The sequence below is a fragment of the Taurulus bubalis genome (genome assembly GCF_910589615.1).
Source record: "Taurulus bubalis genome assembly, chromosome: 2".
NCBI lineage: Eukaryota > Metazoa > Chordata > Actinopteri > Perciformes > Cottidae > Taurulus > Taurulus bubalis.
The window spans coordinates 33968173-34256530 of record NC_136590.1 but is presented as its reverse complement, the minus strand read 5'-3'; the positions used below and the strand labels follow the sequence as shown (position 1 = coordinate 34256530).

Genomic DNA, 288358 nt, shown 5'->3' with positions numbered 1-288358 from the left:
TCCCGCCTCTTTCCTACAACGATTGAAGGTTTTGTAACATCTCTTTTGAGTTTTTAAACTGAATTTCAAACTCCAACTTGGACTTGTTACAGAGCACAACACATCCTGAGAAATAGAACTCAGACATCCTGATAATCACCGCTTGTTAACAACATCTTTGCCCAAATAAAAACAAAATAAAAAGTGGGGGGCTCTTTGTCCAAATCAAAAGTCCTCTGTCTTTCTTTTGAGTCAAGTCATTTTTTATTTCCTTTGCTTAGTCAACACAAACAAACAAAAATGAAAGATTTGAATGTATTTTATCACTTTCATACCCTCAGAGCTGCCTTTTCTCTCCCCACGATGATGTTCCTTATAAATGAACAGTAGAGTCTGAAAACAAACACACAAACATTGTGTCAAATAGTGTCTCTGAAGGTGTCTTTAAGACTGAATCAGAAATGTGACTAGAGGCAGAACCAGAATTATTATTTCTCTAACGGGCTCAAGGGGGCACCATTGTAGAGCCGCTGTGGAGGCTTGATGTTGACTGTGAACAGTTGGATCAGCAGTGGCAGTAATCATAGTTGTAGCAGTTGTACAATGACTACAATTTATGGTAGTATTTGTGTTGCATTTATTTAAATGTGATGTATTTGATTCTATGAGATGACACATGTGAAAGACCCAAAATATGTTCAGTTCATTTTAGTTTAGATTCTGTTTACTGCTGCATGGTTCCAGACCTCTGAATTACCATCCACAATCATCTCCAGTTTGTTCAGAGTTTTAAGTGAAGTAAAAATAAAAGTGCAGTTCAGTGTGATTATCAGGCTGCTGCTGCCTGGTACCTGCTAATGATGATCACTCAGCCTAGGAGGGCCTCCAGCTCAAAACATGTCAAGAGGGACGTTGCAAAACAGTAACATAAATCAGTGCAAAGAGAAGTAAAAGTATAACTTTTTTTTCTGTGTGCAGCACTGAGCGCACCCGTCAGTCAATGTAATACCAATACACTGGCAATGTACAATGATAGATCAGTCATTTGTATAAAAATAAAAATCAATATAAAAACATACAGTCCCATTAAAAATAGCCTTCATGTATTTATCTGTGCTGGTGTTGATAAGTACTCAACATGTGCATTAAATCATATTTACTCAGAACAATTGTCAGTAGAACAATAATGTTTGTTTTACAAAGCTGCATTGTTTGTTTAGAAGAGATTTCATTTTTGCGGTGAGGCAACCCTATTATTAATTTTACCCTTCAACCCCAGTAAACCCCTGAACTGGAGTCTTGCTGAAGTGCATAAGCCAAAAGTAAACTTGTTTATAAATGCCCTCCTGTTAGACCGGGTTGCTGAGCATCCGGGACGATCCGGGCAACTGTGTCAACATGACTGCATATTTCAGTGACGGGAGAAATAAAAGGTGTCTCCTCGAAGCAGAGATCTCAGAGGGTGCAATTTAAATGATAAGTGGAGGGATGATAAGAGAGAAGAGGTGGTTCATGGGGTGAGGTTGTTTCCGAGTGTTAAAGGAAGACAAAATAACAAGACACAGACGAAAAAAGGTGTGTGGTGTATGCTAATAGGATCTTGTATAGAGTACTATATTCTCAAGGACATACTTTTTTGCAATATGCTTAAATGCACAATTTATGATCCAGCTGTAAACTATCAGGTGGCTCCACCACCCGAGTTGGTAACTTCTGTAATTACTTGACAGGTTATTTAAATTCTATGTTTGTAATTTTGTAAAATTTTACAAAAGGTAGAGGCTTCAAATAAGCCCAGTTGGCTTTTTGTCTCTTCCTGCACTGTGATATTCATTTATCTCTGTTATGATTTTCATTTTGTTGTTGAAATTGTGCAAAATGAAAAACACAAACTAATGCTCGATAACAAGTAAATCAATGGCACATTCCTTGTGGCTTTCTTTTGACTTAAACCATTTCTGCTTGGGAGAGGAAATAGTTTTATATTTCAGTTTGTTTGGCACCACTATGTCTTTGTCATGTGTCTTTGTCACGTGAAACCTTTTCCTAGTTCCAGCTCCAAAGACCAGGTTACCATCAGATACAATAGAATAGTTGCTGATGGGATGGGATTGGATAAAGTACTGAGTAAAATGGGACAGACAGACAAAGAAAGACATGCATGACTGAATGGGCGCGGAGGTAGCAGAGAAATCATAATTAAGATACTGTTGCTGTTTATCCAGATTGTGTGTGTGTGTGTGTGTGTGTGTGTGTGTGTGTGTGTGTGTGTGTGTGTGTGCGTGCGTGCGCGCGTGCGTGCGCGCGTGCGCGCATGTTTGGGTGTGTTTGGTTCTCCCAGTCACCCAAAGCATGTCTGTACAGCTGGTAGAAGGCAAAGCTTAGCTCATAATTCAAGTTCAGGCTGATTTATGTGCAACATCTGTTTACTACCTCCCCTCCCCCCCCCCCAAAAAAAGAGGTTACGATAATACAAATGGAATAATTATGATTATGAGTGACGTATGTGGTGTGAGAATTGACCTTTGGGGATTTATTTTGGCTATGTGAATACAAATAATTATTTATAAGACTGTGTTACACAGATTAGGATATATATTTGAATCTAGTTATTAATGCACCCATGTGTGTCTCAGTGTTGTCAACAGTTAAAAAGAGTGCAAAGGGAAGAATAGATGGGATTATTCTTGGTGTATCAGGAGTGAGAATGTCAGCATTTGATTCACTGATTCACTAGTTTGAAGTTAAAGTTTAAAACTAACTAACTTATCCGGTCAAGCTAACTTAAAAAGTGACAAACCAGAGAAGCTTGTCAGAGAACCCAGATGCAACAGACATCCGTCAAAATATCTCAAATGTAACATTTTCCATCAGTTTATTATCAGTAGTATAAACAATCATTAAAATGTGGTTTGCTTATTTTGTCATTGCCGCTGTCTCGTGTCACAACCGTCATCAGCGCTCTACTTTTTGTTTGCCAACACATTCCTGAAGATGATTGGGTAACCTGTGTGTTTTCTTTCATCAGTTGGTCAGAGTTGCCAGCTAATGAAAGGAAGAAGAAGAAAAAGCAATCTCCTGTTTGTGTATGCATGTGTGTAAGAGTGAGTGTGTCTGTCTTAAGACTTTGCTGTTGTACTCCCCGAGGGGATGGCACGCCTCTCTAACTGACTTTGGCACAGTGCCTACCTGAGCTTGTTTGCCACCCTTAACTATTTCCGTGCCACATGGTTGCTGTAGAAATTGTTCAAAATGTAACTCACTTAAAAGGGTATCTTTTATATAAAGAAGCGAGGAAATTATCTGACATCAATATGAAGTAATGTAAGTAAAAAATAAATAAATTTAGTACCGAGGAATTTCTCAAGTGAAGGGGATTTTTCTTTTAAAGCAGGAAAAAGTGGAAAAACAACATCATTTATTCACTTGTTTTAAGAAAAGTACAGAGAAAGAGTTTAAGACTGATGTTTTAAGGCTATTGTGCTGCATGTTCCGTGCTGCACATAGACTCACTGTCACGTTGTCTATTATAGTTACTCAAACTCATGTGCCGTTCTTTTCAAAGAGGTAAAAGGTTTGTTGTTTTCCAATCTACACACACAAGCTCTCGGGTGAGGCACTTAATGGAGCTGATGTCATGACAATAATGGCATATACAGCAGGAAGTCACCTCGGGTAAGTGCCTCCTGAGAGACACTAACTAGCCTACCTTCAGTGAAAGATGCAGAAGAACAGGAACAAAAAGTGTGGAACAAAAGTGTGACTGACAATTGTTTATGTATATTCACCTTTGAAGAATTTCTACTGGTTTATTGCCTCTACTATGTGTTAAATGGTCTCTCTTTACTTTTTGGAGAAAACTTTATGTCTTCAGCAATAGGTTTTTAAAGCATTCGAGGGGGAATGCACATGTCTTCTTGGGAGTGAAAATTAGCCAGCTTTACAGGACCGCAAGTAATTAGGGAGAGACCAAAACAGTGAACTTTACTTCCTGGAAGATTATCTTTTGTAGATAAGCAGCAGAGAGCTAATTTGGGTTTTCAGACCTATACATTCATTCCTGGTCCCTCCAAGTGTTTTGTCATCAAGAATAACTTCTACAGTTTTACTTTGTCAGTGTTGGTTTTGTTAAACTAGCTCCTTTTGCAAAACAAGTATATGTGGGGACAGAATTCAAACTGCTTGACAATGCAACCTCAAGTTTGTCTTTTTAAAATACATCTGCGAATCAAGACTTTCACCAAACACTGCCTGGCTGTCCGTGTGTTTGGGATTCTTCCTGTTTGTGTTTGGCTTTGTTTCCCCCCACCCCTGTAAAGGGGTGTGTCTGCCCTCAGTAATCCTACACCATTAACACATTAAGCTTACTGTAACTGGCTAAACAGCCTCGACCAGTGAGTGCAGAGACTCCAACGCTTACTCACATCCACATGCCATGTGTTGGCTGTTTGAATCAAGCACATGCATGCCATTCTATACGTCTTGACTATTATGTGAGAGGGAAAGATACTTTACGACTATGTGAGAAAAAAATCAGGTGCGTAAGCGAGACGGAAATCATTTCCTCATTGTCAAACAGTCCGCAGTGACAGGAGAAAGGTGGTTGGAAAACCCCCCCAGAGAGAGAGAAAGAAGACGGTGAGAGGGAGAGGGGATAAGAGAACCACCCAAACTTCCCAAACCACCCAATCAAGGTGCGTTCTTGGAATTGGATCCCTCCCTTCTTCACCACCTGAGAGCGGAGACACACAGCTGTGTCTCAGAGACACAGAGAGAGAAAGAAACGAAGACCAGGTTAGAGCAAAAAGAAGGCATAAGGTGATGACAGCTGAACTTTCACAGAACATACAATTGCCTCTCAAACAAAGGAAGAAACAGAGATATGCTCTCTTATCTTAAGCAAGAGGGAGAAACTCTCGAGGGGAGAACCTGAACTCTCAGGAGAGCTGTGTCTCTGAAACAACAAAGCAATGAGCTCACTGGCTCGGGATTGAATGAAGTCGTCAAAAAGACAAGAAATTGGATACCAAAAATCTGACAAAAAGGAGATGAAGATAACGGAAACGGGAATTTTTGGGACTGCCTGAACAGTTTAAGTCTTTTCTTTTTTTTAAAGAGTTGTGTTTTTGGAACAAGGCAAACAATAGTTCTTTCTGTTTGTTCCTGCTGAGTCTACTGTAGAACCATCATGTAGTGTCTCCTAGCGAGCTCTAAGGTGGGCCAGGTTTTGACAATAGACAACCAGGAGTGGGGCGAACTCCTGCGCATTGCTGAGACATGTCTCTAGAAGATGTAGGAAGCACTGCAAGTCTCGGGGTGGAAAGCAGCACTTCAGACCACTACAATGGTAACTCTCTGAGCCAAGATCAGGACCAGGATCTGGACCACCAGAGCCAAGGCCAGGATGGGATAGTTATGGAGCGTATTGCCTCCCTGTCATTGGACATGTTTGAGCCCAGTGACTTCACTGGGAGGTTTACCAAGATCCAGTCCAAATTCAGAAAGAGGACCAGGATCTTCGGAGGTAGGTGCAGACAAGCTTGCGATGATTTGTTTTTGTTTGTTAAGAGTGAACACAACAAGTTGAGAGAACAATTAGCCTAGAGGAGTCAGTGACGTGCAACACATCCTGGTTTGTCTGAATGTGAATGACCTGAGGGGTTTTCTCATGCTGGAAACGGTGGAAAAGCTGGTGGAACATCCAGCTGACATAATGGTCCCCAGGCCCCAACTGTTTTTTATCCAACCTGGGATTTGTAATTTTTTAAAATCTCTTACTGCCTGTTCAGCCCCCTATGTCTCTCCGTGTACGCTATAACACAGCTCCTCTATGCTGTAAATTGAAGACTTGACTTGACAAGTGTCTTTGTTGTGGTTCCCGTGAAAAATGATACCTTCTCTGTTTTGAGAAAACGGCACAAAACTACTCTACTAATCCTTATTATATAGAGTGGGGGGAAAAAAGACGTGACCTCACATTTTAAGCATCAAGTATTAGTTTTTTCCCAAACCACTAACTCTTTCTCATGTTACCTTTTTGAAAATGTCATGTTCAACCACCTTAAGTGGGAGAATGCCAAGACTTTAAGTAGTGAGTCCAAGTAGACAAGAGCCGGGCGTATACGGTTAAAATGAAATACGTGCAACGTGGAACCTTTTAGTTGCAGGATGATCTGCTTATCTGCACTTGTCTACCCTTAGAAATTACTAAAGTATCCACTGATCTGTCACTCTACAAACAGATGCTGTGTTTCTGTCTATTCCTGGAACGGCAGAGCCAGATCAAAATCATAAGGAGGCCCCACACTTTCAGTACTTTTTTACATATTTTAATTTAGCTGATGCCATTATCCGGAGTGAATTAAAGTTACAGTATCGACAGAATAATCGTTTATTTCCATGTCACCACCATTACAATCGATAATAGTGAAGAAGAGTAAGAAAAGACTTAAGAGTTCAGATGTAGAATAAACTAAAAATGTAATGTCGGAGAGATGAGAAAGGAACTCCTTTTGTATCTGACAACATATATGTTGTAGGATTGTAGCTAAAGACAAGAGAAAAGTGTGTGTGTGTGTGTGTGTGTGTGTGTGTGTGTGTGTGTGTGTGTGTGTGTGTGTGTGTGCGTGTGCGTGTGCAGAGAAAGGGGAGGTCTGAAGTGAGGTGGTTCCTGTGAAACAAAATACCACCTGCACAAACACGTCTTTGAGGAAAAAAATACACATAGATCATGAAATTAAAATTGTCAACACAATAGAAATGTACTTTTATGTGGCTTCTATGCCATGATAATGTGCATAGTAATAACCTGTAAGGCTTTGATGTTGGTGAGGCAGGTATGCCTGGCATGAAAACTACTGACAGACAGACATTCTTCACTCAAGTTATCTATTTGATCAGCCCAGCTGTGTGAACTGTGACCCTCAAACAGTCCCTCTGTAGTTGTGTGGCTATTTGTGTGTGTTTGTTTGTGTGTGTGAGTGTACTAATTTGCTGTGTTGTGATGGACCAGTTAACACCCACAAGCTCTTGTCATAAGAGTTCAGTGTATATATGTGTGTGTACGTATGGGTGTGTGCTGCTGTCTGTGTGGAAGGGTCGCATTCCAACAGCTGGCATGCCCAGGCCCCTGCTCAGAATGTGAGGAATCCTAGGACCTCCATAAGGGTGTGTGTGTGTGTGTGTGTGCGTGTCTTTTGATTTGTATTTGTAAGCTGAATAAATGTGTGTCACTCTTTGGCAAATATGTCCCTATTACCTTTATAGGTCCTGAGTTTGAATAGATGAGAAGATTAGTTGCACAAACAAACACTTTGTGCTCACACATTTCTCTGTTCTATTTCTCTTGACTTTGCTATTTAATCCTGCAAGAAATGTTGCTCTTACTTTGCCTCGTCCGCAGCTTCCCCACTCACACAAAAACTACCTGTGTCATCATGTTTAGTTTGCCCATGCATAACAACCCAAACCTCCCATGGTCCCACAGCTGGCAGACGTAGCTTTTTTAACCCAATAAGAAATGTGAGAAATAGGGTCAACAAACAGTAATACTTGTCGTGTTCATACTTTCTCCTGGGTAAGAAGAGATGAGGTTGCCGTGGTTTGAGATAACAAAGAACGGACAGCCTCGGTAAAATAGTATTCAGAAACTATCTTTGAGTTCAGCTGCTTGGTAAAGAGTAGGTACACAAAACACGCTCAGTTGCAGGAGGACATTATTAAAGTCAGATTTGGTTTACTTTCCTGTGATTGTCAACTTGTCTGAATTAGCCTTATTAAGTAAGCAGGTTAACACAGAGGCAGAAATTGTTATTTGCTGATAGTGATTGACCCCGGACCATAATGAAGTAAGCAGAAGTTGCAGACAGGAATAGCCCTGCAGTGGTTCTCTGCTATATTCCTCCTCCTCTGAGATTCGACTGTAATTGTCTGTTAATGTGAACTAGGCCATCCTGTGCTCGGTAGCTCTCCTGTGTGCCATCGCTTTGCGTGATACTGTAATTTATGTACTTTCTTCTTCTCTCCTCACTCTCATTTTCTCTCCCCTGCCTCTATTCTCCCTCCCTCACCCGTTCACATGTCCTGTGGCACTTCCGCATTTCCTCCAGGGAATTACATGATGACCCTAATTATCCACTTGTACTTCCACTCATAGTCACCCAACCAGTGTCATTGCCGTGATGGCCATCATACATTTCTGCTTTGCCAGACAATTAGGAGGACAGCCAAGTGAATGTGTGATTGTTTGAGGTGAAGGGAGATAATTGATTTACACAAAACATTGTCTAATTGTGACAAACAATGCTGAAGTTCTTCAAATGATTTGTCAAGAATGTAACCAGAGCAGTAGAGTGGAAGGTTCATTTTAGCTGCAAGCAAAGTGCTAGTAAATGTTGGTGTTGGCCCACATACTTAGTTAAGGAGGTAAGTAACAAATTAAAAGTGGGTGCCGCAGTAAACCAGTGAAAATTATAGTTATGGGATGTTTTATCAAGCAAGCCCAGTCACTATATTTGTTTTACTCACTAAAATCTCTAGCCAAGCAACCGCAGATGTTCCGTTGTGAAATTTCCAAAATCAGCCCGTATCATGAATCATTGCACCTGAAGTGAACACAAAACTTTCATTTAATTGCCAATCAGTGGATTTAGCTGAGCAGCATGACAAACTTTACCATTGTATAGAAATTACTGCAAATGACACAAGCAAGTTAATTTACTGTGCAGCACCACCCTACAGTGTGTCACTGCTGTCATTTCATCACCTGACACATCATCATCTACCTGTGTTGATTGTGTAAAGCAAATGTACGGTTAGAGCTACTAGACCTATAGATCAGATTTTTTATTTTTATTTTACTTCCATCTTTCAATATTGTGACAAACAGCAGCAAGTCCATCTTTAAGTTCTGTGAGTCTTAAAACACTTTTTTATTTGTAATGGGATGGAGGAGTTTTTCATTCCCTTTACACTGTTTCCCAGCCAGATCCAACCTCCCAAAACCCTTTCCCCTACACTCACCCAATGTAAAATGAAGCTAATTGGTAAAACCGTCCCCAGGTGGAAGCTATTAATTCCCATGGGAGCATGTCTGTGGGTACCATAACTAACACATTGTGTATTAGTATTTACACACACACTTTGATACTGTCTGGATGTTTTATATTAGAACTCCTCTGTCCAACACAAAGGAAACCAAATGTATGGGGTCCCCTCTATTCCCGTGGAAATGACTACTTAAACTACAGAAATTCTTATTGTGCACCATATGGTGAATAAGGAGTGATTTTGGACATCGCAAGCACTTCATACTCAAACCTCGGTTAAAATACGCTGTATGTGCCGTATCGACTCAGGCTCATCTGAGGCAGTGATGTCATTATTATTGTCCCTGACTATTCGTTGATACTGACTGCCTGTCAATGCTTCTCTTGGCTCTCATTGGTTGACACTAATTGCGAGTCATAACAGAACAAAAATGATCAGGAAACACTGGATTTCTGTCCTTTTTGTTTCTCTCATCTTAATTACTCCAGCATCCCTCTTCACTGTCTCTTTATTGTCCCTCACTCCTCCCCACATTCCCCCCTGTGCAGTACCATCTACTGTATGGTATTGCATCCATCCCTCCCTCTCTCTCTCCCTCCCTCTCTCTCTGTCTTTCCTCTAAGAGGATTGGCTGCTGGTGTCTACCAACATCTGTGTATCACTGTCCTGAGAGAGCAAAACAGAGAGGGGATGGGGAGTGTTAGCCAGCAAGATAGCAACACAGAGCGCAGGCGAGGCTGATTGCAATTCTCTTTTTCTATCTCTTTGACACACACTCTGTTTTGTGCACATGCGCACGCACAAAGGCACACACACACTGAGCAGCAGACAGCCGCAACATCCGCATCGCTGGCTGCCCACCCGCATCCCAGTCTTTCTCTCTCGGAGCGCACTCCTCTTTCTCTCACTTGCTCTGTCCGCAACGCCTCATCCTGCCGTCCTGTCCTCCCTCTGCTGTCTGTCACCGTGGCGACATAGCCTCTGCAGCCATGGCGACCAGCCAGCAGGATTCAGGCTTCTTTGACATCAGCATCAAGTCTCTGCTCAAGTCTTTAGGAGGCAGTGAGTACAGCGACCACATCACAGTTGTTGATGCCGGTGTGCCAAACAAATGCGTGATGTGCGACGACTAGCAGGCAGTAGATCCTGCAGTGTTCCAGCTACGCATATTTTGTTTTGTTGATATGTGTTAGTGGATGAGACTAAAAAACAGGCAGCATGCAGCATGATCCACACTGTCAATATCTGGCAATGTTACGTAATGGAATAATGGAAGCGAGAGAAAACAGCTCTAGGGTTTAGTTGAGTGTAAATCTGTTTACTATCTGTTTTTATGAATTATACGCATATTATTCAGCAAAAACAAAAGTCAGTCTCTGACTTTCTTATAATCTTTGTGCCCAGCACTAAAAGTTATATACGCAGGATCATGTTTACATGTTTTATCATTCAGTCAACCTTACTACGTGTGCTGTTGACAGTCGAAAAAGTAAAATCATCTTAATCAGTCCTCCAGTCAGTGAGTGAGTGTTTACCAACCAGAAAGTAAAGCTACTGTATGTCACACTGAGGGATGACTGCCCAACAACCACATCATCCCCGACGGTCGCCAACTGGACATGCTGTACTTTCCCCACTTTCAGCTATAAGCTCATGAACCGGGGACATTAAGTAAAAAGCACAGCTGTTTTACCACTGGGGCTCAAATATGGTCGTGACCATGCAGCCTGTTATGTTTCTTTCTTCAGACAACAGGCTTTCCTGTCATTGTGATTTGTATTTGTTGACTGGGACACTGCTGTGGACATGTGTGGGGACCTTTCTGTGAGACGTCTAAAAGTTATAGATGCCTTTCAATGTGCTATATTTGCTAAATTATCTGTGTGTGTGTGTGTGTGTGGTTGGCACGTAAGCTGTTTAGGGATGTGCTGAAGGTTACTGTCAGCAGGGGTTATGTTGGTGTAAGGATTACAGAGGAATTGCAGGGGATACGTTAATGAATCCCCCCTCAGCCATTTATGTGATATCATAAAAAAAAAAAATAATTACAGGAACCACGATGAGATGATGAATGCGTTTCCTCAATTAAGGTCCGGCTTCTTTCAGCTATAGAACCTAATTCAGTCGCCTATGGGTTTGTCTGCCCCAAGGTCATGATGATGATGAACACAGTCAGAAGGCTTGAAAAGCAAAAAACAGGCCTGATAGGTCCAAGTTTGGTTTGTGTTTCCAGCACGAGTTACTTATCCAAGGAAATCGCTAGATAAATAGCTGACCTCATCATGTTGAACTTGTTCCATCTCATGCCAGCCATACTGAAATAATCTTGTAAGTCTATGCCTGTATCTATGTTACTATATTAACACACACACTTGAGACAAGCTAAGTGGTTAAAAGAACAACCCTTTATCCAATGTAAACAAAAGGGTCGTCCTATTATCAAAATAGAAACCTGGTATTGTAACTGTTAATATATTATAATTATCTGATGCTCTGAAGGGTTTGTTTACATCTGTAATGATAAAATTATTGTTTTTTTTAGCTATATGTATATATCTCATTGTATATTTAAATATACTTGTGATTCAACTGTATTTGTTTACCTTTGTTGTAGTTAAAGGTGCCATAACTAACTGACTAAAGGACCTATAGTAAGAACATGAAAATGCAAGAATACATTAATCAAATGCATTTTCAGTTTTTGTGAGCAACTCTTGACAACATACAGGTTTGGTTCTGTTCGGTCTTGTCGGGGACATTCGGTGTGTTTGTGGTAATTGCCTGTGCTTTTTTAAATGAGTCATTGTGCTGCCAACAAACTACAAGCTGTGCAAGAATGATTGATCCTTTTACAAGCCAAGAAAACGTGTTACGATGCTTACCAACCCAAGCTAATATCCTGGGGTCTAGATTACAACCTCTATGTGATGATTTACGTTTGAAAGCTGTGTTGTTGATGAGTCGGATGGTGTTCGTGTGTTATTACATGTTCGTCATGATTCATCACTGCAGTATGCTTGTTGGTCGGTAGACGTGATGGATGAAGTTCTAGATGGGAAATAGTCTCTCTGCTAGTCAGTAGTAACACATATTTACGTTATCAATTAATCTACACATAATTTTTGCTTTAGTTTATGCTTTTTGTCTGGAAAATGTTATGTTACATTTTTCCACAGTCCAAGTCTTTAAGTCTTATTGTGTCCAACCAACAGTCCCAAACCCAAATGGATTTATTTTACCTTTCGTTTAGGCTTGTGTATTGGAAAGAGTCCAGCCATATGATACATATTATGACACAGGGGTTACACAGCACAATATATCTTGCGATACTGTGAGCAAGGCAAAATATTGCAATTTATAAAATAAAATATTCTGGAAATTGTCATCTATAAAGAGCACGCCATGTGCATCAAATCTGCATTTGCATTTATCAGAGTCCCTTAAGCATCCAACAACATAGCACTATTTTTGAGTGCAATCTGAGCCAATGTGTGCCACACATCTTTGCAACTATTCCACAATAATTTTTTTTAAACTATTTATAAAAAAAACTATTGTTTTTGAAAATCCACACAGCATCATAAAACATTAAGATATTCAAGTGCACCCATATTCTCCTAAAACCCTACCTTTGTGTATGACAGAGAAAAGCGTCAAACCCTCACATTTGAGAAGCTGGTACAAAGGAACGTTTTGTTTTATTATCCAAATAGTTGCTGATGCATTTTCTGTACATTGATTAATTGACTACCAGTAATCGTTGCCGGTCTACAACATCCTCCCCGTCTCCGCTGTTTATCTGCTTCTTTCTCATCTTTCTTTTTGCCATCTCGGTGTATTTAATAAACCTTTTAGGATATAAAATGTAATTAAATCAAGTTAAAATTGTAATGACATGGCAGATTACTGCTGATTAATCTTTTGAAATGCTGAGTCATACAAATGTCTACGAGGGTCCCGGGAAGTGCATCGGTGTGCAATATCGACAGCTTTATCGGTCACATTACATCTTCCTACTCTCATTTCTTCTCCCCGAGGCGCACACACACGCGCATTCACGTCTTAAATTATGTCACATAGACGCCTTACCGGATTATCTCTGTTTAGAGTCAACCTTATATTCACTGAATTAGATCAGTGCCATTTGCTTTCTAGTTTAATCACATTACTTAGTTTTCCTGATTTGTCACCGTCTGCCTCGGAAAAATTGTTGCGTACATGTGTATGTGTGTGTCTTTTGTGAGTGTGTCTGCGTTAGCGTGTGTGTGCACTTGTGTATGAGTAGGGGTCAGTGGGAGTGGTGGGTATGTAAGAGAGTGACCTCCAGTGGTCTAAATATAGCGCCTCCCTCCGCCCCTCGCCTCTCTCTCGGGGCAGTGTTGAAATTCCAACCCAACTCTTCTGGTCAGATCTCCACAAGGAGCAGACTTTACTTAACTGCTGCTGACAACTAAAGGGCAGCCACAAACCCACTCTCAAAGACGCACTTTATTGCAACACAGCGCTCCAATGCAAGGATTCCAAAGTCACGGGAGCCGGTGTACAGCGAAGCGAGGGCAGGCAGGAGCCACAGCTGAAGTTGAAACTGATAGCTAGTCTGTAGGCTCATGCAGTTCTCAAGCATGGGGCCCTGCGCAGCCTCTGATCTCCCCAGGCCTCTGCTGGAGCAGTGCAGTGGAATATTTCTCGATCCCCGTTGGTAGAGTTCACTCATGACGGAGTTGGTTGTCTCTTCTGCTATTTTGAGAAGACACTTTGGCGTCATCTCTTCCTCCGTGATTGCAACACTTGCAGCTCTGAGGCGTCAAGTTGTCTTCACTTGCCTGGCGATGGCTCCTCCGGTCTGTGGATGCCGCATATCTTCCCGTTTCATTTGGATTGATTGTGGAATACAGCTGTCATGAGTTTTCTTTATCGCCCCAGGCACACGTCTTTCACTTTACCTGCCTATCATTTTCCGAAGGATGGAGCTTCACACGTTTAGCTTTGGTTAAACCTGCCTCGTGCCAAAGCCAGACATTATTCTGTATTTTCTGACATGGTGGAATAGTTGGATATTATAGACAACCTTCTCCTGTGCCGCTAATCACTCCACAAGGAATTTATTTGACTTGTCGATCATGGGAACTGTATTTTACACCTTGTAGACGCAGCCACCCCTCCTCCATTTCCTACTCTCTCCCATCCCTCCGTCTACCTACTGTATCTTGTCTGTTCGGCTGTCTGCACCATGGAAGTGCCAACTAGATGGAGCAGGGCTAGTGTCATCAGCTTCATCAAAGGCCTTGGTAAGCAGGGGCGTGTGTTCCTGTGCACACACGCATGTTTGCCTCATTTGAGTGCTCAGCTTTCACACAAACGGGTCTATGAGGCCTGGGGGCCCATTCTGTAATTAGTGTTTACATTTCACCTCTCCAGTGAGGCTAGGTCATGTGGTCATGAAAGGTCAGTTAGACCTGATACTGACACTGGTAACTCACACACTTTAGCCCCTTCTGGGAAATGCTCTGGTGAATGAATGCTTTGTTTCACCTTATGGAGAGAAGTGTTTTATGCACCTTGTTCTTCTCAACATGTTCAGGGAATTAAACCTGCTGTTGTAGGCGTTGTGTGAGTTTTAGTGTTTTCATAAACTGTATTGGTTGGCATATGATTAATAATAATCCAAAGTGGATGCACAATTTCCACAAAGTCTTACTTAAGCTCTTCTACTGTAGCCACCGACGCCATTTCTTACAGTGATGAGCTTGTTCTATTTTAAGGGCATGTCAATATTCCTAGAGACGCATGACAGGAAATGCCCTCTCCATCCTGATATCTCTCTCTCCATCTACCGTCTGTCGCTCACTAAAATCTCTGAGACTTCAGTCACTCCTTATCTATCTTTCCCTGTGTGTTTATCATTACGTCTGGCAAGAATTAATAGTGCCCAGTCTCCCTAATGATGTAATCAGAAGCGAGGAATGAAAACATGGACTGCCGTGTGTGTGTGTGTGTGTGTGTGTGTGTGTGTGTGTGTGTGTGTGTGTGTGTGTGTGTGTTATGTGTGTGTGTGTTATGTGTGCCTGGAAGGCGTTGCCTGTCAAACTTGGAAGCACAGTCAACACAAATATGTCATGACAGGAATTTTAACTTTCTGACGTGGACAAATTTTTTCCATCCAAGAATGAGGTTCATTACGACAAGAGGCTGGAGAATGAACATGAGGGTCTGTGACTCAGCAGTACAGTGTCGGGAGGTTCTTTGATGAAGATAACAGGAGTTTGTATTCTAGCAGTTGGAGCTGCGGAAGCGGTTGTGTGTTCTTTAAAACCCTTTACCTAAAGATGTGTAGCCCTGCTCAAAGGCCTAACAGACAGATATACATGTTCTTAAATTGAGTGTGACATCCTTTCTGAGGATATCATCTCCAATGTCTGGTTCAAACAAACATTCATAAATCTGCTTCGAAAAAGATGCTTCTTCTCATGGGTGCAGAATCTGAGATTCATCAAGTTTTTCATTTTCTCTATATGAAAGCACACCAGAGATACTTGCCTGTACATCCATGGATACATGGCAAGCAGGAACCGCTATTATATCCTTTGGCATAATTAATGCTGCCAGTTTGCCAAAATGTGAACAAATAAAGGCAAAAACAATGGCTGAAATATTTTTTTATTGCATCCCCACAAACCTCCAAACTATGAGAACTGTGGTTCCAAAATGTAAGAGCATGATTATGCTCCAAATAGAAGTAAGACAAAGAACAACAACAGTGTCTTAGGATAGGATATATGCTTTATTTTTCCCAAAGAGAAAATTTGGTTGTGGCAGCAGCAAACAAAGTTGCATATAAGACATTTAAGAAAATTAATAAAAGTGCAAAAATGCAAAGTATGTGAAGTGTGTATATATAGTATATACAGTGAAAGCGGTGCTAGGGTTATTGACGTTGATGTTGATGATTCAATTGACGGAGGATCTGGCCGGGGTGATTTATTATACAGTCTTGGACTCACTGATGTCTCCTGACTCTCCCCAGCCTCTCCAGTGGGACTGAAGCCCCCCCTCCCGCCAATCAGTGGAACCTTGGGAGAGAGGAAGGGTCCTGTCGTCATGGCGCCCGTCAATGTGGACCCTGAGAGCAAGCCGGGCGAGTTCGTCCTCAAAAGCTTGTTTGCCAACTTTACCTTGCTCTCCGAACGCAAGATTCGCATCATCATGGCCGAACCACTGGTGAGTGACTTTGCATCTGTGTCTCATTTAGTCTCCTTCTCTCATCCCATCTCTCTCAGGTTACAGCGTCATTCAGGGATACATTGTATCTGATTGTGTTATTCAGCGTGGCTTCAACAGTTTATGTTATATTTTTTTGTGCAGAGGAAGTGATGCCGGCAATGTGCCTCTGTGCTAAATAGTATATCCCCATCAGTGTGTGTGTGTGTGTATGTATATATGTATGTATATATGTATATATGTATGTATATATATGTATGTATATATATATATATATATATATATATATATATATATATATATATATATATATATATATATATATATATATATATATATATATATATATATATATATATATATATATATATATATATATATATAACCTAATTTAGAAAGGACCAAACACATTTTCAATATGTATTTTCTGTCCCTATTTTTCTTCACGGTCATATTTGAACCTTATCTCTTTTCCCCCCATGATCACGCATAACAACTTTTCTGTGTAAAAAGGCTTCTTTTACATATTAGCAAACCTGAATGATAATTAGTAATATCTCATATTTTTGAGGTCACAATGAGACCCACTGTGACCTCTTTGCAGGCTTCATCATTTGTCAGTGGCCTTGCCGGTGATGCACAATGCTTCAGTGTATTGCATTGTTTTTTCTCATTTCCTATAACCTCTGGTGCATTTAAGTGCCCGGAGCTACAGCTACAAAAAGTTTGTTACATCAACACAAACCAAGTCCCGGTAGTGAATTCCTAAACCATAAGGAAAGGAAGGTATATGCTCCACCATTATGGAAAACATACATTTTAGTCTCATCATGCCCCCAATGAATGGGATTTGATCAAAACAAATGTGGTTTTCCATGTGGTTGTCCTGGATTTACATATCTGCCTGCAGAAGTAACCAAATATGTATGACATACTGTAACCCAACCTCTGATTCTCTCATATTATCTTTTTGTCACGCTAAGTGTACGAGAAACCTCTTCTTCAGATTTTGAATGTTTAATTTAAAATATTATTGTTTTAAATCTAAATGTTTTAGATTGTTGTATGTTTATGGCACTTAGTGCTGAACACCTGATATGTTTCATGAAAGGAACATAACAAGGTTAGTGCCTTAGCAGCTAGTTTGATACTAAGTAGTGAAGTCGGTCCTGGGCTTGTTTTAGGCACTTAGCCGATAATTGCATTTACATTCATCTGAAATAGCAACACTGACATAGGTTTCCGGTGTCTTCAATATTTACAGACTATACAGGTTGGAGTCTGGAGAGATAGCAATTTTAAAAAAATTGACTGCAGAGACACTGAGTTTTGATGAGGGCTGAAACAATTCCTTGAGTGACTCCATTGTTTAATCCTTTTTTTTAAACCCAGATTATGATATGGCACCAAATGGGTTTCATATATTATTACGGAAATCATTTAGTTCTTCATTTTAAGAGACCTGTCTTATTTTGTCTTTTGTATGTACAAATACTCTTTAATAAAGCAAAAGTACTTATCTTATTAATTGATTTAGAATTTAGAATAGTAATAGCTTCAGCACTAGTTCTGATCACAAAGTTTCAGAATAAAATGTCTGCCTGTTCTCGATTTCCTCCGACATTAATGTTTTCCCTTCTGTCTGTTCTTATCTCCCAGGAGAAGCCACTTAACAAATCTCTGCAGAAAGGGGAAGACCCACAGTTCGACCAGGTGCAGTTGACATGGACACATTTGACTTGTCCTGACCCTTTTTTCCTCTGTCATCCACATCTAGCTGCAGCATTGTTTTATTTTGAGAGTGGGATTAACCTGTGTCTCTCTTTCTCTTTTTCTTTCTTTCTCACTCACCTTCACCTGCTCCTTCTTTCTGTGCAGTTGATCAGCAGTATGAGTTCTCTGGCAGAGTACTGCCTGCCGTCCATCCTGAGAACTCTGTTTGACTGGTACAAGAGGCAGAACGGATTGGAGGACGAGTCCCATGAATATCGACCCAGGGCCAACACCAAGTCAAAAAAGTGAGAGGACACAAACTGCACATACACACATTGATTGTAAAACTCTTCTCTGCACCTACCTGAGAAATGGATTTGGAAGTCTAAATTACAGACACAAAAATTGCATGGTCAAAAAACTAAAACACACAACAAACCACTGTGCATGACTATTTCAATATATTCTTATGAAATATTTAATTTATTCATCCCGGCTCAGGATTTTTTTTACTTTTGTTACTTTTGTACATACTTACTTTACTTTTATAGACAATAAGCAATGCTGGAGTAACTACATGTAGCCCTCCCACACAAACGGCAGGAAAACAACGTCTAAATTAAAGAAATACTGCTATTGAATAAATACACTATTAAAGGCAAGTAGTGAGTACACACAGCTATATAGTGAACCAGAAAGTGCCTTCAATTAATTAATTATCGGAAATTTGTTAAAAGCAGATTCTCGTGTGTGTTGGGTACAAAGGCAAGAACAGGAGCTTGCACTTGGGCCTCCATAAAGGATCAACACTGTAACAGTGAGTGTAAAAACTAACTGATTCTTTGTTTCTGTCTGTTTCAGTGATGAGCAACAGAAAGACTACTTATTGGAGAGGAGAGATCTGGCAATAGACTTCATCTTTTCTCTCGTGCTTATAGAGGTTTTAAAGCAGGTGAGTCTCAATTTACAGTGTAAACAGCATGTGTCCTCGTATTTATGAGCATAAATGGGTTCTACTTAAAAAAAGAGAAAAGTCTGTCGTCAAACAGTATTTCAATCACTGGAAACAAAGCTACACTGGTTAAATAATATTTGTCAGGAAACAATTTGGGATATTCAACACACTCTTCCTTGATGAAAGGGAAATGTATGTGTACATCCAATTACTGTTGATGGTACATGTTGTCAATTGAAGCAATACATTCCTCAGCTCTGTATTGATGGAGAAAGCTGAATTTGCATCTGCAAATTTTGCTGTTCTTCCTGCATTCAGCGTCTTCCTGAGACGTTACGGTGATGCAAGGCGCAAGTTCTACTGCTTGCAATGCCACGCCGACGGCATGGCATTGCAAGCAGTAGCTTGGCTTTCTCGATCAACACTGGAATTTACTGCTTCAATTGACAACATTTACTATCAATGCTGATTAGACAGCCACATGAATCGTGGCAATTTTTCCCTTTAACAAAATACTTTATATCAGTTATCCAGTAAATCCCACCCCACTCATGTTAAACTGTATCTAAATTAACGCAAATACAAAATGTTTTATGCATGTTCTTGATTCAGTCAAGGATATGCCGATATATTGCACACCAAGTTTGGACATATTGTTTTAATTAAATGTTCAGTGTTCATATGTCAAGTGAAAAGATGGAAATCAGAATAAAATAATAAAAAACGTTTTCTCTCAATCCAGATTCCCCTCCATCCACTTTTGGATGGACTCATCCAAGAAGTCATAAACCTGACGTTCAAGCACTTCAAATACAAAGAAGGGTAAGATTGATCTATTATAGAAAAAAATCATTTTATAGAATGCATTGAATTTCAGTGTACCAGTAATACACCAACTGCAACATATTCACATGTGGTGTTGGCATCAACATGCATTTACTGTATGCATAGCTCTTACAAATATAGCAAATATGTGTATTGTTATCACAGTCTGCACAGCACTACATACTATAATATTCATGTTTTTGTTCACTTGTTAGGTATCTGGGACCCAACACAGGCAACATGCACATAGTGGCTGACCTCTATGCTGAAGTAGTGGGAGTTGTAGCTCAGTCCAGGTACTGTGCAAATTGGTGTTTATGCTGCTTGTGTGTTTATGAGTGCATGCAATTTCAATGTTTGTATATCAACAGCATCAACATTACATTTTTCAGAATGTTTTTTGTAATGTTCACAAGAAATCACTTTATTATCTACAATTCAGTAGATTATTTACTTATTTTTAAAGCTTAGAAACTGTGTGTGTGTGTGTGTGTGTGTGTGTGTGTGTGTGTGTGTGTGTGTGTGTGTGTGTGTGTGTGTGTGTGTGTGTGTGTGTGTGTGTTGGCAACTGAGGATAATGACACTCCAGAAGATGGTCCTCTGTCTGTGTAATGTTGTGATGAGAGATGAGCACTGTTCCCATTTTCCAGGAGGTTCACAGGGCGACACACACATCCCTGCAACTCTATCTTTCTATCTCATTGACATAATTCGCTCCCTTCCCCTCACCCTAACCTTAACCGTCACGACTGGATCAAAGTCAATACTGAGATCTGGTTTAGCAAATGCAGACTGTCTACTGTGTGGGTGGTGGATTTTACACTTGATTAAGCTTCCTGGAAGATTTCTAACACTCATTGGTATTTGTTTGTAGTACACTATTTACACACAGAGCTGTGAAAAGGTTGAGCACACACTGGCACATACTTTATTCTTGGCATTAAGTGTGTGTTTTTCCAGCTTGGTTTATGGAACACAGTGTTTATGTGTATCTTATTTAAACACTCAGCATTAAACAGAAGACCGATGACTGTTCCACTTACTTAACTGCTGTGGCAACCCCTGTGAAGCATGCAAAAGCAAACGCAAAAAAACGCCCAAAGAATCACGCACACGCACACACATACACATTCCCTCCACATCACCCGTGCAGATGCCATTCTAAATATAGGCCTGCAGAGCACTGTTGGTAAAAATCTACTTGGATGTTGGATACATACACACACACAACCGCACACAACCTTTTGCAAATGAAAAAAAAACACAGGTGAATACAGGAATCGGAGTTCAGTTTAATATGAGCAAATAAACACACGTGAAAAACATCTTGCCACTTTGTTGTAGTTATTCCACTGACAATACCACCACTCACCTGAGACCTGGGTATGAAAACATTTACGAACACTCCAAAGAGAGTGACTGGTCACATCTGGTTGCCATTCACTCTGCAGGTTCCCGGCAGTGAGGAAGAAGTTCATCTCCGAGCTGAAGGAGCTAAGACAGAAGGAGCAGAGCCCCTACGTCATCCAGTCCACCATCAGCCTCATCATGGGACTCAAGTTCTTCCGCATCAAAATGTACCCGGTGGAAGACTTTGAAGCCTCATTCCAGTTCATGCAGGTAGAGCTGAAATAATTTCGTCTCTTATCTGATTTTTACATACCAACAAATTGTAAAAAGGCTCTGGTTTAGGAATCTCGGGGAGTATTTCACAGGACAGACATCCACTTTCTCTGCTCACATTCATCTCTGGAAGCAGTTTAGTCAAAAAGCAATTGTATCCTGACTATCAAGAGGTTCCCTGAGAGTAATTAGGGTTTTTATTGTCCCTTTGATGGTAGTTGCGGTGGTGAGAATGTTTCTCATTTCCTTCATCAGTAACGATACAGGGATTAGAACCGATGACCTTGCATTCACAGCATTATCAAGTACATACATTGTTTCTATAACTGTCTTTAACTCTTTGTCTCCTAAGGAGTGTGCGCAGTATTTCTTGGAAGTGAAGGATAAAGATATTAAACACTCATTAGCCGGACTCTTTGTGGAGATACTTGTTCCTGTAGCTGCTGTAAGTGCATTTCATTTTACCGCTGAGAGTACTTCAGTGTACTTTTGCTTTTTTGGATTAATTTAAAGAGTCACACTGAATTATTGTATTTCTGTTGTACAGTATATCTGCTGGTCTTAATACATAGTGTTTATATCTTGAGAATAGTCATAAGAGAGTAATGAGAATATAACATTTTTAAAAAGTAAGCTTGAATATATGTATGTGTGTGTGTGTGTGTATATGTATATCTATCTATCTATCTATCTATCTATCTATCTATCTATATATATATATATATATATATATATATATATATATATATATATATATATATATATATATAAATAAAGGAGTGTTGGGGTCTGGCAAAAACATCTCTAAACTAACTTTTTTGTTATTCATCCTCCTCCCAGAATGTGAAGAACGAGGTGAACGTACCGTGTCTACGAAATTTTGTAGAAAGTTTGCACGATACCACACTGGACCTGTCCTCAAGGAAGAAACACTCTCTGGTAAGTTTCTCCTTTTACTCCGTTTCATCACTGCTCCTCACTCCTCATTTCCTCTCCATTAACAGCAATTGGGGAAAGCACTTACTGTAACTCTTCAACATGTGGGCTTTTATCTTTCCATGGAAAGGAGACAGGAGTGCAGTATGCCGTACACAGGCATTTTAGAAGCAGTGCTCTTATTAAGATAGTGGTTTCTCGTGAACAAGACTAGTATGAAAATTATCTTCACTGTTTAAAAGGAAATGATAAAATAGGCAATAATCTCTAATGCAGGATGAACACATTCTAACAACATTATTTCCTGCTAACAAAAATCTTCCTCACAAATATTTCCTGTATATTTAGTTTTTTTCTTTATTTTTTTTCTACAAATGAGCCTCCACATAGGCAACAGTCGTGGTCAGAGGCATAATGTTTTCAGATTGTCCGTCCTTCTGTCCTATTCTCGTGAACGCTATATCCAAGGAACGCCTTGAGGGGACTTTTTTCAAATTTGGCACAAAAGTCTCTTGGACCCAAAGATGAACTTATTTGAATTTGGCCATAACTCAAGAATGAATATGGTAATTATGACACTGAACTGCAACCTGACCGGTTGAAAGTAGTTGATTAATTTCTTGTAGTGCAGCTGAGCAATGCTTACCGAGGTAATGTTCCCCTTTAGTCTTCCCCTAAATGTTGCCCCACCTTTGGGTTGTATTCCATAGCCATATGATAGACAGATAAGATGACAAATGTGCTTCATTATTGCTGGTTGCTGTTAATGTGCCTTTTGTGATATATATCCAGGTATCTCCTGCTGTGGCAGGGACTCATGTACTCAGGGCTGCAGACACCTACTCTGTCATTATGCATGTTTCCTTCGTTAGATTCTCCAAATACTCAATAGCAATTTGTGCATTCAAGGCTCGACACACCACTCTGCACACAAATGTTTTCTAAACGAACAGTGCACAGGCATCCATGCGTGTACACAGACAATAACCTGCCATGTCAGAGCAGAATGGATAGATATGATAGGAATGACAGTAATGCGGTGCAATCTGCGTACCTGAGAGCGAGAGGTAACACTGAAATGAGAGGGAGACAGATAACAAATACCAACTTGGATAAGGAGCGACAGGTAAATGATGCACTCCTGAAACCTAGTATTTTCATGACACGGGTGTACCTGGAATCACACATGTCATTGAAGGCATTCATGTGTAACAATGACCTGTCTACATGCCCTTACCAGATGATCGAACAGACCAGACACCAAGTTCACATTCCTGTATGTAGAGTTATCTATAAACTTGCTATGGTTCAAACTGTTGTTGATTTATATTTTTCCATGAAATGGAGGAAGAAATTCCAAGTCCATAAATTAATTAAACAGACAGGCCGACAGAAACCTTTTGGCAATATAAAGCAAAGATAAATAAGCGTTTAATTCCAGAGAGGAAGACATAGATGATTGAGGAAAGAAAAGGGCAGTTTAATGAGGGATTTATATGGCTTGAAACAAGTGGAACATGATTGTGAAAAGATTAATTTGAAATAATGTAATTGCACATTGTTTTTAGATGATAAAGGAGGAGCTCAGAAATTTGATTACAGTTTCAAATAAATGATTCCTAGTTATTTTAATGACAGACTTCAATAAAAGCTTCAACATCTAAAAGCCGTTTCAAAGTCATAGGCTGCAATTTGCATTCTTGTGGAAAACTAGTGAGGAAGACCGCCTGCATCTTTCATTTTATATTTACATTCAATGAATGAACTTTGAATTTGAATCACCTGATGCAAATGTCTCCCATCTGTCTTCTCTCTCCACCCCAGGCTCTGTATCCTCTTGTAACTTGCCTGCTGTGTGTCAGTCAGAAGCAGTTCTTCCTCAGCCGCTGGCACATTTTCCTCAACAACTGCCTCTCAAACCTCAAGGTCAGCCTTGTCTGTGACATGCAAATGCGAGAACTACCGGAGATGGGGTTATTTGTATAGATCACAAGCAGTGTTGTATTCACACACGGAACCAATCCTGCCAGTGCCAAAAATGTCAGCCAATGAAGAATGATTTTGACAAAGTGACAAATAGTACATGCACACAACACTGAGCTTCACACTGCTGCACCAGCATGACATAATACCTCTTCAACTATAAAATCAACGATCAGTATGTATTGCCTTGAGGGAAACATAGAACATAGTGATTGATGGAGGCTCATTAACACTTGATTTATGATCACACTGTCGCACACTGAACATTGCTATATAGGCTCCAAAAGCAGTACATGTAGTGCACATAGTAAATCATGTGTATGTAAGGTATAGGGCTGGTTAAAAACATTTTTAAAAAAGAGAGAAAACTATAACAAAAAATGTATCGTCATTTGAATAATCTGATTATAAAGTAATACAATCCCAAGATCGATCTTTTAATATATGCCTTTTCAAGTGGATTCGTGAAAACAAGCAAACCTCAGTTGAGTCCAAACATGCTAGGAGCTGCTCCACTGAAGGCACCGTCAAACAGCGGTGCCAGTGTGTGTCACTTTACGTTTAATAAAGCAAGACAACTTCATGGCAGAATTCTTTATACCAATCAGTCTGAAATCATTTGTAAACATGTGGATTGCTTTTAAACCCGGATGTGGACATTTTCACAAGTAGTACTGCGAGTAGGTACAATATATGAGGAATGAGGAATACTAAGGTATTTTTGGCCAATAGTAATCCATGTGAAGCATTTTTGTAAGATGTAAGTTTTGTGAAATACTGTACCTGGTAAAACAAGATAAATCTTTGTCTGAATACAGAATAGAGATCCAAAGATGGCACGTGTGGCTCTAGAATCACTCTACCGCCTGCTGTGGGTCTACATGATCCGAATAAAGTGCGAGAGCAACACTGGAACACAAAGGTAACACATGTCACATTATAATTATTATCAACAAGATGTAAGATATAACTTTAAACTTGTCGAGTCTTTAGTGTTATCATGAACAAATAAGGGTACAAGGAGAACTCCAGATCGTTTAATATCGTTTTTAGCAAATGCAGAGCACTTTCGTGATGGTGTTTGTTCTCAGTAAAAAGAGAAATATGTTCTGATTTTGCTGAGGTATTTAACTTATGTCTCAACACTTTCCCCTCCCTCTCTGTCTGTCTCTCGTCTCTCATTCTTTCCCCAGTCGTCTGACGTCCATCACCTCCACGCTGTTCCCCAAAGGGAGTCGGAGCGTTGTGCCCAGAGACATGCCTCTGAACATTTTTGTCAAGATTATCCAGTTTATTGCACAGGTGTGTATCACACTTGCACATACTTTCATACACAAAGTTGGTACACTCTGCTCTTGGCCATAATAAATGAAGCGTTTGTTAGTTTGTAAGTGTGGCGCCAACAATGTGCCAAATTCCAAGATTTATTCTGTGCTTCTTTCTGCTATTACTAAGAAATACAAATACTGGTTAATCAAACATTCTTAGTTGACAGAATTGCAGAAACTGATCAAAAGCAAAAAAAAAGTATTGTAGCACCAGTTGGTCTGATAAAATACAATTACCAAATGGCATACATTACATTTATTGGAAATAACACATATGGATAAATAAGACTTATTACATCCATACATTGCCTTGTTCTGCCTAATATTTTGTATTTATTTTTATAAACCATTATGTAATAAAAATGTCCTATTGGTGACATACAATAGATGGACTTGCTGCCTCACACCACAATAACTCTGACGTCTTGTAACACCAGTTTGTTTGTCCTCTGTTCAGGAGAAATTGGACTTTGCCATGAAAGAGATCATATTTGATCTGCTGAGTGTCGGGAAACCTGCCAAAGCCTTCAGTCTCAACCCAGAGGTAAAGACAGCCAACACAGACATTCAATCATGTGCACACAATCGCACACAGATCAACATTGTATCCCGTGGGCCATGTTACAAGGATGAGCATTCCAGTTTGTATTTGTAGTCCTCAATCAGCGAGGAAGGTAATAGAATGGTATGTTCTCTGTTGGAGCTTTGAATAGGAAATATTTCAGCTGTAGTAAAGAGATGCACTGAGGGGTGATCATATGTCAAAACAAATCATAAGAATCAATGCAGTTTAAAAGGGAAGCGATTTTACTCTTAAGTCATTTTAGAGGTCTTGGGGAGTACGACTGCATATGTGGAAAACAGTTTTTTCAAGCTGTGGCTCCAGCGGGAGCTTGGAGATCTCTGTTTAATTACCTAAAGTGCTGACACTTGAGTTTGAAAATCAAAGAAGCGAGCTTAGCAGACCTCTTGGCCATCTCCTCATCTCAGCTTGAGGCTCGCGGTTCAAGGCTACATTAACCTCAGCGAGCTAAAATTACAGTAAAATGTCAGGATTTTTAGAGTACAATACATTGTTCCATATAGTACATTTTGTAGTAGTAAATTACACAAACTGTAAGAACAACAATCCTTTGAGAGGGACTGTTTTATTGAATGTTTTAAAAATAATCTTCCCAAATAAATGTTCATACACGGTAGTAAACATTCTGTTGTGTCTTCCAGCAGAAACATTTTTTATCTATAAAGTGTAGGCACTGACTGGGGATGTGTGTTTACTCATTGTGTCATTGCTATTGATAACCAGACTACCTGGCACATAGTGAGGATGCTGTGCTTTGTCTGTGTTCTAGCGTATGAACATAGGTCTCCGGGCGTTCCTGGTGATAGCAGATGCTCTGCAACAGAAGGACGGAGAGCCTCCTATGCCCAACACAGGAGCCACTCTGCCTTCTGGGAACTCTCTGAAGAAAAAGAAGACTTATCTCAGCAAGACACTTACTGAAGAGGAAGCCAAACTTATAGGTCTGTGTGTGTCTGTCGGCATTCCAGACAGTGTAATATGAATGTAGCCTCTAACGCCATGAACTGTCTCTTCCTGTCCGACACAGGCATGTCCTTGTACTACTCCCAGGTGCGGAAGGCTCTGGACAACATCCTGCGACATTTGGACAAGGAGGTGGGTCGTTGTATGATGCTCACCAGCGTCCAGATGCTCAACAAAGAACCAGAGGACATGATCACGTATGTAGCTGCAAAGTGCAGTGTTTTTCAACAGCCTTTTAGTCTTGAGGGTTATTCGCATTCTGTATTTAAAGCCCAAGTCGAAAATGATGCACAGGAAATACATGTTTAGCATTTGAAATGATGCTATTTTAACGACTGAACTTTTGGCACAACACACATATCTTATATATTGTTATCTTTTGCAAACATGACCTACCTGTATTTGGAGTTACCTAACATTCCCTGACCTAAGCAAGCGTGCATCCCCCTCCATCTTTTACAGTGGCGAAAGGAAGCCTAAAATCGACCTGTTCAGGACATGTGTGGCTGCCATTCCTCGTATCCTCCCTGATGCCATGTCTAAACCTGAGCTCATTGACCTGCTCTCACGGTGAGTTAGAGACAAGAAATGCTTCATGTTTTGGAATGTCATTACATGCTAATTATATACAAAACCCATATGTTTATTTCAGGACTATATTGTTGAGTTATAACTGATACATTTTATACATTTGTGTTGGAACCCCTACCGTTTTTCTTTCTGTCAATGAGGTTGTACAGCAAGATCTTGTTCATTCAACTCTGGGTTCTCATCTATCCCTCAGACTTACCGTGCACATGGACGATGAGCTTCGTCTTATTTCCCAGAATTCCCTGCAGAGCCTGTTACTCGATTTCTCAGACTGGAGGGAGGACGTCCTGTTTGGTTACACACATTTCCTTTTGCGCGAGGTATACCTTAATTTCACAGAAACATGCAGCTACCTCACCAATACGTTATTAATCCTGCATTCAAAAGGCATTGTCCTTATTAGCAACATATAATATACATGATATTGGCAGCCCTTCTGTAAATGCCTCTCTCCAAACAATTCCAGGTTCAAGACACCCATCAGGGTCTGCAGGATTCCTCAGTGAAGCTCCTTCTCCAGCTGCTCACTCAGTGGAGGTTAGCGCTGCAGCTCCAGGGGAAGACACGAGGTGGAGTTGAGGTTTGTAGTTTAAAACTACTACTTTACAGACATATTTGGTTATTGTGTTCACCCATCACATCATCATATCTCAGAAATTACTGATTGATTGTATTTTCCTTGTTTTGAAATACGTTCAATGATGTCGCTAATCACTAAAATTATAATCTGAGAACAGGTTGGGGTTCTTCAAGCATGTCAATTTGACCCAAGTAAAGTGTCAACTTCCATAACTATGGGTTTAATAACTGGTCAAACAAGGTGGCTTACTGGAATATTTGTACTATTGACTCACTTGTCTTCCTTCTCCTGCAGTCTAGCCCCAGACTGCCAGAGCGAAGCCCTCACTGCTCAGTGCTCCATGCGGTCGAGGGCCTGGCCCTGCTGCTCCTCTGCTCGTGTCAGATCAGCACGAGGAAGCTGGCTGTCGGTGTGTTAAGAGAAATACGCTGCCTCTTCACAGCTCTGGGACATGCTGACGTGAGTACAGGACGCTCACATCTTCCCTGAGCAAACATAGTGGAGAACAATTCACAAGCTTCTCTGACATTTTAAGTTTCTGTATAGATTTAAAGTGAGAAATGTACAGTCCAAAGACAGATATTACCAACATGTATCACACAGCTGGTGGCAAATTTCTACCAAAGAGGGAGAAATTATGGAAGGAGGGATGTAGCTGTAATTAGATATGCAGCATATGCGGCGCATGTATTCTTTCACATTTGTATGACGCTGTTATAAAAATAGATGATTCTATAATTCTCCCTCCAGGATGATGACAAACCCATGATAGAGGTCATGGACCAGCTGAGCCCAGCCGTAATGGACAGCTTTGTTCATGTGGCTGTCTCTGACTCGGTAAGTGTGTTTATGTGGAGCATGTATCGGTAACATTAGTACATCAGATAAGTTATTCATATCACAATCCTCCAAGTCACTTCCTCAGCGGCTGTGTATCGTTCCTAAATGCCTCCCCTCCCTCAGTCTACCTTGCCTCTCAGCCACCATGTTGACCTCCAATGGCTGGTGGAGTGGACGGCTCGACTGGTGAGCAGCTCCTACGACGTGAAGAGCCCCAGCCATGTCTGGATCTTTGCCCAGTGTGTGAAGGACCCATGGGTGCTCTGTCTGCAAATCTTCTTGCGGCAGGAGCACCTGCCCAAACACTGCCCCATCGCCCTGGGATACGCCTGGCCCTACGCTTTCACGCGGCTGCAGCTGCTACTGCCACTGGTTGACCCCAAGTACAAGAACACACATTATTATATTATACTTGTTAGGCATTTAACAGCTATTTTAACAACACAGTGACCATAGAATGATCACGTATCTCATACAACAAATGATCCATGTGTATGGGAGATTAAGATATCTGACCACTTGTCTATTCTCTTTTTGTCTTTCTGCAGCAGTCCAGTGAATGCAAAGAAGACCAGCACGGCAGGCTCCAGTGACAACTACATCTCTCTGTGGCGTAACTACCTGATCCTGTGTCTAGGTGTGGCTAAGCCCAGCATTATGTCCCCCGGTCATCTCAGAGCCTCCACACCAGAGATCACAGCCACCACGCCCGACGGCAGCGTCACCTACGACAACAAGGTGGGTGTGCTGGACATGTTTGGATTGTTCAAATAGTTCCATGTCCTGAAAAGCCTTGGAATTTTTCACAGTCAGGGAAAAGTTTTGTTATTGTTGTATGTAGATCATTCAGCCAATTCTTTCTCTAAAATGTCAGAAAACAGTGAAAAAATGTCCATAGCAACTTCCCAGAACCCAAGGTGATGTCTTGTTTTGTCCAACTAGCCGACCAAAATCTAAATCAATTCAAATTATATTAATATATACCAGGAAAAAAAGCAACAATAAACACAGGACTTTCGTTCAGGAGACTGCTGTTCGTATCCCGTGCAAAACTAAAAGTAAACGTTGACATTTTGTCACGTCAGTCGTTAGCGTTTTTAGTCACGTGACTCGCGTCACTTGCTAGCCATGTCAGTCGTTTGTCAGTAAAGTTAATGCCAAACACACTCTTTTACTAAACCCAACTAAGTGGTTTTGTTGCCCAAACCCAAGTTCCTGAGAAGACGGAAGTTAATTTTTAAAAGACACTGTACATTTAACGAGTGGAAACTGACACACTGTCGCAAGAGGTACATCTAAAGCATCTTAGTTTGAAGCTTTGAGCCACTGACCAAGTGCCTGTATTTGACGAGTTGGGAGTAAGAGCGTGTTTTAGGTTGTTAATGTTGCCTGATCAATGTTTGTGTATTTCTTTGTATTTCTCAGGTGATAGGTACTCCCTCAGTAGCCTGGCTTTTGAAACAGCTCGTCCCGCTGATGAGAGCAGAGAGTTTGGAGATCACAGAGTCTCTGGTGCTGGGGTTCGGATGCACAAACGCTCTGGTCTTCAGGTACTGGAACAGGATCATTTAGAGATGTGCACCGACGTCATTCTCAATAAGATGTCAAAGAAATTGTCAAATACATTTCTGAGTTAATGCTCAGATGTTCAACAGTCATAAACTGTGAATAATAATAAACACACAAAGCCTAAACGGAAGGAATGCCACGAGACCGAACTCAACAGAAAATGGATGATGTGCTAGATTTGACCCTTTCCCCTTACATAAGTCTTTTCATGCTGCCTTCTATTACTGAATCCCATCTGTCCTTACATTCTCTTCATAACTGAGCTGCATGTCCCTTTGACATTCAGAAAAAGAAAGAAAAAAGTATGTCACTGATCTTTTGAGGGACAGAGATAGATCAAATATTTCCAAAGGACAAAGGTGTCATTGTGAAAGGGAGGTATTTCATTTATAAAGAGATCATCTATTTTTTTAACTAAAATGTTTTCCAAAAGGGCATTCATTGTTGTCAAAGAGATTAAGGTCTCCCCAGACAAATTTGTCTGCGGAGATTAGTGTTTTTTAGGACATGTGACATTTGGGTTGCACAAGATAGATATCTGTTGCAAACCATGCTGTTTCCTTAAATCAGGCCGTCCTCTATCTACAAGGAAGCATGATTTGAACACTAATGTAGCACTCAATTGACTTTTGCCCTCTTTGATCCTGTTCATAGGGAGCTAGTCGAAGAACTCCATCCACTGATGAAGGAAGCACTGGAACGTAGGCCGGAGGTAACACACTCACAGCACTGAGAGAGAAACACACAAACACACAAACACACAGAGAGAAACACATTCACAGCACTGAGAGAGACACACTCAGCACTGAGAGAGGATCAGATTCACTTTATTGATTTCAGACAGAAAATTGTGAAAACCTCCTCCAAATGTTCAGTCTCTCTAAACTCAGTCTCTTTTTACTTTCAATAATCCGGTATACACAAAACAACATATGTATATTAATATATATTTGGCAGTAAATGGAAAACTTTGCTTTCAGAACAAGAGGCGCAGAGAGAGAAGGGATCTTCTCAGGCTGCAGCTGCTGAGGATCTTTGAACTGCTGGCTAATGCAGGAGTTATCAGTGACAGGTAGCACACACATTTAATCTAGAGTAATTTCTTGCCGGCTGATACACACATATAATTATCTTCTCTTTCCATACAGCACTAATGGAGCACTAGAGCGGGATTCACTGGCCCTGGGTGCCTTGTTCCTCGAGTACGTGGATCTAACCCGGATGCTACTAGAGGCTGAGAATGAAAAGGAGATGGACGTGCTTAAAGATATTAGAGCCCATTTCAGTGGGATGGTGGCTAATCTCATCCAGTGTGTTCCTGGTAAATCACTGTATAACTTTTTTATGATATTATATGTCACAATACATTGGTCGTTTAGTAGTAGTAGATGTTGTAGCCTTGGCTTCCGCAGTGTTTTGACAAACTAAATTCCAGTCAGACTTAAATTTACATTTGTAATCTATCAGCATTTTATTTTTTGTCTTCTATTTTGACCATCCATGCCTCTCTCTTTCTCTCACCCTCACATTTGCGCAGTCCACCACAGACGCTTTCTCTTCCCTCAACAATCTCTGAGACACCATCTCTTCATTCTCTTCAGCCAATGGGCTGGACCCTTCAGCGTCATGTTCACGCCCCTCGATCGCTATAGTGACCGCAACCACCAGATCACTCGCTACCAGTACTGTGCTCTCAAGGTAACAATACCGAAACGTCCCAAACCCTGCTATACTACAGGAGTTATTCTGTTATTTTCTGGCAGAAACTTCAGAATTAACTCAATTTAACTTTTGTCTCATAGGCCATGTCAGCAGTTCTGTGTTGCGGTCCAGTGTTTGACAATGTGGGTCTATCTACTGACGGCTATCTCTACAAATGGCTTGACAACATCTTGGCCTGCCATGACATACGGGTAAGTCAACTGTTACCTTTAACTTGTTGCACAGGAGCTTTCTATGAGTTGTTGTTCCCTTTGTGTAATTTCCTATATATGTGGATTATTCACCTCTACATAATAACTTGTGTTTGGCGTAGGTTCACCGTCTGGGCTGTGAGGTGGTCATCCTGCTCTTAGAACTAAACCCAGACCAAATCAATCTGTTCAACTGGGCTGTGGACCGCTGCTTCACTGGGTCTTACCAGCTAGCGTCTGGTTGCTTCAAGGCCATTGCCACCGTCTGCGGCAACAGGTGGGGAATCACGCCTTTTGCTACATTCATTAGAATCTGCCTGTTACGCCCCCATATAGAAGGGTAGGTAGTCTACAGCTATTGAGATAGTAACCAGCAACTAACTAATGACTATTCCTCCTTACTTTGCCAGGAATTACCCATGTGATCTTGTGACCTTGCTCAATCTGGTGTTGTTCAAGGCCTCTGATACCAGCAGGGAAATATATGAGATCTCAATGCAGCTGATGCAGGTACACACACACACACACACACACACACACACATACACATACACATACACACACACACACACACACACACACACACACACACACACACACAGGTCTTGTGTATATTTTTCCATTTTATGCAAACAGGTGGGAAAGGCGAGCACAAGCATAAAGCCAAAACCTGCAATGCATTATGAGTGTAAAAGATGAATAATATGTCTGCAGGTGCTGGAGTCTAAGCTGTGTGCGTACTCTAAGCGAATGGTGGAGCAGAAGCCTGGTAATATTTTGTATGGAACACACGGTCCTCTGCCTCCGCTGTACAGCGTCAACCTGTCTCAACTCTCCATCCAGCTGGCCAGCATGTACCCAGAGCTCACTCTGCCTCTTTTCTCAGGTACATGTTTTCAGGGTGAATGTGTACATTACAATGCGATATGCTAAATCTTTAGTGTAAATCATAGTGTATCCATTGAGTCCTGAAGCAGGGAGGAATGCCTCCAAAACAGCACAATCCCTTTGAACCCGTACATTTAAAAACTCCCAAGAGGCGAGGATACTCTCGGAGATAGCTGTTAGATTTGCTCCCAATGTCTCTGCTGTTATTGAACACATTTAACGAACGCTCAGCTTCCCAAAGACACTTCTAACATGTATTCCTCTGACATTTTTTCACCAGAGGTGAGCCAGCGTTTCTCAACCACCCACACCAACGGCAGACAGATAATGTTATCCTACCTGCTACCCTGGCTCAGTAACATTGAGCTAGTGGACACAGGGCTCCTCCCCCCAGCCTCAAGCCCCTGCACACCAGAGGAAGAACCACGTGGTCAGGGGCAGGGCATGTCCCCCAGTCTAAGAGGCAACGGCTGGGGCTCCTTACAGGCGACATCCCTGGTGCTCAATAACCTTATGTTCATGACTGCTAAGGTAGGAAGCTATTTGTGTGCTTGTTTCTGAAATTACTCCGCCTTTTCCAGTGAAATCTACTGCCTGCCAACTGGACATTTTTCTCTTCACATTATCAGTACGGAGACGAGGTTCCTGGCCCAGAGATCGAGAATGCCTGGAACGCTCTGGTGTCTAACGAGAGGTGGAGCAACAACCTGCGGATCACCCTGCAGTTCCTCATCAGCCTGTGTGGAGTCAGCAGTGATACGACACTGTTGCCTTTTGTAAGTGTAGTCTGTACACACCGACATACACCGCTTAAAACTCCCAGATTTCAAAGTAAAATAATGTCAAATATAATGAAATTTAAATGATTGCCACAAATTACTGGTACTGGGTTGTAGATTATATTTTATGATTATAGGAAATACCGTAGCAAAAATGGAGATAATGTGAGGAATACCAATTAATACTGTATGTTTGTATCTGTTTTAGATAAAGAAGGTGGTTATCTACCTGTGTCGCAACAACACTATCCAGACGATGGAGGAGCTCCTGTTTGAGTTGCAGCAGACGGACCCAGTGAACCCTGTGGTGCTGCACTGTGACAACCCTCCATTCTATCGCTTTGCTGCCAGCAATAAAGCCTCCACCTCACAAACAGGTAAGAGGAGGAGGTGTTCCTGTCTTATTCTCTATTTTCATCTCCACCATGACTTTCGGTCTGAACTCGACATCTTTTTACGTGACGGATGATTGACTGTATTGCTGAAGAATAACTCTGAAATGTGTTCTGGTCAGGCACCACGTCCAGCAGTAACACGGTGGTGGCTGGTCAGGAGAACCTGACGGACACGGATGAGAATAAGCTGGTCAGAGAAAGTGAAGAGCGGTAAGTATTAATACATTTACAACAGTCGCTCAATAGTCTTGTGCAAGTAGATAAAATATGTCAAACATGTCGGCATCCTATGAGTGCAGTTATGCACTTCAACTTTTCAGTCACAAAATAAGACATTTAGCAAATTCTGTATTTTTAACTCTTAATGTCATGCATTTGCCTCAGCATGGCCAGGGCTCACAACAGACTGGAGTCTCGCTACAGCAACAGCTCTGGGGGCTCCTACGAGGATGAAAAGAGTAAGTTGTCTTGGTTCTCATGAGAATGAATGTACAAACTTGCTTTATTTTAATAATGTGTACTCACACACGCACACAGCCCAAGGGGACTCATAGCTGTTATTTGGAAAGAGCTCCAGGACTTGGATTCTTCCTGTCAGTGCATACTGTTCACCACTTTCTTTCAGACTGAATAAAACAGCTATTGTTATATGGCCAAGCTAAAATGTTTGTGTCTTATTCACTGCATTAAATGTTTGCCGTTTATGTAGTAGTTATATCTAAAACATGTTGTTTATACACAAGCCAAGGCCCACCACTGAACCCTTTGACACAGATACACAGATTTAACCTCAACCACGGTGCCCAGCCTATCTTTAGCAAGCATCTGTGTTGAGAGACTTCCAGGCATGACATGACTCTGCTGCTGGTAGTACTCATGTGACCAAGCAGAGCTGTAACCAGCCAAGTACGAGGGTGGGTCCATTTTTCAAAAGCTGGATCTTTCACGTCTTTCATCAAGCCAGTGTTTGATGAGATAGTTATTTCATGCTTAACCATGACAATTAGCTACCCTTTTATGTTGTCAAGCACTTAAAGAGCAAAATATCTTCCTCAGTACGTATGTTTTTCTTTTTTTCAAAATGTTCAGCTCTTTTGGATACGTTTGGATTTCCTGCTGAAAATGAAACCATGTCCCTGAGGTTATGTGTAACAATATTTCTTGACTGGGGCCGTATCTTCCTGTATTTTCTGTAGGCTGCCAAGCAACTGCCCGTAAAATGTAAAATTGTTGTTTTTGGTTTTGTACGGATTAAACAATTGAGATGTAAGGTGTTAATTAGTGAGCTTTAGAGGTGCTGATGAGATTACCCACCTCTATTTTCATATATATTGCATGTCCGGTATTGGTATCAATCTTCTCATTAACTCTTTACAATAAAGCAAATAAGCATATTTCAACATTTAAGCTAAATACAAAACATAATAAATTGAATACATTTCAAAACTGAGTATGTTTAGATCACGAAATAAAATAAACTATTGTATTAGTGTAGTAATTTAAACTTAAAGTGCCAACAGCTGCAAACATCCTGAAGAACCACTTTGTTGTTGAAATATCTGGACTGCGACTTAGCTCTGTTTGGAATTCTACACGTTTTGAATGAGCTGCTTATGGGCGGTTCGTAAAAGTGGCCCGTCACATTACCTGTTTGTCACGGCTCTGATATTCATGTGACATAACTTTTTTGTGCTTGAGGGTCTATGGTCAGCGCATTGTGAATGTGCATTGTGAAAGTTAAGAGGGAGAAAGAGCCTTGTGTGTGTATAAGATATATGTTACACTAAACTAAAAATTGTGATTTGTCTGTTTCTGTAGCCGACCCACTCCCACCATATGCTGGTTGGCTACTGGGTGTTCTGGAAACCAACCATTCTCAGCCGTTACCCATGCCCATTAACGGAGGCTGCTGGGCTCCTTTGGTTGACTACCTCCCAGAAACCATCACACCCAGAGGACCACTGCATAGGTAAACACAAACAAACATGGACGCACACTGAACGACTATCCACTCTGAAACAACCACAAGGATCGCACGCAGAAAACAGATTTAGAGTTGAACCAGCAATGTTACTTTCAGCAGCGTATCAGCAGACTCAGCAAAGAAAGGTATTTTCTCACAGACTTGTAACACCTACTCTCTCAGATGGTCTGATAAACTGAGCACAGAATGAAAGCCAACCAGCCTGCTCTCTCTGCTATGTAGAGAATGAGTATTAGAAGGGATTTATTAGTCTAGCTTCTCCATCTCTCTCGACACCTCAAAAGTCATTACTGAAGATGAGTTTCAGGCTAGATTTATTACATTAATGGTGCAGGTTTTTTTTTTCCAGGCAAATACAGTTTCTGTGTGTGCAGTTTGTCATGTTAATTATTGTTAGAGAGGAGCCTCAACAGCAATATACACACAAAAGCAGTTACTAGAATAAGACTTGCATGATAATGTGCACTAGGTGATATAGTGAAATACACCTGCCAAAAAAGTTATTGTTTTGCACAATCTGTGTCTCAGTTGTCAAATGTACTTCAGTCATGAACAGGATCTGTATCAGTAAGCCAAGGAATGCTTTTAAGAGGTAAAACAAACTAGGTTTCTCTTGAATGTAATTGTCTTGAGCTTTTTTCTTTGACTTGACTTAAAGCTGAAATAATTTGTCAATGATAGACTTGATTAATTGATCAACAGAATTGTTTAAAAATGTATTTGTCATTTTCTAAAGAAAGATCCCTGGTTCATACTGCTCAACAACCAACGTGAAGACACTACCTTGGATTTTTTTTCTCGATTGTCAAAGACTTTATAGACTAAAACGATGAATTGATTATGAAAATATAATAATTCGTTGCGGTGTTAATTTGATTGAAGGATAAAATCATTTCCTATTGACCCTTTATTCTGAATAACATAACAAAAATGTTGTCATGGCTAAATCTTCAGGATATTTGCTCCATGAGACTACATGCGGGCTAACTGATTTCACATGTGCTTGAACCCAATCCTTCAATAATCACATTGCTCAGTACACCACCCCACACAGTCCATGGAGGGAGCATGCACTGCTGATAGTGTGTGTGTGTGTGTGTGTGTGTGTGTGTGTGTGTGTGTGTGTGTGTGTGTGTGTGTGTGTGTGTGTGTGTGTGTGTGGGTTTTCAGGTGTAACATTGCAGTGATCTTCATGACGGAAATGGTGGTGGACCACAGCGTGAGAGAAGACTGGGCTTTACACCTGCCCCTGCTACTACATGCCCTCTTCTTGGGTAGGCGTACACAACACACACGTAACTCAGATATGATATATCTTTCTCTTGGTACAAGCCCAGAGGAAGGTAAAAGAAAACAGCCTCAATGTCATGCAAGTTTTGTATTCTGTGTTTAAACTGGACTAGCTGACTGGTCAACTGTATGAAGTTCTCCAGCCGGTCTCACTCTTACCTCCAAAATGAGGTACCATGAGGTGGACTTAAAGGAACTTTAAATAGAAGATCGAAAATCTTTATTTACTGATATGCCAAAAAGGTTGTTTACACACAAACAAAGACAGACAAAAATAACCTTTTGAGGTGTGTAAGCATTTTCAATGACGTCCAATAAGATCATCACGTGACAGTGTGAGGTTTTATCTGCATTCGTCACAGACGCGCATTTCAGGACAGACCGTTCTCTTGAGTCACCAAAGACACGGACACATTCCCCTAGGCCTGCATTTCTCTCTCAGACATGTGGACGCATACCAGTGGCGGGCCGTGCTTTTACGACCTAGGCCTTCAGTGCCGTCTGATATTGTTTACATAAATACACGCATGATGGGATGCTGCGTCATTAATGGACAATGCTAGTTGTTCACATCAACAAGAACCAATCACATTTAGTTATGTATCCAAGGGTTTATCTTGCGCCTCTACTTCACTTTATTAATAAAACAACAACACGATGCTGCATAGTTTGCACAAGACGGCAACCACTTTTATTCTCGTTCCACACTTAACTAGAACATTTCCTCTCCTTCCGTTTTTCCCTTCACAATAAAAGCCCCAGAAACGAAAATCGGAACACTGCTTCCTAGAGAACTGTCCAAGTGCTCAATATAATAGCTTACCATTATATCAAAACATGACAAAACAATCCAACAAAACAGCTAAAACGCCACACCTCTCTGCAGCCGCAGAAGTAGCCCAACTCCCTGTTGTTCTCCCTGCGCCGTCTCTCAGCCAGCCACTCCTCTGGCACCCACCGACGAAGCCACCACCCTCACCCGAGGTGGCTTGGAAAACATTACATTACATCTTAATTAGCTGACGCTTTTATCCAAAGCGACTTAGGTCTGGAGCTCTCCCAACACCTCCACCCCGCGAACTAGCTTAGCTTGGCTCGTAAACTAGCTTAGCTTAGCTCTGTGGAAGTGGGAGCCAGCGGAGAGCCAAGCAGTGTGAAAAAAACAAACACAAAAAGCTGTTCACTCACCAGATGCTGTTCATTTAATAAAGACAAAGTCCATCCGCCTCTCTTTGTTAACACAGTTCAATGACGTGGTTGTTCAGTTCATCTGTATGCTTCAGTGAGGATCTTTAATGCCAAAACATGCCCAACCCTCCATGAGAAAGGCATAAAGTAAATCCCCCACCAAGTCTGTTTCTCCTCCTTTGGCCATTAAGTGTTAAAACAAGCAAAACACTAATCATGTCATAACTTTGCTCGTTTCAGCCTGAATTCTTCTTGTGCTGGCAGTAAGAACCCAGCAGCAGAGCTCTGCTGCAACCGAGCTTTCTGTTGACACACTGACCAATCACAGCGCATGTTAATGGTCACGCGGGCCCTGTGACAAATCACACATCCAGAACACTAGCAGGCCGTCCCCATGTAGTTTAACCCGCTATTCTACCATAGAGAAGCAGAGGTAAAATCGGATTGGATAAGAGCTCTCCTTAACCAGCTGCCAAGCAAGCCGCGCCGCGGCCGGAAGCTGAGGAACAGACGAAGACAGGAGCTGTGCAATGAGAAAATAAGCTAACAGGGAAAAATAATTATAATACATGTAGTGTATTTGTGAAAAACTATTACATTATAAAATAGCTATAACTTTGTGATTCTGTTTAGGCCAGCAGAGAAGGCTTAGCAGGCCCTCACGGCCCGCCACTGACGCATACCTACCCTGTCACCTGTGCTGAAATGTATTATTTGGATATTCAGCATACTAACTCAAGTTGTCATCCAATCTGTATGACTGTGTGAGGGATGTTGTCTTAGAACTAATTGTGTAATGTTTCATATATTAATACTGGCAGTGAATTGGGAGAAATATTGTCATCGCAACCAATGACGCACAACAAGCCCTCATACAGGTGGGCCTTTAAGAAACTGTACACCAACATATCTGGACACAGTAACAGCATCAAGCAATATTTCAAGTATTTTTCTTCTTATAATTAATGAATTCCTAAGAATTGTAATCTGTACATACAGTGAGACAGATATGCAGATGGATATCAGCATGTATACAAGCTGATGAACATAAAAAAGTACACACATTATATTGTGTGTTTTTCTGTTTCTTTGCATGCATCTATTATAGTATAGTATAGTAATCTTAAACATGTGGTTGTCTTACTGGATGTGTATTTCATTGACAGGACTGGACCACTACAGACCAGAGGTCTATGAACACAGTAAACGTCTCCTTCTCCACCTCCTTATTGCTCTCTCCTGCAACAACAACTTCCAGGTCAGAGTGGGATCCTCATATTTGTTGTTATAATGCTATTTTAGCCTGAATTAGCATTGCATAAAGAGGCAATGAAAATGTAGTTGGTTAAAAATGAATTGAAATGATTGAATCTTCCTTTTTGTGTTTCCAGGTAATAGCCTCAGTTCTGATGCTGACGAGAGAGATAAGTGACAACAAAACCCTCACGATTAAGTCCAGCTACCACACAGAGTACCAGCAGTCGCGTAAGTCGAAAATACTCCACATGCAAACACATATGTATTAATCCTGTGACATTTACTCATGTAGAGAATAGATTGTTTGATTAGAACCTATAGAAATGTGCTGAAACAATGCAGTATATAACAATATGATAACGCTGCAGGGAAATATATTAATAATATACTCTGTATACTCTATCGTCATGTTCACTTAGATGCACCTGACTTCCTGCGAGAGTGGCAGGCTTCTCCAGTGGCGGACTCCGGCCTCAGCTCCACCTCCCACTCGTCCTCTGCCAGTCTTGGTGGCGGCAGCACTGCAGGCAGTGTTGGAAATTTGCCCCTTGTAACACCTGATGACCTGGAGGACCTTGAGGATATGCCCAATGAAACCGATGAGAAGACAAACAAACTCATTGAGTTCCTCTCCACCAGGTAGGCATGCCTACTGTGGCGATCTGTGCAATTGTAGAAGTTTGGCATACAAAGGTTCAAGCAGGTGTGTTAGCAAAGTGCATCTGTGTCTCACTGTCGTGCGCTCTATGTGCACTATGCACATACTTAAGTGCTTGCTAAACATGTATGTGGTGCTACTGGTGGTGGGTATACAGTGCCTGGAGTACTGTGTTGTTGTTGCTCAGAGCGTTTGGGCCGCTGTGGTTGCATGAGGACATCACACCAAAGAACCCCAACTCCAAGAGCACGGAGCAGCTCTCCAACTTCCTACGCCACGTCGTCTCTGTCTTTAAAGAGTCAAAGTCAGGTGAGAAACTGCTCACAATGTCAAATGTCTTTCCTATCTTATTCTACTTCCATATGATTTGTTTAAATCCCTCTTCAGTGTTCGACCATGAGACAATTCACTACACTTAATGCATACATAGCACAAAATGAATGATAAAGTCTAGGCGCAAATCGAGTCTGCTAATATTCACAGTAACGCTTATCTACAGACAAACCTGCAAGTGTGTATCTTTATGTGTCTTTGTACCCATCTATTTCTACAGACTTCCACCTGGAGCATCAGCTGAGCGATGTGGCTTTACAGACGGCTCTGTGCAGCTCCTCGCGTCACTATGCTGGTCGCTCTTTCCAAATCTTCAGAGCCCTCAAACAGCCAATTAACAACCACGCTGTCTCTGACCTGATCTCGCGCCTCGTTGAGGTTGTGGGAGAACACGGAGACGAGGTGCAGGTGAGATTGTCGGGTTAATAACCGTATATAAGAGACACACAACACCCTCTTTACTCTGTAAATGAGAATGCATGCTGGTATGTTTCAGGGCTATGTGATGGAGGTGCTGTTGACGTTGGAGTCAGTGGTGGTGAATCTAGCAGAGTGTCTGAAAAACAGTGACCTTATGGCAGCTCTAACCAGGTAGGCCTCTTTAAGAGAGAAACATTAAAGTTTAGCCAGCCTTTATGTTGTGAAAATACCATACTTAACATTATGTAACCATATTCAGGTATATACAATTTTACTGTGTTTAATTCACAGGACATCCTCACCAGACTTTGTGATGAGCGACAAACTTATGAACAGAAAGAGCACAGGTCAGTTGAACTTCCCCGGCCCGGGATTTGTCGGTCTGTCATCACAACGGCACCAGCGCTCTTACTCAGTCCCCAAGAAGTTTGGCGAGTGCGGATACCAGTTGAGTGATCCTCCCCGCAGTGCAACTCTGGATCGCATACAGGCAAGACAGGAAGATTGTTGTTTAGTGTGATACCTTAATGCGGGAGCAGACTTGTTCAACACAGTGCATCTCACTAATTCAGTGTGATATTACATTTTCAATCGACAGGCCTGCAACAGTCATGGCCTCGCCCGGACAGGAAGAACCCCCGGGTCCTGCACATCATCAACCAATCGCATCGATCCCAGCGTTCTATCGGATCCTGCCCATGTTTCCCATCCTTCAACAATACTGGCCACAGTCTTCTGGGTGGCGGTGGCCCTCATGGAGTCAGACTTTGAGTTTGAATATCAAATGTCACTGCGCCTCGTTCACAAGTTGCTGTCAAAGGTAGATGAGATGAAATTTACAGATCTTAATGCGGAAGATATTTAAATGTAGTATCATAAGTTCAGGCAGAGGTCAGACTAGAAGCAGAAGAGTGCAAGCAATGTCTGAAGGCTGTGCTGCTCCTTCCTACCAACTGGTCCGGCCATCCTAAAACCTCATACTCTTACTAGTAAGGCTACAAAATTGCCCTGTTTATTATATATTTAAGGTAAAGCTTCCTTTCTCATGACTATAAAGCATTTTAGTTCATTTCAGATATCAGTTCTGTGCAGAAGTAAAAGCAACTGGCTATGAAATCAGGTTGTCAGAATGCATTTCAGGAGGAAACTAAATAATACAAGCAACTTCCAGTTTCAGTTAAAACAAAAAAACTCTTTTCCCAGGTGCCCTTAGACAGAGCCGAAAACCGCGAACGCCTCGAGAAGCTGCAGGCTCAGCTGAGATGGAGCGGGTTCTCTGGGATTCAGCAGCTTTTGTTGAAAGGTTTTACCTCCCAGGCCACCTCTGACCTCACCTTACAGCTCTTCTGCCAGCTCACGCCGGTCTCCCGCGTGCCTGTTGTTGACAGCTCTCAGTCTATAGGTATGTACCGGGGGTCACGGTGATCTTCATCTTGTATTACTTTAGTAGCTAAAAACAAACATGCAATAGAGTTTCCATTTATAATGGGTGGTGTTGGAAGTTCAACCTCTTCTCCCTGTGCAGGTTTCCCTCTGAATGTGCTGTGTCTGCTGCCTCACCTGGTGCTGCACTTTGGCCATCCAACTCAGTTTTGTAAGGAGAGCGCAGAGAGGATCGCACAGGTACGATGAAATTCTTTGCTCTTTGCTTTACTTCAGTTTCCTTTAGCTTATATGAGGCTTTATTAAAGTGTTAACAAAAGTTTGTGTGAAAAAAGGCCTGAGGGATAAATACGCACAGAAAAGATAAGTACAATCTCTCCCTTTCCCCTTCTCAGGTGTGTTTAATGGAGAAGAACACAAAGCTGTCCCATTTGGCCCATGTGATGACTCTCTATAAGACACGTTCTTACACACGGGACCCTTTCTCCTGGGTCAGTGTGGTTTGCCGCTACCTCCATGAAGCTTTCTCCGACATCACACTCAACATGGTCACCTATATGGCTGAGGCAAGTGCTGATAAATATACATTGCATACCTTTTTAAATGGTTAGATTTCCCCCAGTGTGGCTGCAAGGATACACTACAAGTATTATACTTTAGTTAATTTAGAATAAAAAGTTTGGTGAAAGTTGTCGGTATTTTTGAAGTAAGGACAGCTACCAAATGATCATTTTCTGTAGTGAGGTGCAGAATGGAGTCACGTTGATATTTTGCTGAAAGATCAAACTTTTCAGAAATGTGCATTGACCATACGTTGACATAGCTGTTGTCTAAGCAAGATGAATGTAGTGGTTGCATGCTTTGTCACTCAGTAAACGCCTCTCTTCATCGCTCAGCTGCTGGAAAAGGGCCTTCCCAGTATGCAACAGTCTCTCCTCCAGATCATCTACTGCCTGCTCAGCCACATGGACCTGACTGCTGTACATGTAAAACAGTTCAACGGTGATGTCACCAAGACCATTGAGAAGTTTGTTCAGGTAACTCCTTACAGTACTGTGTGTTAACCAAATCCATTTTCCACTATTTGTCTGTGTTTTATTGTGTGATACAACGTCTGCACTGCTTCTTGTATACTCTATGCTGTGTTTGTGATTCCATAGACAGTGCACTGGAAGGATGCCTTAAACATCTTGAAGCTGGTGGTCTCACGCTCTGCCAGCCTAGTTCATCCGGTGTACGGTCACTCGCAAGGGGACCTTTCCAACCTGGAGGTCAGCCGGGTGTGGGACGGTTCAGCCAAGGCTCTGCCGGGGAAAACACTGGACTTCACCTTTGACATCTCTGAGGTGAGGAAACTACAAAAATGTCGGAGGAAAAAAGACGACTACGTGTCATATATGTTTATGAGATCCAAACCACTCAAGCAGTTTCATAAGGGCCCTGTTCACTGTTTTATTCACAGACTCCAGTGATTGGGCGTCGGTTCGACGAGCTTCAGGGTTCCGGGGGTAGAGAGGGGAAGGCCAGAGCCATGGCTGTAACGCGGAGTACTTCCTCCACCTCCTCTGGATCCAACTCCAACACTATCCTGGTGCCCGTCAGCTGGAGGCGACCGCAGTCCTCTCAGGTAGAATTAGACACTTGCATTAAAGTATCGCCACATCACCACTTATTGATCTGTCACGGGTTATGTACATTTCTTTGCGTAACTCTAACTGTTCGTGTTTGGATGTGGCATCCCAAAGTTGTTAAATATTTTAACACTAGTTAGCAGTCAAATTGTCATATAGAACTGCCACTACTTTTTACCGTATATCCAATGACATATTAGCGACCTTATTTGTACCTTTTTCTCTGCATATGCTTGCCTTAGTTTAATAGTACAATAAAAACCATGTAAGACGCTGTATATATGTACTGTAAATGCTAAATTCATAGGGCTCAAACACTGGGCTCAACTGATTTATTGATATTTAAACATCTGAGGTAGATAACAATGAACAACCCAAGAAAGAGAAGAGTTCATGTTGATTCCCTCTTGGATTTATTGTATTTTCTTTTTTCTCTATCTCCTTCATACAGAAAAGAACCAGAGAGAAGCTGGTGAATGTTTTGTCTCTTTGTGGACAAGAATTTGGACTCACCAAGAACCCATCCGTAAGCTGCCTCCCATGTCTTGTTTACACAACCTGTACTGTTGACTTGTTTACAGTGTACAAAAATCTACAAAAGGGCAGATGTCAATTTTGTTTTATGGAAATTGTGTTCTCTGTATTCTTTATACAAGTAAAGAATAAAGTAAATCTTTTGAAATTATGAATCTTAGTCAGCTTAATATTTCTTCCTTCCTAAATAAAAATCTGGAAAGATATATAACTTTATTTTCTAAGGAAGTAAACTTCACCAGATGTAAATACCTTTTTGTTCCTTCTTGTCAGGTGATCTTCTCATCGTGTGGCGACTTGGACATGATGGAGATACGGGAGAGTGGTGTATCATCAGAGGAGGGTGGAACCAGAGAGGACACGCTAGACGACACCGCCAGCGAGCAGCAGTTCAGGGTTTTCCGAGACTTTGACTTCCTGGATGTGGAGCTGGAGGACGGAGAGGTGAGATTTATATTTTACTGTATTTTACAGACACACAGTCCCTGTTAGTGCTGAACATATGTCTCTTGATTTTAACTGTAGATAGTAACGCATAGTCTGTCTCTTTCCTTCCCTTTTACCTTTGATGCGTGTTTCATTTTATTTGTCTGTCTTTCTTTAATAACAATACATTTGAAATGTATTTCTCTGTCCCTCCTCCTTGTCTCTCTCTGTATCTAACTCTGTTTCTCTCTCTCTTCCCCTCGCTGCCTAGGAGCTCCAGGTAAGGTCTCTCACACTGAGCACTTACATTAGCTTTAATCAGCGCTGTGGCGTTGCTGGCTTCTTTGTTTCCCACTGAAAAAACTAAGGATAATTGTGCTTCATTTTTCTCTCGCCGCTTTCTTGCAGAACTACATTTCTGACCTTATTGCCATTTGTCATAATGAAGATCAATTATATTGTGGCTATATTGAATTCAGACAGCCTTTCCAGCATATCTTCATGCCATGATTAGCATTTCGCAGCTTTTGCTTGTCATCGGACGTTCTTAGACAGCAACTATTCATGTTTGCACAGCATTACAATTCACTGCTACCATCGCCTCTGCCTTTGTCTTCCATTTTGTGTGTGTGTGTTTTATCCAGGGAGAGACCGTCGATAACTTTAATTGGGGTGTGCGTCGGCGCTCACTCGACAGCACAGAGCTGGGTGACCTGTTGGAGGAGAGCCAGCACTCAGGCAGCACCCCCAGCTTGGGTCACGAGGACCCTCATGATTCAGATGAGTCCTCAGAGGAAGAGGAGTCTTCAACTAGCCAGAGCCTCTCTCACTCTCAGCTTGTGCGTACCTTTAACTGTTGGATCAATGCTACATTAACAGCCACTGAAGCCTGAAATACTTTATTGTCCGGATTTGACAGAATAAGTCAATCAGAATTATAGATATCCCTTGTTTGTCTTCCTGTTTCAGACGAACCCTTCTCCATCGGAGGAAACCAATCACACTGATTCTCTATCTACTTCTTACGACACATCTGCCGACCTACAATCCCTCAATGCTTCCACACCGGGACAGGGAGCACTCCATGATTATCACGGGAGCCTACATGTGAGGACTAAGATACATAAACATTTATAATACATAAACATTATATTTATACACAGATACATTTGTTACATTTGTTATCCCCTGAAACATTTAATCTTTTTGTATCCTCAGGGGAGGGTGTGTGGGGAGGATGAAGACACTCAGGCCCAGGATGATGAACTGTCACTGAGCGCCAATGAGCTCCCTCACGGCTCAGACTGCGGCGAGAGTCTCACCCTGGAGTTGCCAGGGCAACCGCTAGATCATCTGCACAATCTGGACCACAGCCTCAACGCAGACTACTGCCAACCACCGCTGGACTTTCTAGACCCCAACTGTCTGCCCAGGTGAATGTGACAGACAGGAGTAAAAGAACATGAAACAATATGGAATATTGTTTCACTGGAACTTTTCATCAACTGGCAGATTGACTGACATTGGGACTAAACCTCGGTTAAGCTGCAATCCAAGCACTGATTTGTATCTGTCACAACCAGAGTGCATATAGCATTGGGACAGATTAGGTCATGTATGGCATGTCATTCACAATGAAGTGTGATGTAAATACTTTTCTCAGACATCCAATTTTCATTTTTCATATAAGCGTCATTAAAATAGACTTTAAACCTTGTGTAAGTAATTAAATCACTAAATGAAGACACTGCGATATATGGGTAATGTTAGGTTGCATGCAGATTGACAATATGTCTCAACCCCTACAAGCTGTACATTTTTACTTTTTTTTAACTTTTTTTTTCTTTGTTGCCATAGTTTGTGTTTGGCATTTATCGTCCTGAAATTTCAGGTATTTTCTCTATTAAATAATTCCTCTTAAATAATTCCTATTAGATGATTTTTGTTCATCCTGGCCCCTGCGATGCCCCCTGTAACCTGTACATTAGGCTAGCTTTGAAAAACAGCCTAATACTACTTGAACAGAAGCAATTGCATTATCCAACTCATTGTATTCCATGGGCACTTGATTTTGATAGAAAACCTTTTTGGGGGGAAGGTATCAAAACCTTTTTTCTTTGTACCCCCATATCTTTCCCATCATTTCCATGGCGACAGCTTACGTGATGATGTAGATGACTTGGAAGACCTCGGTTTTCCTCCTCCCCCCTCTCCATTTTTCTCCGCCATCTTGGCAGCCTTCCAACCCACAGTGTGTGACGATGCTGAGGATGCCTGGCGTTGTCACATCAACCAGCTTGTGACCGACTCGGATGGATCCTGTGCCGTCCACACTTTTCAAGTCTTCTCATCTCTCTTTACGGTAAATCACAGGAAGGAATAGTTGGAATAAATAATTTATGCATATTTTTGTCCCCGTTAGTAACTATAATGCTGTTTTTTCTTGTCGAGCAAACGCTCATATCCAGTAGAACAGTGCAGCTGTACAACAATTCATCAAACTTACTTTCTTTCTCAGAACATCCAGGGGAAATTCTGCCTCCTGACTACTGATGTTGCCACTTACCTTGGAGAGGGCTTAAGGGGCATTGGATCAAAGTTCCTCAGGTCGTCACAGATGCTAACTACATGCTCAGATTGTCCCACAATCTACATTGATGCTGACACGGTGAGTATTGCAGACAGAGTTGACGGGACCTTGACAACAGCATGTTGGTTGGATCAGCAAATGGTGGTCTGTAAACAGTGGGAAATGGGATTTGTGTTGAATTTGTCATGCAAGTCTAATGCACTGAACTCATTCATTGGTCTTTCCAGATCATGTCATATGGTCTCCTTGAAAAAATGAAGTTTAGTGCGCTGGAGCTACAGGAGTACCTGGACACCTACAACACCAGAGAGGACTCTGCTGTATTGGTAATCAAACATATTTATGTTATTTCTGGAGAAAAAAAATATGTATATATATATTTATTTTTTTCATGTAAAATGTGTGATGAACAAACTAAATATTTGCCACCTCTCTTCATTCCCTCTCCCTCTCCCCCGACACCTTGTTTTTTGTTGTTGTTTTTTACTTCAGTGGCTGAGGAACTGTAAGGACACATTTCCCAGGTGCCCTGGTGACAGTGTGGTTAGCTGCCAGCCTGGAGACTCAGAGGAGAAGGTACAGGCAACTATTGAGGGTTTAGAGGCAAACAAACTCAACATATGAGTAACCTCAGCATCTTTGCTCTGTAATTCTAATTATCTTTGCCTCACTGAGATTTCTGCTCTCTTTGCATGTTTGCAGTGTGTTATTTAGTTTCTTCTTTTTTTTCCCCAGCCACCAAGCACTAAATTAAACATAAAGCTTCTGGGTTTTATACATTGTTAACTAATTATTGTTCCCTAACTGAATAGTCATAGTTTGTACTTCGCTGTGCATGTGTTGATTGATACTTTGTCTTCCTCTCACCTCACTCTGATGCCCTAACATGCTCTCTCGCTGTCTAGCAAATGGAGTCTCTTGCAGTAAGTTCTCTTACAAGTTTCTTCACTTCACTACCTCTTGATAGACTGCTTAATTTACAAGACAATCTGCTAGTCATGTTGTTGTGTGTTTGTATTACTTTGCATGCGGGTGTACATGTGGTGCTATTGTGTCTGCATGTTCTCTGCTACTGATGAAATTGACCCGCTTTCTTCTTTAATGTCTTCTAGCAATTGGAGCTTTGTCAGAGGCTCTACAAGCTGCATTTCCAGCTTCTCCTACTGTTCCAGTCCTACTGCTCGCTCATTGGTCAAGTTCATGCTGTCAGCTCTGTGCCTGAGGTGAGCAAAATCATAGCTCACAAAGACATCACACTGTTCAGGGTGTCAACAAAGAAAATAGAAAACCATCAAGGCAGAGGCTCACTGACTGTAAAAATAACAAAAACACAATTAACCCCATACAACTATTCCTCAAAACGGAAACAAACAAAAAGGATTATACTAAAACAAAACACCAGCTTTACCGCAGAATACTGGCTGGATTTCCCCAACCCTCGTACACAAAGGCTTAAAGAGCTCTAAAGCCCACACATACTTTCAACATTAGATTTACAGAATACAAGACATAATATGTATCCACTCAAATGTAAACATACATGTACCTCGGATAGACCCACTTCTACATCAAAGCAGTGGAAAACAAAACAAAATAATCATACAAAAGATCCAACAAGGTAGGAGCCGTGCGGCCCTATTAACTCCGCTCAGAATGCTTCTCTTATCGCCAAACCAGAAGACGCCATGGACCTGCATACAGCTGCACTACATTTTACCGGCGTGTTCAGTATACTACACACTGGCTTTCACAGAGGAAACAAAAGTTTTTTGCTGTCTCCGAAAGTAAATCTTGAGTAGTATATCAAATGATATAAACATTCCTTCTGTGACACACTCAACCACCATCTGTTTCCCTCCTACATCCTAGCTTCTGAACATGTCTCGAGAGCTCACTGATCTGAAGACCAGCCTGCAGGTGGCTGAGGCGGCGGTAGCTAGTGACCTGGAACACAAACACTTGGCCCACACTCGATCACACGCCACCCTGGTGGCAGCTATGGTCGTGCCCAGCTTCCCCACCTCGGAGGTAGCTGTGCAGGCCATACTGGAGTGCCTTAAGAACCATGAGTTCACCAAAGCTGTGCGCTACATCCAGGAGTGCAGGTGAGTGGCAATTCTCTCAAAATAGTTGCCAGATGACATCAACAACCAGTAGTTTGTGCTTGTATTTAATATCCTGAAACATCAGTTCGAAATATAGTGAAAATTGTCTTGAATCTAGTGCTTTTGAAGTGTTTGCAGTAGTAGCAATGCATCTGCAGGAAAATCCATCGCACATATTCTGTAGTATAAGAAAATATTGGATACATTATATGTTTAAGCGTTGCTTTATATAGCTGCAACACTCACGGCTGTATTTGAAAATTAATCAAAACATGCCCAACATGACCTCACCACTTCGTTTTGCTTTCCCCTACATAATGCATCAGCCGTCATCCAGAAAATTAACTGAACACGCTGTCATACGTGCACACACAACCTATGGTATTTCCTTCACATGCACACAAAGCACTCTGCTCTCTTTAAATCCACCTATCACGCCTTCTTCTTTATCTTGTTTGCAGGAGGCAGTGGCCCAGCGGCGTGTTTGGTGGCAGCTCAGAGAGCGAGGTCCAGACACTGCTCAACGTCTACTTTCGCCACCAGACGCTGGGCCAGACGGGCACCATCGCCCTGGTTGGTTCCCGCCAGGACCTCAGCCTGATCTGCTCCAAGCTGCTGGAGCTCAACGGGGAGATCCGCGAAATGATCCGCCGCGCCCAGGGTTACCGGGTCGTCACAACCTACCTCCCCGACTCCAGCGCCTCCGGAACCAGCCTCTGACACGAGCCCAGGAGCCCCCTACCCCCTCCCTCCCCACCCTTACCTCCCCCGTCCCTGCAAACATTGACGCTTCCAAAATCATCTCCAAATCCCTTCTCATCTCAGCCTGCTCTTACAGAGGAGGCCCAGCACCCACATACCTGGCCCCTGCCTCCTCCTGTGTACCTGCTGCCCCGGCTGCACAGCAACAGACAGATACCTGCCTACCGTCCTGCCCAACACCAGAACCATATTTAGATCATGACCCAAACATTTCTCTGCTCTCCTCATCCACATCACCTGTAGACTCTGATACTACCTTATTTGATTTTCCCAAACCGCCAGACTTGTTCTCATCGCATAGCTGCTCAAACGCACCAGGCCAACCAGATTTTACAATGCCGCACACACAAGAACCAAGGAGGAGTTATCTCAATAAGAACACTAGCCTTTATTATCCTATCAGAGGACATTCATCACACAGTTCACCACTGTTACATAGACACAGAAGCAAACACCTGGTATTATCTTGTACGCCGAGCATGCTCCAGACTGTAGCCTCAGAACCTACTTTGCTCACGCACTCAGAGACAAACACATCTCCCGATCCCCCTCGGGGTTTACATCTCCCCCATTTCCCCCGCTCTCCATACAAACACTCAAGTCCATCCCCAATTGTACACCCGAGCCATGACACAGTGTTAACCCATGGCCCTGCCGCGTCTTCATTCCTTCTCCCTCCTCCCCCTCCCTGCCCCACCGGACCAGGAGAGGCTGCGGCATGGGGTTGCTGCTGTTCCCTCGGTGGAGCTGCTACGCCCTTATCTCGCTACCTTGGGAAGGTGGGGCACGCCACCCTGCCCCTACTGAAAGTAGGGGGGCTCCTGAATGCTGAACCGTCGGACGTCCAGACCTAAGACATAAACTTAACATGCCAGAGGACCTAAAGAGCTTATACTTCTATGAATCCTGAATGAAACTAACTATCCCTGAGAAACAATCACATCTTTATATCTGAAAAGGAGAAGATGACAGAAGATGACATCCCAGAGATACTTTTAGATTTTACACCTTAAGAAACATTGAATCATGTCCCATGACTAGATGCTACAGACTGCTGACTGCTGATAGACGACCTGATGTGATTATATCCAAACGCTAGGGCTACTAGCACGAAATCTATTCTGCACCTGAGGACCTGTGAAGGCTTTGAGTTCTAACTTGATGGAACTGATTGACTGCCTCTGTCAAAAAGGGCGTAGTTTGCTGTTAGTATTGCCAGAGACAGTGAAAAAACTACCCGTGAGACTACGTAACATCACTGGTAAAGTTTTCGCTATTGCACTAAATGGAATTTTGGTATTAGTTTTTAAAAAGATGTTACAGAAAGGAGGAAATGGTTCTGTTTTTTGTCACTGTGAGAGAAAAGACTGTCACTTTCACTGAGGAGGAGAAGCCAAATGCTGGAATAACCTATCTCTCCTGTTGTGTCTACTGTTTCGAGACCTCCTTTGGAGGAAATTGTGCAATGCATGACCCAGATGAATGCGTTTCACTGTACTAGTGTCCTTTTTGCTCCCTGAAAGTCTGACCTCTCCAGACTGACTGAAAGACTGATCGACAAAGCGCGGGAGCATAATATTCAAACGTTTCTCCTCATGCTGCCCTCGCTCTGTTTATATTCTGTATCAGTGAACCAGCTCGTCCCCCGACTACTGTTGTAAACATTGGTGCACTAATCATGCCATTATCTGTGCACTCTCCTCTGTGGCAAGTTGTAGCATCATTAGTGAGTGTACACGTTGTATATTTCTCACTGTCTTACACTGCAACACGTTGACCTTGAGTTCACATGCTAGGAGGATGGTGCATGTACACACTCAAATATTTTTGTCTCTCTACTATTAATAGTTATGGGCACACAACCATTGTAGCATATGTTTGTGTGTGGTTCGTAGTTACCTTACACGTAAGGGAAATGCTGACATTCAGCACTCATTGTCGTTCAAAACAAAACCCTGCGCTACTACTGAAGTCTAACACTTCCTGTCGTCAGCCCTTTTTGTGACTCCCTTGTTTCCCCCTCCATTTGCTGTACAAATACCTTTTTCCTATTTATATCTGATCAGCTATAAATCACTCATTTGACTTAGGTTTTATATTGATGTTTGTTCTCCCAAATCAAACTGCCATGCATGACTCTTCTGTGTACTGTATGGAGTGTTTGACATATTTATTAACAAATCATTTTATCTGAAAGATATGTTTGTATGAGGTACAAAAGGGAGCTTTAAGCTCATGCGGGTATGTTTTTTTCTTTTGTGTGTGGGAGAACGTGTGTGTGCATGCCAAACAAGAAATTGCACATTTTTAAAGCTTTTTAGATCAAGACTGTAGTCTTTTGTTTCACCTTGTAAATACTTTTACAGCCTTTGTGAAGTTGTTTGAGTTGATGCTCTGTACAAGTCTGTCAAAGTAAAATACATCAAGTTATTTCTTCTGCATTTCTTAACACAATCTTTGGGGCTCACTCTATTTTTTTTTACTTCAGGATATATTGTGCATTCAAGCAGCATGAGTCAAACCAAACTGAGCCTTTAGCGCTATAAAAAAATAGTGCCAAGTTATAAAAGATTAAGGTTTTAAATGAAAGGGCAAATTCTATATAATATAGAAGAATTTCTCAACTTGACATGCAATTTCTTTATTTCATTTTACAAAAATAGTTTCCATATTTAAGTTAAGCTCCAGGATTGATATAGGGAAACATAATCCTTTTGAGAAGTTGCTTCAAATTAACAAAGAAGACGGATTAATTTTCTCACTGGCAGGAACATTATGAATCTCTCTTCTGTCCTTAAGTGGAGGCAACTTCCAATCGTGACACGTACTGGATGTCTGCTGAGAAATGGGAGAACCCAGACCAGAGAGAGCATGCAAGGCAGTTCAGACAATATATGTGAAGCTGTATGTGGCGTCACAAGACAGCCTCATGCCTTTGCAGCGACAACAAAGGTCCTGGCGGTGAGGCCTCTTCATGTTAATGTGCCTCTGCTTCTTCTCACAGCTGCAGCAAGTTTGAGAGCAGCCCTGAGACAGAGGGGACGAGAATGTTAGGGACTGGAGGAAGCAAGAGAAGCGCAAGCATTCAGAGGATCCTTCTGACGCATGCTCTGGTTTTAAGAAACTGAAGAAGAAAAAAAACAATGGCTTTATTCACTTTGCTCTTGGAGCAACCAAGTAAATGTACCTGGCAGAGGATGGACTCCACTCTGTAGGGGTTAAAGCCCACCTGACACGTCCGGCAGAGCTGCTTGTAGTAAACCTGACCACAAAAAATAAAAGTAATTAGCATTATTGTTATTTTAAATGCAGGTTTTGCCAGGCATAAATGTGTGCATACTCAACCATAAATTAGAGTAAGCAACAAGCCACTTACCTTATTGGTTCCAGAGATGCACCACACATAAGCACTCTCCCACCGGATGTTGCATTTTTTGCAGTGGAAAAAGCCATACCTCTGCGCCAGGAACTAAAATAAATACAAATTAATATTTAGTTGGAACGTAGGGTCAATCACAAACTGGGAAAAGGGGTCACATTGTGTATTTCCAACTGCCTTTTATGAAATATATCAATGTATTCATTCATTTCTCACACTGCAATTTTTAAGTATTAATTTTTAGATAATTTTGAGCTCATATTTTACAGTAGCCTACTTTAATGTTGTATCGGCTTGTTTCTTTTATATCTTGACTTAATGCCTTTGGAGTCTTATTTTAAACCCTTTGAATTGCCTTGTTGAAAGAGGCTATAAAAACCCTTCCCTTGTGCCACTTATATTGTCTAAAGCACAGGATGAACAACCACGAAAGGTATAAGGTGAGTCTTTATTACCCGATAGTGCACTGGATGCCCTTAAGAGGGTCCTTGTGTCAAATCTAATTTGATCCTTAATTCTTTCAGTTTTGTAAATGTAAATTTCAGAATTCATATATTTGATAAAGTTACCACACATCATTTCTTGGTCCATAAGTAGAATGACTACACGTACAGAAAGTTTTGGGGAAACTTGATCTTAAGTCTTAATAAAGTTCCTAGTTGGGTTTACTCATCAAAGTGAAACGTGTGAAAGCAACTCCTCCGGGTTTCCCGTCAGAGACCCACCTGAAAGTTGGCCCCCTTTAACGACCTGTGGAAAGTAGTCTTGAAGTCCCGCGCTGTATCCTCGCCCCTGGGATCCGTCTCTCTGTCCTTGTCAGACGCGGCTTGTTCGGCGGCTTCAGCCTCTCCTTCGCCCTCGAGTTGCTTCATGAAGCTCCGGCGGTCAAACATCGGCGAGTAGACGGACACGGGCCTCGGGAAGCGCGGCGTGCTGAGCGGCGACTTGTCGCAGAGCTCCGGGCTCCTGCATGGCGCCTTTGGGGACACGTCTCGGTCGCCCTCCACGCACAACAGCGTTTTGGGGCCCAGCGAGCACTGCACGCTTTTATCCACTTTGGCGTTTACTTGCACGCCGCAGTCCCTGGTGTTTGCCTTCTTGAGTAAAGGCGGTAAACTGTGATTGACCTGGGACAGGATGGCCTTGCAGAGCTCCAGGTAGTTGAGGCTCTGGGGGATCATGAAGCGGCCCTCTCGCTTCCCCCAGCTGCCGTCCTGCGCTGGGACCGCGCAGACGGTGTACGGTGGAAACGTGGACAGGAACCGCTCCATACCGGAGCCATGAAACCAGTCCAAGTGCTTCCAGCTGGGATTTAAGCAGTAGCCTTCTTGCAGTTGCCTACTAATTGGTTGATTGAGAACAGGGCTGCGCGTCCTCCAATTGAGCGCCATAGACATAAATATGCATATTTATTTATATATTAAAAATGGTATGCCTATAGTGGTAGAAATAGATCAACCATAAACTGCCACTGACAAACACAGAGACACAACAAGCTCGCAATAGCCCTAAATTGTGTTTATCGGAAATAATGAATGTTCATTATTGTAATGCCTTACATCTTAATATCCAATGATACCTGTAATTGTAATTTCAAGTGGATTTAATTCAAATATTTGTATTTATATTGTTCATGGTTATGCTTTGTATTATTTAAATGCAATGTACGTTGGTCTAGCCTGAAATTATATTAAATCCACTGTTATTTAGTTACAGCAAAGATTCACAAGCAATGTGCTTACTAATCTGTCATAGCCTACATCAAACAAACTCGACAATATGCTTTCAAGCTATCCTTTTACACGTATTACTCTCTGGTTAACTATGAATGTATCTCTCATTCTGCACCTGCAGTATGTCATGTTTTGGATTTGAGGGGTGCAAATCTGAAACGTTGTATTGGAGCTCCCCCTATATTTCATATTTGGCAAAGACCCACATAACGCTGCTGATCTTTTAGACATCTATTCCTTTCACTTTTATCTTCCGTAAACCAGTATAGCAAGACAGGTGTAGTGGCCTAAAATATGGATTTTGCATGACAATTAGCAATGAAGAGTATAATTAAAGTAAATTCACATAAGCTACAAGAGGAACAGATGTGTTCTTACATGGAAACGTAGCATATTAATGAATAGGTTAGCAGTGAAAGGAAAGGGGGATAATGACAGGCTCCGTAGCACTATCTGAGAAAAGGCTAAATAGACGCACTGACTTCTTAAAATGCCCTTTAATAGACATGGATACTTTCTGATATGAATAGCATTAGGGAGATGCAGCTAAATTGATCGTAAATAAAGTTTACTCGGAAGGAACATGAATATTGCACTAATGAGAACATTATTGTGACCGAATCTCATTTATGAGATCATTTCCATATCAAAAAGAAAAGCTAATTTAAAACACTTGCTGTGGAAAGGCCTAGTTTTTAATTTAGAGCCAATGCCCCTTATTTTGCGAACAGATTGGACTGCAGTTTAAAATCTGGGCTACATAAAACAAAGTAACTAATATTTTACATACAACTATAATTATTCACTTTCTGAGCAGCATTGGGTAAACAAAACCCTCTTAACCCTCTGCTCCTTACCCTCCACTACAGGACTCATTCTGCACAGCTTCTCCAGTTTTCTTTTGTGCCTGGGGTGTTCTGTTTGTTTGCTCTATTGTCTTTCTTTTTTCTTTTTTTTCTGTTTGTCTCTGTCCCACGTAAAGCGTCTTTGAGCATTTTGAAAAGCGCTATATACAATTAATGTATTATTAGTATTAGTATTAATGCTATGAAACAACAATACTCTGGTATGTTAATCTCTCTAAAAAAAATAATGATTCTCTGTAATATATTTTCATGAAAATATATCAATGTTAGAAAATATTTTCTAATTACGTTACACTTTAGCAAACTATCCGCTAAGTAATACTTGTGATGGATAGTCAATTTTCTTAAATAAATAAATAAAGACGGACAATTATGGGTTCTTCATGGATAATACGGGCACCACTTAAAGAACGACATACACTCGCCCTATAGATGGCGCTGCACACTCACTCATCGTTTGAACCCACGGGCACAGAATCCACACATATTGGCGCCATTTTGGAGCTAGGAGGGGGAAGAGAGCTGCAGAGGAGGACGCGATTGATCACAATTCACCGTAACAGGTAATACAATGCACAAACAAGCTAAATGTGTTTGATTGAAAGGTAGGAATATTTTCCAAGTGCTGTTGCGCACAACGAGGTGCGGCCCAGGATTAATCCGGGAGAGTAGCCGGGTCTCCAGCGCTAAAAAGGCGGAGCGCAGCCCGCCTCGCTCGCCTGTGTTCTCGGCAGCCGCGTCCGATTCACAACGCTGGCTGACCTGGTCCTGCGGCGCATAACGGTTAGCTAGTGACATATTAGCCGGTTTGCTAGCTTAAATGCCCCCAGCGGCACGAGCCAACAACGACTCCACTCGGCTGTTTGACCGGGGTCGGTGTATTTATAACGATATAACGGGGTGTTTTGTTCAGCGTAACGTTACATATCCGCCCTCTTGCCACTGAGGTTGCTGCTGCTGCTGCTGCTGCTGCTGCTAACGTTAGCTCGGTTACGCTAGTCAGTGTTGTCGCGGGCGAGGTAACGGCTAACATTAGCTAGAGGCAGCTCACTAGATTAGCCACGGTCAACATAACGGCAACAAGGCAGTCTGGCTTTTCCATAGTGCCGGATTGTATTATAGTCCCTGACTTTACTATAGTCCTCTGCTTTACTATAGTCCCTGCATTTACCATTCTCTCTGGCTTTACTAGAGTCTCTAGTTTTATCATAGTTTTATGGCTTTACAATAGTCCACCATAGTCCCTGGCTTTACTATAGTCCACCATGGTCTCTGGCTTCACCATAGTCCCTGGCATTGACATGCTGTTGTACTATAACAACAAACACCTCTATTCATTGCATGTTTCTTTTTTATTCGCTAACGAACGTTATCTCGCGTTAATTTATAAAAGTAACAGTAATCCGGTGGCTTTTCCCTTTGCTAAATGATTGTCTTTGTGACTGCTTATTATACGATTAATGTTTGTTCAAGGCACTACTTTAATTGACTGCAGACGTCATCTTGCAGCGTTCATAGTTTATTTAGTGGTTAGTCTGCTCCATAATTGATATATTTACCAGATACCGGAAGGATATTTTACTCTTTCTGATGATAACGGCATCAAACCTAATCTCGTGCACGTTATTTTTTTAATATTGGCAAAAGAAGAAAAAGAGTAGCGACATTAGAAGCCACCAAGACGGGGAGAATTATGAAATTGGACACGCAGCATGTTTCATAAAACTGAGGGCACTATACTTCGGACAGTCACTTCCAGGGTGCTGCAGTGCAAACATTTGACAGCTATCAGCCTGTGATTGTTGACTCGTTTCACCATCAACACCTCGGATTGTTCAAGGGCTCACAGGTTGTTAGAAGTCTCTGAAATATCTGATTCTAATGCCATTTGATTTTGGTTATTAGAAAGTGTCATTGGGTTTTGCCTATAACACTTAAAATATATTTACAAAAGCACACAGGCTAGTGTTTCATCAGAAATAATGTTGTAGCATTTCTGGTTGGAGTTATTTACTTTTTTAGACCTCATGCTGGCTGCAGCCTTTCAACTTGCACACTTTCAAAAGAAAAATTTAGCAACATTATGCTTGGTCTGCAAAGCCACATTTTGAAGTCTAGTTTGTTTCTCTGAGATGGTTTGCTTGTGTTGAATGGATACAGAGTGAGAAACATGTCTGCACTACCGAATAACATGAGACATGTCATTCTCATATATGAAGGTTTACTCCAACCCTGTCTCATTTTCAAAACCTTTGGACTACTTTCAAACCCTTGTTCTCTGCTTCGTTGTTGTTTCTGGCGGGTGGCCTTCACTGGTTCCGATTTGGCAGAGACATGCGGTGTTCAGAAAATGTCTATTTCATTTCATTTCATTTGGGGGGGAAACTAAACTCTTTCATAGTGCTTCCCCGTTCAGCCAGTTTCCAATCACTTTGTATCTGAGTGCCCAATGTGGAGGTCGTTGAGTTCACCCTTATAACCAGCTGGTGTCCAGTCCTCCTAATTCCGTTTGCTGACAGTCACTCTCTTCCCTGTAATCACCCACAGGGTTAAAACAAAGGAGGTCTGTGTCAAGTTTCAGATTAGTTTAGGAGAGCTGATCTGAGTATTCATATTTCTGCTGGCAGCTGTGTCAAAGGGGTGAAGTAGTGAGAGCATTAGCAGCAGACCAATAGGAAACCCCTTAGTGGGGGAATACATGTGTTTTTACTTTGATAAACCAGTATAGAGTTGACAGTAGCCCATGTTCAAGTGTGTGTGATTATTTGCTGTTGCTTTTTATTCAAAGTGAAATATTCTCTGCTGGATGGCACCCAGACAGACCCCCAGGTTGAGAGATACTCTACTCTGATTGGCTGCCAGAGCTCTGTGTGGTAGACTAAGAGAGAGAGAGAGAGAGAGAGAGAGAGAGATGTACTCAAATTTGGCAGCAGCTGTGGGGTGGAAAAGAAGGTCAGAATCAAACAATTTGGCAGCCTTCCAGTGTGTGTGCGTTTTTGGCCCTGCTTGCATTTCTGTGCGTATCTGTTTTATAAAACCCCAAGTGCAGCCATAGAAAATTGTTTGGTTGTTATTCAAAATTCTCTTTTGTGGTCTGGACTCTAAATCAAACCTAGCACTTTTGTCAGACCTACTTGCCCAGCTTCATAATAATCAAATCTCCTTCAGTGGAGAAAGCAGCGTTTTTTGTGAGAAGTAGAAAACAGTACTTAGTAACAGAAGAAATGTTATCTGTCAATTAATTTAACGCTTTAAGTAACGGTATACTGTATATGCAGTGTTTTTTTTTTTTTTATAAAGGTAGTATAAGCTTGTTTTACTGAGTCCCCTGGGAAAGGTGGTTGTTGTGGAATGAGATCTTGGAGCTTACAAAGAAAACATCCCACATACCAGAAGCCTGGGGTGTATCACATTCAGTCAACTCTGATACTTAACCAGTAAAAGCAGATAGGACTCTGGACCAGACTGTCCAATATCTGTCTTTTCATTTGTCGTGACTTTCTGTCCATCTGTCATGCAGAATATGTCTGACACCATGACATGTAGTGCTGTGTGTGTTTTTTTTTTGTTTTTTTTTAAATATCTATGCAATTTGACCAATTACTCTTTCGCCGCATTATACTGCAGTTATAGCGCAAGTCGGATCAACGCTTTTGGTCAAACTGGGAGATGTTGGTCATTAATTAAAATTGAACAAGGCTGCTGGTCGTGGAGTGTTTGTTGTTACTTGTTTGAAATAGTAGAAAACGGCTTGCACATGCCTGTATAAACAAGGTGCAGATTAGATTATTTTTTATAATTGACATACTGAGTATTCAGTGTTATGATAGGATAACCGATACCTAAAATGAAGGAGAGCAGTGTAGGGCTGCAACTACTTATTACTTTCCTTATCCATTAATCTGCAAATTCACATTTTGATTAATTGTTCTGTTTATAAGATATAAAAATAGTGGTGAATACTGGGGACATCTTCAAATGTGAGACAAACAGCCCAAAACCCAAATACACACACATTATAGTTATTTACCCTACAAATCACAAAAACAAAATCTTCCCCATTGGCTCAAATGGATTGATTAAAAAGCCATGTGAACTCATCACTGAGGTGGCTGGCATTTTATGATATGGGCAAGGATGATGACACAAATAAATATAACACACTAATTCTTTAGTTTAGAAAATGTTAAACTGTTCATCAGTTTCCAAAGCCAACCTGCTTCTTTTTCTGACCAACAGACCAAAATCCAACAGTATTCAGTTGACTGCCATATTTATTCATTTTAAATTACTGATTTAAAACTTAACAATGTATTGTTTAATCAAGAAAATAATTGGCTGTGTAATTGATTGTTGTTCGTTGCAGCCTTTTGTTGAAAGAGCCTATTGATTTGACATGACACAATCAGCTGTGACTCAAGGTTCAGAGCTGGTCGTCCACTAACCACAGGGTTGACGCTCAATGCGCTCCTCCCATCCACGTGTTAAAGTGGGCTCGGCACTGAACCTTGCTGGTGCCTCGCGTGGTAGCTTGCTGCCACCGGGAGTGAATGAATGGGCGGCAAATTGTAAAGTGCTTTGGATAAAGTTGCATATAACTTAAGCCATTTCAGATATTTTCTTTTGGTTTTCACATGGTGGGTTTATTTAATTACAAAAACACTGCAGTACTTTGGTTTCACACAGTGTTTCTTTTCACTCGTAATCTTTGGCTGAGTACATTCTCAATAATAAGACAACAGACCAAGTTTATATTTGGCCATTCAAGAATTATTGTTACGTGCAGCTGATATTATGGTAGTGCGGGTAATATATTGAATTCAGTCAGTTATTTTTATAATTTGTGAAATTTCTAAATTGTGAGTTTTCACAACATGTATAAACATGTTAAGACAATTTTTTAATTGTAGTCTTCTAATTCATTGATTGCAAAACTTCAGACTTTGTTTGTTATACTCAAAACCCCTGGGACAGCCTTGCTGCTGTAATTAATGCACTGCTGTAATAAATGCTTTAGATATTTTTTTTAACCCCCTTTTTAAAGTATTACATATTTTTTATCATTGCATGCAGAGTTAACCATGCAGACTTTTGTAGACTATGAACCAGGTTTTAATTTGTCTGACGTAGTTGAGATATAGAAAGTAAAATAGATGAATTTCTGCCTTTTTAATATCTTAATGGAGAAAAAGCAGTGGCAAGGTGAAACCGATCAGTTCAGTAGCGTTGCCAAAAGGCAGTGTAAAATGCAGCATGGCAAATCTGTCCGTGTACTAAATTGAAAGTCAAAGCACATTCTGTATCATGTGAATGTCCTAAACATGAATTGGGTGTAATCTTTGACAGACTAGTGACGATGGTATGAAATGGGGAGCATAATGGCTGCAGCAGCTTGTAGTGAAATGTCGGCTTGCTCTCTGAATGCAGCAATTTCATCCCTGATTCAGCTTGTAGAAAGCTATTTCTGTGTCCTGTGAATACCTTGCTGACTATTTCAGAAGTCTCTTCTGCAGCTTTCTTTCGAAGCTTTGAAGTATTATAAAGATTTGCCTCCGATCCCAAATAGTTAACAATGTGCGCCGTTTCTTTCTCTCTTTTTTTGGGGTTAAGGTTCAGCAATTCTTCAAGGTTTTAGGTTTTTAGTCACTCTGTCTGTGTTCTCAGTTTCATCCTCAACAGTACTTTCTCTTTCCTCAGGCAGTGAGAGCTAAAGAGAATGGCTCACTCTAAAGCTCGAGTCACAGATGGGAAGGTGACCTACCCTCCGGGGGTCAAGGAGATCTCTGACAAAATCTCCAAAGAGGAAATGGTCCGCAGGCTCAAGGTCAGTGTCTGCTGCTGCTGCTGCTGCACAGATTTGTGGTCCGGCATCTCAATATAATGTTGTCATATCACTGAAGGCATGATGGTATCATTTGTTTGACAACAGACAGGATTCTTTAAGTGTTTGTTTAAGTAATTAGTAGTAATATTTAAGATTTGTTAATATATTTAAATGTTGTTTTTTACTTTATTGAAAGATTTAATAAAAGTTAGATTTCACTTATTAAATGAATTTCTACAGAGGGACTTTGAACCTCATTGTCTTGGATTGATTGCACACTTGAGTTAGTTGAAATCTCACCAGGCTATTTAGTAAACTGAGTCACTAACCTGCGGCACCTTCTCCTCCCACATAAAATCCCCCCCACCCCTGTTCCAGATGGTTGTAAAGACCTTCATGGACATGGACCAGGACTCCGAGGAAGAGAAAGAGCTGTACCTGAACCTGGCCCTCCACCTGGCCTCAGACTTCTTCCTCAAACACCCAGACAAGGACGTGCGTCTCCTGGTGGCTTGCTGTCTGGCAGACATATTCAGGATTTACGCCCCAGAGGCGCCCTACACCTCCCCCGATAAACTCAAGGTACGGTGGTGAAGGTTTTGCTCAGGCAAATAAAATACTGCAAATTTACATCCCTGCGCTCCACCAGGTTTACTCAATGTTTTAATTTGCACAACTTGTTGCATCTCACTTAACTGACAAACTGCTTTGTATGTTTTAGGAAGTTGGCTGAAAATAGCTGAAATGTATATACTTATAAGGTGTGTGTGTGTGTGTGTGTGTGTGTGTGTGTGTGTGTGTGTGTGTGTGTGTGTGTGTGTGTGTGTGTGTGTGTGTGTGTGTGTGTGTGTGTGTGTGTGTGTGTGTGTGTTGCATGTCCAGGACATTTTTATGTTCATCACAAGACAGCTCAAAGGACTGGAGGACACTAAAAGCGCCCAGTTCAACAGATACTTCTATCTGCTTGAGGTACGTGACTATGTGTATGGATGAGTAGTACGGTTGGGGTAGGAGCCCTGTTTAACACATTTTAATCCAGTATTGAATCTGAATCCCTCATTGACTCTAAGTTAGGTTTGACTTTCAACATTTGTTGATACTTGTTTTCAATAAATCACTACAGATAAAAAATAATGATAATCTGATGTTTCCTGATTCCCATTGCTGCACGAGTCGGGTTGTTTTGTGTGTGTGTGGTAAAATCTCTGCTCCAGCGAATCACGCTACACGTGTTTGTTTTGCGATGAGTCAGTTTTACCGACTGTGGGAGGGGCTGTCGTTCTCACTCTCTCTAGCCTATTACCATTTAACCAATAAATAATTTTCAGTAGCCAACGTTACACCATTAATACTCACTGGATATAGTTGACGATGCAGTGTTTCCCTTACATATTATGTAACTTGTGTAACTACAACTCAGAAGTTTTACTTTTAACTTCACAACATTTATTTGACCATATTAGTTACTAACTAGGCTACATTATGCTTCAATAATTATAATCCAATGATATAGGTCTACCTTTTGAAATGGGCCATTCAACATAATGAATGTTACTTTAGTAAAAGTCTGAAAGTATTGGCATCAAAATATTCCTAAAGTAAGATTATGTATGCATCACTTTTACTTGTAATGAGTATTTTCACTTTGCTCTAGTAAACAATTTAATCATAAACACATTAGCAAAGCATAGTAAACGGGTCGGGTGGGTTGCTGACATTGCTGCAGATTGTGCACTGAGGTCTCCACAGGTTCTGCACTGGTTAACAGTCGCTCAGGGAACACGGGGCCCAGCACTCCCCACAGGGAAAGAGTGTGTAAATGGCACTACAGTTCACGGTCCCGGGAAGCTGGGAAGTCCTGGCAAAGGGTGTTGTAAAGCTGTCGTGGCCAAAGCCGCGAGCCAGTTTCCCTTTCTGGGCCAAACTACAGCAGCTCACTGCGCACGGAGAGCCAGCCCACCCCTTGAGTGTAAAAATATTTTCAGTTCATTATAAAACTGTGGAAGTAGATGTTGGCAGGCTGCCAGAGTCTATGTAATTAATGGGGAACACTGAGAGAACACTGTTCATCGCTATATTCGAATGATTCTGATTCCATAATCGTAAAACTCTGAATAAGTGACAAATCTTATATTGTGTCATCTCTCGTGTGAAGTATAAATTAAATCTATCTGGCACAGTAAAATAACAAGTGTAGCCTTCTTAATTTGTAAACTGCATTTTTCACAAGCAAATATAATGGATCCAGCCAGTAATATTCATACCTGGTGAAAATTACAGCACTGGCTATAATTAGAAGTTCACGGCCCTACATTTTTTTCGACATTGCTAATAGAAATAACTTTGAGAGATAAAAGCCTTTTTAAAATCAGGGCTTATTGTTAAAAGTCTGTCTTTTACTGCTAGTATAATGTTCACAATGTAGCCGTCAAGAAGATATTTTGGGGTTGAAAACAAAACTGTGTTTTTGGTCTGCTGCTCTCTGTTTAAGAATATGTTTTGTTTGCGCTTCACTGTGCAGAGTTTTTTTGACAAGCCAATCGTGGTCCAATATGCAACTTAAACAAGACGCCTGAAGCCTCCAGAAACAAACACTGAGAATGAACTTTTCAGTGAAGTTGGAGACTGAGACAACAATATAGTCTTAATTGTTATCAATGGGGTGGACCATTTTTTGAGCTGTGGATATTCAAAGGTTTGACTCAACGTGTAGCACCGTGAGCGGAGGAGAGCTTTAACCTGTCGGTTTGTAGGCAACATGGGCTCATGTCATTAAAACAGCACAATTCCTCCAACACTCGGAGGCCTCCCCCACTTTTTTTCTTTCTTCCCCTATCAAAATGTGTATTGATGAGTCCAGGAGTGCTGTTTTTATGCGTTGGTTGTTTAGACGTATCTCAAAGTCAAATTTGCCTGAACCCTCTCTCCACATACTACGTACTGCACCGTCTCTCTGGCAGTTCCTGGATCCAAGTATATGTGTGATGCAGCCTCCGGAGGCTTCAGCTCAGTTCTTTTGTCCTGAACGCTGCATGGGTTGCATCGGCTGTTGCGCTGACTAAAGTGACGGCGGCTCTGTCTCCATGACATGACTCTGGAAGGACTCAGCGAGACTTGTATCAATTCTCTGCTTAGATGGCTGACATAATGCTACAACATGTCTTAGTTTAATTAAAGCATTTATTCATTAAAGCATTCATTCTTAAGGATTCTGTTGTTCTAGAGTACTGCTGTTTTTATTGTTATTTGGTTATTTTAGTATCTGATTGCCAAAATGAAGTGATGAAGTTGTTTACTTCTAAGTGGAATTTAAACTTGAATTATTCTCAAAACGTAAACACCAATTGTTTTCAAGGAAAAAACTGAAACTCACTGCGCACGTCCTGCTCGGCCCCAAACAGCCAACCGACACCGTCAGAGACTAGCTGGTGAACATAGTGGTGCATTTTAGCTGCTAAAGAGACAGATGTTTCTTTCAGGAGTTGGTGAAGACCAAACACTTAGCTAAAAGATGGTAAATGTTTCACTTTAATTCATCAGGTGGCCACAAATGCATCTCCAAACAATTGCTAATGTTGTTCTGTAAGTGCTGTATGTGTAAATACCCTCCTTCCTCACCACATTGTTCTTTCATCTTGCTAGTCTGGTGCCATTGTAAATTGTATTGTCACTAACATCCTGCCTCCTCTCTTCTCTCCTTTTGTTCAGAACATAGCATGGGTGAAGTCTTACAATATTTGCTTTGAGCTTGAAGACAGCAATGAGATATTCACCCAGCTTTACAGAACACTCTTCCAGGTCATCAAGTAAGTCTTTTTTTATTATCAAAGCTCACCTCAGTGTGGTTGTTTAATATTTGTGTCCATATTTGCTGTGGGGTTTGTGTGTCCATATTTTATTTTTCCCTTCCCACATAGCCTCCACTTTTTGTATGCTGCAGTCCTTAATGTCAGAAATGAGCCTTTGTAGCACCCTCTAACACCTCGGTCTGACTCCTGCGACATCATTAAACGACACAGTAACACTTCAGTTGTTTGTCTTTGATTGCCCGCTCTCCTCTCCTTCCTCCTCACCCTGCTCTCGATTTCACTCTGCTGAACACAACCTTGTGGGCTGAATTCTGCAGTGCAGAATTTGGCTCATTGCCATTGGAACACAATGATGGTTGTGTGTGCCAACACAATGTTTTTATTTTTTTTTTTAATCATATGGGAAGAATTTAAAGCGCTCTGCTTGAAATATTACAGTGAGCTTGAAGATGTAGGGGAGTGCAGCCTCATGTTTGTTTGTGTGACACAGTGAATGGGAGGTAATGAGACTAGTAATGCCTGGCAGCTCGGAGGACGACAGTCGCTGAGATAAAAATCTAGGAAGCGTTATTTCCCGATGTAATGCAGCTCATTATGAGCAAGTACACCCGCCCTCTGTGTGATCAGTGCACCGCAGTCTGTTTGTGTGAGGACCGTTTGTTTTCAACATGAGAGCTTCAGCAATTGAAAAACACGAGGCCTACAAATTGCATGCTGTCAGCAAAGTAAATCTTAAAACTACCACGGAATATCTGATATTTTGATTTAGCCCAGCCAATTTTAAGTTGCCGCCTCAACACGAACCAGCATGCAATATTGTATTTTAGGTCATGCAATGATGACATCCATGGTCTTTGACCCTTCCCGCCTTGTTTCCCTAGCAACGGCCATAACCAGAAAGTGCACATGCATATGGTGGACCTGATGAGCTCCATCATCTGCGAGGGAGACACTGTATCGCAGGAGCTGTTGGACACCGTGTTGGTCAACCTGGTGCCTGCACACAAGGTATGTGCACAAAATAATGCACATGCTCTCAATGTACACAATCACATAAATAACACCTCACACACACACACACACACACACACACACACACACACACACACACACACACACACACACACACACACACACACACACACACACACACACACACACACACACACACCCCAACCAACCAACCATACATTTTGGTGCTCAGTAACTGACAGTCTGAGCTAGTTTGTCAGTATATCATTTTCCATCCCCTGTAATTCAATGAGACCCCTGCAGGTGAAAAGAGGTAAGGCAGCTTTAGAGTCTGTGGATGTCTGTCGGGTACAAGCATCCAAATGGGATTCTGCTGAGTGAAAAACAAGAAATGATGGATTACACCCTTATTTTGGACATCATGTGGTGTTTTTGTGATCTGTCTGAACATGCTCTCTGACCTGCTTTTGTATTCAACAATTGTTTTGTCTGTCTGTCTAGAATTTGAATAAACAAGCGTATGACCTGGCCAAAGCTCTGCTGAAGAGGACTGCTCAGGCTATTGAACCGTACATCACCAATGTAAGATTCAGTCTCTGACACTTTTTTTTTTTTTAACACTTTCATATATGTGGCTGGATGGAGAATATTTTTCCTGAATTAAACACTGGACATCATGCAGCTATTAGTAGTCTATATCCTGTATAGTCATATACAAAACAAAACAAATCCTACAGCTCTACCTGTTACTGGTGAAACAGTGCATTCTGTAGATTCAATGTTTGTCTTGGGTAGCCTCATGGGAAGAGCGTGCCACCAGCACTGCCAGTGTAGTTGAACCAAGGCCAAGCATGCTAGAAATGTGTTGGAACTGCCAAGAGTTTTATCTTTGGGCAAACAATGAAGCAAAGTGATAAGTTGGACATTAAAATCAAATGTTGAGCGTCAAACATGTGATGTATCTAAATATTTGTGCTGAGGCTCACATTGTATACATGCAGCTTCAGTGTTGTGAATTCAGATTAACTGAGGCTACTGGAATATGGAGGAGTAGTCTCACAGCTGGAGGACCCAGGTTTATGCAGAGCAAGGGGGGTGGGGGGATTGAGTAAAACCCTGAATCCCGAACAGCTCAGGGATGCTGTTGTGTGCCTGACCTTTGACCTCCACCAAAGAGGAGGAGCCAGAAACAAAAGAACTGTGCAATGATCACAATGTCAATAAATCTTGTGTTCTTTGTTGCACATTCTTACTTTCTCCTGAGCGTTTCATGCACAGATATGCAGTTCCTCAAAAATGCCGATTTTAATTTTTTACTTATTTAAAAGGAGTCGATCGACAGAAAAGTCACCGCTTGATTTGCAGGATCTCTTTTCTTTTTAAATGTGTTGTCATCAGTAACCATTATTCCTCCTCTGTCCTCTTCATCAGTTCTTCAACCAGGTGCTGATGCTGGGGAAGACCTCAGTCAGCGATCTGTCCGAACATGTTTTTGACCTCATCTTGGAGCTTTATAACATAGACAGCCACCTGCTGCTCTCGGTGCTGCCGCAGCTCGAGTTTAAACTCAAGGTAGTAAAAGAAGTGCGTGCGTGCGTGCGTGTGTGTGATGTCATGTTTTTAGTATAATTGTTTAGTGCACCCTACTGCACTTTATTTGACTAATGCATATCATTATTATGGTTATTAGATTTAGTTGTGATATAAAAAAAATATAGAGATGGAAGTAGCAGCAATTCTTGGGTTTATATTATGAGTATATTCACACACTAGACCAAAAACCCAAATTCTCTAACCTATTACCCACAGAATTGAACAGTTTCACTTTCTCTGCAGGATTGTTGATTCATATTAGAAACATAGAGCAGTCAGCATAATGTTGCCTCTGCAGTGTCTCATAAAGGCCTCCCGCTGATGGATAACACTCATTAACTGTTCAGAGGGAGCGTAGATCACTGCGTCTTCTCAAAATAATAGCTGCGATAAAATCTCTCCCCCACAGATTACACATTCTCCCTCTGTCTCTCTCTCTCATGCTCACTCACTCATTGTCTCACCATCACTTTTTCCATCTTTATCTCTCCTTGTTTTCTCTTCCCACTGTTTTTCTTCTTTCACCCTCTCTCCTTCCTACCACTTGTCTTCCTTTGTCTTTACTTTTCATCGTCCCGGCTGTTTCCTCTTTTTCATGGCTCATTCTAAAACAAGATTAATGCCAAAGAAACTGCTGCCTTTGTTTTATGAAAGTGGTAATGTTGCCAATGTAATTGACTATGCTTGTCTGTCCATTCGACACAGCCACATTCTGTGCATAATATCTCCCTCTCCTTCGCTCTGTCTCTGCAGAGTAATGATAATGACGAGAGGTTGCAAGTGGTGAAGCTGCTGGCTAAGATGTTTGGCGCTAAGGACTCTGAGTTGGCTGCACAGAACAAACCTCTCTGGCAGTGTTATCTCGGCAGGTGGGTTACACTGTTGTGGCTATGGCAAGGGTTACAAAATGGGTTTTTGCCACATTCAATTATGGTTTCTTATTGTTGGTGGTTCATTTATGCAGAACAGGATTGTTTAAAAAAAAAAGTGGTTGTTGTAGTTTCACACCATCATCACATTTGCTTCATGAAACAGTTTTACTTCATGCTCTTAAACGATCAATACCTCCTTGTAATTTGTCAAACGCACACTCCTTGATAGTTTTAGAAATGGTGTTTTTCAGTTTTAAATTTGAGATTTGTTTCTTGGTTAATAATTGTATTGCAATATAATCATTAAAATCTTACATTTGTTTTCCTGAGTTACAGTGTGGGCATGCAGCAATCCCTGCTCGGTTATTTATGTTTTTGCCGTGTGAAGTTGCAGATATTAACTTTAATTTATTTCCCCAAAAGGTTTAATGACATCCATGTGCCTATCAGGCTGGAGTGTGTGAAGTTTGCCAGTCATTGTCTCATGAACCACCCAGACTTGGCCAAAGACCTCACAGGTAAATCAGCTGAAATGCTCTGACCTCTAAGCACATTCTCAGAAACCTGCTCATTTTGATCATCGTTGTGTTGTTTTGCCACTATATGGATATGATACCCCAACACTCACTTTACAAGCTCTTGATAAGTTACACGCTTATTGTTGTTCCTTAACAAATGTACTATTTTGATGTGATGAAGTAATTGCCAGATATTTGCACTGTGAGAGATGTCTCGTTCTCTCACATCCTACTCATTTGTTCCTACTTTCTTTCCCAGAATTCTTGAGGGTTAGATCACATGACCCAGAGGAGGCCATCCGCCATGACGTCATTGTGTCTATAGTAACTGCTGCCAAGAAAGACTTGTCTCTAGTGAATGATGCATTGCTCAATTTTGTAAAGGAGAGGACCTTGGACAAGAGAGTAAGTGGACAACTCTTTGTGTGATTGGACTCTGTATGGTCTCATATTGTTTGTCATTGTGTTCTTTTAAAGGTCTGGGCCACAAAAAACCTTATCACAATACGAAATCGAGAAAGTACCCGAGATGTTTCACTTGCATGATAGCCAGACTCGCTTGTCCAAAAAAATATGTAGGCTTATTAAAAATAGATAAAGTTATTTTGACAATTGTACACAAAAAAAGATAAAAAAAATTGTTATATAAATATAAATAAAATGTGTGTGTGTTTGTTTGCATTAAAAACACACAATTCCAATGAATGGGGAATGCATTATTCTATTTCTATTTAAAGCTTTGATTAAGTGATGTTTAGTAGTTTTAACTATGTATTATAAGGTGCTTTGAGCTTGTGTTAGGAAGTTAAATAAGTCATAATTCCTCTAAGATCCATTTTATATTTCTGTGAAAACATCTTTCAAACAACTGTATTTATGTAATGTAATGTTTAAACACACCATGATAATATTATAATTTACTTTACCAATGTTAATGTTTACAGATCGGAGCTTGGACTCACCATAATGTAACTCAATCCCACCTTCATTGACTTTAGCTGTCGGCTCATTTAAAAGCAGGACTGTGCGAGGAAGAGACTGTGTTGTTGGCAGAAGAGCTGGTCACTGCGACTACTCTAAGCAGTATGGGAATGAATGGCAATATGATGGGCCTGTGTGTCTGATTAAGTTAGTTGTGAGAAATGTTATTTAGCCAAGCAGGATAGTGCTGCCAACTGGCTGCTAACAACTAATGTTAACTAGCGCTCCCTTTGCCAATTTTTTTTATGTTGTTCACGATGTTGCATCATTAGGAAGCGGCGACTTGAAAGCACCTCTCGATTGCATACTTTAATAAATATCAGCCCCTAATAAAGATCACACTTATTTTTCACTTGTCGAGCAAATGTTATTGTCAAGTCCTGACTATTATTTAGCCGTATAAACATAACCAATCAGTCTGAAGGATTCATTATGAATCCTGCAGTGGGAATGTTTTGTGGAACCTGGCATTGTGTTGTTTTTTTTAACCTCGGGAGAGTAGGGGCTGAAGGATTTATGTTTTCATGTTGTCCGTTCGGTCCATTGTCGTGAACACGATATCTCAGGAACGCCATGAGGGAATTTCTTAAGATTTGGCACAAACGTCCACCTGGACTCAAGGATGAACTAAGAATTTGGTGGTGAAAGGTCACTGTGACTTCACAAAACAAGTTTTTTTTTTAAAACTAACTTGCTAATTAAGCCAATTTCACACAAATGTCTTAATTGGAATTGCAATATATTGTGTTACTAATAGCTTTGTTTCTATGACTTAATTGTGTTTGTGGTATGTTGTCAAACAATTTATTATTGACTATCAGTGTTTCTGACTTTGTTATTGAGAATATTTCCTATCGGTGTTAATATTGTGTTTTGGGCACTACAGCCACTGTAGCTTCCCACATAGTTCTCATTTAACTAGTTGTCATGATTGGTAATTGTCTTCCTTAATCTTGCCCTGTCCTCCTCCATCAGTGGCGTGTACGTAAGGAGGCCATGATGGGCCTGGCATCGATCTACAGGAAGTACTCTCTGCAGGGAGAGGGAGGGAGGGAGGCCTCTAAACAGATTTCCTGGATCAAAGACAAGTTGCTCCATATCTACTACCAAAACAGCATCGATGACAGGTTTGTGTGAATGTGTTCCTGGCCAATATAAAAGTAGAAAAGTTCAAATCCGTTTATGAATTTTAATGATGCATTTAATACCTGTGGGTAACAGTTAAAAAGGGAGAGCATTTAATTATGTTCCCTTAGAGATGCTGATTAGGATCAGCGAGCTCCTTTAATCAATTGCTCAACCACAGCTTTTGTGCCTTTTGAGCTATTGTCAAATAGCTTTGATTTCATCTTCTTGATTAATGTCTTGTTCCATGGATTACTAGACAATTGTAAATATTGACATTGCATTGATATATTTTATAGCAGACTTTGGCAGTTCGCCAAACAATTTTTACCCGTCTCAAATACAAACGGTAAAGTCAGGCTTTTATATCAGCCTTTCAGAATCCAAGAAGCAGAGGCTTCCGTCTGGACTTGAACAATTCCTTGTCACTGCAGTTTGACAATCATACGTACACCACCCACTGTAGCCTCAGGGCTCCATAATGTAGTGCAAGCTGTTTTCATATGCACTGGAAATATGTAGGACATGTTGTTTGAAAGCATTCGAGGAGCCAGACGGCACACTGCAGTATCACTCATACCTGGAACACTTGGTGTGGCGTCACTGGCTGCAGAGTACGTAGATGAGCCATGTTGAGGCAAAGTAGGCACCTCAGAAAAATGCCTGAATGACAACTTCATGAAACAACATTGCCTCAAATGTAGAAATGCACTGCACAGTGTGTGAGGGTGCAGTTATCCTTTGAATCACTCTGCTGCAGTGGAGCCGGTCAGCTGCCAACAGACACTTCCTGTTACAGTACAGACTTTTCCTGAGTGTGTAACTGTGTGAAGGCTAAATAGGGCAGTTTTGAAATACTTGTGCGTACTCAGCAAAGTCTCTCTTAAACCTCTGAAATTGATTATCCAAACTGTAAGGATAAAACGATTCTAAAAATGCCCCATTTTTAATGTGAGGGTTGATAAAAATGTGAGATTATACCGGAACCTCTGAGAAATCATATCGGTCTACTTGATTATATAGTCTCTGATATGTTTGGTGAGGAACTGTTATCTAATTAATGCATTCATGCAATTATTTGATCAAATTTAAGAGGGAGCTTACGAATAGCATTATTTATTTTTTTGGCCCAATCTTGTATTTTTTAAGGACATTCCCAAATTTTCAACGGTACTTTGTCACGGGCCATCTAATTTCAGACCCTGGTCTAGATAATCCTATTAAACAAATCCAACGGTAGATTAATGACTGTCAGGACTTTAAGCTCAAACCAATGAATAGGAAACTGAGTATCTGAGGATATTCTTCATTTAAATCAAAATGATTCCCTCCATGCGCACAGGTTGCTGGTGGAGCGGGTCTTTGCCCAGTACATGGTCCCTCACAACCTGGAAACCACTGAGAGGATGAAGTGTCTTTACTACCTGTATGCCACCCTGGACACGAATGCTGTCAAGTAAGTATTTCTCACAAATATAAGATCAATGAAGCTGCCAAATACAACTTCCAAATACAACTTGCTAGTTTCATTTAGTGTTTGCCTTGTAAAAAATGTTAAGGAAAAGATTGTGATAAAGTAAGGAACATACAATACTGATGAAATTCAGTCCCTTTATTTTCTTACTGTACTACTACTACGATTCCTCATCGGTTTCTATCTCCATCCGTTGACTGTTCTTCACCTGTGCCTCTCAGAGCTTTGAACGAGATGTGGAAGTGCCAGAATCTGCTGAGGCACAACGTCAAAGACCTGCTGGACTTGGTCAAAAAACCTAAGGTAACTCTAACTGAAGCACACTACAAAAAAAGCTGGTTTTTAATATACTCTCGTCTCATGTTTCTAAACTTTTTCTTTGTATTATTGTTTTCTTTTAGTCTGAAGCATCGAGCAAGGCCGTATTTGCCAAAGTCATGGTGATCACAAGTAAGGGATTTACACACATATTAAACGAGTTTCTTTCAGAAACCATACATCTCAGTGTTTGAATTACCAACAGCCACAGGATCTTTACACTAAGCATAGCTGAAGTAGAAGAAAATTACATTGCTGAAGCAGCCTGACCTAACTTTGTTTCAAATGTATTCATTGTAGACATAAGCTTTTAATACTTTGTGACTATAGAGAACCTGCCAGACCCGGGCAAGGCTCAGGACTTTGTGAAGAAGCTAGCTCAGGTCCTGGATGACGACGAGCGGATCAGAGATCAGTTGGAAACCTTGGTCAGCCCCTCATGCTCCTGCAAGCAAGCTGAAGTCTGTGTGGTGAGTATTGGCATTTATCTTATCAGTGTGGTCAATGCTGTCATCCATACATTGATATCCGAAAGTTATAGTTTTAATCATTTATAATGTGAATTTGTCTTCAGTAATCTATTGTGTAAAATGTATATAGTCTATCTACAATCTATCTTTTGTATGAAGAAATAGTCAAAGACCATTGTAGACTGATGACGTTGGTACTAAATGTTTTATAGTTTCATAAAGAGGAGCTTCAAGCCGAGCCCCACTCGGCTATGTGTTAATGTTAATGTGCCTTACAGTTTCATTCAGACATGACGGCAGATGTTATTTGATACCAGACTCTGCTGCCTATTTTTCATAATATCCAACAGTGCACAACCATTGAATGACAGGACATGAAGTCAGGACTCTTGTTTAACTCGCATGCTGCATTCAAAGAGTATACTGGATATTTCTTTATTCATCCACACTGTTGGCATAAATGGAAATGCACGAAGATACTGTTGGCCCGATTTTGTAATTATTATAAGAGATTGTTTTATAGCCTCTTTTGCCACGGTTGCACTGCCGGGGGGAAATGGATATGAGAAGATGGATATCTTTGACTCCTTAAAATTGTATTTTTAATATAATTTCCCAGATGTTATGCATAAAAGATGATGATTGAGATAATTCATTGGTAACAGTTGGAGTGGGCGAAACAAACGCAAATCTCTCTGCTCTCTTTCTCGTTGTGCTGCTGCAGCCGTTGCGTTAATCTGACAACATTCAGTTCAGACTTAAGCCACGCCCGACCACGGTGTTGATTCAGATATGAGACGACATCTGCTGCAGTTAGGGAGATGCTACTGTTGCCTCAAGGCCTAAACAGAGAGGATGAGGAGGAGTTTCTTCCCTCAGGCCTTCCGTGTCCTGAACCTGTGACTTTCACCATCTCGCCACACATAATTTATATCATGACTATAATTCATCCGCCTGCTATATTGCATATGAATGTATTTCTGAAACTCACTTGTGGCCATACTGTTGTTCCATTTCCTGGAAACATACTGTTATATCGTTATTTATTTATTTTTTCTTTGACTTGTTAGTTGCTTTCTAGAGCTCGACACAAACAAGTTTCACTTCACGTGGTTCTGTCTGTGACACATATGATTAGATTTTATGTTAAATTGCCCTCAGATTAGTATAAAGGGGCTTTATTAGTGTAAAATCCCCTTTATAACAGTAATCTGATTTACTGTAGTAAGTAGACTAACAGGCGCTAAGTGTCACTTAAAGTGAATATGGTTCTACAGAACTAGTTTTTCCAACAGAATTGATCAAAGTCTAAAGGTTTGAGACCGGGCGATTGTCAGAGTTTCTGCATTTTTCTGTCATTTTTAATACATTTTTAAAATACAAAATATTTGTTGTCCCCTTCTCAGCGAGACATCACTAAAAAGCTTGGCAGCCCCAAACAGCCCAGCAATCCATTCCTGGAAATGGTCAAGTTCCTTCTGGAGAGAATAGCGCCTGTACACATCGACACAGAATCCATCAGGTAATGTGTGTTTGTTTCTGTGTGTGAATATGTGTGTGTCTGTGTGTAGAAAGGCCGATGAGACAAACTTTAAGTCATCACATTGATACAAAGACTTCAAATGCCAGTGATGATTGATTCAATTGTACAATGTATGACCTTTTTTTTTTTAAATCTCTCTCTTTTATCTCTACCATCATCAATCAGTGCGTTGATAAAACAGGTCAACAAATCTATTGACGGGACAGCTGATGATGAGGAGGAGGGTGTCCCGACTGAAGAGGCCATCAGAGCAGGACTGGAACTGCTCAAGGTGAAAAAATTAAAAATAAAAATAAAAACAGCCAGAAACCCAAACATAAGCTGGCAGCAGAACTTGTCACAGTGAAACGACCAACACTAGAGTTTGCTGAAAGTAAAAACAAAAACAAAAAAGTTGATTAATTCCGCTGATTTTTTTTATTATTTTTTTTATTTTTTTTATCAGAATATGTAAAGCCCCCTTTTGTTTTTCATCCCAGGTGCTTTCGTTCACACACCCGGTTTCCTTTCACTCTGCAGAGACGTTTGAGTCTCTGTTGGGTTGTCTGAAGATGGATGACGAGAAGGTTGCGGAAGCTGCTCTGCAGATCTTCAAGAACACAGGCAGCAAGTTGGAAGAGAGTTTTCCTCATATTAAATCGTACGTTTCTTTGCCTCATTCGTTCTCCAGTTTACAGCAGGATGTATGCAGTCAAACACTCGTAGTTGTTGGGACATAGAAATCACTGTGGTTCGCTTTGAGCATGCTGCACTCTTTCTGACTTATGACAATACTTTGTATGGTTTGTAATGGTGGCCGTCTGCCTGCTCCCCCAAGCGTTTTGCTGCCTGTACTGCAGGCCAAAGCCAAAAGAGGGCTGCCCCGCCAGGCCAAGTACGCCATCCACTGCATCAACACCATGTTCACCAACAGAGACACACACTTCGCCCAAATCTTCGAGGTTAGTCAGTCCCATCTCTTTGTTTTTATATTTGTTTTACTCTTAAAAGGTCCCGGTTTGACACATTTTGCAAGGCCTTTACATGTGTTGTGTTCTTTCAATTAAATTGACCTTTTATCATTTATATGCAAACAAACAGATTATATTGATGAATGTGCCTGAAATATTATAAATAATAAAAACACTGAATGCTGCTATGTGATCGACACGCGTCCCAAAGCTATAGTGTGACTTCCATGTTGTTGGTTTTCACCAGTAGATCTGCATGTCTGCCCCAGGATCAAACTGAATGAAATGTTGTGTGTTTGTGTCTCCAGCCTCTGCACAAAAGCCTAGACCCTGCTAACCTTGAGCAGCTCATCACTCCTCTGACCACCCTGGGTCATCTGGCTCAGCTGGCCCCAGAACAGTTTGCTGCACCGCTCAAATCTCTAGTCGCCAACTTCATTGTGAAGGATCTGCTCATGAATGACAGGGTACACATGCATACATGACATATACCAGAGTCGGGTTGAGAGCCAAGTCTTTGTTTTTAAGACCTACAATCCAAAACCTAAAATCCAAAGAAAACAAGTGCACGTTTTTACTATTTATTTACTGAACAAACTTTTGAAACTGGACTCCTCCATGGTTCGAAAAACAGTTTATCACAGTTCTAGGATCAGTATTATTTTAATCCATAGATAATGTGAGTTGTGTTGAGACATTTTTTTGTTCATGTTTCTACATTCAGAATTTAATTTATTTACAAATAATAATAAAAAGATGGAAAAAACACTTTTGTTATTGTTTATGATGCAATTTATACTTTTATAAATGATTATGGTTGATTGACTTGCTTATGTTGTACAGATTTTAGACATAGATTCTCCACGAAATGGCATCACAACAAGCTAAAATACCAATGTAGGCAGTTCAAAGTCTTAACATATTATTTGTGTCGTCTGTAGATCCCGGGCAAGAAGACGACCAAACTTTGGGTTCCGGATGAGGAAGTGTCCCCAGAGACTCTGGCCAAGGTCAGCGGTGAACCCTTGTTTGTCTCTAGAAACTGTCCACCTGTTCAGTCTTCTGCTGTGTTTCTGATTCATTTTTCTTTTGTCCATATATCTGAAGAATACTTTCAGAGAAAGAATTCCAATGTTAATTATCATATTAACTTGGATCTTGTAGTCTACATTTCTCATTTCCCCTGATTATGAATATTCTAACTCAAGTAATGCACTTTTGTTGACCAAAGAATGACATTTTCCCCCTCCTTTCAGATCCAGGGCATAAAGCTGATGGTGCGGTGGTTACTAGGAGTGAAGAACAATCAGAGCAAATCAGGCAACTCCACGCTGAGGATGCTGACTGCTATTCTACACAGTGATGGAGACTTAACCGAGCAGGGCCGGATGGGGTAAACAGCATAGCCTATATTTCTTCCTGAGACAAAGACTGTGTGTCAGCCTTTTGAGCAGCTTAGAGTAAGCTTTGTCTTGAGATTGTAATCATGTAAATTTCAGTGAAGCGCTGGTTTTTTAATGGGTATTGTGGACCCTCGGGGGATGTTAGGCTTTAATTGCAAACACATTTGCAGATAAATGAAGAAATCCTTGTTTACTCTTGTCTCCTCTGCTCCTTCCCCCAGTAAACCAGACATGTCGAGGCTGCGGCTGGCAGCGGCGTGCGCCCTGCTGAAGCTGGCACAGGAGCCCTGCTATCACGAAATCATCACACTGGAGCAGTCACAGCTGTGTGCTCTCGTCATCAACGTATGAATTGTCTCCTCTTTTCATGCTAAGCTTATGGTCATTTTAGGGCTCTGCATCTTATTTTTTAGTTAATCCGTTTGATATTGTTTTGAAATGATGCACTGAATACTCAGTCTTACTCCACTGCTCTCCTCATCTTTCTCTCCACCATAATATGTCTCCTCCTCCTCTTCTGTGCGTCTTTCAATTTACGCTCTAGGATGAGTGCTACCAGGTGCGACAATGTTTTTCCCAGAAGCTCCACCGAGGCCTGTGCCGCCTCCGTCTGCCACTGGAATACATGGCAGTGTTTGCGTTGTGTGCCAAGGACCCCGTTAAGGAGAGGAGGGCTCACGCTCGCCAGTGCCTGGTGAAGAATGTCAACATACGCAGAGAGTACCTCAAACAGCATGCTGCCATCAGCGGTAAGGAAACTGAAGAAAATCAAGTTTTCAAATTAAATCCGACAATTGTTCCTTTTTGTAAATTGTTCTAATCTTAAAGTGCAGGTCCATCTGTGTTAGCCGTTAGCAAAATTAAATGAAATAACTAAGAAGGTTAGTTTAGATTTTATAAAGTGGGGTTGCATTTAGGCTAACTCCCACAGTGAGACCAGACCCTTTAAGCAAGACTGGACAGACTCTTATTTTCAGTCTTCCCAAAGGAAGTTCATAACTAGTATGTCTCATATGTTTAGAGACCGTAGGGATTTTTAAAAGCGGCATGTGAAGCGCCACTAAAAGCACAAAGCACACATCTCTAAAAATAAAGCCCTAAGAGTCCAATACGATCTGAATCCTAACACATTAAGTTATTGTCCAACAATGATGTTAATAGAGCGCAGAATAGAGCTGAAACAATTGATTTTAATAACCACAGATAAAGCCTCATCACACAAAATGCTCTTTTTAGAAGATGAGACTAATATAATATTGTGGCTTTTTTTAGGTGACATCATTTCACACCTAAATTAACAGAATTTAAAGCTGCACGACAGACCCTTTTTTTTCTAAAATAAAGTACTCTAATGCACATTTTCTAAAAGCTTTCTGTAATGGATTTTATTGTTTAATCCAGCCCTTATTTGACTTGAAATTGTACAAGAACATGTATTTATTATTAGAGTATTTATTTATTTGGAATTTATCCAGTTCAATTTGAGTCTTATTCAACTGAACTTTCTGTATTTGATTTGACAGACAGTTGTTGACTACATACAGATGTTAATACAACTGTTAAGCCTAGTTTATGGTTCTCCGTCAAGTCGACGGCGTAGGTACGACGTCGACGTGACGCCGTCGTTGAGCGTTCAAAGTTCTGCGTCGAGGGACCGCGTTGCTCTGCAATTAACCGCTATGCCACCAGGGGGGTGTGCCTGTGTGGCTGTGTGGTTTCAGGGGTTATAGCCGAATTCCGGTCACAGTAAACAATGGCGACCAAGTTGGAGCGGCTGCATTAAAGTTGGAGCTCATCAATATTGAAGAGCAAATGCTTATATTGCAAATGTTGAAGCGCAGGCGACAGAAGACGTTTGCGGAGGTGGTCTGTACGACCACTAAACCGGTCGAGGCTGGGAAAAAGCAACTGCCGGAAACTACGTTCTGAGCGGACCAATCACAGCGCTTGCGGTCCGCGTCGACGCGACGCGTAGTTAGGATTTTTTGGAGGTGCGCGTCAGGCTACGGCGTAGGGGTCTGCGTCGACGGCGTAGCTACGGCGTAGGTACGCCGTCGACCTGACGGAGAACCATAAACTAGGCTTTAAGCTACTTATATTTATATGGGACTAAATAATAGCGCATGTTAGACGTTGTAATGTTCTGGACCTTTGCGTGTGTAAACTCTCTAACTGCACCTCGATGAATTTTAATTAAATACCCTTGCTCTACAGTATAGATCTAAAACCAGAACATATGCAAGATATGTGACTAAGGAGGAAATGAAAAAGGAATTGTAGTGCACCTCAGTGCCCATGGCAGTAATTACTATCACTGTTGTAATGAGGAAATATGATATAATATGTATTTACCTTGTGTGTTTGTGTGACAACAGACAAGCTGTTCTCTCTGCTTCCGGAGTACGTGGTGCCCTACACCATTCACCTGCTGGCACATGACCCAGACTACGTCAAAGTACAGGATATTGAGCAGCTCAAAGAAATTAAAGAGTAAGTAGTATATGAGAAAGCCGGTAACTGATGACAAAAGAATACTTAAAAAATTAAAAAAAATCTTCGTTTATAGATTACTCTTGGATCAATGTGAAATATTACAATTTGGTGTTTATGTTGTAGAGCCATGTTTTTGGGGGACACGCCACTATGTTGGCTGGAAAAACCGTGGCACTAAATGCTATATGGCTTCCCCGATAGAGAATACTGTGCTATTACCATGTTACCGATGCCGCTAATCTTGAATTGCATCTACAGTTTACGGTTTATGTCCATGAAATTTAAAGGAAAAAGCTAAAAAAGTATTGCTGGACTTTAGAGTCTGATATGCTGATGTCAAACTTTTCTTCCTTATTAGGGCTCTGTGGTTTGTCCTGGAGATTATCATGGCTAAGAATGAGAACAACAGTCATGCCTTCATAAGGAAAATGGTGGAAAATATCAAACAGACAAAAGATGCCCAGTCCCCCAGCGATCCCAAAACAAACGAGGTAAATATATTATATCTGCAAGTTCCTGTTCACTAAATAGATCATATATATATATATTTATTATTATTATTATTATTATTATTATTATTATTATTATTTTTTTTTTTTTTTTTTTTTTTTTTTTCTTATTCACTGCTCGTATTGCCTTGTGTCTCTTCCCTTTACAGAAGCTCTACACAGTGTGTGATGTAGCTATGCACATTATCATGTCAAAGAGCACCACCTACAGCCTAGAGTCTCCAAAAGACCCTGTACTGCCCTCTTGCTACTTCACCAAACCCGACAAGGTTGGTTTCTGCACCACAAAGTGTTTCCCCAAAAATACATTTTATTTCCAGCACAGCAGTTTCTTTTACATTCTTCTTTTTGTTGAGCTGCTCCTAAGATCTGCAAAACATTTCATTTGACTTTTTAAAGGATGGGTTAAGATGCACATGTTACGGTACAAACACATATGCAAATCTTTAAGAGGTACCAGTGGTGCCTGGTAGTAACCTGATTTTCAGTGCCAGAGTTTTTGGTGTGAACACAGGAATTATCGAGGTATCTGGCTCACATTTAGAAGAATTGGATCGTTTGGCAGGAGCAAAACTTCTTCTCATAATCCTCATCTTGTGTTTGGGGATTGTTCTCTTTACACCAACAATTTTTCTGATATAAGATTGCTCCCCGTTTCAGAATTTCAGCAACACAAAAAACTTTCTCCCGCCAGAGATGAAGTCTTTCTTCACACCTGGAAAGGTAAACTTAATCTGAAATGCTTACATTGGCTTTTGCGTCTAATTTCTGTGTTTTGTTGAGTGGAACGCATATCCAACTCTGGTCGTCTCTCACCCCTCCCTCATGAAGCCCAAGTCGGCTAACGTTTTGGGTGCAGTAAACAAGCCGCTGTCGTCGGCGGGGAAACAGCTCCAGAGTAAAGCTTCACGTATGGAGACTGCCAGCAACGACGACCCCTCGTCCAACCCAGGCTCCCCACAACGCAGCAAGACCAGGTACAAGACATGTAATGCTCAGACGTGCTCCTCTAAGGACTCTCCACAAGTTCAGATCGTGACGTCACCAAGTCTTTCCCCTGCTGAATGTGGTTGAGCAAAACACCGAATCTAGTCCAGTTCCAAATGTTCATGGAAAGACCTCTGAATCTAATTACTCACCAAATGGGAAATAAAGAAAACATGTCGATGGCACACAAAGACAGCTTTTTGTATCTCGTTGCACCTTTTTTACCTGCATTTATTTGTTGGTGTGTGTGTGTATAATAGTAACGATTCATAATTACTGTTTCAGGCTTGACAGCACAGAAATGGATCACAGTGAAAACGAGGACATCAGCCTAAAGAGAGCAGACAGCACTGACAAGGTATTAAAACCTGTTTATCTACTGGTGTAATATGTTGTGTGGTTATTATAATATAACAGAACCGCATCAATGTTTTATTTTCAAGGTCTTTAGCTTAACTTTGTCTTATAATTGAAAAGTTATTTGTGTTTTTTCAGAGTGAAATTGTGCTTGGCCATCATATCCAGATTAAGATATTGGGGAAATTTGTAAGATTACAGCAGCAGACGTGTATAGTGCACACGAGACGTATAGTAAAAATAAATAGAAAACAAGTAATATAAATAAATTACTGTCATCTTGTGTGTATGTAATGTCTGAAAGCGCCAGTAATCATCCTGAAAATAACATATTATATAACACATTAGTTATTTGATTCAACTATTGGAATATTTTCTGTAGACGGTCTCACAGCCATAATCGCAATACAAATAGAATGTATTATAATTATTATAATCCTCTTGATAATGTTCCTCCGTTCAGTTGGAAAGGTTGCTGGTATCGTAATTTTCATCATATTTGCACTAACTTATTTCTAGAAACTGAAGCTTTATTTGCTACTGACTGTAATTTAGTTTTTGATAAGGACACTAATAGGAAAAATATAAAATTGCTTTTTTGTTTACAATATGATCTTGGTCTCCAGTATTAAATGCAATGAAACTGACATTTTGTTAATCCCGTTTTAAAGTATGACTGCACAAACACGATGATCAGAAATGACACAGTAGCTTAGGACAAGTAGAGCGGTTTGTTGCTGTGATCCAGTTGAGTGTTTCCAGTCATAAACCCAAGTGACTCTGTTTTGATTCTGCTGTGTAAACACCGGCTGGATTTAGTCAAGATAGGGTGAGCAAGTACGCTTTGTGTTAACTATTCATAACCGCCTGTAGACCGGCTGCCTACATCATGCAGTTCAGCTCTGAATCAGTGTAGTTTAGCAATTCCCTCTTCTCTAAATGTCAAAAAACAATGTATCTTCTGGCTAAAAGAATCAATGTTGCATACCATTTGAATGTTTCACAGGATTGTACCAATATGTACAAGGAATTTACAATTTGTTTCTCTCATTAATTTAAGTAGATGGCAGGTTTTAAGCAGTTTATCTACACAGCAAGCAAAACTGTTGTGGAAACCAGACAGTTACAAGTTTTTCCGGGGCGGAAAGACATTTCCTTTCAGAAAAGCATAACATTTAAACTAATAGAAGAGCTCTGACTCGTTAATGAAAGAGTGTGGTTTACACAGCAGGAAGCCCTTATCAACTATTTTTTTTTTTTTTTTTTTTTTTACAGGATATTGAAAAGCCCCGCGGTCGCAAACGAGGCGTGACCTCTAGTGAAGACCAGGACAGCAAACCAAAGCGGGGACGCAAGAAGGCAGCAGCCAATACGACCGCAGTGGCCGAGTCCGAGGAGCAGTGGGACGAGGACAATCGGCCGGAGGATGAACAGAACAGCCCGCCGAAAAAAGGACGCAGGGGCCGGCCTCCAAAGTCTGCTACTCCTAGTCAGGATACTCCTGCCAAGGGGAAGCGGGGCCGAAAGAAGGCAGCTCCTCCGCCAGAGGATGAAGAGGAGGAGGAGGAGGAGGAAGAGGAGAGGGGCGAGGAGGAAGCAACAGCAGAGGATGAGGAGGAAGCAGAGGATGACAGGAGCAGTGAAAATATTGAGTTGAAGACAAAGGGAGGCAGGCAGGCCAGGGTGCCGAGGCGATCACAAGGGTAAGAAACTGTCTGCAGTAAATGTGTAGAGGAGTTGGATCAGCTTTACTCATAACATCTGCGGAACTTTCCGTCAGCAAGATGCTTTTCTGTCTCAAACTCTGGTGCCGTTTGCATTTTGTCTTTGTTCAGCAGCACAGAGTCAGCAGAGTCTACACCGCAGAAGAGGAGAGGACGTCCACCCAAATCAGCTCAGCCGCCTGCCAAGAAACCGGCGTAAGACACACACACTAGCTTTGTCATCTTGCATAAACTCTAACGCACATTTTCACTTTGGAATGTGGTTTGTGTGCTATACATTTCGTTTTTGCTTACCTGCTACTGACTGGGAGAGTAATTGAAATGGGCCAGCCTAAAATATGTTTTTCTTCCGATGGAAAGCTTAGCACAAGGCCACTTTTTAAAATTAGCTTCTGTTGAAGCGGAACATATTTCTTCTCAATCAAAATACATTTTTCATGTACAACATATTCTCATGGTGGTTTATATAAAATTCCATGAAAAGCATATAATAATAATAATAATAATAATAATAATAATAATAATAATAATCATAATGTGTGAAAAGAAAAACAACCAATCAGAGTCGAGAATTGTCTGATTGACAGCGCTGACTAGCTTGCAAATACATGCACTATCAGACCAAAGGAAACCGTTTTTTTTTTTTGTTTTGTTTTTTTACAGCTATTTTTCTCACAAACTACTGTCAGGATATAATAACAGTTTGAGAAAATATGACAAAGCTGCAGCTTTGTGATTCTACGTTTACTAATGTCTCCTCGTTGCATGCTGAGACATTCTGATTCGGAGCGTATCCCCTATGTGGTATATAGGCGTGGTGGGCGATCGAAGGCAGCTGCTGCTAAAGAAGAGGAAGAGGAAGATGATGATGATGAAGAGGAGGAAGAGGAGCAGGAGGAGGAGCCCGAGCCAACACCGAAGGTACTGAAAGTGTTGACATGAATCGTATATGAGTGTTTTAGACAAATTTAAGAAATGTGGAAGAATTTATAAGCTTTCCTGTCCATTGTTTTCACCCTACCGTTCGCTCTCGCTCTCTCTCCCCTCCCCCTTTTCTGTAGGGTCGCAAGAAGCCAGCGACGCGAAGAAGATGAGCTAAAAAGTGAGGAGGACAAGCAGAAATGGCGCGTCTACTCTGTCGTGGAGGAACGACGTAGAAAAGAAAATATGGACATTGAACTTTTTAAACTTTTCATACGCCGACGCTCCTACTGTTACACAAATTCACACACTTGCATATGCCACATGCACACTACATCAGTACATCGTTATCATCAGCTGTGAGTTGTTGCATTGTGATGATGTTCGCCACATTAAGTAGAAATAATTTTAACAGAAAAACAAAAAAAGATCACTTGTAAATAGTCTCTTATGTCTGGTTCATGTTCTGTTGTTGTTGTTTGATGCTGACTGGGGGGATGCTGTAAAGCCTTTTACCCGCCAATATTATTATTAAAGTGCTCCCATAAAGCAATATTGCTTATCAATCATTCCCTCTGTGTCACACTTTTAAAAACTGAAAGAGATTAACCATCATCTTTTTTTGTGACGTCAATTGTCATTTTACTTTAAAGGAAAACATGAGTTTCTGTTTACAGCTCTGTATATTAACTTTTTTACCATGTATTGAAAAATTAAAAAAAAATGTCAGAAACCTGTCCAAATGTAGGCTTGCCTCTGGAAAAGATTGTAGTGTGAGTCTCCTTTTTAGGTTTGTACTTAATGGTAGATGGAAGTCCTGAGCAGCTGTGGTTGTAGTTTGTCACTGCTGATTAACTTCACATCCGCCCAGTCAGATCCTCCGTTGTATCAATATAATTCTCTATAAAACCTTACATGCCCAATTTCTCTTTATTTCTTTTTGAAGTCTTTGATGAAGCAGTTTGCCTGCTGTGATGCCTTCAGGTGTAACGCAAATATGGAAGATGAACGTGTCAAATTGTATCACAAAACCAGCTTGAAGTTCATCTAGAATTCAGTGTTTGTTTTTCTTCTTTTTATTTGATACGGGGCTGTGCACATTAATAAAAACATTTCTGTAAATGTGCCAGTTAGCCGAGAGGCTATTTTTCATCCGTAGTCGTCCCGAGAGGCAGATGTTACAAAACAAACCCCAAAACAGAAATAAGATTAAATATACAAGGTTATACAATATTGATGCTTTACAAAGTGTGTGTCCTTTGTGTATTGAATCATAGGAAAGTAGTGCGCAGCATCAACAGCACTCACGTTTCTTAGACCAGATGGATTATTCATTTCCCCCAGCTAATAGTTGAACGGTTTGCTGCTTTGGGGACCGTTTTAAGTGCACTTTATTTGGTCACTTTTAAGAACACAGTACACAAACCTGCTCATTTTGAAAAGTAAAAATATCTGTTGCTAATCCAGTGGTTTGTCCAAAAGCTGCTCATCGTGTAATGCATGCCATAAAACTAGGAAAATTAGTTTGATGCATTTTTTTCAGGCCCGAGATGGAAGAAAGAAAGCAGGATGTGTTCACTTCTTAAAAATTCAGAGTCTACCAGAAGGAGTGAATTCATGCTTAAGGTATTGCTTTATGTAATCATTAATAATAATAATTTAACTTCTCAGTGATCTTAAGAATTGTTTTAGCCAACTTGAAGTTTAGATTTCTAATTCCAAATGCTTTCATAAAGCAACAATTAAACAAACAAATGACTCGAGCTCTCTCTGGTTAGGAGTCTGTTTTGGTCGTACAGTATTTTTTTTTTTCCTCTAATCTAAATCATAGCAGACCCTTTCTGCATCTTCTCAGACAGATTTATGAGCCTAGAGTTGAGTTTAATCACAGACCGTTCCATCACCACCAGGTTGTTCTCTCATGCAGCTGAGCATCAGTTGATTGTGTTCTTCCTTTAAATATGGAAACTTGCTCCACATTGCTCATGCATGTACACTTGAGAGCTAACTTTCCAGTGCAGCTCAGCTCGGTGGAAACACACCCACACACACTGCCCCTGGTTATGATCCATGACCCACACACACTGCCCCTGGTTATGATCCATGACCGGCGCAGTCACGTGCCGCTCGACTGCCAGCTGAGTCTGTTTTCCTGCATCAGATAAACCACCTGCTTTCAAGGCAAACACAATGAAAGACGACATTCTTCACCTCTGTCACTTGCTGAGCTTTACGTGATTTAAAATATATGCTGGGATTTATTTTCATATTGGTTGACATTTGTATTTTTAATGCATTTGGATGACAGATGGTGTAAAAAAGACCAGCCTGCACAGTTTGCCAGTATATACTTATTATGTAGAATAACTTGTTGACAACTTCTACCATTTTGATAAATATTTCAGTTTTGTCTTTATGAATAATTAAGCAGTTAATTTACTACTGGATTTTTCTCAACCTTATTCAGAGGTTCAAGGCTTCAACAATTGATTATTGGCATTATTCCTTAAAGTTGGTTGGTCTATCAGAAAACTGAAGAAAAAGCCCCATGCAGGTGATTGTCTGACTAACAGGCAAACACCCAAATAGATTGACTTACTGTACAATGATATAAAACATTAAGCCAACAATTCACACATTTGAGACACTGTAAGGAGGGAACGTTTGGCATCTTTGCTTGAAACAATATTCCATCTTCTGCCGAAAACTAAAAACAAATCTTTTTCGACTACCTTGAATAAAGAGAGTAGTGGTCGTAGCACTAGAGCACTTAAATGGCACTTACTTATAGAACTTTGGGGTTTAACTTTCTTGAAGAAATTGTACTTTCATGATTCTTGTTGTTCTGAGTTTGTGCTCATGGTTGAATGCATTATTGTAAGTTGCTTTGGATAAAAGCATCAGCTAAATATAATGTAATTATCAAAAATGTTTACCGTCTTGTGTTTTTCAACTCTACACAACTCACTGTTTGTAGTTGTCTTTGATTATTCTTAATTTACTTGAAATTGTTTATTTCAAAACATAATTAATTGAAACAGAATACATGTGAATCCTATAGGCTTAATATCTTAAAGCTACCAATCCATGACATGTTTATTCCTATGTTGCAACACACACACGCACACGCGCGCACACACACACACACACACACACACACACACACACACACACACACACACACACAGAGCCTAACAACTCTTCAGTTATTTATGCAGGTGATACATGGGCCAAGATGGCCAGCAGTAAGAGGCCTGAGTTTCCAAGCAACCCTGCTGAAAGCAGGCGATAAGGAGGCGGTGACCACAGGGCAGCAGGACACTGACTCTGCTGTTTGCACTCGCTCCCTCCTCTCACCTCCCCTCACTCCCTCCTCTCGCCTCCTCTCCCCTCGCTCCCTGACTGAGCTTGATCCAGTGAAAAATTCAGATGAGTTTTTCTGCTCTTGACATGTGCCATTTAAATGAAGTTATGACATTATCTGCCAGTGCCGGATATATGGTAATGGTGCAGTTACTGAGATTATATTAAGGCTTTTGCACCTGGGTCACTCTGGAGGGGGTGAAATGCTCATCTTGAAGAAAAAACACTCTGAGGCTTTGCTAAAACAGAATAAGAAGGGGGGAAAAAATCCCAATTTAATTTGAAATTAGCATTCCTTATTTATAGTTCAATCTTAAACTAATGTGTCCCTGCTTAGCAACCGATTGGTCATTTCGGGCTCTTAACATCATGTTGTGCCTGCAGACCTTCGTGCTTCAGGTGCTTTGGCTAATAATTGATAGATTTGTAGAGGCGATGTGTGGTGGGTTCACAGCTGGTTGCCTGCACTCCACAGCCCGCTATATAAACCCTGACAGCCCTCAGCATGGTTGAGTGACGATTAGAGTGTAACACCGGACATCAGAGGCAACATGAGTGGTCTAGTCGCCCTTTTGACTTGTCTCGCCCTGACCTCTGCGGCCGCAAAGCCCAACGCTGGGTTGAAAACGTGGCGTCGTTTCAGTAAACTGCCCTATCCAGGAGACAAGGCTTTCCTCTACGATACCTTCCCCAAGGACTTCATATGGGCGGTGGGCACGGCGGCGTACCAGGTGGAGGGCGCGTTTGAGAAGGACGGCAAGGGGCTCTCCATTTGGGACACTTTTACGCGCGGTGGGAACCGAATGGCCACCGGGGACGTCGGCAGCGACAGCTATCACAACATCCACACTGACGTGCGAGCCATCAAGCAGCTCGGGGTCAGCCACTACAGGTTCTCCCTGTCCTGGTCCAGGATATTTCCCAACGGCACCCGCGGGAGTTACAACGAAATCGGCACCAACTACTACCGGAAACTCATCAAGAGGCTGAAGGAGAAGCGCGTGCAGCCGGTGGTCACGCTGTACCACTGGGACCTGCCGGACCACCTGCAGCAGACCCTCGGCGGCTGGTGCCATCCGGAGATGGTGGGGATTTTCAAGGACTACGCCGATTTCTGTTTCCAGACTTTCGGGGATGACGTGAAGTATTGGATCACCATCGATAACCCGTTTGTGGTGGCGCGGCACGGGTACGGCACCGGAGTGGTCGCTCCCGGGATAAAGAACGACCCCGATCTTCCGTTCCGTGTCGGACACAATCTCCTGAAGGTGAGTTTTTCCTTTTTTTTTAAATGGAAAGTATCGAGCAACTTAATGGTAGTTAATTATGATGCGATTTTCCTCTGCGAATTGGTTTATAAAACGAAGCATAAAATGTACTTGTGTACTGCTCCAACACTGCATAATGTTATTGTGTTTATTAATCTTTTTTCACTTTTAAAATTTGTAAACTTTTTTGTCCTTTTTATTATTTCGATTTATTTATATTTATATTTTGGTGTGAAGAAGTCTCCCGGTGTTTGACTGTCTTATTTTCACCTGAAGTATTTTAAACTGCACTGACCTGAATGAAATACACTTTGTCTTTCTTCATTTTGTCCCACTCTCCCTTCGCCCTCTCTTTCCATGATCATGTTATACCTTCGTACTATATTTACACACTTTTTTTTTGCAATTTAATTTTCTTGTCTACATCTCTTATATGCAACTCTGCTTGCTGCTGCCACAACCACATTCCCCCTTGGGGATGAATAAAGTATATACCCTCCTATCATCCTATTCTATCTCCTCCACCTTCCTCTTCTCCTTCCCCTTCTGTTTGCCCATCATTCTTCTTTCTTTCCACCTGTTTCCCCTCCAGGCTCATGCCGCTGCATGGCATCTCTACGATCGCCACTACCGGCCCCGTCAGCAGGGCAAGCTGTCCATGGCGCTGGCCTCTCACTGGATTAAGCCCAGCCGCACTCGCCTGGAAAGCCTGCGAGAGTGTCAGTGCTCCCTGGACCACGTCCTGGGCTGGTTCGCCCGGCCTCTCTTCATAGATGGAGACTATCCTCCCTGCATGAAGGCGAGGCTGGGCTCCCGGCTGCCCTCCTTCACCCCGGAGGAGAGGGAGCAGGTGAGGGGAACGGCCGACTTCTTCGCCCTCTCTCATGGAGCGGCCCTGAGCTTCCAGCTCATCAACGACAGCCTGAAGTTTGGGCAGCAGGAGGCTCTGGACCTGAGGATGCTGCTCTACTGGGTCAATGCAGAGTACAACAAGCCGCCCATCTTTGTGGTGCAGAGTGGTTGGTAGGTTTGCATGTCCTGTTGATTCATCCATCCGTCTGTGATGTTCTGGTGTGTTGTCGAACATCTTCTTTTTACTTCTCAACACAGGTACGTCCTCGGCAACACTAAGACAGAAGACCCAAAACACATGTACTACCTCAAGAGGTTCATTGCAGAGGCGCTTAAATGTGAGTAATGATACAGTTTGATCTCAAATATTAACACAGTTATTTGTTCATACACTTGTTTCCCTTGTCCTATACGAGCATACACCATTTGACATGAAACTGAAATCTCAAGTTCGGAGAAGTTAGGGACTTGAATCTGGTCTGTCCATCTGTGTGTGTCAGCGATCGTCATAGATGGAGTGAATGTGATCGGATACACAGCCTGGTCGCTCATAGACGGCTTCGAGTGGCACAGGGAATATGGGATACGACGGGGACTGTACTACGTTGACTTCGACACTCTTGGGATGAAGAGAGAGCCAAAGACATCTGCCACCTTTTACAGGTATGTTATCATGTGACCAGTGGTGCGTTTGACAAAGGATGCACAATATTGTAATGTATGCAATAACAATGCTAATATTTCTTAAGAAGGCTTTATTGATGGAACTGTCCACACATTTGCACATGTGATGCCTTACTTCTCCTGAGTTGATGATTATTCATTATTCTTAAAGAAACGTCATCCAGAGGAACGGTTTCCCTGAACTCCCAGAGAACAGACCAGCACAAGGAATCTTCCCGTGTGATTTTGCCTGGGGGGTTTCAGCCAACTCCATACAGGTGTGTGTGTGTGTGTGTGTGTGTGTGTGTGTGTGTGTGTGTGTGTGTGTGTGTGTGTGTGTGTGTGTGTGTTATTAAAGGACAGGGAAGTTGCCAAAGTGCAGAGGTCTGTTAGTGAATGAAACTCAATGAGAATATTTCCACAGAAACAGAAGAATTTGAGAAAACATTAACACTTTATTAACTTTGGTTGAGCGATTCAGTACAAACCTCAGACATATTTAGTGAAGTATTATTATTATCATTATTATTATCATTATTATTTATATTATTTGTATTATTACTGTGGTTATTAGCATATTGTCTTTCAGTGTTGTGAGGAAATAAATTAGTAGCTGCAATTCCTCTCCACCGTTACTACGTTTTAAACTTGCAGTCTTCATGGTGAAAGTCCAGCTCAGAAATAGCCACAACGATGAATCATCTATTAATCATAAACCACATAACCTGACAATGTCTAGCTCTGCCAGCCGAGCTCAACAGCACGGGACCAAGTCTTTCTATCGATTGGTCCCGTTTGTTCTCTGTTTGCATTTCGTGTGTATTAGGTAAACGCGAGGTAAGAGGGCGGCTCAGTGCATGTTTACATTGGTGTGTCGCTTCTGTTTCCCCTCATGTCAAAGGTGGAGACCACGCCCAGCCAGTTTGAAGACCCCAGTATTTACTTGTGGAACATCTCTAACAACGGGGAGATGCTGAGGCTGGAGGGCTTCAGCGCACCGCCTGTACGGCGGGCCACACACTGTGCTGATTACGCCACCATCCGACAACAGGTAGCTTCTCCTGCCAGTCAAACATTCATCTTTTGAAGAGATTCAAACACGAGGTCGAGGAAGAGAACACTTCTGTACTGAAAAGTATATTTTTCACAGTTACCATAACATAAAAGCACACTATTGACACATTTGGCAGTGTGTATGTGTGGGAAAACAGTGAGGGATCATGTGATGCCAAAGTAGCTCCGAAATGCAAAATAAATATATAAATGAAATAAAGATGACTTTTCAGAACAGTTATTTTCTGAGTAATCCTTCAAATTATTTAAAAACGCATTTTTAGTAACCATTTCTGTCACTTGGTGTTACTTATTTGTAAAATAATGAAGTAACCAGCAGTGTGGAGGATTTGGGGTTCTTTTTATCCCTTTTTTTGATTACTTATTCATAATTGTGCTAATACTTGTACTTTTTAAGGTGCAAATTGTAGGGATTCAACCACTGAGTGGCAGGAAAGTTTACTGTAACATACTTGTATTGAGTATTCGCTCAGCAACTGACTTTTGTATTAAAAAGCTCAGTTTTTCAATAGATTGGTGCTTCTTCTTCAGGTGTGTGAAACTTGAAGTTGTGCCACATTAATCCTCCTCCCTCTCTTCAGGTGGATGAAATCCGGCAAGTTGGGGTAAACCACTTCCACTTCTCCCTCAACTGGTCAGCTGTGGTGCCTAGAGGTGACGTGGCTCATCCCAACACTACCCTGCTGGGCTACTACCGCTGCTTCACCCAGCAGCTGCTGCAGGCCAACGTCACGCCCGTGGTCACTCTGTGGCACCACACACGCCTGCGCAGCAGCCTGCCGGCCCCGCTGGACACCGCCAACAGGTGGCTGAACAGGTCAGAGGATTTATCCAGTTTCTCATTTTAATTAAAATGTTACATTATTGACATGAAAGTTGAGCGTCCCGACTGTCCGAGCTTGAAAATCTGTTCCGAACACAGAACTAATAAACACCCATCTTTATCTGATATGGTTTATTGCAATATACAGACTGGTCTGATGTAAACATGCAATGATGTGCCCAGGAACAGTCTGTCCTTGGTGCCATCAACATCAAGAGATACCAGGAAAACCAGTGATTACACTATTTACATAATGGAACCATCTAATGTATTGGCACAACATTGAGTGTTAGATTGTAATAGATCGCCTATGATTATGATTCATCGGGGATGTTTATTTATTTGTGTGTGTGAGCTTATCAGTATTTTTTTCAAACAGTCTTTTGTTATATTGTGATTCTTTATATCTGAAATTAATGGTAAAATGAAAACCACTATGTGCCTGATATGCAATCTTAGTGCGTAATTAAAATTGTACCCATTTACTGTATCTTGTTTTCTCAGAGAGACTCCGGAGGCGTTCGCAGACTATGCCAGACTTTGCTACAGAGAACTCGGCGCCCATGTGAAGATGTGGATCACCCTGAACGAGCCCAACGATGAGATGGTGAGCTACCAGGAGGGTCATCAGATGCTGCGGGCGCACGCTCTGGCCTGGCGCGCCTACGACCGCGAGTTCAGACACGCACAGGGGGGAAAGGTCAGCAGAGGAATTTATTCATTACATTATTTATTATCTATACGTGAATACTTTTATCATACCGTTATGTTGTTTTATGATATGTAAGTATTCAAACAGTCATCTTTTGTCAGTACAGCAATATCTTTTTTAATGGATCTTCTGTTGCGGACATTTGTATGTAGGGTTTGTTTTTTGTCGTGTTGGCTCTTGCTGCTTTTGCTACTCCAAATGAATTACTCTTTCTTGTGCAATTCATATAACATATCAATTAATTACTCGTTCTGGTGCAATTCATATAAAATACAAATTAATTGCTCTGTCTGGTGCAATAAAATACAGCATAAGAGCATTAGAGGACTTTCTTGAATCACTTCAGTCAATAGGAGAATGAAAACGTCCCAGATGATACCTGTACCGCCATGTTCTGTGTTGTTTCTCAGGTGTCTCTGGCTCTGCACATGGACTGGGTGGAACCGGCATTTTCATTCAGCCGCGAAGACGTGGAACCGGCTAAAAGGGTTTTGGACTTCCGTGTTGGCTGGTTTGCAGAGCCGATCTTCGGCAGCGGTGACTACCCTCTGGAAATGAGGAGCTGGCTGCGGCAGCTCAACTCACTAGAGTACAAATGCTTCATTCTTACTTCAATACATTCACTTTGTTGGCTAAATAATGAACATTGCAGTTTAGAGTCACAATGAAGAAGGCTCCGTAATTCAATGTGTTATTGTATTTCTGGTTGTACAGGATTTAAGGGTTGGATTTAAACTGGGATTATTCAAAAATGTAATATGGTGGGATTTCAGTATTATTGAGCCAAATGTTGTAGTAGCAGTATATCATTATTGACAACATGTTAAGAACACACAATTAATAATCTGTGTGTGTGTGTGTGTGTTTGTGTGTGTGTGTGTGTTTCCTCAGCCTGCCAGTGTTCAATGAGGAGGACAGACAGCTGGTTAAAGGGACGTATGACTTCTTTGCCATTAGTCACTTCAGTACCAAGTTGGTGACACACGCCATGGAAGACTCGTAAGATAAAGTCACTTTTTTGCCATTATTTTGAGATTGAAACATGACATACAAACAGGACACAAGAGGGGGAGAGCGAGGTATGAGATTTTAAAAGCTACTCCGATAGTGTTTAGTTGAGGACCAATATTTAGCCTCGATGTCGTGATACGTCCAGCATCTTAAAGGCGTTAGATACTAATGAGAATGTTATTTTGTCTTCAGCTTCTGTATCACCTGCATGTGTTATGCAGGTACACCTACACAGCAATGCTCGAGGTCCAGCAAATGATAGACACCACATGGATCATGTCCCCAAGGCCTGTGGTGCCCTGGGGTCTGAGGAAAGCCCTCAACTGGGTGAGCCGGATCTTGGAGTCTTGTGAAGAGATACAAAGTTGGATGTGTAGCTAGCTGACCCTTTTTTATATACTTAAACCAGTAGTTGGCAAGTCGACAGGGACATAATGAAAGCATCTTGTGTCCAGCAGTTAAACCTTTGACATTAAGAATAGTTGAATATGAATAGATTCTGCATTTTTCAATGAGGGATGCAACTTTCATAATTTTTAACCAGGTTGTTGTATTCTTTATGGGGGAAAAATATATATTTTTAAATGTCTACAAACACCATCTTTAATATTTCACTGCAAAACCAAGAGTGGCTTATTAGCTGGTTTAGATTCTTCATATTCTACTTGAAGTTTTTTCATACCAAGTGGATGAAAAGTGAATTGTTGTTCGATGTGATATACTTTAGATACATACTCACGTTGCTCTCCTGCTGTCAGGTGAGGGAGCACTACTGCGATGTCCCCGTCTACGTGATGGCTAATGGGGTGCAGGAGGACCCAGCCCGCTTCAAAGACAGCCTGAGAGTCTACTACCTGTACAACTACATCAATGAGGCGCTGAAAGGTGAGACTACAGACACACAATATCTTAATGTTGAGATTTTCAAGGATTAATGCAAAACCACTGAATATCATAATCACTGCATCCAGAGGTGAATCCTTTCGTGATGATTCAGGTTTTCCCCTTTCTGGCCTCAGTGGAGTTTAATTATTAGACAGGTATTTAGGTCACTCACCCCTGAATAGTCAGCTGACTCGGAACAGACAAAAATATCAACACAGATACACACTCTTTGCTCGGATTGTGGAGTCAAGTTCACTCGCAATCAATTACCTGTCCTTGCAAAGTTTATTGGGTCACACTCAGCGAAGACCTTGGCTTGCACTTTGAAACCTTGCAGTATAGGATTGTGTTGTTGTGTTTCAGTGTGCTCTCTCACCACTAGCGGGCAACCACCCTCAGAAAACAGTTATATCACTATATTAGGGTCTATTTTCTTTAAATCTCAAATACATTAACCATGACATGTAAGGAATGTATTACTTTTTACATTGAATGATTTGATCTTTGAAACTTATTATCTTCCTATTTTTTTCTTTTCTGGTGGCATAAACTGGGTTTACAATAAACACTAAGACGAGATGTTCCTTCTTAAATTTTTTTTTTTACAATTTATTTCAACCCTCCAGCTGCAGTACAGAAAAATTATATAATTTTAAATATGCATTGATGTAGCTGTCGACAATAATGCAATATGTCTGCATAGGATCAATTCTAACTGTTGAAAATACAGTAAATATTTAAATACTTGTCCTTAGATCAGCTTATAACTTCATTATGCAATTTATTATACGTTTATATGTTACTGCTAGTCAATAAACGAGGGATTAAAGGTAAAGTGTTTTCTGTCAAACACATCCAGCCCACATGAAAGTCCCTGAAGATGAATCTTGAACTCCTCACATGTTCCTCTCCTCCTCAGCATACACTCTGGATGGCGTAAACCTGAAGGGTTACTTTGCTTACGCCCTGAGCGACCAAAGGGACCCGGGCTTCGGCTTGTACGGCCATGTTCAAGAGGAGGTCATCATCAAGGCCTCTCTCTCCAACTATCGCAACATCATCCAGCACAATGGCTTCCCTATTCCGGGAGCGGCGCCCCAGCAGTGTCCCAGCATGCCTCAGCCCTGCCTCGGCTGCCATGTGCTGGTCAAGAGGACTGTGGTGGGCTTCCTGACTCTGGTGGGTTCAGCGGTGCTGATCACCCTGGGCCTCATTATCTACTACACAGCCAAGAGACACAAAGAGTGCTACTGAGGATTGTGACTTTATTTTTTTTTGCTGATTGTGATCGGTTCCAGATGATATGTATTTCACAGAATAGCCTCTTCAAGGCTGCTTGAGTTAATGCCGTTCGGAAAGTCGAGTCACCCATTTGGGGTTTTATTTCTTGAGACCTTTTGCACTCCACAAGATAATTTACCCAGAGGATCCAAAGAAGAAAACGTGTTTGTACCTGCCTTTATGGGTTGACAGAACATCGGAAAAGACATTTTTTTAATTAATATTTTTAATGTTGTTTGTGCGAATTTGTGAGTATTTGTTTTGCTTATCTCAGTGCTCAACTGGACAATGCATTTTCTTAAGTAAGGTGAAAATACAAACACTAACAAACATGTTTTGGTGTGGTAGAACTCAAATGTAGATACTGTAACAGCCCTAGCTTAATTCAGGCTGTTGCATTAATCCTTCGCGCTCTCTCCCCATGTTTCCTGTCTGTCTCATACTGGGACACTTGGAGCACCATCAGACAGTAATGTACGCATCGTCATGTTATAAAAAATAAACAATGCCACAGCCACTCTCGTCAAACTCATGATTACTATGTAACATTTCGGGTTTATGTACAGATTCTGTCGTGTTTGTTCAGAATAATAAAATCCAGACTTTTGTATAAACAAAGCAATTTATTATGTTCTGTTGCAGATTGTTAGGGAAGCTTCTCCTCCTTGCAGTATAGTTTTAATACAAATAATTGTCTGCTACTATCAAAACTGCTGTCCAGCTATTATTTTACCCCACTAGAGTGACAGTTCATGGTTTACAAACTCTGTGCAGTGCTAAATTGAGTTTTTGGGCAACAATCCACAGCAGCCACAAACTGTAAGACAGACTTGTTTTTGGGTGAGTTATGTTCATGCCACCATGCCTTACAGAATACAAACCTGTATCAAGTCCGCTGGAAGTGTTGTCGGGGCAAAAACAACAAGTAAACAGGAAATCAACAATGGCTGTTGAACTCCAAGAAAAGTCAAAACATCATCCCATCCAGACCGTCTTCCATGAACTTCTTGTAGATGGCCATGAACTTGGCGGTAAAGGCCTCAAGGTGGTAGATAGCTTTGCTGCCCAGCTGCAGTCTGTGTTCATAGTAGGCTGCCATGTGGGCCACCTCTGTCTTCAGCTGACCGTCGCAGTTACTCAGCAACTCTGTGACCAGACCCTGTTTGAGGATTGGACGAGTAAAATGAATACTCCCGACGGTATACGTCACTGCAAACCTTTTTAACACTGTGACGGAAGATGATGAACGATACCTTCATGATGATGTCAGGAGGGATGCAGTGAGTCAGCAGCTCGTACAGTCTGGCACGAACCTCCAACAACCTGGAACAGACACAGATGAGGATTCAGCAGTGAAATACACCCACACATCTGATTAACTTTCCTTAGTTTACAGAACAAACAAAAATCTATTCCCTTTCTTTTTGCCTCTCCTACCTCTGAGGGCTTTGCTGGCTGACAATGGCGTTAGCAGTTTCTCTGAGGTAGACCTCCCAGTCTGTCTGCGGGACGTCTTGGTCTGCCGAGAATGGATACCTGGAAAAGAATGATGCAGTCTAAATAAGCAAATCATTTTCATTTAAATCCCATGCTAATTCAAGAATGATAATACGTTTTAACCTACTGCTGCACTCTGCATGCCTCACACATCAAAAGGGCTTTGCGGAGGTTGCGACCAGACTTCTCAGTGATTTGTTTGGCCAGCTCAGGTGGAAGGAGCAGGCCCTCCTTTTTACAGATTGATGTCAAAACACTGCAGACCTGGCAGACAACAATAACACAGGAGACAAGGGGTAAACAGGTGAAATGTAGTCTTGACTGTGACTTACGCAGCAATCTTTAAGGTGTGCTATTTTCAGAGGATTACGAATGACAATCTTGAGCACATCATCTTCACCATACCTCTTCTGTGCTCGGAAGAGGAACTCTGATAGCCAGACAACGGCTCCGAATTGGCCCGATGACTTTCGAGGTGGAGGTAGAGCAGAGGATGAGACGGCAGGTGGACATGTACTTTTCCATTGTTCGGCGCAATGCATGCTGGGCATCCTTTGTGAGTCTGTCCACCTCTGTTAGCAACACAACTGAAAACAAACATTTGCCAGTTACAACAGTGACAGTCTGATATTATGTTTTTCACAGAGCCACAGAGGGGGGAAAATCGGAAAAAGCTCAAGACCATTCTTAAATAATCACAAGTTAAAGTGACACAACGGTATGTGTCTTTCCTACCTTTGAACTCTCTCTGGGTGCTTGACTGGATCTGTTGAGACTGAGCCACAGTTTTAATCAGCTCTTGAATCACCACACGGTCCTGGTTTCCAGCATCACTTTTAGAAACAGAACAGAAATACTTAATGTACCAACAGAAAATTAATTACAGTCTCACTGAGCCAGAAAGCAGCCTGTTAAACAACACGAAAGCCACAAACTTTGAAGAACCAACATGATCGTTTCTGCTAAAGTCTCTTTCTTATCCGATTTATACAAATCACACTTGTCTAGTCCTGCACCTGTTTGTTGAATGAGTGACCAAACAAACCATTCACAGGGAAAAGTGCACCACTAACATAGGTTTGCAAAGTAGATAGCTAATAATAACTCAACCTTGAAGCCCTATTAATAAATATTAATCTGCAAAGTAACCAACCACTACAGCTGTCAAATAAATGCATTCGAGTAAAAAAAATACAACATTTACTCTGAAATGAAGATACAATATCTCCTCCTAACTGTGATTAAATACAGTACTTGAGTAAATGTACAGAGCTACATCATTAAGTTACCTTGCGTTGACTTCCAAGTGATAGTTGCTGGCTATTGTGTTAATCTCAATTTTCTTCTTTGAGGGAGCCTGGAGACGAAAAACACAAAACAGGGTTGCAAGTAAGCCTTCGTCAGACAATTTGATAGTGTTGTCATTTGGACAGGGGAGTCTGGAGTAACTGCATGCTGGTGGTGTATTGTAGTGTATATCCCCCCTCTCACCACGATGGTCTGGTGCTCTATGCGGAGCTTCTCCACCCCGGCTCCATACAGCTCCCTCAGCAGACACATGATGCGGGTCTTCTTCCCTGCGCCTGACGGCCCATACACCAACAAGTGGGGGAAGTCTCCACATTGAACCTGAAACAGACATTAAAAAGAAAGAGTTGTAGCTTTTTTATATATATATATATATATATATATATATATATATATATATATATATATATATATATACACACACATACACACTTTTTCTTTGACTAAACTAATATGTCATCAAATGAATTGCGTTAATATGCCACTTGGTAATGTTAGATGACTTGCCCCACATTTACTATAATGCCTTGTGTTGTATACACTACGATAAGACATTTAGAAAAAAAAGAAGGGCATTGTGATGTGAATCTAGCAATAGTGGCACTAAACTAAACTATCGTAAACTAAACTTGACATATTGTGTATCCCACGTTAACGTGACCTCAAAACAAGGCAGATATGATGGACAATGATGTCATTAACTTGCTAGTTTAACTCGGGTTGCTCTCCGACTTATATTTAACCTCATGTGACTCCTAAATTAAATTAACCGATAGCCTATACGCAGCTACTGAGTATGCTGCTCATGCTAACTTGGCCTGATTATAGTTAACATCACAGGTTGTTCCTCTTACCAGGTTCTTCAGCTGGGCTGCTTGCTCTTTATGATAGTCGAGTTTCCCGAGCGACGTCGGGCGATATTTGTCCACCCACAAACTCATTGTGTTATGAATTTAATAACTGGAATCGTCAGTGTTGACAGCAGACAGCTTTGCTCTAGCTAACCAACTCTCCCGCGAAATAGTATTCATACGCAACCAGTAAGCGACCCGCGCTGCTACTTCCGCTTGTGCTACGGAGAGTCGAAGGGGTCAAAAAGGCTACATGCGAGTGGTAATTTTTCTCGTGGCAACCACAAAGTATGTAAGTATGCTAATAGACACCAGACATATCTTGTATCTGATAGTGATAGACTGTTGTTAACAGTTTTTGACATGTATTTGTTAATGTTATTACATTTTACACAGGTGGCATTAGTGTGCGATGTACAACTTGTCCATAATATTCAGAGTCACAGTCATAATATTTTGCAAGAAGAAGTACAACTTTTCCTTCTGAAAAAAGAAGTGGAGAAGCAGTACAAGGTAGCATAGAAGGGGAATACTCAAGTAAAAGTATGTCAAAAGTGTTCTTAGTTACATTCCACCATTGGTCTTTTGTGATGATATGTGACTCTCCAGCAGACCACCAAGAGATGACCTCCACTAGTGTCACTCTTGCATGACTTCTGTTGTTATGTTAAGGTGTAAATATATATATATATATATATATATATATATATATATATATATATATATATGTGTGTGTGTGTGTGTGTGTGTGTGTGTGTGTGTGTGTGTGTGTGTGTGTGTGTGTGTATACTGCACAGTACAGCCATGGAAAAGACAGGTGCCTTGTTGGGAGAAAGTCCAGGGGAGGACAGAGAGTTAAAAGAGACCCAGCAGCAAGCGTTTCACCTATAGACCCACTAGCAGGGTAATCTCTGTCTCCTAAAGATAACATCTTCTATTTTTGCAGGGGTTTACAGTGAAGATAGTAACGTTAAAATTATACCACCAAGGAATGTGAGAATGTATTTACATTTAACAAAAACAAAAGCTTTTAATGTCACCATAAGGTCATTCCAAGCCATAATGAGAATGAGAGCTAGTAGTTTTTTGGAGGAGCTAACTCAATGTGTTGCTTTATATATTACACTTATTAAATGTCATTATTCTATGATCCCTATCTGAAAAAAAAACAACTTTTTCTTCGGTTATCTGACTTCATGCATGTGTTTGTTATCAAAATCAAGTTTGGTTCTGTCTAATATTTTAGACTGTATCTACAGTACACACTGCCAAGATAACACAGCTCACAATTCAGTGTGGGTATTTCTGAAGTAGTCTTGATAAACGTTTATGTACTTTCCCTTAGTGGAATTGATTTATAGACTTCATATAAGACACTCATAAGCTGTTATAGATACTCATTATCCTCTTCTTTATTTTTTTTACAGCATCCTATCTGTCTGTAGCCTTTTCTTTCCCCTGCTTTTCTTCAGCATGATCCAGGTAAATATACCTTTTGACAGGAATGTTGTATATGTAGGAGCATGTCTCAGCAGGTTGGCGTAGCTTGTACTGAAATACATGTTTGAGTTAAATTAATTAGCATCCATCATCAAAGCAATATAGGACAGTGAAACATCTGGGACGGGTGGTGGAAGTTTATTAAGTTCCATCATGCAAGATAACTTATGATGTTCATTCATAAGTATACATTTTAGTCATGAATATGTTTTCTAGATAGTTCAACTTGTGCTGATGCTGAATTGACTTTTTTTTTAGTATGACCTGTATTTCAAAGGTTCAGGTCACCCAAAAAAACACAGTGGCATTCCCAATGGCACATAGTTGTGGCCTTTTCATTTGATAAATTCAACATCAAAATTCTGTTTTCATGGCGAGAAATCACCGACCTTTTTGGGAAAACTGTCAATAACTCAGAAACACGTAACAGTTACAGATGCAGGATAAATACTGCACTATCATGATGGTCATGTTTTGTGGAAAGACCTAATGTTGCTTTCAAATGTCATTTTGTGATAGACTGCTGCAAACTTTACATTGATGAGCTCCTTTCTATTTGAATGCATTGCAGCCAATATATTTTATACCTCAATAAGCACTAGCACTGTGAATAATATATTGTTACGTGATTGAGATTAAATTAATTTAACTTCTATATCTTAGTACACCCTCTACCTTGACCAGATCTCTTCTCCCCAAGACCGAGGTCAAGCAGGCGTCAACAGGCAGAAGCATCCTCTAGGTTAGTGTACAAAGAACAGGTTCGTACTCTTGACCTATAATACATAAAATGTTATGGTTGCTGGCAGACTTGAGGAATTTCACAGTACATTGTCAGTTTTGGAAGGACCGTAAATCCTTTTTGGCTCACAGCGTTGCTGTATAGTTATAAAATGTACGACTGGAGAGATTTTTTAGAGAAGATAAGAGCATGTTCAAAGCATTACCTCATGAGTTGATGAGGAATGCGCTACCAAGGTAAAAAAAAATCCTTTGCCTGGAGTCGTATTATACATCATTGAGTGAAAAAGAGGAATGGAGAGAGTGAACGGCCCCAAGCCTTTTAATCAAAGTCTTATTTACCTAATTCATGTGCAGCTATTCAATATGTTTGATCATTTCCACAACATAACTTTATATTTCATTTGCTTTAAGTGCATAATTTATATTTTTCTCTTTTGCATATGCTTGCATTTACATGCAAAATAACACACACACACACACACACACACACACACACACACACACACACACACACACACACACACACACACACACACACACACACACGCACAGGTACAAACACCTGCCTGTGGAACTCACTGTCTTCTTGCTGAGGTAATGAAGGAGGGGGAACATTCCTGAACCCTTTCTTTCTTTCTTTCTTTCTTTCTTTCTTTCTCCTCCCCTCACAGCTTTTCCTATCTTTTCAGAGGTAAACTCACTCTTTCTACCATCAGCTTCATGTAGCGTTACGTTGCCTCCGCTGGATACTTGTGCTACTTTCAGACTGCTCCGCTGGATGTGCTCTTCGATGACACAACTTATGTACAGAAATATCTGGTATGTTGAAATATTCATTTGGTGTTTCTTTTTAAAGCATCTTGTGGTTCCTTTAAATGTTTTTTAAGAAACAGATTACAGTTACAGATGCTCCATAATGGTTAATATTGAGATTAAGATAGTATTTTATTGAAATGAAGATGTTGTTAAAGTATTATTTTTTTTCACAGACCATTTGACACATGGCCTAAATGATTGGGAACAAATTACTTTTATTTAGCAAGTTTGCGGTAGGAAACAATTTTTTTTGTTTTACTTAAACATGCTGTCTGTGCTTTACAGTGATATAGTTTTAACCTAATTTTAATACCCTCCACTCCGAGTGTAAAAGACAAAGAAAGAAAATAAATGCCAGGCAAGGAAAGGGTGTGTTGGCTACAGCCAAAAATATCCACCAGGAAAAAACAATGTGTTTGAGCGCAGTGCATTTGTCAAAAAACATCTTAAGAGCATCAGAGTGTGTTTTTTTTTAGTGAAGACAAACTTTGTAGACTTTGGCATAGTCCAGTCACATTTGTGATTATTTTGGCACAAACAATTTAACTAATATCTAGTCCTAATAAGAGAGTATTAACGGGACCAAATAGTGGAGATTTCTTTTTTGCTTAAAGAATGAAATCAAACTGCAGCACTGGACCTCGTCTTACTGAAAGGGAAAATATTGATCGGCCGATGAACTAAGCAGCAGTCGAGTCTGTCAGCAAATCCAGACATCCTCATCCATTTACAGAAACAAATGACTCTGGATTGTAAATGCACATATTCATATAATACTCACATGTGTTCCCAAAAGTTATGTTCTGTGTCTCTTTCTTTCTCTCCATCTCTCTCCAGCTCAGCTATTAAAGGAATTTTCTGGGCCATTCAAATGTGGGCCAAAGTGTAAATAGCATCTACTCACGCATGATTTTAGCAGCTGCACGTTGTATGACAGTTCCCCCGGCTCTGTTTGAATGAGCCTCTATTGCACTCACCGTAAAGAACTCAACAGATGAGGACTGGTTTACTCGTCATGCATGCAGGTCCAGTAGCTGCATTGCCTGTTCAGCAACAGCCTGACAGGCATATTTACCTCCAGGCTGTGGCTGTCCCTTTGGGTGACCTGCAAGTTCAAGTTCCTCTCTTGACTCAAAGCTCCAACATGTCTGAACCAGTTCCCAGGCATGTTCAAAGATGGAAGAAGCTGAAGGTGAACACCAGCTCCCCCTGTGACACAACTAAGCCTGCCTTAAAGCGGAATGGACACTGTGAACGCAGACAGAGTTCAGCCACGGCTCCCGGAACAGGCCGCGACATGGATAAATGCAGTTGCAGCCATCTCCCAGCATCTGTGAATGCATCACAGGACTGCTCCTTGGATCTGCTGAGAATTGTAAAGCACAAGCCAAGTGCCATTGTGTTCTGTGACAATGATTATAGCTCTGACAACCAGGGGATCTCTGACGTTGGAGAGTCCTCCTCATCCACCGCTGAGGAGGGAGAGGGCGATGATGATGAGGACGATGATTTTCCTCAGGCGTCACAATATAAGGAGTTCCTGGTCAGTCGTCAACGTAGAAACTTGAGCAGGAACAGGAAGTGCTCGAGGAAGAGACAGGATGCGCCGCCTAATGACGCTGCATCCAACAAGGGAAAACCTGAGTTCACAGGTAGCCAGGAGGAAGAGGAAACACAGCAGAACAATGGAAAACAGGTAAGAAAAACAAGACAGGAGCAGAGTGATAACAAAGACAAAGAAGTCCTATTCACTGTGTAGAGTTACCAGTGAAAGCAGTTCAGTAGCTGCATGCCTGTGTTGCATTGCACTGCAGATAGGCCTTTTTCACAGCAGACAAGTTGACTTCTCATAGGAGGAAAAGCACTAATGACATTAGCAACGACTTTGTTATATTCAAGTTCATCAGGAAGCCATGGGCCTGAAAGAGAAGCAGCTGAATGTAATTGATCCATCATTGATTTAATTATGTGGCAAACTGTCGTCAGTTAAAAATGATTTTTTCTGTAACTGTGAAACCTACTTTCACCACTAGAGGACAGCAAACTATTCAGCATGATCTTCTTTCCACTTAACTAACAGGCTACTTTGATGCTTGTTGCATTTTTTTTCCCAGTGCGTCTTCCAGACATTTTAAATAGTGTAATTGTAAATGTATTGAATATCATTAAAGTTTCAATATTAGCTTGGAACAATATAAATGATTGCATCATTCACATTCGTACACTGAGGCTACAATGCACCATAGGTTTCAGTCGGGTGGTTGATGCATCCTGATGGGTTGGTGGTCAAAGATGCAAACATGTATGTGTTTAACATGATGTCGTAGCAATGTCAGTGGTTTGATTTTGTCTGTTGTATCTTTCTTATTTGGTAGTTATGGTGAAAATGGCCAAAATGTATCTCATCATAACGTTGCCTGTTATCCTTCCAAAATATTTAGAGCTAAAAAGTTCATAATTGTAATATTTATCTTTGAATGGAAAGAGAAACACGTATTGAAACAAAATGGGAAGTGAATAAAAAGGAATATTTTGGAAGGTATAAATGTAATCATACATTCTTCTAATTTTTCTTCTGGCCTGGCATAGCCACCTCTCAGCATGCACCGTACCAGCGGGCAACCACAGTGGTAATAGTGTGAGTGCTCCCCTGACGGCGTTCTCACACCTGTCAGCAGCCCTCAGACACTGGCACCTTCCCATAACGGTCCTCTGGCACACTACACACTGTTTTCTCCTGGACTAAAATGAAAGGATTTGTTCTCTCCGCGCTGCTTTTGTAGTGTTGTTCTTAGAGTTTGACCAAGTGGCTTTTAAAGTCACTTATTGACAAGCTTAGGCAGGGCTCATTTGAATACCTGTTAAATCAAAGAGGCCCAATTGTGGTTCCACATTCCTGGGATATCTTGGTCCAGGCAGTTTCGTCACACTCCACAATGTGGACAACAATTTAGGGTAAAAATAGCGTATTTAAGCTGCATTTAGAGTGGCATGAATCTTACAGGCATGGATCTTACAAACTTGGCTGTCTTACTCCAGTCCGCTATCAATACAGTATTCCTATCATGTTTTAAATCTCAGCTGTGGTCCCTTAGCCCATTACTGTCTCAACTAATTCAGCTTTTTTTTTACCAAGTTATAAATGGAATAGAATATTGAATGTTTTCTGACTTAAGAATACAAACTATGATCTTTTTGTCGTAGAAGGTGTGACTTGATTATCTTAAAGATTAATTATTTCATTCCCCCTGTAATTTCCAGTGGTATATTTAGCCTTTGTAAGTGCCATACTTTCCCTGTGCTATAATTTAGTTACACCAACATGATATTTTCATTGATTCATGCACACATACCTTTCATTTCATCTGCAGAGTACACTCACTGTGCAGGCCAAGGATAGCCTCACTTCTTTATTTATTCATACTTTTACTTAAACGATAATGGGTGTTTTAGCCTTTCAGACTGATAATGAAATGGTCTCGTAGCAGAGATACAGTGATGCATTAAGAGCTGTACCGTCTGTAAATACTTGGGTCAGAAGCCTATTAACGTTTCATGAACTTTGAGAGCACTCTGCTGTGAAAAGTAAGTGTGCAAATGGGAGTCTGCGCATGCCATGGTGTACATTTGTGTTCGCATTCGTACTTTCACTTGCCACTCAGCGTATAATGTTCATGTTTGCAGTAACTCATGCCACAGAAAAGCCTCTAGCCTCCCTGTGCTCTCCCTTCGCCCGGGTTCTTACCCCCATAGTGAGGGTAAAAATAGCACCCTGCTGCACATAGACAGCCTTCTGTGTGTAGGAATCTGGAGATGTGGGGGCTGTAACACACAGGAAATGGCTTTACTGCCAAAGCTGTTGATGCAGATATTTTTTAAACTGGTCAACATGATGGGTTTGGGAATGGGAGTGGACTGAAGGGTGTGTTTGTGTGTGTGAGTGGGTGGGCGGGTGTGTGGGTGAGGGCACGCTTGTATCTATGCATGTATGTGTGTGAGTGAGGGGGCTGTTTTTGGACTTCAAGCTCCTCAAAGGGGCCCTATGTACGGCTATCAGCCTCTGGGACTCTGGGATTGGCAGCGGAGCCCAGAAACAAAGCAGTTTGTTCATTTCCTGGAAGGCCAGTGAACAAGTGTCTCAGTCAGAATCCATGACCAATGAGTGGAGAGGGAAATAGAGGGAAAGTGAGGGAAAGTGAGGGTTTAGGTATGTGCATAATTGAGCTGTATGGAATGGACAGATATTACAACACATTTAAATATTGTACGTTGTGCACACTGCTTTTAAAATACTATTTAAAGGCAGTTTATTTAGGTATCTTTTTGGCTTTAGCGTTTCTCTTCTATCAAAAGCCTCTCTTGTCCTCGCTCTAAACTAATCTCATTAAGGAGGTGCCACCTCCTCCACAGGGCAGGGTACACCGTGTACCCCTAGTCTAGGCACAATGTTCGTGTGAGTATGCTGGAAGCAATGAAGGGTGGAGTATGATGAGGAGGAGGAAGTGGATTGAGTTGAGTTAGGTTCAGCACATTTCTCCGAGACCAGCATACATCAGTGCAAGGTTTAACCCCAGAGTTTGTCCTTGAACCATATTCACGTGTGTGTTGGTGTCGTTTAACCTGTGTGTTCAGGCTGCTGAGGGTGACTCCATGACCCTGCTGATGAACAAGTTGGATCACCTCAATAAGGGAATCCAGGAAGTCCAAAGCGCTGATTCCTCCCATTCAGACGTTTCCAATGCTGACGAGGAGCAGCACAGCACCACGGTGAGTAAAGTACCGTTAGATCAAGTCAAGTTAAATCTTATTCATGTATATGGTGCTTTAAACAGGCTTCGGATATGAATCATGATAGAAACAAATGAACACAAGAATAAATGAATGAACAGGACAACCATAAAGGTGATGTGAGGAAGTTGTTTACATAAACATGTTCATGGAGACTGGATAGACTTTCTATTCAAAACAAGGGAATCTAACTAAAATGAAGTCTTTGTATGGATGTAGTTAAATGTATTCATAAGTAATCACTACATTAAGATGATTATTTATTTTTTAAACCCTAACTTTATAAATCACATAAAGCTAACCTTTGAATTAGACTTAAAAATAGATTGTTTTGATTCAACAGCAATGTAGCCAACATACTAAAGCTCCATCTTTGGTATTTTGGCTGGCATTAATAAACCAATATAGACAAAGTTCATCAATACTTAACATCATATCAATCTTGGCCGCACACACTAAAGTGTGAAGAATGTACCACCATTGAGTCAACGCACAGTTCACCACAATCATGTTGGGCTCACTTAGGGGAATGGGTTGCCAGGCTTGCAGTCTCTCCTCTATTTAATATGGTGAATTAATTGAGAATAATAGTTTGGATGGGCTTCAAGCCTGTTGTTTTTCCACCATTAAAGCCTTTCCTAAAGCACATGGTTTCTGACTCGTCTGGCCTCCATCTGGAAACACCATCACTCCTCCAGGAACTACAGATCCCGTATAAGAGCTTAGCTCACACCAGTTTACCGTTATTTTAAAGGCTTATTTAAAATTATTTCTGGAAGGCGACTGTAGCCAGCTCCTGTGCTGGGCTCCTCTGTTCTCCTCTCACTTTACATTCCAGCTGCCTCATTATGCAAACCAAGTGTAAATCTGGTAACCTCAAATAGCTCTTAAACCAACAGCACATAACTTTAGGAATTCTTATATAAAGGCTGCATTTAATCAAGCTAATCTTAATCAAACTGTTTGGCGAGCTAGTAAAGCAGCAGTAAAACAGACACTTTTAGCTTTGCGTGTCATATTATCTGTCAAGTATTTTTTATGTAACACTAAATAAACCTTTATTTGCAGTGGGAATAGATTTTTTGCAGCAACCCATGACGGTAAAATACGCAATACAACACAATATTATGATCAATAAAAAGAAAAATCAATGATGATGTTTGAGTTCAGCCACCTCCCTTGTAGATGAAGAGGCGCAAAGAGACTATTTATCCCAAAAATGTCAAATATTTACAGGGTAATAAAGTAAAAAATAAATGACCAGGCCAGAATGGTAATGCCTGACTTTCTTTAAAAAAAAATAATAATAAGTAATAGGCATTCAGAGTTGGGTGCAGGGCAGAGTAATAAGGACATCAATATTTTTGGGAATAAATAAATAACAGTTTGGTAGTTTAATATCTATCTTCTAACAACAGTTATGTTTTTGCTCTTGCAAGTTGAGGGCTTAATAAATACTAAACTCTCAGAAATAACTGACTTCAACCATTATTCTGTGACTGTATTGTAATTAGACAATATCCTTAATCACCATCCCTCCTAGATACATTAACTGTAATTAATGTGCCTTAAACTGTTATTCTTTCTATAACCATCGGTGGCGTCTCTTTGATTGTATAGAAGTTGATGACAAAATTACTATATCTATTTATTACCTTAGTAAACATGAGTTTATGGTCTCAATTGCTAGTTTCAATACAGCATGAAGTTCATTCGTAAATGATGGTCCCATTTAAAGTAAAATAGACTATGATTGACAGGTCGCCACCACGGCGTTGTCCGTTCTGGAAGTTGCTTGCCATATCCTCTCAGCTGCAGCCTGGAGTGGCCTCTTTTTCTGGCTGAACAATGGCTGAGTATCCAAGTCAGCCAAAACCCTATACAATCTACATTGTAAAATGTAAGCTGTTAAAATCCTTCACCTTAATATATCCTCTGCCTTCATATTTTTCATATTTATATGCTTTTAAATAGAATTACACTCCCCAACTTTCAAAGCTGAAGTAGCACTCTTTGGTTCTTCTTTGCCTCCAACTGCCGGAACAACAGATTTGGCAACCGCGCTCCAGACACACAGAGGACATCGGCAAGAACTGCAGACATTTCTTACACTAGATCTAGTAAATAGAGATTCTGTTGAAAATGGTCAAATATGAAAATGCAGTCACACCAAATTAGTCTGACTTTCAGTTTGAACTGCACTTTGTTTTGGGGATACAATGTCCTTGATGTTGCTTTCTAACTGTGACTGCATAGTTAAAAAATTAGCAACGGCATCATGCTATTTCTATGATGGAAATGCACCACGGGGTCAGAAAGGGAATTTTCAACACAGACAAGCATTGTATGTCACGATGAAGGGAAAATGTGTCTCTCTGTTCATGCATTTGAAGATTGGATTCTTGCACGCTGTTTACGGAAATGTATCTCATTCCTCTTTCACTCACATTTTCACACACGTCCATGTTATCAGCTCAGTGTTGGACGGGAGGGGAGAGCGGGAAGCACAGCAGCGGGTCTTCCCATTGAAGTGGTTACAGTAGTTGAGTCATGAGGTCGAGCAGGGATGGACTTTCCAGTATTGACACTGAGCGGAGATACAGAGGAACGAGGATGGGCTGGATAAGGGGGGATTTTTCAGTAAGAGAGAAGGGCAGACACATCATCAGCAGTGTTATATATCTTCAAACACTCCCCACCAACAGCAGCTCCACTAAATATTCCACAGAAACCAAACAGATACAGAGAGCTGCTGAAGAGGCAGGTGACATGAAGACAGGGACTCGGGTAAGCGACACAGCTACAGAGAGACTGATATTAAAGATTCTACGGCATCAAAGAATCATCTATTTTGAGACATAACTGCAATTAACACTAACGAGTAAACAATAAATGAGGAGATTGGGTAGCAGTTTCTTCCTGTCAGCATTATAATGAAGAAGAAGGAGAGTTTCTTGCATATTGTGGAAGAATTCAAAATGCATATTATCTTTGGAGAGGAAGAAGAGAAGGAAAACAACAGCTGAAGGGGTTAACAGAATATATTGTCACCTTGAGAAACACGAGCAAAAGGAATGACGTTTGTATGATTGACCATGGTGATGATTTTACCACTTTATAACGACTTACTAGGGGATGATGTTATACTGAGGTGGATGTGGCTATGTTGAAGACCTGATGTGGGAAAGAAATGCATCTTATTTTATTTGACTGTGGCTTGCATTATTCAGAACTTGTATCAAACATTAGTTTTATAGATGACAAAAACAGCCTCACCACAAAGTCCACTCACAGCTGTTCTTGAGCGTTTGACAACATGACATGATCTTCCTTTGCGGTTTGAGTTTCCCAGATGTTCAAATTTCCATTTATTGAGGGGACTGTACTTTTAGGGAAAGTTACAGGATGGGCATTTTAATGAAACTGTATTTGTCATCTGCTGTTTCCAAGTACAAGACTGAACTTGGATGAGAAATGATTTCAGTGCAGAACCAAAAATAGCTTCATAGGGTCATGGGTTGGGCTAAAGAAGCAGTTTTTCTTTGCACTTATCTGACTTCTTCTTCTCTGTCCTTACAGGGGGCTTCGGTTGTTGGGCGGACGGCGAGTCAAGAGACGGGAACCACCAGAGCTCCGGACAAGCTCGAGCCACTGACCAGGCGGCACTCCCGACCTCTGACCCGCAGCAGGCCGCTGACCCGCTCGTCCCTCTCGTCCCCTACACATCTCCATGCTCGACGGGCCCGGGTGAGCGAGACTGTCCTTCTGTGGATGTGTCTGAGAGTGTTTTAGTCAGTCTGCCAAACCTTTTGTGTTGGGTACTCCCTGCTGACTATTTACTAAACAATAAAGATAGAAAGGTGGTTGAAAGAATACAGAAAAAACATGCAACAATACAAACCCACCTGAATACTGCAGCTTCTCCCTTGTGAAACCTACATGTTTTGTCGACTGATTATTATGTCAGGTTACCACTCACAAGCACATGATGGCTGTCATTTACCCTTAATTTGATCATCTTACAGACTTGGTTCAGACCTGCTGTTAACTCATGCCTCACTCACTCTTTAGAAACAGAATGGTTTAAACAACATCTACCATTTTGCAGCTGACCCTGCAGACAGGAGCTTCAGAGACTCGTGTGATTGAAGTTGACCAGTTAACCATCTGAGAAAAGTCTTCTGAAGGAAGCCATCTGGTTCAGGCCTAGTTTGTGCTGTATAATTGTGGACAGTGACTTGTTGTTTTTTGCTGAAACCAACAGTTTGATCTTTGCCTTCTAACCAAAGCTCACTTTCACCGTGAAAAAAATAAATGTTGCTCCCTTCTGTTTCTCCCATCACCCCTCCTCCCTCTCTCCGGGCTTCTGTCCAGTCTGCATGTACCCTGCTGTTGTGTAAATAAATTGAAAGTAAAAGGATGAGACAGCTCTGCTAACATCCAGCAGTATGCAAGGTCATCTTTCTCTGTGTCAGCACTGCGGCAACAGTGAACCACAAATACACCACTGCTCAACAGGTACAACTGTCAGACAGATGACGGGAGGTAAAATGAGTTTAATTGATATTTCATAATGTTAATCACATCAATATTAAGCTTTAATATTTATTCTTGACAATGAAAATAGTAGTTTGACCAACAATGCAAATTCAAGGTCATTTTGCTAGCTTTTCTTGGAGCTTTCAACCACATCACCTGGTCTTCATCAGTGGATAGATTTTGCTCAGTTGTGATGGATGATGATCTGTTAGTTTGCATACACACTCAGTTGCTTTCAACAATTATATGTAACAAAGAAATCTGACAAACTGTCACTTTATATCCCAGTTTTACCAAGATGTCTTTAAATCTTTTAAACAGCAGAAATACTTAAATACATTAATGGGTTTTGAGCTAAAAATCACAAAACATTACTCACGTAGATGCTCACAAAAGATGGCATCCCTCTGCAGAATACATTGGTACATGCCTTCAATTCCTCAAGTTGTGTGTGTGTGTGTATGTGTACACATATGCATGTGTGTCCGTGAATGTGTGTGTGTGTGAGTGTCTGTGTTATATGTGAAAGTGTAGGTAGTTAGAGATAGCAGCAGGGGCCGTGGGACCCGACTGATGCTATGGAGTGGGTTTATTTTCCCCCAACTGTGACTGATAAAGCGCAGCTGTCCAAACTGACATGGACACACACACACACACACACACATACACACACACAAGCACACACATGCACACGCACACAGACACATATAGTTGTTCTCGGCTCTAAATTTAGAGCATATTCTGTATATTTGTAGATGTATTTTAGTAATTCAATTGTGTTTGAATATATTGTTGTCATTGTTTAATTTGTATTTTTCAAAGCAAGCATTGGGCATATCATTGTTCAATATTCCCCTGTAGTACAGTTATCTTTTTCAGTCGTGATTGGATGACTTTTTGCTCACCTTTACTTTGTTGCTATTTGTTGACCCTCTGTTCATTACTAGAAACCAGCCACTGCAGATAGCTATCCACATTTAAAGGATTGCTTTTGTGTCAATTTTAGGGTTTTGTCTGGTTACATTTTGCTCAAGAAATATTATGGTTAATAATCCTCAATTTCCTCATTTCACAAACACATAATTTAAACGAGTGATAGTTTACATTTTTTTTCTTTTCACTCGTCAGGAATTACACTGTAAATCATTGCAATTTCAGTACATGGTCGTTTTAAAACTTGAATTGCCAAGTAAGATGATGCCTTGTGTGTTTAGTGATTTACAGTATACAATTATAGGGCTGGGGGAAGCCCATTGGGAATCATGCCGAATTTCCTGTGTAATTGCAAAAGTGCAGGTGCATCATTTGGTAAATTCTTGCCATGCTTTGTAAGGATGTGGGGGTTTCCTATGACTGTGGCAGTATTCATGTTACACAGTTTGTTTTATTATGTTTCACACTAAATCTGGAACTTTAAGTTCCTTGACCTTATCTGTTTTCAGTTCCTGTGTATTCTGGGACTTGATGTGTGTGTGATGTACTCCTTGTGATCAGAGTCCAAGCTTTAATTTCCAGTGTCAATATTCTATCCATTGAATATTTACATCATGTTGCTGATGGAGTTTACTGTTCTTGATCTTATTGCCTTTCCTCGCGCTCTTTCTTCATCTACCCTATTATTATTTTTTACACAAGGTATTATCTATTTCGATTACCGGTACCTTTCCTTTTCTGTCATGCCCTCTATTTCTCCTTCTCTTCTTTCCAGATGAGCTCACAGATTCCCAAGAGATCACTGAAACACGCAGGCACACACGCACGCATGCAAGCACACACACACACACATACACACACACACACACACACACACACACACACACACACACACACACACACACACACACACACACACACACAGAGTAGACAATATCCTTTCTAATTTCCTCTAATTTAATTTAATAATTTATTTAAGTTGTTTTTCAAACAATATATTCTTCACTTTTCCAATTCCAATAAACTCTGGTTGACATTCAAACAAATAAGCTTGTAGGGCTCGGTGGGTTTTTATTCACACTTAGGACATCTGTTTCTGCTGGTGGAACCAAATTTTAAACGTGGGTCACTTTCCCAGCGTAGCTACTTGCGCTGCTATTCGAGGAGAGTGTGTATCAAGGAAACTGAGTCTTTCCCTTTGGCTGGCATTGAATTTACATTCTCCAAAGCTCATGTGCTCATACACAAACACTAATTGTTTTGCTTTTGCTTTTGTTCTCACTGTGTGTTTTCTTCTCTTTTTTTTTCACGTCAGGCTTCTGCCAGGATGACCAGTGGATCCGCAGGTATGGGGGAGGGGGGGTATCCGTTCAGTATCCATTCAGTTGGCTTGTTTGCATTCCCGCTTTGGGATAAAACCGGACTTCTGGGAATGTCTCCCACAGGATTTCCAGCCAGTATGACAAACCTCAACCACCCAGAAGTATTGATGTACTGTTTCTACTATAACACATGCCCATAAACAAAGATATGCAGGCGAGCTCATACAAAAAAACAAATACTTTATGCTTTGTAGTTTTGGTTTGGTGGAATTTGTCTTGTGATAACACTCGGAAGCTAATCATACTTTCACCAGAACAAAAACAAAGGTTTTTCTTATTGAAAATATATCTCTTGTTTTAAGAAGAACGTTCATCTATTTTTTTCTGTTTGGTGAATTGAATCTTTGTCTTTTTTTGCTTTTCCCTCTGGGACTAAAGTTCTCAGAGACAGTGATACGAGAGTCTGAGGAGATGATTAATGAGTCCAACTCTGACCCCTGTCCATATCTCTTATCCTCAGTGTCCCTTTTTGATTGACATGCACAGGCGTCATGGCGACTGTAGTAACGGTAACTTAGCAAGATGTCTCACATTCGCCATGCTGCAGGATTGTTTATTTTTGTGTGTTTTGTCTGTATGTGTGTGTGTGTGTGTGTGTGTGTGTGTGTGTGTTGTGTACATGTTGGGGTGTCTCCGATGACCACAGCAAGGGTCACATTACTGTCAATAGTCCACGGAGAAGAGGTGCACTCTGGGTAATGAGGCCCCAGAGGCTGTAGGAGGTCAGAGGTGATGCCGTTGCTGAGGTTGAATGTGTGTATGGGTGAGAGAAACAGAAACATTTCATACAAACACGGTAGCGCTGAGCGAGACTTGTAGACTAGTTTCATTGTTTGGGCTTTCGGGCTTTGGGTTTGTTTTCTGACTTGAGAGTGTTTATTTTCTCCTGTGATATGAGGAAATACGTTGGCTTTTTTACAGAAAATCCTGTCTAATCAATCAAGTGTGTGTCGGCCTGTGTGGGCCGTGTCTTCGCTGCAAAGGGACATGATATGATATGCACATATCTCTGCTCACATAGCGGACATTCAGTCTGCTCCATGCCAGATACACAGGGAATTCCTCTCCAGGAGATTAAAACAGAACTACTGGTGTTCATACCTGTGTTCTCTGCCGAGGGCTTCCTCATCAGGCTGTAGGTTTTTGGAATCATCCTTACTGTATATCTTTTTATGTCTTTTTTTCGTGTGACGAATGTGGCTATATGGGTGTGTATGAGGGAATGCACGCCATGATGATATGTGGTTTAAATCAAAATGTAATCCCTGCAAAGGATTTATTTTCGACAATTTTTTTCCCGGAGGAATCAATATGCAATAACAGAGTATTTGGGGATAAATGCTGAAGCGCTTTACTTGATCTAAAGTTGGTTTGCATTTGAGTGATCTCTTAATCTTTAAGAGCCCCTCCACAGTGTCAGCTGTTACCTCCACTCTACGGCACATGCATAAAACCAGATTTTTCAGCATATAAACCCTAGTCTAATGTAGAAGGGCATTAGCTCTAGAAAGTGTTCGCTTTATAAACAGATACATCAGAGCAACATTGACTTTTCAAACGCTTACTCCAGAGATGGCGACATTTCTTTTGATTCATCACTTGAGCTAGGTGCATCATTGGCTGGCACGTGCCAATCATCATAACACAGACCTAACTAATCAATGCTGAAATTCATTGCCAGCTAAAATTTGAATACTTAATACTACTGAAATTAAGCAGACAATCCAATCAAGTTGTGCACACGGGAAGGAATGGTGTATGCTCCAGTCACATGACTTGGACTTAAGTCAGACTTGTCAGAAATTGTATGACTTTAGACTCAACTTGGACTTTAACACCAATGACTTCTGACTTCACAAGGACTTGAGCCTTGAGAACACTTGATTACTTTCCCCAGGCCGAAAGATTAAACAGTATGTCTTAGACAGTATGTCAGTATGTCTTTTATTTGATTCGTGGCACGAATCAAATAATATCCTGAATCAAGAAACGTTTACGATATTCAGTCACAGCAAGTTGACACATAATTCCCCATATTTTTTCTTTCTTGTCATTTCAGTCACACTTGCTTTAAAAACTGGTTTTAACAAAGAAATAAAACATTTTGAAAAGCATTCAGGATTTTTGTAAATGTTTTAATATTTTTACTATGTTGTGGATCCATTTTCATGAAAGAGTGCATCGTGGCTTGTTTTAGGACTCCAAACTCAAAGTTCAGGACTTGACCTGGGACTTGAGTTCATAAACTTCAGACTTACTTGTGACCAGCAAATAATACATTTGTTTAAGACTTGAAACACAAAGTTTAAGACCTCGACTTAAGTCGGGACTTGTTGGTCTTGACTTGGGACTTCATAGCCAAGGCTTGAGATTTACTTATGACTTGCAAAGCAATTACCTTGTCAATAACAACAACTCTGATTTGTCACTCCCAGTGCATTAAAGTATTTTAGAAATTAATGGTTTCATTGAATACTGAAAAATTAATTTATGAAAAATGATCAGAAATGCATCTGGCAAACACACAAGTTGCCTGATGTTAACTCTGAGTGAATATACTATTAATGTACAATGAACCTTACATGCACATTATATATACATTGAGCCTTCTAGTTGAATCATTGCTACATTTCATTATTGGGAGTTTGAGTCGAGCACGTTGTTTTGTTCCAGCTGCTCATTCCAGCTCTACATCGTTTCAGACAGGCTGACGAGAACACTATTACTGTTCTGGTATTACTTGCCACTCAAAGATATTTTAGAAGAGTGCTGCTATTTTAGAGCAGCTGATAAGCTACGAATGACCTTGGCATGAACCAAACGCACACTGACACACATTCTCTACACTTTCACTGCAGTCCAGGATTATAAAAAAACTCATAATCCGACAGATTTTCACGTTATTGGAAAGCGCTCTGGGAAGCTGTGTGTAATCCCGACCTATGGTCCGTGAATCCTTGTGGTGTGTCCCTCGCATGTCTGTAAATATGTTTTTAATATGTCTGACTGGAGGGATTCAGATGACTTAGAGCTCAAGCTGACTTCTGACACACATTTTCCTTGAAGTAAAGTCATGCTGATGTTTAACCCAAAGTTTCACACTTCTTTGACATTTTCTTTTATCTTGCATGAAAGTGCTGAAAGTGTCAGAGGGTTCAGTCTGTCCATGTGTCTATGAATGTCATGGGTGTGTGTGAGAGACTGTGAAAACCTCTACTACTGCCACTGTGTGCTATGCATTAGATACCTCCCACAGAAAAGCAGTTGGCTCAGCAATTAACTTGCAATAAACCTTTATAGCTTAATGACGGTAGCTTGTTGTGGTGTTAAAGTGTGTGTGTGTGTGTGTGTGTGTGTGTGTGTGTTTATGTGTGTGTGTGTGTGTGTGTGTGTGTGTGTGTGTGTGTGTGTGTGTGTGTGTGTGCGCGCATGTGATTGTTAGTAGCTGTGATGTGTAGGGCTACCAGAGTACATACATTAAAGGGTTGTGATGCTCAGAGGTCTCTTATTAACTCAGGTTTAGTAAGTCAGCATGCGTGTGTGTGTTGAATATTGCAGTGGTGTGCAGCAGTGCTTTAACAAGTCTGGAAGTGGATTTGGCTGTAGTCCCAGTCTTTTCTCACCTCTCCCTTTTCATTTTTCTTTGTCTGTCTGCCCTCTGCTGTCTTTTCTGATCGTTCAAACTGTAACTCGACCCCACAGTGATTTATGTTTTCCATCTTGTTTCACTGTAATTGTTTGCTGGGTTGCCTATTTCTGTCTCCCTAAACCTCCCGACGAATCCTGTGTGCCTTTTGTCTCCATGTGTAAAGAATACACATGCAACACAGCATGCAAACGCATTAATACACAAATAAACACACATTTACTGTGCATCTACAGTATAGTGCTACTATCCCAAACTATCTAACCTAGACTCTCTAGTCTTAATTGTAAAGTCCTAAATCATCGTTTTACTTTGTATTAAACTAAGCTATCAGGTAAATTAGCAACATACACACAAACACACATTCTAACACGGGGGAACGTGTCAAAAAAGATTTGTCTATTTGCAGATCCAGCAGATACGGAGCAGAATTTGGAGATTGGATTTATTGGTCATGACAAATGTCCAATATTCACACTCTTCTTTTACCTCTGGTTTGGTCTCCATCAACTTCTGCGGGAAAGATCTGACTTTAGCTGGGAAATGCTCCACTCATGATCACCAGCTAGTTGCTCACTGTGTCTGGTTGCCGTTTACTGCCGGTTGGACAGCATGCAGTTGTTTTTTAGAGCGTTGTCACTGATTGCTGCTGTCTGCTACGACTGGAAACAACAAGTAACCAAAACAGTTACAGACCATAAAACCAAAACAATGAGCTGAAAGATTGTAAAACTCGACTACTTGTGTATTTGTGTGTATATGCGTTGACATGTGTGTTTGACGACACACCTATGAGTGCATATTTGTGAGTTGCCTCTACACACTTGTTTGTTTGTGTGTGGTCCTGCAACCCTACAGCACTGAGAAAACGCTTGAGGAAGGAGGTTGGTCCTTGAGGATTTTCCTGCTAAAATGCTTATTTTAACAGCTAAAAACATCACTATGTGTATACCCCCCTAAGTGCCTTTAGAATGAGACACCCAGCAACAAGACCTCCTATCAGCATGTGATCTGCACTCCCATGACCTGTGGAGTTTCCTCCGTATCCATTAGCTATTGTTTCCCCTCCCAGCCCTGCTACTTCCATCCCACAGTCTGCACCCCGTAGTCCTCCGCGCTCGGCTTTCAAACCCCCACGTCTGTCTCCAAATACAATGTCTACCCCTCCCCATTAAGTTCCATACTTTATACTTGAGGCTGAGTCTGCTTCCCAAACCATGTTTTCCCCAATTTCCCATCTGTATAATCTCTCCTTTTTGGTCCTGAGGCCGAGACCTTTGCTTTGTGTTCCCCTGCCTCAGACAGGTCACAGTGATAGCCATCTCCTGCTGAAGGTGATTCAGTCTTTAGAATAGGAGGTGGACGATGTCAACAGACTTATCTTTGCATGCCGGACAAGGGAAGGTTTTGTTCCTGGAGAAAAAGTAGGGGGGGAAAGACATTCAGAATTAGCTCCTGACCCACTTTCCTCACAGTCCATTTTTTTCTGATGGAATTGACCAGAGCAGCATTCCCTGATGGCCGGTGCAGAAATAATGACAGAGACATGCCGACACTGTTGATTCTAGCCCTTGTGAACAGATGGGTATAATGTTGGCTCCTCGTAATGTGGTTGTTTCAGGCTCTTTTATTCAAGTAATAAGTATACACGTTTTTTTTTTTTTTAATAGAATGCATTATTTCTTCATTCTTCATTTTAATGACGATCAAAAACCAAATGTCCGAAAGGAAATTCTGAATCGTTTCCAATCAGTCATTCTTCTATTGGAAAATCAAATGTCTTTGACTTTTATCAAAGATGACCTCACATCTTTGATGTCATACTCTTTGGATCTCTCGTGCCATCATCGTCTGTCTTCCCCTGTGCGTTTCCTCTCTTGCTGAGTCTCTCACTGCCTTTGCTTTTGCAGGGAGCACCTGTCAATCACAGTGTCACTCTGGTGTATCAAAGTCAAGGGCCGTGTTCACAATATCACCTCTTGAATACTATATTATTTTGTCCCCATGTTTAAAGCATGGGGATACTTTATTTGTGCAGTCGATATTTTGTTTGTTCCTTTACTTCTTATAGCTTTTATTTACATTTATGTAAATATACAGAAGCAACTTTATTTTTCCACAAAGCTACTTTTCTTGCAAAATATGCAGTCTCAGCTCATGTTGTGTTGCTGAAGGTAAAGAACACGATCACAAGTGAACTCATAAACAGATGTTGGGATTTGAATCCTGCAGCAGTGCTCTTCGAAATGCTTTTCAAGGAAGTGAGTGAGCAACATATGGAATTACTATGTGAATCATGGTGAGATGATTAGGGGTGTGTGTGTGTGTGTGTGTGTGTGTGTGTGTGTGTGTGTGTGTGTGTACGTACGTGTGTGTGTATGCTCTCAGGGATCACATGATCATAATATGAGCTCAGAATGTAGGTCAAGGTCACACAGTGCCATCTGTTCAATGGTTTCATTTAATATTGAGGTTTTCCACTTTAAGCAGCCTGGTGCAGACAATTTATTTTATAGGATGAGGAATGCTTTCGTTGTATGAAGATGATTACCCGTCTAGATTCCTCTTTTGTTTATTTTTAATTGTAGTGCAACCAAAAAATTCTAGTAGCTGTTGGGGTGACATGCAGTATAAGTACAGGCGGTGTATGCATGTTTCAGTCTCAAACAGTAGAGCCAAGTGAGCTGAGCAGCTTGGCCTGAATGACTGAGTGTTTCTGAAAATAGAAGACAGGGACCACGGAGACAGTGGCAGGGATGAAGAGGAGAGAGAATGAGAGGTGGAGCCAGAGGAGGAGGAAGGGAAAGAGGGAGCACAGTAGCTGAGCACACATGTAAATTTAAGGAAGCTGGGAGAGAGTTGTGGGCTGGTCAGAGATGCGTTTGTCACATTCTTTGATCACGTGACCTGTTAAATCATTGATCAGCCTGAATTCGCTAATGCAGAATCTGTGTGCCTTCACACCTTTTACAGTCACACTTTCACAGTTCAAGAGAGTCAGTGACAGAAAACTATGGAAACTAGAAGTTTCACGTTCAGAACGTACAAATGCATTCAACATTCATCTAAAACTGGCATTAATGAATGCATTGAGTTTTCATTTGTAATTGTGATTTAGAAATACTAAAGTGTAATGTGTTGTTTGAATGATGTTCAGGCAGATTGCAGCAGAATTTGCAAAATCATCTGCCATTGGAGACAAGAGAGGGCCTTGAGCATCTTCGAGACCATCACATGCAGTTTGTGCATAATTTCTGACTCATCATGCTGATAATACAATTTCATAACTTGGAATGTGACAGGAAGAAGAGAGAGAAACTCAACCTCCTATTTCTGCTCTACCTTCTCCTCTTTTCTGCCTCCAAACCTGCCTTTTCCAAACCAGACCTACTGTCCACTTTTGGAACCGCTGCATGATTTGATTGCTCTCCCATGGGACACGCCCATGCACTGCTGTGTATTTGTCCTGACAATCCGATCTCGGGTTTGTCCAGAGAACATATCCATTGTGCTGCTTTGATTGGCTGTTTAAGCCCTGGAATGGGTTTGGTTGCTGTTTTGATTGGCTTCTGCTGTGAGACATTGTTCCCATGGTGTTTTCTCTCCCTGCGAGGAGTAGAGGTTGACCTCAAGGACCAACTCACCATCCACATATCATAGCCTTCAACATCACAGCAGAGAAATACAAAACTGACCCTGGATCAAAGTCTCTTGTAGTGTTGTGGGTTTCCCACTGAAGTGTTCAATTTCTATTTTCTTTCTCACTCGTTCTTTCTCTGGACCTCAATCCACAATCCCCTCTGTTTCTACAATTTCTTTCATCGCATTTCAGTCCAAGTCTATGAGAAAATTACCCTACTTCTCACGTGATTTATTACCTTAGTAAATATGAGTTTATGGTCTCAATTGCTAGTTTCTTTTTCAAGACAGCATGATGTAAAATAGGCGATAAAGCAGGATATGCTTTAGGACATGGCTGTGATTGCAAGGTCACTACCACGGCATTGTTCGTCAACTTTAAACCCCTCACAGTGTGCTTTCAGTTCTTGGAAATTAATTGTAACATTGTGGTTGCCTAAGATGTCTGATTCAGCATTCGGTTGTGCTTAGCTCCACCCTTTCTTTTCACTTTTGGTGACAAAAAACAAGATGGCGCCGGCCAAAATGCCGAACTTGACGCTTCCACAAACCAATGGGTGACATTGAGGTGGCTACGTCCACTTCCTATTCACAGCCTCTGAAGGGAACTCACAAGAAACAGATTAAATAAAGAATTGTAAAAACTGAAGCAGCAGGTCCCGAGATATCCTGACTTTTATGGGCCAAGCGTTAAGATGTAAGAGCCTTATACATCTTTTTTTACATGCAGACTTCCCAAGACGATTTAACTGAAGCTTTCATGTAAAATCAGGGGAGTTTCCTTTTGACAAATGGGCTGTTTATGAATAACTAATCTGGGACCATGTCATCAGGCATTAAAAGATTTTAGATTAATTGAGAAGTAATTCTGTACAAAAGCGTGTTTTATTATATCTGTCCCCAGATAATGTTTTGAGGCACCTCTTCGGTCACTCTTCTGCTCATCCCAGTACATTTGACGTAGAAAGACATATCAGTGGTAATTGTCTAGAAGGATCTAAGAAAACACAGAAAGGATCAGTGGTACTTAATCTTCTCCTCCTCAGAGTCATGTCAAAGTATTCTGATTATAAGCCTGTTGTGCCTGAAGCTGACTGTGATAGTGTGTGTTCCTTAATCCTGCTGCCCACACATGGCAGCCTTTGCACAGGCAACACAGGTCACAAGGTAAAATGTGTGAGTATGTGTATGTGCTTATATATTCAAACTGGATACATATGCATCCACTTATGCATTACTTTAGACATGCTTTGTATTTGTGTGGGTTTCACATTATATTTACGTACATTTGTCTCTATGTGACATGTTTGTGTCTCTTTGAGTGAAAAAAAAGCTGGTCGTCACTCTGGTACCTTCAGGGTTTATGTTACACTTTGGTGTTACACTGTGTTTCATGGTTTACCCAAAATTACCCGTTTTGGTGTATCATTTTTGACATACATGTAGTTGTACAAACATCTGAAACATTCTAAAAAATGCACAAGCAATCTGTCACACAGACTGTATTTCTATTTCTCCCACATATATTGTTTCTTTTAAAAATATGGAGGCATACTCCTTTTTTTAATCTAAGTCATTGCTGCATGTACAGCAACATGCCAGATAACCTTATAGTACCTTTTACTTGAATGATCAAATATTCATGTTAGTTCTCATTTAGACTGTTATTACATTAGTCTTTATTTTGTGATTTTTAAAACATAAAATCAATTTGATTTTAAGATCAACTTCAGTGCTCCTCCGCATACATTCTCAAACTCTCTGAAACTCTATTTTTACAGATATTCCCTCATTTGGTGTTTTGGTGATGTTGGTTCAAAACCTCCTCACAATTGGGTTCCATTGGTTGGAGATCTTGTGACTGTGAAGGTCAAACAGGAGCATATGATTCACACCATCGTCAAACCTTTCAGCGCCTTGAGTAGAAGCATCTGCATCTGCTGTGTTTCTCCACTGTGTGTAGGTTTTTCTTTTCATTTGTCACCCGTCTGTAAGTGACAGACAGATGGTTTCAAAACGAGTTAGAAGTGAAAAAGTTCTCCCTGAATATCTAAGACAGCAGGGATATGTCAGCAAACCTGCAGGACGCTCACAGACATCACTTGAAGCGTCGGTGTGTTCACTCTGCTTTTGTCCGTCATGACTCAATACATTTGGTGGTTTATCTTCTACCTCTTTTAAATGCACACATAGTCCATGAGTTAGTCCCACACAGTTCCACCTTTCAGTCTTCTAATGGCACATAAGCAGGTTCACCACCTCACCTGTTTGTTTTTTCCTCAGCATCATTGGTGCAGAATGTAACTGTGCCCAACAGCTTCTTTTGAGAGATCCTTGGCATCGTTGCTCACAGATCAATGCGGTGTGCCTGAATATGTCCAATCCCCTTTAGGTTTAAGGAAAATGGGACGGGCATTTGTCACTATTTCATAGATCAAATTATTAATCTGTGGTAAAAATAATAGATAATTGCAGCTCTATATTTTACATTTGTGTATGTCATGTTTGCACACAAACTAAATCAAACATCATGATGTTGATGTACATATGCTAGCCTTGATGTATTGTACTTATTTGACTAATATTGAAAGTTCAGTTTGGGTGAAGTTACATTTTTTTTACCCCCAAGACATTATTCATAGCCCAGTTTATGACAGTCAACCATACCAGTAAAGTCGTATTCTGTTTCCAGATAAGTTCAGGATTCTGCTGACTCTGGATGTCAAGCGTGTTTCGACAGGCCGGAATGTGAAATCAGGTCTCTGCTCATGGATCAATGCTGACCTGGAACTCAACGCCACAAACAGGACATCCGATGGTGTCAGGCGGACGGCAGCTGGGGAGTGTCCTGGTCAGTCTGATCACTCTGTCTGGCATTCCTGGGATAACACGGGAGTAACTTGGAGCTCGGGGTGAAGCTCTTCACTTGTCAGAGGGGTGAACGTGACTCACGAAGAGAGACAGCTCAGACGGCTGATGTTTTCACTTCAGGTTGTCAGACTGGTGCATGTATTCTGTTGAGTACACTCCTCTTTATCTCTTTGTCATGCCATCACCTACTGAAGACAATTCTTTGTCCATCTTGTTATGTTTTTCTTATCCCTGAGGAGAACTGGCACATTACACAACTTTAACATCACAGATAAAGATTGCCAATGCCGCTAGTTCCTCAAGTTCTGTTCTCCTTTTTCTGTCCGTGAGTTTCGGTTACCTCTGCTTTGTATTTGTCACTCTTTAAGATTTGAAACATCAATCCATTCATTGGAAAGGAAGGGAAGCATTATGAAAAATAAGGAGTATTTTTAAGTCAGTTGCTGCTGAAGCTCCAAATGTCTGTTGCAACATTTCGTACAGCTGCTCTTTAAGGTCAGATTTGTGACTGAATGACCAGAGATGCTAAAGAAAGCTTTTCCCGGCAACACATCTCAGTTCCAACGTGTGTACGTGTGTACGTGTGTGCGTGCGTGTGTGTGTGTGTGTGTGTGTGTGTGTGTGTGTGTGTGTGTGTGTGTGTGTGTGAGAGAGAATGTGAAAGAGAAAGAGAGAGAGAGACTTACACATGGGGAGGGTCGAGTCCGCCTCTCACATCTGGCTCTCCATGTCAGAGATCCAGACACACATGCAGAAGTTATGTTGACACATTGCTGCACCTTCGCTCCACCAAGAGGAGTCAAGCTGGGGGCTGAGGATTGCAGAAATGCTGGATTAATTCAACCGGTATATCTCCAGTGAGTCCAGACAGTGCGAAGTCGACTTCATCCGCCTCCCCTGGTGCAGGAAGGTGACGCAGCTCGAGGGGAGCTCCATGCCAGGTGAAGCGGTGACGACTATTGCGGCAGCCAGACGCAGCAGCCGGGGCGCGCTGCCCCAGCCAGACAGCCGGGGCTGCTCACAGTGGAATAAAGGGAGGCTTCAGGAATAACGGGTGTTGACGAAGGGCTGGTTTTTAGTCACGGAATATGCGTCCGGCTGCACCGCAATGACAGCCCAGCGAAGGTCTGCCAAGCTGCAGCTGCGGCGGTCGATCAGCGAGCAGCTGCGGGACTCCACGTCCAAGGCTTGGGATCTGCTGTGGAGGAATGTCCGGGAGAGGCGGCTGGCAGGTCAGAGAGCCAAAACAAAAACAAGGGAAACTTGTTTTAATATGCGGAATACTGTTTATTCTCATGTGGGCTGTCACACGTCTGTCAAATAAAGCTAACGGCGGCATGAGTCGTGAAGTGCTGACACCACATCTAACCTTAAACTCAATCATGGTCTGGAAATTGGTTTTCGACTTATTATCACATCATTCTACTGCATTTGTATTTGCCAGCAGAACAACTTAACATTAGAAGGATATACAACTAAAGTTGATATATGTGTCTCTGTGCCTCTGTGTCATGTAGCGTCACGTGAAGCACGCTCCTTGATATTTTGGGAAGGTCATTGTCAAAATTAGTGCTGAAATCAGCGCAGGCATGCGCTGTGGACAGGAGTCAAGCCGGGGCTTCAGATGCCGACCGCTCAGCATTTGTTGTCCAAATCTGGATCATGGTTTATTTTGCTTATTGCATCTTCGAGAGAGCGATGGGGGGAGGGGAGGTGCTTATGTGCATGGAAACAAATACGCGCCAATGCACCACGTTTGGAGGGCCAGTCGTTTTGCTCTATATTTACAGTGGCCTCGACGCGCAGATCTCTCTCTCTCTCTCTCTCTCTCTCTCTCTCTCTCTCTCTCTGTCCTCTCTGACGCACAGTTGAGAGAGAGAGAGAATTGCCGAGCTGTCTGCCTCTTAAGCAAATTAAAAGATGAACATTCCCACATTCACAACGCCACAAACCACCAGGTCACGATATTGGTCAAAGGCTCTGTGCCTGTCACAGCAGTGATACATAGCATGTGTGACCAGCAAAAAGCAACTCAGGCATTGTTAAAGATCATTTTAACTATTGCTGGTTAACTGTGATATAGTTTGGTTTAGTGATGCTTTGCACACAATAAGTAAGAGAGGGATGTCAGTCAAATGGAGTATCAGAGAGCACCTGCTGCCCCAGTAATCCTCTTTCCTCTAATTTCTCACCCTTTTATTCTGCCCTCCAGACAAAAACACCCTCAAACACGCAGCTCCCGCTCCTCACTCCCCCCACTGCTTAACCCATCAGCTCAGGAGGCACACAGTTCACATCTGTGTGGATCAGATTTTGAGATGGGGGATTCTTAAAATGTGCACATCTGGACTCACCGTGATGCCGGTATTTAGCAGTGTATTTCCACTCTATGATTTAGTCAGAGCAATGGCATATTGTATGAGGTAGTTCATCTTTGGAAAGTAGGGACAGGGACAATTACTTTGGATAATCAATCCAACAAATTGTGTTACATGATGCTTCAAAATATCACCTATAAGCAACACAAAGTTTAACAAGAGAAAAGAACAATGTAATCCTGGATGGAAGGATGAGGGTGAACTGAATGCTAAAGAGAATTTTGATTGTGTTTATGGTTTAATTTAATCCTTTGTGTGTGTGTGTGTGTGTGTGTGTGTGTGTGTGTGTGTGTGTGTGTAAAAACTGAGAATACATAATAGCACTTGAATTTAGATGTAATCCCTCAGGTTTTTAGGTTAGCTGTGGGGGTCGGATCTCCCTTTGCGTGTTGGATTTGTGGGTTTTAGTTGCTTTGGTGTGCATGTTGGTGTATGCGTGCATGTATGTTACCTTGAAACACCTCCTTACAACTATATGCTGCTGTACTGACAATACTATGAATCCAGTCCAATTATGTTCAGTGTTTCCTGCTGATCAATGTGTTTTTCTCATTTAGTGGCCCTGCATGCATTTGAAGCTGCCGCTTTGTGCTTTCATACATAATCACAAGTCTGAATCACCAAACTGAGGTTTCCTCTTCGGTTCAAGCATTTCGCAACATGCCTGAAAGCTACATTTTCTCATGTTTCTATCAAGGAAATGTTTTTGTTGTACTGTGTTAGCAAGCAGGTCTTCCTATACAGCTCCAGAATATGCAAGATGCTGCTGCATGTCTTTGAAGAAGGACACACATTTGTTTATTTTGCTCTGGTCACTTTTCAGATAGTGTTTTTTTTTTATCTTTAAATTTGTTTTAGCCTGTGGCAGCTTTGGATGCTCTCGAATCGGGTCCCATGGCTGTATATAAGTCTACAGGTACAAAGGTGACATTTCCCATTTTCTCCCTCTCCATCGTTAGCCACTCAAGTTAACCACTCAAGTTCCTAAATAAATAAATAAGGTTCAGGAGGGTATTACAAAAAAAACTGAAACAAGTAATGAGTTTTAGAAATTATTGCTATTATTAATTCCCTCTCGTCCCCAATTCAAGGAAGAGAGAAAACAACAACAACGACAAAATAAATAAAACCGTCCAAGACAACAGGAAAGAGTTATGAATCTAATGAGAGAGTCTTCAACTTATCAACGTATTATATGATCGAACGACAAATAGATATTCATTTCTCAGGATGTCCTCCTCACAGCGAGAACTTGATTTTCTCCAATTTTAAAATGAACACAAGGCATTAGGTAACCATATAGAGGACTTAGGAGGGTGAGGTGACTTCCAATCCATTAGGATTCTCCTTCATGCCAAGAGGACTGAGACAGCATTTTTTGTGTTTATTCATTCAAGTTAAAGTTTGATCTTCGTTTCCCTGAACACCAAAGATGCACATCCAGGCGTTGGGTAAAGTATTTAGATTGAGGCACTCTAATAGGACTTTGCATATTGTAACCCAGTAATTTTTCAGCTGGGGGCAGAACCAGAACATGTGTGTTCAGCTGGTGAATTGTGACACCTATTGCAGCTGTCCTTTACACCGGAGTACACTTTGCAAAGTGTGGAGTAAGAGTAGTGCAGGCGATGCAGTACCTTGAATTGCAGTACATTTATCCGTGCACAGAGCTGTCCAAATTGTTTAAAGGGAAACATTCACTTTTGGAGAAAGTATCCTGAGACTGTCCCAAATTGCCTGTAATAAATGTTTTTCTACTTTGCCTGTTGATAATAAGTCGTACTCCTTTTGAAAATGTTATCGTGTTTCAAAGGTTTAGGGGATGGTGTTGTTGAGTTTTGTAAATCTAGATCTCTGATTGGTTTTATGAGTTGATCTTTGTTTCTTTCTCTGTAGTTTATTTTGCAACAATGAAAAAGCTATAATTTCCCCCCTGACCGCTTTAAGAGTCTCCCAAAGAAGAGATGGGGATGATTGTCTTTTTGGTTATTCACGAGAAACTCATTGATAACTCTATTTATCAAATCACAAATGTTTTTATCCAGAAGAGAGTTGAACCTCCATACGGGACGTGGTTTCTGTAAGAGATGAAATGATAGGTCTAGAATTACTGGAGCATGGTCAGATTTGACTATTGCAGAGTATTCTGTATATATATGCCACTGATGGAAGGAGGATTTTATCAATAAATAAATAATCTATTCGAGAGTAGGACTGGTGGGTATGCGAGTAGAAAGAGAAAGTCTTATCGGTGGGGTTCTGAAACCTCCAGGGATGAATACATCCAAGCTGATCCATAAAAGCCGAAAAGGTTTTCGCCATTTTTAAAGGTGGTTTTAAAATATTTAATGGAAATACATGACAGTGTCCATATCCAGTTTATATTTTTGTGTCCAACATTGTGTACACACTCTGAACATTGTATATATTTGCTTTGCAGCTGTTTGTTGTTATTGCCCCACACCCCACATATTTGATTAATATTTACTGTCACATACGTACCTGGTTTTTGGCTCACTGTCACGTTCCTCAGGCCGCCTGCTGTGCCCTCCATCACGTTGACAGTTTGCAAAGGGCCCTGCATTGTTTTGAGTGTTTTTTTTTCAGTGTAATTAGACTGACATGACATTTAAAAAAGTAAATGCACCTGTCTTAGATTTCCTCAAGAGGCCAGTGTAATCAGTTGAATCACACATTTTATATTTCACCACTTCTGACAGTTCATTTGCACCGCTCTTACAGCATTTGACCTGCAGACAAACAGCTCTGCTGTAATACCCTCTACTGTGAGATCAGGTGTGTGTGTGAGTGCTGACCTGGAGTTGACTTTGCATTGACCTACTTTTCACGTGCAGCCCCATCCCACTCGTACCCGCTGCCGGCTTACCTCCCTAACATGAATTAAAAGGACTCCCTATATCCTTAAGTTCTGGCAAATCACTATTCAGCCGAACACAGCTATTTCACAGGTGACCACTGACCTTTGGTTACTACTAAAACCTGTTATAGAAGTGAATGAAAGGGATTTTATGTGTGTATTTTCATAACTGTTAAACATAAAAGAGAAATAACAAGTCAATGCTGAAACATATTTTATATGAGATCATGGAGAAATGATTTGCTTAAGTGTAAAAATAATTTACTCACGCTAAAAGTTATTCTGTAACTTTCAAACAATAAAAGCATTTTTTTTGACAGATTGCAAATAATAATGTATTTTTATATATTGATATATATTGTATATATATATATATATTTGTGGTATGTATATTAGGACAAATATTAAGAAAAAGATTGAAAATAGTTAAATAAATCATATGTGAGCATTAACGTTCATTCGTATAAGCTCAAGGATCCAGTGCTACTACTGTTCAGAGCATTTAGATCACGTGATGTGGGCTTTGAGCTATAATTTCCTTACCATAAATAATGAAATCAAAACAAGTAAAATAACTAAATCTATTATAGTCAATATAATCATTAAGATGTAGCAGTTGTAGTGAACATATATCTGGCCTGTATGGAGGAAACATTTATCAACAGTAACACACCCTGCCCATAGCTTCACTTTTGCTTATTTTATTTTGATATCTTTTTATACCAAAATGATTCTTTCTGAATTTTCAGACTCATTATTAAAGCTATGATGTTAATATTATGGAGGGATGTCTGAGAGGCTCTTTTTGCTCAGGCCAACAAGGGTTTGATTTTAGTGTAATTCATGTTCTGCATATGCATCTTTACATTTCATAGAAGTGTTTTTAAAACACAAATGAATTGTGAGATAGTAGACACCTTAGTTTAGGGAACAATGTATGATGTTTATTTACAATGCAATACAATAAAATATATCCATCCATCCATTATCAGCCCCTTATCCGGGATTGGGTCGCGGTGGCAACAGGCCGACCCAGACTTCCTTCTCCCCGCAACATTCCCGCAACATTATCCAGCTTGGGAGGCTCAGGAGGGCCAGGAGGCATCCTGATTAGATGCACAAACCACCTCAGCCAACTCCTTTCGACGAAGGAGCAGCGCCTCAACTGCAAGCTCCCTTGTGATGTCCGAGCTCCTTACCCTATCTCTAAGGCTGAGCCAAGCTACCCTTTGAGAACAACTCATTTCGGCCGCTTGTATCCGCGACCTCGTTCTTTCGGTAGACCGTCTCTTCACCAAGACGGTCCGATCCGCCTGTCGATCTCCCGCTCCATCTTACCCTCACTCGTGAACAAACCCAGAGATACTTAAACTCTTTCGCTTGCATGGTGGGTGGAGAATTCCGTGCTGTGCCTCTGGTTAAATGTCATAGGGTATGAACTTGATGGCGTGGATTTAGATAACTTTTTGTAATGGCAGTACAATCCACTCAACTTTCGAAACAATAAGTTTGCTCCTATAATTTCCTTTGTGAAGTCTCTCACCCACAGATACTCTCTATTGTTCTGCCCTTTCTCATGTCACAGTGGCAGATGGTCTTTGGGATAGGGTTGTTTTTCCTGGCCTATCCCCAATCTGATCACATCTCCCATCTCAGATGTGTTTTTCTCACACACACATGTGCACATTTGCCTGAGGCATGTACACAATTTTGTCTTTGGCACAGCTTCAGGAAGCAGAGCAGCGTTCCCTAAGCTCTCGTGCCATTGGCTGCTGGTCATGTGACCAAAAGGAAAAACCTTGTGGAAGCAAGAGTTTATGAGTCTTCCTCCCATCTCAGCTTGCGAGGTCGGCAAATGTGTGATGAAGTTTTGTGTTTGTTTAACTGAGTTGAAGGGAGGAGGCAGTTGGGAGGGGATCCAATTTGACTTCCAGTGAGGACATGTTGGAGGCAGGAATTTAGAAGGTGTGCACTCACAACAACTCATCAGGACGCGAGGAAGGACGATTTTTAGGTTAGTGAGCTTTTGATGTTACGTTATGGAGGCTGTGGACTGCAGTTTGGCTGTAACGGATGAAGTGGCAGCGACTATAAACAGTGTGGCGCACAGAGCAAATGCTGCAGGAAAAGAAGAATCAGCAAACAACAGTCTGGACCCTGTGGACAATGCAAACATAATGAAAGGTAGCAAAGACAAGGATGTGAAGGACAATGCAGAGAGCGCTGACACAGTTGCTGCCGAGGACAGCGCAGACACAGCCGGTGTTACAGACAGTAGGGGTATGGAAATAGATGACAGCATGGATCAAAGCGCCAAGGACAACAGTAATGGCTGTGAGAGTGACGGCGACAGCACCAATGAGGGATCTTGTCTGGAGGCCATGACCTCTGACGGGCAGGACTACTACCTGAGGCTGGGTCACACCCCTCGGCGGCGCTCTGCCCTGCGCCTCTCGCGCATCATTACCCGCCAGCAGCTGCTACGGAGGCTGGCACAAGGTAGAACTAGAGAAAGAGAAATCACACCAGCATGATTAGATTTGTGACTGGCTCTTCAGTGTTTGTTTATCCGAATATATTTTCTTTTGCTGTTGTTTTCTATTTATTTATTTTTTACAAAAGAGAGATGGAACATGCTATACATTTAACATTGTCATTATTGCTTTTAAGACCTACACTTAGTATTAAGTCTACCTTTTGTAAATCTCCCAATAGTTTTATTTTCTTGTGTGAAAAAAATTAACTCGGTGCAGTTACAAACTTTGATAAAGAAAGTGTGAGTTTTAAACCATAGAAAGGGACTCTGATTGCAGCCGTTTCATGTGAGATTCTGTCTTCCTCATTTTTTCAACATTCATCTGAGGTTTACTTAACACCAAAAATGAATAGACCCAACTTTTAGAAGTAACTCATCTATCTTCTGTTTCATCATGCTTTTTATTTGCTTTCTTTTTTAGCAAGATTTTACACACCAAAGGGTGCCTACCCACTTCTTTCTGGTTTTAATAGTCGGACATTGGGAGCCCCCCTCCTCCAAAGATGCCTTTCATGAATCTGAAATAAGTCATAACAAACCATAAAGGATTGTAGTGTTGTTGTTTTTGTCTATGTCCTCCCTACCCAACTTGTATTCCATGGCTACTTCCTCAACTTCCTGTCACATGGCTCAAGTTTCCCGGGGAGTGAAGAGAACATCCCGTCATTCATAACGAGACTTTGGGTTATTCTTATGTTTGTTGAGTTCTTTGTAGAAGATGAGTCTCTCTCCTTTGTATTCTGAGGTTTTCTCCGGGTGCCATGTTGGAACACGTAAAAAAGATCCGATAGTGTGTTTGTGTTTTTTTTTTTTTCTTATTTACCGTCGCACACAACTCTGGTTTTATGAGGAAGCAGAAACATGTCAGGTCTTGTGTTTTTTTTTTCCTCTGATGATGAATCTGGTGACAAATCTAGTGTGAAGCATTTCAAAAAACTGATATGTGTGAGGGAGAGAGAGAGATATGACAGCTGGGGCAGATGAGGAATGTAGATGGAGAAGCAAGTTTATGCCTGTGCTGTTTTTGGATGATGGTATGACCTATTCAGCTTTCACGCCCTGCCTGCACTTATACACACTTTGGTTCTCTTCTACTCCAATCATTCTCTCTCTCTCTCTCTCTTTCTCTCTCTCTCTCTCTCTCTCTCTCTCTCTCTCTCTCTCTCTCTCTCTCTCTGTCTGTCTTTCTCACGCATTCTCTCCCAAGTTGCATTCCACTTCTTAGCAGCTGGTAGAGTCTCAGACAGATTTAAATAAAAAAATAACTCAGTGACCCCTAATCTGGCACTTCTCAAAAGCAATAGTTTGAATCATATCTCAAAGTACATGCCTCTTCCTGCCATTAAGATTTAAATATGTACATGTTATATTTAAAGATAGGTGACAATTTAAAGCAGCCAGTATTGTTATAATAACAATGATGAAATTACCTGCTCAGCACCAAATAGTGACTAGCTGTTGAAGAAAGTGGACGGTTTAGCAGTATGTATATTTCACACAGGAGTTGGTGGAGACCCAAAACAGAGTGTAAATACAACTGAATATCTGGTTCACCTTCATCAGGTGGCCCCAAACATAACTCTAGATTAATGCTATTGTGTCTCTGTGTCTATTGGTGTGTAAATATGCAACTGTTTGCTATCTGTTCGCCATATCGGCTTAAAGGGAATGTAGTGTTGTGCTCACAGCTTGTTAGCACTTGCCCCAATGGGCCAACACAATTAATTATTGCATCGTTAAAGGAAAACAACAACAGGGACCTGTATCCCAATACTAAACTAATTACTTAGTCCAAACAGGTTTACAATATGTAGCCTGTTCACACTGGAAAAGTTGCAAACATTAAGTAAAAAAGAGGAAATTATGCCCAAAACCATAAATGCTCAATCACAGAATAGCTAAATGTATAAAATGCAGGACACATACATCATGTCATCATAGCCTGAAGATTACGTGCATTGCTTTCACAACCTCTGCTGGAGGAAAGTGGCATAGCCAAATACTCAACTTGATCTTCATAAGCCATCCTATTAATACTGGTATTTCTATCCTAATATATATACAGGGCTGTCTAACCTCTGCGGTCCTCAGTGAGTGCTGCACAGGAGATGCTGCGCTTGAACCTGCACCGATTTAATGCTTTGTTGAAGCTGTTTTACAGCACATTCCTGAGGGCTCAACATCATTGCAGATGAACCATACGGGATGGGATGAACATATCCCTTTTTAAAATCCCTCCCTCCCTTCTTTCCTCTCTCCCATTACTCCTCTTCTGCCTTCTTCACTACTTTTTCCCCCTTTTGACCTTAAAACATGAAGCACTAAGTGCTTTGGCTTATGTGGGAATATGGCTGCTTTCCAGGGTGTGTGTGTGTGTGTGTGTGTGTGTGGTATTGTAGAAGGATCTCTCAATTCATGCCTTTACAAACTATAAGCTATCTCTTCTTAGTCCTTCTCAGTGCAGTGTATCTGCTCTAGTTATCAAATTAATTTGGACTGAAAGGACACATTTAAACAAACAGCGTTTGAATATACATTTGTAAAATCAAACAAACTTTCTAGTTCTAATCTATGTTGCCCCATGGTCTGTGAAACATATATCCCATCTGAGTCCCTTCTGACATGTTCAATCCAATTGAGTTGTCCACTTCCTGTTGCTGTTTTTAGGTCATATGCCACTCTGGACGCCTGGGAAATCCAGAGCAGGAAATGATGTCATGCATGGCACTTCAGGGTCCTTGAGACCCAGCACAAGGCAGACATAACACTGAGAAAAGGCTGTCAGAAAGTCAAGGTTACTGGCGTTGGATAAAAGGGAGGAAATGAAAGGTAGAAGAAAGAAAGGCAAAGGCACACTTTCTGAGAAAAAAGCTGTGAGGACACGGGGGTTTTGTATTATGTGTATTATGTAACATAGCTGGTGTCCTTGTTATGTAAAGAACTACCTTACAGACCCTTTGTCCCACACATGGACGCCCACATTCACAAGCCCATCACAGACTCATACACATACCATCTGTCTACCTTCCCTGCTGTTGTTCTGGTGGCTTGCTGCCTGTTGTCATATATTCTCCACAGCAGGAACACAGGGACATGGAATATACTGAAGGAAAAGCACGGTAGGCGGCTTGGATTAGCTCTGTCTGACTGTGTGTGCATTTGTGTGTTTTGTGGCCCACTAATAACATATTCTTGTACTAATTAATCTCTTGATTAAATTCTGCACAGATGAATAGCGGTGCTTTGTTCCCATGCTGACAGGAGCTTTGCCACTTGGCACCTTTGTGCACAAACAAAGACACATTGTCAATTACACATGCACAAACTCTGTAATAACGCACTCTGTTGTGTGCTTTTCTACTATTTGGTCAACTATTTGGTTGGACTACAGCTTTATAACTATTGGTTACTTTTGAGTACACTAGAAAAAGGGCAATTGATAAGTAGCAGGATGTGTAGGTATCCCTCATTTATAGTCACTAAATTGAGTGTTTCCATTATTAAGGCCAGATGCTGCAGCACAGTTAGAAGGTTTGTGTGGATTTGCGATGGCATTTGTGTTATTAAAAGCAAAAGATATGTGACGAATAATCAGTAAGAAGTATTTTGAAGCAGGATTCCTTGATTGTTGGTTTTGTTTTTTTCTAGAGCATTTGTTGACAATTAGAAAAATGAGAGTTAACCTTTAACATTTCTTGATCAAAATGTCTCCCACTCTTCATCTACATCTCATATTTTTTTTCTGGTTTCTTTAAAAAGAATCGATAATCTTTCAAATCTCACATTCAGTAAACAAGCGGCTGGTGTGGTATGTCTTCCTCCCTGTGGTTTTCCCACAGGGTCGGTCCATCTCAGCTGCCCTCCTTCCCACCCCAGCAGTCTGCCTGTCTCATCCTTTTCCTATCCTTTGAGTCACTGGGGGTAACATCTGGACTGTGCTAAATATCTGCGCTGGAGTGTGTAATGTATGTGTATGCGTACACGCAGCATTCTCCCACACATTGTTCTGGTCTGCAGTTTTTTAGAGTCAAGCAAAAGAAGGAGGCCGAGGTCAGTCTCCTCACTGGCGTGCCAGTAGGTTTGAGCTGACATGTGAAGTTAGCTTCCACCAGTCTTCAGCCTGTGACCACGAGGGCTGACCGATGCAAACGCCAGCTGAAATGAGCCATTTCCTCAAGGGACGCGATGGGCAGCAGGAGCTCTGGCGATGACAAAGAAGATGTGGAGTTGGTGTCATCGACCAGCTTCTTGTCGGAGCAAATAGGAAGAAAGGATGAGGAGAAGCAAAGGGGACGCTTGGATGAAGGAAAGGGTTTGTCTTTAGAGAAAGAGCCTGAGGGGTGCGGAGAGAGTACAGAGTAAACAGAAATGTACACAAGTATAAACAAGAAGGAAAAGGCAAGTAACTTACTCAAACAAGAGCGAGAAGAAGAAAGAGTCTAGTGCAGCATCAGGCAGGGAGGGATGTAAAAATAGAGAGATTTTGTATGTGGATCGTAACAAAGCAGAAAGTGCGAGAGAGGAGGTTGAGGAGAAAATTAGAGGGAAGAGAAACCCTGCATGGGGCAGGCTGGAAGAGGGAGTTGTAAACACACGGGTTGGAGAGGCAGAGAGGAGGAAAGTACAGAAACGTTGCCACTTGATGGAAAGCTGGATAGCATTGAGTGGATGTGCCATGGGATGAAGAGGAAAGTGAGCACAGGAGAAATAAATAGAAGCATGTCATCACTTACACCATGAGGGCTTCAAGTAAGTTTTCAGTTCTTTCAGCTGACAGGCTCTCTCTGGTGTTCCTCTGTCTGTTTTCAGTGTTACAAGAAGTATTTTTCATGATCTGTTGCTTCATATGTGATTTAGAGGGAGAGAAGACTTATGCGGAGAATGCTGGGAGAGGGATGTATTTGCTAGATTGCGGTGAAAGGATCATTTTCTCTGACCGTTCTCATCTCTGATGGTGAAGACGGAGGCTTTTTATTGCCCTGCTGAACTTTGTCCCCTGTGTTTCTGCGGTGCTTCTCCCATTCACTGCCAGCACCTCTAGATGAGTGAATGAGACGAGTGAGAAAGAGGGTGGTTTTAAAAAGAGGGACGAGATCATGACAGCGGCAGAATGATGCAGAAATCATGTTAAAAGTTGGTGGGTTTTCGATGAGTGACATTATTGTACTGTATTGTAATAACTCTGTGTGGAAGTTAGTATTATTATAAACTTTACAACTTCGAAAAACTTGAAATGGCCTTGTAATCCATACTTTATTGTATATAATTTAAATAATTTGTTTAATCTTGAGTTTTTAGAAGATGTCCACCTACAAACCCAAAGCTTTTCAACTCACAGTTATTCAGTTTTTAAACACGTGTGCTTGTATGTATAGGTGTAAATGTTTTTGTGCGTATGTATGTGTCTGTGTATGAATTATATCTTTTACATTGATGTATTTTCTACCATTCTTCTGTAAAATAATACTGATTAAGGCACCAAGATCTTTCAAATGTCTTTAAGCACAAAGCTCTGCAGAGCGGTGTAATCAGTGTCTGCTCATAAATAAAACCTACACACACACACACACACACAAACACACACACACAAACACGTACACACACACACAAACACACACATACACACATTGCGGAGTCAAGCAGTGTGAGCAATACTAATGCTGGCGGAAAAAAGTAGTAAAACAAATGCCTGTAAAACGTCTCGTGGTGCTGGCGGCAGCATCTAATGGGGTGTGGTGCCATGTGTACGGCCTGTTAAACTTACGCATTAACGGCTGAAATCTGACTGCTGGTTAAATTGTGTAAAGTGTTTCCTTTGTTGGAAGTTAGCACTGGCTCACTTCCAGCTTTTCCAATCTCATCATTCCAGTAAATTCCCAGAGGAAAATGTAATTCTCTGAGATGTTCCTCTTTTGTAAGCTACAAATGCTGGGATAGGGGATGGCAGACAAATACAATGTCATGCTCTTCATGCCTCTTAATTTATCAGCTTTTATTTTTAGAGAGAGCAGATAATTAATATGGCGCATATAAAAGACATCAGTCTGCTGGAATTCAGAACGAAATTCAATCATTTTGGGACTTTCCTCGACAAAAATGTTGTTTTCAGTTTTCATATTACAGGACATCAAATATCCTCAAATCTATATGATCAATATGTTAATGTGTGCACTCACATGTGCTTTTTTTTTACTTTACAGAGATTGAGGCTAAGGAGGCCTGTGATTGGCTTCGAGCAGCAGGATTTCCACAGTACGCCCAGCTCTATGAAGGTAACACACACACACACACACACACACACACACGCACACACACACACACACACACACACACACACACACACACACACACACACACACACACACACACACACACACACACACACACATCATCATCATCATCATCATCATCTCTGTTTCTCTCTTTTTTTCCTGCCATCCCTCTATCTGCGTATCCTCCTCTTCTGGGCCGCTGTGTTCTATTTCCAGGCTATAGTTCCTGTCCAGAGGGAGGGGTCATGGGAAAGGCCTTGTTATCACTGTGCTGGGACTCTCCCAGCGTCTCTTTCTCTCTTCTTTATTCCACCTTTCTCTAGCCTGTATTTCCTTATTTATCTCTTTCTGTCTTGCTTTTCATTCAGCTTTCTTTCCTCCTTCCTTCCTTCCTTCCTTCCTACCTTCCTTCCTTCTTTCCCTCTACCCACCTCTCTGTGAAGCTTACAGGCTCTCATTCATGTGATGATCATCGGGTCTCATACAGTTGAGGCACAAACAGGATATGGCCCCAGTAATCTAAGAAGTAGCTCTATAAACCCAACACACACACACACACACACACACTCACACACACACACACGCACGCACGCACGCACGCACGCACACACACACACACACACACACACACACACACACACACACACACACACACACACACACACACACACACACACACACACACAGAACTGCTGGGAGCGCCAGTAATGTCGGGTTATGGATGGAGCCTCTTGGACTCTTTGGCTACTCCCGGGTGGACATGATGCCTGCAGACTGCCACCACACACAGAGAATCACCAAAATAAAAGGCTTGAGTCATTTTGGCGTTGGCATTGTGTGGAAAGCCGGTTATTTTGGGTGTATTTTCTGTAAACTTCACATGCACATGACAGGTGCCAACAGCGGTGGCAGCAGTTGTGCCATGCTTCACCGACTTCAGTAATGGTTAACTGGCAGAGAAAACTGCCGTTTCCTGTCAGTCATTAACTAACGAAACTCAATCTCTGGTTTTCTTCTTCCTTTCTGACTCTCTCTCGCTCTTGTATAGATTCCCAGTTTCCAGTTGACATTTCCTCTGTGAAAAAGGACCACGACTTTTTGGATCGAGATCTGGTAGAGCCTCTATGTCGGTAAGGACACTTGTACAAACAGACATGTTCATACTGTACACTTAAGTCACCCAGACATACACATGCAAACCTCACTCTTTGGTGTGCCCATTTAACACTAGTAAAATCACAGATCCTGCACTTGTCCCTGCGGCCTGGTGCTAACCGCTAATCATTAGATATCTGACCCCGACCCCTAATGAACTTACAGCCCAGGCTTTGATCTGGTCACCTCCCCTCGCTTCTGCAAGACTCTGATCTCCCATTTAAAGAGCAGAGACCCTCAGGGGGCAAAACAGGGGGGCTGAGAGGTAAAGGGAATGGAGAAGGAGTGAGGGGATGCCAGTATATTCTACCAGATTGCTTTGAGTGTGTGTTTTAAGTCCCTTTGCACACCTCTATGATCGTTTTGTCTTACATCTCCCATTCTCTCTCCAATGTCTACGGTAGAGGAGGGTGTGGTAATTATAGTGTTAGTGATTCCTAAAAGCTATATTGTAAGAGAATATGTATCAGACTCGTTGAGAATGTCTCAGGAGCTGAAAGATACATTCATAATGAGATCTCTCTTGTTCATGCATCACTCTTTACAACTGTTTAAATTTGGATTATATACTAGATTATATACTGCTATATGCATGCAAGACTACATAGTTTATGAAGCATATCATTCTAAATCGGTATGGATATATTCAACCAGGACAAATTGTTTGTTTCATCCTGCAGCAGAAATACAGGGTGTGGAGACGACAGGGGCTCCCCCTGTATATTTTAAAACTTGAATGTTTACTTTCAGCCAGAAAGACAGTTGACATGACAGCTTGTTTCCTCTTGGTATGTCATTCTGGTATATATAGAACAAAAATAAAATCTGCCAGTTTGTATGAGAAGACAGAAACTAAACAGTGAACAAAAGAGGATTTCTGAGCGTACTATTAGAGGCCGACATCTTTCAAATGACAGAGGTCACGCGCCCCCAAAAATGTTTTTAATCATCCCGTCTTGAAAGGCACCAACACAGACACCACCCTCCTAACCAGCCGCTGTTCACATTCCCTGAGTTGCTTCGGAGGTTGCCCGCAGCGCTCCAGAGCAAGAACGTAAAAGGGGGTGGAGATGGGTGACAGATACAGGGAGGAGGTAGGGAAGTGGAAGGGAGGAGCCAGCTGGGAAATGCACTCATTGAGGGTGAGGATCAGTCCCAGCTCTTCTGGCATCACTCGCCAGAGGAGAGGGAGGAGTAAAGACAGCTTGGGAAAACCGGTGAGGGAGAGTGTAATGAGAAGGATAGAGTCAGAGAACACCATAAGGGAGACAGTGAGGAGTGCAAGAGAAGAGAGTGAAAATGAGGATGTGACAGTTCATAAGAAAACTAACACAGACGCAGACAAAACATATCCAGCTACAACACATTTAATTTACTGTGTGTTTATGTTACAGACGCCTAAATACTTTGAACAGGTGTGCCTCCATGAAACTGGATGTCAGCCACCCCAAGAAGAAAGTAAGACAACCTCTTTTAACTGCAAGCCATCAACTTAATGCACTCTTTGTTATTGCTTTGCTGATCCTTTGTCGGCTGCCACAAATACACACATGCGGCTTTTTGTTCATTGCTTGTCACACACTCTGTGTGTAGCTGGTCAGTTCTTTTCTAGTTAATGTACATCTGAAAAATGTGATGCCTTGCTCCTTAAAGTGGATTCTCCATTTAATGTTAATGTTCACACTTAACTCTAAGTTGGGGATGGATATACATGAATAAGACGCTTTATTTTTTGTATTTATGACCAATGAAATTTTGTCCAGATATTTTCTGATCAGTAGTGCTGATGATGAAGGATAGTTTTCCAAATTTGTCCAATGATAGAAACTTCCATTCTACAAGTTGATTTATTTGTATTAAATCCTAAATGGACTTGAAATAAAACAAGTCAATCTGGATTTTTGATATATGAACACAACAGAGGATCTTAATTCTATAGTAACTTATTTAGGCCTTTGTGTTGACAATGACTGGCCCTGTAATAACTCCTTTATGGTTCCATAGGGTGATGACTCGGATGAAGATGACCCGTTGGCCATCAGTAAAAGGTGGACGTTCGAGTGGAGCAGCAGACGTTGGTCGCGCCTGCAAGACTTCCTGTTGGACAGCACCGGTGAAAGCAGCCCGACAGGTCCGGGGGAGGGTCTGCTGCACAGCACAGTGAGCATTGAGAGTGTGCTGACAGACCTGAGCGAGCAGGAGATCGCAGAAATATCCTCGTTGCATAGCGAGGACTCCGCCTCTGCCATGCCTGACTCTATATCTATGGCATCTCTCTCTGCTTCCTACCATCCCCCACGGGATCTTCCACACTACAACTCCCTGCCAATCAAGAGCAGCCGCCACGGGGAAGGAGGGCGGAGTAAAGCCAAAGAGTTTTTGCGTCGGATGGAATTAATGCGCACTTGGGGGCCTTCGACAAAGCGGAAAAGCTCCAATCGCAGGGCACCTCTGGTCATCAGCGGGCCGGTGTTACATGGCGAGGAGCCTCTCGCACTGCAGGTGCTCCAGTGTACTCCCATCAGCCAACTAGAACACAATCACCAAACTGATGGTGACACCTCCTCTGTCTCGCTTGCCAATGACTGTAAAGACCAGTCTACGGGGAGTCCCATTAGTGAGACAGTGGTGCCCAGTGTGAAGGAGCCTGTGTGTGCAAAACACCGCACCGCCAGCAAGAGAAGCAGCATGTATCTGGAGGACATTGAGTTGCTTTCTCAAGGTAAGAGGACTGAAGGACAGAGCCAGTTTGGCAGAAACCAATTTCACTCATATGAAAACCTCCTCGTTCACATCCCCAAAGACCATAAACCAGGCACCTTTCCAAAAGCTCTGTCCATAGAGAGCCTAGCGCCTTCCCCTGGTGACGGAAAATTTGGCCAAACCTCTCCACCCAACAATGGCCCAGGTGAGCCCTGGTCTAGCAAACCTCTGTCTAAGCTCCCCTGTCCTGGAGCTCCACGTGGCAGCAGAGTGAGTGTTTATGACAATGTTCCGGGCTCCCACCTGTACGCTAGCACAGGAGACCTGATGGACTTGGAGAAAGAGGACAATCTGTTCCCTCACCTAGATGACATCATCCAGCACGTCAGCGGTTTGCAGCAAATAGTGGACCACTGGAGCCGCAGTGTGCTGACTGAGGATAAGACAGGGGAGGGGGAGGAAGAAGGAGAGGGCAGGACCACCCCCAGTGAAGGCGAGAGAGATGGGGTCTCCTTGATTGACACTGATTCGACAGGAACCAGTCGGGAGAGGCGGGACTCTGGAGTTGGCGCCTCACTGACGAGACCACGGTGAGTAAAATCAAATGTGAATGTACCCAAACTGGCAGTAATAATCTCTCAATGCAGAGGAAAACTGTGGTGCAGTATGTTAAAGAAGAACCAGAAGGTTGGTCTATAAACTGTGACGGATGTTAACCATAAGCAGTTTGGGTATTTTACTGTTTGCATTTGTTTTCTCTTCAGAACAAATTTGACTCATCTGGAGGTTTTTTGATAGGTCTCATTCCCAGATATCTGAAAAAAGATTGTGTTTGAGAACAACGTTATTATTATATATAGGAAAGATGTCCAAATCAATGATAATAAGTTGTAATTATCCTTTACATTGACCTGGTGAGGCCTTTATGAGGACTGAATCACTGTGTGTCTCTCATTCTTTACTGGTATTCTCTCCCCGTCCCAGTCTACGATGGCCCAGCTTCAGAAGCTCTGATCCTCTCAACCAGCCGGCGTCTTCACTGCAGATCAGCAGCCAATCAGCAAGCCAGCTCAGCCTGCTGCAAAAGTTCTCTTTGCTCCGCCTCACCGCCATCATGGAGAAATACTCAATGTCTAATAAACATGGCTGGACATGGTGGGTATACACTCTGCCACATGCATCGTCCATATGTTTCTCTCCTCTTCTTTACTATGGGGCTATTAGCTCATATTTCATGCATTTATTCATAATTCAAGGAATTTACAAGGTGTGATCTGTATGTGTGTTCGTGCTTCAACTCTACATCAGAGCTAAAACAGCCGGACCATATGCACCAACACCTTCACACAATACAATAACATCTACTTTATCTACCACACTGGTACACACTTACAATGGTTCTGTGCATAATTTAAGACGCCAGTCTAGGTCAAAAACTGGCTTTAGATTCTTAGCCACACAACCATCATTGTTAACAATCGCTCCTTTTTGTTTTTAATTATCCCCGGGAGGGAAATTCTGTTGACCAGCATGTACATGAATGGAAAGAGCATCTTTCTCCCACACACTTCCCTAATTGTTTTCTGTCTATCGCTCCCAGGTCTGTGCCCAAGTTTATGAAGCGCATGAAGGTGCCAGACTACAAAGAGAAGAGTGTGTTTGGTGTTCCCCTCATCATCCATGTCCAGCGATGTGGTTTTCCACTCCCTCTGTGTTTACAACAGGCTCTCAGCCACCTCAGAACACACTGTCTGGACCAGGTTAGAGAGGAAAACAGCATTTACAATGGTTTGCACGTCCATATATAGTGCTAATCAGAAGTTAAATGTAACTAAGTACATTTACTCCAGTACTATACTGCAGTACTTCCATGCTATGATGCTGCATATCTTGTTCTTCTACACATTTCAGATATAAATGGTTTTAAACAAGTGTAACTACAATTACTAGTTAATTTACTTCTACACTTTAGTTTAGATAATATAAAATGCATTAAACCAGTGGTTCCTTGTTGGCTTTGTCTGACTCTTCTTTCCTTGCCGTCTCAGGTGGGATTGTTTCGCAAATCTGGCGTGAAGTCACGTATTCAGGCTCTGAGGCAGCAGTGTGAGTTGTCCCCTGACTCTGTGAGCTACGAGGACCAGTCCGCTTACGACGTGGCCGACATGGTGAAACAGTTCTTCAGAGACTTGCCAGAGCCTCTGCTAACAAGCAAACTGGGGGAAACCTTCCTGCATATTTACCAGTGTAAGTCGCCTCGGAGCTATGAATGCTGAAACGTGTTATCACAGCATCTGCCTCAGAGGAAGCAACTGTAAATGCTTTTAAATGCCAAGCTGGACTTGATGGAATTTCAGTCAGCAAACTGTGTCATCTGTTACAAATTAAGTTATTTTTACTATTCTTATGAAATGTATTACTGGGAAATTCAGGACATCATTGGTCACATCTGAAAAAGAAACAGTGTTTGATATAAAAAGTACAATTTTAGCTACTTTCATATGCATATGCGCACTAAAAGACATGACTGGATGTCGGGAACTTTTTCTTTCATCAATCATTCCTCACTTCCTCCCATCTTTTTTCTTTAGATGTCCCAAAGGAGCAGAGGTTGCAGGCCGTCAGAGCGGCCATCTTGCTGATGCCAGATGAAAACAGGGAGGTTCTGCAGGCGTTGCTCTACTTCCTGCGTGACGTGACTTCGTTGGTGAAGGAGAACCAGATGACGCCGATGAATCTGGCTGTTTGTCTGGGACCTTCACTCTTCCACCTCAGCATACTGAAGAACGAGACGCTCTCCCCAAGGTGCAGTCACAAACGGGTGAAAACACTGATGCTCACATAGAAAACAAAAAAATAGCTTCGGCCGTGCAAAATAAACTACAACATGAGGTCTGAGATAAGATTATGTTGTCATTATATTATGTTAAATTCAGTTTAGGTACATTTTTATGCCACTTTATTTTGTTACTGTTCTTTATTTTTGTTTTTAAAACATTTTATAATGAAAATAAAGGTGAATAGTTAATAAGCTAATGGCAAACAGCTCTTACCAGTCCTACCATTACTATCATGGTGACTAAATTCCCTGTAATTTGCCACCATGACAAAATGTAAATGTTATGTAAAGTTGGTTGCTGTGCACATCAGTCAGCTTGCTATCTATAAGAAGGATTGTGATATAAATTGCTTTTATCAGAATCAGAATCAGAATCAGAAACCGTTTATTGCCAGGAATGTTTGCACAAACGAGGAATTTAGTTAGGCGGAAGGTGCATACATTAGACATTAGACATTAGACGAGACAAACAACAATCAACGACAGCAACACTGCAATGATGTCTAAATCAGATAAAGATAAAGTGCTCAGACAACAGATAACATTAATATAAGTGTATGTTAAAGTGACGTGTGTGTTTAAGTTGAAGTTAGAGTTAAGTGTTTGTGGCATGAGTGTTTAAATATGAAGTGTGCAGTGGAGTGACCGGTAAGAGGAGAGAAAGGAGGAAAAATAAGTGGTCCGAAAGAATTGTCCGAGAATAGTGCTGTGATGGTAGTTACCTCTTCAAATGCATTGTTCTGTCCCTCTATGTAAATGCTAGCATGATTTATATTCTGCATATTCTGTATAATTTCTATTCGTCAAGGTCAATCCAGAGGAAGTACACCACGGGCCGTCCCGATCAGAAAGACCTGAATGAGAACTTGGCAGCCACCCAGGGTCTTTCTCACATGATCACCGAGTGCCAGTGTCTCTTTCAGGTCAGGATTTACAATTTACTTTTCACAGGGATTGTTTCCACGAGAGCAAAAAATATGAAGTGACTGACGGAAGTTACGCAAATGAATTGTGTTGACTAAGAAATGATGCACGTCCAGGTCTGAATATGTGACGTTAACAGACTAAAATAACTGCAAAGCGTCGTATGTTTCCCTTGCTGAGTGGTTATTATCCAAGGCCTCAGTATTATTGTGTTTAATGAGATAATTTATAAAACTGTATATCATCATTACCTTGAGGCTGACAGAGTATACTGTATATACTGCTGCTGTCAGTGAAAACCTATTAAGAGACCATGCATTTTTTAGTTTAATGATGTAAGAGTTTTTACAAGAGCAAGAATGGTTGAATCTTCTGAACCCACAGTGTGTAATTCTTCCAAAACATGAAAGTGACCAGTGTTGGAGTTTAAATGTTTATGTAAGATAACAGAAAGGCAGAGGACATTTGATATCGGTTCACACGGTTTGTACAAACAAATATTTAACAGGATCTGCTATGACATGTTTTAAATCTCTGTCGTCTCAGTGCAAATGCTGAGTATTGCTGTTGCTCCAATAGTGAATGGACAACAGGGTCAAATTGCACTCTTTTTGTTTGTCAAGGTCTATTTTCTGCTTTAGACATGGTAGTTCTTAGACTTGAGCTGATGTGGTGCGATGTGATGTGATGCACGTCCTCTGGCTGTCCCCCAGATAACAGAGGAGATGGTGACCCAGTCTCGCAACTCCTATATGGAGGCTGAGCTGATGGTGCCCCCGCTGGACGAGCTGTGCAAGGCTCACGAAGAGGAATTGGATGAGGAAGAGGAGGAGGAGGAGGAGGAGGGATCTTATCATGCACACCTAGAAAGGCTGGTCCAGAACCTCCTGGAAGAGGCCAAAGATAAGAGCAAAGGCTGGGTGTCTCGCTCGACAATTGACCATACAGAACTGGCATTCAAAAAGGTATGTATTCATTGAATATCTGGAATATTGTGGCATTTTGAGAGGAGAGAGAGAAAGAAAGAAAGAAAGAAAGAAAGAGGGCAAAACAGACAACTTCATTCATGCATTTGAAATTTGAATACGACTTGTTTAGCGCACATTTTGCTTCTCCAAAGGAATCACAACTCAAGAGGAAACTTGTTTAGCTTTAGACTTTAAAAATAAAGGAACAATTAAAGGAAAATTCTGTTTTTTAAACACATCTCCGTGCATGGAGACCCACATAACTTGATTCATGGTCATATACGGTTTGAATCTCGTTTTTTACACATCACAATAAATCTAACACTCATGATGTGTGTCAGGTGGGAGATGGTAACCCTCTGAGGCGATGGCGAGTGTGTGTCGAGGTGTCGGCAACTCCAGATGAGGCGCTGCAGCGGCTGCTGAGAGAGCGCCCCCTGTGGCAGACTGATCTACAGCAGGAGAAGGTTCTGGAGACGCTGGATAAACAGACAGACGTGTACCAGTACTCCTACTACAACATGCCGCCTCAACCCAGCTGTGACTATGTGGTACTAAGGTCAGGATTAATTCATTCAAATATTTGCTTTGGGAGGGGTTTGAAACTTATTTTTACTCTATTGCTTTTCAAAACAACCTGCTTAAGCACTCCTTAAAATAGCATACTGTAAAAAAGCACTAAAAAAAGCAAAGCTGCAACATTACGTCGATTAGCCCATCAAAAGAAAAAGTTGGCATTAATATCAAGCGAGAACACCAAAAATTTGAAAATTGCAGGTTCTAAAATGTGGGAATCTGCTGCTTATCTTTGGCTCGCGTTATAATAAAATGAATATTTTTGGGGTTTTGGACTGACAACACAAGATATTTGTCTGATGTTTTATAGAGCGCCAATTCATTGATTTACATAATGTGCAGATTAGTCAACAATATAAATAATTATAGTTGTTACCAAACCACATTCCCACATTGAACGCCTGACTGAACTCACCACTGTTCTCTCCTTTGTCCCCCTCAGAGCGTGGCGTACAGACCTATGTAAAGGCTCCTGTGCGCTGGTGTGTGTGTCCATCGAACACGATGACAGCCCATGCATGGGAGCAGTGAGGGGGGTGGTGCTGGAGTCACAGTACCTCCTCGAGCCCTGTGGGACTGGGAGGACCAGACTCACACACATCTCCAGAGTGGACCTCAGGTGTGGGCGGACTTCCAGTGCTCTCATTTAAAAACAATTTTTTAAACAAGGTAGTCGTTAATGTCCCTGATTTGCTTTTCTTGTTACAGGGGAAGATCTCCAGAATGGTACAACAAAGCATTTGGTTACCTGTGCGTTAATGAAGCTCAGAGGATCCGATCCTCTTTTCAGCCGCCAGATCAGACGAGCCCTGAGGCCAAGATCTGAACCCCAGACATCAAGCTTTATCTTGCTGAGCCTGAGAACCCCATAGGGGAATCATCCAGGCAATGGACTTTAGTACCTTCTGAACTACACTCAGCTGTATTGTATCATACTGTACTGAGTTACCGTCATTCACAGAAAAGGGAGTTTTTATATTCCATCAATTCTGCATAACAACATATCGCTACTTATTTATCCCATTAATGTTATACCCCACTGAGGAGACGTTGGTTTCCAATTCCAAATATGAAACCTTTGATTTGATTTTAATAGACATTGATGTTTCGTAAAATAATCTCATAACCATGTGCATCTTTGGAGGAGTTGTGGAGACAGAGAGTAGTGTCAGTATCACTTCTAAATCCTCGTCTATCCAATATCTTGCAAAAAAAGAAACAGTCAGCACCAGAAGGTGTGATCCCGAGATGATTGCCGTCTCTAAAACCTTAATTTGATAAAGCTAGAACTGATGTTATAATATGTAAAAATAACATATAGGTAACTCACAAGTAAAGTAGAATACCCATATTTCTATCGATGATTTACTTTGAGAAATCTATCTTAACTCCATCTCTTTAAAATCCCACATGGCCTGCAAGTGGAATATAAATGACTAATTTGATTTAAACTGTTCATAAAAAAATGTCTTTGATATTTCATTGAATAGACCTGAAAAACCAGGACTCATATACTTCAGTCCTGCTTTTATCACAGTCAATCAAAAATGACATATAATAAACAACACAGAACATTGCATCAACCAACCAAAGAGTTGCCATTCAGTGTAAGGATATTCAGTCCTCACATGATTCTTAATCCTGTTTTTAATAATCTTGCATGTTTATAAAATAATTTAATTTGATCTGTCTCTGTAATTTTTGATTAACTCGTCCATCTATAAACTAATGCTCCTAGAAAGCGGTGAACAAATTATTTAGCTATGCACATTTAAAAAAAGGCATTTGATTATGATCGAGCCTTCCTCAGATGAAGATGCATAAATCCCAGTGCCCCGAGAAATATCCCTGTTATTTGGAATGACCAGGACCTGTACAGTATGGCTATGTGTCAGCGTTACGTTGTGAAAAGTGCACTATAGTTCAAGCACAAGCACATGAGGGATCTGGATCACAGAAAGGGCAAAAACATTCATCAGGTCCATAAAGGTGCTGATATGGAAACATTGTGTTGGATATCACTGTTGATTTACTTCTGTCACTATTCTCAGTGTTAATCTGATCTAAATGTTATTTTAAAGTTATCATTGTTATTATATACATGTATATTGTATCACCTTTTTTTTTGCTGTCATGTTATACAATGTCTAAGACATGTGACCATTTCACTGCTTCCGGGAAGCATGTTTGAAATTGTGTGCGTGCGTGTGTGTGTGCGTGCATGGATGCGCCTGTGTATCTGCACTTTAGATATACAAACAGCCTTTATTGTAAATATATATATATATATATATATATATATATATATATATATATATATATATATATATATATATGCCGCTTTCTGTGCCAGCAGATCAAACATCATAGCTTTTCAGGGTCTTCCTATCATATTGATATGCTGAAATGTGAACTTTCGATAATACGCCATCCTACTAAAGCAATAGCAGAATAAACCTTGCTCTGCCATGGCACTGCCATGGCTCATCATGTTTCGGCTGTAGGCGTTGCTATGGTGTTGCTATGATACAATATCTCGACAGTGCCACCAAGATCCTGCGTGGATGCTGTTTGCTAGTGTGCCAAGTGTGTGTGTTTGTGTAAATATGTGTGTATGAGAAAGACAAAGCGTGAATGAGTGACTTTGACGTGAGCCCTCGGCTATGTGGGAAGAGGCTCCAAACTATCTGAGTAGCTGAGACCAGGGTGGTTGTTTCTGAGTGACAGAACACAGAACCATTGTTACTAAACAAGATAATAAAAACATCTACGAATTCAACAAAACATTGTTTTCTGTGGAATTGTTTGTCAGTCTCTGATAGTAGATTGTTTTAACATTACATGGCATAATAGCGTGAAAATACATGTATAAATAATGTCATGTCATGTGCTCTTGCGTCCATGGAGTGGCGCTCTCGCCACGCTGGAGTCTGAAGGTCAGGAATGAATCTAGAAGCTGTGCCTGCATGTAGGATGTCTTCAGATAACTTGTGTGTATGAAGAGTCATCAGGGGGTTCTCCCTATGCAGATTTTCTCTGTGTCCTTTCAATGGATTGATTTAGGAAACTAAACCCCCACAGCTCAGATCAATATTCAATCACATTTACTTACTTAGCCATGTCAGATGGAGACTCTCACAGAGGGCGATGAAGGTGTTTTTACACAGACTCTACCCTCCCTGTAAGCCAGGCTGTCACAACACAGAAATGAGTGAAACATTACTTTAACTTCTACCCCATTTAACATGTCAGTGATTTTATCTAGGGCACACCGTTACTGCTCCTGAATGTCAATGATCCTCTGCACCGTGGGTGTACTTCAGCTCCACTACTCCGTGGAGGCTGACAAATGAGGAACATCATGTTGCAAATTACTCCATGAAAAAAAAGATTACTGACGAGGTGACTCTGACATAGTTGTTTTCCCAACTGAATACATGTAATCCTCGAGGGGTATATTTTCTAAGCAAACGTAGACGTGCAAAAGAAAGTGTAATCTGCTGTTGCAGCGCTGTTTCTTATTATGTTCAGATAAAGAGGGGTTAATAGGATCATTAATGGTCCTCCACAGCAGGGTGACCCTGCAAAAAGGATTTGACGGTGACCTCTTCTGGAAAGAACAGGAAGTGCACTTCCAGCAGCTGGCCCTGTCCAAGAAGTCTTTACATCTCTTAACAAATCAAACATCCGAATGAATAGAGGATTGCATTGGTGTTGCAGGAATCTAAGAGTCGTGTCGATGGGAGTCTGAATACCATCGAAAAAAATATTGATTAATATACTGATTGCAACATGAAGAAGGTTGTACAAATCAAATTGTAATTATATTATTCTTTGTCCTGCATCACCGATTTTGTGGTTATCGCGCCCTTCCGTTTTCAACTACAGTTTCCAAAATTAGGGCGTTTGAAGGATGTAAACAGAGAGTTTAATGTTACGTGGAGTCAGTTAGTTTGCTTTAGGCAACGACTTGAACCCCATTTGTACACATTTTGGCCACATTAAAAGTAAACTGAATTAACTCCTGGCAGTTCCTTTTGGCAATACATCCATGGATTTACAGACAACTATCACTGGAGTACTTTGACTCTTTAAAATAAGGAAATAATCTGGCAAACACTGGGGTTGTAAAGAGTGGATTTGTGGACGTTTGTTCGCATGGACATCTTAGTCTTGGGAAATGTAAGTCAAACTGAATCTAGAAATATGTGTATCATGTCTGTCTGTTCAGGTTTTAACAAATGTATAACTCCAAGACAGAGTACAGATTCAAATTGCTGCTCACTAACTCAAGTGAACATGATAGCCAATTTAAACTCACTTTTCAGGAGTTGTATTGTTTATCATGGAACATAATAGGCCTAAATATATTTAAAACTCGAAATCTAGTGTGTTGCCATGGTGGGGACGACATAATATAGGCAGATTGGAAAGATACCTCCATGAAGATAGAATTTATGCATAACATGCTAACACTGACGATACTTTATACTACCCGTTATAATATGGTATATTAGTAGTATAATTGTTTCTTTTACTTTTATTGTTTTATATTACTGCCTTTTCCTAATCCAAACCATTTATTGCCATGTATGTTTCACATACAAGAAATTTGTCCTGGCGGCCTTTTTATGTTTTGTTAGTTGTTTGTCAAGTCAAGTTAAGCATGCCTCTCAGGGCTGTAGGCCTAAAAAAAACAGCATTTATCAAAGCACAATAATGTATAGAAGTCTAGTGTGTAGTCTGTCTCTCTGTAAATAGGCCGACATGTTACCGTTCGAAAGTCTAACTGAATCAATACATCACTAGCAATACAGTGTGCGGTCTGTGTTGTTGAGTAATTGCATTAAATTGCATTTAAAGTCTGATAATAGATACTTTGGTCACAAAAATATACTTAACAATATCTGAAATATATTGTTAATTGATAAAGAACAACTTAAGTGGAATTAATTTAACAGTGCTTTAGGATTTAGTGATTTCTGAATGCAGGCCTATAGCCTATTATTTTTCTTTTCGAAAATATTCTTGGGAATACTTTTTATACGCTTTAGATACCACAAAGCTGATCCGTTTTTATCGCTTTCCTTTTATTTGTCATATGTGTTCTCCTCTATTACAGATATGATAAAATAATTGCAGGAGTTTCGGCTAATCTTAACCCAGACTGCTTATGAAACGCTCTAATGAACAGACCAAAATAGCAGAATTTGGTAAAAAATGCCATCTTATCTCATTAAAGAGACCAGCATTAGATCCACACTATCCGGAGATCTTGAAGTTGAAGTTGAATTGAGAGTTTGTAGTGCTGGACTTCTGAATGTTGTTTAATTTTGTTGCTTTTTATCTCTTTATCTCTTTATCACATTCACACTATAAAGCTGAGCAGGGAAAGAGTCAGACAGGGGCAAACAGATGTGTCTCCTCTGAGGCTGGGTAATCCACTGGCTTCTTCTAGACAACCATGATAAGGTCATTAATGAATAAATTATCCAACAAATTAATTATTGATGAGACCATGTTGGCAGTTGTGTGTACAGTATCCTTGAGTATATGCTTTGGGCATACTATATAACCAAAGGTAGGCACAATGAATGGCATACATTAGTGAAATGTGTTAAACGTTTCAAAACAAGGGATTAAAAAAAAAAGGTTCACAGCTGGATCTTTTTAGCAAATGTGACTTCAACACTGCTGCACAGACTGCAACAGATACATGACCCTGATCTAATTATGTGCCATAATGGGAACAAATAGCAATGCAGATGTTAGTATACATTAAGTACGAAGTACTGCAGTAGTTCATAATAACAATAATTACGGTTAAGGTCCCTGCTTACTTTTGTAACTGTTATGGCAAACAGGTTGAGCATGACCATGGACCATTCATTACAGATGTGTCAAGTTGTGGAGGTTAATAATGTTGCTGTAAACCAGAAGCATGTGCACCATCTTTTCAATCCTTGCATGTTAGCGTTGCCTTTTCTGTATTCATCAGTATAGAAACCTTCAGAGCAAGGAAAGCTGGACATTGAATCAATATTTCAGGGTTATCGTAACACAATGTGGACGAGTGTTGCTCATTTTAATGTTTTTGTTGATGAACTATTGCTGGAATGTTGGTAGGGTGAATGATTTCAACTCAGATTTCATCAGGATGGCAAATTTCAAGTGTCACTGTGATTTGAAATACAAAGCAATGGATTTTCTGAAAAATAACTACCCTGCGATCTTTGAAAAGCCCACGTCTTTTTACAGCACTTAGTACTGATCTAAAGGTGTTTTCAGAATCCTCTTTCCAACTGGATGAAAAACTATTTTTCGACTATTGCTCGACAAATTTGTATTACCATAATGTATGTATGCCATTGCGTTATTTGTAAAATACAAACAAAACATGTATTTTAGGACCGTCTTTATACTTTTTTTTATGATCATACAGCGGATCAATCATTTTTTCATCCAGATGGTAACAGTCTTTGAGGATTTGTGGCAACTGTTGCTAAATGACCCTCCAGGTTTTTCAAAGATTGCCTAGTAATTATTTTCCAGAAAATTAGATGCTTAGCTCTGTGAAAGGTACAGACTGTGGCTTGTGAGTTTCATGGTTTCAGATAATCTCATTGTTGGTAGGCTGACAGGGGAAACTCTGGGATATTTTAAGATATAGGTTTTTGAGAGTATATGGAAGTATGCCTGATTTTATTTTGTACTCTTGAAACACACACACACAAATTCACAATGTGCTGTGTACATTCATTTTGAGTTTTGCTTCTGGACACCTGGTGCATGAGTTCAATACTCACTCTCCTTTAGCTCTGTTTCCACCAACTACTGAGGGAAACATCTGTCTCTTTAACTGCTAAATGCTCCGCTATGTTCACTAGCTAGTTGCTCTCTGTATCTGTCTGCAGGTGTCTTGTTGGATGTGTCATACCCACAGTGTCCTGACAACATGTGTACCAATCGCAAATGGGCTTTGACTCTGTCCCTTTAATTCACTAATGTCCCCTATACGTAGCTTGGAATTGAGAACACATTTGTACCCACTGTCCAACAATGTCAGCTGTGAAGTACGATTTTATCGCACTGCCTCTGAATCTCACACTTTTGTATTGAGTAAATGTCCAAACTCCGAGTAAATTCTGGTGCTGTGCATCTGGCTAATCTTAAAGGAGTTCTGCGGGTTTGAACAATGCTTTGCTGAATTGACTCATCAGGGGGTTAAGGGTCCATGGGGTTGAAGTGATTGAGCCATACTGGATCATTGTCACGTTTACTGACAGCACAAGTGCCAATGCTGCAAACAAGCAGATGTGTTTGTACACTGTTCACTATTCTCTGGTGCACATTTTCAGAGCTGGCCTTGCAAACTCGAGAGCCGTCAGGGCCACATTCTGTGCGTAGGCTTTTCCATCAAACTGAAGTGCCAGTTTCATCTCAGCTGGGTTATTCATGGCCACCACCACCAGTTCAGGAGCCCAGCGCTCCAGCCCAGTCAAAGTGTCAAGTCCTTGATCCTGGGCCGTGACCCCTGTCAAAGAATTGTCTCCTTCATCCCTGGTGACAGCTCTACAGACCAAAGGGAGTGTTACTACAAACCGATGCCTCTCACCATTTAGGTAATGGAAATGAGAAACTGTGACATATAGCTTACACAGAGAAAAATAGTTTCAAAAATGACTATTTTTTTATTGACTGAGATTAAAGAAGCTTGTTTAAACGTTTAACTCTGCAAGCTTCCGAGTTCCTCCAGAGGGGGTTTGCAAGGAATTCACGAGAGCAAAGATGGTGTAATCTTCTAAACCTATGGCGGAGTGTGTAATCCTTAAAACATGACAATGACTACTTTTGAGGTTATGAGATTTTAGCAGGATGACCATTTTTTCTCTCTCATTTGCTCTTTCCTTCAGACTTATATATAGGCACACTGTATCTTTAAAACTTTAATAAGCTACTTTGTGGTGTCCTTTGAGGATTGTCCTCTGCAGTATTAGAGTAACTGAGTGAATGTGAGAGGGAATATGACCTGCTTGTTTAAAGTATTTAGTTGTAGGATCTAAGTAAAGGAGCAATGAGAAAATCTTGTTTCATGTCGTTATGAGTGAGGAAAGTATTTTAATTCATTATTAAGTTTTATTTTCAGCAAACAAATAATACTTGTACACCTATTTTTTATTTAAATCATGTTTCAATAGTTTTCGAGAATGTCATTTTCCTGATTTTTACACAATTAATTGATTTACTTTAATATACAATATACAAATAAAGGAAACTGCACCTATAGGAGAATGACATCATCATTGAGATACTGACAATATTAACGGCAGAGAAGAAAACCTAACCTAATGTAGCTTTTTAGTGTTTTGATTAAATGTTTCTACTTCGTCAAATTCAATCTGTTCACTGAAATAATATGAAACTGATGAATTACATGTAAAGAGAAGTTGCTGTGTTGTGCCAGATCTGTAATCTGTTTCTATCCATCTCCCATCCCTAATTTCTCTCTCTCTCTCTCTCTCTCTCTCTCTCACACACACACACACACACACACACACACACACACACACACCTACACACACACACACACACACACACACACACACACACACACACACACACACACACACACACACACACACACACACACACACACACACAGCCATCTTGATGGTGACTCACATCTTTGAAAACAGGAAGTTATTACCTGTGTTGCTGTCTGATGTCAACCCTTACATCAACAAGTCTGCTATTCTATTTTTTATTCCTAATAGCAGAGACAGAGAATTGGAAGCAGAATAGACAAAGTAACATCGTAAATGAAAACATTTGGACGTTGATCCTGCTCTTTGAACTCCGAACAAATGTGGTGTCATTTTTGTCCAGGCATCGACAGAATTATCAATCATTTAAATGATAACCGCGAATACTACCACTACGCGGAAAGAAAATTGCCAAGCTACAAACTGTAATTTCTCCATTACCCACTGATCAAACCCTTTCTGATAGATGTCACCTCTTCTGACCACCTCACTGAGCCCCCGCTGGCAGCTTGGAAGCTCCAGCACTGTGATCATCACCCCCACAGGACACTGGCACTACCTCCACACTTATTTACAAAGGTCCAACGGAACAGAGGGGAAACTGATGGACTCTACTGGAGGTGAGAGAGGGGAAAGAAATGGTGGAAGAAAGAGAGAGTGAGAGAAGAACAATGTGCATGCTTTTACCCAGTCACAAACCAGATCCCTGTTAAGACCTCTCTTTATGCTAAAGAAGCCTTTTGTGGAATAATGACAAAGCTGCAGAAGCAAGCCTTTGTCTGAAAACAAAGAGGAGTGTGTTTGTGTGTGAGAGAGAGACCCTGCCATTGTGGTTGTGTGTTCACATGCGTGCATGTGAACCTAAGTGTGTGCACATCTGACAGCAAGATAGCATGTGTTAGTTTGAGAAATTGCTTCTGTGGGTGTGAGGGAAGTGTGTAACAGATGCAAGCATTTGTGTGCAAGTGTGTGTGTGATTGTCCCCTTCATTCCCTTTGTGCCAAAGATTGGGTTTAGGAAGAACATAAAAATGAGATGGCATCACCCTCTGCTAATCTCTAAGATTCTCTAATGATCTCATGTGCACACATGCATGTGCGCCAAATGTGAAACACACTCACACACAGACAGAAAATGTCCCTCCCATGTCACCCTCACCTTGTCCCCCTGTCAACAGCCAGCATTTCAAGAAAGATTGTGAGCGAGACATCAAAGAGACTGGCATCACTGCTTATATGAAAATACACTCAGGCAGACGAATCAGCCTCTACAGCGTCTTTGCTAATGGGAATCCTACCCAGCAGATGTGTCCTGTTGGAAGAACACATGGAGTGTGAAACAGGCTTAAGTCCGCACACAGGTGAACCAGTAGCCACGGTCTGTGCAGCCACCAGGGGATACTGTAGGTGTATGAGTGAGTATGTGTGTATGAGAGACACCAGCTGGACCTGGGAGTCAATAATAATGAGCACAACATCAAACAGATTGAAAGAAAAAGGTCCAGACACAGTTAAGCATGCAGGACATTGTAGCACCAAGAACAAATAAATATGAATGCTATGTAAAACAGAAGGCATGAGAAGGATGGAAAACAGAGGTGGTGAGGTAAGAAAGTGTGAGCAAAAAGTGAAAATGATTGCAGCAAAGTAGGACAAAAAGAGACCAGGACACTAGAAAAAGAGGAAGAGAGGTGAAAAAAAATGTGCCAGGAGAGCAAACCTGTGATGCTTAATAAGGAAACAAAGGTTAAACTATAGGGACAGAAATAAGTGGGACAGATGGATGGCTTCTGAATATGTAAACAGCCTCTGTCTGGAAGCCAGACTCCCTAAACTGCCTGAACTCAATATGAATTGCCCCTTGCACCCACAATATGCCCACCAGTATTTATGGCTGCTTTTTCTTTTTAAATCACTGTATTCAGCTCGTCTTCACTATTCCACATTTACATCTCCAGAGCCATTTAATATATCAAACAAATATATAAAGAAAAAAGAACAAAAACCACAGTTGTTCAGGTAGCACTGTTATCTGCATGGACCCATGCACTGACGGCTCCATGTTATTCCGCCTCAGTGCCCTACAAGAAAGCTACCGAGTGCGCATGTGCGGCTAGCGCGCGCTGCCGCAGACAGGGGGCGTCAACATGGCGTTCTCTTCTAGACGACCGCACTGACTGCAACCTGCCAATGAGAGAGAGACAGAGAGAGGAGAGAGAAAGAAGCGGAGGCTACCATTCCGTCAAACCTCCATCCCTTTTTTTCCATCCCCATGAATCCCGACACATTTCCAGGAGGTTAGGGTGAATTCAGAGGAGTTTTTTGCAACACCGCTCTCCATTGTTTTTTTTCTGCGCAGTGGATGGTTTTTGTGTAGCAGCAGACGCTCGAGCTTGTAGATCAGGTGTGAGAGACAGCGGCGACCGCTCCTCTCCTCCCCGTTTCCAAAGGGGAAATGTCGAGCGAGAAGCCGGTTTCAGCACCACCGGGGTCTACTTCTTCGCTCACGGACACAGACCGAGACTCCCATCCGCCGCCGGGCTCCTCCGTCCAGCAGCCGCAGCAGCAGGTCTCCGCGGGCGCTGGCTCCGGCGCCACCGGGGAAAGGATGGTGTCTTCAGCCGGCTCCATGGTCCTCCCGGCCGGGGTGATCAACCCCGCTGTCCCGATCAGGAATATCCAGATGAAATTCGCCGTGCTGGTGGGCCTGATCCAGGTCGGGGAGGTTAGCAACAGAGACATCGTGGAGACGGTGCTGAACCTGGTGAGTGAAAACATTTCGAAACTGTTAGAAACACAGAAAGGCAGCCATAGAAACACAGTCGGATCGCTGTGCTAACCCGCTATGTTTTATTTACGATGCTTCACTCCCGTGGCTTTGTGGCTTTCAAGAGATGATGTCATTTGTTTTGTTCGGAGGATGGATGTGGGTTTTTTTTTTCTGCAGATAAAAAAAGAGCACACACGAGGCTGTGTGTTGGAGGATAAATAGGCTGAAGCTGTATTATTGTAAAGCCTCGAGGACCCAAATGAAGCATGTGACCCCACTAAGGCATGAAGGGTAGTCTAATCACCAGCCACTGTTGACTAAACGACCACTGTGTGCTGCAACAAGGAAAACACAATTGCAGTTGAACTGTAGTGGATAGGGGAAAGTGTATGCAAGCGGTTCTCCTGACCCCGATATGTACCCTGAAGTGATGCATTGGCAGGTTCCAACAAACAACGAAGCGCTAGAATGTTGCGCACAACACGGAGACCCGAACGAAATAATGTCGTTTTCCTAAAGAACGAAGACACTAATGTATGCACGTCTGCTGAGCAGTGTAACAAAATCAATCCAATACGAACAAAGGCCGACTAGCATTATGCTATCCATCGACATTGATGTGTGTGTGTGTGTGTGTGTGTGTATGAGAAAATTATACATCGGTCTATTGTTGAAGGCAGGGCCCTGCATCCTGTGCGCAAAGGAGTGATGTATAGGTAGCTGAGAAACAGCCAGTGCAACATCGATCATTTAATTTAAGGATCAGATACGTTGCCACCCCCCCCTATTCTATCTTTACCCCTCCATTCGAGGTTGTGTCTGCGATGCTGGGCCTACCCTATGAGAGGATTTAATCCAGCTGGGGTTTTTGACGTGTTTCCCGTTACAAAACAGATGAGCACAAATGTACAGCAGACGTAGGTCTGGAGGACTAAAGCGTTTGGAGGATACAGGACGTGTGTGTTGGATGCTGCCAGGCTGTTTTCCCTCCTCCATGCATCAGGCGATGGCGTGCACTGCATGGTATTACATATCTGCCCAAAGCGAGGGGCTCTGACCATCATTCATTCCTTTTTGAGGAAGAAGTCGAATAATGTAGACATTATTTTTAACCTGGTTTCAGTGCAGTGCTGTCTGGAGGTTGACTAGGGTCCTATTTACTCACTGGATGCTTGGAGCAGGACAGCCTACAGCTGGGCTAAACCATTTCCCCCTCAGTCAGACTGGTGAGCCGTCCGGATTCAGGTCGCCTCTCATCCCCCAATCGATTATTGGTACTACACGGAAGAGCAGAGGGGCTTTGCTGGCTCACTCCGACCTTGTCTACTTTCCATACACCCCCCCCTCCCCCTGGCTGCACATGCAGACTGGTAACCATCCATCCTGTTCCACAGCCTCCTCCTTCACTCTAGAGGGGCTGAGAGGAGAGATGCTGCCTGCATAGACTGACTGGCCTAGCAGGGCAGCGCCATGCATTTAAAAGCAGGTGGAGAGGAGGAGGAGGAGAAGAGGGGGTTGATAGAGGGTGGGGGAGGAGAAGAGAGAGAGTGGAGGAGGATGAGGTGGTAGGATGCTGCAGTGGCTATGTGCTCAGAAATCACCAGCTGATGCAGCGGAAGAGGAAAGGACACTGGATTGGTCCACATCAGATCATCAGAGCGTTCAACTGAAATGGACCCCATCTTGCATAAATACCTGCGTTTAGGCCCACACTTTGTTTGTCAATGTTGGTCTGATGCATTAACACCCAAAGGCCTGACACCCTGACAAATTAAAGCACTATGTGTTGTCCATACAAAGCTTTACTTGCTAAATCCTGAATTAAACAATCAGTTGTGGTTGCAAGGCTGCCAATAGCTAAGCCTGTTAGGGAATTCTGTTGCCCAGCTCCTTAATTAAAAGAGTTGAAACAAAGAGGTGTGGAGGCTGGAACCTCAGCGGTCATGCTGCTGGTACAATGAGTCCACTGTGACCCAAAAGCTGATCCATTATTCCAGTCAATGTGGGAGGCCACAGCAGCCACATTCACCGTCCACCGTGGCTGTATTGATCAGATCCCACTGCGGCTTGGGCGAACAGATGGCTTGTCAGCTGGATCAGATACTCTCCTTGTTCTATACGATATGAAGCTGGCCATTGGCGAGTGATGAACTGCACTGTCTCTAGAAAGCAAGCGAAAGGAGAGAGAAGACAATAATAATCACCTCTGGCCAGAATGCTGGCTGTACTGATGCTGATACAGAGCACTGCTGCCCGTGTAGCCAACAATATAGGGCATGCTATTATTTCTAATAAAGCAGATGCTGTGCACGCATACAGTCTAAAAAAAACACTTGCATTATGTGAGTGGGATGCTGGTGGCGAGGTGCTCGGTTATTATCATCAGCAAGGCATCACAGTTGTCAAGGCAACACTGCTCTTTGACTGCCTGCCTCCAGACGCTCAACCACCTGGTGTTGCTCTCCACTTCCGGACTTCTGTCACAGCATTTCTCGCTATCTCTCACGCTCTTTGTCTGTTTGTCTCTCCGTCTCCTATTAGAAGATACTATTATCATAGCTGGAAGAGCTCTCGTACTAAACATCAACAACAAGCTAAACAACACATGTATAACTAAAAAAGGTGCACACAAGTATAGCTAGATTTGAGAGGGATCATCACAATTGGGTGATGGGCCACCATCAGCCACCAGACTCTGGATCTCTAATGGAGGGATGAACCATTTTTCCAAAAGATATTCCTTCATTTTGTGTGAAAAGTACGTTGGACACGTCACTCTAAAACCTCCCATATCAATGTGTTCAGCTGGGTTGAGATCCGGTGGCTTTGAAACATACAATTCATACCATTTACATACTCATCAAACTATTCAGTGGACGCATCTCCATTTGTTATGTTAACTTGCTCATTATTAATAATATTTTTTTAATTTCCATGTACGTCGAGTCTTTTATGTGCAAAATGATACATTCGAGGGGTCATTAGATGATAAACAGGACATGGGAGCTTAAAAGTGTATGATGCTTTTAGTAATCTTTTGCTTTTTACGGAAAACATTTTTAGCCCCTAAAAATAGGCCAACAAAATATTTTTGGGGGTCGAGCTGGTCATAACCCATAGACATATTCAACTGGAGATGATGGGTCACAAGTAGACATTTCTTTGTTTGGGCAGAGGCCTAAAATATCTGTGACCACTGTAATACCCCTTTCAGGACAGGATACTTTACTTTCCCCTTAGCGGTCGTTCACTGGTCATGTTTTTTGGGCCCTCAAATCCTTTGTTGTCAAAGTAGACGCGAGTAAGGTGCTCAAAAGTGAGAACAACGCTGATGCAGCGCACATGCGTTGCCAGGCGTTCCCAAGCGTTCCCAAGCATTCCCAAGCACCTATTTTTTCAGGGCTTTTGGAATACTGCAGCACACACCGTCTTATCATGTGACGTAGAACAACCAATCGCAGCTAGAAGATATCATGTATTTCTGTAACTATCAGTCTGCTGTAAATATATGGAGGAGAAGTTAGTAAAGCGCCTAGTGGTCCTGCAATAAAATGATTATCTTTCTTTGCTTCACCCTTGCCGTCCAAGGTCAGCCAAGTTGATGCAGATAAATTGAGCAGTAAAGCTTAGGGGTTTAGAATGCTGGAAATCTAGTCATCCAGTTTTAGCTAGTAAGACTCAGTGCTAAATTAACTCATTATTGCCGCTGGCGTTTTCCACTTGTATTTAGACGCAACGCAAAATGTGAACGGACCCTTAGTCTACTAACACTCATACGATTTTGCAGACCAATCGAATAGTTGATTATAATCGCAGTATAATCAAGTTTCTCCACAATGAATCGCACGAAAGCACCAATATGAGTTGTGTGTTTACCAGAGATGTGCTCCTAAGTTACTTGGAAAGAAGTCCTTCAGCATTAAAGAGCATTTAAATGGCTAAACGACTAAATAATTCTGAGTTGACCGATTTTGTCGACTTATCAACTAAAAGGGGGAAGCCCTAATCGAAACTTCAGATTTTTGGTTTATAGTCCACAACTTAGGCTGTGATTATTTACTTTGACATTATTTATATTGGGATGTTGGACATTGGAGGAAGTGAGGAGGATTTGTTTCTCCCTTTCATGTCATCTATCTGAACTGTGCCATCATTGCTTTATTTGAAGAATTGAGAGGTATAATTTAAAATGCATCTACAGGCAGCACTGTCAGTCTCGCCTTAATACGGCATCAGCTGTGCTTATTTATAGACAGCTTTATCTAGTTGTTATGCTTTTTTTGGGATCAAACTGGAGTGTTTGTCTGGCATAGCAAAAGATTGGTGACACACTCTGCCTCACTCTTTGTCTCATTCTTTGCTTTTCATTCTCTCTTTCACCTTCCTTCTCGGTCAGATGCAATATCTTCTGGAAGTGTCTTCCTGAGCCGTTTTAGTCGTCCCACTGAGTCTGTTAGCAAACGTCTCATTATTCTTGTCTACACACTCCACAATCACCAAGGTCACCTGATACCGAGTCCATGGCAAGCAGAGTCAGAGTCAGCACGACACACCGAGTATATCGCACTCAGACCCAAAAAATACGTGCATGATGTTTATGTTGACATTCAGGCACATATGCAAGCGCACACAGAGATATAACGGCACAAACATTTGCATAAAAACAGTAGCAACTAGGGCTGGGTGATATGGAGGAAATAAAGTATTACAATATTTTTGACCTGCTAGAACAGTTAAGTTCATAAAAATACATAACTTTACTGTAACACAGCATTTAAAACCAGGAAAGGACACTCGTACAATGTGTGAAAGAGTCTTATATCACTATATATATATGTATATATATATACATGTGTGTATATATATATATATATATATATATATATATATATATATATATATATATATATATATATATATATATATACACACACACACACACACACACACACACACACACACACACACACACACACACACACACACACACACACACACATATATACATATATATATATTAGGGCTGCAACAACAATCGATAAAATCGATAAAAATCGATTAGCAAAAGTGTTGGCAACGAATTTCATTATCGATTCATTGTGTCGCGCGATTATTACGGCAGTCATAAAGTCGCGGAGAAAAAAAAAAGAGCGGCGCAGAGCCGCCAGCGTGTCTGAGATTGGAGTGAGAGACCGAGAAACGCTGAAGTCGTGATCTTAGCAAAAATAGAACATCTTGGATGTGACGTGTCGAGTCTTGGCCAACCAGCGTTAAGCGTTAAGCGTCTACAGCGGCTTCATTTCCCTCAAACGTGTTGTTAATGGAAGCTAGTCAGCTTGCTAGCTTGCTATCACGTTAGCTAACATGTTTGGGTTGTGTATTGTCGTTAAAGTTACGTTAGGTTCCGTTACAGTTCAGTATTGCTTGTAAAAAACCGTAACGTGGTGAAACATGCCGTCACCCCCCGGTCTGGTTCAGTTCACGCTGTCACTCGTTAACGTTAAACCGGCACACTGGCGGATCTGGCTGCAGGTTGTTTTTTTACTCAAAGTAGACTGAATCAAATCACGTAGTTGGGCTTAGCCAACAACGTCATTTCGTGGTCGTAAGAGGCCCAGAATGAAATAGTTTAAGGAAGAGGACTCTATATGCAGCGCAGCCTGATGCAGAGCTGAGATGAGGTGGAGCTGAGCCTGGAGGTTTCGGTCAAAACAGACGTGAGAGGAGCAGTACAGCTTCCCACTGTCCCAGTGTTTCATACATATTGATAAAGCAGCCTCTACTCCAAGGAGATCAATTACAGTAAAAAGGCAGATGTAAAGCATACATGTGTATGTTTTTAGTGTTAGTCCAATTTAATCTAATTTGTTTAATTAACAGCTCGGGGATGTTCAAGGAGCAACCTGTTTGTGCTTTCTGAACATGTTTTGCACTGTGAATTTGCACTGTCACTTCTGTTTTTGAACAAAGGGTTGGAAAGTAATGTTTTTTTGCTTTTTTATCCGATTAATCGAAAAAATAATCAACCGATTAATCGATTATTAAAATAATCGTTAGTTGCAGCCCTAATATATATATATATATATATATATATATATATATATATATATATATATATATATATTTATATTTATTGCCTAGCCCTAGTAGCAAACTGGATGTCTCTTTCTGAAGGATAAACAACCAAACAAAAAGTAAAGAAGCAAAGATGAGGGCAGCCTTAGAAAAAAAGATTGTGTTTCTATGTTTTGTAATGTGCCACCACTATGTCTGGAGTGCAGTGCCATTGGCATGCTGATTTACAGTGCACAGATTTTTAAAGGAATCGGTCACCCCATTTCAAAACTTGTTATGTGAGTATATGCCATTTTGCCCTGAGGTGGTTTTTGCAGTGCAAAATTCAGTTTAACTGTTTTCCAAGGTTGCCCTGTGGCTGCCCGCTGAGGGCAGAGGCTAACCCTTGCCCTGCAGCACTGTAATCTGCTTGCATGGCCATGCAAGGGAATAACAATGCGTCATTGCGTGCTCACAGCCATGCAGATGACTCTCATGCCAAACATCCCACTAATAAGCTTAACTAGTCTAATGAAAAATGTGCGGCCTTGCTAGTGTGTGTAGATAATGATCTTTGATGGACTTTAATTCATACAAAAGACATTTCATGTTTTTAAGGTTTTTCAGTTATGTAGTATCAGCTTGATTCGGTCGTACTGCTAATATAGCACACAATTATCTGTTTGTCTGAGCACTTTATCTTATACTTGATTTAATATCATTGCACTGTTGTTGTCGTTGATTGTTGATTGTTGTTTGTCTCGTCTAACGTCTCATGTCTAATGTATGCACCTTCCGTCTAGAAAAATTCCTCGTTTGTGTAAACACTCCTGGCAAATAAACGGTTTCTGATTCTGATGTGATAACACAGTATCCCTATTTTATTATCAAATGAATTGTTGTGGTGGTTTTGTATGACTGAGTCCATGGCCAAGATGACAGGCTCTATGCTCTATTGCTTGTGTTGCTTTTCGTGCATTTTCATCAACATATTCTAATATATATTAGATACATATTCTGCCTTTTTTTCTCTTTGTGTTGGAGCTGCTTGCCTCTTCTTGCTGGTTTGTGTCCATGCAGTGTTGCCTTTTGCCATAATGGGACATTGTAAAATAGAGTAGAGGCCAGTTGAGATGACGAATGAGCTCAGCGGTGGTCTTATTTGTTCATACTATTATTATTATAGTGCAAATGCTACATTTAACCCCTTTTTACTGTGCATGCATGGATAGTCTATTAGCATTTATTGTGTAATATCCATTAAATTGGGACAAGAATAAAAGTCAGAAAACAATGTTATCAGAGTTAGAACTACCAACTATTATTTTGATCATTAATAAGTCTGCCAACTAATCTCCCTTGAATGGTCATTTAGGGTCTGATCCGACAGAGCACGTTTTGTAGTTAAACAACACGAAGCGACTGCCATTTTTTGCCCGATCAGAGCGTTTTCTTTTGTATTTTAACAAATGAGTGCTAACGTTAGCTTAACACAAACCATAAACTGTACGCTACCTAATAGTTAATAGTACACAACTTACTCAATCTCAAGTACCACACTAATCATTTGTTTCTGTCGATCAAGTCAATTGATCAACACATCTTTTGATCTCTAAATGTAATATTATAACAATTTCTTTTTTTTTTATTAGAAAGATTAGCTGCTGTAATTCTGTAGATAAGCTTAGTCATTTCGTGCCTGGGGGCTACAGCCAGAGAGCAACGTTAGCTAACGGTAACAACTGTGTTGGTGCTGACCCAAGGAACAAAATAACAAGTCAAAATGTTTTCTTATGGGCTGGCACCTTAACAGCAAGAATACACACTTTATGCCTGTTTCTCCCTGTGACACACGCACACACACACACACACACACACACACACACACACACACACACACACACACACACACACACACACACACACACACACACACACATACACACCCATACATGCTGTCGAAGAGGTGGAGGACAGTGGGTGTGGCTTCCACTGCAAGGTCATGAATGGCTTTGCTATCCATCACACAGCTGGGTTGTCCTGACCCCTGCAGGAGCTGGAGATGGGAGCAGATGCTTTGGGATGGATGCTCATCTTGACTCTAGAATGTGAGACAGTTGGTAAACTAAAGGGAGAGAGTTTCAGAGGGGGAAATTGGAAAGCCTGTGATTGTCCTTCAGGTCCTTCTTTTTTATCTTGAGAGTACCGTAGCTACAGTCCAGCTATATGGTGTTCTGTGGGGGACTGATGAGTTCCGGCCCCCCTGTGGAGCCTTAGCACGCTGTGTGTATCACTGCTCTCCCCTTCCCTCTGCTCCCGGTGAAATACAGTAGGAGTCCCGTGGACCTGAGTAGACGGGAGTGCTCGCACCCTTTTTACATAAAGCACAGAGCCTGTTGGAGACACCTTGACATTTTGAGTTTTAATTGGCCATTTTTCATCATCAGCCACTTGTCACACTGTGAGATTAGCCTATACTGGCTTGTTAGCATGGTTAGCGTTCCTCTGTGAAATTGAGTTCACACTCCAAGCTATGCCAGGCAATCTAGAAACCATTTCCACTGACAACTATCCAAAGAGAGAGAAATAACCAATTACAAATCTAAAAGTTTAAATGAGAAATGCTCCAAACGCCTCTAACCAGCATAATGTTCTCCTTCAGAGCCAAATGTATCTTTCTAAGGTGTAATGCTGATATTTCCGGTCTTCATCATGATATATATATTTCAGTTTTTGTTGTTTTAAATCATGACACCATTCTTGTTCGAGTGTGATTTGTATCTGTGTGAAAGTGTGAGGTCTGTGTGAGAGTGTGAGGTCAACTGTTGACCTGACCTCTGTCTTACAGTTTCTGAATTCTGCTCCACTTCTCTAAATTCCTCCTCAATCTTCATTAGCTGCTATTTCCAGATGCAGTTTTTTTTTTCAGGGGATAAAAAACATCAGATTTTGTGTGAGGGCAACTTCTGGGAATGGGGAGAACACAGAAGAAAAAAAAGTCCCCAAAACGTCCTTGCTTAATGACACCTTTTGTTACTTCCCTGTTGCTTCCTTTGTCTCTCCATTCTTTATCGCCTCTAAGCACATCCATTTCTCTAACCCCTCGGTGTAATCTTGTCCCTCGCTCTCTGAACCCCTAGTTGGGTGAAGCGGCTGGATGAATGTGTATGATCCCTATTGTGAGGAGGTAATGGAGCTGTCTGAATGTGTCATTGCTCTCTCGTTACTTTTCTTCACTCACTTTCTCGTTCCACTCATCTTTGCCACAGTTTGAGCTAAGAAAGCTTGGAGGGAGACTATTTGCTGTTCAGCATATGTCTGCCATACTGTGGCCACGCGTGTGTTGGTCTGGATGAAGAGTTGAAGAGACGGACGGACAAAACTAACTTTTACTACTTAATTTTATTTTTTCTTTATTGTTATCATTTAAGTAAAGATAAATACAGAAATATATGTATTTTTTAAGGTCTCTGTTGTCCTTCAGTATACTGTATTGTATCACTGACCTCTTACATGGAACGAGAGTATTGCACAACCTTTTCTAATAGTGCTGTAACAATTCAGTTTGCATTGACACCAAACTCACCATCAGACGTCAGAAATCTATTACAAATACATTGCAAGAGTGGATATTGTGAATTAAACAGACATTTCACATGCAAAGCATGTGTTCATGGCAAACTACAGAACTAAAGATTGTATCACTTTTAACCCCAAACAACCCACCTTGCTACATTCTTTACGTCCCTCATTTTCCATTGTAGGGATTTTATTATCAATTTGAATTATTTCTTTAATTAAACTTGTAATAATTATACTGACTGGTTTTATTAAAATACACTGAAAAATACCTGGATATTTTTATAGGAGAAGTTTAGATGACACTGTTTAGCAGTGAGGACTGTTCAAAATATACTTTAATAATAGAAAGTGAAGTAACACAAACAGAACACAAAAAGACAATACATGGTCACAAGGACACAAGTGTCTCTTTGCATTTGTGAAATTGTGACCAGTTGGTAATTGGTAATTGTACTCAATAAATAACTAAAACTATAAATTACCAAAGTGTTATTTGATACATTTTCTACTGTTTTACTCTGTCTAATAAACTGTACATTTTGTACTAATATCTATATAAAGGCTACAAGAAGCTTGGGTTCTTGATTATTCTCGTTTTCTTCATCTTTGCTTCATCCATGCTTCATCTTCATCCTTATTTACACACTATTGTGTCTGGCATTGTTCATGCCATTGTGTCTGGCTCTTTTGTGTTTTTTTTTTCTCTCCCTAAAATGTGTGTGTGTGTGATAGTTGGGAGGAGGCTGTGGCTGTAATTTACATGTAATCTTATTACGTCACATTTCGATCAAACATGCCATTTAAAAAAATAATGTCTTGCATCTGTTTATGTGTGTGTGTGTGTGTGTGTGTGTTTCATTCTGGCACCCCTACAATGAATGCACTAATCTTCACATTATAAAGAGCTGCTTTGTTTGATTTACCTGGTGGTGTGCCTCCAACATCCCAGAGAGTTGATAAATGAGTGTTCCTAAAAACCCTAAAAAAAAGACTCTAGTCTCCTACACCTTCATCTGCACATTTTCCCTTGCAGCACACACACATACACACACACACACACACACACACACACACACACACACACACACACACACACACACACACACACACACACACACACACACACACACACACACACACACACACACACACACACACACACACACTGCTCCCTTCTTGTAGCCCACATCATTGCCTGGCAGGGGTGATTTTATATTCATGCTGGCCTACTTCGCTTTTCTCCCTTGGCTCCTCTCACACACACACACACACACACACACACACACACACACACACACACACACACACACACACACACACACACACACACACACACACACACACACACACACACACACACACACACTGCTGTGAAGTATAGCTAACTGTGAAGCTATTCATCATGCTGCATACCGCAGTGGCCGATGGTTGATTATAGCAAACTTTGTAGTTTGTGTGTGTGTGTGTGTGTGTGTGTGTGTGTGTGTGTGTGTGTGTGTGTGTGTGTGTGTGTGTGTGTGTGTGTGTGTGTGTGTGTGTGTGTGTGTAAATTCAGCATTCAAGAACTACTCCTAATGCTATTTTATACTTGAGATATTGAGCATCGTCTTGCTGTGAAAAACCTAGACCATTAAACACCACATTAGACTGGTTACCGCGACTCACTATCAAACCAAAACATCTTCTACTTTAGTCTCTTATTGCTTACATCTATAGTCTGCACTGAGTGAACAATGTACCAGGACTGCATGTTCTCCCCCTCAAATAGACCTTAACTAGTGAATGCAGATGAGGGCTATGATCCCGAAAGGAATTTGTCTCATAAATCCACTTCAGAGTCTCATAAATCCGCTTAATGACAGAGATCTCTGGATGAACGGGAGGGTTAAACAAGGATTTTTATGATTTTAGATGGGTATTTTTTTTCTTCATAAAACAGCTCAACTTGATAAGAGACATGCCCTGGTAATGCTTTGACCACTCCAAAGACAAGTTAAAAAGACCAGACAGTGGCACAATATGCTGCTTTATTGTTTCCCTTTTCTGTGGATGTGATGCTGGCTAGCACTGTAGTGGCATCGGTTTTAGCACACATATTAAAGTCACATCTGAGTGCTCTGGTCTATGCCAGCAAGGGAAATAAAGAACAGTATCCTAATCTACTGTGGAGCACTGAGACTTTATTCAACAATATAATTTTGCATGAGGGCTGACTGTCGTTCAGTAGTGTTGAGACCACTAGTGGAGTAATGTCTACCTGAGTAGAGGAAGTCGCTCTCCCTCTGTGTGTTTTAGTTATCCGAGCTTCTCCTTGCTTTTTATTGCATGTGAGTGTGCCCCACTAGCTAGCTCACCATCACACTCTGCACTGCGCAGCTGCGCTCATACGGCGCTTACAGCTGGTAACACGTGAACACTGTTAGCTCTGTCAGCACTTTAGCATGTAGTTGGCACTGTGTTGGCACTGTTCGCTGCGAGCCGCCGCCATGAGAGGCAACAGAAATGCTCTCAAATCTCGTATTTAGCATTTTGTAAAGCCATGCCAGTGACTTGGGGAGGCTGTCTATGGACTGTGCTTTGAGCTAACTGCTAACATCAGCGTGCACCAGGCTTTCACTGACAATGCTAACAAGCCGAGTCTAAGCAGTAATAATGTTTACCATAGTCACCATCTTAGTTTGATGTGTAAGCATGCTAACATTTGCTAATTAGCACTAAGCACTAGTTTTGCAGGTGTTTGGCCACAACTAGTATTGTAGTAGTAAGTATTAAACACATGGACATTTCAACCTGCAACACAAAGCAGATAATCAAATAATTAACTGATCTGACCCATCTTTAGTTATCTGCACTGTTATCAGTATATTTTCCGTTGGTAAATGGAGATTGAGGAAAACGGCTTTGCAGCCAACAACTGTCTCTGGTGACTCACTGTTTTACCCCTCCCGCCTCCTCATCCACATCATTCAATGCTGCTCCTCTTCCATCACCGTGTTACCACGGCATTCAGGCTCTGGTTCCAGGAAAACTATTAGTTTGGAATACCAAATGTGAACGCAGAGAAGCACACTCTTATAATCAAGCTAATGTGTGGGTCCAAAGGATCCTAGCTTAGTCTGTTTTTCAATGTTGGTAAAATTTGACATTTTAGATCATACTCAGTTACACAACTAATTGGCCATTGCATCACTGTTACTGCAGGAATCACGCATTTAGTGTGTGTGTGTGTGTGTGCGCGTGTGTGTGTGTGTGTGTTTATTTATATTCCTGATATTATTTTTGACTTTGCAATAGAATAGACGTTTTTTGTGTTTTAAATTGTTTTGAAATCAAATGTTTATTTTATTTCCTCTCTTTGGCCTTCTCGTGTATGAGAGCGTGAGCTCTCAAGGCTGTGAGTGCACGCTAGCATAAAGGCTTTGATATTTGAGAATAGATTTTCTGCTGATATGACCTTTTGATAGGAAATTGTTTTTGGTGTGTATGTACATGTTGTTTCAGAATAGGATACTATTGTTGTAATTCATTTTATTTAAAAATGTAATATTATTTAAATGGCATTAGACTGGTCTACCTCATTGGCCACTGCTACCCAACTGAATGGCAGCTGCACTGGGCTATTTGACTTTGAACTCAGTTCACTAGCTCTCTACCTAATGGAAATTATCATCTTGTGATCAGCATTTCAGTCACTCGTCTATCTTATTAACAAATAGATATTTGTTGCTGATGTGAAGCATTTGAAACCCAATCTCATCATTCAGAGTTTCATACTTCATTGCAGTTGAACATTTTACTTTGGTTACTCATCTATTAGTTATCCATTAGTATCCATGAAAATGTCCTCCAGGATGATGGCACTGTTTGTAAATTATTCCATCCCAATGGAAGCTATGAGATAACGTATTAATGTATTAGATCCCCTAAGGGCATGCAAATAAGGCAAACTTCCCCGTGTAAAACAGAAGGAGCTGATGTGAAAAATATGGGGTATGTAAAAATGTTGCATTGGTCAAAATATGCAAAAGATCTGAAACTTTGTTGATCACCACAAATGCAAACTTCTAATGGTTCCTTTTTGAAGGTTTTACTTCCAAAGCACAAGCCTGCTACACAACTGCTACACTGTTCCTGCTGTGTCTGCGATACTTCAAACAGCACAAGCTTCAAACAGCACATCTTCACCACTGTCCACTGCGGAAGACAAGTCTGAAGTAAAAGCCGACTCACTGACAGGCCTGTAGCATAGAAACACCTCGACAGAGAAGCAGTTGGTGCTGATTCTTTGTGCCAAATGTTTAGATAATAACAGTTTTTATCTCAATGTTTTAAATAGTATGTTGAGAGCCAAGTTTTGCTTCAGCATGATGGGTTTCTGTGTATTTTGTCTGCTCAGAATGAGATTATCTGGTGGTCTAACTTGACTCATGATTATATGTATGTGTGTGGTCTTTTTACCCAATAACATAAAGTACTACTCCTGCGCCACTAACCTCTCCAACCTTTGTATGTGTGTGTGTGTGTGTGTGTGTGTGTGTGTGTGTGTGTGTGTGTGTGTGTGTGTGTGTGTGTGTGCATGCATGCATGCATATGTGTATGTGTATGTGTGTGTGTGTGTGTGTGTGTGTCATTCCCGGCCTTGTCTTATGATGATGGATTACTGAAACTCATTGGAGCTGCTTGCTGCCTCTCTTATCCTCCATCAGCTGTGGCTCAATGGAACAGTACTCTCCATTGTTTCAGCGGCTGGTGAACGCGTGCACAATTTTTTGTGCGTGTGTGTGTGCGAGGGCTTATACACATCCTATCTGCCACAGCACATACACTCAACCAAACCAAACAAACAGATTAGTGATCCTGAATTGCCACCCGCCTGGCCTGAGTCTGGTCTGCAGGGCTTATCTGCTGACCCTTGAACTTAGCATCAGCTAGTCTACACCTGCCTCATCCCACAGGCAGACACACGAACAAGTAAGAAACACTGACATAACATATGACACACATTTGTTCTGTCATCCAATAGACCAGATTTTGATCCCGTGCACAGGAAGTATGGGGAGCTCATAGTGACTCTCAAATGTCTCTATTTTCATCTGTGATAAGCCCAGTAAGGTGTAAGCAACATGCAGGATGCCCTGCAGCACTTCACTTCCTGACAGCTTCTTTGAAATGAGCACATTTGAGTCGAGTCAGGAGGCAAGGCGCGAAGGCCTTGTTAAAGTATCTCACCCTCGAGTCCTTCCTACTTCAACTCCCGTGACATAACACACAAGGATGCCCTCGTTACTGCCTGTCTTGAGGAAAAAATGAAAAGAGAGGAAAACTGAGTTGCCTCTTGTCCTCAATAGAATGTGTTTTTTTTCCAAGTAGAAAAGGGCAAAAAAGATACTTCAACACCTCCTCTTACACCATATGTCTCTGTCCTGCTCTCTCTGTGTCTGGTAGAATTCAATAGCAGGTCCCATTTGTTTCATGCTGTCCGTGCCATGTTGCCCTCTCAATCACCACCTCTTCGTGATGCTATTTTCTCCCTGCCTCTTAGTTTTTCTCTCAGCTCTTTCTTCTTTCTCTCTCTCGCTCTCGCTCTCTTTGTGCCTTGACACTCATCAATCTTCTCCTCTAAACCTCTTTGTCCCCTGGTGAGAGAGGTTGCCTTTGGTCCTTTTTTATTAAACCATAAGTCTTGAGGTCTTAACATATACCTTTATAACAGTTTATTGTCTGGTAAGGCCCACGGCAGAGGGTAGGTGTTCCCTTGGCTATATGCTTTTTGATAGAATTATCCGGGATCATCCATACTGGTTACCGTTACTTAAGCATGTGTCCCAATACTTTGTATATGTGCATTTTTTAGGCCACGTTTAATCCTTCCCTTTGTCTTATTCTCCTGGGAAGGACCCAACTAGCACTCGATGACACTGGATGAATTGCAAAAAACTGAATTGAAAAGTCTATATCTTGAATTGCAGTTGTAGATGGATGTAAATTTATTCATGAGAAAGTGAAGTGGAATATTATTTTAGCTGGGAGGCATGATTCTAAGTAATTCTCCAACACTGTAAGTCTCAAACACATAGTTTCTGTCACTATATTTAAGTGCTGAATTTCTTTTGCAGGGAATATATGTATAGAATTGAAATTCAAATCTCCAACCCTAGCTCGTATAGTTGTAAAAATGTCAAAACTGTGCTTTAAATGGGAGAAATTCCAAATCCAGATCACCACCAACATCTAGTCAGTTGCTTATTGGCTCACAGGCTGTCTGTCCTTCAAATTATTGGAAATATGTAAATATATCTGTAGATATCCAGCTGACAGACAAACTACCAGCAATGAAAAAACACAACCTTCTTTGTGTATATTGGCCAACTTTGAACAAACTAGATGCACACAGTCATTTTTGTTTGTGTATTTGGTAGCATGAATATCTTCCGACATTTATAGAACCTTTTGTTTGCACTTGTAGTTGAATGTTGTACTCACTCTTGATACATTTTTAACTGCAGTATTTTCTGTCAAACTGGGACATGAAATATGGGTTTTTAATGCAGATATATAGAACATCTAGTTTGGTAACTGTGACAGCTGTGTGAATTTATGAACAATGTGCGTAATCACATGTGTGAGAAAGTATCACATTAGGTGTTTTCGTAAGACAAAAAGTGAAAAATGGCTTTGTTTGTTGCCCGATAGCATGTGACGAGGCTTATTACGAGATCCGTTACTAAGCCTCTTTGGCCAATCAGGTGGCAGACATTTTAAACTGCAGTTGGATGAAGTCAGAGTTGTGATCACTTGGCTGCTTGTGCATGCGTGTGTTTCTGACCTGGATTTATTTTCCTGGGAATATCAGCCAAGAACAAGATGGTTCTGTTTTGTTGCGGCGCACACAAACAGTGAAGCTCTCACAGCTTCGGATTTCATGTCAAAGCCATATTTTGCTGTCACAGACTTTAAGTCCTTGACAATATTGATGTTATTACCACAGCAATTAGTACACTTGCAGTTTCAGCTGTTCATCAATGAATATCGCAGCCGTAGTGAAGGATTTCCACTAGATCCTTGCCGCTGTCAGCAGAGAGAGCCGGCGCTGTCCGCTGTGCTGAAAAGAGTCTGTTATATTTGTCATCTGTCTATCTGTCATTTCTCTCTGCTTTCCCAAGCAAACATTCATACCATTACTGTTGCAGCGCATTTCCTTTCTGCCCTGTTTGTAACGTCTGGCCTCACTTTCTTGCAGTCTCCCTTTCCTCTCTTGATCTTTTCCTCTTTGCTTCTTCTTTTCTGCTCTTTTTTTAAAGCTCCTTTGCCTCCCACTCCAGTAAACAGACTTTTGAAAAATTAGTTTTAATGAAATGGCGCCTCATTATTATTGGATTATTTTGGGAGGATTCTCTGCTTCCCCCCACCTCACACTCTTCCTCTATCTCCACTCCTTCTTTTTATGTCCTCATGCTGTCATTCATGTGAATCACTGCTGCTGCTGTGTGCGGTGTGCACATCAGTGTGTTTGTGACGAACTGAGCGAGAGTGTATGTGCGAATGACTAAGACCTAGAAGACTTTTTGCAATGAATTGTTTAAAAGGCTTTTGCCCTTTGAACGCTGAGTATGTGTGTGTTGTGGCTGAGTTCATGTGCGAGTGTTGGTGCACATTTGGTTGTATGTGTGTGTGTGTGTGTGTGTGTGTGTACAGTATGTTTTAAGCTTGCGCTTGACAAGCTTTGAGTCAGATGTTAAAGGCGGGAAAAGGCACACTGAAGTGGTCTGCAGAGAAATAGAGACTTGTATAACGACAGATCACAGCAGGTATTACTGTCTTATTTTGCATTCTCCCACTCCTCTTCTATCCAGCTCTCCCTCTTTGGTTTATGTCAGTGTTAATATAAACTGACAAGCCAATACATGGGAGCACTCAATAGCTTTGCTTCTCTTTGATGTATATACAGACTCACATTCATGGTTATTTTTGTGGAAACTGTGCCCAGGGTACTGCTCTTGGCACTGTGAACACAATTCTCTGTCTTTTGAATCTAATGGAACTGCAAAGCGTACAGTTATTTGCTAAATTGGAGGTAGCAGTTGCTTGATTGGAATTTGTCACCCTCACTGCACAGCGCCCTTGACAGGATCACACGAGCTGATTGGAAACAAGCCTTCCTTGACAAAGAACCACAATATTTATACAAACATGACTTTCCTCATATGCCACATCAAGCCATGAAATGGTGCAGTCCGGAATAGCACATCTGGCTCTATTCTACATCAATAATCAATCAATTTGATCTACAATTTGCAATTCAGTTCCTATTTAGTTTGCAACTTTCCCTAAGAGCTTTTAAAAAATGGATGAAGAAATTGAGTTAATGATTTTGCAGATTCACAGTATTTTTTTCTTTGATGTTTTATTCTATGTATTAATGCAAAATCCATGCATATTTCATCTTGTGATGGGCTCAATGGATGGGCGGGATATAGTATCCTGAAAAATGACCCAGATAAAGACCCATGTACTGTCGGTCTCAATGAATTAGTGATGTTGAATACACATTTACATATATATGTAAAATAAAGACATTTTAATTTTGCCCATGCAGTTAACTCTTCACAAGAAGGTGGCACACACAGTACACCGAAAGGATCAGCTCAGACAACAGATAACATTAATATAAGTGTATGTTAAAGTTAAACTTAAGTGTATGTGGCATGAGTGTTTAAATATGGACTGTGCAGTGGAGTGACCGGTAAAAGGAGAGAAAGGAATAAAAATAAAAATAAATGGTCCGAAAGAATGGTCCGAGAATAGTCCTGTGATGGTAGAGTCAGTCAGTGGGGAACCCGGGCTCTGTTGATGAGCCCGACTGCCGACGGGAAGAAACTGTTAGTGTGGCGTGAGGTCTTAGTCCTGATGGACCTCAACCTCCTGCCAGAGGGGAGGGACACGAACAGGTTGTGTCCAGGGTGAGCACCTCTATTTGAACTCCATTGTCTTCACAGATTTGTATGCATCCTATAGCTTTGGGTTTGCTTTTCACCATATATGGTTGCAGTTATTGTTAAATCCAAAATTTGGTCTATGTTTATGAAACAAACAAAAAACAAAATTGTATGTGGGTGAAAAAAAAAAATGCAAATCCTGATCTAAGAGTACAGCGGAGAAGCACTCTAAACCAAACCTTTAGCCCAGCTTATTTTCTCCCATTTTCTCAGTATTGGCTCTGTGATTGGATGGCTTATGTGTGAGAGAAAAGTGAGAGGGATGAGAACAGTGTTGATGTCAAAGGGGGAAGTGTGGTTCCTGTGTGGAGCTGCTGTATATGGCTGACGAATCCGCTTGTAATGAACTGCCATCTGCACTCCTGGTAAAATGCAATGTATAAAAAAAGCAATGTGCATGTTGTTTGGGCTTGTTCTAGTTTCTTTTGGCTGTTTGAACCCCTTGGTTCTTGTCTTCTAATGTTGGTTGACACAAGTCTAGTATTAACAACAGCTTTGTGTATGGGGAAGATGAAAGGAGGCCCAGACTCATCACTCATTGACAGTGGTGGGATGAAGATCTGTTCTCATGATCCATACTTCTTTTCTTACACATATAATGCAACCTTGGGCTAGGGCAACAGTAAACATGTTGATAAAGACTTATTTTTCTAAGTTACGGTTTTAGTTTTTCACAATAAGAAAACCTGAAATATATTTCCAACATATACAGGCACTTAAAATAAGACCAGGAGTCCAAGAGAGATGGCCATGCTAGTAGATCCTTTGAGGCAAAAGGTTGCTTTGAGCTATTTGCTTATGTCAGCATGCTTACAATGACAGTGCTAACATACTGATGAATAGCCGACCCGATGATGGCGCGAGATCGGAATAGTACACATTGGCATCACAATTCCACCTGAACATTTATGCCAAATCTGTCCAAGGCAATCTGTGCATTACCTTTCAAAATATTAAACTCTGGATTAAAGAATGTCGCTGATGCTAGATGAAAAGTTAGGGGATCACCAAAGTCAGTAGGATTCATCCTCTGGGGACCACACATGGCTGTGCCAAATTCCATTGCATTTCATTAAATAATTGTTTAGATATTTCAATCTGGACCCAAAGTGGTGGTCAGCCATTACCATCTCCTGAGCGTGCTAATAAACACTCAGCAGTTTTATCTATTTTGCATTGTCTGTACATGCAGTGACACTCATTGTAGATATGACAGACTTCAAGCACAGGGGTTTGTTTAGTGTCAGACTTTGTTTGATCAAATCACTTTCATGTCACTGAGGAGACTTTACTGCCTTGAGGGATCTGCAGCATCTCTGTTGTTTTATAGTGTGTCTGGCAGACTGACAACATGTGCCTGTGTCACTTTATGTTAACGTTGGGACACTAAAAAGCCAGCAAGTTCACAGCAGTGACTGAGATATTGCTTGACAGTCAAATCAAATTACGTATTCATACACATTTGAGCATAGCATTTACTCTAATTGATTCCTCACACATCCATAATGTAACACGCAGTATGTATACTTCCATAATGCATAATGCTACTCTGCGTCCTTTTTGCACTTTTATGGTGGGGAAATTCATTTGTAGTCTACATCAACCATTTCTTACGAGGTTCTGATATCTATACATTTTATACATGCCCTCGCCACTACCACACGCACACAACTACTCATACACACATGCACACACACAAACCTGCCTTGCTTGTGGCCTTAACCACTCTTATGTCCCCAGTGTGGATTTATGTAATTATTGTAATTTTGAAATCTTGTTTTTCTCTACTTACTTCCTAAAACTGCTCTGGTGTGATTCATTTGTGTTTCTGCAGCGTACTCGACGAAAGTCTGAAGTGAAAGCCCTACTACACTTTATGCATAACAACTCTTAACTACTCCATACTCTTACGGCTGATTACGTTTATTTTGCTGACGCGTGTGAGCATGTGTGTGTGTGTGTTGACGCTGTCGCTTTGAACAGGGTTTCGTAAGTGGGGGCTGTGTTTCGTCCCATCTGCCATCTGTGCAGAAACTGGTACAAATGCCCATGGGAAATGCAGTCCAGGGTGCTCCCCCTCCTTCCCCTGTGTCTGGAGGCTACACTCAGTCAACATGTCATTGTTCATCACGATCACAGAGACAGAGACACATGCGCTGCCCTTTTCGGCTGCGACTCCTCGTTCCCAACTTTTTCTTTCACCTCCTTTCTACTTTTTCTATCACACTAACTTTCACAGCAGTTTTCCAGACTAACCTAGGGCTTCAACTAATGCTTTTTTCCATTATCCACTTATCAAATGATTATATTTTTAGGGTTATTCAATTAATCATTCAGTTTTTAAAATGTAAAAAAAAATCCATTGTTAAATCCCAATGCCCGCGATCTTCAGATTTTTTATTTTGTCTGTCTAAAACCCAAACATATTCAGTTAACTATGATATAAAACAAAGAAAACAAGCGAGCTGTTCAGAATGCTCGTTTGTCTGGCAATCAGTCTAAAATCCCAAAATATTCAGATTAGTATCATAATCCAATAAAAAAATACTAAATCTCTTGACGGTTTTGCATGACAAATGAAATGACTCTCGATAACCGATATTGCCAATATGTTTAGCTTTGCTCTAAATATTCATGTCACCCTTTCCATAAACCAGTGAGCCCCCATATATCCTCAACCAAAAGCATTGGAAAACCAAGATTAGGAAAATGTTATCCTGAATATGAATCAGAGCCAGTGATAGAATTAACTGCTGCTTTTATCAATGCTGTTGACCAGAAATGAGGTCATACAGAAAACAGAATGTGGATTATTGAGTGTTTAGTGGCCTGTTTAGCCCCAATGTAATCCATATCTTTTTTTTAGAGATTTGCTATGGTCATCATCGAGGCACTAAACCCTCCACTGCACATTGTAAGGCTGTGGGCAATAAAATCACTCTGCAACCCTGATAAGAAAGCACAATAGCATTCAGCCGCCGTCTCGCCCTCATTGTCTTTTTTTCGCTCCATCTCTCACGTTCAAACGCACACACTTCCTCGGCCCTGTTTTCTCTTCTCTCCAATCTGCTTCGTCCTGCAGTTTACACTGTTCATTCTCGTGTTTGCTTTTCTCCCTTTCGTTTCCCTTCTCTCGTTCCCTGTTCTTTTTCACCTCCCCTCACTCTCCTTCAATTCTGCTCTCCTGCGCTCTGTTGAGCCCTCTTGGCGAAGCGTTAAGTGTATAATCTGTGATCTCATGTCTAGATGGGCCTCTCGTCTCCTCGTTCGCTCTGCGCACAAAGGGACTGAATGGCTGCGGCTCACTCAGGGGACACAAACGTAATGAGCCACACAAACACACACCTAACAAACACATACACATGCCGCGCACCTCTCCAGCTCACTCTCAGGAGCTTTGAAGTTGCATATTGATGATGCCAGCTCCAAAGGCTCAATTGAATGTGCAGAGGAGGTGGCTATTGAACGTCCACTCGCCTCTCTGACATGTCATCTATGACAGCAGTAATGAGCAACAGGTGCCTCTTTTGCCAGGTTTGACCGTGAGTCATCCAATATTCAACAGTCAGTCGTAGTAATCAGCCAGCGTAATGGCTCGTTTGATGTGCCATCACAGCACTACATAATGGACTGCTGTGGGTCGGTGTGAGATTGTTTTGAAATGAGTAATGATCATTTTAATTAATGTAGACCCTTTCAGAGTACGAGTGAGGAAGTGGCATTTTAAGGTGAAAACAAATTAGGTTAAAATCTGAATAAAGATAAATAGAAATTCAAAAACATAAATTATAAAATACAGGTGTAAATATAATAATGTCGGCAGAATTCCATTTAGCTGCTTCAGTATCACAGGCATGGTGTCATTTTTATTTTGCACTTTTTTCCTGGGACTAGACATGAATTGAACAGCATTTCTCTGATTGGTCAGGATTGTTACACTGAAATACGTCAAACCACAAAAGGAGAACTTTTTCAAGTATTTTAAGGTTTAAAATATTTGTATACCTTTTACAAGTTACCCAAAATAAGTAGTAAAAATATCTGAATGGCTATATGTGTTATGCATGGGCAAACTAGAAGGAACTGAATGCTCATTGTTAACAGTGCCAGTGATTTTTTATCAATTTAGCAAAGCAGGATAACTGAGAATGTCCTCACAAGACAAAATGTCAGCAGTGGTTGTTCCTTTACATTTTTGTTCCTTTTAAAAAATAAAATAAAAAAAATAACAAATGAGCTCTTGTGGTTTTACTGTAACCGCTGGATGTGTAAACAAACAACTGTTTGCCGTATTAAGTTATATTAGGCTACAGTTTACGCCCTTTTAGGATAACAACAGCAGACATTTTGACTTGACACAGGTGTCTATTCAAGTGCCCCATGTTATGACAGCAGGACAGTGAGCCAGCATGCACAACACCAGGACCCTGGCACTGAAGCGGCTCAATGGAATTCAGCCATCGTTCATTTTCATTTTTATTTGTGTATTTGTTGCGCCTGTGCCTTTCCTACTGTCAGAATGTCTTCAATAAAAAAGGCCTCTTGCCCTTGAGGAGCGCCGAAGGACTGTTTCTGAGCAGTGCGGCTGGTGAGAAAGAGTCCGATGCACAGAGGGGGTGTTTGTTTTACCAACCTCTTATGAGAGCAGGTTTTGGCAGGTCGAGGTTCCTGCTCATATAAGCTCTTTGTGGTGCGAAGACGGTCCTGGCACTGACCCCCACCCTCCTCAAACTCCCAGCTCCCCGACACAACCAGAGTGATGCCGAGCCGAGTGCCAGCTTCCTCCAGGCTCTGAATGAGCAGCTGGACAGAATTATAAATCACAGTGAGGAAAGGTAACGCATAAGTGTGCAAGCACACAACTGATACTTTACACGAAATAAGAAAGATATAATATTTTTTTATAATAACCACAGTTGGAGAGTGAAAAAGTCAGCCAAGTAGATTAGTCATCAGTGATAAATGCAGTGGAAGATATTCTTACGTTTCAGACTGTTACTGAAAGTGTTTCAAGGTCAATCATGACACACTTGATGCTCTGAAGCAAGAAATACAGTTTGCATGTCTCGTCACAACACAAAGGGAATATTATCTTCAATATTATGCAGTCTTGAATGCGTTTTATTCATTTCCAGTGTGAGCACAGCTGTGTATTCTATATACAGGAGGCATGTAACAGGCAGACGCACATTCATATGCATCAGCACAAACACATCCCAGCCTCCAGTGTGTACCTGTCAATGTTCATAAAACCCAGAGGAACATCGATTGTGGTAAAGAGGTTGTTACTTCTTTAGCAACTGCTTGACGAAAGGTTCTTTGACTCACCGGCTTGTTTCCTTGCTGTTTTTTTAAGGAATAGAACATACTAGAAGTGCAACAGATCATAAAACTCACGGTTTAGATCACAGATCGGATCAGCACAACAGAAAAAAGGTAGCAAATATAACTTTTAACCTGATCACATTTTTTTAAAACTAATGGCAGATCATTATTTATCCATATTGGCAGATACAGATCGATTTGTTGTTTGATTGTAGCAGCTGGTCTACAAGGCTCCAGACAATGTCCCAAAAATCATTTCAATGACTCAGTGTAAACCTTCAACATTATCCTATATGTTGTAGTCATTTATAGTGTTTCTTTTCTTAATAAAAACACAGAATTCAAATGATAAGGAAATAAAAGATTATATGTTTGATGAAGGGCTGCACGGTGGTACAGTAAGAGGGGCCCGGGTTCGATCCCCGATCTTGGGCGATCCTTCTGTGTAGAGTTTCCACGTTCTCCCCGTGGCAGCGTGGGTTCCCTTCGGGTTCTCAGACTTCCTCCCACAGTCCAAAGACATGCAGCTCAGGTTCATTTGAGACTCTAAAATTGTCCGTAGGTATGAACGTGAGCGTGACTGTCTGTCTCTATATGTTCCCTGCGATAGTCTGGCGACCCTAAATACGATAAGTGGTTTGGATAATGGAATGGGATGGAACGTTTGATTAAAACAAATCTTGTCATTAGTAATTTTAATGAGGCCTAGAGCTAGTGCTAGGAAGATAAACAGGTCATAATTCATCTCTAATATCTATTTATGTTATTATGGAAACAATGTTGTTTACAATGTAACATTATCAGAGTTCAATGACTAGAAAAGCATTAATGACGATGTCCTCATCGCATATTTAACTGAATATTGGCAGTAAAACTTTATTTCACACTGTGATGGTTGACGTTAAACTGTGTCATTAATCCGTGGACCACATGCGTGCCAAACCGCTTGGGGGGTGGACTTCGTACCGATCACGAATCGACAGTGGTCGGTTACACCACTAGAATGTACAGACATGAGCGGTACTTGGGGAGCAATCATTGTCATAGTGCTGCCAAAACAAATGTTCCCCAACCACTTACCAAGCAGACAGTGAGGTCAGTGCTCACATTGCCTCAGAGAAGAGAGGGGGTGGCACTGCCAAGCCCCTTTATCCTAAGGCGAGTGGCATAATGCGGGGCCCTGTTTAAGTGTGTGTGTCCTTTAACCAGCAGGGTATGTGTAGGGGTAGTAAAGGCCTCTTGTGCGTGCTCATTGATGTGATTTCTCGCCCTTTGTGAGAACTTTCCCAGTGCGCTGCTGATGCAAAGACGAGGGATGGGAGCCGACGTTGTGGACACACAGGGTCGGGTGTAGGAAGAGCTCGGAGGTTGCGAGTGTTTATGCAAAACAAGCATGTTCCCTCATAAAAGTAATTAGTAATCTTTTGTCCGTGTGCAGAGCGGCAATGATGATGGCGCTCGAGTGCGCTCAAGTGTGCTCAAGCTGCTCATGATCAACCTTACTGCCATCTAGTCAGCATGTTTATTTATACATCAATTAAAAGCCCTACTCGAGCCAATAATGGGCGCAGAAATGCTCCATCAAGCCACTTAAAGTGGAAAACGTATATTTGATGGAGCGTTTTCATATTTCCGAATATTTTCCCCCAAACCCTTTCTTTTTTACAGCTCTATCTGTCTGGCTGTCCTTTCCTCTTCAGGGCACCTTGATCCAGGAGGCTCTTATTGGCCCCACACAGGCTTTAGCTGCCTTTCCAGATATTTGTTTCTGTTGGAGGAGAGATAATAATTATCTGGGCACTTCCTTCTTTCCTCCCCCTGTGTTTTCCCTGCACTTGCCCTCCTTTTTCTCTGTATTGTTGGTCATGAGACCCAATTTGTTGCTGTCGCTTGCATCACCCCTCTCATCTTGCTGTGATGTTCTGTACTCGGGTAGCAAGTGTGAGCAAAGAGAGATTATGCTTGTGCTGTACATGTGTATGTCCCGGGGATGTGTGTGTCTCCGTGTTTAAGTCGCTGCGTATCTGCTAGTTTCTCCCAAAGAATGTCCTTGCTCTCTTTCTTTAAGCTTCCGCTGTGTGCTATATCGAGCACCTTCAGACTGGCAGGTTATATAGATGTTGTAGGACGCACTAGTCCCCAGCGTGCTCTTTAATTGGGAACCTCAGTGGAGAGGGGGAAATTCGATGCGGGATGAATTAATTCTTCCCCCTTTTATTCCATGCCTTGTTCAAAGGTCCTCTCTAATCTGTGCTAGTGCGTTCGCAGAGAGCACAGGATCAATTCACTTCAGAGAGAGAGAGAGAGAGAGAGAGAGAGAGAGAGAGGAGGGAAAGGGACCGAATGTCTGTCTGGAAAGAGTAAAGGGGTGAGGAGCTGGTAGAAGAAGAATATAGAGATTGTATACTTTAATACAAGGCCCAAATCTAAAACCTGATCAATCACAAGGTGACATGAGGGAAACTTGAGGCAGGAAAAGAGCGACGACCGACAAGGCTTAACCCTTAAACTTGAAGTCTCTCTGGGGCTGAGACAAAGGCTGTCGATAAGCCAACATGTAATACATGCTGGTGTTGCAAATGATTGCTGCAGCTAATGTTCTTATCACAGACACCATCATTTATCCTCAATTTTCTATGTTCTTTTGCAAGGTCCTCCGGCATGCATCAGGTTTGGGGGTCAGTTTCTTTAAAGCAAGACCATAGACATGTCCATCCTAATATAGCTCAAATTTATACAGAAATGTCAGGAAATATGATTTATTTGCTAAGTCACATAAAACCATAGACTGTATGATTAAGACGTAGACACAGTGATATCACCCATTGTTTTGTGGGCTAAGGTTTTGATGACTACAGTTAGGTATTTTGTCCACTTGTACCACTTCCTTGTCTGTTGCCATCTTGTTTTTTTTGCAAAGGTGACATGAGAGGTTGGAGCTAAATACAGCCGAATGCTGTATAAGACATTTTTAGACGTCCAAAATGTTACGATTAACTTTCATGGACTGAAAACACACTGTGAAAGGGGGAAAGTTGACCATACAACTCCGGGGTAGCGACCTGTTAATCACAAGGTAGCCCCCGCCTGAAAGCACACCCATTTCTAAACGGCCTGACCTGACATCATAATATACATTATATACTTGTATATCATAATGTAGCAACTGAGGGCAATATCACATATAAAAAACTGTGGAATTGATTTGAAGATATTCTCAACTACTTACTTTTTCCAGAACTTTCAACCACATCGAATGGTCATTGTCAGCAGATGGAGTTTGCCCAGTTGTCATGGAGATGGTTCAGCTTCAGATGTCCAAGCCAGTAATGGGTTCTCCACTCTTATGTTAGAAAAGAAAACATCTCATCATCTCATCAAGATGCGGGTTAACTGAGAGTGAAAATACAATGTTTAATGAATTTCCAGTTTTAGTTAGATATTTTTTGTGTTACCCTCGTGTTGTCTTGGAGTCAAAATGACTCATCAACATACATACATATACAGGGTCATTTTGACCCAAAGACAACATGAGGTTAGGTTGTTTAGTCACACATAGAATTAATTAATAAGCTTTTCATTTCACTGGCAGCGACAACACTGATGCTCTTGTTCTCCTCAGATAGCAGGGGACTCCTCTCTCCTCTCCATCTCTCTGTGAAACACACCGACTGTAATGTCATCCATTACTTTCTGTGTGAAGACCGCGGTCCAATTTGGTGTCTTCTATATCCGCTCATAATCTTTCGACTTGCTCGCCTCTCGTAACCTATTGCGTGTTTCTGTTCCATCAGATTTAATAACCTCCGTGGTGGTCTCTTAGCGTGGTGGTTACCAAGGCTACCACTTCCTGGATAGCGTAGTATGCTGAGGATAAACTGCGTGGGGGATGCTTGTGTTCATGTGGTGCAAGTGTGTTTGTGAGGCCTAGTGATCTGATGGCTGTGTGTGTGTGTGTGTGTGTGTGTGTGTGTGTGTGTGTGTGTGTGTGTGTGTGTGTGTGTGTGTGTGTACATGTGTGTACATGTGTGTATGGTCAGATGAAGGACATTTATTTGTTGCAGTATGTGTGGCCCCCGGCAGAAGAAATACTCCACTAACCATAATCAGCATCCATCAGACGCCAGGCTTACCTCTCCGACAGACAAAAGGTTAAATGCTTCACTAAATCATTCTCTTTTTGTTCTCTCTCTCCTCCCACGTGCTTCATCCCCCACCCCTTCTTTTTTCTCCCCTCCAACCTAACACCTCCATAATCCACTGGTTCCTGCCCCTTTTCTGCCTCCCAAACCATTTCCCTCCTCCCCTCTCTGCCTTCTTCATCCTCCTCCTCCTCCCTCTCTCTCTCCCTCTCCCTCACCCCCTCCAGCTGGTGGGCGGCGAGTTTGACCTGGAGATGAACTTCATCATCCAGGAGGCGGAGAGCATCGGCTGCATGGTGGAGCTGCTGTCCCACTGCGAGGTGACGTGCCAGGCCGAGATCTGGAGCATGTTCACCGCCATCCTCCGCAAGAGCGTGCGCAACCTGCAGACCAGCACCGAGGTCGGCCTCATACAGCAGGTGCTGCTCAAGATGAGCACTGTGGACGACATGATAGCAGGTGAAGCAACTGTGCATTCATGAGTACCACGTAAAGACAAATAAATGGAGGGGTTGAAATTAAGGTGTGAACGCAACCACAAATGAATTTACTAAATTTCCACTTTTCCTTTTCGTTAATTTGGACAAAAGGTAAAAGGATAACACAACATGATCTTAACATCGTAACACAATTTCCCTGAATATTGACGAAGACCTGCATCACTGCCTGGTTGCAAAACAAACGCACACGTTAGGAGATATATGCAGATTTTTATATATCTTAAGTTTCAGTAAAATATACATTCATTAGCCTTAAAATATAAGTGTGTGCTGTGTTTTAACAAATTATTACTAAGGATATAACTAACCTTGGATCACATTTTTACTACGACGATGTTGAAATCATCACATGTGGGCCAGAAGCTGAAGACACAGCATTGATTGAGACAGAAGCTCAAGGTTAAAGCTGTTTCTGGTGTACATGATTGTCTCTATTTCTTCTTATTTGAAGATTTCTTTCACTCACTTGTGATTTTTTTTCCTTCATAACAGAACTATTTAATGTGTGAGTGTTTATTTGCTGTGCAGTCAGACATCCATAAAAACCAGCTGGTGCTGCAGAAGCAGAGTAATGACCCCAGTATGTTTCCGTGTGTGCTGCAATTTATATGGGAGGCTTTATTACAAAACACCACATACACAGCTGTCTCTTGACATGATCATATTGACCTTGACTTCCCTTTAATGATGCCTTGGAGTGTGTGTCCTCTCCTTCTCTCCTCCTCCTCAGTGTCCTCTTTGTCCTACAAACCGCTGCAGGATAATGTGCTTTATAACTTCTGTGACTTATTGCTGCTCACCACAGCAGAGCATATGTCGCTTAAGTCAATTTAGTGACAATTCTCACAGACTCCCCTGCTAAAGAATGATTCTAACATTTTTTAAAGCTATTTAAAATGCCCTACATGGATTGATCGTACCAAAAACAGAGCTGAGGGGTTTTGAATCTAGGCCATTGTGTATTGCGTTTTCCTCTCCCACCAAGCACCTCAGTGAGCTAGCCTTCTGCTTTATTAACTATCGCTGGGCTCTGGCTAATGAAATACTGTGGGAAGACTCTATTCATATCGAGCAGGCCTAATGGGAAAGAAGAGCCTCTGTAAGCAGATTGCCTCGCTCTGAGAGGACTGTGCTGTAGCCATATCACACTGATCTGTTCTGGCTGTGTAAAGTGAAAGTCAATGATGCAGTTAGGTCATTTTGACTAAACAAATGTCTGTTTAACACAATGTACTTTTTAATTATCTGCCTGAATATTCAGAGGAAACACTTTTGAAAACTTGTTTTTGTAAAATGTATGACATTTAGGCATTGTCGGTTGTTACTTTGACTGTTAAAATGTGAACAAATTAAAGGAAAACACGGAAATATATTTATTTGCTTTCTTTGCGTGCGTTAGATGAGAAGAGAGATAGATCTCCTAATGCCTGTCTAGTGTCTTGTAAATATGCAGCTTGAGCCAGCAGGAGATTAGCTTAGCTTCCCATTAAGACGAGAAGCAGGTCACTGGTTAGCCAAAACTTATTTTTTATTTTGCATTTCCCCTTGCTTCCAGTCCTTTTCCTAAGCTAAGCTAATCACTTGCTGGTGTACCTGTTTATATTTAGCATAACAAAACCTACGGTGGATTTGAAATGCAGCTTTTCAGTCCTGGACATTAACTGGACAAACAATATGGGTCCAAGACCCCCATCACAGTATATTTGATTTAATAATATGAGTATCGGAGTGTTTAGTAATGCAGTGAATCCACATTCATTAACAATCCTCTCGTAAACAGTATTCAAGCCTGTCACTGTTGTTGTATTAGCTTTGTTTAGCTATAGCAGTACTTAACTATTTCTCAGTTTCTTCTGCCTTATATTCCCTGATGTATTAAGATCAATGTATAAAAACGCAACAAGAATTTACATTGTGATGTACACATTCAAGGTATTTAGTATTGCTGTGCACAGCAACTCTGCTCAAGATTCAAGGTTACGTGTGCTTTGTTTACAGTGGAGGGGCTACTCAGTACATTCTGACTGCAGATACTAATGACCTCACCTTATTTTATCAGAGAAATGACAGTCGAGGACTGACTCACAAACACAAGAGCAAAAGAGCACGCGCACACAGATATTCTGGTAGTTTCTGCTCTCTTGCGCTCACTATCTGCCTCTGTCTGTGTTTCCTCAGACCTCCTGGTGGACATGCTGGGAGTCATGGCCAGTTACAGCATCACAGTGAAGGAGCTGAAGCTGCTCTTCAGTATGCTCAGGGGAGACAACGGCATCTGGGTAAGTTGATGGAGTTTTAGATTGTGTGTGCTTTTCAGTTTGTTGTTGTTATGAGCACAGTAGAAAATGAAGACACCTTCCCATCAATCAGCTGCTGGGTGAAAAATATAAATATTGCTAAAAAGTGGAAAAAACATCATCATTATATTATAAGTATTTTTATACTGTAAGTGACCGTACTCCATTTCCATATTTTGTAGTCAAAATAAAAGCAATATTTCAATGCAGATTAATTCTGGAAAAAGGATTATTGTATAAATATATCTGCGTGTATGTTTAATTTCTTTTTTATTGTTTTTACATTGCTGTACCGTATGCTGTCTGATATGCCAGTATTTCACAATTAATAGTTGGGGAAGCTACATTCATTTTACACTAGATTAATTTTACAGCATGAGCGTGTGTCATTAGTGTGGGTGTCACTTAATGGGATGGTTGTGCTAATATACAAGCAAAATAGAGGATGGGTGTGTATCTATGTGTGTATGTTTGGATTGATTTGTGAGCATATGTCAAGACAAGGGCAATTTGGCTCACGTTTAGCTTTCCCCCCACTCTCGTAATCAACATTATTATTAATACAAGAGGTTGGAGTGTGCTATTTTTGTGAGGAAAAAAAGCAGCAGCAGGCTAATCAGTGGTGAAGGTGAAACACTGTGAATTCCGTATTGTTTTTCTCCAGGTGAGTTCCTTTGGGAATTTCTCATCTTTTAAGCAACATCCGGCCATATATTCACTCTCTATATAACCACCATTTTCTATTACTAACATCCAAGCAGCTCCAGAAGAGTAAATGCATTGCTCAGGGGCTCATTTTCTCTCTTTATTCCCTCTGTTAGACTTTTACCTGGTGAATGGAGATTCGACACAACATCTCCTTGTCTCTTTGCACAGCCGTATCAGAAACATTTCCTATTGTGTGCTGCCAAATAGACATTTTCTTTGGTTGTGATTACAGTCTGTGGACGTAGTCCAGACATATTTGATTCATAAGTTTCCTCCTTCACTTGAACCTCATGAACCTGCTTTAAGCTTTCCTTCTGAAAATACCCAACTTTACGCTGTTCATTTTAGAATTTTGCCTAAATTATTCGTTAAAAAATTGAGAGAAATGGGCCTTGTGGGTGCTGATTTGTGCTTACTTTTTTAACCGACAATGCCAGTTTTACTTTAACCTACATCTTGATGAGATTAATTCAGGAGTTGAGCATCGGGAGCGCTTGGTACAAATTCCGCTAACGGTGCTATTTGTTGTTGTCGTCCCAACTGCCCCTTGCAGCTTGCTGATTGGCCAGTCACAGGGTTTAGTTGATGTTTTGAAAACAAACTGTGGGCATTTGGGATGGTTCTGTAATCTGCTCACTTGTTGGGTTTGTTTACTGGCTGTGCGGTGCCTCCGCAGCTGCTGGTGTCCACTTGCTAAGTCAATAACATCTTCGGCCCCTTCTCGTCAATCTCCCCTCTGCTCGGACTCCAGGACAACCACAATCAACAACCCCTGGTCACTGATCAGTGGTCCATGGCAAGACCATCATCCATCCCTCTGGCTCTCTCTCTGTACCACCTCTATCTACCAACTGACCCCCATCCACCTCACTCCTATTTCCCACTCTTTTCCAATTCCTCCATCCCCAGCAGCCTCTGTCCCTAGAGACAGATCGATTTAGGGTTGCCATGGTATTGATGAGATGTTGTCCGGGGAGGGCGGAGGTGATTGAAGAGTTATTGATCTAGTGGGGTTGTGGTAGAGATGTGATGTCACACAGAATCTCCCTGTGATAGTTTCCCCTGATAATCGGCAGATGGCACAAGACATTTACACTCTCCTCTCCTCTCCTCTCATCTCCTCGCCTCTCCTCTTTTCCAGCCAAGACATGCTATCAAGCTCTTGTCAGTGTTGAACCAGATGCCTCAGAGACATGGTCCTGATACCTTCTTCAACTTTCCAGGACGCAGTGCAGCGGTGAGACTGACTGATATACAAACACAGACACCTGAGCTTCATTATCAAAAATATGCAAAATGTATTTTTTATGCACCCAAATTGCTAAAGATGCCTTCATGGCATTATTTGTTGCAGTCAGTCAGCAAACGTTAATTGACGCTTCACCAGTGCAAGGAGTTGAAGGGTGAAATGTGAAGTAATGACGAGCTGAGTGGTCTATTGATTGCTATAAACATTGGTGAGAGCAGATCTGATGTGTTTATTCTTCTCCCCCAGGCCATAGCATTGCCACCAATTGCCAAATGGCCTTACCAGAACGGATTCACTATCAACACTTGGTTCAGACAGGATCCACTCAACAACATCAATGTGGATAAAGACAAACCGTATCTCTACTGGTAAGTAGAACGGCATTGATCTGGACTATTATGTAATGAAAATAAAATCCTTGTAATGGGAACTGGGACTGAAAGCATCTAAAGAAATCCACTCTTTGGCACTTTAGTCTCATCCAAGTATTTCTATTGGCCATACATCTTTCATTTCATCGCCTGTTTTGTTGACCCCATGACACATGTTGATATTTTTGCAAGCGCAGTTACAGAAGAATCAAAAAGATCAGGTCTTTGTGTCGGTCCCTCTGGATCACAGATGAAGGGCTTCTTTGTAGACTCTCCATGTTCAGCACAAAAAAAAGATTTGAAAAAAAAATCAGAAGAACCAGCTTTTCTACCGACAGTTCTCAATGCAGCACGGCTTTAAGAAATTGTACATGTTATATAAGAAGTTTACCTCTTGTTGACCGAACAAACTGCCTCTTGCTTCTGCCATCACTATTGATCCAGGCAAGGAAAATCACACAGCGGAATTAAGTAGAAGTCAAAAGGCATTCTGGTTAAAGTAAGAAGAAACTAAGTGAAGTCAACATGAATGGCACAGGTTTAAGGTGCGTGTACTGTACTTAATCACAGTGCGAGAAAGCTGCAGACTTTTGCTCAGGCCGAATAATCTCCCACATAAACTGTCAACACTAGACAGGGTCGGTGTACAGATAACCAAAGGTAATCGGATTTGTTTCATCCATCAATAATCTTTTCCTTATCAAACAATTAATAATTTAGCCTATCACATGTTAAATTTACAATAATATAAAACTAAGAAAAGCAACAACTCTCACAATTATCTCTGTGGCAATTATATATGTAATATGTGTGATAAATTACTTCATTGACCAATTGTGTCAGCGCTACCTATCTATCCACCAAAGATCTGATGGCCTGAGACACATAACTGATCGCTTGGCTGACGGCATCTTCTACAAGATTCAATATTTCTAAACAAATCTCATATTTAAAACTTTTCTGCACAATAAATTCAGCATTATTGTCAACGTGTCAGTTCCTTAACTGACACATGAGAACCATTTAACTCATTAGACTAAATGACACAGAATGGAAGTTAATAGATAAACAGATAATGAATTGGAACATAACTTTAAATGTCAAGGCACTCCGTTATGAGTGTGCTGCTGGGTGGATGCCTCCACTCGTCGGGCAACTCTGGACCTCGCTGGCCTCAACGTTTGTGTTGTAAGTGCAAGCCGTTAGCCACAATGAAGCTTCATTAGCTTTGACCTTTTATTTAATTGAACTCCTTTACTCCGCTGCTTGCCCCCCCCCCCCCCACAGTCAAACATGAATTCATTATGAGCAGAAAGGTTTTGCTAAAGAATTGGGGAGCTACCCGTCTGTTTATTCCATACCATCGCGGGGATGAGCTCTGATCATGAAAAGTGTCAGGGTGTAATCCTATTGCCTTCGTAACTGTTTGTCAAGTTGTCATGGCAAGTTTGGAGCGAGAGCGTGAGGGTGCCCCCTCTCCACTTGCCCTGGTCTTATCATCCTCCTCCAGATGCAGCTCCTACTCCAGCCGCCTGTCTCATCGCGGCCTCCACAGCAGCGTGAAGGCCGCGATAACACACCATGTTCTCTTCTAACGTGCACCAGGGATTCACTTGAGAGGGATTTATATCTGCTCTCTGGCTCTGCTGTGTGTGTGATCCTTCCGGGCCTATCTTAGAAGTGGAATGTGTGTTGTTGTTTTCGTGAAGAAGCTTATCTGTGAGACCGGGTTTTACGTGGAGGTTACCAGTGTGGGAAGAGAAACACTATTTGGGGGAAATGGAGGGAAGGGGTTTAGTAGTGTTTTTCTACAAACCTGTGATCTGGTACCCTTTGTGCTGCTGCCAAGAAAATACTTTAAACTCGTGGAAGTGGAAACAAAAATATTATATTATTTGCAATACAGCTGGTCTAACAAATCAAACAAGACACGGTTGAAATGTAATTAATTTGACACGTCATTTATTTTGACTCAAAACTAATGAAACTTAGTAATGAACATGTCATTTAGGCACACAGAAGCTCACATGTTTATTTAGGAGTACCAATATTATTTTTTAATTTAGAGCCATTATTTTTAAAACACAGATCTTGAATTGATAACAAACTGACAATAATGTAACTCTGTCTGATTCCCCCCGCAGTTTCCGCACCAGTAAAGGAATAGGTTACTCCGCTCACTTTGTGGGAAACTGTCTCATTGTGACATCGTTGAAGTCAAAAGGAAAAGGCTTTCAGCACTGTGTGAAATATGATTTCCAACCCCGAAAGGTAAGAACACACCCACACCAACCAAATCACTCAACTGAAGCATATTTAGTCAGCTCAGACTTTGGTAACCATGTGCCACTTGTGAGATTAGAGAGCATCCGTAGTGTGTTGCTGCCCTCTTCTTCCTTGCACTCACTAGGAGTGTTGATGAGTGGAGATAAGGCCTGTCAATTAAGCCCTGCACACTGCCTCACTACTGCATTGTCAGCATTCTGCTATACTGTTCCACACACACACACACACACACACACACACACACACACACACACACACACACACACACACACACACACACACACACACACACACACACACACACACACACACCCCAACACTTGCATGCACACATAAACACACATTCACTTGATGAGATGGCCTTCTGCTGTATTTGCTGACCCAGTAGAATCTCTGCACTGCCTAACAAAGTTCCCAGTGGTTCCATTTGATCAATTTATAAGTGACCATGTCTCATAGCATTTTGTACACCGTGTGCAAGTGTTAATGTGTGTGTGTGTGTGTGTGTGTGTGTGCTTGCAAGCACATGTGGCATTGTCCACTTCTAAGTTATGCATACGCCAGCAACAATTTTAGCTTCTCCTCCTCCCCCACTGCAGTCTTTCTCCTCATTTCAGTCTTCTCTCTGGGGAATCTGTCACCAGGAAGATGCTTAAAAGACACACACACACACATGTACACATGCACTCTATTAATGGAATATTAAGGTGGGCAAAGAGATAGCTTTGGAGGAGAGTTCTGGTGAATGTATGATGTTAACACATTGTAATATTTCATGTTGGTGAACCATCTTATAGAGAGCTAATGGTGTTAGAGGATGCATTCTCAGGATTGCAAAGACATGAGTTTTGCCCAAGTCAGATATCGTGATACAAACAAACTAGTAATACTGAAAAGTCTCAAATGAGTGTAAAGGTGAAACAACACATTTTAGTAGTTTAATTAATTAATGAAAAGTGAAACATACAAGATAATTTACAATACCAATAAACAGTACACACAACATTTAAAAACATAAAAAAATAAATACATTAAAACTGTTTACATCGAAAACATCAAAATACCTCAATCAACACAATAGTTCAAACAATGTTGACTTTTTCATGTTTTAATGTGGTGCAATGTTGCATATTAATTTGTTGTTTTGGGTTTTGATGTATCATCTTGTTTCTCTCTGAATATGATTTTGTTTTTTCTAGTGGTACATGATCAGCATCGTCCACATCTACAATCGCTGGAGGAACTCCGAGATCCGTTGCTATGTCAACGGTCAACTGGTCTCATATGGTGATATGGCCTGGCACGTCAACACCAATGATGTAAGATATTGGCTCATTACAGAGGCATTGTGTTGCTATATGCACTGATCTTTATAGAGAATAATTAAATTTACCTTTTGGAAAAATACACTTGAGAAGTCCGTTGAAGGCATATTAGGTTTCTCATTCAACTGCTTTGGGTTCAAATGAGATTTTTGCAACAAAACAAAATCTATAAATCATTTTCTTGCTTTCAAAAGTTTTGCACGAGAGAAATCCGATGTTGGTCTGACGCTACACTTCCCTCCTATCGTGATATTGGCAAACGTTTGAGGTTTGCCCTCTGCATTTGAGTTGCCATTGGGCCCCGCTCCAGCACTGCTTGCCCAAACTCCAACTCCCAACTTTTCAATTTTGCAGGGGACAGGTAGTCTGACCTCTCAGTGGCTGCAGCACCTTCATTACACTTCCTTCCCTGTTGGCTCTTGACATTGCCGCAATTACCAAGAGCCGGTGTTATTCTCTGAAGAAATTCCTTTGGCCTTGGGGTATAATGTCTTATAGTTCACACAGCTCACCGAACGACAAGACAAATAACACACCCTACACCAGTGAAAGAACAGGTCTGAGAATGTGTTGATGCTATCAGGGTTTGTTTTGTCCTAAAGCCTGAAGATACAACATATTTCATCACTTTAAAGAAGCAGAAGCGTAAAGATCTCATTTTGATAAAGAGTTTCGGAGGGATGGATCAGATGAAAGGCGAGTGGACAGAAGGTTATAGCAGGTGATTGAAAACGTGAACAGAGCGATGAGAAGCAAACCGCTATCAAAAGTTCATCAGCCTTTTTCTACCATTCACTGCAGAATAGCACATATTTATGACCAGAGATTAAAAATGAATAATTAATGGCCTCTTGAGATGTCTTAAAATGGGATGATTAATGCACTGTAAATAATCTTTTTCTCTCAAAGGTGTTAAGGTGTCCTGAAACTGAAAAACAAACAATCTAGAAGTTTTAGAGTTGAACAAAAAACACTTTTAAAATGACCCTGACCAGTGAATCATGTTAAACGGTGTCCGCTCTTGTAGTCACAAACTCTCTTTGCAAGAAACAAATGTTTTATATGATAGTTCATGTTTTCTTGTGTTGTGCCCTTTTTCAGAGCTACGACAAGTGTTTCTTGGGCTCATCAGAGACGGCGGATGCCAACAGGGTGTTTTGTGGTCAGCTGGGAGCCATTTACGTTTTTAGTGAAGCTCTCAACCCAGCTCAGATCTTTGCCATTCACCAACTTGGCCCAGGATACAAGGTGAGACAGCGTAAACGTACGTCCTTATCACCCACCGTACAGTATATTCTCTGGACGCTTTACTGCGCATCAATGTCATGCACCGTTTGGCAAGAAGAATATCCTGGCAACAGGATTTCATTGTCAATGTTACTTAATGCTGTCTTTGCCCGTTTACGTCGTCAGCTAGAAGCAGCCGAGGCCATCAATCATTCTTGGGCTGTCAAATGCAGAAATAGCCTGTGTATTGGTGCCAGGGTGCCTCTGTGGTTGGTAGCTTTAGCTTTTGTTGTCACTTGATGTATATAGTGTAGGTTTCACAGCCTGTGGATACCCTCTCTTATAGCGCATTAATGCTGCAGCATGAGTTTTATGACAGATAGGGGTACTGCTTTTTGCATAGGCCAGAGCAGTGATTTCTAACATGCTTCTTTAGACCTCATAGCCCCTCATCACAATTGAACACAATTGAAACATGTCTGTCTGTCTGTCTGTCTGTCTGTCTGTCTGTCTGTCTGTCTGTATATATCTAGATCGAGATCTATTAAATCTCAACAATGGATCACAATGTCGTGCAGCTGAAAGACATGTTGAGGCTGCAGGGATAAGCTAATTTTCTGAAGTCTTATTGGCTACCTAGATTTAAATGCCCGCACTCTTTTAATGCAGCCATGTCACAATATAAAGTTGTAGTAGATGAAGCAGATTGAGATTAAAGGGGCTTAATGAAAAGTAGATGAAGAAACTATCACACTACATGCCTCTCGGGAAATCACAAATTGATGTCTGGAATTTGCAGTTTAGAAGTTTGTGAGGGTGGAGTTTGCCTTTTAAACAGAGACAGAACTTTGTGTTTCTGTCGCACTATCAAATTATTCAAATGAGGCATCATGATGTTGGGTGTTCAGCACCAAGCGCTTTAGAAATCACCATTCTGCCTTTTGGCCTGGCTATCGGAGACAGCCGAGATGTCGCAACACCTTGCCAGCTGTCTGCTTCTTGTTTTGGCAGACTTGCATGCCTTAGGCCACTTATAGCTTGTTTATAAAGGTGTCCAAATCTGTCACGATTTTAGCACCATGAGACTTCACGGAGATCTGAGGCTGCTGATGTGTGGAAACAGCTGCTGGTATTTCTAAAGATCCTCAGAAAGGGTATACACTGAATCTGGAATTTGCTTTTAATTACCAAGACTTAGGTGACACTAATAGAGGAACATATTGAAAACATGCAGAGTACCCAGAGATTGCTTGAGGTAGAGCACAGATCATCTTCTCTCTCAAACTCTCTCTCTTACGGTATAGACTAGAGTCCCCTCATGTTCCTCCTAATGATCGCATGCTTGGAGTTTGCTGTTTCTCGGCCATGAATACTGATTCCTCTCTCTCTGTCGCAGCCCACAGTTTCTTGCGGCTGATCAGTCAGATGATTGCCTCTCTGCATGGTGCAGAATGGGCTTATCAGATGCCCAGAAGAGACCATTAAATGGCTCAGTTGTTTCAAAGCCGCTGGCCTCGATGCGGCTATCGTAATGATGAGTGTGCAGGTTTTTTTCGGTCGCCTAAAGGAGAGCGCCTGTGGGACTCAGCTTGTGCCACACAGTTTCCTGTCTTAATGTGAATAGAGGCCCGTCCTTGTTCCCATGACTTCACACGGGTGAGGATGTGCATATATGGCAATCTGTTGCCGGAGTATTCTCTAATCTGTGCAGTACAGTACATACATATGTGTGTGCATAGCTGGATGCAGCCTCTTGGTCACATCCACTGTCAGTGTTACTGTTCAGTAATAATAAAAAAAGACAGACAGACACTCTGCTCGCTCGGCTAAACAAGCCGTCAGCACAGTGAGGGTGTTCAAGGTCTTCTCGCTCGAAGAGGCTTATGATGGCCGACACGCTGTGTGTACTGAATGCCTGTACGTGTGTCCAGTTCAGGACTTGCATGCTCTCCTAACAACAGAAGAAGCTTGACTATCTGAACATCTTGTTTTCCACTGTGAGCTACGTAAAGTTTTTTTTTTGTTGTCTTTGTGTGTGTGTGTGTGGGTGTTCTATATATGTCCTGTTACTCACATGTCGGGTGTGTCACTGGTTCCACTCATCATCATCCAGTCCAGATTTCCTCATTGCGGAGCACTGCCAACAATCTGACCACAACGTAATTAATGCACAGTGCCGAGAGTCTATCTGGATATTTGTCTTGTGTGTAATTGTCAGATTTTATTACACTTTTATTGAAAGGTTTTTTGTTCTGTACATTTTAATATTCAGAGAAACATCCCCTGAAAACTGATTTGTGTCGGGGTCAGTTTGGTGCTGACTGACAGAATATCAATAAGTGTCCTAAAAGGTAACTTTGTAGAGTTTTTATATTGTTCAGTTATTCTGTGATCAATTTTAGATTGTATTTATCCAAAGTTTTTGCATGGCTGTTTGGCATCAGTATTGAATCTCAAAGTTTAAAATGGGTTTTGTATTCAGTATTGACAAATATTAAATGATACCCAACCCTAGATTTTAATGTACTAAGTAATTAGTTAATCTGATAACCCTAATAAGATATGTTGGGAAGGACTTATTTTGGAGGACTGGTTGTCATTCAGCAATCTGTGTCATGTGTGTGTTGTTATCACTGCAGGCCAGTGTGGTATCTGCAGCTGTCAGGTGTTACAAAGGCAGAAGTTGTCTCTTTCATTCCTCTGTGTGTGCTTGTGTAATCAGGTGAGGAATAGTGTGTGATTAAGCGCAGCCTAGTAAAGCTTTACGTATGCTACATTGTGGACTTTCCTTCACTCTTGCATGCTTTTCCCGCTGCCTGTCTAACGATAGCAAAATCCAGGCAACTCACCGATGACGCCTCATATTCATCCGTAAATCTATAACATTCCAACAACAACGGCGTTGTTACGTCGTTAGGGTCCAATAAATAGAAAATCCCATCAAAGATTTAGTCCAAAACACGTGATTACAACCATACATATCCACAAACTGGTGTTGCATCATTTCATATCAGCTGGAAGACATGAAACCATATCTATGTGTTTTTAGAAGCAAAGGAAGTTTGCATGAGAGCACAGATGAAATCTGACCACCAAAATGTCCGCCGAAATCTAACCTTTCTTATGAATCTCCACTTGAACCAATAGGAGCTTCATGTCCTGACTGACAGGCTACATTACCCAACTAGAGTCTACGTTGACGTAAACAAGAGTGGGTGGAGATAATTACAACAGGTTTCAGCTTCATCAGAACAGACTGCGGCTTGAGGCTATTGTCCCATTGTGTTTTCCAGTTCATAAGTCCCATATATAGTCATCTACAGGCATCTATTTGCAAAGAAATGTTCAAGCGGGAATAAAAACCTTATAGTTTAGTGTGTTCAAAATTATATAACTCAGTGTTAGCAGCACTTAAAGTGATTCTGACTATTGAGGGGGAAAAGCTTCAGTGTTGCCTTTCAAAAGAGACAAAAGACCATGCATTTATAGGATAGGCGTTTTTCGGCAAATTTTACAGGAACGCTAAGAGGTTAATGTGTGTGTAGGTGTCAGGGTAGCAGGGGTATACGATGGTATGAAAATGTACCATTATCATACCATGTATATTTGCTTATCAATTGTTTAAAACAGTGTGTGTGTGTGTGTGTGTGTGTGTGTGTGTGTGTGTGTGTGTGTGTGTGTGTGTCAGTTAAAGCTACAGACAGGAGCTCTTTGGCTGCCCTGTCTGTTTGTTGTTTGGAAAATGTGCTTCAGATTCAGACTATATGTTTCTACATGTAGGCCTTTTGTGCCACATTTGAAGCTGCTAAATGGAAGAAAGACTAAGACGGTGCTAGAAAACAGAGAAATGTTGTGCTGCATGGTTCAAAATGCTCAGGGCACATTTTTCTACAACAGACATCAGATGAAAGGTTTGGAACAAGACGGGCCTGCAGGTCTGTGAGCAGCCGGGGGCTTTCCTGTGCAGTCAGGCTGAGCAAGGCACCTGGGGACCCAGCCGCTCGGAGGGAAGAGTTCCCCTCTCTTGGAGCTGCTGCAAAGGGTGGCAGAGTAACTCGCTGGCCTTTCATCTGCAGGGCTTCATGCGTGTATCAGCACCGCTGCAGGGCACATGGACCTACAGACCTGTACACACAGACGGATATAGACCATGATACTCACACACAAGAAAAAAATGTATTTCAACAAGATACAATCTCAGCAGCTTGTGGAAAGGGTTTAAGGGTGTGTAATTTGCAGGACAAATGTAACTTAATATTCAGAAATTGAATAACGCAAATATATATCCGTATTTGTTTGTGTGTTTTTTGTTGGTTGACTACAAAGTGAGGAGATACATTTGGAGTTCCGGGTGCCTGTCTCTCTCTCATCCATTGGCCCTTTTCATCTCTTATTCTGTGCTAATTGAATTAGTGCTGAGTTAGCGCTGTGTTCATTAAGCTAATGATGGGTTGTTTACACATGCTGCAATTAAGCAGACTCCATTTTGGGTATTAAACGTGTACACACAGACTCATACTCACACTTCACTTGTCTTTGGACAATTCATTTGTCTCGCTAAAGTATTTTATTTTTTTCACACAACCTTTGACATCTTCTTTCTCCATCACTGCAGAGCACTTTCAAGTTCAAGTCAGAAAGTGACATCCATCTGGCTGAGCACCACAAGCAGGTTTTGTACGATAGCAAGCTGGCCAACTCCATCTCCTTCACCTACAACGCCAAGGCAACAGATGCCCAGCTCTGCCTGGAGTCGTCGCCGAGGGAAAACTCCTCCATCTTCGTCCACTCACCGCACGCACTCATGCTACAGGTCAGCCTGGATTCTTCTGAGTGGCTGCTCGTCATTAAACTAGATACCGAGCTCTGAATCGCTGCCAAATCGCTTGAGTTGTTCATCATGCATGAAAGTAGGAAATGGCAGTTCAGCCTGATTATCAGAAGGGTTTGTCACAGTCTGACTCACACTTGCCTCAAATGCATTTGTAAAGAATCTGTTGCACCCTGCCCGAAGTACTGTAGTCGATGTGGGGTTTACCACAGAAGGACAATACAGATATATGTATAACAACTGTTTATAAAATGCACTTTGTGAAAGACAGTCGCCACCAATGTCTTGAAGTTCACAATTTTCACTCTCAGGTATTAATTTAACTATCTCGTTTGAAGCTATTCCCTTTTGTTGTATGCAAGCAAATTTCTTTCCAAGTGTATTTCATTCAAGGCTGGTTGCTAAAATTGGTTCTTCTTTATATCTTGTCTTGACTTTTAAGAATGTCGTCCTGCATCAGCAATTCAGGCAGCAATTGCTGTAATTCACAAATACAAATTCTTATAGTATTCTAGTTGTATAGTTATTTCAATCAGAGGTCCCACAATCATCTTCAGTTTAGTGAGTTAAGACGGCAAAAGACAGGTTTACAGAGTTAAACAGCAGGCATTTACAGCATTATGGTGACTGAGTGTTAGCATTATTACTTAAATGTTGTATTTATTTTTTGTTGCTGAAAACAAAAACAGCATCATCAATTCAACTTCCAATTGATGTAAATCAGGTCGTGTGAAAGGAAGCTAGTAGACAATAAACAATAATACAATGAAACAGCAACATATTCTGGAAGAAACTACAAAGTCTTGAAAAATTACCATTCAAAATTGTAGTAATGGTTTATTTATATCTGCGGTAGATGTTCTACATCTGATATGAGATGTTTAATTGGCAGTGAGTGAGTGTGTGATTTTTATCTGTGACCATACATACAGTACAGTACAGTGTAGTCTTTGTCAGCACTAACAGTCCGTTTCCGTCCCACAGGATGTGAAGGCCATTGTTACCCACTCCATCCACAGTGCCATCCACTCTATAGGAGGCATCCAGGTCCTGTTCCCTCTTTTTGCTCAGCTGGACTACAAACAGCTCAATGACTGCAGCGTGGACACCACAGTCTGGTGAGTGGTCTACAAAAATAACTTCAACTCAGTGGACTGCACTGACAGTGTAGGAGTTCTATTACAGTATTACACATTTTAAAAAGTTCCATTTGCAAGATCTACTTCGGCTGAAACTGGAATTCCATTCAATTCAATTCAGTTTATTTTATATAGCCCAACATCACAAATACAAGTTTGCCTCGGAGGGCTTTACAATCTGTACACATGACATCCCTGTCCCGGGACCTCACATCGGATCAGGAAAAACTCCCCCAATAAAGATAGTAAAAACCCTTTCACAGGGAAAAAGGGGAAGAAACCTGAGGGAGAACCACAGAGGAGGATCCCTCTCCCCAGATGGACAGAAGCAATAGATGTCATGTTGCCAGAATTAATAACGTAACGGAGTTACAGCACATTCAATGAAAATGACAGAAATTATTTATATAATGAGTAGTATGCATGGTCCATGATCCAGATAGCCACGATCCATTAAGCAGAAGGAGATAGAGAGGAATGAACCCAGAAACAAACAAGGGAAAGTGAAGAATGTGGAAGCTAATTTCCGTCGGTACAGACTTTTTATCTCATAATTTTGATTTTCTATTTCATAATTATGACTTTTTATCTAATAATTTTTTTCTTTTACTAGCGGAAATTGTCTTCCATAGTAATAAAGTAAAAAAACACGACATTAGATGAGACTTTTATGTGTGAGAATTTTCTTCCAACCTTACAATTTTGCCGCAGGCTAGAAATAACTGATTATAGAGAGCAGGGCATGGAAGTGTGAAAGAAAGAAGTGTTATGTGGTTTTCCCTGGAGCGATGAGCTGCTTTTAGAAAGTTGGAGTATCCGCATTCTTCTTGCTCCAAGATCGTCCTGAAACCACTCCATCACACAAGCCTCAATGCAGTTACACATCAGGCGTCATCTCCACATCATGATTAGCAGCATCCAATAGCATTTGTCAAATATCCCGAGGAAGACGATGATAACAAAGAAACAAACAAAACACCTTCCTATAAAGTTAAATGATGAAGAAAGGGAATGTGGGTATAGGTGGGGGTGGAGCAAACATTGACTGGGTTTTCTTGCCTCTTTAACTCACATACTCCAATTGAGAACATGAAGCAATCAATCAATGATTTCTATGCAGTGTTACTGATATATGTGTGTGAACAATGTGTCTGTTGCAGTGCCACTCTGCTGGCGTTCCTGGTGGAGCTGTTGAAGAGCTCAGTTGCGATGCAGGAGCAAATGCTGGGAGGGAAGGGCTTTCTAGTGATTGGATACCTGCTTGAGAAGGTCAGGAATGAAGAGTTTATGTTGTATGTCACGTTTATTTGTTGTTGGGTGAATAAGGAGGATAATAAGGATTACGTTTTGATTGCCCTTGTACTCATGTTTATCTACTGCACACTCAGTTGCTTGTTTATTGGGTATAGCCAGGTGTTTCTATTATATTATCCAACCCATTTATATCATTGAGTTCAAGCAAAATAACATTAACATCTATCTGTAGAATACAATGCAGTTCAACAGCACCACAAACTAAATCCAAATGACCTTACAGTTGATTAAAAAACTGTACGTGAAGAATTTTCAGCATCATTTTCAACAAATAGATGACATGGTCTTGTCTCTTTTCACTGCAACAGGAAGTAACAGTATGTGCAAAAAGACAGATCACATGAATTACAATAGAGACTATGATTCTGGTGTAAAAAACGTACTTAACACCTTTGACAACTGTTAGATGCCACAGGCACCATGTTACCAGGATTAAAGTGGCTATCCTGACACAACAACTCTTTTTTTTTGATTTTTTCAATTCATCATGTTTTCTGCCTGTGCTGAATCCCTTCTCACTCGGTCTTCCGAGTCCCTAAAATGTCAATCTGTAACCATGGCAACTACGCATCTACTGTACTATAAGGGTGCAGCTATCTTTTGTAACAGTTTACAAACATGTATTGTTTAGATCTATCTCAGGAACCTATTATCAAAGTATATTTAAGATACTGTATGAAGACACTGTCTTAGTTAAGCGTTAAAACAACTATGTGTTTTTTTTACCAAATCACAGTTTATATTTTCCGTCTTTTATCCAGTCGTCACGAGTCCACATCACCAGAGCGGTACTTGAACAGTTCTTGTCCTTCGCCAAATACCTGGATGGTTTACCTCATGGAGCGCCTCTCCTCAAACAGCTGTGTGACCATGTCCTCTTCAATGCTGCCATCTGGATACACACCCCTGCCAAGGTCTGTTTTTTGTGTGGGTCTACTGAATGTGTGTGTGTGTGTGTTTGTGTGTGTGTGTGTGTGTGTGTGTGTGTGTGTGTGTGTGTTTGTTTTCATGACCTTGCTGCAAAAAACAGAAGGTGATGGTCTGAATGAGAGATAGATAGACAGGGTGAGATAGGGTGATAGACCCAGACTCAGACAGAGACAAATTAGGAAAATAAGGGCTCAGGAGTTAGTTTTTTTAATTCAAGGAAAATTGAGACAGCCAAGACATACAATGCAAAGATGGGCTGACATCTTAGTGCCCTTTGCCCTTTCCAATAATATAACAAAGGAGGTTACAGGACACGGAGGGAGGAGCTGGCACATCACGTAGGCAAAGGACAGACCAGGCAAACGAAGGAAACAAAGAGAGAAAGTGACATTTGAAAAGACCCCAGGACAGAAGAGAGATGTGTAGTTCCTTTTTTCCTTCTCACTCTGAACTAGATGTAAGTGTTCCTGGCGTTCCCGCGAGGCCAGTCAGCTCTTGCCTCTATTATTTTCAGAACTTCCTGACTCCCCCGTCTTCTTCCCTCTGACTCTGAGACGTGATTGGCTCCTAGGTACAGCGATATCGCTCTACAGGGCATGCTGGAGTTGAGACAGAGGAAATGCATCGAAGCAGTTGCTGCAGCTCAAGAGAATAAAAAGAGTGTGAAAGTCAGAATCCAACCCAATGTAAACGGATCAACCTTAGTTGGCACGTCGAAACAGTGCAAAATGGCTTGACCATGGAATTACCTATTGGGTTTTTATATGCTGGAAATAACAATGGCTTGCTCGTAAACATTACCACAACTCAGCAGGGCCGTAATGAGACAAACAAGACGAGCATTAATGTACTAAGCAGCAACACACCCAAAAAAAACATGTAATCCTTTAATCTTACCTCCGCTGGACCCTTCTTGTCTCCCGCAGAGCGTTATTATTTTCCACCTCATAGGGTATTATAATCACATTAATTATTGGCAAGAATAGCTTTGGTAATATTCAGAAATCACTTGACGAAATTACATCTCACAACGTTTCCCTTGCTCACACTGAAAATAAAGAGCTTGTTTTCTTTCCCAAGCACTTCCGGTAAATATAATCTCTTCAGAAATAGAGAAATGGTTGTTGCAAGCTATTTTACAGCAGTGCAGCCCAAAGGCTCGCTCTATGATTAAGGATTTCAAGCCTTTCTGCAGCCAAACTTGTTGTAAATGGCACCAGCAAAACACATCAGCTCGATGTGCGAAAAGCAATGCAATGAAGTCCATTTAAGCCAGCTGAGTGCGCTCTCCATTCGAGATGAGCTGTGATGTGGCATCGTCAGGGCCGCGGCGGCACTCCGCTAATTTCATCCGCTTAACCAGCGCTACCTCGTTAGGGCTGGTCCTCAGCGTCGTGGTCACTGTAATGAGCTCAGAGATTTGTGAGCGTGCAGCAGACTGGAATCCATGTCTGGTCGATGGAGAGGCTTGGTTAGAGGTATGTTAAGAGAGGGAAAAGGGAACAGAAGGAGGCAGAGAAGGCACAAATAAGCAATTCGAGAGCGCCCTTTTCAAATGTCAGCGTTGTGTAAGGAGTTCCTCAGATGCTTGACGGCTTCAGGCACAGAAACATCAAAAATAACATAAAGTAGAAAACATTGGCGCTTTTGCTGGAGCTGGATTCCTTTTATTCCCCTGTGGCTGTCTTTTCACAATACAACTGCCTTTTGCTTGAACAACATAAACAAGAGATACAAGTTGTATCTCCCCAACAGGTGTCTGACAATTTGTATTTGTCCGTCAACCTTTGTGTGTTTGTATGTACCTATATGTACAAATGGATGTTTGTGTATTCAGGTCCAGCTATCCCTCTACACATACCTGTCATCCGAGTTCATCGGCACCGCCACAATCTACACCACCATCCGCCGTGTCGGTACTGTCCTGCAACTGATGCACACTCTCAAGTACTACTACTGGGCCATCAACCCGCTGGAGTGCAGTGGAATCACCCCCAAAGGCCTTGGTAGGTTCACCCCCGCACACACTCTGCAAACATAAAGCCATTCTCACTGTAAGAAGAAAGACAAGATAAATAACAGTCCTTTTTACACTTCTGATGATCACCACTAGAGATTCAAATGCACTGTTCCTGACCTACTGTATCTGTCTGTACAGTACTCTCCATTGCTGTCCTAAATCCTTAGACATTGCACACTCCATTCCCTCTCTCTTTCTTTGTCTTTCTTTGTCTTAAATATGCTAAACATCTCCTTTTTTTTTTACAGCATCCTCTCACATCCTCACAAAAAGTACTCACAGCCTTCAGAATATTTTAACAAGGCATTTTTCGACACGCATAGTGTCAATCTCTGACATATTCTTCCGCCTTGTGTCAGGTCGCAAGGGGCCGAAGGCTGTCTCATTACTGAGCTACCACATGAACACGCAACACATTCACTGTCACATTCACACCTGTGTGCAATTTACAGTGTCGTAAGCTCCAACCAAAGGTTTCAGGTGGCTGAACAATGTCTGAAACCCCTCTCCCTCTTTGAATTGAAGGCGCTGTGTCCGACCATTACTGTCACGTTCTGAATATCCGACAAGCAGTTTGAAAGCTATCCAGATTTGAGAGAGTACGCAGGTTTTGCACTTTCTAATAATAGTTTTTGAGCTTTAACTCAGTAGCCATAGTTACATGCAGCAAATAAGAATAGCTTTTAATATTTTCGTTTGCTAAAGAGTAAAATTAATCACTGTGCTTGAGGTTTTAAATTTGTCCAATCAGTTTTAGCAAGTTTTAGCTATTCAAGTCAATGAGACTTGAATAGCTAACTGACTGTAATGTCATTCTTATTTACTGGCAGGTCAAATACTTGATAATTACTCCCTTACATAACAAAATACACAGATTGCTATTTGATCATTGTTTCAACATGAAGAAAGTGGTCATTTATGTTACACAAGGCACATAGATGCATTTGGTGGGTGTGAGTGGGTAACTCTCCACCATTGCAGAAAAAGAGAATGTATTTCCTTTTTGTTCTGGGAATGGTTATCCAAACTGTAAAATATATTTGAAAAAGAAGTGCAACTATAAAACGCATCATAATCCAAACACAACACGGCGACGAAGCAGATTTTATATTTTCACTGCCTTTGTCATTTTTATTTTTTATTTTATTTAACCAGTAAAAAGCCTCATTGAGATAAAACATCTCCTTTACAAGAGTGTCCTGGCAAAGACAGCAGTAGCACATTAAACAAAATCAGACATATAACATAAAACAGTAACAGAACATTTTTAGAACATTTTTAGATCACAGGATGAGTAAAACCTCAAGTCATCGTATCCTAGTTCACACAGGTGCACATACCTCAGTCAAAAATATCTACAACTAGATGAACCTTCCTCCAACTCTATTTTTAACTCTATTTTTAAAAACACCTAAAGAGACCGGCTCCCGTAGACCCAAATCAGTCTGCAGCAAATTCCAAGCCGCAGGAGCAGCAAACCTAAAACCCCCTTTTCCCATTTCGAGACGGACGTTGGGGACAGATAGCAAGAGTAGGCCTTGCGCATATGTCACAAAGCGAAGACGGTAGCTTCCAGCATTTTTCTGATAAATTAACTTACACAGATAAGATGGAAGTACACTAAAAATTGCCTTATAAATAACGACATGCCAAAGATTTAGTTTACGGATGGACAATGCAGGCCAACCAACCCTAGCATTCAGGGAGCAATGGTGAGTAAGGGCCTTAAGATTTGTTATTCAGCAGAGGAGTGTTGCCACACACCAGAGCTTCAGAAAGTTCGCAGCAGGCCTTTAACTTTAATCAACCTCTCCTTTTGCCTGGGACCGTCCACTGACTATAATTAGGCAACCCATGTTGCCATGGCAACATACGGATTTGATTGGCAGATCCGGGGGAGCTTTCTGAATCTCTAATCAAGTGGCTGTCTCGTTTCCTTTCCGTATGGAAATATTGCTGTTCGGCTGCATGAATCGATCCTATCTCAGGCTTTTGACATGTTGGACCACTCTGTTTGTTCCAGAGGTTAGCAGAGAGCTGTCTGTAAAAACGTTCAGTGTTTTGAAAACTGTTTGAGTGTTAGAATGCAAAGTGTCAAAGTTGATGGTACATTTTCTAGCTTTTTTAATAAACTAAATGGTCCCCCCACAAGGGTCAATATTAGGTACTATTTTATTTACAATTTATATACAAAATCTGTGTTGCCATGTTATTAATCAAATGAATTCAAGCGGTGCTTCAATCAGCGATGTGCATAATGGAATATGCTATATATATGCATGCGAATGTATCTTTGTTTAAAATATTAGATTTAGTGTACCGTGCTGTGTTTCCCCAACTTTTCAGTTTATATGAGAAAGCTTTTGTCCTCCTCATCCAATCGTAGAATGGAACATTGGTACATTTTTCTTTATAAGCCCATATTATATCAGTAGCTGTAACCTTCTATCATGAGGACAAATTAGGCACGATGCTCCTGGAACCCGCACTGTTTTCGGTGAAAGCACAAGTTTCTGGACCCTCATTTTGGTGTGAGCTGTAAATGCATTTTAAACTAGATTATTTATAAACATGCACTATTTTAAAAACAGAATCCGGATCATTTGATCACTGAATGTACTTAACACAACACTGAATGACAATTATTTGGTTGGTTGATGCAACATGCTGACTTGTTTTAAGTTGTCTCTTTTATGTAAATCTTTAAAAAAAATAGTTTTTATGTTGTTTTTAACTTTTGGGTGGGTTTAAAAAAAAATCTGTTTGCGGTGTTTTTTATGTTGTGCTTGTGTGCAACTTTGGTGCTGTCATCTTGGTTAGGACTCCCTTTTAAATGAGATTAACAATCTCAATGGGATTATCCCGGGTATATAAAGGTTAATACAAATAAAATAATTTGCATGTGTTTGGTTTACCGTGGCGTGCCCTGTAATGCACTGGAACATAATGCTATTTGGCTGGTGTTAAATCTGTAGTAAATGTCCATTAGTAATCCTGAGTACACACAGACTGAATCTCAAATGAAAAGACTTCAACAAACTGCAGAAATGTACATGTATTGTGTAGTTCTTGCATCAAGCCCAATGTCAGCACAAACCCCCACATGTGTAGAAACACAGGAAAAGACCCAGAACATGCAAAGGTTCATAAAAAAAAACCTCTTTGACTCCTCACAGGTTTTCATTATATGGCAGAACCAAACGACTGGAAAAAACTGTTGAGTCAGATTAGGATAAAAGGAGCACAAAGAGTGAAAGACGATAATTAAAACTGCCCCTGGGAAGTGGTTTAGATGAACTTAAGCTTTGCTCAAATCCTCTTAAAAGAGCACTTTAAAGGAGGTTGCACTGGCACACGTTCACCTTGTGCATCCACGTTTGACACAGAGCTGCTGCGTAACCATGATGGATGGTGAGTGTCACCACTTCGCCAACATGTTCCAGCTTGACAGATAATGATGATGAATCACAGGGGAATGTTTCAGTGTCATGTTTTGGCTTTGAGAGAAGAGAAGCAGGTGAACTGACTGAAACACAGACACACGTATGTGATTCAAGGCCAGCCGAGCACGACACAAATACGTAGGGAGACGCTGCGTATCTTGCTCCTTTCACACCCTTCATTCCTTTGTGTTTCTCTTCACTTTAATTTTGCTGGCTAAGCAGCTACGGGTCAGATATTGGTTTAAATGTCCTGAGAGGATGAGCTGCATTTTATTGAGCTTACAATAAACTCTGTTTGCTATCGCAGTACTCTCCTTTTGTAGCTCGCATCAAATGAGGTCAATTCCAGACATCCTGACACAGCAAAGTGTGCGGGGGTAAATGCACATAAGCTGGGCATCATCAGTGTTTATTGTTGCCTTATAAATTGAACAAACCTCTGTTGGGAATGTAGAAGGCTGATAAGAACAGGTGGCTTGTGAGGTTTATTGCTTACTGCCGTGTTTGTTATGGACATCTGTAAAAGAGTAGTGGAAAAGTGAGGAAGACAAAGTCAACGTTATCTGACTGCAGTTGCCACTGGGATCATTAAAGGAAAAAATGTAGTACCATTCTTACTTTGATCTGAATATATGCATCTTTTTCTATTTGGCACTATATTACATTAGTTAGTTATTTGGCAGGCGTTTTGAGCCGATTCATCACAGCCCTGTCTGGCGCACACATTAAACACCTAAAAAAATTAATGAATAAAAGTTACAACAATGAAAATACAATGCCAACATCTGAGTGGTCAGTTTTCATCTCCTAAAAGGGATAATGGGCCATAGTTTAAAAGGTAAAAGAAAGCCCTTTTTTTTTTGCTAATTGCAGCCACATTTCAGAATAAAAGCCGCTAAAAACCTGGTTGCTCTTTGTGAAGATCGGCAAAAGACGCCAGACCTTTCAAAAAGAGGCAGTGACATCCTAAAAACATGATGAATTGCATTATGCATCTGAAGCTTTTTTGATTTTAGTTTAATTATTTTTTTTCTAGCCCACCACAGCAAACAAGCTGGTTGAGTGCCAGAGCTTTAAAGTACACATAGTGGATAACAGTGCTTGTTTGGTTTGGATCGTTTGGGCCATCAATCACCTTTTTATACGTTGTCATGTGTTTACTGTAATCAGTTAGATTAGTACAACTATAAACTATTCAGATTGCAAAATTGCTTGTGGAGTTAATGACAATGATTTACAGTTAATTCGTTGAGTGTGTGTGTGTGTGTGTGTGTGTGTGTGTGTGTGTGTGTGTGTGTTTGTGTTTGTGTGTGCGTGTGCTTGTGTTAACATGTTTTTCTCTGCTCTCCAGGAAGCCTAATAAAACACAATATCAGTACACAGTGGGGCTTACTCAGACTGAGCTACAGACTTATTTAGCTGATCATTATCCTGCATAAAAATGGATTTTTAACAGGAAATTATTCTTTTGCTTGGGTGTTTTTGTTTAGATGGACCACGACCATCCCAAAAGGAGATCATCTCGCTCAGAGCCTTCATGCTTCTCTTCCTCAAACAACTCATACTGAAGGTACAGTGAGACAACCGGATTACCATTATCTTTATCGCATAGTTCAAATTGCAAGAAATCGCCTTTTATCATTATGTTTTTCCTGCTTCTGGGAGCTGCAGGCTTAATCCCAAATGTGTGTGTGGGGGGAGAATCGTATTATAGATCAGCAGCCTGAATGAAACACTGTATCTTTTGTGTCCCTGTTTGCTTGTATTGATTTGTTCCTGCATTCATACACGTGTGTGGGTGTGGGTGTGTGTGTGTGTTTGTGAAGGTGTTGCTGCCTCCCGGTCAAAATGTAATAACCAGGAACATAATGAATGAAGTCATCTAAAGTTAAGAAAATGTAAAAACAACTGAAGACTATGAATGTTCTTTGGTTTTTTAGGACCGGGGCGTGAAGGAGGATGAGCTGCAGAGCATCCTCAACTACCTATTGACCATGCATGAGGTAAATGCTTCTCTGCCGGAGAGACACTGTGTGAGAGGGAAAAAGAGGGATGAGTGGAGCTGGCAGCAAAATGTGCATTATAATTTGTGGGCCGGAGTCATGGTCCACTTAAAAGAGTGAGAGTGTGAGTTAGCTTTGGCGCCGTGACAGCGTGAAAAATGGCACAACAAAGGACTGAACAGAATGTACTCTTCTGTAACGATTATATCTATTCTCGCCCCCCTCCTTATCCACCCTCACAACTCTCTCTTAACCTTCTTCCTCCTTTTTACACCTGTTCAACTTTGCTTTCCTTCTCTCGACAGGATGAGAATATCCACGACGTGCTCCAGCTGTTGGTGGCTCTTATGTCTGAACATCCGGCCTCCATGATCCCTGCATTTGACCAGAGAAATGGAATAAGGTGACACACACAAACACACACACACACACACACACACACACACACACACACACACACACACACACACACACACACACACACACACACACACACACACAAAGATTTGATGTAACATCTGATGCCTACAAACATGAAATAGATCTTTCTTGATTATATATGATTCTGATTATTGTCCATCGGATCACATTTTGTTTACATTTTTGGTTAGACCTTTACTGTTTACTGTATGCGTTGAAGGTTTAAAAATCAGAGAGAGACTTAGAGATTTAAAATGTACAAAATGCAGTTGTATTCTCTGTTTAACATTCGTAGGGTGAGCAATGTGTTGTGCAGCAACCATAACATACATGCTTTCCTGCATGGTTAAGCCATTGTTTACATGTTCAGTTACAATACTGATGTGACTTATGCAAAGCTTTAGTCAAGCAGCATGAGTTTTCAAAGACGGAGTCTAACTGTGCTGCTAAGTCCCCGAAGCACAACTTCACATGGATGTGTTCGGGTTGCTACGGTAAATCTTCTGTTTCCTGAAAAGTAGTCAGATAACTGTATTTTTCCCTCTTTTTATGTCACTTATCCTCTGAGTACTCTCTTCGAAGAAAATGCTTTAGTCAGCGCACGTGTTGTTAACTGTGAGGATGTTTACTGTGTATCAGGCAACAGACGAAGCACAGAGGAACTTTTTACTTTTAGCCTACATCTAAGGTGCTATCGTTTCTTGCCTGACATGTAATCAGGATGGCTGTGTGTTTGCCGTTTTACAGGGTGATCTGCAAGCTACTGGCCTCTAAGAGTGAGAGTATCCGGGTCCAGGCCCTCAAAGTCCTGGGCTACTTCCTAAAGCACCTTGGTCACAAGTCAGTACCGCTTTGTCTTTGTGCTTTTTCTCTGCTATTCTCCTTTGTGTGGTGTTTGGTGCTCGGTAAATGGTGAATGGTGAATCGCTGCAATGAGGGAGCATTTAACTCTTTTTCTGTCACAGCTAAAACAGAAATACTGCATCAGGGTAGTGAGACGGAGAGGCTTCGCAGAGAGTGTGAGAAAACACACTGCAGTAAAAACTGAAAACCTACAGCAGCGTCGCCTCCAGTGAGCCTAAGAAGAGCTGTTTGTTTATGTGTGTATGTGAAGATAATGTCCCCATCATCACGTCCAGGCGGAATAATGATTTTGACAGCGTGCACTGGCAGGAAGGTGGAACCTTGATGAGCAGCAATGAATGCTGGGGGATTTATTCATCCCATGTGATATTCACGCCTCTTGCTGCATGACATGGGGGCAGGCTGCCAAGCTGCACCTGAGCCCTGCAACTTCAGTGCTCCACCTCCTTAACATCTGCTCCAACCAAACATCCTGCAGGGCTGCCTCATAAAGTGTACACATCAATACTTATGGAAATGTAATATTGATCCAGATTGGAATTGAGTGATGATGATAAAACTGCATTTATACTTTTGAAAGATATTTTCGTATATATTTTATATAATGCTTAAATCAATTGCACATAACCTATGTTATAGGGTACATGATTTATCGATAATTTTTGGCCTAGAAAAATATGATTTTCCGCTATAATCGGGATTTTAATACCTTTGACTGTTAATCTCAAAGAATAAAATAAAACCAATTTAGATTTAACACCCCGTTAAATCTAAATTGGTTTTATTTTACTATTCTATAGTTTGAGAGTCAGTGTCATATCTAAAAAACAGCTATTTCAGATGTTTTCTTCAGTGTTGCTGTTGATATTATTGTTTATTTATCTGCATACAGTATATGCGTGTAAGAATTTACTTCCTTGTTCTCTTATCATTGCAGGTGCATCAGCCGGCCATCAGTTAGGCCACTGTAGCGCTGTTGTGGATGATATTTTTACCGGTCTACTAAATGATGGAGATCTGATGGCTATTTTGAAATTGAATTTAAGGATGACTGTGTGTTTGGTTTTAATCAGTCATGGAGCTGTCTTATTATGACAGGCCAAGCTACATCGATATAATGCATTTATTTTTGTGTAAAGTATACTATCAGACCATCAGTTTTACATTTTCCCTTTGCTTTTTTTATTTAATTTGTTCAGATAGACATAGAGAGCTTGGATTGTATGTAAAACACAATCAACACTTTGTGTAAAATGATAGACATTGATTGATTGAAACATGATAATGGGAGTTAACTCCCACTATGATGTTTAAACTTTTGTTCGGAATATATGATTAAATGTGCAAACATTATTTTGTTTTCTGTTCCTAACAACCTGATTACAGTCAGGAATATACAGAGGCTCTGAGCATTATTCGCTTAATTAATTTTTTTTAAATCCTCAAAGATAGCCAACCTTATTTCTGAGGCTTTTAAGTGAAAAGCCCATTGAAGACATTATAATTTTCTCCCAATGGCAAGGTTAAATCTTCAAAGTTAATAATTTGCCCCCATCCAAATGTTGCCGCCTGCAGTGTCGCCGTTCTGTTAATGTCTCTCGTTAATTTCTCTTGTTGGTATTCATTTCTCGTCCTCTTTGGTCCCATCATAAGTGACAGGGCCATATGGTGCCACCTGCCAATATCAGACCGTCATCGGGCCAGTGACAATCAATGTCAGATTCAATTGTCATAAATCCTGTTATGTGTGTGTGTGTGTGTGTGTGTGTGTGTGTGTGTGTGTGTCTGTTTCCCTGCAGGAGGAAGGTAGAGATCATGCACACACACAGTCTGTTCACACTGCTGGGAGAGAGGCTGATGATGCACACAAACACCGTCTCTGTCACCACCTACAACACTCTGTATGAGGTAGGTGATTGGCACGTTGACATCACTATAGCAACGTAGGATAATCGTTGCATTCAATTGTTAAATTAACCCTCTGTGTGTGCAGATTCTGACAGAGCAGGTCTGTACTCAGGTGGTTCACAAACCCCACCCTGAGCCCGACTCCACGGTTAAGATCCAGAATCCCAGTGAGTACAAGAACATTGTTGCCTGCCGTCTCTCTGTGTTCTTTGGTCTGCCAATAATCTGGTATTTTTTAATGCCAGTAAACAAACAACAAAGCCTCAATTCAGCAGCCGACAGTGCTGCCATCTCCCACTTATTGATCTGCCTCTCACTCTCCTGTCCCTCACATTTTTCTCTCTCATTCAAAATACTGTTTCTATATTTGCTTACTCTTTCATCTTGTTCTTCTTCCCTTTCCTCTCCCTATTCCACGATGTTTACCTCCCAGTGATTCTTAAGGTTGTGGCCACCCTGCTGAAGAACTCCTCTCCCAGTTCTGAGCTGATGGAAGTCAGAAGACTATTTCTTTCTGACATGATAAAACTCTTCAGCAACAGCCGCGAAAACCGTCGGTAAGAGAAAAACAAATGACGACATTGCTTTTATTCAGCAACATGTCTTCTGCTTCTTGCGATGATTGTTGTATCTTGATATTAAGCTCATGCTGCAGCCTCATACATTGTTTTTGTTGTGTACCAGCTGCCTGCTTCAGTGCTCTGTGTGGCAGGACTGGATGTTCTCCCTTGGATATATAAACCCCAAGAGCCCTGAGGAGCAGAAAATAACCGAGATGGTGTACAACATCTTTAGGATCCTGCTCTACCATGCTATCAAATACGAATGGGGAGGGTGGCGGGTCTGGGTTGATACCCTATCCATCGCACACTCCAAGGTAAGATATGCACTTCAAGCATTAAGGAGCAAAGCCATCTTCTCACACTCAACATTTTGCATCAAGCATGAAGAAATACAAATGTTTGCATCCAGAAGATCCTTAATAGATGAGAATTCCATGCAGCCAAACTACATGTGACATTTATCAGGCTGTTGCAATCACAATCACTGTAACTGCTTCACGCGAAAAATACAACCTGTTTTCTGGAAGTTGTTGAGAGGCAATTTGAGATATTAATAAATCCCGTAGAAGCATTGTAAAGGTACAAGAATAAATAGACAAGGAAGGTTGACGTAATAGCAACGTCAATCACTACTTAATTCCATTGACAATTGCATATTAATTAATCAATAATATACATTAGAATATACAGGAAAAGCACTTTTCCTCCCAGACACTGTTAGTCTTCTCTTTAATGTAATTTTTCCTCTTTGTCTGATGTCATTCTCGCTAAATACACTTACTAATGGAGATACTGATTTGTTAGATCTGCATGGCGTTGGGAGAGATCTTTGGTTAATATTTTCTCAAACTTTATTTAAAATCTATAGCAGCAAAAATTAAGACATAGTACTGATGACATCGATTTGTTGGTATAGTATTTGATACTTTGAGTAAAGCTTTAATTAAATGCTTCATTGATTTAAACATATTGACGATTGTTTATCATTTCATTGAGGCCCATGGGGAGTAACATGCTGACCTTTGATTCATAATAAATAAAATATTTAATCACCGATCATCTCACTGTTCACTGTTCAATGGTGGAAATTTTACTTGATCATTTTCTTATGGATGATGGTTGAATAGTTACGATAGGCTAGTGTCCCAGTTTTTACCTTTGGTACAGATGATCTATGAGCCCCTTCAGGACTCCCTGGTGAAGAAGTTATTGATGAGAAGCTTAACCGTTGACACTGCTTGTGCTCTGATCACTTAGCCAATTATATCCCCACCATCTATCACAGGTCACTTACGAAGCCCATAAAGAGTACTTGGCTAAGATGTACGAAGAGTACCAGCGCCAAGAAGAGGAGAACATGAAGAAGGGGAAGAAAGGCTCTGTGTCCACCATCTCTGGGCTTTCCGCTACAGCTGCCCCTGTCGTCAATGGCAACCTCGAGATTGACGACAACTCCCAGACACAGACACCTGAGAGCGAAGCCGAGTACAGCGAGGGGGCTGGTGGAGACTCGCGCAACCTCCTCGCAGAAGGCGTCGTGAAGCGACCCAACGGAGAAGCCCTGACACCCGGTGAGCAGAGCGCTGCTCCTGGGGTGAGGGTGGAGGTCCACGACCTGCTGGTAGACATTAAAGCGGAGAAGGTAGAGGCCACAGAAGTTAAGTTGGATGACCTGGACTTGTCTCCAGAAGGCCTCAGTGGAGGTGTGGGCGGAGGAGGTGGGGGTGGATTAGAGAACGGACCTCTGGTTGAGGTGGATTCTCTTCTGGACAGTGCTTACTGCGCTGTAGTTCAAAATATAAATGGAACCCTGGCGCCTAAAGATGACACGCCAGGCTCAGGGGTTGGGATGGGGTCAAGCCTGGGGCTTTCGGGAGTCAGTCTGGAGGATGATGGGAACATGGGTCCACTCATCACATTGGCTGACGAGAAGGACAGTGTCCCAAGCAACAACGGATTTCTCTTCAGCAAGGTAGGACGTGAAGATTGATTACTTAAAGTTTTATCTGAGGAGCCACATCTTTCCCTGCTGACCTCAAATATAATACCAAAAATCAGTGTACTACTTTCTGTCCATCTTAGTCTTTCTAATTTGCCAAAAGTCCTTTTCCTGATGCCTCAGTGTTTTTTTTATTTTGTATTACCCTATTCATCACTTCCAGGTTGACGAGAAGCTGCTTCCAGCTCTGGCAGCCACAGACCCCCTTGTGCTGCCAAGTACAGACCAGCCTACTCCATCTGGCCCAGTCCCGGCTCACTCCACCACCAGCGCCAGTGATGACCTGAGCCTGCTGGCCCACATGACTAGCTGCGGCTCTGATCTAACTCAGACCCAGAGCCACACTTCTGGGGACCTTCCAGAGGACGGGCCCTTCAAGATCCAGAGCCCTCTTGCTGACATCAGCACTATTGCTGAGGCTGAGCTCCAAGCCCAGATTCAGGCATCATCGAGACCAGATTTTGCAGAGGGAGAGGGCACAGCCGGGGCAGAGGGAGAGGCTGCGGGACTTAAGACTGGGGGGGACACAACCAGTACCACCTCTGATACAGAGAGGTCAGATGATGGGAAAGACAAGGACACAAAGAAGATCCAAACTACTGCGACCACTCAGGTGTGTTTACGTGTGTACATGTGTCTGATTTATCTTGTTCACACAAGTCTGCAAGTACGTTTCTAGGTTATTCAAACTGTGGGCTGCAATTGTGCATACTTCTAGACTGTTATGGTCTCATGTAGCTATAGCCCATATGGTAAAAAGTGTATTTGTTTATTTCTCAAAAAATATAAAGATACATGGTTTTGATTGTCAGCTAGCAAGTAAAATATGTTGAAAAGAGAATAGAAGAAAGATATATATTGCATCATTCTGTTCTCTTTCTACTAAAACCTAACACACCTTGATCACAAGCCTTCTTCCCCAACTTTAAGGCCACTGCCACCCCGTGTGATTGCTGTGTGTATTGATTGGCGTAAAGAGCAGCAGAAAAGTGTCTGAAGAGTGTCTGCCCACACATAAACTATTTCTCTACTAAATCAGGGAATACAGAATAAGAAGTCCCAGAGAGTCATCTGTTTCTCTTATGAAATTCAATTTCATAACTATATGCATGCCAAGTTTTATATTAGTATACTAGTTAGAGATGTACTGAAAGCCCTTTGCTGGCTGACCAAGTTTTTCCCCCACCACGTTGCAGGCTCTCCATGGTCGTACAGCAGCCCAGCTGGAGCGGGACCTCCGCGTTGACCTAGGCTTCAGGGGAATGCCCATGACGGAGGAGCAGCGCCGGCAGTTTAGCCCCGGCCCGCGCACAACCATGTTCCGCATCCCAGAATTCAAGTGGTCTCCAATGCACCAGAGGTTGCTCACCGACCTGCTGTTCGCCCTGGAGACTGACGTGCATGTGTGGAGGAGGTGAGCTTTATAAGCTAAAAACTACAAACACTTATGTCGTTTTTTCTGGGCCGTTTCATCCGTATTGATCACACATGTATTGAAAATTAGATTAGACTGAGGATATTCAGTGATGTGTTACTATGATTTCCAAACTGTAGTTTTGTATCGTCCGTCCAACTCTTATCTTCTATTTCAGCCACTCTACCAAGTCGGTTATGGATTTTGTGAACAGCAACGAGAACATTATCTTCGTCCACAACACGATCCACCTCATTTCTCAGATGGTGGACAACATCATCATCGCCTGTGGAGGCATCTTGCCTCTCCTGTCTGCTGCCACCTCCCCTTCTGTAAGTGGCTCTACTCTGCACCTCTGTGGTAGGAGGGGAAACTGCAGGTCAACAGCTGCCTCATAGGCCTGTAACTCAGGCGGTAACCCCAAATACAGACTTTGAAGAACTTGCTGAATCTGATTCCCCCCCAAGCTCAGGGCAGCGTTTATCTTGCATGATTTAATAGGTTAAATATTTGTTAGGAAGTAAAGTAAAATCCCAATAGATCAAAAAATCTAATTTTACTTCAAAAATCTTAAAGGTTTCATTTTATACTTGCAAAGGGTTCTGTTTAGTTTTTAGTTTTGCTTATCTAACACCTGTTGCGCAGTATTTTAACCTTTATTTAAGGTTTGTTCTAATCCTTTAATTAACAATCTATTTAATTTGATAATTTGATGATCTATTTACTTTATTCATCTTTTTTCTTTTCCTCTCTGTGTTACATGTATTCTGTGTATTTTCTTGTCTTTTTTGTCTCTGTTTTTGCATTTGTGCAGAGTTCTAAGAATAGTGCCAACACTGTAAGTTGCAGTTTCTTCCTCTCTTTCTATTCTACTAATACTTTGTTTTGTTTTATTTACCATTGTGACTTACACTAAACCTTGCTTGTCTGGCATCCATAGTGTTTCTATTTGTTGTGCTTCTTTGCTGCTAATCAGTACTCCCCCATATACTGTTTGTATCTATTGACCTTTCTGTCTCAGTGCAATCTAGTTCTTAAATTCATAGGAACTAAATATAATGAACAAGATACTCTTTGTATAGAGACATACTCTTTGTATAATATTCTAAAGTGGTTAAAATATTATACAAATAAGGGGAAAAGAAAAGTTTAAAAGGCCGTATCGATAATCGGAAAATTTCAGTGAGAAGATTTATTTAGAGGTGAAAACAGATGTTTTATGAGAGAAAAAGCATGAGAGTTTTCCATAAATCCTTGGGGTTGCATCTGCTAAGCCTGTCCCATTTGTATCAACACTAAAGAAGGCAGGAGGAGCCGTACCCCAGAGGGGGTCAAAGGGAGAGGAGGTGACCCCTGTTCCTGGGGGAGGAGGCGCAGGGGGAGAGGTGCGTAATGAACCTAAGACTCCCACCATCACCAGAAGAGCTAAGAGCACCAACCCAAGTCCCTCTGTCCTCACCTTGTGTGTCTGTTATTCCCCAAATGTTTGTGCTGACTTGCTCTGATGAGCCTCCAGATGCTTGCACTTTGTCGACTCTCCACAGCCCTGCACACCCTGCTTACTGAAGCAGAGACACAGCAAACCACACACTTGGTTTGCAAGTTTTAACCCCTGCTTTGCTGCCTGAAGATTTATTGTCAATGGAGATATACTGAACATTGGATTATTTGGTTGGTGTCAACAAATAGGGACTTTGTTTAATTTCCATGAAATACATTCTTGGCGAGCTATTGGGTTAGCCTGTACACTGCTACTGTCACAATCCCACTGTTACCATTACCTGTGTGTCATCAGGCTGTACTTCCTGTGTGTTGTGTAGAACACCTCACGTTGCCAGATTTCATCATATAATTATGCATGATACTCAAGGTTGCTTTACCTGTTTGTTTGTACAACTAGCCATGATCGTTGTGGCCATGCTCATGTAAGACATGAGGATAATACCTTTTCTAAAGGATACTTCTAATGTAAAAAATAAAGTATGATGCTACAGTATCTCACCACTTTTCTAAAAGCAGTGAGAGAGCATCCAGTTTATTGTTTACATGCCTACATAGTCTGTCAATGAATAACTGGCAAGCGTGTGTGTATTTATCCTCCCTTTTCCAGACGGAGTTGGAGAACATCGAGGCGACACAGGGCATGTCTTCAGAGACAGCGGTCACCTTCCTGTCTCGTCTCATGGCCATGGTGGACGTTCTGGTGTTCGCCAGCTCTCTCAACTTCAGCGAGATTGAAGCAGAGAAGAACATGTCGTCAGGAGGGCTGATGAGGCAATGCCTCCGCCTGGGTGTGTTCTAGTTTGATGTATTAAAGTCTTGGATTTCTGATGTATTTTGACTATAGCATTAGACTCACACACGGCTTCATTGCCTTTTTCAGTAGGGCTGCATCAAAAGTACCTCAAAGGAGTTAAGAAACAGAAGCCAATAAATAAATTGGAGGAATTATACCCACTTTGTTTTTTTTCTTCTCAAAAGAAATGCTATTTCTAGAAAAAAAGAGAAAAAGAAAAAGCCAGCTCCAGTATGAAATACTTACAGTTTTCATCTCTGCATCCATCAGTTTGCTGCGTGGCAGTGAGGAACTGTCTGGAGTGCAGACAGAGACAGAGAGATCGAAGCTGCAAGTCCTCCTTAACCAGCAGCAAGTCACAGGACAGCCTCCACAGTGCCTCCACCACCAGCAAGGTACCACGCACACACTCAAATCAAATGCACACAGCACTTGAAATCTGACACAGAAACATGCATATATGTATAGCGCACCACATTTGACATTCTGTCTCCCATATTTAGCAGGATCCAGACAGACTCCTGCAGGATGTAGATATCAATCGTCTACGAGCTGTGGTTTTCAGAGATGTGGTAAGCACGTTTTCGTGTATATTTTTAGTGTATACTATGTGCAAGTCCAGAACAAAAACACCTGTTTATTTTGATTGTGAGTTGTTTTCACTGAATACGTGTGTGTGTGTGTGTGTGTGTGTGTGTGTGTGTGTGTGTGTGTGTGTGTGTGTGTGTGTGTGTGTGTGTGTGTGTGTGATTCTGCCATAGGATGACAGTAAGCAGGCTCAGTTTCTGGCGCTGGCAGTCGTCTACTTTATCTCAGTTCTCATGGTATCTAAGTACCGGGACATTTTGGAACCCCAGCGAGAGATTGGCAGGTCGACCAGCCTATCAGGGAGAAGCATCCGCCACGAGATAAACTCCCCAACCAGTACAGGTGATTCTGTTTTTCTTTTTGCATTATCCTCAACATCAGAGAGTAATCTTGGATGGGCTGGTGGTGACTCATCATTGTAGCATTTGTATAGTGAATACTCGCTTCAGGCAAACAACAATACCTTTGTCAAGAATATGAGACAATTCGAGGATGGAAAATAGAAGAAGGAAGAAATATGAGTATTACTTGACAGATAAATAAAGCTTACAGGTTATATATACTTACTGCTTATAAGCAGGAGAAAATAGATTAGAAGGAATAAAAACAGACAATATATTGTGGAATGCATTTTTAAAAAAAGAAACACTATTTTAAAGTGATTGTTGTGTGTGTTGTTCCAGAGCACCCATCCACAGCCTTCTCTGACCGGGACAAACAGATCCCCACCCCAGTGGACGACTCCCCACGGGCCGGCCTCCCCCACACAGACTCGGGCATCGGAGAAGAGGGCCATGTGGCCGGATCCCTGAACGGCTCAGAGATGGGTCTGGGGCTCGGCCTTGGCCTGGTGGGGAGAGAGACAGATAGAGACAGAGACATGGGGGGTGGAGTTGGGGGAGGAGGCACAGATCTGCTGTGTAGTCTGTCTGATGTTAGGAGGTCACAGGAGAGCCTTCTGGATTCTCCCCACAACCCCAACAGCCAAGCCCCACCGTCGTCCATCTCCAGCATCAGCCAAACAAGCAAAGGCATCAATGTGAAGGTTGGTGTGTGTGTCCTCCATTCAGACCTGGCGATAAGAGAGAGATGATACATCTGGTCCAATGTGGTCAGAACATTTGCATTTATCCTACATTATTTATGTGCCATTTATCCCTGGACAATTTCAAATGTGGCTTTAGTAATCAAGCCACATCTGTATTTTTAGCTGTGTGTTTGTGGTTGATCACCTGAAGGCAGATTTTAATGCCAGTTGTGAATGGGATCGGTGTCTTTCCACAAATGCAACTTTCAGTGAAGTTGTACAGTATAAAGTGAAATATCATTAAAACATGAACACTGTTCTTATACATGGTTCGTGCAAAGTCTTGACATTTGTATTAATTAAGTTTAGGAATATGCTTGAATTTTAATATACTGATTTATGATTTTCATAATGTGGTTTTTAATCTCCTCATCGCTCATGTAAAGCAAAACTCTTTGATGTTTGAAATGAAACAATCCTGTCGTCATATTACATAAAATATAAAATATACATTGATTGCTGTGTGTACAAAGGAATTCTGTAAACTTTATTTTTCAGAATTGCATTTAAAGTAACAATTTATATGTGATCACAAAGGCTTTGAGAGTGTGCATTTTTGTAAAGGTACCTTTTAAAGTGCTTGAGTCTTACTCTTTCAAAGCTGTGTGAACCCTGCATAGCCTAAATTCAGTAAAGAAAAAACAGCCAAAGATTTAGTCATGCCGTTGAACTCCTCACAACTTGTCCTGTAGTCACCAGATGGGTTGTTCTCTCTGAAATGTAGGAGATCCTGAAGAGCTTGGTGGCGGCTCCAGTTGATGGCGGGGATTTGGGACAAGAGTCTGGGCCCACGCCCTATCACCCAGACCCTGCCCTGAAGACACACCCCATGCTGCCCATGCAGTTCCACTCCTTTGACAGGTCAGTCCCAGTTACTGTTTGACCTGCAAGAGGCAGAAGATCAGTTATTATTGACACATCCATCAATTAACCAGCCAAATACTGATCTTGTGGTGATGGGTTTCAGTGTACTGCTAATTTGTCAAATTGCTGTACATCAGTTTTGTTAAAACAATGGACACAGAAATCAATTGATTAGTATTTAGAAAATGACCTTCCCTTTTGGATGGAAACATTTACAAACTTACATAATGTTCTTTACTCGTCAACAGTCTCAGATTTATTCAGTAGAACTCCAAAAAATACACAGATAATACCAAATAAAATGTGAAGCCTGCACAAATGCTTGTTAGTTTCTTGCATTTACTGTGCATTACATATTTGTGAATAGACACATTCAATTTGAGAATTCAATTTAAAAAAAATGTTTTTACTAGCAGGGATGCTACATTAATAAAACATGAGTAATTGTATTATTGTTTTCTACTGATTTTAGACTCTGTCAGACTAACATATTGTAGGGATAGAGATATTGTTACTGAATGAATAAATATTAGGACATGGCAGGACATAAACACAATTTTCCTCACTTGTCCAAACTGTTAACATATAGACTCTCCACTGAGTGATGACCTGTTTGTATCTTCTGTGCATCACTTAGTCTTCTTGATCCTGCTCTGTGGCAGTCCTTGAGAGCTGAGCTATTGATTGAAGACAGCGTGCATAATAGATTACGAATGGCTCCAAATCCATTTCCAAGATGTCCGTCAGATGTATCTGTCTGGCCCATGAAGGCATGCATGAAACAACTGATTGATAGAAATGAGTGGCAAATACATTGCTTTTTTTTAAACCCAAATGTTAGTTCTTCTAAACAATTGCTGCTGTATGGCCACACTTCCTAGATAATACCTCGTTGAAACCTTTACACCATATAGAAACTAAATTGTTGTGCAAATCATGCGGTTTCTGCACAAATTAGTAACATTTCATGTATTTCAAAAAGCATGCTATACTTGTTGTATCCTACAGTGACATAAACAAACAGTTACCAGTGACCAACACCCAGATCCAAGGTATCACTGGGGATCATTTGATAAAGAGTATTGTGGATTGTGTCTGATGCCTTTGTGTCCCAACTCATACAGGAGTGTTATGGTTCCAGTTAAAAAGCCGCCACCTGGCAGCCTGTCAGTCAACACGGTGGGCACGCCCACCACTAGTGGAGCAGTTACTGCCGGCAGCACACCCAACATTTTTGCAGCTGCAACCGCAACACCCAAGAGCATGATCAACACTACAGGTGAGAGAGAGATATAGTGCACTTACAGTATAAACACACATGCTGTTCACACCACTGTATTTATCTACTGTGCATTTAAGAAGAGGCAGCAGACTGTTCCCCGCTGTATGACAACGTCTTTTGTGAAAAAGGCCTCGAGCAATTTAAAAGCCGCTCCATGAAGCAGAGTTATTTCAGTCGCAACACACCAGAATAGACACAAAGTGAACCAATTTTATCGGCAAAGGCTTTCATGGTTAGTTGTAGACTATTTCAAGGGCGAGATCCAGATCAATAAAGACCATACAGCAAGTGTTAAATATCTTGGCCATTGACAAGAAAGTACCCTTCAAGCATGTGATACTCCATGCAGGAAAAAAAAGAAGAGAGAAAAGCCTATATCAGATATTATTTTACCCAAATATGGTATTACGTTTAAATTAATTGAGAACAAGATAAGAATCAAATACACATCAGCTGACATGCAGATCAGTGCTGTTTCCATGCAGTATCATATTCAGCAGATTCTTTCTATCATACATGAATAATGGAGAAGGAAGGGATTTGTTCCCTTCAGTGGATTCTGTATATTGATTGAAAGCTATTTTCACAAACAGAGGCCATTACCAGAAGACAAGCAGCAGCACGGCTGCTGAAATGCTATCCAAATTGAATTTGGTTGCAACTGGCCGAGACATTAATACATTTCTTTTATTGTTATCCTGCACGATAATCTTGGTCACGCTTGATTTATGTTACCAAAATGTCTGTTTTATTTTTCCTCACTCTCCCATCTCTCTGTCCTGTCTAGGTGCCACAGACTCTGCCTCCTCTTCCTCCTCGTCTTCTTCGTCGTTTGTAAACGGTGCAACTAGTAAGAATCTGCCAGCGGTGCAGACGGTGGCCCCCATGCCAGAAGACTCAATGGAGAATATGAGGTCAGAGCTCACTACATGACAAAGCTTTTTATCGCTTCAATCATTCACCTTCCTGCCGCTCTTCTTTTATTTTTTATTTTTCTTCTTTTGGCTTTTAGTTTTTATGTTGATTTGTCTGTTTTATGAGTGCCTCCCATTTCCCCACTTCATTCCTGTCCCTCTTTTATGTCACACTTAGGTCTTCATCATTCCCAAAAGTATTCTCACTAGCAGCTCACTCTCACAGTCATCACCGATATTATACAGCAGGGTTAAATTGGGGACAACTAGGGTGCAGCCACATGCTTTTTGAAGCCTTGGTAACAATACCTTAATAATCATAATCACTTTGAAAGAATGTCAGGCACAATGTAGATGCCCGACATGTTGGAATAATTAACCCCGTTTTAAACCAAAAGACAAAACTTGAATTGCAAATTTGACAGTTGTACTGGGTGACAAATTACTAGAAATCAAAAGTCACACAAATGTCAGTTCCACATTGAGTTATGAGCCATGAAAAGGATATTGGATTGATTCAAATATTGCTCTTTAAAGCTGATATCGACTAATAATAATTCTTCTGAAAGATAGTAAAATTACTCAATCTGTGGTGACTCTCACATTCATATTTTCTGCTCACATGCACACATACCACCCACAACATTTTACTCAGTCTACATTATGGTGCTCTTTATCCCTGACATAACACTTTAATATACTTTATATTAAAATTATATAATATAATTTAATATACAATATACTGTAGAGTATGAAAATATCAGCCGTCCAACTGGATTACTTTTGTGAAAACATGTAAATGAGATTGTCATAAACAAAAATCTGTGTTTTAATTGTGTTTCCATACCTTGTATAGACATTTGACTCTCGCTAATGAAGTATAAGTTGATCTGCAATATGTAATATGTTAATAATTAGGAAATAGCATTACGAAATAAGAAATAATATATAATTCCTTTGAACATTGTAGCAGCTTGTAGCAACTGTAATATTTATGTCAATGTACTCTCTCCGTAGACCTGTCAAACCGTTTATAATGATATGTGCAGTTACGTGTGCTTCTGAAAGTGCACACGCATGTGAGAGGGTGTGTGTGCATGTGTTCTTTTAATCAGTGCGCATGTCTGTGTGTGTGGTTTGTCTTGCAGTGCCTATTGCGAGGTGGCGCAGTGTGCGCTGCGCAGCGGTCAGACGCCCCCTGAGCTCAAGTCTTTTAGCTCTCTGGCAGGCTTCCAGGCAGCTCCCCGAGATGCAGGACAGTGTTTTAGGCAAGGAGATACTCGTCCTCTCCCCATGCCCCACCCACACACCCTCTGCTACATCCAATCCACTACTAAATGTTCCCAGAATGCCATGGGAGGAAGGACAGATATCTTTGCTAACAGCTTCAGTTAGCATTAATCATATGTTTTATATTAGCACAGTCAACTCTGTCACTTCTGGCATGGTCGTCTCCTCACACTAACCCCAAACTCAAGATCAGACCTGAGTCAAACTTGTGGCAACACTTTGCTTGTTTTAACCTTCGCTGTAACTTTAGCAAATGTCACCGATCGGCTGCTCTGAGCAGCTTGAAGCCAAATTAAGAATTTGTAAACACTAGTGACCCAGGTCTGTTTCAGAAGTCACATGCTTGTACAGTACGGCTCCATATTTTAGTCTGCTTGGCTATACACTCTTCTTGCCTTACTTTCTCCATTTGTTAACTGAACATATATAAGAGAAGTATTTTACTCTGCACATGATCACAAAGGCACTAGTCAACATAGAAAACATGCCGTTTAAAGTAAGGACACTTTTTAAAGACGTTTAGCTTTTATTGCACTTCCAGCTTCACCCATCCATAAGTTGATTAACAATTAGCCTTAAAATTAGATCACCATCAATCTTTCCTTACCAATACTAACCCAGGCATAGTGCTTCCATACCAAAACATCATTACATAGGCTTTAATTCAGTACATTTTTACTGTCTTCTGTGTTCATATCAAACATTTTTCTATTTCTTTCTGGTAAACGTATCTCAGCTCGCCCTTTCCCGTCTCCTCTCCTCTGTAATGTATCCTGTGCTTTCCCTCCTCCCGTTTCCTCACCTCTCTCTACTCATTTCTATGGTTTTCTCGCTCCATTTCTCACCAACTGCATAACACCTTCCTCACATGCTCTTCTGACGTCATCTGTATGTTGCTTGTTTTATCTCCACTCCTATTCCTTTCAACTTTTTCTGACTTATTTCCGCCACAGTATCACCACCAAGCTCGAGCGCGCTCTGGAGAAAGTGGCGCCCCTGCTGAGGGAGATTTTTGTGGACTTTGCTCCCTTCCTGTCTAGGACGCTGCTGGGTAGCCATGGGCAGGAACTGCTCATAGAAGGTACAGGTGCTGTACACGGCTCCTTTTTTCTAACTGGCGTCTCTCTGTGGAGTCTCCCCATTCACTGTCCCTCACCGCGACCTCTGTGTATGATAAAGACTGAGAGAAAGTGAGCGGACGAGTGGATGTGTTTCTGTGTGATTAGTTGAGAGTGAGTGAATGAGTGGGTGAGTGTCTTTGAGCTGGCTGCTTCACTCATCCGTCAAGCAGGTATGAAGTCAGTATTCACTACTATTTTCACAACAGCTAGCTAGGCAATGACTCTCATAAATGAGATTATGTTCAGTGTTGGTATTAATACTACTGATATTACAGATTGTACTAAATGTGATGCTTTCTCCCTCTGCCCACCTGCTTCCTGGTGTCCTGTTTTTGTGAACCACTGTCTCAATGTTGATCTCTCCCTCTTCTCCTGCTCCCTCTTCTCCCTCCCCCACTTTCTTCTTTCTCATCTTTCGCTCTACTGTTTGTTCCTGTCTTCTCTGTGGCATGCTTTTTTTATAAACCTGACTACGATTACTGTATACAATAACAGAAACCACTGACACTACAGTGAATTCTTTGATGATATTTTTGTGTCTCGCGGCGGAGTGTGTGTTTGTGTGTCAGAGAAAAAGGAAGAGAGGATCTTTACTTGCTGTATGTCTCCGTGCTGCAGGTCTGGTGTGCATGAAGTCTAGCACGTCTGTGGTGGAGCTCGTAATGCTGCTCTGTTCTCAGGTTGGTAACCCTTCACCTCTTCTTTCTGTCTCTATGTTTACAGTCCTCACACATAGGATCCACTTTGCCCCTAAGCCTAAACCTGACCTTAATTTATCTCGTTTGTAACCCATTCTGAAAGTGTTTTTTTTTGTTTTTAAGACCCATAATTATGGCTGAGTCGGCTGCACACAGGAAGCTGTTGAGTTATTGACCTGCCCTGTGAGGCAGTGTTGACGATGTAATGAGCGCATTGCAGATGTAATATAATAGTGACCTATATGCATCATCACACTATAGTTTCCCCTCACCAACAGCAAGGCCACAACATAATCTTCCCTGCCAATCACATGCAATGAACTTTTCTGACTCGTTTTTACTGATTCAACTAAATCCCAAAGGCATCACAGCTTAATTAATATTTTTGGGGTCGTTTATCTAACTTCCATTCAAAGCCAGTATCTTTATTTTCCTTAATAACACTGGAAAGACAAGGTGACAACAGAGAGGTACTTACCCCTACAAAGCCTTTCCCTGATGACGCAGCTGACCAGTCTTCTTTTTCTTTTATATTAGGAATCGGTCTCTCAACTATTGTCTGTTTTGTTGGCTGCCTTTAAGAGCTCTTCTCCTTCAAGGCGCCCCTCACTTCTTTCCCTTTTCTCTTCAACTCTACTACTGCGGTCTCCACTTTCTTCTCTCTTACTGCTCTCTACCATACCATCACTGCTTTACTGGTCCAATTTAACAGAGTGTTTCGGTGGAAACTGCTTTCATCTTCTCCCACTCTCCACACTGCTCTGTCCTCTCACCACTCCCTCTCCTTTCTCCTCCCCTCCACTCTCCTGCCTGGCTGCTCGTCAGCATGTATAGTATTACCCCGGACTCCGGCTTTGTCTGCCATTAGATGCCCAGGAGAGCGAACCCTAGCCCAGATATCGATCCTCTGGATGGGGCGGGTGTAACCTGAGATGGTCCCACATGTCCTTGATAGCCTTGAGAGCTAGTGGAGCTAATGGAGCTCTAATACTTTGAGGCTTTCAACAACACTCTCCTCCTTTTCAGAAGTTTCCCCTCTAATATGCACAGACACATTTAACACTCACGTCCTCTTAGACGGACGGGTGCATTAGGAAGCTCTTAAGATGTTTCTTCCTCCTTATTCTTTGCAGTTTTGTGCTTATGTACCTTCACAATAACGTTGGTATATGATGGGAATGTATATGTTGTCTTGAATAAAGCATTTTTTATCGTGGTATTCATTGACGCTACTTACATGTTGATCAGCTGATTAACTGTAGCTATACAGTGAAGCCACAGACAAAGCCACAGTTTTACTATATCACGTATACCCACATAGCTCTGGTAACCATACACAATTGGTATTTGCCCGTCGTGGACAATGTTGCAAATTGATAAGCAGGATTTCTTTGTGGCACTATTGAATTCGCAGGTTTTTTTGTGAGGAAGTATCATGATTTCCCAGGTATCAGGTTCTCAGGCAACAAAGTTGTCAACAAAACTCCAGAAAATGAACATCAGCATAAAATGACCTATTTAGTAATACTTTTCATCCATATGACACAGACACACCCATACCCAACCATATTAATTCTGATGCATCCTCCACACTTAGGAGTGGCAAAACTCCATTCAAAAGAACGCTGGACTGGCCTTCATTGAGCTCATCAACGAGGGAAGGTAATGTGATTTCCACATTAACATCAACACTGTTATCAGCACTTAGCAACAACAGGTAATGAGAAATGGTCGGTCCCTAATAATAACCCTGCCAAGATAAGCCATGTGAGTTCAGTAGGAAGTCAAATCATAGTGCATACAGTGCCATTAAGTGTACGTTTGATTGGTCCATGTCTATTTACAGTGCCTGTTTTACTCCAAACTGTATTGTAGACAAAAGATAAATATGCATCTAAAAAAGAAAGCTACATTTTAAATATTTTGTTTACCCATACACACATAAGCTTCTACAGCAGATAGACACGTCTTATTGGTGTCCTTTAGAAAAGGCTGCCACACTGATGGAAACTTGTTGACATTCCCTGTCGTTGAGAATTAGATTTTTTTTTGTAAATGGTTTCTATTACCTATAATGTTTGTCACTCTCTTCAATCTCTCACCAGACTTTTGTGCCACGCCATGAAGGACCATATTGTGCGTGTTGCCAATGAAGCAGAGTTCATCCTGAACAGACAGAGGGCCGAGGATGTACACAAACATGCTGAATTTGAGGTAACATTATGATATATGTGATAAGCCTGCAATTAAAAAGTCACATGACGTGTCTAATGTGTAAAGCTCATTGTTGTTACTGATTTTACCTTCCTCTTTCCTGCAGTCTAACTGTGCCCAGTACGCTGCGGACCGGAGAGAGGAGGAGAAAATGTGCGATCACCTCATCAGCGCCGCCAAGCACAGAGATCATGTAACTGCTAACCAGCTGAAACAGAAGATCCTCAACATCCTGACCAATAAGCACGGAGCATGGGGCACAATGTCACAGAGGTGAGGGGAGATGGGTGGAACGTCCTGTCAAAGTATGCTCTGGTACATTTTTAGATTGTTGTTCCTCGGGATGTCATTTGAGAGCAGACGATATATCGGTTGAGTGCACATGGAACGCTTCTTGCATATAATGAGAAAATGTCATCAGTATGTTTAGTGATTATTAAGTCAGCACCGTCCATCACTATAACACAGATTATGTAAATTGTTGCTGTATTTGTGTAAAAGTAGGATAATTTACACCATAAATGCATAAAGCCAGTAGAGTAGCATCAGCTTCACATCACAGACTCGGAAAATTAGATTTCTGAAAAAGTTTCCAGATCGTGGATATGATCAGTGCTGAAGTAAAGACTTTTATAAAAGATGACATGCTTCGTGTAAAGCAGGCTTCATGAAGCAATTAGATCTTATTTAACGTAATTTATCGTACCAACGTTTTTTTTTTTACGTATTTATCGTATCAACTTCAGCACACAATGACAGCTGAATCCGAACATGGTTGCTGCCTTGTTGCTGTTTATGACTGATCTCCTTATTTAGCTTACTCACAGACACATTAAATCAAGGATTGCTTGTTATCCAGATCTGTCACCAGACTTTGGAAGGACATTTCATTTAATTCGAGTGCATCTAAGGCCTGTCTTCTTCATGTCACTGTTGATTAAGTAAATTGTATGGAACAATATACCTTTTGGACTCAGATGAAAAAAAAAAAAGTTTAATTGCATCTGAAGTGCTCTGGCATTGATTATATTTTTGAACTTTTGTGTACAACAGAATCTAATTCTTATTGAGAATTTAATCATACTTGCATGTCTAAACCTAGCTTTTCATCAGTTTTCTTAATGAATCACCTTTCGATTGCCATTCTGTTGCTACAGCAACAGCTTTGGTCCAAGTTTACTACATGACTAACTTTAGTCGTCTCTCTCAATAATGTTACATTTTATTGTAAGGATGTGGCGCAAATCGCTAAATTTAATATGCATACATCTGGGCCTTTATACCAGTACTTGTTACTTTGTTAGTCAATTAGCGAGATTAGTATTTTTGATTTGTTTAGCTAATGTTCGGCAACAATATCTACATTAATTTGGAGATAAAACCGTTAACATTGGTAATAAATGATCATTGTGAAGGTGTAAAAGAAACAGACAGGGATCTGCAGTGTTGTTGAACGTTACAGCATCTCTAGCTTAATTGCTGTCATGAACTATGTGTGTGCTCACTAATAATATAGATGACTTGCATGAATGTAAATGCGAATTGAAGGCATTAGCGTACGATCAAGTCTTAATTAAGAATGTCTACCTTTCACCGACAGACCGTGTCATTAAGTCCAGACGGTTATAATCAGAGCCATTAATGCATTTATCAGGTTATATTTGCAGTCTGGTCAGTGATAATAGCTTGCTAATATCTTGAGTTGAGCCCTGTGTAGCTGCTGGACAAAGCCATGATCTATTCGGAGATCAATAACAAAGAAAAACAAATTAAACTAACTAAACATATTTAGTTTAAAAAACAACAACATTAGTCACCATCACATAATGTGTCGTATTATTTTTCAGTCAGAGTTGAAACAACACAGATGTGGTGGGTTACGCGGGGACATGCCATGCTCGCCCTGTTCACTTTAATAGAACTGGCACCAATGCAAAATTATATCTTTTATAGTTTCCTATAGTTTTTTTTCTTTCATCTAAGGCCGGTTATTTGTGTTTGCAGAGTTGGGAATGTCTGCCAAACTATCCCCTATGTTCAAATACCACCATTTTACCCAATAAAGTGGAATCTTTTGACTGTAGAAAATTTGTCATGGAATTTGCTAGCGTAGATTTCAAATGTAACTTCAGCATCAACTCGAACTGTAAGTCCCAAAATGCACACCTTGTTTGCCCCCCCACCAATGAAATGACTCATCTGTGTTCCTCTTCTTTTATGTCTTCAGCCACTTACATGACTTCTGGCGTCTAGACTACTGGGAGGACGACCTGAGGAGGAGAAGAAGATTTGTGCGAAACGCCTCTGGATCCACTCACGCCGATGTGTCACCAAAAGCTCTGGAGGAATACGGTCAGAAATGTGTACAAATGTAAACATATTGCATTTGGTATTATCTGCTTTTTGCATAATCTCAATTAAAAACACATTCTAAATAGGTACAGATGAAGACGAGGAGGGGCTTAAGTCAAAGAAAACTTTCCGCAGCCAATCAGTGGTCACGCAGAACCCAGAGGCGGAGTTAATGCTGGAGGGAGACGACGACGCTGTCAGCCTGCTGCAGGAAAAAGAGATTGATAACCTTGCTGGTAAGATGCACTTGCATAAAGACACACACACAGTCACCATGCTACAGTTCAAATGAACAGTAAACTGTCTATGACTCTTGCTTTTAGTACGTTTCCGTCCAAGACTTTTTACCTCCAAAGGCAAGTCATTTGAAAGTTTTGCAGCTGCACTAACAATTCAGCTGATTCATCTGAATTTACTAAAAACTGTTGCAAGACCAAATACTTTATCAAATACTTAATCCAGTGGCTCCTCTCCACTCTGACACACCTGATGGGTTGTTTACAATAGTATTCAAAGTAGACAAAGCGAATAAATCATCAAATTAACTAACTTGAAATTACTCGATTACAGATTAATTATCTGTTGTGTGTGATGACTCCTGTTGGCTGCTGTGAGCCTGTCAGTGCTATGAATTCCTGAAATAGTAATACCTAAGTAATACATGTGACTCCCCAGGCCCAGTGGTTCTGAGTACTCCAGCTCAGTTGGTGGCTCCAGTGGTAGTGGCTCGAGGCACTCTGTCCATCACTACGACTGAGATCTACTTTGAGGTGGATGAAGAGGATCCTACATTCAAGACGACTGATGCTCAAGTAAGGGCAAGCTGTCTTCCTTTATTACGGAAAGAAGTTAGCTTTTTTACTTTCTGCTTTTTAACTCAGTGATCCAATTCATTTGGGGTTAATTTGTAGGTATTTCTTTATGTTAAAATATATCTTTCAATGGATGTCAAAACTCAACAGGTACTGGCCTATTCAGAGGGTCTGCATGGGAAATGGATGTTCAGTGAGATTCGGGCCGTGTTCTCCAGACGCTACCTGCTGCAGAATACCGGACTAGAGGTCTTCATGGCCAACAGAAGTAAGTCTGCAGATTTCTTTTCAGCATTAATGAGATGTCTATAAAAATGGTCAAACGTTTTTAGAAATAGATATCCAATTGATGTTTAGAATGTGTCTCTTTGCAATAAGTATTGAGTAAAACACATAATGCAGAATATTTAGAATAGCATCATTGTTATGCCAAGTATTGTTTCACTGATTCTGTTATAGTTCAAATGAAGAGCACTAACACTGCCTAGGCTTAGTCTTATATTGCATTGCAGCCCATATTAATGTGACCACTATGAAGTATTGTATAAGCTGTTTGATACCAGTTCAACATTAGTCATGTCTGTTGACTATATCGTGTCTCCTCCTCTCTCCAGCATCTGTGATGTTTAACTTCCCCGACCAGGCCACAGTCAAACGGGTGGTGTACAGTCTTCCACGGGTTGGGGTAGGAACGAGTTACGGCCTGCCACAGGCCAGGTAGGTGGAGGGTATAATCAGCTGGTCCACCACTATGGTGGAGTAGAGAGGTCTTTCTTCCTGCTGTGATAGAAAGCAACTTCAGTGTGTATGTTGTTCCCAGGCGGATTTCCTTGGCCACCCCTCGTCAGCTCTTCAAGTCATCCAACATGACGCAGCGCTGGCAGAGGAGAGAGATCTCCAACTTTGAGTACCTCATGTTCCTCAACACCATTGCAGGTGAAGTCCACACTCAATCACATTTCAGGAGGTCTCATTGTCTCAATCTTTCTCTGTGGATCTTAGCCTCTAAATAATGTAGGAACAGTTAGTGGTCAAACACAAAACCCTGTCTAATGCAGCCATCTTTGTTCTCAGACCAAACCATATAATTAGTTGAGAGGATGCTTTCTTTTTCCTGTTCTCCTTCATTGTCTCTTCGTGATGTTGACATTTTCTGTGACGATTCTACTAATGTGACCTTATCTGGTTGCTCTGACAGTTCTTGTGGTTCTGTGTTGTTCAAAAATAACTGCACAGCCAGAACCTTCTCTCCATGTGCATGAATAGATAAGCCAATGTATAAAAATACATCATTGAAGAGACCAGATAAAGAACCTGGAAGAATTTAATAAGACCTTTTTTAGCTGCAGTTTGCATTACAATCACCTGTCTGACCTGTCAATACATTAAGATTCAAGAAATATATATTTGTTTTATTGTCATATGCACAGATAACAGACAGTTACTCTGTAATGAAAAGCTTATTTTGCTGGGTTAAAGCAGCCATAATGACCATTGACAAGTTGGTAAGGAATTGAACATAATTACTGCAGCTAAATAAAACAATATGTCATAATATAGTTTGATATACAGTATGTATGTAATAGAAATACAGAATAGGCTTCAAAGACACATCTACTGTAGATAAATGGCAACTACTGATAATGTGTTTAAACGCCTGTACATATGCTGACATGTAGCAGTTTGTCAACAGCTTGTGCTTTTACGCCTCTCCCTGTTGGGAATGTCTTTTATCACCCTAACATAAAACCTTGGTCCACGTAACTGTAATACCAGTCTAGCACTTAATCTTTGCTTGCATCAGGAAGTTATTCTCATCAACTAGACGTTTCAGCCTTATTTATGAGGCGTGGAGGTTTTGAAGCCGGAAAATTGGACGTTGCAGTTCACAGTTAACATATTGTAGCATGTATTAAAGTTATTGAGAGGAACGTTCAACTGGTTATAACAGTCTCAATGAAGATTGGCTATATATAGTCATTCTTAATGTTTGTCATTGTTGCAACCGGGTTGGATTACACATGAAATTAGATCAGACTCCAGCAGGGGACTGCCACAATTTGTCAGTGTAAAACCCAAACTGATGTAGTACTACGCAGAAGAATAATAACGTCATATGGTACCATCTTGTGACACAACTTTAATGGAATAATGTTTTTTTTTCCTTCTTCCATCCATCTTCTGTCTCTGCAGGGAGGACGTACAATGATTTGAACCAGTACCCCATCTTCCCCTGGGTCTTGACCAACTATGATTCAGAGGAGCTCGACCTCACTCTACCTGGCAACTTCAGAGACCTCTCCAAGGTATGAGCACTCTGACATACAGCGCTATTTCCAGTTAATTCCATGTATGCTACAAAGAAGATGCTATGAACCCAAGCAGAGGGCAAAAGCCATTGTTGAATTTCGAAGCCCCACAATAACACCAGGGATGTAATTACTTGCCTCCCCTCATCCTACAGAGGATCAGAACGAGTATGAGCGTGTTGGTTTTATTGTCTATGTGTTGACTGTTTTAAAGATGTATGACATGCTCATTGAAACCAATGTATGATTTTCTTGTGCTATCGTTGACTGAAACCAATTATTTCTCTCTGGTTTCTTCCAGCCAATCGGTGCTCTGAATCCCAAGCGAGCAGCGTTCTACGCAGAACGCTACGAGACGTGGGATGACGACAGCACGCCTTCTCACCACTATACAACCCTGTACTCCACAGCTCATTCAACACTGATGTGGATGCTCAGAATAGTAAGGACCTGCTGAACTTCCCACATTCACAGACTTTAACCTTGAGAGAGCTGCTCGAGCATACAGCAGAGACCCAATGCTTCTGTATTCAGTGGATTTGTCTGTGTGTCTGCAGGAGCCCTTTACAACGTTTTTCCTCAACGCCAACGATAACAAGTTCGACCATCCGGAAAGAGCCTTCTCTGGCATCGGCTGCTCGTGGAGGAACTGCCAGAGGGACACGGCTGATGTCAAGGTAACTATTCCTGATGGGAGGAAAGGACGTCCCACTGAAGCAACAAGTTAAGATTAGTGCAAAACAATTAAGTACCGGGACAAACAACTGAAAATACAATAACAGGAAGCACTGAAAGTAGTGTTTTTTCAGCTAAATTAGGTAAAAACAAAAATTTTAAACCTCATGTTGCTATTCAGTTTAGTTTAAATTTGTAGATATCTTAATGTTTGAGCAGTGAAGACATTCACACAATGTCTAATCCCCTGGATCTCAACCTGAGGGTTAGAATGTATGTGTTGTATAATCTACTAATTTCAGCAAAGTCATTATTTTGTAATTTAAAATGTGTTTTTGTCGTGTCTATCAGGAGCTGATCCCAGAGTTCTACTACTTGCCTGAGATGTTCGTTAACAGTAATGAGTACGAGCTCGGGGTGCGTGATGATGGAGTTTCTGTGTGTGACGTGGAGCTTCCCTCCTGGGCCAAGAAACCTGAAGACTTCGTCCGCATTAACCGGATGGTGAGAGACAAAGTCTTTTCTAGAATATGAAAAAGCAAAAAAAAAAAGTTTGTTCCTTCTGTGGATGTCTTTTAGAGAGACACTGATATTGACTCTCTCCCTTCCTCTCTCTCTGTAACTTCCACCAGGCGTTGGAGAGCGAGTTTGTGTCGTGCCAGCTTCACCAGTGGATTGATCTAATATTTGGCTACAAGCAGCGAGGGCCAGAAGCAGTTCGATCTCTCAACGTGTTCAACTTCTTGTCCTATGAGGGATCAATCAACCTAGACAATGCAGATGCTTCACAACGTGAGGTTGGTTTCCTTGATCAACACATCGACAATGCGTGCAGGATTCTCCCCTTCATGAGTCTCTCCGTGATAGAGAATGCTGTCTTCTCAATCATGTGGTGGCATCGGATGTATGTTGCATTTAAAGCTCTGCGATAAATAGTTTTTAGATGATTACTCACTCTGTCTGACAAAATAGTTCTCACTCTGGATGAAGTCAAAATACATGCAAGAAGTTCAGAAAGCATACACGATGACAATGCATATTTAAGGAAAGTAAAGAAAATGGGAAGTGTGTGACTTTCCTCTTCCTCTACTCTGTTAACCCTGTTTCTGTTTCTCCGACTGTAGGTGATTGAGTCCCAGATTCAGGCGTGTGGTCAGATCCCCTCCCAGCTGCTGATCGAGCCACACCCACCTCGCTCCTCTGCGATGCACCTGGTGAGAATACCTTGTATATGTTTATGCTTTAAAAAAACACAGGTATTCACATATTGGACCTCAGCTGCCGACCTACTGAAGTACACAACATAAATATACAGACCTATATGTTGCATGTTCTGTATGTCAATGTTATTCCATTGAGAGGTTGTTATTAATTACATAGTTTTTCACAATCTCTCTCATTTTTATAGAGGTTGAGGTTTATTTTTTCTATTTATAGCCCATTTTATCCCTACATACCAATTGTATATATATACCAAGCCAGGGCAGAGTGTTGCCCTGGCTTCAGCCTCTCTGTCCTCCCTGCTACCCTCAGCAGAACAAGGCCTCAGTGTCTCTAGATCAAAGCCCTCCATGTCAACCCAAACCTGTCAGTCCTGAACCCCGAACCAACCAATGCCTCCACCTCCTCTCCTATTGGCCGAGAGCCACCCTCAGTGTGTGTGCCTGCTCTGACCCTGTGCTCCCACTAATAGACCTTTTCCCTTCCTTCCTTCCCTCCCTCCGTCCCATCTGTTCTGTCTCTCCCTCTACCTCCGTCTCCATTACCCTCCTCCTCTCTCCCCCGACCTTCCCTCCCCGCTCTGCCCTCCTCCTCTTTCTCTCTGTCCCTCTCTCTTTCTCTGTCTGTCTCACCAGTGTTTCCTTCCCCAGAGCCCACTGATGTTTAAGGATCAGATGCAGCAGGATGTCATCATGGTGCTCAAGTTCCCCTCCAACTCCCCTGTCACTCATGTCGCAGCCAACACGCTCCCCCACCTCAGCATACCAGCAGCCGTCACCGTCACATGTAGCCGGCTGTTTGCCGTCAACCGCTGGCACAACACAGTCGGTGAGTGCGTGATAAAAATAAAAAATTCAAGTAATACATGTTAGTTACAGTATTATTATGTTAACTATTGTGAGCAAACATTCTGACAATAGTCAAACTACACTATTGCAATCGCTTGATTATACAGTAACATACAAAGTTCAATTCAAGCAACAGAAAATGTTGATATTTGTTATCAATAGGTTAATTTATCAAGGATGCTGATTTAATCTCTTTTTAAGATGATCACTTTAGGGTTGGATAAATTGTAATGAGCATTTTTCACAATTTTGTGACATTTTATAGAATAAATAATTAAATGATTCATTAATAAATCACATAATTAAAATATTATCAATAGCTATGAAATCAAGACTGTGGGAGCCTGTAGTGAGATGTTAGTTCATTTCAGGGTTATTATGGAGCCAATTTAGATTGTATTATATTAGTGTTTACTTTTATTTTGTCCACATGTTGACATGGAAATATTAGTAAATCAAATCCTTAATTAACCTTTAACAACCTCATTAGCACAGTGGAGTAGGTTTAATTAATTGTGGTAATGTATTTATGGAGGGTCATAAGGCAGCGCCTGAATAACAAAAGTCACTTTTGTTATTCAGGCGCTTAGTTTTTTTTTTACATAAGCCTGCATCAGAGCTTTCATCAGAGAGTCCTCGACCAGGGGGATTATATGAGAGGCATTTGTCCTCCTCTGTTGTATGATGTGTGTATGTACGGGTGTCTATGTGTGACTCTCTGTAATGTTTGACCCTTATATCCTTCAGGCCTCCGTGGAGCTCCAGGATATTCCCTCGAGCAGGCTCATCATCTACCCATTGAGATGGACCCTCTTATAGGTCAGTGCACAAAAATCTCCACAGCAGACTCAATTAGTCTTTTAGTTTTACATAATGGTAATGTTAACGACACAAGTAATGGGACTTAAGCCAACACACCACATGATGCACTGGGGATTTATGTGCATATGTTGCTGAGAAAACTAACCTGAGAGGTGAACGATCAGGAAAGGTTGGAGTTAATGTGATAGCTTGTGAAGCATATGCATCCGTATGCCCTTATTAACCTCCTGACTTATTTGTGCTCCCATGTAGCAAACAACTCAGGCGTGAACAAGCGTCAGATCACTGACCTTGTGGACCAGAGCATCCAAATCAACACGCACTGTTTTGTGGTTACTGCCGACAACCGCTACATCCTGGTATGCGGCTTCTGGGACAAGAGCTTCCGTGTTTATTCCACTGAAACTGGTACGTTTTCTATTATTTATGAGACATGTTAAGCATTGGGTACAGTCAAAATGTACTTTTATTTAGCAGTTTTGATTGTTTTTACTCTTTTACGCTGTAATTTGTGATTCTGTCAGAGGTTCTAGTTTGAAAGTGGACCATGAAGACCGATGCATTTGCAATTTTGTTTAGATTTGTGTTCAGATTTATTAATCTAGGGAATATTTAGAAGGCTCTATTTTTTACGCTACTCTGTATACAGAACATTTCTGTATTCATCGTTCCATAGATTTAGTGACACCACAGTCACTAACCTGCTTGTTTAACTTGTGCATCTTCCTCCTTCCTCTCCACAGGAAAACTGACCCAGATAGTTTTTGGCCACTGGGATGTTGTGACGTGTCTGGCCAGATCAGAGTCCTACATCGGCGGAGACTGCTACATCGTGTCAGGCTCCAGGGATGCCACTCTTCTTCTGTGGTACTGGAGTGGACGGCACCACATTATTGGGGACAACCCCAACAACAGTGAGTGATGACATGGTGGTAACAACATGTGTGAATGTTTGCCCCAGATTCTTGTTCATAAAACAATACAGCTCCCAGAGGTGTATGGTGTCTCTAACTTAGTTTTTTCCTCCAGGTGACTATCCGGCTCCCAGGGCAGTACTGACAGGACATGACCACGAGGTGGTGTGTGTGTCTGTTTGTGCAGAGCTGGGATTGGTCATCAGTGGGGCGAAAGGTTTGTGTGTCTTAATACCTCTCTCTGTGCCTCAGAGAAATTTCAATTTTGCATTTTATGTTTTCCATAAAGTTTTCTGATTCTTTTTTTATTTTTAGCTTGAGCTTATATTTTAAAATAAATTGGTAACTGACCTCGGAACATTTAGTCTAACTTCACCAAAACCAAACATGTACAATACAAATAAAAATAAAGATTCTTCTCTATCTTGCTTTGGTCTTCCTCAGAGGGCCCGTGCCTGGTCCACACCATCACAGGGGACCTGCTGAGGGCCCTGGAGGGGCCAGAGCTGTGTCAGCGGCCTCGCATCATCTCAGTGTCCAGCGAGGGCCACTGTATCATCAACTATGAGAGAGGCCGCTTCTGCAACTTTAGCATAAATGGAAAACTGCTGGCACAAATGGAGGTCAATGATTCCACACGGGTAAGGCTGTAGGAGTTAATACTGTAATATTCGTTTTGGTATATTCATGCATGAATATATGGTAACTGGACCTGGCATTGATACAGTGCCGTTCTAGTCTTCCGACCACTCAGAGAGCTTTACACTACATCCATATTAACCCATTCACATACAGACTTTCATACAATGTGCCACGGGCTTGAGGTTCAGAATCTTGCCCAAGAACACTTCCACATGCAGACTGTAGAAGCCATGGATCGACCGGCGATCTTCCGATTAGTAGACGGACTGCTCTACATACTGAACCACAGCTGCCACACACTTAAATTATACCCATATTTACTCATAAACCATGCAATAAAACATTTGTACAACACACTGGAGCCCTTGTGCCTCTATTGACTGCTCTCTCCTTTTTTTCCGGCCTCCAGGCGATCCTGTTGAGCAGTGACGGACAGAACTTGGTGACAGGAGGTGATAATGGAGTTGTGGAAGTGTGGCAGGCATGCGACTTCAAGCAGCTTTACATCTACCCAGGCTGTGACGCAGGCATCCGTGCCATGGACCTCTCGCATGACCAGAGGTAAAACAGACGTGCCACTCTGAGAGAGAGGAGAGGCAGCAGACAGTGTGACCTTTTTTTAAGGACTACTGTTTTTGAGAAAACTGGTTCACTTCAAAGTACAATGATTGCAACCCTAAAAAAAGAAATATGTTTATGTGTATAGTTTGGTTTGCAGATGTGACATTCTGTGTGCTCTGCCCTTTAGGACTCTCATCACTGGCATGGCATCTGGCAGCATTGTGGCGTTCAACATAGACTTCAACCGCTGGCACTACGAACACCAGAACAGGTACTGAGGTGGACAGCGTGAGGATGAGGATGAAGAGAGGAGAGAAGAACAAGAGGGAGAGGAGGTGAATCATTCTGCTGTGTATCTTCAACGTAGGGAAACTAAAGGTACCGAGAGGAAGGAAAAACAAGTACCGGACCTTAGGCTATTCCCTTGTTGACGTTTACTTGATTTGAGGATGCGGCAGCGCTGGTGGAAATAACTTCCTCTGTGCATATGTGTACGTACACACGTGTGTAGCCACAGACACATAATACCCTGAAGGTACACACCAAAACCTGCAAATAAAATAGACCGCAGAATGGGGAAAAAGAGCAAGTCAAGTAGACCTTGTAGAGGTCGATCATACCCATAACACTCGCAGGACTGGTGCAGTTACTGTTCCTGGTACGCTTAATGCTTCACAGACAAAGAACTGAGTTTGGTTTTCCCTTATATTCTTTGTATTACTTCTTTATCAATATTGTTGTATACCTTTTGTTTGAGGGGAGTTTAGTCTGGGGAATTATTGGGGTGGACTAAAAATTAAGACTCCTTCAATGTGTCTAAACTGATTAGAAATGGTCAGAAATGATTCAGCCCCACCCACTGCTTTAAAAAAACTAAACGGTGCTATTGGCTTGATCTTAAAATTCACCATTGGGAAATTGCCTGGGGTTATAATTTTATTTGATTGTATCTTATTTTATTTTATTTTATCAGATTTTATTTTATTTTATAATGTTAATTAAGACAACATTTCTTTGACCCGCAGCAGGGTTAAATCTAATTCTTATGTAAATAAGGCTCTGCTTCCTTCGGAGTCTACACGTGTTCTTTCACTACACAAACTGCGCTTATCACCTTTAATTTATTAATGACTTGCTGTATGTAAAATATTGTGTAATAATTATTATAATGTTGACAAGACTGATGATAATAACGGCAGTGTCAAGGATGGGGATTGTTTTGCCCGAGATGGCAATGATAAAGAGATCTTGCCATTGCCACCAAGGATGACAAACACAAGACTGACAGGATTTCCTTTGTATATTTGGTGACTGTTTTGTCAAATATGTACATAAAGTCTTGGTTCAAGCTTGGTGGGAGACTTAATCAGCTGAATAAGACTGAAAGCGCAAAGGAAACATTCACTTTCCCACATTTGTTGATTATTTAAAAGAAGAGAATCAAATCAATGTAAAAGTTTGTTTTGTATTTGCACTTTGCACCAATCACATATCATTATTTATTAGCTTGGTTCTTTCTGGTCGGCTGCCATTTTGTTTAGGTCCATTTCCCCTTCGGGATTATTTGTGCATTGATGTTTGTATTTAAAGCGTTGAGCTCATGTGTGATTATTAGGTTTTACAACCTCACAGTTGTAAGCAATATCATGATTCTGTAGCTGATAGAGGTGGGAAGGCGGGAGGAGAGGGGAGGAAATGTGAGCTGTACTGTATGTGTGAAGCCATCTTGATCAAATGCGCACATGCACATACTCTATTGACAGGTTCAACTTACGTATCCAAAAAAAGGTTAAATATTTTTGGATCTATGAAACCCTAAAAACTATTGTATTCATGTTTTATTGCAAAGATGTAAAATATGACATGTGTGAGTTGAAAAAAAAAATCATGATAAGAAAAATAAAATATGCAAAGAATTTGATGACTTGACTCACATATTTTGTTCCAATAAAAGGTTTCTGTTTGGCTTCAAGACAGTCGCGCTGCACCGAGAGTAAGACATCAAGGACGACTCATTGTGGCATTCACACATCACGAACCTGCGGTCTGAAAGGAACCTGCCTTCATCAAATGATTTCAAGAGACTCTTGAGTTAAAATGTTGCACTCTACACACAATTGACTAATTATTTAACTACTTTCCTTGCTATTTTTTCATTTTATTGTCTGTTCATGGGGGTCATATTCTGCAGTACTTCCTAAGAACAAAGATTTAGAAATATTAGTTTCATAAAGTTCCATTTCCAGCACTAGCTGTCACGAAGTGTCTGGTACTGCATTGTCTTTTTTTCCTTCAATTGAAACAATGAAACAACTTAAGTTCCCTTGATAAACTCAAAGCCACTCCTGTGTAGCCAATTAAAACCGTGCAAAGCTTCAGCTGTGAGTCTTCATATTTGAATGTGTCACAGGTTGTTGTGCTTATGTTGCTGGGATTTTCAGTCAACAGGATTTTAAAGCATCTCATTCAGCAGACCCAGTAATAAAATAGAGACAAAAGTAGAAATACATTCCTTACAAGCATTAAAAGAGCGAATATGTGCATTGTGTAAGATAGAAGGAACGCATTAGTGGCTATTGGACCCATAGACAAAAATCAGATTTGCAGTCACAAGGTTTAGAGTATAGAGTATACAGTGAATCATGCAAGGAACGGTCAAGTATCCATATAAGTATAAAGACACACGTCACCCAAGTTGGAAAATATTTTAATCTTCTTTGTATAATGTATATAATATAATGTATACTCTATAATGTATCTGTGTTTGCAGAACATGAACTGAAAATAAGAGCTCCAAAATAACAAAACTCAATCAGGCAGTTCAATCTGCACAGTTATTCTTTATCGTCACGACTAATACAATGAGTTTACTTCCTGGTTAACTTAAAAACAGTTAGTGACTATTTAAAACTTTGAATCTTTGTCTACATGAAACCAAACAGGTCCTGGAGATCATAACCTATTTACTGGTGTGAATACAGATTCAACAACAGCGGAGCACAAACAGACCTGACTGAATTGTCCCTAGCCTCGGAGCAGCCGTCACTGTTCTCTGAGCCTTCAGTTGTTATTGCATTTTGAGGGAAAGTGTGACAAAGATGAATTCTCTTTTTTCTAATAATGTGTTTTGAGTGTGTGGTGTATTTTTATTGCAAACTCCGTCGCACAGTATTAAAACAAGACGGTATGGTGCGATACGACCATTGCTGTGGCTTATGCTTGAAATACAAACGAGTCTCAGCAGCTGCACAAAGCTCTCACGCTTCAGTCACTATGGAGACGGCAATCAGACACCACATGAGCTGACAGTCAAGAGAGGGCAATCCGTCACGCTGGAAGACCCGTCTCTCAGGCCCAGAATTTCATCTTGTTATGGCACTTTTGACCCGGTCTGTAGCTGAAGTTCGAGGTCGACTGCCTGCCTGAGACACAAAAGGAATGTCTTTCTCACCTTTACATCAGCAGGATGTCTTGTGCATCATCGTTTCCTCAGGAGACTTTTGAAACAATTTGGTCTGTGTTCAGTTTATAAGGTATTTCAGCTTTTATTATAGTAACAAAAATGGAGTTACAGCATCCCATAGCCTGACTGAACAACTGAGACACAATCATGCATTACTGTACAAAGTAATGGTCTTTAATATTGATGTATTTCTGATTTGTATAGTAGTCTACAGACATTATGATACATGCTGTACACACCTGAAATATATATAATTGTTCCACAGTAAATATGACAAGAACAGTGCAAGACATTTATTTTACAAAAATGAAGAGGAAGGATAATAGTTCCTCATTATACTTTTTGTCAGCTGAAAGAAAAGTGGTGCCTCAGGTTCATTTGTCTTCGTTCAGAGAGGCTCAGAAAGGTTCAGTCAGTCTCACTCCTCAAGACCACACACATGAGCTTTATTCACCCTGTGCTTATGGAAATTGCATGGCCACACCTGACTCACTGCACCATCGGGATTAGAAGATACATGCGTTGAGTGTAACGCCATTGTCCCTTTCCTTGGAGCTGACAAAGTGTTTGTTGTGTCGATATGTCCCAGTGAGGAGGTGATGGGCCTCCATGTGCTGTGTGTACATGTATGCTTGCCTGCTGCTGACAGCAGGCAAGCATACATGCACAAGGAAATGCACGTGGACATAATTCAGTATGCCCATGTGTCTCCCTCAGGTGGACAGTGAAGAGATGGTGGACCTGTGAGACGAGATGCTACAGATCTCCATGTTGGTGAAGGAGCTCCCTCCCTCGCTGCTGCAGTCAGGGACAGATGAAGAGGAGGAGATGATGTTCTTCAGCCTGTGGAGGGAGATGATGAGCAGCGTCAGCAGGAATACCAGCAGGCCGAGGAAGAGCCACACATAAACATAAATGTTGCCCTGGCGGCCTGGCGACGAGGCGGCCGCGGATGTGGAAGCAGAAGTTGGGGAGAAGCGGAGGAAGGTCCCATCGTCTATTGGAGGGATTCCAGTCTCATTATGGTCCACCGACGAGACGTCCATGCCTGACATGCTGCCTGATAGGTCCTGCATAGGTTTGCATGAGAGAAAAAGAAAGATGAGTGAGATTTATTGTGAAACAACAGAAAGATACTCCATCATTTATAATGTATATGGCCTTTATAAGAAATTCTCTTTTGTCTGCTGAAGCTGCCACGGATTTATTTCCTCCCTCCAGGACACTTCAACATGGCAGATGCTTGCTGACAAAAGAGCTTTCACCCACATCCTCAGCTTTGCCTGAGTTTAAGAGGAAGACAGAGAGCACTTCTACAATTCTGATTTAGGGCCAACAATTTTCTTCAGATGCCCCCCAAATGCAAAACAAACTTCAAACAAAAGTTTCTGCAAAAAATAATCTTTTATTTTGTCCCTCTTGGAGCCCCATTGCTCTGGATAACCTTATTCATCTGCCGGTAAGTTGCACAAAAGATATCTGAAAACACTTGTTTTTAGGGCTAAGGAGATAATAACTGCAACTTGGAAATAGATTTGCATGTATTTCAAGCAAGTAGGTGCAATCAACATGTCATATTATGTTATGATGTATGAAACACTCATAAAGACCCATATAAACATATATAAACAGAATATGAGTTTTGGAAGTGTGGTATCCAGAATTGTTGCTTGATCACTAATAATGTGAACATGCATAAGGATGATTTTCTGGCAAAAACAAAAATGCAAAACTGTATGAACGCTGGTGAGTTATGGTCTTCAAACATGACTGGGAGCTTGCAGACTGAAGGAGCCGTCCTGACCGGGCTATAATAAGGAGTAACAGCAGGGGGCGTGCTTGTCTCATTAAAAGCCTATCTAGCTCGGGCCTTGAGCCACGTATATGCTCATAAACAAAGGCATTCTTATCTGATGAAATTAAACTCCTCGTAATCAGCTTTCACAAAGACAGCTGAGAGCCTACCCTCCTCCACTGCATATTAATACTGCTAATAATGTTCCACAGTAAATGACTTCAAGGCACCAAACTGACTCAAGGATGTGATCGTGCTTTGTGGAGTAGAAACGTACATAGTCTTTGTGTTGGTGAGCGACAGGGAGGCTGTTTCGTATTTGGGTTAGACCAGCATTGTGTCTTGATTTGATCGGAGAAAGACACTTCAAAGGGAGGAATGATTGACCATGACCAGAATGAAAGCAGGTGAACTCTTTTCCTCACAGTTGTGTGCGCTCATTTCTCTCCTATTCCTTGTACCCCTCCATTCCATGGTTGTGCATTTCGCCATACGATGTGTGTCCCACACCACATTATCTTCAGGAGAGTATATCTGAACCATACGATGTTACAATGAGATGCAATAACTGCATGTGTGGCACAGTTAATAGACCATTTTCCACGGGGAAGCTAGTTTGGAAAATACGGAATGCTCGTAGAAGCCCCCTATTTCAGAATGTGGACATTTGGTAGTTTTACTGTTCTGTATTTATGTGTTTGTGTCTGCGTCCAGAGATCAGTTTACAAACTGTGTGTTTTGCACAGGTAGGTGAGCTACAACTGGACTGCTACTAAATACAGTATTATTGTTTCAGAACACAATAAATGTTAACAAATAATAAATAAACATTTCTTCAGGTCGAAAATAATACCGCAAATGTAAGGTTCACATGCGAGGCCGGGATATGTGTAATGTTATAAGTTGGAAGCATCAACGATGAGCAATGACCTCTGGCAAATAGAAACGCTCCTAAATTCAATAAACTCTGAATACATTAAAACAACTATTTGTAGATCACAATAAAACACTATAGAATACCATCCAACAATATCAATGGGGTTAGTCATTAACATTAACGTATCCTTTACTGGGCTTTAGCGACTCCAAATAACCATTCGCTCCGAGTTCAGACACAGCTCAACTCCTAAGTTTATTGCAATTGAAGATATTCTCATTCATAGTCAAGACCAGGGCTGATAAATGGTAATGCGAGATGAAGATGTGACTTTGCTGACTATCGTCAGTAATAGACCTTGCCAGCAGTTCTTTTTGAGTCTGTAACACTTGTTGGTACACCATTTTTCTTAATCTCTAATTGAGCTGCGTCGCCTTTGAAGCTAAACCAAGCCACTCTATCCCTGAACTCCTTCCTTCTTAACGTATTCACTCCCTTTTATTCTCTCCGTTTGTCTCTCTCTGGATGATACAGTTGACAGGAGCTCTCTTTAATTTACGGCCCATTGTACCTTCAGGGAGATACAAAGCATATTGAGGCAGGAAGAGTCAGGCCGCTCTCTTTCTTTGACTGTGATTGCACGCTCTCTTGCCCCAACTCTGTTTTCTTTATCAAACACTCCCAGTGGTCTTCCCAGCCCAATGACAAACTGTCTTTCCACTTTTGTTGACTTGTAGTCTCTTTCTCTCCTGCAACTTTTCAGAGTTGAATATTTCTATTCACTGCACATGCATTGCCATTCCCTCCTTCTGCTGCGATCTAGCTATTTATCTTTTCTATCAGTTTTTTTGCCATCCTCAATCATCACTGTAATTTAGTTCATTAGTTTCTTTACTTTTTAACACAAACATCTAATTTATATGTACATTATGAAGACAATGTGATGGAGAGGTGCAGAAAACCCTCAGAGGAGCTTGATTAGGTCACTCTTCCTTAATCCATTAGAAAAGCATATTCATGTTGTCAAATATTCCTGAAATAATTTCCTGATATTCCTGAAATGATTTGACCATCTTTATTTCATGAATTTTAGCAATGTAATGCTGATAGTGGGAACAAAAAGGTCCCCTTGTAATTTAGTGACTCCAATTTCCACTTATAATTAGCCAATTTGGTAATTTCAGCTGAAAATGTGTCGCTCATCAGTCATTTGGCAGAAAAGTCTATAAACATGACATTGAGCCCCCACCTGCTCGCTCAGTCTCCATCTCTCTACTCTAATTTCTTCTACTCTGCCATCATGTTCTGTATAGGTTGCTGTCATTAATGATATGTTGTTTTCAAATCTGTGATGAAGCTTGTTCATTGTCAGCTGAAGTGGCTGATAATTGGGCTTAATGATGCTTTTTGTATCCAGGCAACAAGGTATGTTGAGTTCTTTTTCAAGCTAATCTACTTTAAGAGGGCGAGCCATGCAGTCCCGCTGAGGCTGAAGAGGTCAGACATACGCATGCACACACACACGCGCCTACGTTAATTGCACAGCGATAGTTCATTTTCTTAGAAATAGCTACAAGCGTAATACAGAGAACATCAAGAACTAATTGGAAAAGTGATGCATCCCTACTGAGAAAACATATAAATGGCTGGGCTTTTTATGTGGTTGAGATAGAAAGACATGTTGGAGCTGAGTTTATTCTTGTCTCCAAATGGTCAGCAATCTCCTGCATTCTGTATTTCCTGCAGAGCTACAAAGCCACATGTGTGTGTGGTAGAAATAACAGGTGGGCAGAAAGTAACGAGAGGAGCGCACTAGTAGACCCAAAGGAAGCTGGTTCGCATTGCTGGCCAGATGGAATCAAAATCTGGCAAATTGACAGCTGGCAACTAGAAGATTGTGAGACTCACAATCAGATGCAAACTCCTGCCATTGTGCCCCCGAGCCTCTCCAGTTTATAGCTGTGTGTTTGGGTTATTTGGATGGGTTAGAAGATTCATTTCTAGTATTCTATTCTATTTGATTTGATTGTGATTTAGGCTAAGAACAGTTTGACGCTGGGAAATAAGAAAGTACCTTTTCTAAGTCTGTTGCTATGATTTGAGTTGGGAGAGCTGATTGATTTACCCTACAATTAAAAAAGCATTTCCAGATTTCTTTTCATTGGATGAACTTCGTTCTTGAATAAAATTAAACCTAATCAAGTGAGGCCGCTCACCATAGGCATTACAAAACGAAAAGGTCGTCTAAATCAAACTAAAGCGGCAGGCTACAGGAGAAGTGTCTGTGGAGGGTACAGGGGCAGCAGCCAGAGCCTCTGATGTACTGAGCAGTACGGATGTTGGGATTTACTGATTTAGCTTTAACTGTGGTTATAAAACGTTAAGCTTTCAAAACTGTAAGAATTGAAGAAGCTACGATATCTGCAGCATGATCCCCTCCCCTCCGAGGCAAGGGATCCAGAGTCAGAAGAACCTTTGGTCGAAGTCCCAGCTGGTTGGCTGGGTAGACCACATGGAGGAGTTGGAGTCTGAGCCCGCCGTGAATGCCGTCCAGCCGCTGGGGCTGGCCGCCTACCATGACGATGATGATGATGAGGTGCTTGACATCGGTTTGGACATGCATGGCTCGTCAGAGGATGAAGCTCTGGAGCATTCAGTCTCTGGATTTTCAGTAAATATGCAGAAAAGCATGCTTATCCCGAGTCAGCAGTTTACATTTTCTCACGCAGGAAATATGTTCCTATTTCAGAGTCCAAACTCGCTCAGTTTCAGTTGGGATGCAAACTGTGTTCTCCAGAGGTTTGTGCAGCTAGTCGGTGGGATGACATCCATGATTGCTGTGGTGCTGTGGCATGCCTACCTGTTGAGAAGTCAAATGTCATGGCTATGGTTCTGCCCTCAAGTGGTGGCATCCATCCAGAGTGTGAGGGCATCATCCTTTAATGTCTGGACCGTACATACTACCATTTCAGTGCTTTATGGTGGATGTATGGATATTCATTCAGGAGCTGCAGGATAGTAGACTCTCCTTTTCCAGAATTACGGTATATTTGGTTATATCTGCTATGTTAGCGCCCATTTTGGCTTTGATGGGGTGACACCAGGCGCTCGCTCTCTCGCCATGCGTTCTTAAAAGGGAGTAAATCCACCGTCACCTCTGGGATTTGGCCTTGGTGCTTGAGCCTCTTTGTGGTCCCCATTTGAGCCCCAGTCTTTTGATATCCGTGCATCCCTCTTGAACCCCGTTCACTTCAGATGGCTCCAAGGTTACATAGCGTCCAAAAGTCTTGTATTGGCCTGAAACTATCCCTGCAGCCTCTAGTTCTATGGCTTGTGAGCTTGCTTCCGAGGAGCAGAGGAGGTTGTGTTGCCTGTGTCTTGTGACTGCATATTGTTTGTCTATTCTTCTAATCCAGCCAAGAGCAAAGTCCTGTCCAAACAGCAGCTTTCTCCCTGGATTGTGAAGTCTATCTCCCTGGTTTACAACAGAAAGGGTCTTTCATATTCTCAAGGAGGGAGGGTGCATTCAACCAAGGGCATGGTAATAACATGGGTTTTGTTTGAAGGGGTTTTTGTATTATCTGTGCTGCAGCAGTTGGTCATCATCACACACTTTTGTTTGATTTTACAGTTTGGATGTGACAACCCCTTCGGTGACTCATTCTGCCCTTTTGATTGGGTCTATGACGCACTAGAGTGCTGGAGGTTTGACTCCAGTTTGGTTGACGCCTTGTGGGGGGTGAATACATGTCCCCTACTGCGTGTTGTACAGTGTGAATTGACTGAAAGGGAACGAAATGTTTAATGTTTAACTTCCTAACATGAGCCCTAAGCAGCGTATAATCCATACATGAAACTGCCTATAGATATAAAAAAAACACTATAGATTATGATAACAAAGTAAGAGGACATAATTGATGATAATAATAACTATTTTAGTTCTTTAGTTATAGGCCAATTAGAAATATTCTGATCAATAATCGTAAAAACCAAGAAACAGAGCCCCACCCCCTCTCATTTGCTTTGAAAATCAATTAAATGTTTTCCTTTGATTGTGATGGTTTTCACATTTCTTAGATCCTCTGATCTCTTTGCTGATTCTCTTCACATCCCAAAGACCAGTGTGACTTTGGTCAGCTAAGCCTCCCTATATTTCTTTTCTGAGACTAAGGAATTAGCTCTCGAAGATGGACTTGATTTTATTTTATTTTGTTTATATCTTTCTCCCACTCTGTAACATACGCCTGGCTTAACTTCAGCTGTTGCCTAACCCTAATGTTTTGGGTCTTGAAGCCCGAGGATCTTCTTTAGCTGCTCAAACAAAAACAACATCAGCTGGATAACACGTGACTTTTCCTAATTTTATGAGGATTGCTTCTAAACTAGCCCAGTTTGAGGCAAAGGGAAGGGTTCTAACTTTAATTGTTATGGAAAACCCTTCCGCTCAGATAAAAAAAAACACCATTATTCTTTTTTACACATACAGCAGTGTGGACTGCCAACTCACCCGACACTGTAAATTGAGCTCGCCACAGTTTTTCAAGTTTAACAGACACCACGCACAGCCGCCACATGCTCTTCTTGCTGTCATTCTCCCTCTCACTGAAGAAAAGGAGTCTTGCTTAGTCTGAATTTCACTCAGGTGTGATCGTCATACACTTCCCTCTGAGCTGATGTGGCCTTTCCTCTCTTGGATTGCTGGTTCAGAATAATGGAAGCTGCTGGTAGCTGCTTCTCTAAGAGGCAAGGAGCAAAAGTCTGACTGATCTTCAAAAGTGACTGCCATTCCTTGGACATCACAAGAGGCCGCTCATTCTTTGACTTGACCTACGTCTCGGCCCTTTTTATGAACTCAACATTGAAGAAGTATGTTGCCCTCTCTCCCAGTCAGGGTCATGTGGAGTTCACACATTTTGAGACTTGTTCTTCCTTTCAGCCTCCTCTTTCTCTCGTTTCCTCCTGAGCCTGGAGCCCATCAACAGCTCCGAGCTGAAATGCTTTTCCATTTTACTGCCAGCTGTTTTTTTTTCAGATTTCTACATTTCTGTATTTTTATGTCTGCATCGCCCTCTCGGCTACGTCAGAAGCTTTTTTGTATAGCCTTGGATATTTACTGTACACTCTTCAAACCGGGCTGCTTTAAGCAAATTTCTCTTCATGAGTTCCACAGCTTTCTTCTCACTCCGCTCCGGCTTTGCTTGTTCGGTCTTGACTTGAGCATATGTTTTGTCTACCACCAGTCTGTATCTCCCAAAGCTCCCCTTTGTCCTGATCAATCTCCTTCCTGAGCCGCACAGTGTCTGCAAGTCACACCCCAAACAATCTCATCCACTGCCAGTGGAGTACGTTCAGCAAAACTCCTCCTGAGACATCGTGCCGTGAAGCTTCCTCTGCTCCACTTTCTCAATCTGTTTCCCAACTTCCTTCATTTTTTTCATCATCTCCTTATAATCTTCCTCACTGTCAGCGTTTAGTGAGTGTATATCTGGTACAATTCGTCTTGTCTAATGAATTCTCAGCACATAACTATCCTATGCTCTTGTATATATTTTTTCCCCAGTTTTATTTTCTCAGGTGTTAGGAGTGTGAGAAGATTATTAACGGATTTGATAATATGAAAATAACATCATAAAACATGGCAATTATTGTTTGCTTTCAGAGATTTCATTTTTATGGTTCATTTGGTCGAGTGAAAACACATTTAATCCATCCCCATTTATATCTGAAGATTCATGTGAGTTTTTCTCATTTTATTTATAAAATGTCATTTTTGCTTTTTTATATTCACAATAGAGTCCCCATCCAGGGCCAAACAAAGATAGCAACAGCGCCTTGGCCTTGTTTTTAAAACCTTGACATCTCTTTCGGCTACAGGAAATAGCCCTGGCCATTACTGGAAATGTTACAGTCCATGCATGCAGCATGTGCAAATATTTACTAAATCCTTAACCCCCAAGATAAACACAGTATGTTGTCTGTTCAGTTCTGGTATTAGCTCTTCACTTCATGAATAATGGACCAGACCCATGTGTGGCAAAATGTCATGACATTTGGGCCATATTCTTTTGTGCCTGTTAGTCTTTGTGTGAGTGTGCATGTGTGTGTGAGCGTGTAAGTGTGCATATATGTGCGCATGTGTGTGCATACTTTCTCATACTGTATTCATGCCTGAACAGATGAAAAAAAGCTTAACAGAAATGCCATATTAATTCACATACATGCATATATGTGAAAATATGAAAGATGTACACACATACTTTATGCACAGGCACACTCACACACGGTTCCTTCTCAAACAACAGAATGCCAGGAGATAAAAGCAGCCTGAATTTCAAACATGTTATATATTTCATATTCTGAGCCAGATCAGCTGAAAACAGACCCGAGGCTCAACCACTTGAATTCCAAATCGCCTCTGCAGCCCCAAATACCACAGATAACCCACTTAGGGGTCAGAGATATGCAGGAATGATGAAACTATGAAGAAAGTTTTTTAATATGCGTCAGTAGCGCTAAACCATTTTCCCACCAGACGCCAAACAATCTGTTTCTCTCCATTTTGGAATGTTTCAGTATTTTACTTTCAAATTATGTCCTTTAAAAGACTACGTGTATATACACAAATAATGTGTGCCAATAAATGACAGACTAGACTGCCAATTTAGGAAAGCAGGTGGGATTTGAATGAGTCCTCAAAACAATAAACTAGGGCCTAATGTTTTTATTCATTGCTTGTATATTTGAATGATAGACTCTCCCAGTGCACCCGAGTGCACTCAAAAGCTCCAGCAGGGGTCAATCACCACTGTTCAACTGTCACCTGATTCTCTCAGATATTCAGGGAATACAAAGGAGGATTTAAAACACCTTATTTGCAATGAGATCGTGAAGTTGTTGCAAAGTTTTTTTTTATAATCGACAGAATGATAACATGAGTTGAACCCAGAGAAACGGTGATCATTCCGAATAGGAAGTATTGGAAGATATTTTGGTCAGTGGCCAGTGTGGATAATTAGCTCTTTTGCTTTGATGTCTGTGTGTGTGTGTGTGTGTGTGTGTGTGTGTGTGTGTGTGTGTGTGTGTGTGTGTGTGTGTGTGTGTGTGTGTGTTCGTGTTTGAATGCGTGCCTCCTAATTCATCCATGTGGTGAAGTGTATTTTTACACCTCGTTCTAATCATATCTGTTAATAACTCCTGATACTTCTTAGTGCATGATAGTGTGTGTGTGTGTGTGTGTGTGTGTGTGTGTGTGTGTGTGTGTGTGTGTGTGTGTGTGTGTGTGTGTGTGTGTGTGCGAGTTTAATATGATGGACAGGGTGAAGCATACTTCATTTTAAACACAAACAAACTCTGCTCTTGTTCTCATTGCACTGAAAGTACACTTTTTTTAATATCCGGCTATTTTTTCCCTTAATCTGTGGGTACAATCGCTTCACTGACTCCTTCCCTCTTTTTCTCAACTGTCACATAGGAAGCCCGCTTATTTACCAAGTTGGTGAATGAATGTATACATACATTCTTCCCCCCTACAATTGTCCTTTCCTACAATTCTCATGGGACATTCATTTATTTGTCTTGCTTCATTTTACTATTTCATCTTCATATTTTGTCTTCTTTTCCCATCGTCCTCATCTGTCTGAAACCGTGTTTGTTCTCTCACGACTGCTCTGCAGGCAGAGACAACGCACTGAATAAAGTTATTGGCAATTGAAGAGAGACAGATGCATTTGAGGTGAATAACGGCTCTTTGTATTCAGCAGGAATCCCCTCTTACAGAACAGATTAACTCCGTTCTCGTTCTGTCTCCCTCTCAATTTGAAACATTTCATGAAAAGCAGCCTGAAGCATCAGCAGCATAAATGAAATTGTTGAAAAAAGCGAAAGTTACAGACCTTTTTTTATGTGAGGCAGGTGTTTCTCGTAGGCGTTCACGTCGTGCAGAAATCCATCCCGTAGTGTCTGTTGTTTCCAGCCGAGCAAACCAGATCTGTTGCCCCCGGGATCTTCACTATGAGTCTATCCGCTCTCTCTCTCTCTCTTTCTCTCTCTCTCTCTCTCTCTCTCTCTCTCTCTCTCTCTCTCTCTCTCTCTCATTCAGTGCTACACACAGGCACTACAGAGTAGACACTGTCAGATGTGGATCTTCTCTGGGCTCACATTCAAAAAGGGAACACACACATACACAAGGTCTGTAACTGAGAGGCTGTAACTAATGAATACTGTTTTTTATACTTGAGGATTGGTGAAGAGGAAAGAAGAGAGGGAAGAGAAGAGAGGGAGTAGTGCTCGCTCTAATCACATCCTCTTTTTCTCTCTCTCTCTCTCTCTCTCTGTTGTGACTCCCTCACTCTGCCCTCCCACGTTTCTCTCTGCTGATCATCAGCTTTCAATAATGAGCACATTAACAGTCAAATCTAATGTGATAATTTTTTTGTGCTCTCATTTTCGCTGAGCAAATATTCCTCACGTTTAACAAGCTGTTCAATAGTTAGTTAGCATGTGAGGACAAATAGCGAGATCAATAGATGTACACCTTTATACATGGTTTAATAATTGACCAATAAATCAATATTGGCCATTACATGCACACCCAATCAACCCTTTGTTTCGCTTCTCTCAAGTTTGTGTGAAGGACACAGCCTTGCTCTCTGCTCTCAGCAAACTGCGTCAGTAGACAGTATTCAGTGGTGAGCAATAACCGGCTGCCGTGCTGACAGACTGAACTGCTCAGTCAGATGAGACCCCGAACCAGCAGATGAAGGAGAAAAGGCAGCCGTAGAAAAAAAGAAACACCCCTCTATTTCTCTTTGCAGCACTTCTTTCCTTTCTTCATCTTTCAGATTTTTTTTTCTCCACTTTCCTCGTCTCTTTTTTTCGCCTTCAGATGCCCTTTTATGTCTCTTAACAGCAGCTAAGCACATCTATTCTGTAAAAGTTCACACATTGTTTTATACAAATTGAAAATGTGCATATGGACATATTATGCAGAAACTAATTATATATTAAACAAGATATTTTATAAGAGGTGGAGCTTATTTGTTGTGCTGAGAGCATTGATTATAAGTCAAGCAGCTCTGTGAGGCTGTACTGACGACAGGCACAGTGGTCCTTTCATCTGAATGCTAACATCATGCTAACAAGATCACCATCTATGTGTTAATTAGCAGTAAACAGCACAAAGCACGGTTGAGGCTGATGTAATTAGTCTTACAGGTACTTGGTCACAGACCAAAGTACAGGACTGGGGATCACCAAAGCTAATAGAATACATCGTCTGGGACAATACATCTTTGCACGAAAACCTGTGTTACTCCATCAAGTGGATGTTGAGATACTGGACAAAAATATTAAAAATGACCTGCTGGTGTCAAAAGAGGGGTCAGAGGAAGTCAGTAGAAGTTAATAATGGTCGCAAATTACATCCATCCAATAATAATAATAATAACCTGCTGATGGTGCCAGACGAAAAGTTACCAACCTCACCAACGTCACCAACGTCATTGAATTCATCCTCTGGAGAGCATTTATGTCTGTACATCCCATAATTGTGGAACTATTTCAACAATAGTCGACCCGCCGAGTGACAGATCAATCAACGTACTGACAGACCAGCATCGCCATCTCCAAAGCCATGCCGCTCGCAGAAGCAGCGTTAACGTTACTTTGGAGAATCCGTAGAACAAGCTGTCACAGAACAAAATATTTTTATTGAAAGAAATTAGTTCAAGTGGAGAAAAGATGTTTTTATAATAAAGAGTTTGTGGCTCATTTTGGAATGAAACACTTGTGCAGCTCAGTCTCCTCTGTTCTAAAATAGATTTTGCGCTTGACCCTGAAACTCACGCATGAGCTTGTTAGCACCTTGATGGTATTCATGAAGCTGTTAATCGTGTGGCAGACAACACCTGTACCTGCTCTTTGAAGGGGAAGAGGTGCCTCCTCCTCCTCCTCCACAGATGCCTATGTCCTCCGCCATCTGCCCGCTGACACAGACACCAGAGGGGACTAGCTGCACTGCAGAACAGAGAGAGTAGAGATGAGAGGACGAAGACTTTATTTCACACTCAAATCCAGTTTTCACTAACATCACATGGCGGATATTCATGTGAACTTCACACAAAATTGGACTGGTCTGGGATTCATCTGATGAGCATATATCCGTTTGTGAATATTTCCTTAATCTGAACCACCCAAATGAAAGAAAAAAAAAAAGTTGAATATTTTTAATGAGATGCTCAAGGCAGTTTCGCTGGTGTTGACAGTGTTGAGGGAGAACCCAAGAACAGAGGATAGGAACATCACTTAGTTATTCAAATAATTATTTTCCCTGACCTCCACGCTACTAATCACACTGTGCAGGACCGTTTCTAAATCACAGGGAATCGTTGCACTCACAATTCTCTGTTTTCTTAAAGAGGGAATATGTTTGGTAAAGCTAATTATGTCTCTGTGACAACATGCTCTTGTTTCTGTGTGTGTGTGTGTGTGTGTGTGTGTGTGTGTGTGTGTGTGTGTGTGTGTGTGTGTGTGTGTGTGTGTGTGAGAGACATCAAAAGAGAGAGAGAGAGAGAGAGAGGACTGAAGGATGGAGATAAGAGCTTTGGCCTCAGCTGGTTTTTGTAACTAATCCCAGAAGGCGTGGCCGCCAATTCCGTGTCATTCCCTGATATTCCAGCCTGCTCTGACTCCATGCCATCCTAACACTGCCCTTGTAAGGACACCAGTCTCTGCACTGCATGTTAATGAGGGGGAGACAGCAACGAAGGGGGTGCAGTTGCATATGGGAACTATTTTGGGCCAAACTGTGTGTGTGTGTGTGTTTGAAAAGCTCATTCTGCTAAACTCGGGGGAACAACTTTAAACCCCTCGATGACAAGGTGTCAAGATAATAGTTGCAAATTTGTTAGAAGTTCTGGTTATTGTAGATGCACTGCCAGACATGTTTTACATCTCTCTGGTAATCTGTAGCAATTTGCACAGCTCCCTATTCAGAGAGAAGCTCACAAAAGAAAAAACCAAGACTTTGATGAGCGCAGGAAAGCTGACTGTTTCACTTGTCTTCTCCTTATTGCAAGAGAGAAAGTATCGTTCCATCCCTAATCGGTGAGAAACAGATAGAACCCAATGCATATTATGCCTCTGTCTCCAAGATGTTACGCAGAATTATTTGTGATGTTCAGTTTGTTTTTCAAAGATTTTGCAGATCAATAAATATGCACAGACTACACTCCAGCTTTTGGTCTCATGGCAGTGTCATGCCAATCAAAATGATTTTCACAGATCTGACGACATGGTGCAGAGAAACATACTGAGGCATAACATTATTGAACACACACACACACACACACACACACACACACACACACACACACACACACACACACACACACACACACACACAGGAGACAGGACAGTAGCCTGACAGGCGAGTACTTGCCTGGAATAACAATGAGACAAATGGTAATAGGATATTGGCACTGCGGGGGAAACGGGCATAAACGACAACACACATGTACAAGAAGACGCCCGAGAGCGGACCCAAATCAGAGCTCGACTAAAACCTTTACCACTAATAGTCTTGGCAATTTTTCCCGATCTCTCGAAAGGGTATACACTCTAAATTTATGAAAGGAGAGAAGAAAGAAAAAAATGTCCTCAAAGTCAGATTCATTTGAATATATGAATAATTTAGTGCACCAAAAGATTTGGGCCCTTAAATTGCAAATAAAAAAAGCCCGTACTCTTCAGACATTCATAATTCATACATACCATCTCTCTGGCATGGAGAGACAGGGAGATATTCAATGCACAAGTTAGCCATGAAAGGTATAGAGGATACAAGGACAAAAGTAATTAATTACGCACAAGGACAATGTTTTGTAGACATTGTCCTTGTGCGTAATTAATTACTGAGGCCCTTTATGACTTTTACATTTCAGTCAATATGTGAATATTTATTTCTTTCCCTCTCTCTAGGATTCACTCTGACTAGTTAATTAATTAATCAAAAGCTGACCCTTAAACTAAACAATTAAACTCTCATCATGTCGACAGATGGTGGGTTTATAAAGGCTGATCCAAGAACAATAGTCCGGAGCGGGGAAAAGCCGATAGCAGATCAATCGACCAATACCTATCAAGCACTGACAGTGTTGCAATATATCTTCGAGCAGAATAAACTGAAAACATGTCCGATATCCTCGAATATCACTTGTCAGCTTGCTGTAAAATCAGTTGTTGCTGAGACTGCAAAGTTATACCCTACATATCTTCTCCTAGCCCTATCGTCGGGATAATCCACTTTTTTAATGAAGTGGAGCATTACTGTCTGAAAAAGAAAATCTCAAACGATCTAAATAGTAAATATCTAAAACATAATTTAAAGTCTGTGCTACCTTTCTCCCGGTCTCGCAATACGAGTGTCATTTCACGGGGTCTTGAACAGATGTTTAGATTATAATCAGGAGTTAATCCCACACACACATAGATATTTTTACTACAAGTGGCCTTCATTATGTGTATGGAGCCTCTCAGCTAAACGGTGCTGTACGTCCCCGTGATTGGAGACTTCTGCGCAGCCGTTGGCCTCTACAGGAGCTCATTTTCACAGATGTAATGTCCTATCGGTGGGTCAACCTCAAGTCATTTTAATTATTAGACCATACTGGGATATTCTATAACGTGTTACCTTCTGGCTATAGATTGGCTTATCTGTGTTGTTGAGCAGCCTAATTATTCCATAAGACAATGAGAGCTCTGTCTTGACATAACACCATGCACAGCTCATTTTCTGTTCATGCCCCCGGCTCATTACAGTGATGGGCCTTTTAATGGAGGAGATTGGCACCACATTTCCACATCATATCCCTCAACAAAAGATCCTTTGATTCATGAGGACCATTAAATAAAGCATTATGATAGCACAGAGAGTGTGTGAAACATGTCACTTCCAGGAAGCAAACAAAGAGGATAGATTCACTGATAGATGAATGGTTGATTAGTTTGAACTTGTAATCACTGCTTGATGTCGGCTGTTGACGTTTGCCAAAATATTTTAAACTCTTTTGCTTTGCATATTACATTATTTTGCTGTTTTTACTTCACTGATGCCCCTGCAGCTAGTTGTCTCATGTTGCTTTAAGAGCCACTAAATGCTGCTAATTGGCCTTTAACCCAACATGACCCATCTTTGTAACAGTGTTCCGTTTAAGACGTGTTCTATGGGGCATTTGCCATGTTGTGTCCATACACACTACATAACAGATTGAGAAGGAGAGCAGAGTACAGAGATATCAACCTATCAACGTACATCCATCTCCCCATGAGAACAGACAGTTATTATAGTTTATTCGGCATGAGCTGACAGAAGAAGTTGCAATCAGCCAATTATCTAGATGATTCTGATCATGTTATGTTTTCTCCAAACCATTTACTAACGTGACTGGATATTACTCACACTCTCTTTGAGTAGTCATGTCACAGAGGATTGTTGGTAAAAATGACAGATAGTAAGACAATAAATAGATAATGATGATCAGTTGATCAGCTTCTATTCCTGGAAAAGGTTATGGGAACATGCCTGTTCAACATGGATAAACCTCAGCAGATTAGGTTGCGTATTCATCGCTTCATCCTGCAGGTTAGAGGCCCGTTTCATGTTTTCTAACTAATCTTTCTGTGCTCAGGGTGAGAGACATTCTCGGCTGTGAGCCCTCCCAGCAGTGCTAACGCCACTTGATGAGGGTGCTGCTGAGAGATGAGACCATCAGCTGGGAGGATTTTCCTGGATGGCACAGTATTTTAGAGGTGATGCTCAAACCCCCCAAACTCATCTGGGCCAAGCCTGTCACCAGCGAAACATCACGTTAATGAAATGGCAGCAGCCAAATGCTATCTGTCATCAGCCATCTGCATCTGCTCAGGGACTGAACGGAAATGAGGAAGAGGGATAAAGACAGAGGAAGGCAGAGAGACTTTGTCTCCCCCGAGCAGGTGCTATGTTTGTGTTTGTGTGTGTAAGTGTGAATGCATGCATGTGTGTGTGTGTGTGTGTGTATTTTCTCAGTTCCTCCTTTTAGCGCAGTGTGACCAGATATCGATTTCTTTCTTGAGAGGAGAAAATAGCCACAACAGACCACCTTATCTTTCATCTCTACTGGACCAAATAGGTGAGGCTGTTTCATCGGTTCTGTGTTCGAACAAAGTTCCAATGCATCTTCTCTGTCCGGGAGAAAATTACTCGCTGTACCATGTCTTGGCACTCGGGGCAACTGGTATTGATATTTGTTTCAGCTCCACAAACAGAAATTTTACCCAAGCGATACACTACATATGGTTGTGAAAATGTGCTGTAAACACCTGACGAACAGCAGCTGCTTTATGATCTCCTGTGCCGATAGCAGTTTATAATCTTGTAAATGTAATCTTGTTAAAAATAAATAAGTTGTTGAGTTTTGATTTGTTTGTGATTGTTTGCCCTGTACATACCAGAATTGATAACAGCTAATATTTTCTTGGGTGGTATACAACATATTTTTTTAATAATTTTAGCCCAAAACAAAAAGGATTTCTTTGAGTTATTGTGTTTTTTATTCTGCCCCCAAAATGATCCCGTTATTGATTTAAGATTTTGGTTTTGATGTTTTTTGAGATTGTACAGTTTAACACTTCTGCCTTCATGTCTATTTTGATATAGAATCATCAGGAAGTGTAATGCATTCACTTGAGGAATACAATATTTGCCCTGTTTTCCCAAATTAACAAGATGATTATCTCAGTATTTTTGAGAAAAGTTTCCAAGAAAATTGATATCTGCTCTATTTTTCTGAATTAATAAGAGATTGATTTATTGGAAGCAAATGTTTCTTACCTGTTTAGTTCATTCCAGCCCTGAGAAACCTGTGAAGAATGATGGGAGTGCAACTGAGGTGCAATAGCCTGATTGTCTCTGGAGTCACAGCAGCCTGAATGCCTTTCAGATGCCGCATCTTTTATCTGTGAAGCGTGCCATCTTGGTTCAACTGATCCTGGAGAGAGAACCGTTTCTCAGATTTACTGAGATAATAATCTTTTTAACTCAGAAAAACAGGGCAAATATCTTTTTCATAAGTGAATGCATTATGCTTCCGTAAAACCATACCTAACATACATATTGATACACTGTTGATTGAATTAGCAATACCATGAATTAAATTTTGCTAAATTGTAATAAAATATGTCATATGTGACATAATAACTGAAACATATGTTTTTATATGCTTTTGTGGTCTGCAATTTGGCAAAAAATGTTGGCACCTCTCATATAGCAAAGTGTTATTCCTGTCAGCCAACACTTTCTGTGAGTTACTTGTATTTCTGCTTGATAGCACACTCTTTGGGGATAAAATGTGCCTCCTAAGATAAGTGTATAGTGTTTGACCAGAATAGACTTCCTCAATGATGGATAGCAACACTCAGTCAACATATCTGGGTAAAGATAAAGATACAAATGAATCCCACTGACTTATATTAATAAAGTAAAAAATGTATTCTTTCATTTGATTAGAAGTGAAACACACTGTTATGGAGGGCAGACATGTGTGCAATGATAAATGCACACACACATACAACAGTGCAACATTTGTTAAGGAGCCTTCCATCAAATACAGCTGTCAGGAAAGTATAAGTGAAGGTTGGCTGAAGATTCAAGAAGCAGCCTTGTGACCAAAAGATTGCAAATTGGAATCCTTAATCCCCTGTTGCTCCACTGGAGCTGCTCAGCGGCAGCATGGAAACACGCTGGGTAATGCTCCTGGCTCCTTCCCAGCTTCCATACTTGACTCTATAGTTTACTCCCTGTAGTTCTTGCTGTGACTAAGATGTGATAATAATCATAATCATCGTCAACAACAACAATAATGTCAGGAAACTCTAAACATCCACTTGGTTTGCAGGCAATGCAAGGCACATACAGTATTTTTGAGTGATTTATAATCAGATGAATAGTTCACGATCCGCCCACGAGGAGTTTAAGTGAGCAAAGGTTATGTGGTAATTTGTCAAATTTGATTTAGCACGGCCACAATGTCATATAATCAGTTATATATGAATCTGAACTTGTTCCTGTTATTTGACTTATTTGGGTAGTAGGGGTGCCTTGTGATAGGACTCTGCATCTATATGGTTAGACAATCTGACAAGCCCTAACATAGTTATTTGACATAAAGATATGTCAAAAATCTGCTTGATTCACTGGAAATTAAAAACATCAGACCATTATTACTGAAGAGAAAACCTGCCATCTGATGGACAATGTAGAAATTACAGGCGCTTAGCAGCTACTGAAGCTTATAGACTTTTTTCTTTTCTCTTGTTGTCCAATATGTATTTTTATTGGCTTCAACTATTCTTTATATTTAACAGTTTTTAAGCAATTTAACTGGGTAAATTGTGTTTCCCCATGTACTATCTACAGAGGATATATCAGACCAGACTCAGAATCTCCACTCTAGTTGTGTTAATACTTTCAATATAACTCGACAACAACATATCACTGTGTTATCTACTGTAGATGTCAGTGTGTTATCTGCTGTGGATCTTGGTTTTATATCCTGTCACTGTGCTATCTGTGGTCCACCAATCTTTGGGACAGAGCATCATGGCCACTCCTCTGATGTGAAGGGCTGCAACCACAAAGCAACAACAAAGGCCACAGCAACACCAGTGACAAGTATAGTAAATAATGCAGTTATTTAGCCAGAAGCAGTATTGCTTTCATCCTTAAAACACATGTTTTGTGTGTGTGCATGTAAACAAACATGAACTGCAAGTACAAGGTGCCCGTTTAAATATGCATTCCGGACTTATGAGTACAAATCACAGTGAAATCTACGATAAACTGCATTAATAATGACATTAAGTACAAATGTGGGATAGGAATTTGGGAAAGGGAGGAAAACTGACTACACTTTTATGAAAGCTTGGTTTAAACGGTGTTTCTAGAGATGTGAGACATTTTGAAACATTTTGTTGTGAACCAGAGGAGATGTTAGGCGTTGGTAGCGCTGAGGTAAAATTAGCTCAGAAGCTTCACTTTCCCTGCCCCATCTTTCTGGTATAAGAATTTAAACAATATTTTCCCAGTCATTTAGGTAAACAGCTCTGCTTAATTCAACCCATGGGTTCTACTGTGATTTTCCTCTACTTCCTGTAGTGACAGGAACTACTGAGACTTGATGTTCCATCACCTGTCTCCACATGTTTATAAGCAACAGGCCACTGGCAGTAGACTCAGTACTGTCCCCATTGTTGTCATGCACACTAGGTCACTTAACCCGTCTACTCTCGGTCTTCCAAACTCAAGCCCATCTTGTCAGCACCTACTCAAAGTGGGACACTGCTCATCTTGTCCAGCGACTTATTAAGAGTCCACAGTTCAATAACATGGTAACAAAAACTCTCTTCAGATCAGTGTCTCTAGTCTAGGCAGATTCATAATCTAACTGTATCTACAGACAAAAAGAAAACAAATAACTGATTGTAAGACATACATATAGAAACGAATGTCAGTTAAAATATTCTCAGATAAGTATGTCATGCATTTCATTGCTTTACGTTGTCACTCTACTAGCTTTTTTGCTGAAACATCTCCAAGCAAAGTAAGATTTACAATGAATTTGAGTTATTCGGAGAACACTACTAAATAAGGTATCAGCTTCCTCAATGTTGAAGTCTACTTTTTTTGTTTTATCAAACAACCTCACTTTATCTTCAGGTAATCATGCAAAACATAGTCAAATAAAAAAAATCATGTTATTCTAAATAAAAAAAAGGAAATTACAGATGAATTAATCATGTGAGGTATTTCTGACGCACGACGTCGACCGTCAGCTGTTCGGGCACGTGATCGGCCCGAGAACGTTCAGAGCAAACAGCTGTTCCACGTCAGTTCACCCGGAAACCTCAAGGAAACGTCCCGACCCGCAGGACTGAGCTTTACACCGCCTGAACACCGCAAGAGGTCGCTGTCTGTCTACAAAGAAGCAACACACAAGACAGCCACCGTCCATGTCTCCGTTTTAGTGGAGCGCACCGGTTTTACGCGTCCATCTTCCCATTCTAACGTCAAACTGTTGAACTACGTTGGTCGGGGTCATGGTGAGTTTGCACTCAGATGAGAGGCCGATTGATGTGAAACATATAGGAGACTCATGCAATGCACTTCATTGGCAGCCCCGTGTCTTATCTCGCGTGTTTGTGATGGATGGGACGCTGAAACATTTGTGTAACCATGGTAATGATGTTTCATTCATGTTCCTTACATCTTCAGTAAAGAAGTGTGCACGCCGTTTCACACGCAGTGCACTTCAATGAATGCACACTTAGACTGCATTTGAATACATAAAGAGTGACTCATTTGGGTGTTCTCACTTTCTTTCCAATTGTGGGACCAATTACATTTTATGTTTTAATTGAGCAAACGTTTGTATGTCTTTTCTTTTTCTTTGGGACCAATCAATTAATACAAATTTAATCTAAAACTAATTTTCATAATTGATTATTTCAGTAATTTTGCAAGCTAAACACCACCTTAACAATATGACGAACACAACAACTTCATTGCTAACTACAGGTTGCACAAATCTGCACATTGCTTTTGGTAATATTTGTTTTGATTGTTTCATTTGATTAGTTCTTAGACTTAGGGGCTAGAAGAGCTACATCAATCCAGTATTTGCATGATCAAAAATAAAATTTTAAACACTCTGAAAAAAGTACACAATTTACTGTACCACTGTTTTTCTCTTGTTTACTATAATTGTAACTATCTTGCAGTCTCTTTCAGGGTCTCAATTCCATTTTCAGATGTATATTTAATTATTATTCTGTTGCTTTTTCTTTCTTGTATGCCATGGTGACCAGCTTTATCTTTCCTCATCTCCTTGTTTAAAGATGAACTTCAGCACAAACACCCGTTGCGGCAGTCACACTAGCAAAGAAAACCTTCCAGCTTTAAGCAAAACAGACGCTCCGCAGGTCCAGCGAGTCAAGCAGCGGAAAGTCCTCGGTGTGCTTTCAGAAAATGAGCAGCGTGGTCGATCACTCAGCCAGGTAAGTGAGAAAGGCACAGTGGAGAACATTACACTTTGTGATTTTCAATTCAATTCCCTTCACAGAACATTCATATTTGAACTTTATGTGGCAATCACGTGGATCAATTTGTCTCCACAGGGAAGCCAATTTTCCAAACACAGTTCAATCTCAGACAGCTCCCAGCTCGCCTTCCTTGGCTGTCACTCCACTTCCAACTTTGATGTGTATGTTGAGGAGGCTTGTGAAGTTGTTCTTGCGGCCTCCGGTCAAGAAGTGGTCTCAGACCACTCCTACCGAGATGCTGAAACTGCTGCGCTGCAACAGGAAGATTTGAGACTCCTGATGGAACTGAGTTCAAGTAAGTTTGGCAAATACAAAGACACCTAGCAAGACTTTTTTCTTGATCAGTCTTTATTATCTTTACCATTGCGGTTCATTCTCATAGGTTCATGCCAGGATGCTTCTCTACAATCTGTGCCAGATACATCCTTGATGTCCGAGGAGGTGCTTTGTGTTTCAGAGTATGCAGAGGACATTCACCTGCACTTGAGGGAGAGTGAAGTGCGAAATGATCTGAACTATGAGGACTAAATCTTTTTTTTCATATTACTGTGTATGGGCAGCATTAAATGCATTTATTTATTGCAGTTATGATGTTTTGCTCCTCTGTTCATTGCACATACCTCATGATAACTGTTTTTGTTCCTAATGCCAGATGAGGACCAGGCCAAAGCCAGGCTACTTAGAAAAACACCCGGAGATCACCAACGGCATGCGGGTCATCCTGGTGGACTGGCTGGTGGAAGTTGTCCAGGAATATAAGCTTCGTTCTGAAACTCTGCATCTGGCCGTCAACTATTTGGACCGCTTCCTCTCCTGCACAGCATGCGTGAAACGGGGCAAGCTGCAGCTGGTCGGCACAGCTGCATTGTTGATTGCTGCGTAAGTATATGTTTTGTGTTTTCTAAAGATTTCACGCGTTTCCAGACTGATTTGTTGAAACCTTTTTATGGCCGTGGTAAGGTTCACCTTATGGAGTTGTATTGACTCAGTGATAAATTGCAATTTACAACCTGATCTGTCACCTTGCAGAAAATATGAGGAGATCTTCCCTCCGGAGCTGAACGAGTTTGTGTACACCACAGACAACACCTACACTAAGAAGCAACTGGTCCGGATGGAGCATGTTTTCCTAAAAGTGCTGGCTTTCAAGATGGCCGCCCCCACCACAAACCAGTTCCTACGTCTTTTCATGTCGATCCACTCTGTCTGTCCATACACAGAGAACCTTGCCCTTGTGAGAAGAATCAATTACTCAAATGGCAGCCAGATTATGTAGAGTTGTGCCCACTGCCTTTGAAGTTACAGTTTCCCATGTCCCTCGATCATATTTTGATTTGGTGATGTGTGTTTTTTGTCTGCTTCTAGTATGTAGCAGAGTTAAGCCTGCTGGAAATTGATCCATTCCTACAGTACACCCCATCTATAGTGGCAGCTGGAGCCTACTGCCTAGCTACTTACACTGTAAACAAATCTCTCTGGGTAAGTTTTTCCAGACAATGACTTGAGATGAGAATTTATCAGGGAATTTGCCAAAACAGGACTTTTTAGGTTATTTTTTTTCTTCATATTTTAGCCTGATTCCTTACATGCCTTTACTGGCTATCCCACGGCTGAAATTGTGCCTTGCATGACTGACCTTCACAAGCTATACATGAGTGCAGAGAATCACCCACAACAGGCCATCAGGGAAAAATATAAAAGTTCCAAGTAAGGCATAGTTTATCGTTAAAAACTTTTGAGATATTTCATGTTTGCAGTTGGACTGGTTTGTTAAATGCACCCTGACAATTTTACATCTCTGAATGGATGTCTTTTATCTCTCCATTTACAGGTATTGTGGTGTTTCATTGATCACTGCACCTGCTGTTCTGCCTTTCCTTTGAATAACTGCCCCACCCTTCTTTGACGCTTCTGACAGAGTATAATTAGCGACACTCCTCTGGATTTGTTTTTCATCATAAATTCATTGTTTATGCACATACAATACATTATGTTTAATAAAACCTACTTCATGACTGAATCATTGTAATACTTCTAGGTGTTTATGCAAATGTGTTTTAAAGCTGGTAAATTATCTATTGGTATAGAATAGAAAACATTTCTATCAGCTTTGTTTTTAATATCATATACATTTCACTAAAATGAAAAGCAAGTAAAACAAATTACTACACGTAAAGGATTTTTTTTCCCAGATACATAATGTTTTTTGATTTTTTTGATTTCAAGTATTTTATTTAATTCTATTTATTTTGTGTTTATTACAAATTTGCCTCAGAGGGCTTTACAATCTGTACACATACGACATCTTCTGTTCCGGACCTCACATCCGTTCAGGAAAAACGGACTTGTAGTTATGTATTTTATTTTGAAAGTGTTGGCCGGAAGCCATTTGTGTCGCTCTGGAGGGTTTGACGTTTGTAGAACTCCTGGGAGGTGCGCTAGATTAACTCAGATTGAGGTGAACACATATTGATATATGCCGACATGTATGCCGACAAGTACAAAAGATAATTCTTTAACTGAAAGAGAGACTCCTTGAAACCACGTTTTTATTATTTCTTTCTTTTCCCCCCCGAATAATCAAGTTCAAGGTAAACCCGATTTAAGTTTATTAATATGTTTTTGTCAGACATGATGCCTGAAAAGGTATAGCGCGCATTTGTTGGTGATGCATTAGATTCTGAAATGACGGATCCATGCGTAAAATTTGCCATTTTAAATGTGAATCTGCTGTCAGATTACTGTTTTAATAAAGCTGCATGCAAATCTAGCCTTGTTGATCAGGTTAAACCCGTTACAACCCGTCACAGCCACAGAGGTATTTCTCACATTCCGTACCTGCTAGTGTTGGGAATCTATTCAAGTTGTGCTGCTGTTTCCCTGTTGCTTCACTTATTTACTTATTTTGTTTTTAATACCAACTGTCCTCCATCTATTTAACTGAAATATACATTACACAAAATTATTATACCTAAAAACAAACTCATCATTTAATATTAAAAGTATAATCATATCATTGTATATAAACCTGTCAGTTATCTACACATTTTTAACCTTGAAACTACAGTTCCAACGTTTGTCTTGAAATGGCACACTTGATTTGCGCTCAGCATCCATTCTTTCCTTTCTAGTTTCTGTATCCCGTCGACTCCTCAGTATGACTGAGCCTGCTGAGCTGCTGCTCATCAAGGACCAGTATAAATTGGCGTTTGATTCTCTGAGCCGTGGGCTGGATGCTGAAAAGGCCGGGAAAAGAGCAGAGGCCCTGGTGTTTTACAGGAAAGGTCGACATCACCTCGCCCAAGGACTGGAAGTTCCCACTGAGAGTCAGCTGGGAGCAGTCTGGGACAAGGCCAGGCTTCTTCAGCAGAGGATGAGGGACACACTGAGGACTGTCAACACCCACCTCTCTGATCTAGCGACCACTCAGCTGACAACAGGATGGCAGAGGGTCCGCCTTTTGATGAATCTTCCACCCAATCTGTACCCAGACCTGCCACCAGGCAGACCGCCTCCACCAGGCTCTCTGAATCATCTGTACCCCACTGTACCTGCTACCACCCAGAACACAACCCCAACAGTCCCTCCCAGGCCTCCTTCCCCTGCTGTGCGGCACGCAGCGTCTCTGGGAACTTTAGCAATGGCTAACTCAGGGGACCAGCCTCCAGCATACACACCACAGCCAACTATCGGCCACCGTAGTTTGTCTTACGGCCCTGCTGGAGCCGGCCTGAGACCAGGACAGCAGACTGGAGCAACAGCAGGAGGAGATGGAAACGAGCTGCTTTTCATCCCCTCTGGGGTGCAGATGTTTTTCGTGGCACCAAACGGACAGGTCAGCTCCCTGTCATATCCAGGTTATCTTCGGATCATCGCATTTGACACTCAGCACAAGGTTTCCACTGCTGGAAGACCCTCAAAATTTCTACATGTGAGTATTCAGTATGTTATAATAATATGTCATAAGTATCAGCATCCATATGGGTGTACATATGTCAGAAAAGCATTTTCCTTGGGTGTGTGTGTGTTAGAGGTGAGTATGGTATGTAATAACCCAGGTGAAACCACTTTATCACCATTAGACCAGTTTTAGAATTATGAGTCATTGTGTTGTTATACATTGTACAGAATGAGTACCGGTCACATAGAAATGTTCTGCTCATCAATAACAGTGTTGTCTGGGTGATGTTCGCTTTGAGTTTGTCAACACACGCACACGTTATGATAAAAAGCTTTAAAAGTCGATTTGGATTTAGCATTTGTTTTACTTTACCGCTAAAGAGAGATTTTCCTGACATGTAAGATGCGCATTGTGTATTCTAAAATATATTTGAGTTGCTTAACTTCCATCTGTTCTAGCATGCTGATAGAATACAATTATTGGAGGCATGGCAAAAAAGTGTCATATGACTTTTATCCATACATCTGGCTCTAATCTGCTCTGACCCTGCGTGTGTCCCATTCACGTGAAGCTTTTTGACAGCCTGCTACTTCTGTGTGATGATATTGAGTCCATAGCATTTAGCTATATACACTTAACACAGTGCATCTGTTGTTTTTTTTGTACATAGATGTATGCTATGACTTATAATGCCACTGTGATGTCCACATCAAATAAATAAAGTCAAGTCAAGTCAATTCATTAAGTAACAATAGTGTATTCTGGCACCTCTAGAAAGTGCGTATTATGCCGTGTTGTATACGCAGTGCCACACATGACTGTTTCCCACCCCTGGTTGGCTGCTCTCCCGTATTCTGGCCCTGCTTTGTTTCCCAGCAAGACAATGGTCCCATTAACAGATGACTCTGCGCTTCTGTTGTGTTGCTGTTTAGTGTCATGAGCCCTCACAGGGATCATTGTGTCAGGCGGCATACCAGTGATCGATGCAGCAGCAAGTCTGTATCTGTATGATGTCTGTGTGGATGACTGCCATAAATCCTGATGGGGTTAATGAAAAGTGTCTTTAAGAGGGCAAAACATTGGGTCAAAAAAAACACGGGAACACTGTACTTGCTAGGATATGACAATACATTTGTATGTGTGTTTGGGTTTTACAAGAAAGCACCTTTTACATAGGAAGTGAATTCGGAAAATAGCATTGAACATGACACTTTCAGTACATCTCATGAACTGGAGAAACAAATAAGGACTCAGAACAGAAGCCACCATATTCCTGCTTTTCTGTCTAGTTCTAGAGGTTTTTGGTAAGAATAGTGAAAATGAATTACATGTCAGTTTGAATTCAAACCAACTGCAATGGGTGGTCAGTCAGAGTGAATGCAACCTTCTTTGGTAATGGTGGTACATGGGCGATGGCCCAATGTAAAGATAAAAGCCCATTCACACACACTCATCACCTCTGCATTGGTTTATTCAAAATGAGTAAACATTCTGGTCACAGGGATCTTGGCCATGGATGATGACCTCCATCACTCCCAACCTCCTTATTTTTGTGTGGTTTTGTGTTTTCAAGGTGTGTGATTGGCTTTACCCGCTGACAGCAGCCACTCCAGTGCTGCTGGCTAACTCCGGGATCTTCATGTTCCCTGACACCTTGTCAGATACACCAGGGTCCTACGTGGGCATAGTGTTGTCCTCCGAACTGCCTGCTGTACATCGAGAGACATTTCGGGACCTCCTCTCACAGATAGCTGACCTCAGGGTCCAGGTCAGTCTTTACTGTCAGTATGGAGCAAATGTGAGGATGGATATGCATGTGGTCTATGCTTTGGAACAATATGTTTAGGCTTTTTTTTCTGTTTGAACAGAATGGGCGGTGTTGACATTTTTACAAAACAAGTTATTAAAATACTTTAAACGACTACACCTTCTTGTAGAATCCAGTTTCTCATAGTGCCACTGTTCTCTCTTGACACATCAGGAGGAACTAAATAGTTTTCATGTTGTGGTTAAAACATTTTTTAGTCAGCTGAGTCATGGCTTACAGGAATATACGTCACCTGTTTGGGTGTATGCACATTTTACCAGCATCTTACATTGTGTCCTTTCATGATAACTGATACGAAATATGACTTAATGGATCCCCTGGCAGGGTCCAGAGGGTGAAGGGTCAGAGGTCGTCAACCTGAGTGAGAAAGTTCCCCTTGGTCCCATGAAAGAGCATGAAGGCCTTACATTGCCAACAGGGGAGAAGGACAAACCACCACTTCCTGGATGGAGTGAGAAGATGGCGCAAGGAATCTTGACAGGTGTGTTTGTGTCAGCACTAATAAGGGAAACACAAATAAAGACAAAATATCAGTAGACGCACTCTATAAACAGTAGTTGCTCTCCTGTCGACAAAAATCACCACTAGAGGGCATTATTTACCATTGCAGCAATCTCTCCTGAACCAGATTGAGTGCTGCAAAGAACACTTTGTCCAACCACCTCGTCACCTGTATATAGTAGATATTTTAACAACACAATAAATTATATTGCCAATTTACATATAACACTCAACCATATATTTATGTCCGTAGGAGCTACACGGTTGAGTGTAGGGTTTGTAAAAGGAGCAGAGGCCACTGGTAGGGTCATTCATAAAGGAGCAGCCAAGATCCGGGACCACATCACGCCTGAAGAAACTCCTGCAGATGTCAGCCCCCGTGTCACCAAAGGTCTGCAGGCTGCTAAACAGGCCACTGGGGGTGCTGTTCGAGTCAGCCAGTTCTTAGGTAAGAACATAAACCAATTTAGGAAGGACTGTATTTGGCACAGTGATGATCAAAATACAAACTTCTTTTGGGTGATAAAATTACCTTTCACATGGATGAAGAAAACGCTTCAGTTTTTTTTAACTTTCATTCTATGCCCTAGTCTCCTGTGCTGTACATTGATATGTTTGTACATATTTACAGTAAATGGAGTGAGTACTGTGGCAGGACACATGGCAGACAAGATGGCTCCCCATATAAAGAAACAGGGCTCTAAGCTGGTCCCAGAGTCTATGAAGAACAAAGACGGCGGCCCTTCCAACTGGGATGGAGCCAAGTTTGTGGCAATCAGCAGTGTACAAGGTATGTACCAATGTAATGGAGATTTCAGGATCAAACATGAAGGTAAATCACATATATTCATGGTATTGCCTTACACTGTTGTCATATCATTAACTTGATGTAACAGAAAAAAAAATCACAAATATTGTTTTGGCAAACAAAATATGTTGGCATTTGAAATATTTCCTGAAAGATGGGTGATCCCAATCTTTTTACATTTTTTATTTACACCCAAACCAGGTTTCTCCACTGTTTGGTCTAGTCTGGAGACCGGAGCAAAGCTAGTTGGCAAAAGTGTGACAGCAGAGACTGTCACGACGGTGACATACAAGTAAGTTCTGACATTTCCCATTTCCACTTTTTTATTTATTTAATAGAAATGTTCGGATCAATCAATTATTGTAGATCTTGTTTCCAGCCCTATTCTGAATCTATTTGGTTTCTTCGAACAACAATAGAACACTGGATCAGAAACCAGCCTCCTGTGTTGCTTTCTTCTTGGTACGTTGGGAAACTGATCTGCTTTCACACCTATTTTCTTTTCAGATTTAAGGGCTTAGAAAATCTAATAAAAATGTCCAGGAACAAATGACTGCATGGGGAAGTAAAGGCAAAGACTAGTGAACTAACAACTGATCAACTCTTTCATGTACTGTACACTCTTTCATTATCAGCTAACACATAATTGTTTTTTTGTTTAATCAAACTAACGTTATTTGAATCATGTATATCTAGACATAAACTATGTGTTTTGGGTTATTTTTTGACTAGATGTAGTTTAAAGCTTCTGTCCTGTTTGTGTCTTTTCTGGGTCTTCTAACTGCAGCTACATGTCTGCTTGTGTTGGGTGGTGATGCTTTTGCTGTTTATACTTTCTGTGGCCCCTCTTCCTGGTTTGTTACTAATAAAACTACTACAAAGTAAAATATGACTATTTTTTTCTTTGCATTTGGTGTGTTGATGTGAATAACAGCAGTACCAGTACCACATATGACATTGCTTCAGCATTCAAATTATGTTCCTACCCTCATTTATTTTTATTTACACCAAACCACTCTTCCCTTACTCCACCATATTACTCGTGATGAAGGTACGGTAACGATACAGGCGAAGCTACAGACACTGCTCTCAAGTCAGTGATCAATATTGGTGTGGCTGCATACAACATTGACAACCTGTTCAAAATAGCCATCCTGAAGGCTGCAGGAAAGAAGACAGACAAGGCCATGGCCACCACGCCGAAGGGACAGCTAGCACAAACTGAGGAAAAGGAGGCACAGAAACGTGAACATCAACCAGAGACAAATGGGAAAGAAAAGCAGAAGAAAGAGGAGACGAAGAAGTAATAAAAGGATTCCTGTGGGAATCCTTTTATGCTTTGCTTGAAGTGTTCTGTCAGATGGATGGATCAACTCCTCCTTATATTTGAATGTAAAAACAATAAGGAAAATATTGGAATAAGCAAATAAAATGCAAATTTACTTCACAAGTATTACAGTTATGTGTATATAGTTAGGTGTTGGTTGCATTGTTTTGTGTTACATGCATTCTTTTTTGTGGTAGTATTTTAGGTGATCATTATGTATTTATTTGTATTTATTTTGTGTAGGATTTACAGTCTATATGGCAAAATAATCTGTAAAGTTTACCAGTAAACAGTAGACTTACATATTGACCACTTGTATGATCTGTATGAAAGTGCAATAATAATGTTAAGCAAAGCACACAAATGTTGTACATGAATATATAAACTGCACATTTTAACCATGGTAAGCACAGATTCATTTTTATATTGGATGTTTCTCAAAATATGTTCATACAGATAAACAAAAACAAACACAAAAGCAACTCTCTTACACACCTGCTGTTGTTTTTTCAGTTAAAATAAGATACTCTGCAAAATATATAAACTCACATGTATAGCGTTAGGTCATTCATGCTAACTGTTTAATTAAGAGTATACAGAGGAAGTAAATGTCTAATTAAGCGAAATGAATAAAAAATATCACTGTGACGAATATGTAATTTACGAGGTATTTATTCGGATATATATTAGTGTCCTACTATCATTATAAACCGAAAATGTTTTTTATTGATCTGCGCCATTATGTCCGAGGCCACCTGAAGAAACCGGAAACGTTGGTCTCCATGGAAACTGCGAGTCACACACTTTTTTCGGCTGACGTAAGTTTTTCATAAACATGAGCGGAGATAGCGACTACAGCAAATACGATGTGGCGCACCTGCAAGCAGAACTTGGGCAAGAGAGGGAAATTAAGTAAGTTTTTTTGAAGGTAAATGTATTAGTGTTACTTATAAAGTTATCAAGGAGATTACATGTTTATTTTCCATCGTCTTGGTTCTTGAACACAGAGACATGCTCGAAGAGTCAGTGTCAGATCTGCGCAGTACCATGTGTGAACTACAAGAAAGGCTGCACAGTGTGGACGGGGAAGGTTAGTAACCTTTAAGTTAGCTGTATGTGTAACGGATCCCCGTATATGACGTGGCGTGAAACTTATTGCTTGTGAAATTACTCCTTTATTGTTCTTCCTTTGGGTCAAAATACATCCATTGAACTCGTACTACCACCGCCGTAAGAGCATTAGCCTCATACGGGTCCATTAAACTATTACACTTTGTTACGGCGCATCTGTCCGTGACAAGATAGCCGTACCGTCAAGTTAACGTTCAAACATAAAACAAATCTGCGCTTCCTTTTACCTTTTCTAAATAAAAGTCAGATTTATCTATTTAAGATAAAGTAGCATAACGTCACTCTTCAAACAATACAATGCAATCTAGGCATACGTCAAGAACCAATAAGACAAATGCAAAGCAGGCAACCAACACAAAACAATAAGCCTTCCATGGGGTTATTTACAGTGTGTTTTCTTTAAATATTATGCTAGTTGTATCTCACGTTCACCCACAGTGGCAAGATGTCACCCAACAACCCACAGGTTTCTATCAGCCCAGTCCTGTAATGGGTCCTGTCCCAAATGTGACGGTGTGACAGTTTTCTCTGCTTTACTCTGTCACAGGAAACGAGTGGAAGACAAGGTATGAGACACAGATTGAGCTAAACGGACAGCTGGACAGACAGGTGTCACTCATTCATGAGAGACTGGAGCACCTACGAGGACACCCAATGGGTGAGTTCACAGGCTAGTGCCAAGGGGTTTATGATGAAAGTATATTTGTATTTATTTAAATATGTACACATACAATCCAGCTTTTCACTACAGCTAAATACCTTTACTTTCTCGACACCAAGAGCAGTGTCATTGCAATACATCCACAGTAATTATTTTAAATACTAAAACCACTTTTGGGGCAAGATCTACACATGAAGCAGCTCAGTGCTCACGCTGGTTCCTCCTCTCTCTCAATCTTCCAACTGTAGCATATAAAAACAACAATGATCACTGTGATATATTCTCCCCTCTCAAGCAATTAAAGCATGCCCAAACAATGCTCACACACACTCTTGTTTTTCACACAGATCGACTGGCCTCCATCCGAACCTATGATGACATGCCAGTAGTGAGTCCCAACATGTTCGTTTTCTATTGAGCTTTTTCCATTTCTGTGTTGTTATATTGGTGTTATCAGTTATCATTTTCCAAATGCAAACCCTCAGATGTATACTATTTTTTGTTATATCTCATAGGTGCTATATTTTTTTTAATGTGCGTTTCTTACAATAGTTTATTCTTGTTGGTATCCCAGTCGGTAGTCTGTTAAATATGTTGGTTGAATGAGAGTTAACAAACAGACGACCTACAGAAAGTGGGAAAAGTGTTGAAGATAGAAGCACATCACCACCAGAGAGAGCCAGAGACACAGAATGAGGGAGAAGACAGGAAGGACAGACAGGATTGTAACGCCAGCTGCTCTCCATCCTCCCGTTAATGCAAACTGAATCAACCCCAGTTTAATCACAGCACTGTAATCACAGGATTACAAACCATGGGAGAGTAATGCATACTAATTTCAACGCTTTAACACACATGAATGCACAACACACACTAAAAGGTTGTACTAAACAGTCTGAATATGGATCTGTGTGCCTTTAGGCAGAAATAACAGATGCTCATTATTGTATCCAAGGAGTGACTCTCACACTGTGGACTGAAGATCCTTAGACAAATTAAACTAGCAGTAAATTAAACTGAGTATCTGAAAAAGTATTTATTTAATGATAATGTATTTACTCTATTTGTCTGATAGCTTTAATTACTAGTTACTTTTCAGATTACAATTTTTCAAACACTTCCTGTCCAGTAAAAACTATATGTCCCTAAGATTGGTGATTTTGAATTGAAGTGTTTCTTAAATTTTGGATTTAGAAAATTCTCCTAATTCTTAAACTAATTAAACTATTGAAACCTCCGTTTGATCCACTGAAAAATGCCCGGTCATGAAACTGAAAACAAGGCTGTGACAGCGACGCTACAAACACAGGATGATCTTTGAGAATATGATTCATTGCACTAAATTATACGACCAAACAGTATAACGGAGTTAAAATTAGCACAATAGCACTATCCTATGTGATAGTAAAACACTGACAGGTAACACATAAGTATAATAAGTACTTTTCATTTCGATACTTTAAAACTTTGCTAATAAGGCTTCCATACATTTTTAATGCAGGACCTTTACTGGTAGTATTTTTGATGTGGTATTTTACTTGAAGAGCAACTTGCAGGTTAAATACCCCAGTTAGGAAAATTATGTAAAAACTAGAAACATAACATTAAAACATTGACATAATTATATTGAACTACTATTACAGTAACATCTGGAGTTGTTTCCTGTCAGGAATTTTTATTTTGGCCAAGCTACGTACGAGCAATGACAAATATTGATCTTGATGCTAATTTAGTCACCTAAAAGGTGATGGACCACAGTCTTATAATTATGAGCCTGCATGTGTCTAAGAGAACAGGAACAGATAAGGATCAGGAGAAACAATGGATACCATACATTATTTTAATCCTTCTTCCACCCCTGGCTGTAACATTTCATTATTAATCAAATACAGTGTATTTGGCTGATCGATGATTTGACACATGTATAATGCTCCATCTTTAATCACACTGCTTCCAGCGGTATTCATTAAAGCTGACAACATCTGCTTATTGTTCCAAACTCAGCTATATCAAGTCTCATTGCTCTACTCTCTACCAAAAATCGCTTCTAGCCTTATGTCTCAGCTCTATCTGTTATGTGTTTATTTGGTTATTGAACAATGCCTAATCCATTTTGTGCTAATTTTTTCTGCATTAAGTGTTTTCTTACCGTTTAATCCTCGTAGATATCACCATTTCACTATATTGATTTGTATTTAGACATCAGCAGTGCAACACCTTTTATACTTCTTTGTTATGATTGTTGCTGATTGATGGAAACACTTTGCCACAGGAAACACTGAGACAGCGTCTGAAGCTCCTGACGGAGGAGAAGTCTGACCTCCAGAGTCAGCTGATGGACTGTCATAGCAGAATCGAACAGGAGGGAAAGGTGTGGACCTCAGCTGTTCCACTGCACAGTTAGAGGGATTTTGTGTTTAGTATTGTTGAAGATCATAATGTGTCTGCTGGTCCAATTTTATCATTTCTCAGACAAGCAGCTTAAATTATATTCAGGTATTACATATTTCCAAAACAAATCACCATCATTAGCAAAGGATTGAAAACGATTTGGCTGAAATGTTTTGCATTCTTTCTTTTTAACAACCATTGATGCAAAATCAAACACTAACCTTTGTCCTGCTACGACTAGGCTGGTATGCTCTTAGTTTGGCGCCTCTGTTCTTTGTTTATTGTTCTGCTCAACAAACAGAAAGATATTAGTTGAATACAAGTCTAACAAGCACCATGTGCAGCCAGTAATCCATGTTCTAATCTGTTGCTCATTAACACTGAAGACCTCCTGAAATAATACACACAGGCAGCAAACGCATAACAAGCACAGCTCTCTGAGCGGTCAGATTATTACTGACAGTTAGAACAAGTGTTGTCCGTGAATGGAGGAATGTGACAATAAGGCCCTCTGTTTTTTTTCCAATATCAGGCATTTCATAAAACCAATGATGAGAGGCGGGCATATCTTTCAGAAATTGCAAAGGTAAGCGTTCTCTTTCATCCATGTCAAAAGTACTGTGAGCAAGTTGCTCTCAAACCAAACCTATAGTGACTGCTAATTAAATATATGCCCCACTGAAGAATAGCTGTCATGGTTTTGTACCAAAGGATAATTCAGTGCAGGCTGGTGTGTCCTAGCTTTTCTGTTTCAGGCCTAGTTATGTTTCTCATTCATTCTCCAGCGCTGCTCTCTCTTGTTATATATTAGGTGAGTGTCTGTTCAAACCAAAACAGTGAGTCAAGGACTTTCTGTCTCATGCTGCAACAAAACTGCTTCCTACAGGGCTGAAAGGAACGCAGCTGCAAGGAAACTACTTTTCTCCCTCAATATTTTGGCAACAAAACTTGTGACAGCATTTGATAGCTGCTGTAAACACAAACGCACACATGCATCTGCTTACATCTAAAAGCAATATTTGTCTGGAGTGCACATGTCATTACTCATGAATTGTGCTCTGACACAGCTGTCCTCCACCCTTGAAGCCCAAAGAAGACAGTACTCCACCCAGCCACAGAGGCCACCAGAGAGCAAACAGAGGAGGTCAGTGAGAGCACACTTCCAAGTGATGGATTCAATAATATGAACTGTGAACAAACTCAAAAATGACTGTGGAGTCTAAAAGAACAGCAGGGCCTTCACATGGGTAACAACATTTTTGTCAATTTGATACCAGTTTTATTTTATTTTAAATTTGAACTTGATTTATTTATAAGGAACCATGTACAACATTATATATAAAAGTAAATGCTGTTATTTGATTTATTTTAGTCTTAGAGTTACAATAGGGCTAATGTTAATCTGCAGTCCATTGGCAGATCACAATAAACTAGATGCACAAAGTTAGATGTATCTTTTAATTGTTGCAAGATTTGAATTGAGAAATGTTGTGTTATTGTATCTCTCTGAAGCACATTAATAGGACACATTTTGTATCTGTTACATGTTTCTGCTTAACTAACTACATTTTCTAATTGCATAGAGGGAGGCAGACCAGCAGGAAGGCAGAGGCTGATTCTAAGAACGGAAAAGAAAGAGAAGAAAATGGAGGAGGAGTGTGTGTGAAAGAAGGAGGAGGTGGTGGAGCAACAGCAGGGAGAAGAGAAGAATACAATACCCAGAGAGAACGCAGGTTACCCACACTAAAGTACTACCTTAAACACGATCCTTAACCCAAACCTGGTGTTATAGTCCTTTTTAAAAGAAGAGGTTATCTGACTTTGTTTACATTTCTCAAAAGAGGAAGGTTATCTATATGCGCTGCTGTCAGAGCTGTTTTATTCATTAATTTTCAATTGATGGCAAATACCGTGGTATAAAATGTTACATTTATAAATCTGGCATTATTATTATTTCCTTTCCATTTTTTTTGGCAAAAAGAGTATTTAGGAGGAATATTACAGGCTCTGAGGGCAGCGAGGTCATCTCATAACGTGCCAAAAGCCTGCCGAATCGAAATTTCTTGTGTCACTACATTTCATTTTTCAAAAACACCTCCTACGACTTGTATTACGTAAGCAACACCACATCCACTCTCTCCCAATGTAGTTCATCCACAGAGCAACCAGTCACCCCCGTCCCACCCACTGACCGCCTTTACAAATGAAGGTGTAGGAAAACCATCCATATGAGCTGCAGGAGTGAATAGGAAAATTGCCAGAAGCTGTTTTCATTTGTTTTTGTGAAGAGGTGTGGAGGCTTGACCGCCTTAAAACTGAACTGAAATAATATCTTATACCAAAGAAAATGGTCTCATTGACTAATACAGCAATAACACATTTTCTTGTTCGTTGATTGGTATTTAAGTGCAATGGCATCATAATAATTGGCTTACAGATTGTGGCCTAAATTTGTGGTTTGAGAATAATAAGTCCCAGGTGAATTATGCATGACCTACTCTACGACTACTGTATAGGCCCAAGCCGGCATGGCAGTGAGTTGTAGTGACAAGGGGACTGGCCTTTAGGGCAAAGATCAAGCCCCGATGTCAACAAACATCAGACCAGCTGAACTGTCCTGAAGCGTGACACTAAATGCTCAACCACCTTCAACTTGCTGAGGAGAAAATATTCGTACATGGATACAAATACATTTGATATCTTTAGTGTCAACTTTGAGTTTGAAAGTCTGTGAAAAGTCTTTCCTAAAGTGAACATCAGACAGACGTTTTATGATTGATACCTTTAAGTTCTACATTTGGAAGTGACACAGTCATTTACTAATGTATCTGTATCTTTATTCAATAAACCAACTTTAAGAAGTATCAGCTGATGACATCACCAACCCAAATCCTAACACTTAAATTTTCAGCCCCAATAGACATTTGTTTGTGTTTGCTGATAGTGACTTAACTGTCTAGAGTCATTGGAACTGCACCGTGTTATTTCTGTTTTTGGGTGTACTTTCCCTTTATAGGTCCTCTCATATTTCTGATAGAGTTGGCTGACTCGGTGTGTAATCCATTCAGTGACAGGTTGTTTGTCTAAGATTAATGACTTCATTTAAAGATGGCTGGTTCATGTTGCCCTCTGAAAGAAGGAGCACATTTGCAGCGCACGGCTCTCTACCTCTTTCTCCCCAGTCTCCTCTTTTTCTCTCTGTTTCATGCAGAAGCTCGTTTTAGTACAACTCACTGCGTCCGGCCCATGAATCACACTGCCACAGAGTAACCACCTAGAAGCCTCCAGCCGACAGGTGAAACACGGTGACAAATCACTACAGTATCTGTCAAAACACCACAACTCACACTGCTGCCCATGCTCTCTAGCTGCTACTCACCATGCTGGAAACAAATTAGTGTCGGCCTACGTGCAATGTGTGTGTATAAGAGATTAATTTGCAAGTGTGCAGTCATGTGCATGCGCATGAGCTAAATATGCACGTGAATTGTCTTGGTTTTGACTCTACCTTAGAACCTATATGATGCGTCAAAGTGACAGACTTTGTTTTGTAGCATAAAGATGCAGTGATTAATAAGTGGATGGATAGAGTATTTTTTGTACAGTAGCATCTGTCAACCGTCTGGGTGGGTGGGTTTTTACATTTCTCTCTTGCGCTATGAAATTAAGACAGATTTAATTTTTGGAATTATTCCAGATGAGGCACTATATACATCCTCAGTCCATCTGTCCACATTTTGCAAATTATGATGTATTTGGAATAGAAATGAGACTGTGGTCCTATTAAGTAAAGACACATTATTCCATGTGTGCTCTGTTTCCCCAGGATTCATATAGGCAGGAACACCGATCAGCTCTTAGTTTAGTGTTTCTTTTTCTTTCTGTCAATGTCTCATATTCTAATGCATTCAAGTGCATGTAAAACAAGCAGGTCTGTGCATGGAAGCAGTCATAAAAGATGCAATAACATACTGTATTTTATCAATAAAATGTCAGTTATATTCATGTGTTCTGGATTAGTTGAACTGGATAGTATCATGACATTTGACCTTCTAACACAAGCATCAAACCAATGCCACTGACATTACATACATACAAAGAAAGGGAGCATCTTATACAGCTGTGATATGTTTGACACATAAAGCAGTGTCTTCCACCTATTAAACCTATTTAAATACAATGATAAGAACAATATTTTAAGAGACTGGGGCTGCAACTTTCACCACCACTGGCACAGATCAATGCCGGGTAACACACACACACGCAGGCATGCACACACACACGCTCATTGAACACACGCACACATGCACATACAGTATAGTTCATCAGGGAGTGGTGATGGAACATAATTGGGTGGTCTCTGGAGTACAGGATGTAGGTCAGTGATCTTTACCACTTCCATTGCTCTGAGAGCATTTCCTGCCATCACATACAAACTAACTTTAAAGGTAGGAAGAAACAAGCGTATGAAAATGAGACAACACCATCTTCTCCAGCCCTCATCTCCCATTCTGCATGTCATGTATGGAGTCCTGTTTAACTCAACTTGGTATGTTGAAACCTTTGAGGCATGTAATCCATATAGAGTCTTTTATACACTAGATGAATAAATAGGATTGGGTAAAAATCCTTCTTGTGCATTTGGATCACTCTGAAAGCTGCTCAGCATAGTTTGAATTAAACGGTTTAGGTTTTAGCTGCCTTGAGACCCTTAGTGTATACATTGTAGTAAGTGTGTTACATAACTTCTCACGTGCAAATGTGGGTTACACATAACGCTGCTCTGTGCTTAAAGTCTCATGGTTTTGATGAGATGTGATTGGGCTTCACCTCCACCAGAATAGTTAAACATGCACTTAGCATATATGTGAAATTACATACAAAAAAATGTAGGTATGACAATTACAAAAAAATGAATCATCATAAAAGAGGGAGGTTCGACTGGGGGTGGTAGCAGGACCAGCAGCATCCCCAGCACGAGTGGGACGCGTGGGTCTGCATCCTAATGAGAGGTGGGGGCGCTGAATGGAAATCACGACAGAA

General features: G+C 41.2%; 11 protein-coding genes across 16 annotated transcripts; 8 read left to right on the top strand and 3 right to left on the bottom strand.

The window, feature by feature from the left end:
* Positions 1 to 5256: 5256 nt before the first annotated feature.
* fryb (furry homolog b) lies at positions 5257 to 51228 on the top strand (the record flags this gene model as incomplete). Its single annotated transcript, XM_079234435.1, has 66 exons — positions 5257 to 5503; positions 16052 to 16245; positions 17905 to 17958; positions 18124 to 18263; positions 18820 to 18910; positions 19656 to 19735; positions 19954 to 20034; positions 21190 to 21358; positions 21714 to 21806; positions 22202 to 22300; positions 24122 to 24223; positions 25099 to 25202; positions 25474 to 25582; positions 26066 to 26152; positions 26961 to 27132; positions 27219 to 27351; positions 27617 to 27724; positions 27939 to 28065; positions 28212 to 28325; positions 28620 to 28784; positions 29076 to 29162; positions 29289 to 29548; positions 29714 to 29903; positions 30591 to 30715; positions 31389 to 31446; positions 31715 to 31806; positions 31883 to 32055; positions 32272 to 32432; positions 32537 to 32647; positions 32770 to 32924; positions 33058 to 33157; positions 33362 to 33533; positions 33816 to 34066; positions 34165 to 34311; positions 34523 to 34691; positions 34829 to 34919; positions 35094 to 35167; positions 36528 to 36678; positions 37864 to 37967; positions 40338 to 40429; positions 40563 to 40656; positions 40848 to 41067; positions 41244 to 41395; positions 41640 to 41827; positions 41916 to 42010; positions 42131 to 42329; positions 42438 to 42659; positions 43043 to 43241; positions 43365 to 43462; positions 43618 to 43788; positions 44119 to 44259; positions 44383 to 44568; positions 44685 to 44849; positions 45305 to 45379; positions 45661 to 45831; positions 46458 to 46652; positions 46783 to 46920; positions 47032 to 47246; positions 47971 to 48175; positions 48332 to 48481; positions 48631 to 48729; positions 48896 to 48979; positions 49309 to 49326; positions 49516 to 49626; positions 50273 to 50508; positions 50970 to 51228. 66 exons carry the CDS (start codon positions 5257 to 5259, stop codon positions 51226 to 51228), a joined length of 9318 nt encoding a protein of 3105 aa, XP_079090561.1.
* Positions 51229 to 54153: 2925 nt separating this feature from the next.
* On the bottom strand, positions 54154 to 55929 carry zar1l (zygote arrest 1-like; the record flags this gene model as incomplete). The annotated part of the gene is made up of 4 exons (XM_079214349.1): positions 55375 to 55929; positions 54647 to 54739; positions 54458 to 54532; positions 54154 to 54297 (listed from the first exon to the last, which is right to left on the bottom strand). Exons 1-4 carry the CDS (start codon positions 55918 to 55920, stop codon positions 54154 to 54156), a joined length of 858 nt encoding a protein of 285 aa, XP_079070475.1. The 5' UTR covers positions 55921 to 55929.
* Positions 55930 to 62964: 7035 nt separating this feature from the next.
* pds5b (PDS5 cohesin associated factor B) lies at positions 62965 to 87165 on the top strand (the record flags this gene model as incomplete). Of its 3 annotated transcripts, none has more annotated exons than XM_079214263.1 (34): positions 62965 to 63072; positions 63451 to 63654; positions 63955 to 64041; positions 66781 to 66878; positions 67763 to 67889; positions 68355 to 68435; positions 69285 to 69425; positions 70200 to 70315; positions 70742 to 70836; positions 71096 to 71241; positions 72793 to 72944; positions 74285 to 74398; positions 74638 to 74719; positions 74818 to 74866; positions 75065 to 75204; positions 76611 to 76726; positions 76913 to 77018; positions 77227 to 77387; positions 77565 to 77688; positions 78006 to 78164; positions 78639 to 78707; positions 78954 to 79090; positions 79322 to 79445; positions 79645 to 79849; positions 81476 to 81590; positions 81952 to 82084; positions 82252 to 82371; positions 82763 to 82825; positions 82934 to 83079; positions 83375 to 83447; positions 84722 to 85149; positions 85285 to 85365; positions 85983 to 86091; positions 86232 to 87165. In XM_079214263.1, the coding sequence occupies 34 exons, from the start codon at positions 62965 to 62967 to the stop codon at positions 86262 to 86264; spliced, it is 4242 nt and encodes a 1413-aa protein (XP_079070389.1). In that variant the 3' UTR covers positions 86265 to 87165. The 3 variants fall into 3 exon arrangements, with proteins under 3 accessions (XP_079070389.1, XP_079070388.1, XP_079070390.1); XM_079214262.1 differs by having other exon boundaries at positions 85282 to 85365; XM_079214264.1 differs by having other exon boundaries at positions 85282 to 85365; positions 85983 to 86100.
* A 2840-nt stretch (positions 87166 to 90005) lies between these two features.
* kl (klotho) lies at positions 90006 to 97996 on the top strand (the record flags this gene model as incomplete). The annotated part of the gene is made up of 13 exons (XM_079237086.1): positions 90006 to 90722; positions 91315 to 91745; positions 91833 to 91912; positions 92075 to 92237; positions 92410 to 92515; positions 93139 to 93288; positions 93893 to 94128; positions 94639 to 94834; positions 95257 to 95435; positions 95738 to 95845; positions 96079 to 96184; positions 96616 to 96742; positions 97662 to 97996. 13 exons carry the CDS (start codon positions 90006 to 90008, stop codon positions 97994 to 97996), a joined length of 2934 nt encoding a protein of 977 aa, XP_079093212.1.
* Positions 97997 to 98665: 669 nt separating this feature from the next.
* On the bottom strand, positions 98666 to 101769 carry rfc3 (replication factor C (activator 1) 3; the record flags this gene model as incomplete). Its single annotated transcript, XM_079233953.1, has 9 exons — positions 98666 to 99182; positions 99277 to 99346; positions 99461 to 99559; positions 99648 to 99784; positions 99926 to 100107; positions 100256 to 100353; positions 100810 to 100877; positions 101012 to 101149; positions 101683 to 101769. 9 exons carry the CDS (start codon positions 101767 to 101769, stop codon positions 98991 to 98993), a joined length of 1071 nt encoding a protein of 356 aa, XP_079090079.1. The 3' UTR covers positions 98666 to 98990.
* Positions 101770 to 134042: 32273 nt separating this feature from the next.
* LOC306733171 (stAR-related lipid transfer protein 13-like) lies at positions 134043 to 150804 on the top strand. The gene is made up of 14 exons (XM_079214371.1): positions 134043 to 134292; positions 140530 to 140601; positions 141650 to 141731; positions 143151 to 143214; positions 143761 to 145049; positions 145444 to 145614; positions 146060 to 146219; positions 146508 to 146706; positions 147051 to 147264; positions 148107 to 148221; positions 148936 to 149187; positions 149532 to 149749; positions 150209 to 150385; positions 150475 to 150804. The coding sequence occupies exons 1-14, from the start codon at positions 134076 to 134078 to the stop codon at positions 150590 to 150592; spliced, it is 3348 nt and encodes a 1115-aa protein (XP_079070497.1). The 5' UTR covers positions 134043 to 134075; the 3' UTR covers positions 150593 to 150804.
* Positions 150805 to 160763: 9959 nt separating this feature from the next.
* On the top strand, positions 160764 to 245776 carry LOC306751932 (neurobeachin-like; the record flags this gene model as incomplete). 4 transcript variants are annotated; one of them, XM_079235596.1, is made up of 62 exons in its annotated part: positions 160764 to 161072; positions 189405 to 189636; positions 191856 to 191956; positions 193824 to 193919; positions 194178 to 194299; positions 196447 to 196573; positions 197788 to 197907; positions 199015 to 199161; positions 203756 to 203953; positions 204956 to 205089; positions 206271 to 206379; positions 207186 to 207338; positions 209192 to 209360; positions 214308 to 214387; positions 214758 to 214820; positions 215126 to 215223; positions 215988 to 216080; positions 217904 to 218012; positions 218098 to 218179; positions 218446 to 218569; positions 218697 to 218889; positions 219861 to 220547; positions 220738 to 221187; positions 221771 to 221988; positions 222167 to 222320; positions 222803 to 222826; positions 223290 to 223373; positions 224099 to 224279; positions 224555 to 224679; positions 224788 to 224856; positions 225046 to 225214; positions 225556 to 225917; positions 226684 to 226820; positions 227948 to 228102; positions 228893 to 229019; positions 230168 to 230287; positions 231263 to 231396; positions 232049 to 232110; positions 233726 to 233790; positions 234234 to 234342; positions 234449 to 234615; positions 236570 to 236694; positions 236781 to 236930; positions 237018 to 237050; positions 237370 to 237506; positions 237657 to 237774; positions 238121 to 238223; positions 238327 to 238442; positions 239700 to 239812; positions 240117 to 240257; positions 240373 to 240492; positions 240842 to 240994; positions 241123 to 241287; positions 241615 to 241704; positions 242347 to 242539; positions 243307 to 243378; positions 243634 to 243789; positions 244125 to 244295; positions 244411 to 244512; positions 244740 to 244936; positions 245347 to 245498; positions 245686 to 245776. In XM_079235596.1, the coding sequence occupies 62 exons, from the start codon at positions 160764 to 160766 to the stop codon at positions 245774 to 245776; spliced, it is 9156 nt and encodes a 3051-aa protein (XP_079091722.1). The 4 variants fall into 4 exon arrangements, with proteins under 4 accessions (XP_079091722.1, XP_079091724.1, XP_079091723.1 ...); XM_079235598.1 differs by lacking the exon at positions 237018 to 237050; XM_079235597.1 differs by lacking the exon at positions 237018 to 237050 and having other exon boundaries at positions 237370 to 237512.
* Positions 245777 to 249674: 3898 nt separating this feature from the next.
* On the bottom strand, positions 249675 to 250016 carry sertm1 (serine rich and transmembrane domain containing 1; the record flags this gene model as incomplete). The annotated part of the gene is made up of 1 exon (XM_079235515.1): positions 249675 to 250016. The coding sequence occupies one exon, from the start codon at positions 250014 to 250016 to the stop codon at positions 249675 to 249677; it is 342 nt and encodes a 113-aa protein (XP_079091641.1).
* A 20535-nt stretch (positions 250017 to 270551) lies between these two features.
* ccna1 (cyclin A1) lies at positions 270552 to 272650 on the top strand (the record flags this gene model as incomplete). The annotated part of the gene is made up of 8 exons (XM_079237848.1): positions 270552 to 270722; positions 270843 to 271062; positions 271150 to 271265; positions 271420 to 271646; positions 271797 to 272001; positions 272133 to 272246; positions 272341 to 272474; positions 272599 to 272650. The coding sequence occupies exons 1-8, from the start codon at positions 270564 to 270566 to the stop codon at positions 272648 to 272650; spliced, it is 1227 nt and encodes a 408-aa protein (XP_079093974.1). The 5' UTR covers positions 270552 to 270563.
* Positions 272651 to 273307: 657 nt separating this feature from the next.
* sparta (spartin a) lies at positions 273308 to 279774 on the top strand. Its single transcript, XM_079235325.1, has 8 exons — positions 273308 to 273358; positions 273899 to 274698; positions 276242 to 276436; positions 276821 to 276977; positions 277251 to 277445; positions 277629 to 277787; positions 278007 to 278097; positions 278857 to 279774. The coding sequence occupies exons 2-8, from the start codon at positions 273925 to 273927 to the stop codon at positions 279110 to 279112; spliced, it is 1827 nt and encodes a 608-aa protein (XP_079091451.1). The 5' UTR covers positions 273308 to 273358; positions 273899 to 273924; the 3' UTR covers positions 279113 to 279774.
* Positions 279775 to 279967: 193 nt separating this feature from the next.
* Positions 279968 to 285088, top strand: ccdc169 (coiled-coil domain containing 169; the record flags this gene model as incomplete). Its single annotated transcript, XM_079237847.1, is given in 9 exon segments — positions 279968 to 280044; positions 280140 to 280222; positions 280811 to 280921; positions 281272 to 281312; positions 283197 to 283295; positions 283848 to 283901; positions 284383 to 284459; positions 284461 to 284463; positions 284899 to 285088. Coding segments are annotated over 9 exon segments (735 nt in total).
* Positions 285089 to 288358: the final 3270 nt, after the last annotated feature.

What these genes read in the sequence shown, in the direction of transcription:
- LOC306733171 (XM_079214371.1), top strand. Translation starts at nt 134,076, where the DNA reads ATGGAAATAGATGACAGCATGGATCAAAGCGCCAAGGACAACAGTAAT. An exon ending in TCAGCCACCCCAAGAAGAAA is followed by an intron (nt 143,215 to 143,760) that starts GTAAGACAACCT and finishes ATGGTTCCATAG; the next exon opens with GGTGATGACTCGGATGAAGA. An exon ending in GCCTCACTGACGAGACCACG is followed by an intron (nt 145,050 to 145,443) that starts GTGAGTAAAATC and finishes TCCCCGTCCCAG; the next exon opens with TCTACGATGGCCCAGCTTCA.
- sparta (XM_079235325.1), top strand. Translation starts at nt 273,925, where the DNA reads ATGACTGAGCCTGCTGAGCTGCTGCTCATCAAGGACCAGTATAAATTG. An exon ending in TCGAGTCAGCCAGTTCTTAG is followed by an intron (nt 277,446 to 277,628) that starts GTAAGAACATAA and finishes ACATATTTACAG; the next exon opens with TAAATGGAGTGAGTACTGTG. An exon ending in GTCACGACGGTGACATACAA is followed by an intron (nt 278,098 to 278,856) that starts GTAAGTTCTGAC and finishes CTCGTGATGAAG; the next exon opens with GTACGGTAACGATACAGGCG.